We start from the raw sequence: 288358 nt of genomic DNA, 5'->3' as shown, positions 1-288358 counted from the left end.
TAGGAATACTAAGAGCAGCTGTCCATAAACTGTGTGTCAGTGAAGGATGTAGGATCAGGCTCAATGTGATTATGGAACAGCAGCAACATGGGTCAGAATTTATTATTAGACACCTAAAGAAAAGGAAGGAAAAAGAATTGGTTACAATTTATAATACAGAGGCTGAAATTACATTGTGGTATCACTGCCATTAGAGTGCAGGTCTGGGGTTTAATACCTGTAATAACACTAATTGAAATCAATGGGAGTTTTCCATTGACATGAATAGGAGTACAAGTAAGCCCACATGACTGAGAGAAACTATAGCATAAAGCCAGTGTAGATAATGCACCTGGATTGTAAAAAAAAAAATGTATTTAGTAATTCAGTCATGTCACTAACCTGCCATTAATATGAATTTGGGGCAATTAGTTACCAAAGGAGCATAACCACTGCAATTACACTGTAATTCCATGTAACTACCGTATAATTAGACACTGTATGATAGTGTAACCAAAATATGTGAGAATTATCCCTCCGCTACTTATTATAGTCAATGCACCTATTTTATTTGTATTCTTTTTCTAAAAGAAACTCCACACTAAAACTCCATCTAGAGCTCTTGGCATCTGCGACATGCATTTAAAAACACAAGCATAGCAAGTATAAAATATAAATAGCCAAAACAGCAGCATGTCTCCTACCACCTTAGCACACATCAACTAATTACCAGCCATGAGACCAACACAACTTAACCACCCTATCCCCCACCCCCAGACACACTCTTAATATGTGTTAACTGAAAATGATTATGAAAGCCAGGAGTTCTGACATCCTTAGGAACAAAAAGCCCCAATGTCTGCTGTCATCTACACTTTCAGCTGCAGCTTTATAGGAACATAGATGTGGCCATATTGAGACCCAGTCTACACCTAAAACTTAAGTTGACCTAGCTATGTCTCTTGGGATGCGGCAAATTCACACCCCTGAGAGATATAGTCAAGCCAACCTAAGTCCTACTGTAGACAGTGGTAGGTCAAAGGAAGAATTCTTCCCTTGACCTAGCTACCACCTCTTGAGGGGATGGATTAACTACAGTGAGGGGGAAAACCCTTCCCTCACTGTAGCCAGTATCTACACTACAGTCGCAGCACCGCAGGTGAGCTGCTGTGTTGCTTGTAGTGTAAACGTACTCTAAAATAGACAACTGCCCAGTCTGGTATCTTGCCTCTGACAGTGGCCTATACATCTTCCCTTAGAGGAAGCCAAACACCCTGTGACTGTATCTAGCCAATTTTGTAATGCTACTGCATGAAGAAACTTTCCTTGACATCTCTCTGCAAGAGATCAACTTGTATCCTGAAGTCTGATAGCCAATTTTCCTTGTGATACATTTTTCACCCAGCGTCTGAGCTTAGCGTAACTGCCCTGGTTACATTTACTATAGCTGCCTAGATCAGATTAGATCAGCATTTCTCAGTGTTTTTTCAGGCAGATGACCCCTTATTTGAAGTCAGAAATATTCACAACTCCCCCATTATGTGCACTATAAAAATAAGGATACAAAAAGATGTAGCAATGTTAACATTGATAGGCCTGTGTATGAGAGAGCGTGAGTGAGTGAGTGTGTGGAAAGGCTGAGAGAGAATACTTGATCTTGAAGGGTAAGAGTGTGTGACTAGTTGGGAAATGAGATTTTCTTTGCTTTGGACTGTAATAAAATTTTAACACCTTTGTGACCCCCCCTCCCCCCAGTTGTCACAAGCACCAGTTGAGAAACATTAGACTAGCTGATCATAATGGTCTCTTCTGGCCCTAAAATCTATTAATAATATACTTATTCATATTCCAGACCCCTTAGCTACAGCATTAAACTGTTTGCCTCAGTGATTTTCTATGGTAGTAAATTCCACGGACTGATTACAGAATACATCCAGAAGTATCTCTCATCAGCCTACACTGTGGTGTCTGATGTCTCTATATAGCTGCCGCCACCAACTCGAAGAAAACAGGATAACTTAACAACAATAACCCCGAAATATATTCAAATAGCTGTAAAGGATCATAAAGCGGTGTGCAGGTGCGTGCATGCGTTTTAAACTACCTTTTTGTCTGTTGAGTTGCTGAAAGCAGCTGGACCTTGAGTATCAATTATCTCAAAGACAGCGAATGCCACAGAAAAGGAGAAAGCTGAAATGGAAAGCGTCAGTTTCAACAGATAACACGCTTCAGAGGCTAAGGAATTAGTTTGAATGTATAACACAAAGATGGGCCTGAGTTACAAAGTTCTGGGATGTTTGAACATAGGGGTTTGGGTCAGACTCCTCCATGAGATAAAAATAGCTTAAAAAAATTAAAACATTTATAGTTTAAAAAATGGATTATTTTAAACTTTATTATGTAGTACTTTGGGACTGTCTAAAAGACAACTAACATTTTACTAATCATTTGAATATAAACTAAAAATTCTTCATAATCTAAGTGGAACAACATACTCCAGGAATTATGAGTATCTAATCTCTCTATATTTCCAGGCCTGTTGGGATCCATAGAGTAAGGACATGGGAGGACTTGTATATAAACATATTCCAATTCAAGGAATCATTACAGCTCTACTCAAAATGAAGCCCATTTCTTCCTCAGGGAAGATAAAACTTATGTCAACTATCTCAGTGCTTCAATGTTGTGAAAGCTGATGCAATATTACAGTGATCCAGTCTGTGGATGGGTACATTCTGAGGTGCAATGCCATCTAGTGAAACAATATGAAACTACAACTCAGCATACAAACCTACTGAAGTCTAGTCATGCCGCAGTGCAGAATATAGGCATATATATCAATCAACTTGGTTAATAACAGAAGTTAAGTAAAGTAATCTTGAGATTCAAGCCTTGCAGCACTGGTTTTGTGCACAGGTGACTTTTCAAGACACCGAAGGCCTTGAAATCATCTTATCCTCTTCAACGCATGGCAAGGGAACGCAACAACAATCAGGGTTTTCTCTTAAAACTTCTTGGTTATTGTATTTATGATTCAGATGATCACATAGATATACACTTGAGGCATGTAGAGTTACAGACAGTTGATTTGATTACTCAACTCTTTAAGCCCTTTCAAAATAGTTTGGAAAGTTAATCTCTAGGGTAGCATTTCCCTCACTTTTGCAAGCCAACTCCCTCTTTCAGGAAAATAACTGTTTGTTCTGCCCTCCACCTCAGAATGCTGCCATGTACTAGTAAAGACCAACCTATCTACATGTATTCATCTCCAGCTAGGCCTCTGTGCACCCTACACCTGGGGAAAAACTGGTGTAGCTCCTCATAATATGACCCTTCCTTTCCTGAGAGAGACAAGGTGAGCGAGGTAATATCTTTTAGTGGACCAACTTCTGTTGGTGGAAGGGACAGGCTTTCAAGCCTCACAGAGCTCTTCCTCAGGTTGCTTCCTTTGTTGGCTTACATGCTTTGACAAGCTCCACAAACGTTTACAATATTAACATTTAAAGTATCAGCACTGGTATCTGATTAAACTTAGATGAGTTAGCAGGCAGCATTGAAATGAATGGGGCAGGTCACATCTCAGAGTTATTGTTTCAGCCTCTCTGCAAATTCAGGCAGACATTACCACATCACTTACACGCAGGACATATTTTTCATGCTCTTTTTCACAACTAGAATAACTAGAGACTTACTTTTTAAAACAACTGAGAGCTGAGATTCTGGAGAACAGTTGAAAGCTCTGTCCCAACTCTCCCTCCCCCCCCCCCCCCCGCTAGTCTGCCATGCCCCTCCAGGAGGGTGCATCCCGCACTCTTGGGAAACAATGCTGTAAGGGCAGTAACCTTACTACATAAAATAGGTTATTTGGCTCCAGTCATATAGCAGGGGTAATATTTATTCCCTAAAATGAGTTTTGTGTGTGTGGAATACGGTGAAAAAGAGAGAACAATAACCAAGTTATGTGTCTGACTAGCCCCTGATTTTGTTAAATATAATTAGTTATTAAAGATCTGTTCTAATGTAAAGGAGAGGGAACAATGTCAGTTTTGATGTAATCTCTGTTAGCTTGCTCACATAAATCCTAAGGGCTTGAAAGAAGAAAGCTAATTGTTTACAGAAGAGTGTTATTGAAATAGCTGGCCAAGATCAAACAGCTGCCATCAAAGGCACACAACCCGCTTTCAACAGAGTGGGCTCTGTTTGACTCCTCACTATACTTGGCTAGTCCAGTAGCATCAGTTTCCAAAAATGCTTTCTTTCACCTCCAGCTTGCCAGGAAACTCCATCCCTTCCTCCCAGATGGGGCCTTACCCACAGTACTCCATGCAATTGTTATCTCCAGGGTGGATTACTGTGGGTATGTTTACACTGCAGCTGGAGGTGTGACTGTAGCACATGCAGCCATAACTGAGCTAGCTTTCATCTAGCTAGCTGTGAGTACAATAACAGTGAAGGGGTACGTACTCAGGTAGCTGTCCTATAATGAAGTCCGGGCTGCTACGGCTTCGCTGCTATTGGCACGCGTGCTAGCTAGAAAAAACTAAACTTGGGAATGTCTACACATGCTGCTGTCACATTGCCACGTTGACATACCTTGTAACTCATTGTATCGGAGCTGAGTGTGAAGATGATGCACGTTCTCCAACTGGTACAGAAAGCGACTGTCCAATTTCTCTATGGCTCAAGCTGCTGCAAGCACATCAAGCCCAGGCATAAATCCCTTCACTGCCTCTCAGTAAGTTTCCCATACCAGTTTAAGGCCTTGGTTCTAATCTCCAAAGCAATTAATACCTCAAGCCCCAGCTATATCGAAGACCAAATTTCCATCTATGAATCACCGTGTCATCAGCGCTCCTCTGGGACAATGCAGATCACAACACCCAGGACAAAGCATGTGAGAGTTGTGGACAAAGTATCTTCCATCAAGAGGATCTAGCTACGGAACAATCCTCCAGAGGAGAGCAGGCAAATGCAGCAGATGACCATCTTTAGGAAATGCTGCAAAACCTTCCTCTTTAAGACCAAAAGTGATGCTCACAATTCAAACACCCCTTTCATTCCCAAACTCTACCAATTCTCCCACCACCACCCCCAAAAAATCCCCAAACCTGTCCTAAGCAGAGTTCTGACCTTGAAAAGGAAGAAGTGCCTGAGACTCCATGAAGTCCACGAGAGACTTTGCAATTGCTATTGATTTTACATGGAAGGCATCAGATACTATGGTGATGGGTAGCAGAACAAAACCCAACAATAGATAGTAGTTATGATTAAAAAATAACTCTGGGTTAAGGGACAATCAACTTAAAAATCACACTTCTGTCCAAAAATATTTTACTAATATTGTTGCAAGTAACATCAAGAATGACTGGAATAATGAAAAAATGTAGATTCCTCCATTTTTTTCAGCTTGTGCATTCAGTAGCTCTTTGTGCCTAGTCAGTTTCACTCTCTCTCCTCTGTATACACTGTAAGGCCCTGATCCTGCAAATACTAGAGCACAAGAATAGATGTATACATATGAGTTGTCCCACGGAAGCCAAAATTATTGATGTGCAGCCTTGATTAGTCAGTTTGTCCTTTTGGCTATCTGGGGTTTTCACACAATAACAGGTGAGTGACAACCCGTGTTTAAAATAGGAAAATGAAATTATAAAACCACAAAACTGGCAGATGAAGCCAGGGACAGGAGCTACTAGACTTGAAGCAGAAATTAACTCAGGGAAGTTCTAGGGCCTGTGTTACACAAGAGGTCAGACCAGATAATCACAATAGTCTCGTCTGGCCTTGGAATCTATGAATGTCAGGCAGTTCTCACAGTGCAACTTGGCTAATTCATAAAGTGGACTCAACAGCTGACAAGAGCTTCAGTGTTCAGGGTCAAGATGTTGAGTATTTCTGTAATGTGTTCTCATCTGATTGCAATGTATTCTAATGCACAGACTAACTTCTGTTTGAAAGATGATTTGAGCCAGAGTCTAAGGCATGTTTCAGTAGCCCATTATGAAGTGATTTTAAACATCCCTTAGTTGTGATCCAGCTACACACTTATACAGTCAGATAATCTTTTTCAGGGCCTGGCTCTGGACCTGCAGGACAGGGTTTGCTCTCTTGCTCTCAACTAGTGATAAAGTAGATCCAAAAGGGAATGTGGGAGCTCACCAGCTCTGGTGATTGTGTGTCATCATAAGTGTTCATGTCCTGGGCTAGAGTGACGTGATGCATCATCTTGTGTGATTGTGATGGGAAAGGGCTCAGGGAAGAGGAAAGAGAGAAGAGATGGACTGTATCAGAAAGGAGTCCATGTGACCAAATGGCTCCATAAGCAGCTAAACAAACTTACTTCATCATGGGACATTAAAACATGCCTTAGATTGTGTGTGATCGGATGTACAAACCCCACACTGGGCACCAAGGGGTTAACAAATCACTTTGGGCCCAGCCAGCCCTGCCCTGCCACACCTGCAGCAAATGCTCCATGTGGCAGAGGAATTAAAAGAGAGGGAAACAGCTCATTTAGGGGCAGACCTGTGATACCTGCAGTGCAGAGCAAAGGGAAGGCCCAAATCTCTCAGATAACTGCCCCAAAGGGCCCTCCCTGAAGGAAGGGAGGACCCACCCCAGAAACAGAGAGGGAAGCATTCCCCTCTCCCCCACATATGGGTCCTGGAGTCGACATTGGTAATCCCTTTTTATTCTCTTGGAGTATGTCTTCACTACCTGCCGGATCAGCGGGTAGCAATCAATCTATCGGGGATCGATTTCTCGCGTCTCGTCTAGATGCGAGAAATCGATCCCCGAATGCGCTCCCCATCGACTCCGGAACTCCACCAGCGCGAGAGGTGGAAGCGGAGTCGATGGGGGAGCCGCGGCCATCGATCCCGCGCCGTGAGGACTGGAGGTAAGTCGATCTAAGATACGTCGACTTCAGCTACGCTATTCTCGTAGCTGAAGTTGCGTATCTTAGATCGATTTCCCCCCCCCCCCCCCAGTGTAGACCAGCCCTTGGTTTGAACTACCCCAGCAGGGGGAAGCCTTGGACTGAGCTAGCCTGGGTGGGTGGGAAGTGGCTCAGGGAGGGCAGCCTTAAGCAGCTTTGGTGCCAAATCACTAGTAGCCCCAAAATACCCTAGGTTGGAGTCTAGTGGAGTGGAAGGGCCTGGGCTCATCTACCAACAATCCCTCTGCTGGTCATGGGGCATAGCCCTAACCACTAGGCCACACTTCCCAACCAACCCTGAGTGAGGACTGTTACTCTGACTCAAATCATCTTTCAAACAGAAGTTAGTCTGTGCATTATAATACATTGCAATCAGATGAGAACACATTACAGAAATCATCAGCATCTTGACCCTGAACACTGAAGCTCTTGTCAGCTGTTGAGTCCACTCTATGAATTAGCCAAGTTGAACTGTGGGAACTGCCTGACATTCATAGATTCCAAGGCCAGAAGGGACTATTGTGATCATCTAGTCTGACCCCCTGTGTCCTAGAACTTCCCCAAAATAATTCCTGGAGCAGATCTTTTAGACAAACATCCAGTCTTGATTTTAAAATTGTTAGTGATGGTGAATCCACGGTGAATCTTGATAAAATGTTCCAATAGTTACTTTCACCATTAAAAATTTATACCTTATTTCCAGCCTGAATGTGTCTAGCTTCAACTTCCTGTCGTTGGATCATGTTATACCTTTCTCTGCTAGATTGAAGAGCCCACTATTAAATATTTGTTCCTTATGTAAATACAGTACTTATAGACTGTAATCAAGTCACCCCTTAACCTTCTCTTTAAGCTAAATTGATTGAGCTCCTTGAGTCTATCACTATAAGGAATGTTTTCTAATCCTTTAATCATTTTTCACTTTTCTGTAGATTCTGACACATTTTTCCTATAAAATGTAATATAAGAAAAGAGAAATAAATTTCATCTAAAGAGGATGAATTTCAAAATTTAGGACCTATTGTTGAAACACTTTTATGCATGTGCATAACTTTACTTACATGAGCAGTATCTACTCACATGAGTGAAACTATGCACATGCTAAGCGTCTGCACAATCAGCCCCCTAACCAGTCCGTTTAGGAGGTTCTGGGTGAAGTGGATTAAGTCCCTACAGTACTACTAACTGATCCTCGTAGACAGACAGCTGACTTCCAGATAGCTCCATGCTGGTGTACGTGTTCACCTAAGCAGGTTACGCATCCACAAGGATCTACCCACATGCAATGTGGGATCAGAGCCTCTAGATCTGAAACACCATGATAACCACAGATTCCAGGGTTTATTCAGCCTTTCATCCTTCTGAGACAGTGTGACACAGAGGCCCATTGGTGTTCATTGCTTTGTGTCAAAAACTCTTGTCCGGCCTGACACACTTACTACACCTAAGACACTGTGATCGTGATATATACCCAAAAGATGGGATGTAATATATCATTGAAAAACTAATAACTCATTGATCATTAATATTCTTGTGTGATGTATGTACAAGATGTGTACACAGAGTTATGGAGAGGTGCTAGAAATATGTTCTTAAAATGTATTTGGCAAGCAATGCATACGCCCAGTCTGCCTTAGACAACAGAACGTGTCTTTGCTTGACTGACCCGCCTGGTTGTCAGGCAGAGGCAATGCAGGTGCATATACATAAAAGGTAAACAAAGCCATGAACAAGGGGAGGAGGTAACAACTCAGCTATCACCAGTGGGGCAGGCACCAGTATGAAGTCTTCACCAGACTGCATGGTATCCCCTCCCAGAAGGAGAAAAGGAACTTTCTCAAATAATAGATTTCAATGGTTTACTGGACTAAAAGATGGGGAGTCTGAACCTCAAATGATAAGTAATTGAATCAACTGATTGTATACAATATTACTGTATTAGAAGAGTGTATCAGATGAGGTCTTTTATGAAAGCTGACACACTGGTGATTAATACCATTGTAACATTAATGTATTAACTCTATATGAGGATTTATGAATACTCACTGATATTATGCTTTAAAGTCTATGACCAAAGGAAAGGAGAAACATGTTTTCTCCCAGACAGGAGGGAAGGCAGCTATGTACCTGTCTCTAATGTAAAGTAGACATTATGGAATCAAAACATTGGAAGACCAATTTACATACAAATCAACAGGCAGATGGTGGGAAGCCCACAGGAAGGGAAGAACAGCATGATGACCCTGCTTCAAGAGGCAGGATGTCCATGAACACAGAGAGAGAGACGGGGAAACATTTGGCATCTTTCACACAGGAAGACAGGAAAACCAGCACATTGAATTTTTGTGGAAGGTCCTGACTGAGAGAAAATCAGCCATGACTAGAAAGAGGAGGGATTGGTCAGAAATCTACCTTGAATGAAGACTGTAGTTTGCTAAATCTCAGCCCCTTGAAAGCGTATTTTACTTTTTATTTGCTTGTAACCATTTGTGTCTTTAGGTGAGTTCAAGTACAAGGGATAATCTCCTTCTTTTTATTAATAAACTTGTTTTACTTTTAATCTAAACCAATCCAGTGCTGTGTTTGAATTGAAGTGATTGTTAACTCCAGTTACAGTAATAAGCTGTGCTTTTGTCTCTTTAAGGGAGCAACAAACCTTATTACTTCTGAGCATTCCAGGAGATGACTGGATGCTTCCAGGCAGATGGTTTTGGGGAAATTCAGGACTCGGGGGGGTGTTGGGCTCACCCTGAAGGTAGTAACCCAGGCTGGGGGAGACCAGGTGGAGCTGTTGTGATGTAGGCAGGCTGCTGGAGTCTGAAAGTGGAACAAGGGCTGCATGGCACACAGACACTCAAGGAACTGCATGCTTGTCTACTGGATGTTGGTGTCCAGGCTGTGAGCTCCAGCAGCAGGGCTGTCCCTAGCGGGGTGCAGGGCCCAGGGTGGAAGTGATGAATTCATCACTTCCAGGACTGACCCCTCACTTCCGGGACCGACCTTGCCAGGCCAATTGCACCAGCCCACGGGGCCCCCCCAAAGTGCAGGGCCCAGAGCAGTCGCCCCGATTCGCTGTACCCAAGTGACGGCTCTGCCCAGCAGCAAAGCATTTTAGGCACCCAGCGTTACAGGACTGGTGGTGACCCAACTCCTTACTGGTCTGAATTGAACCTCCAAATGTCACAGATACAGTGAATACCATGTATTTTACTCAGTGGCTCCTTCTGCTTGCCATAAAAAAATCATGTCCCCATCTGCTCTATGTGAACACTAATGAACTCACGGTGCTGCTTGTAAGGACTGGTCTACACTAGAAAAGTTATCCTGATGTATCAGTTAAGGGTGTGAATTTTTAACCAATATAATCATACCAGTATAAGCCCTAAGTGTACACAGTTATACTAGTATATTGCGTCTTGAACTGGCATAAACTATACTGCTATAAACACTGATGCCAGTATAACTGCATCCATACTAGGAAAGTTCTGCCATTTTAATCACATCAGGATTAGATCCCTACTACAGTCAAGGTCCCCAATCCTGCAAACATTTAAATGTGTATAATTGTGCCCATGTGAGTAATCCCATTGATTTCCATGGTACTGTTCATGTGAGTAAATTACCCATGTGCTTAACATTTAAGATTTGGGCATTGATTTGCCCCAGTTCCTTGGCAAAAATTTGGAACCTCTCTGAAAAGCTTTGCCAGCTGAGAACATGGCTTCTTTTAACAGAGTATTGGCCTGGTCTATCCTACAAAGTTTTGTGAGCATAGCTATATCCACCAGGAATGAGGAAAATGTCACACTCACTAGCTACCCCCAGTGAAGATGCAACTACGCCAGCAGAAGAGTATTCTGAGGGTTTAGCTAATGTAGCTATGCCCAGGGAAGAACTCCTTCTTCTGGCTTACGCTGGGTCTGCAATAGGTGGCTCTGCTGTACTGGCTAAAGCTCTGTAGTGTAGACATGGCCTTTCTTACAGTGTAAGGCTTTGATCCTGCAACTGCCTCCAGGTGGGTAGGTTTCATGTGCCCACACAAAGCCCATTGCAAATCAGTGGCACTCCAGATGACCGCAGCAGAGCGCAGCTGTAGGAGTAGGGTGGGCCGAATGGTTTTAGTCGACAAAGGAGGGCAAGTAGTTTGATTCTGTTATCTCTAGTTGGCCGGGGGTTATTTTCTGGTTTGGGGGAGGCTGCGGGGCTAGGGCTTTGTTTATATACACACTTAGGGGAGAGATTTCCAAAGGCACAAAGAGCAGTTGGGTGCCTCACTGCCCTGGGTGACTCTCTCTCTCTCCCCAAACGCCCCCAGTAATGCCAGGGAAGGGGCCGCAGGGAAAGCCCCCCTCCCCCCGCCAGCTGCAAGGCAGGGCAGGCTGGAAAGGGGCCGGCTGGGCTGGGCTGGCTTGACACAGGAGGGCGGAGGCAGGTTTCCCCGGGGTAGCGGTGCAGAGGCTGGGCGAAGCAGAAGCAGCAGCCACCAGCCCAGCATGTCGTACTGCTGGGGAGCCGGCTCCTGCGGGCAGCTGGGGCTGGGCGAGGCGGCCGCCGGCGGGCCGGTGCGGTGCCGGCGGGGGCCAGAAGTCGGCGGGGGTTGGACGCTGCTGGAAGCGGCTTGCGGGGAGCGCCACACGCTCCTGCTGTGGCCGGACGGCACCGTCTGCTCCTGCGGGGCCAACGCCCGGGGGCAGCTGGGCAGGAAGCTCCGCCCGGGGCAGTGGGGCGGCTACACGCCGGGTAAGAGGCTGGGAACTGCCGGGCTCCAGGCGCTGGAGCTGCGGGGCCCTGCGCCACCGGGGGCGGGGAGGACGGGGCCAGGTGCACTGGGCGATGCGGGGGCTGGGGCAGGCTGGGTGCAGCGGGGGATCTGTGCTGTGCTTTGTCCTGACCCCGGGCGCTGGGGCCGGAGCTCTCCCGGCACTAGGGCAGGGCTGGGGGGTGAGGAGGGTTCCGCTGGGTGTGTGCAGCCGGCCGGGAAAGCCGCCCCGGGAAGGGTGGGGAGGGGAGCCGAGCCCACCCCGGTAAGTTTCTATTTCTCCCTCCTGCCGATCCAGCTGCAGGTTTCGGATTCCGCCTGCAGGTCGCTGCTACTTTCGGTTTCGGTTTCCTGGTGGGGGCCATCAGCTGCTGAGAGGCGAAACCTAGCCGCAGCTGCTGCTCTGCTTTCTGCCTGTGTGGGGCTGGCTGGCTCTACTCACCACCAGTAACTCAGAGGGACTAGGAGTACTTGTGGCATCTAACACGGCTGCTACTCTAAAACCTGTCAGAGAGACTAGGATCAGGGGCTAGCCGTGTTAGTCTGTATCCACAAAAACAACAAAGGCACCAAGTGGGGTTTTTTTTACCCAGGAAAGCTTATGCCCAAATCAATCTGTTAGTCTTTAAGGTGCCACCTTGTTGTTTTTCAGAGAGATTAGTGAGAGCAGGTAGAGAAGGTGACAGCCCTCTCTGCACCTGCAAATCAATATCAGTGCCAGGGTGGATTTGATTTAAATCAAATTGATTTAAATCACTAGTCAGGAAGACTCAAATTAATCATGGTTTTCTACATAAAAGTGCATTCTTGTTGGTTGTTATAACCAGGGCCGGCTCCAGGCACCAGCTGAGCAAGCAGGTGCTTGGGGCTGCCAAGGGGAAGGGGCGGCACGTCGGGCTCTTCGGCGGCAATTCGGCGGAGGGTCCCTGTCCCTATCGGAGGGAAGGACCTGCTGCCGAAGACGAAAGCTGCGCAGTGGAGCTGCTGCCGATCGCAGCTTTTTTTTTTTTTTTTTGCTGCTTGGGGCAGTGTCTACTCAGTGTCTACTCGGCGCTTCTTGGCTTGTCTCTTGTATTCATTAAATGGAGCATCTCTTGTCACTGTCCAACAATAGTCTGCAAGCATTGATGGGCTCCATTTGCCCTGATAGCGTTTCTCCATTGTTGCAATGTCCTGGTGAAATCGCTCGCCATGCTCGTTGCTCACTGCTCCGCAGTTCGGTGGAAAAAAATCTAGATGAGAGTGCAAAAAATGTATCTTTAGTGACATGTTGCAACCAAGGCTTTTGTATGCCTTGAGGAGGTTTTCCACCAACAACCTGTAGTTTTCTGCCTTGTTGTTTCCGAGAAAATTTATTGCCACTAACTGGAAGGCTTTCCATGCCGTCTTTTCCTTGCCACGCAGTGCATGGTCAAATGCATCATCTCGAAGAAGTTCAAGAATCTGAGGACCAACAAAGACACCTTCCTTTATAATAGCTTCACTTAACCTTGGAAATTTTCCACGGAGGTACTTGAAAGCTGCTTGTGTTTTGTCAATGGCCTTGACAAAAGTTCTTCATCAGACCCAGCTTGATGTGTAAGGGTGGTAACAAAAACTTCCTTGATTCAACAAGTGGTGGATGCTGAACACTTTTCCTCCCAGGCTCCAATGACTGTCTGAGTGGCCAATCTTTCTTGATGTAGTGGGAATCTCTTGCACGACTATCCCATTCGCAGAGAAAACAGCAGTACTTTGTGTATCCAGTCTGCAGACCAAGCAAGAGAGCAACAACCTTCAAATCTCCACAAAGCTGCCACTGATGTTGGTCATAGTTTATGCACCTCAAAAGTTGTTTCATGTTGTCATAGGTTTCCTTCATATGGACTGCATGACCAACTGGAATTGATGGCAAAACATTGCCATTATGCAGCAAAACAGCTTTAAGACTCGTCTTCGATGAATCAATGAACAGTCTCCACTCATCTGGATCGTGAACGATGGTGTGATGGCAGCCCTCAACATCAATGTTGTTGCAGGCTACAAGATCACCTTCCATGAAGAAGAATGGGACAAGATCCTTTTGACGGTCATGGAACATGGAAACCCTAACATCACCTGCCAGGAGATTCCACTGCTGTAGTCTGGAGCCCAACAGCTCTGCCTTACTCTTGGGTAGTTCCAAATCCCTGACAAGGTCATTCAGTTCACCTTGTGTTATGAGGTGTGGTTCAGAGGAGGAGGATGGGAGAAAATGTGGGTCCTGTGACATTGATGGTTCAGGACCAGAAGTTTCATCCTCTTCCTCTTCCTCGTCTGACTCAAGTGAGAATGATTCTGGTGCATCAGGAACCGGCAGCCCTTCTCCGTGGGGTACTGGGCGTATAGCTGATGGAATGTTTGGATAATGCACAGTCCACTTTTTCTTCTTTGACACACCTTTCCCAGCTGGAGGCACCATGCAGAAGTAACAATTGCTGGGATGATCTGTTGGCTCTCTCCAAATCATTGGCACTGCAAAAGGCATAGATTTCCTTTTCCTGTTCAACCACTGGCGAAGATTTGTTGCACAAGTGTTGCAGCATATGTGTGGGGCCCACCTCTTGTCCTGATCTCCAATTTTGCAGCCAAAATAAAGGTGATAGGCTTTCTTAACCATAGTGGTTATACTGCGCTTTTGTGATGCAAAAGTCACTTCACCACAAACATAGCAGAAGTTATCTGCACTGTTCACACAAGTACGAGGCATCTCTGCTCACTTTGGCTAAACAGAAATGTGTCCCTTTGCAAAATCAAACACTGACAAATAAGAGAGCACGACACTGTATGATTTCTAGAGCTGATATAGGGCAATTTGTTCAGCAGAGTGATGTAAGCTTCGTTATGATTGCATCATCCATGACTTCTAGGAATAACATGATGCAATTCATATCATGTATGACGCAATACCAGCTTCAGATTGCATCATTCATTGTTTTGCCTAAAAAGCAAGTACTGTCCAAACCCAGTCATAGATTTATTCATAGATCCAGTCAAAGATGTATTTTAGTCATTTCTGGTTTAAATTGAGATCCCTTCCCTTTATAACTCACTTATCCTCCGCCATTCCCAAGTCAAGGGTCGTATATACTGACCCAATAGCATATCTTGAAAACTAGAGCCAATCAACAATTTTAAGCATCATTTTCGTTCTCAGTGACCCAGAATTAGTAAAGTTTGACTACATTTATTTCAGAAGCATTTTGGCTGTAGAGCAGTGTTATGTATCTTAATTAAACCCATGTTTAGATAGGTTTTTTCACCAAAAAGCATTTTATCAAAAAAATCCAATTTAAATTTAAAAAATCTGATATTTTTGATTTTTTTTAAAAAATCATTGATTTTTATCCACCTTGATTGGTGCAAATCAATATCGGTACAAACAAGCCTTGGTCCTGCAGAGAGACTTATGTGTTTGTGTAACTTGTAGCCTGCGAATAATCCCGTTAAAATTACAGTGCCTACACGAGTCTTGGCACAGAATATTTTTTGTTGTTGTTCATGGTATTCTGGCTACGAGCATTTTTTTTATTTTAAATAAAGCAATGCCTAATTTGGTGTCCTGGTGTTGTCAGGTTGCATATCACGCAGACAAGATGAGTCACACTTTCTGCAAAGAGAGTGCTGTCACTACGCAAAGGTTATGTGGCTGGTGGTTTATTTGTCGCTTTCCTGTGGAGCATCAGAGATGGCCATGGTTGGAGATGTGATGCTGGGTGGGCCGGGGCACTGAACGTTCTCTCTCTTGGGTGCTTGCCTGGCTGGTTCTTGCTCAGGTGCTCGGTGATTCTAACTGATCACTGTATGTGGGGTTGGGAAGGAATTTCCCCCCGATCAGATTGGCGTTGGTGGGGGGCGCTTGCCTTTCTCTGCAGCATGGATAATCTCTGTGTCACTTGCCAGGATTATCTGGGTATATCTCACTTAATCATTTTCCTGCCATTACAGGCGCCTCAGGCATCGGTGCGGCTCAGTCCCTTCTGTTTTCCCTACGTGGCATAGAATAGCCTCGTCTGCTGTGGGCTGTCATACTTTGGTCTGATTTTGGTTGTTGGGTTTAGTGTGCAGGTGGTGGGGGTGGCCTGGTATCTACAGATGGTCAGGCTAGATGATTTAGTAGACCCTTCTGTCTTTAAATTCTGTGACTAGAAAAATAATTCAAATGGCAGGATTTCAAAATCATCCCTTATGGAAGAACATGAAGTTTAAAAAGATAAACCTTGCTCAGAGAAGGGTCCCCCCACCCCCACAATAAGGTAAAAAAAATTAACAGAGGGAAAGTGTTTAGTAAAATACAACACAAGCACTGAGACTTTGGGTATACAGCATAAAAAAAATAGAAGATGCTTCTCTCTAAAAACATTATTGATGTTAAGGAAGCAAAAATATGTCAAGAGTTATCAATATCTGAATCTTAAGCCATCCCCTGAGAAAATTCTTACGTGGCTGACGTAGCTAACATTTTGGCATCATAATCAAGAAAGACTGCAGGCAGTCTGTTTTGCATGGCTTATCTGCTGCTCTGCACACTTCTGCACAGCAGGGGTTATGTATTTAAACCGTTGGCTAGCTTTTTGTATAATTAGATTTTTAAAAATTGGTTGAATGTTATGTTGAATACACATGAATTGCTACATGAAATCCTCCCTTTTGAGTGCTGTTGCTTTGGTGTGGTTTCCAATTTGTTTTGGTACCAAGCTATTATCCTTTATTCGCAGGTTATCTACTTCATTCTAACTTAAAGGAGGGTGTGGAACATTCCACACTGAGACCTAATGGGCTGTTTATAAGCTTTTGAAATGTTTAAAATATTTATTACCAAACTTCAATTTGTGGAAAAAATCGGTTCAGATGTGGTGTCCAAATCCCTAAACTCAGTTTTGTGGACTACTGTATCTTGTAAATACAGTGAGTTATCACTTTCTTTGTCCAGATCTTCCTGTATATTCACTGTTTCCATTATGCCACGAGAAGTAGGTTATTAATAATATTCCAGAAGCAAAAACTTTTGTTGAAAAGAATTAAGGATGGTTGTGTTGGCATTCTCCCCCTCAACCTCACCCACGCCAATACAACTCCTGAAAAGCAAGAAAATACCAATTTATGGAACACCTTTTAACTGTACCCCAGTGACCATGCAGTGCATTTTCCCTGACTGACAGACTCAGCATCCTTCCAAGGAACTTCCTTTTGCTTCCAACAAGATAAGGAAATGTGCTTGTCACAGTCCACAGGTTCAGTACTCTGGAACTGCTCTGAATGAAATTCAGACAGGACCCTCTTGTAGTGTGACTACCCCTCAGAGCACACTCTCTTTACGGCAAGCCTCCTTGGCTGTTTCCCTGAGCTCCCCGCAATGAGTCCACCTGAACAGGACACCTGGGGAAGCCTTACATGCCCCCCACAAGGGCCATAAACCCTCAACTTTGCAGTCAGCAGTGACTGTCAGCCAGCCTTGTAAAACAGAAGGGTTTATTAGTTGTCTGGAACACAGCGGAGAACAGATCTTGTTAGCACAGAAAGTAGGAAGATTCAGCATGTCCGGGGGAGGTGGGGGAAATCCAGAGCCCTGGGCCCTCCTCCCCCCCCCAGTCCCAAACCAGGAGACTGACTAGCTTCCAGCAGCCCACCCTCACTCAACCCAGTTGCCCCTCCTCCGTCCTTTGTCTCTTTCTGGTCACCTGGCTTCACCTCCTTCGGCTGGCTCCTTGCAGAGGGGTCCCGGCCATCAGTTGCCAGGATACAGAGTGTCCGCCCATTGTCTGGGCCCAGGGAGCTAGACGGCAGTCACACCCGCCCTTTATGAGTCTGTAACGATCAGACACCCTTGTCCCACTACTTAGATCAGTGGTGGGCAAACTGCGGTCCCTCAGGGTAATCCGCTGACGGGCCGCCAGACAGTTTGTTTACGTTTGCACGGCCGCTCCCACTGGCCACAGTTCACCGTTCCTGACCAATGGGAGCTGCAGGAAGCGGCGCAGGATGTTCTGGCTGCCGCTTCCCGCAGCTCCCATTGGCCGGGAATGGCGAACCGTGGCCATTGGGAGCTGCAGGCAGACGTGCCTGCGGACAGTCAATGTAAACAAACTGTCTCGAGGCCCGCCAGTGGATTACCCTGACGGGCCGCAGGTTGCCCACCATTGTTCCAGTAGCGCCTGGTTACTAGTATTGTTTATGGCTGGAATCTGACCAATCAGGAAGCAATGTGTTTTGTCTCCTTTCCATCTGATTGCTTCCTTTTCTTTTTCTATTGAGTTCAGAAGTAAACATAGAGCTGTTCCCCTGTGAATCCACGCCTTTCCTCTCCCTGCTAGCCTCTTATACTTTCCTTACAATTTCTGTCTTCTTCCCTATTGCTGGGGCTGTGTTCCATTCCTCAGGAGTAGGAAAGTTGCTTTCTCAATTAACAGTTCTCTACCAGCCTCTCTCTTTCCTTTGCTTATTTCTCTTCTTGCTGCCTGGATCATCAAAGCCCTATCTAAAGCAGAATTGTATTCTGTTAACATTATTATAAATACATACCTTGAATCTAGATATTTCCAACCAGGTTATAACAGCTTTATAAAGGCAAGGCTAAATTTTAGGTTCAAAATCAGGACAGTGGAAGGATTGTCCCATTGCTGTAAGTATGGATAAAAATAGAATTTTACACAAAGACAATTACTTGGCTAAATTTCCCCCCCTCCTTTCTCTTTTTACTATTTTTGAAGCTATTCAAATGTTAGTGCTTTGTCCATCTCAGCCTACTTTCTGATTTTTCAGAAAGCATTGAAGTCATAATTCTGTACAAAAGAGATCATGGTCTGTTCTTATCAATAAAATTATTGCTACAAATTTGGTTTTATGACTTATTTCCAGCATCAAAGAAGAGAAAAAGTTCTCACAACCCATCTTTTCAAGTCAAAGTACAATAACATTGGTAATTAGCAAACCTAGAAAAGAGAAATGAAAAGCTGTGAAAGGTGAATTAAGATTTTAGGCTGATGTGTTTAAATGTTTCCTTAGTGCAGGGGTGGCCAACCTGTGGCTCCGGAGCCACATGCGGCTCTTCAGAAGTTAATATGCGCTCCTTGTATAGACACCGACTCCAGGGCTGGAGTTACAGGCACCAACTTTCCAATGTGCCGGGGATGCTCACTGCTCAATCCCTGGCTCTGCCACAGACCCTGCCCCCATTCCATCCCTTCCCTCCCCCTCCCCTGAGCCTGCTGTGCCCTCGCTCCTCCCTCCTCCCCCCTCCCCCCCAGAGCCTCCTGCAGGCCACGAAACAGCTGATCAGGAGGGAGGGGAGGTGCTGATCGGCGGGCCTGCTGGTGGGTGGCAGGCGCTGGGGGCGGGGAGCTGATGGGGGGGGTGTTGTCAGATGCTACAGGTGTGGTGCTCTGCCTTCTCCTATGTTGATATCACTCGGCTGCATGCGTGTGTTCCCTCTGTGTGCTGCCCCAGCTCTGTGCAGATAGCTGACACAGCAGACCCGAAGAGAACCCCCAATAACCACAGAGTCTAGTAAGATGCAAAGTCACGTCGACTAGGTTTATTGCGACCTTGGACACAATTGCAGTTCCCTGTAGGTTTCTTAGCCTAATTCAGGGCATACTACGAGAAAGTGCCTCTTGGCAATGGACCCAGCTCAGTCAGTGGCGGGACTTTCCACTGCCCCCTCAGCCGGACAAAGACACCACCCCAGGGATACATTCTTATACACAGGTACAAACAAACAAGTTACACATCACTCCTGACGTATTGAGGTGCAACCCCTCTATGTAGCAAGGTGCCGCCTCTCACCTTGTACAGATTGATTCGATCAAAACAACTCTATCCATCATTTTACCCTTTTGCCCTTGTCATTGGGATGGGTCGGCCTGTTCCATGTTATCTGTGGAATGTTCCAGTATAGTGTGTTTTGGTACCATGTTTATACTTTAACTTTGCTAGGTGAATATATATTTATGCAACATCAGCCCTTTTCCTGCCAGCTTCTGTGAACCGAGCCGGCCTCTGGCTCACAGCTTAACTTTGCTTTATGTTAGCAAAGTCTTGACCATTACTTTAGTTCAGGCCTTAGGCCTCATACCAGGCCTCTGATACCAAGATTTATATCTCAGGGCCTCCTCTTACTACAGGGGGCTGCTGATGTATTGCTGTGGCTCTTTGGCAATGTACATTGGTAAGTTCTGGCTCCTTCTCAGGCTCAGGTTGGCCACCCCTGCCTTAGTATAAAAGTTCTCTTATATTCTTCTGGTACTGCCATAATTTTTTCCCCTGAGGCACATTAGTGTTAAGTGTTAGAAAACTGAGACTGCCCTTGTTTTTCCTCTGTATTAACCAACACACTCATGGTCCTGTGTCAGCTCTGATCTTTCCAGTAGAGGAAGGAAACTCCATTTAGAGCCTATTTATGCTACTTCTTAATTAGTGGGAGGAATCATCAATGTGAATTTCTTCCCCCAGGAGCTGAGTGTTGCTATATGACTAATCCTTTGCTATTGGCAGGTATGGTTTGTGTATATCTTTTATTTCTGTAACCTCTAAATAACATTTTTTCCCCACCAAAAAGAACAAATTCAAGCTTTAGAAGCACAGATTATTGTCCATGTCAGCTGTGGAAAAGAACACTCGCTGGCTGTTTGCAACAGAGGAAAGGTCTTCTCCTGGGGAGCTGGGTCTGAAGGCCAGCTGGGCACTGGAGAATTTAAGGAACAAAGTTTAATCCCGAAGTAAGTAGCCATTTAAGCAGAATGTTTCAGACTGACAGCATGGTCCCCATTTGTGCACCTCATGAAACCACTACAAAATCTGGCCCAGTTTGACATGGGTCACTGGAACTGGAAGGTCTGAGAGATAAAAGTTGAGTTTTGGGGGAAGTTTGCAGGGCATTGAATCTCACATGTAGCTGTCTCAAAACAGGTGTAAGAGTATTAAGATGCTGTGCGTGGTTTCCCACTCTTGCATAGCAATGTTCTTTACTTACCCAAACACAGCATTTCATCCACAAGTTAACTTTGTCTCTGTATGATTTCTTTTATCATAAATGAGGGATTAGACAGTGGTTCAACATCACCTGGATTGTTTGCAGCTTGTTTAGAAGAGATTTTTCTGCTAACTATATTGGGGGTGATGTAGGCTTCAGCATGCATGGAGAGAAAACTGCTTGAGGATTTCAGATTCTTTTTTTCAAGTGCACTTACAGGGCTTATTTATAAATCTCAGTACATGTACTCATCTGTGAATATGGGGCTAAATTCAGCTCTGGCATAAGTGTTCCAGTGGAAGTCAGTGCCAGAGCAGGATTTGCCCCCTGCAATTTTTGGGCAGTGGTGCAGCCAGAAGTTAAAATAGAGGATACATGTATTTATTTCACATAATCCTGTTAGTTGTTCTTGTAAATGACATTTGTTTTGCATCCCCCACCGCGAATGTCCGATCAATGCAAGTTACGTTGCTTTGCCAAATATGCCTTTTTCTAACCATTTTGCACCTGACATGTTTGTGACATGACTACTGAATGGTATACAGAAATGTAAAGCACAAACAGTACGAACACAAACCCGTTATTTTTATAGCAAGTATATTTCTGTCTCTCTCTTTCCTGTATAAGGAGAATTGTCGTTTACCTCTCCTTCCCTTATCCCTCCTCCTCCTCCTCCTCCTCCTCCCTCAAAGTCAGATGCATCTAAGACCAGGTCAGCTACTTCAGCTCCCTTTAATCCTGACTAAAGTTTAGGCTGTACAAGAAGCATGGGAACAGGTCTCAACTCTCTTGCAGGGTGCACCGAAAATTCAGGATCAAGCTCTAGAGTCTAGAGCTTACAGTTTGTTGTTATTTAGAAGCCAGTGCACGTCATGTAACACAAAGCTATTTGGGGACCTTCACTGAGCTGCTGTAATGTTCAGAGTTAGATTTAGGCTTGGATTATGCCCCCTTTTGCCTCAGGTGGCAGAGAAGTCAGCCCGCCAGAACCTCCCCTTCACCAGCGTAGGTGGGTGGGGGGAGGGGGTAGCAGCCAAACAGAGAAGCTCCAAAAGTGGGTGGTGCTGACCAGGAAGGGAATGTGGCAATGATGTCTCAGGGATGATCCTATGGGGGCATGACCAATTTAAAGCTGCACTTCCCTAGGGGAATCCTTGTGGGGGGATGGTGCCTGCCCTTTCCCTGACCTTAATTCTTTCCTTCCCCTACTTTGCTTCCCAGCAGGAGATCACTAGACCTCTCCTCACCAGCAGGGATGCAAACAACTCCTCAGCACATCAAGTTCTAAAAAGCCAGTGAATGTTGTAAAATAGTCGCTAACATCTGTACACCACTGTAGAAGAATCATCCTGACCAGACCATGACTCTTTGGTCACGTGAGGAATGGTTTAGCTGGCATATGAAATTCCGAGGCCTTGCTGAACTCAGGAACAAAATGCTCCCATCCTGTATCAGATGAAACTCTAGCACTTCTTTGCCCATTTGTAACGTTGTTTTTCAGTCTTGTAAGACAACATTTTTAGTTAGTTAGTTATTCCCCACCCCACCCTCCCATGCATGCCCTTTCTATCTGCTTGTTGTGCATGGGGGTGGGAAAATTGTAAGCCGTTTATTAAAACTCACATTTGAAAATGATTGAGTGAAAAATATTGGGCCCATTCTTAACAGCACTCGACACACAGACTTAAATGGGAATTTAGCACATGGACTAGACCCAGTCTGTATGACTTTATGGCATATCAAACATGGCTTCTCAAGGAAGTCTGTAGAAGAGATAGGGTTTTTCAAAACGTTTGGAACAATCTAAAACTCCAGTCAACTTTGTTTTACATGCATAGGCAATACCAACAGAGTCTATTCAGAGAGCACTATTTAGAAAAGAAGCTTTTATAATTAAGAAATATAGCATGCTTTTTAGACCCTTAAAATTCAGACATAAGAATGGCCATAGTGGGTCAGATCAAAGGTCCATCTATCCCAGTATCCTATCTTCCAACAGTGGCCAATGCCACTGAGGGAATGAACAGAACAGGTAATCATCAAGTGGTCCATAATCCAATCCATAATGGATTTTCATTACCAAAAAATCTGACCTATAAACAATCTTCATGCTAAATTTCTAGTTTTTGTTCCAAACTGCTAAGACACCAAAGTTCTTTTTTTTTTTTTTTTTTTTTTTTTTTAAAAACCACCTTACAACATTTTCTCCATTATTAAAATTTATGTTTGCTTTCTGTTTCCCACCCTGCCTTTGTAGTAAAACAAACAACAGAACAATATTTGCCTGAGCTTTCTAAAGACGTTCATCATTAGGAACCAGACCCAGAAAGTTTCACTCTCTCCAGGTGAAAATTTGACAACGTTCTAGGCAAAAGTCCTTTTTAGCATGGACATGTTTGGGGAACCTTAACTTTAGCTGTAGCTATGCTCTCCAGCTATAATGTTTATTTATGGATATTTTTGCTGTCAAAAAAAGTTATATTGCAGTGGATGCGTAAGAATTTATTCTGAATAGTGTCAAAATACAGTGCACGTTCACCTCTGTGTGAATAATAGACAACTGAAGCACAGGACATATTAAGTCAGAGTCCAAATGACACATTTATGTGCATATATCCTAAGTAGTGGAGAAACAACCTATTGCAGAAAACTCTGACTGGCTAATGACCGGGCAAAGGTAAAACAGAGACTGTGCAGACTCAGTGTTATAAAATATATTATATTTTAATATTATATAATATTATAATATTAATATTTTAGGTATTACATCATCTGTTTTCTGAAACATAATTGAGTTTTTCATATGATCTAGAAACCAGGTTAACTTGGCTGTCCTGTTATCTACTACAGGAAAATAGATGGTCTCTCTGCTCTCAGAATAATACAAGTCACCTGTGGGCACTTTCACTCAGTTGCACTGGCACAAGGTAATACACGTTTCATTTTTAAATTATGTCCCAAGTGCAATGCAAGCAATTCTGTTCTTTGGTGCAGTTAATTTATATGCAAGTCAGATGTTAAGTTATCCATTACTCCTTTAACAGAAATTATTATTATTAATCATGCTTGTTAACGGTAGTGCTCATGGACCAACCTAGAATGGAGCCCCATTGTGTCAGATACGATGCAAACACAGAGTAGTATGCAGTCCTTGCCCTGAAGAGTTTACCGTCTAATAGACGAGACAGAGAAAAGGGAGGGCAAAGAGATGCAATATGCAAGCAGAGCAATCAGTGTGATGCGGGAAATGTCAATTTATCTTTTTCTGTTTTTCCTACAGCCCAAATAATGCCCAGTACCTCATTTCTGAAAAAGCCCGGTGGGGCCAAGTTACCCATTGGTTAGTTATGCTCACAAAGGAGCTGCTAGTAACGTTTTTTTGTCAAAGCGTTAGCTATTGTGTCAGGTGTTGTCTGTGATGGGAAGGCAACCCTTCTCAAAACTGCTATTTAGATAAGAAAATGTCAAAAATCTTCCCCACATTCTTTTTGGGAATTGTTCATTTGATAGGTAAGATCCATCTTCAATAATAAAGAGATGAACGTGTCCCTTCTTCCTTCTCCTAGTGAGGAACCACAATTCCTGCTATATGAATTCTTACATCTTACACGATGGTTGGATGGGCAGAGAAGAAGCTTCCTCTGTTGTTGCCTGTTCTGTACTTCTTCTATAATTATTTTTATAATTAATGGAGATATCCCATCTCCTAGAACTGGAAGGGACCTTGAAAGGTCATCGAGTCCAGCCCCCTGCCTTCACTAGCAGGACCAAGTACTGATTTTGCCCCAGATCCCCAAGTGGCCCCCTCAAGGATTGAACTCACAACCCTGGGTTTAGCAGGCCAATGCTCAAACCACTGAGCTATCCCTCCCCCCCAGCTAAATCTGCCCCCTTCTGTGGCTAACCAGAAGGCACTCGGTTCTAGGGCTGTCAATCTGGCACTTGTCATGAGCACTACATTAAATATATGCATTTGGCATAAGATGTCATGTTAAGAGGGTGGTATTTTATTTTGTTATACAGGTTCACTGACATTTTACTAGTAGAAGGGGACACTGAGAAAAGTATTTTCCATTCATTATTTTTTATTGTTAAATGAAAAACGTAACACAGTTTCTGTGAGCATACAGGACTACCTGACTCCTCAGTTTTGGATGGATTAGGAAACTACAGATTCTAATTTCAGTTTGTTACAAACACAAGCTGTGTAAAATTATTCTGTCAGCACAGTGTCACGCAGCTCCAGGTATTTGCCAAATCACAAGCATGAGGAATAATGGGTATGTGCCAAATTTAGTTGTCATGACGCCCCGCTGTCATTGGGGTAGTGTGTGGGTTAGTGAGCATAGAATTCACCCTTACGTGGCTTGACTGAGTGCTAAATCTGCCCTCCTCTGTGGCATCAAGTTCACATCAAGGGCATAATTTTTCACAGCTCTCAGTGAGCTAGTTAGTTAACATGTTGCTTGAAGGTGTGTCTTCTTTTACTTTGTTTGTCTCTTTCTTTTAAAAAAATAAATAAAGATGGCAGAGTCTTCTCATGGGGACAGAACACCCATGGCCAGCTGGGCCTGGGACAAGAAATCCCCTCCCAGCCTAGCCCACAGCATGTCACATCTCTCAGCGGGATCCCCGTGGCTCAGGTTGCTGCCGGCGGGGGACACACCTTTGCCCTGTCTCTCTCGGGAGTTGTGTATGGGTGGGGAAGGAACAACGCACGGCAGCTGGGATTAAACCACGCTAACACAAGAGGTAACTCTATCCTTTCATTTCTCAAGGAAACTCCATCTTAATTCCAGATTTCCTCTCGTTGTATAGACTCTCCTGAGATAATGGGATGGACTTAGACTGTTCGCTAGAATGAACCATGACTAGAACTAGATGAATATGAGGGGGAAAAGGATACGTAAATGTTTGAATGAATTTGCACCAACTGTGTTTGCCTTCTGTGCATGTTGTATCAAATGAGTTTATTGGCGGGAGAAATCACCAAAACAGCAAACTTTAAGCAATAAATTGCAGAATGTTTGCAGGAAACACATTTCGAATTCATATCCACACTGGAAACCTGATTGTAAGAGTTGTACCTACCCAAAGAGGGAGCAGAAACGTACTGTGACATTACCCAGGGTACAATCTGGACTGATGGACAGCTGTGTCCTCGCAATTCTCCAACCTGGGGTGCCTTTTACACTGCTTTGCCGTGAGAGCATCCACTCCTGGTCTGCTCACACACAGCCTCCAGCATGTAGGTTACTCCCAGTTATACCATATCAGTGCTATAGCCAGCCACTCATGAACTACTCTGCAGGGCAACACCAGCAAACTCCCAGTCCTGGACTTCCCTCCCCGAAATGTGCGTTTTGTACTGCCCAGCACCCTCCTGGACAATACAAATTCATATAAAGTCCGTTATTTCATTAATAGAATAACAGGGGTGGCCAAACTGTGGCTCGTGAGCCACATGCGACTCTTTTACCATTGAAGTGCAGCTCGCAAGCCCCCCAGACTCCCTCCCGTTCTCCACCTACCAGACCTGAGGTGGGGGGGAGAAGCTCAGGACCTCGCCTTGCAGTAGGGTGGTGGGGTAGGGGTTTCTGTCCAGCGGGGAGGGGGGTCTTGGGGCTTCAGCCCTGCGGGGCTTGGGGCTTCAGCAGGAATGGGGCTGAACCCTCAGCTCCCGGCAGGTGTGTCCTGGCTCTTGAACTTCTAAAGATTGTTATACGTGGCTCGGAGGGCCAGTAAGTTTGGCCACCCCTGGAATATGATATGCACAAATCCTGTTCTCCCAAATGAAGTTTCCCAAACACACTGGTTTAGATAAAACAACTTTATTAACTACAGAAAGACTTTAAGTGATTACAAGTAATAAGGCATAAAAATCAGAATTGGTTACAAAGAAATAAAAGGTAAAATGTAACTAATACTTAACAAGCTAAGTGAATTCAAAGCAAAGGTCTCTCTCACCAGAAGTTCCAACCATCTTACTGGCTGAATCCTTTAGTCAGGATCCCTCTCCAATGCTGCTTCCTTTGTTTTTCAAGCGTTGTTGATGCTGAGGGTAGAGAGAAAGGGAGAGGTGGTTTGGGGTGTCTGCTCTCTCCCTTCCAGCCATTTCTCTTGCACAAGAATCACCTCCAGCTGATGTTCAAGAAACAGAAAGTCTGTGTCAGGAACCTCAAACTGCTGCTTTGTCAAATTCTTTGCCCATACCCTCTCTCCTGCAGAAGAGTGGCCACTTAATCAGCTGAGGGTCCATTTGATCTTGTTGACACTTGGCTGAGCCCTTGGCTAGCCTTTTGTCTCTGGGGAACTGGTTTGTGACTGCCCCCCAGAACAGGTTGCAGCATGACTCAGTAATACCACACAGTGGAATCTTTACATACAGGGTTGCCACACACATTTTACCACAACAATAATGATCAGCAAATCCTGCGTTTTCAAATGATAGCTCCCAATGCATACTTAGTACAAGTTTTACCATAATCCTCTAAAAGGGGTGAACATAGGGGGACAGACTGTCACACATACCACCTAGCCCATCAAAACAGCTTGAATGTCTAACATTGAACTCTTTCAATGTCTCCTTACAAACAAGATACCATGTAAGAACTATTTACAGAAATTCAGTGAATCATGTGAACAGCAATTAAATTGGAGAAAATGATGTGTTTGGACAGGAAAAGATGAGATGATTGACTCTATTCAGCCAGCTCTAACCATAACATTTCCACAGCTTGTATAATGGGCCCACGGTTCAGGCAGCTGTGGAGACAGTAGCATCTTTAGAAACCAGAAAGAATGACCAATTCATTTGAAAGCTGATGGTATAAAAACCAGCAGAGTAATGTGATAGTATTATACTCATAAAATTCTGGCCAAGCTAACAATATGCAATTTCTGTCTGGATGGAAAGTTTGATGGTTCGCTATTTTCAGAGAATCTGTTAGGCCAGATTTAACCTGTATGGAATGTGAGGTTCGGGGGTGGTGGGTTGTTTTGTTTGGCAGTCTGGATGTTTAAGCCAGCATCTTCAAGCACCCTTTGGGTTTCTTGCTCAGCCTGTAAGATTTCCCACCAGGAACCAAATCTATAGTCTGTTTGCAGATTACAAATCCAAAACAAAGACAAAAACTACAGCCAGGTTGATGGCTTTCAAATGCAACTTCAGCATGGCCTAGAGCAAAAACTCTTCTGTTTCTACTTCTGCTCACCAGACAAAGCACTTACATTCCTTGCACTAGTTGATGCTATAGTAGGTGTGTATGTAAATACGAGGAGACTAAAGCACAGATGATCTCATTTTGCCCTTAAACTCCCCTTCCCTTTTAAATATTTTAAATAATCATGGTCAGATGATATGAAATCTCAGCGGGCGAGATGCTAAAAAGCAGGGTTAGGGTAACCCAACATCTGGTGGATGGTGCTCTGAAAGGAAAGAAGCCATTTCACATGCTATAGGAACCTGTGCTTCTCCAACAGAGCAAGTCTTCAAACCGTATGCGGTAGCTGCTCTGAAGACTATTGGCGTGGTCTATATCAGCTGTGGAGATGAGCACACTGCAGTGCTCACCCAGGTATGCTCCAAATCCTTCTGTGTGATGGACAGCCAGGCCATGACAGTCTACAGATAAGTGTGTGTGTGTGTGCGCGCACGCTTACTTGGTATGATGGCACAGCAAGGCTTAAGGGCCTTCGTTTGATTTTGGGGGACGGAGGGATTAGAAGACCCAGGCAGTGCTAATTTTGTGCAAAGACCTTAGGCCTCGTAACTTTCACTGAGGTCTCTGGGATGTTTATGTGCTCAAGGATGTCCCGGTTGGACAGTGCTGCAGTCTCTGGTATTGGAAACCCCTGTTGAGCATTTACATGAAACAGAACAAGGGCAGCTTAAGGTTATGAGACCCAGTCTTGCGCCCATTATATTCAATGGAAACTTTGCCATTGACCTCAGTGAGTATAGGATTGGGCCAAATCCTGCTCATCTTACTCAAACCTATGATGGGACTACTCAGATGAGGAAGACAGGAAGTAGGATATGGCCCAAAGTGCTGTATAACCATGAAAGTCTCCATTATCAATGGATAATTCAAGAAGCTTTGTTCCCAAAACAGAGCTTTTGGAAACACCCTACGTATAGCTACTGTTTATCCCAAAATTAACAACTATCCCAACAATTAACAATTATTAACGATTATTCCAATATGTACAAAAAGATGTAATGACAAATGTAAACAGGTTTTGTACTGTAGGAAAACGTTGGTATTTTGGAAATTTTACTTTAAATCTAAACAAAGGCTACTAATGACAATAGAAATTTAATATATTTTTTTCTAATACCAAAAGCTGTTTTCTGAAAAATTATCAAAAATAAATGGAAAGCACATGAAGTAAAAGCAACATCCCTGCACTACTTCTGACATAGAAATGTTCTCCAACCAACCAGTCCATATGTTCAGCAGGTTGCTTTTCCCTGGGGGGATGGGGAAGGGTGTGTGTGTGTGTGTGTGTGTGTGTGTGTGTGTGTGTGTGTGTGAGAGAGAGAGAGAGACCCCCATTACTTTGACTACTCCTTACAAGAGGGTTATGAATCTGCTATCTCTTCCATACTTAGCTCTGTACCTCAAGCTGCAGGTTCATGCTTTTAGTATGAGAAATCCCAGGTTCAGACCATGCTGGCGGCCCAAACTGGATTAGTTACATGCCCACCGTGAATATGATCCTTCATTGGTTTCACTTGTGTATGGCTAGATTGTATCATCTTCTCTCAACAGTCTTTAGGTTTTCTTCTTTTTTGTTGGAGGGGTTAAAATAAATTAGGAGGTGAAAGTCCCATAACCATGGCAAACTAAATTTGCTTTTGTTTCAACAGGATGGCAGTGTGTTCACATTTGGAGATGACAGTGCTGGACAGCTGGGACATCGCTCTTCAACCCAGATGCCTGGTCCTGAGAAGGTCGAATGGATAGACGGTCCAGTTTCCCATTTGGCATGTGGAAGGTGTATACTGTAGGTCATGTTTTTCATAATACAGTAGTCACATTTTGCAAGAGAAAACAAAATTGTTTTCTAAAGGAAGGTAGACAATTTTGGGTATTTTTTTTTTTAACCAGGTGTGTGCCTATTAAAAGCAAATAACTGCTTCAATATAAAGCTAAATTTGCACAGTTACAATCAAAGGGTCAATTAGTGAAGAAGTTACCCTCCAGTTCTGTGAGAACACAGATACATTAGGTGTTTGCAGCAGCCAGTAGAAACAGAGTTTTAGGGTGAAGTTCAGTGGTACGCTCTGACTGCTTTGCACTCATTCCTTCATTAACAGTAAGCAGCTGTAAACCCAGCTTTAATTGTCCTGTGAAACTGGATTTCGTGCTCCTTCGCATCAGTGGAGGGATGCAAAGCATTCAGAATATTCCAGTAAAGCTGGCTCTTAACGTATAATTATAATACAACTTGCATATGCAGATTAGACACTCCTGAGGTAGTTCTGCTGTCTGGATTTTTTTGTGGATGGTCTCTATATAGCAAATTCTAGAGGGTTCAGAGGTCTGTTGCATACTGTAATATGAAATAAAAATAAGGCAGTATAGTGTATGTATTGCTCTTCATTGATCTCAAATTGTTTGCAAATCAAGGGCCAAGCTGAAGTCAAATAAGGCAAATAGGCCTTGGTCACTAAGTAGTAGTATCCTCCTTTTCAGATAGGAACACTGAGTTACAGTGGGACTGTGACTTACCGAAGGTCACACAGACTGTAGTCAAGTATCAGAGGGGTAGCCGTGTTAGTCTGAATCTGTAAAAAGCAACAGAGGGTCCTGTGGCACCTTTAAGACTAACAGAAGTATTGCATCTGAAGAAGTGAGGTTCTTACCCACGAAAGCTTATGCTCCCAATACTTCTGTTAGTCTTAAAGGTGCCACAGGACCCTCTGTTGCTTTTTACAGACTGTAGTGGTGAAGAATAAAGCCCATCTTGTCTGATTCCCAGTCCTGTGCTCCAACCACTAGATATCCTAGTGAATTTGTACAGGTGCCTTTATAACCCTGGTTTATCATCAGCTGACTTATTGACTGGAAGGGAGAACAGAGAGTTTTCTGTGACAGATTTGTAACATGTTATCTCTTCTCTTTGGCAGCTATCACACCCTGGTCTACATGTCTACTTCTGGGCAGGTTATATCTTTTGGACGTGGTCCCCAAAGACACATTGAAAATGGAACAGCCAGTAACCGAGGGGAGCAGACACAGAACTTTGACATCAGCAGTCTGGTTTCAGCTAACGGTACTGATTATAAGTGGAAATATGTTTGTTTTTACACAATGTGTAATGAATCTGTGGAACTCATTGCCACAAGAGATAACTGAGGTCAAGACCTTTAGTTGGATTTAAAAAAGGATTTGACATTTACTTAAATAACAAGAACATCACTAGTAATATTAGATGGTATTAGAATATCTATATTTAGAAGGAATATAAAGCCCTCATGCTTCATGGCATAAATCTAACGCTAACGTGGGCTACAAAGAAACAGATGATGCCATCACAGGAATATAACTGTCATGTAATTATTTCCAAGCAACAGAGAATATACAATGAAAGTATACGGGGGAGTAAAATGTTGTTGTGCCTCTTGCCTGTATTTTTCTGTAACATCTCCCAGGGTCCAGTCCTGTAACCTGCTGAGCAGCTTCTGGGCATTTCCTAGCCCTCTCCATTCTCTTGACTTTAATGGGAGCTGCGGGCATTTAGCTACTTGCAGGTCTGGGGCCAGATCCAAAACCCCATTGAAGTCAATAGAAGGACTTGCACTGGCTTCAGTGGGCTTTGGATCAATGCCTAAGGCCCAAGAAGACAAAGTAGCAGCATAATTAGCAGCAGTAGAAATTGAGGATTTGGGGCTGAACTGATTCATGTTCTTGTAGATCTGTCGGGCGTCCAAGTGAAAATGATTTTTGCTGGAACGTATGTCAACTTCGTCAGTACTCTTCCGTCCCAGGTAGTGATATCCTGTCTTGTAGATTTCATTTAACTCATTTGTTTCAATGATAGTGGGCAGAATTGCAAGCAGTGTGTCACTAGCATGTTAGCAAATTTAAGCTCTATTCATTTTAAAGCGGATACACCTCTACCTCGATATAACGCTGTCCTCGGGAGCCGAAAAATCTTACCATGTTATAGGTGAAACCGCGTTATAGCGAACTTGCTTTGATCCGCTGGAGTGCACTGCACAGCCCCGCCCCCCCGGAGTGCTGCTTTACCGTGTTATATCCGAATTCGTGTTATATCGGGTCGCGTTATATCGGGGTAGAGGTGTATGTCATGTTTTTGAGAAAGGTTTGGAAGCAATAACAGCGGCAGCAGTTTTTGCCGGGAACCTGCAGTAGTTAGCAATACACAGAGGGGAAAACGGTAATTTCCAGTTTATATCTCAGCCAAATCTGAACAGATTTACATGGGGCCCACAAAAGATACCTCCCTGACCCTAAGTTCATTCCCTTGTGAAGTTTCAGTTTTGCTGGCTGTAAACTATGAAGGCATTAGAGGTCTTAATTAAGGTTCTTATTACTTTTTTATGAGAAGTATTATGCAACTTTCATATTTGCTCTTAGTAACTTTATTCTAAAATCAAATTTTATGGGCCAGATCCTCAGCTGCTGTCAGTGATCATCACTGCATTGATTTCAATGAAACTTCGTTGATTTGGCATGAGGATCTGACACAGTGTTTTAAGAAAGGAAAATCCATTCCTTAATTATACTCAAGTATATGAACCAATGTTGTTTTTAAAGGAAATATGTAACAAGTTTGTGTTGCAAGACTAAATCACCCAGTGTTAACCTAGCACACAGAGAACAGTAGAAAGAACAGTTACAGTGGTGGGTATAATTCTGACCATAATATCACAAGGAGGAAGTTGAGGTTGAAGAGCTGCAGTATGGGCTGATGATAATATTTGGTACTTATATTGAGCTTTACATCTTCAGCGTTCTGTAAAAACATTAATTAACCATAGCAATAGACTAGCGACGATTTATGGCTTTGAGCCCTTTGTGGAGAATAGTGGTTCTCCATGGATGCTCCATTAACCATAAGTCATCCACAAAGCCCTTCCTGGTAGTCTGCTGAATGAAATAGTTTGGAGCTAAGTGATGGTTGTTGGAGCAGGAGGACGTCCAGGTGAGACTGGAAGTTTTCATTTAGTAGTTTGAAGTTAGTTAGAACACAGCTCATGTATCTATATTGCCTGGTTCAGGCTAGGAGAGCCAGTTGAGCAGAGAAGATCCTCCAGTCATCAGCTCAAGGATTTCTCAAGCAGCTCACTTTAATCTCCAGAAAGTGTAATCCATAAATACAAAGCAAATCTGGAGACCCGCAGCGGTTGGTAGGAAACTATGTGGTCCCCTAACTCCTCTTCCCACCCCAAATTTAACAATTTTAATCTCCAAAACCTAGTTAGTGGCTCTCTTCCTGTATTGACCCTTCTTCCTCTCTAGAATTATGTCCAGATCATTCTAGGACTGGTTCATATGGAAGTCAATAGCAAAACTCTCATTGACTGCAATGGGAGCCTGGTTTTAGAATTGGTTGCTATCTCAAAGAACTGGTTGGCATAGAGAATCAATGCAGGAGCTTTCAGACTGTTACTACAACATACCTTAACCTGGGTCCTTTTTCATTTTACTAACTGTTGGATAGATGATAAGGGATACTGTGAAGAGGAAAATTGGTGACCTTCAGGAGCTAAAATTAAGTTGTGAGGGATCCTAGGTACAGTTTGGTCCCATCTCTAAGGGTTAGTAATGATGATCTCCTTCTTCTGCTTCAGAATCCAAGCCAAGAGAATTGCACGTTTATTGTTTGTCCTCCCACTATGTTACAAAATGTAAATAAAAATAAATTTTTCTTTTCCATTTGGGAAGAATCAGGTTTATCATGGTAGTACTCTCATCTTGTTTTGCCTTTTTACTTTATAGCCTTCCACATAAAATAAATCTACTTTAATGTCAGGAAGAGTAGTACAAGATTAGTGAACTGGTAGTTTCTCCACGTAGCCTGTTGCATTTACCTGCCTAATGCAAATGCAGGGTCTTCAGTTTTGAGCAAAAGTGGGAGCAGATTTGATCAATTGCTTTGTAAAAAGCTTATTTGCAGTGGGGGTTTATAATTTTATATACAACCGTATGCATTTACTAAACTTAATCTTTTATTGTTGTATCTTTGCTTTTTGGTTTTATTTAAGGATCTTGAGCATGCACGTGGGATCTCTCCCGCAGATACCCTGCAGAAGATTAGCAGGCTTGACAGGACATTGATAGATAAATGGATGGCAGTGACAGTTGGCACTGATGAATTCCAGGAGGCTAAAAGGTTGCTGTCTACCACTTTTCTACATTATGGGATATGAAGACTTGTCTTTAGACATCTTTATAGTCAATGTACTAAAAACTTATTCATAAACTTTAAACAAAAGTAGGGTCTGTTTTACTGCCTTTACTGAAACTACTAGGCCCATACCTAGCCTATAACGTGGCTGTCCTACAATTTAGCCAGCCTTGTATGAACACTCTTTGATGACAACCAACCCTGACCAAACACTGTTTCTGAACTCAATTCTTTAATTGTTTTTCATTGAATCATCAGAGACCTGTTTGCTGCTAAATGGGAATTGAAGCAGATCCTTAACTGACTGGAAAGACACCCTCTCATTTCATTTGGAGTCAGATTAGATTCTAAAGGCCTGATGCAAAACTGGTTGAAGTTAATGGAAAGACTGTCTTCACTGGGTTTTAGATCAGGCCCTGAGAGAGAATAAAAATCCTGCAGCAAACAGTATCTTCCTCTAAATGACATATCTTAAGAAAGCATCTTTTGGCAGTAGAAAATTCATCATGCAAACGTGCTCTCTTAATAGCTAAAATAACAGAGTAATTGCTTAAGATTCAGTCTTGTAAATGACTGCGCGCTAATACATTGACCTACTAGGTGGGATAATTGTTTAATGCCTACTTTCTTGTATTATTGTGCCTTTTTTAGGGAAATAGCCGTGATATTTTCTTCTCCTGCTTGTTTAAGTGCAAGTTTTTTAAAACCCAGGTAAGTGATACTTTCAATGCCATTCTTTGCAAAGTTTAAACAAGAAGCTAAAATTGTAAGTCAACTAAATTATGAAGACAAAAACCCTATCCCCATTTCCAGAAGATGTACCTGCTGGGTTTAGGGGTGGCAAGGGAGTTAAAGCAGAGCGGTGCCAGCCATTTTTAAGTTTGAATAACCGTCATGTTGCTAAAATAACAGGAGTACTTGTGGCACCTTAGAGACTAACAAATTTATTAGAGCATAAGCTTTCGTGGGCTACAACCCACTTCTTCGGATGCATATATAGGTGCCACAAGTACTCCTGTTATTTTTGCGGATACAGACTAACACGGCTGCTACTCTGAAACCCGTCATGTTGCTGCGGGACAAGAAGATTCCAGGTAGCAAAGGGGGATCATGTAGTTGTGATACACTCCGCTACTTCTTTAACAAAGGAACACCATTCAACACGCTGAATCCCCAGCACCCATGCTAGCATATGCTACACACTGCAGTATATGCACTAGGCAGCCAGAGACCCAACCGTACCGCTAGCCAGCAGACCACGCTTGTCGACTGGCCAGTCTACTGCTTGGCCTCCTCAGCATTCGCAAGTGCTCGCTAAGAATCCTGACCACCTCGTTTGCGAGTGCGCTTAGGGGTGTGTTGAAAAATGCTCCCTTTCCCCTCTTCCCGCTCCTCCACCTGGGCAGGGCAGATCTAGCCCATGGAATTTACCTGAGTTTCCTAAAGCTTTAATTTTAAAATACCCGAATAAGAATTGCAGAAACAAGCTGCCGGCTGAGCTAAGATGTGTTCTCGTACTCTTTCACTTCACATCGCAGTTCTACAGCTCTAAGGCTAACAACAATCCTTCGGGGCTTTTTACAGAGCTACAGCGATTCTAAGCTTGTTTATATTAAAAAAACAACCCACAGGTGTATGATATAGTTTTTGCTGATTTAGGGGACAGGGTTGGTATTGTGCTATTGAGCCTACAGAGTCACTGGTTCAAATCCAGCTCATTAAAATAGTGACTGACACTTGGGACCGTCTGAGGGCTGTTTGGTGGCAGTGTGACCTGAGCAGGTAGTCTTAGGTCATTTCCCAGACAGTGGACCCTTGTCCATGTCACAGTTGGAACTGGCCCTCTTTTTTTAACAGTCTCAGCAGAGACACCAAGGATTGAATGGGCACAAATACTCAGCTGTCCTCTTCCCCCTGACAGGTGATGCTTGGTTGAGGCATGCTGACTGGGCATTGTGGGAAAGCTTGCATTGCCACTCTGTCCTGTAGATTAGCAGAGAGAGTCAATTTCTAGGGCTGTCAGTTTGGCACATTGCACAGCACTAAATTCTGAAGAAGAACCTTTTAAAAATCAGTACTTGCTAAAGGGGAAAGAGCATTTTCCAGAAAAGATTTTAAAAAAACAACCACCCTAAAACCAAAATGTAACCATTGAGGTATATTGCAGCAGCCTCCTTTATTGTATAAAATGAGGTGTATATTTTTCCTAATCACTTTAGCTCTGCTTTGGAAGCAAATGGTGTTGGTGTTGATCTACAAAAGGCAAGGGATGTATTTGATGAGCTAACCAAAAAGGAGTGGATTGTTAACCAGGTAAAACATATTGCAAGTTTTTGTGCAAATTATACTCCGGGTATAACTTAATTTAACAGGGGGTCGGGGTGCACAGGCTCGGTATTCTGGAATTGCTCTGAATGAAGTAGAGACAGGACCCTCTTGTAGTGTGACACCCCGCATGGCGCACACTCATGAGGGCACAACTCCTTGGCTTCAGCATCTCCTGCGTCTGACCTTGGAGTGCTCAGCACCCATTTCATGCTGTGAGCTCCCTGCAGTGAATAGGGTACCTGGGAAAGCCTTCCACACACCCCCAGGGGCCGTGCACCTCCAACTTCGCAGTCAGCAATGACTCTCAGCCAGCGTCGTAAAACAGAAAGGTTTCTTAGTCATCTGGAACACAGCACAGAACAGATCTTCATAGCACAGAAAGTAGGAAGATTCAGCAAAGTCCATTTTGGGGAAACCTAGAGCCTGGGGCTCTCCCCACATGTCCCAAACCAGGAGACTGACTCGCTTCCCGCAGCCCACCCTCAGTCACGTCCAGTTGCCCCTCCTCCGTCTTTTGATCTGTTTCCAGGTCTTCTTGCAGAGGGTGGGGCCTGGCTATCAGTTGCCAGGACACAGAGTGTCTGTCCATTGTCTGGGCCCAGGGTGCTAGTCGGCAGTCACATCTGCCCTCTAGGGTCTCTGCACGATCACCCACCCTTGTCTCACCACCTAGATACTTGTGCAACATATAGGGGAAACTGAGGCACGCACAGTATTCCAACAAAACATTAAGTAAATTCCCACTTCATCACACAGGGAGCTACTGATTAATTTGTTAATTAATTAACTTGCAAGGGAATTTTTCTCTGTGTGTTGGGGAAGACATGAAGGGTCTGTAATGCTATCTGCCAGAGTTGCTCAGGACAAGCGTAGGATCCAAACTCCGCTCCCTGTGCAGTGATGCGTTGCACTTGGATATGCTAACACATGGACTCTCCTGATAGGCTGTTAATTTCCCTAAACCTCTCATCTCCCAAAGTCTTCACCTCCCAAGTATGAGGAATTGTTTTTAAACATAAAAAAGAGGTAGCTGGCAAGTATATGAGAGGATGGGGACAACTCTTTATTCCAGGACTAAATCTCCTCGCGTGTGGTATAATGTCAAAAGTATTTCTGTTTTTTAACACCAGGACTTTGCAATTGGGAGGTAGACAAGAAACAGAGCAGCAGCACAACTTCCAAATAATGTGGATAGTTTAGGGATTTGGGCCAGTAAGTGGCTCATCATCTCTGAATAGAAAGGTGCAAAATAGTACTTCGGAGTCAGTTTTAAGGCACAATTGACAGTATGTATACAACAGCTCTAACAAACAAACCTCTCTTCATCCCTTTTTACCCCAATTTTAACATAGATTATTTTTTATTTTAACTACATCTGAACTCTGACTGCATTGAATGTTTTAAACTCTACATACAAAACTCTTCTGCAAAGTTTCAAGTCCAGCATTATGCCAGGTAGAAAGTATTGGCCATATATTGCACTGCAAATCATTCTCTAAGTGCTTTCTCTCCTCCACCTTTATTTATTTTATTTTATTGCATACAGATAAATTACTATCTGTTGGCTGAACTGATTCCTGGTCTTCCACTGCGTTCTCCTCATCGTGAGGCTTTATCTATTTTCCTACTCCTGCCAGAATGCTCTGTGATATACAAAGAACAGAACTTGGAGCCTTTTGTTATGCAACTTGCGCAGGCCATTAATAGCATGAGTGACCGTTCCTCAAACATACTGGGTAAGGTTGTTTCGCTTTGAGCATGAGGAGAAGCCACTGCCTGAGATGGGAACTTCAGCACACATTTTAAAATGACTTAATTAGGACATGGTTAACATACTGGTGCAAACATACAAAGTGATAACTTTTGCCTCTTCACTTCACTACTTGTAGATAGTGGTGCTGTCCCAAAATCTTTATATGACGTGTGTGTGTGAGAGAGAGAGAGTTATTTTCTCACACAATTTTTATTAGTTAGATCCAAAGGTGCTAGACTGCATAGTCAATCAATGCACACCCTAAAAAGCAAGGAAATAATATATTCTGCACTCCATCTACACTCTACTCCTCATCTCCTCTTCTCAATTTCATGTGCATCTCTTCCACAACTCACAGAACATATATCTCCACCTTCATCCTAAACAACCAGTGGGCTCCCTTCTTGTTGTTGTTTGTACTACCAGGCCTAGAAATCCTAGACACACAAGCTCCTGGTCCATGGGGCACTGTACACACAGAACAAAAAGACAGTCACTACCCCAGAGAGCTTACAATCTAATTATAAGACCAGATAAATTAGGTGGACACAGACAGACTGGAGAGCATAGGAAACAATGAGATAGTATTGGTCAGCGTGATAGACAGTGGTCTCAGCACATCAGTAGCCCAGTTGTTGTCAGGGATTTATAGGCATCTTGGCAGTGGGGTTTTGAAGGAGGGTAATGAGGTAGCTGTGTGGATGTTTAAGGTAAGCACTCCCAAGCCTTCGGGGCAGCGTGGGAGAAACATGAAGGTGCTTGTTTGAAAGTTTAACAAGTGGACAGTGGAGGCTGGCATCATGGTCCATTTGGAGGCAGGACTTAACCTTTTGATACTGAATGAGAGGGTAGGGTAGGGATAGATTGTGAAGGGCCTTGAAATTAAGGACAAGTAACTTATGTTTGATACAATAGAGAAGAGGGAGCCAGTGGAGAGGGACTCAGAGAGGGGTGACAAGAGCCTTTGACGGACCAGGAAAATTACCCTTGAACTCTGACTGTTTATTGGCCTGGAGTGGTCATAAGTTCACATGATTAGGCTTGGTGTTGCTCTCATCTGCTGTAGTTTTGTATGTGTGTTTTATATAAGTGGGTGTAAATAGCTGAAGTATGGTGTCTGATTGCATTTAGTGGCTGCATTGTTTCCCTCCAAAACCATGTTGCATTAAAAAACACTTTGAATCATGTATCATTCATAAGAATGCAAGCTGAAAGGTGTGTTTGTGGAGGAAGGCTGGGACGTGTGTGTTTCTTTAGAGATTTTTGTTTCGTTGTTTTTTTGGCAGGGGAGTTTCATTTACATGAATATTTTCCCCTCATATTTCAGAAAAATGCTGGACGTCGTTGTCAGCATCCTTTTTGGACAATGTGGTGCAGATGTTTAAAAAGGTTGTAGTATCTCAGCTGCCATTTTACGCTTCTCCCCGTTCCCGGGACACCAAACCTCTCCTAGAAGTGCTTGAAAAGCTGTACAGGGTAAGCATGTCTAGTCTGAATAAATCCATAGAGAATCATCACTGGTTCTAAGCAAACATGTGCATCTTAACCCAAATTTTATTCCATTTCAAGGCAAACAGGAAGGCTAACTACACGCTACAGTTAAGCAATTTTTACATAGATGAAATCTCCGGAACATTTATTCCAACCGACGTAGCAAGGTGGCGCTCATGGCAAGCTACAACTGTAAGTATGACATTGTACTGTCTCCTGGTTATTCCAGAGTTTCTAAGGACAGTGGATGGTTAAAAGACAGCAGTTGCTCCTTCGTTTTTTATTGTTGTAACACCTAGTATCTCCAGCTGAGATGCGGGCCAGACTGTGCCAGGCTCTAAACAGCCGCTAAGCAAGAGACAGCATCTGCCCAGAAGAGCTCACAGTCTAAATAGAGAAACACACACAACCCTGGGAGGGGAAATAGAGGCACAGAGGGTTGAAGGAATAGAACCTTGGTTTCCTGACTCCCAGTCCAGTGTCAGAACCACTACCTCTGAAATTTCTAACCTTAATGTTAACTCCATATTGTAGCTGTGTTTTGATTTTTAAGTCTGGGTTTAGTTGCAGTACCTGGTTGGTGGGGGAAATGGGCCCCAGGACCTGCACGTGATGCACAGCAGCTAATCCAAAGGGGTAGAGGGACTGTTACAAGTCTCTCCTAGGCAAGAAGGGGAAGGAGACTGCAGTCTTGCAGTGCCACTTCTTTGTGTGTGGGGGCGGGGAAGAGAGGGAATCAATGAGTTAAGAGTGCGGAAACTGGGACTTACCTGTTTTATTTTTAAGTATTCAAAAGATATGTACCATTCTCATTGGTAGAATTCGTGTCATGAAGACGACGTTCCCGTCATATTCTGCCGTTTCCCTTTTATCTTTAACTTGGTTTCCAAGACTCAAGTGTTCCACTTTGATTCATTTTTCATGCAAGAGGTATGACCTGGTCTCTGTATACTCTGAGAAACAGTCTAGGTTGGTTTGTTTTTTGTGCGCCACAAAACTACAGTGGCATTTCAACCCCAGGAGCATGTGCTAAAGTGAAGGTCTTAGAATCTATTCACTTTTTTTCCCCCAAACTGAGGCTATGGCTAAACTACAGAGCTTACAGTGGTGCAGCTGTAGCACTGCTAGTGCAGAGTCTATGCTGACGAGAGGGAGCTCTCCCGTCGACTTAATGACTCCAGCCCCCGCGAGTGGCAGTAGCTGTCCAAGCGCTGTGCACACCAGCACTTAGGTCGATGTAACTTACGTCACTCATGGGGGTGGCATATTCACACCCCTGAGCGACATAACTTATACTGACTTAAGCTGTAGTGTAGCCATAGCCTAAGTAAAGTATTTTCATGACCCAGCAGGTGCTATCAGTGGCAATATAAAGTATTTTGCTGGAGATGTTTATATTTTGTTCTTGGGGAAAATGGCATTGGTTGTTCAAATAGTATACTAACGTGATCGACTCTGTAACATGACATGGGGCAGTGTGGTTTTAGATTCGGGGTGGGGGAGGAAAAGAACTTGTAGCGGAGCTTGGGAGCATTGTCTCCCAGGACAATTATTTGAAAATACACCTGCAGTTCAGTGGAATTTAGTCAATTATAAGGTGGGGGAGGGGATTTGTCCTAATTTCCCTGTGGTTTGGTGGCAGAATTTTAACAAAGGGCTTCTGGAGCCTCGGCCAGCACCTTGCTGCTTTTCCTATAGGAGAAGAGTAGTTCTCCCTACATGAGAATTATTTAGATCTTATTAAGTGTGCCACCCTGTGTCAGCTTTCCGAACCCTCAGCCTCCCCGGGGGGTCGGGGTCTGACCAGCCTCAGGACTCTGCCTGTGTGGATTGAATTACAGGATTTGGGGCCATTCTGATATAACAAAGAACGGAATTTGCAATTGAACATCAAAAGTTACTCCTTTGAACATCACTTAAGTCTTCTTTTACCAATGGGTGTTTTGGTTTGCCATAGAGAGACAAGGTGGGTGAGGTAATATCTTTTATTGGACCAACTTCTGCTGGGGAGAGAGAGATGCTTTCGAGCTTACACAGAGCTCTGGGGAAAGGTATGCAAAGTGTCACCGCTAAATACAAAGTTTTAGCATAAGCAGTTACCACATTTCAAGGGACCATACCAGGTGAAGTGTCCAGTTAACACCCTCCAGTCATGGGGGCCGTGAGTGGGGGGGCAGTTAGTGGGTTATAGATTGTTGCAATAAGCCATAAATCAAGTGGTTTGCCATAGTCATTTCTGTCATGTTTTCCTGGAAAATGACTCTTTTGATATGGAGTTCATTCACATTTTCATTTAACTCTCCTTGTAAAAGAAGTTCTAATTATGCTGTATGACGTGAATACCACTTACTTCTAACACAGTATGTTTCAAATGAAAGAAAATGGGTGTGCAGTGCAATAAATTAGTGGCTAGAGATGGGCAAATGTCACATAGAGGAGAAAATGTTTCACCCATTATCAATGCAGTATTTTTTTCAGGCAAGATGCTGGAAATATAGTTCTATATTCATTTTTTTTTAGGGTGCGAAGGTAGAAGCCCAATTGATACTGAAGCAGAATGAACTGCTGAGAAAGAGTGAGCTTCCTGAGTTGCCTGTTTTTCCTCTGCAAGTTAAACGCAGCAACCTGGTTGAAGATACTTTACGTAAACTAAGTCTGGTGGAGGACAGTGTCCTGAAAAAGCAGTTGTTGGTATGGTGCCCAGTCATGTTCTTCCTACTTAGCAATATGAGGGAGATTAGAGAGAAACTGTATAACTGGTTGGAATTAGGGCTGATTGAAAAATTTCCATTGCAACTGCCTCTCAATTACCTGAAATTATTTCTGAAAATGGCCTGCTTTCCACAGAAATGTCACGTTTTAGTTGGGGGGGGAAATGAAAACTTTTTGGGTGAAAACTCAAAAACATTTTAGTTTCAGTTTATGTTGAAAACTCAGAATTTTCCATGGAAGAAAAAACATTTTCTGATCAGCTCTAGGTAGCATGCACCTGAAGACAGGTGCTTAATTAGCCAATTAGCAAGGATCGGTTTCAACGCATTAGGCAGATTTATATACTTGGTTACCCTCAACGGCTTTGAAATTTTTAACCAGGGTTTTGAGATTTTAACCATATGATCCCCCCCATTAACAAAGATCAATTACTGCAAGGTTTGTGGTCTTACATCTGCACGATAGTGAACATTTACCCCTCTCTGTTAATACTTCCTGCCCTTGGATCAGTATGATACCACAGCATGTGGTTCTTCATTAGAATGCAGGCTGACTTAGTGTGGCTTGTCTATTGCTTTGTCATGGGACCTCAGAGGGCTGGCGAGTTCAAAAGCCAACTTCAGCTTATCTTGAGGGGGGGAAAAAGAGAGCAGTGTGTCTCTAAGCAGACATAACGTGTACTGTAGCAGTGTGTTGTGGACATCATTTTTCAGAAGGTAGAGAAGGGAAACGAGGTGAGTCAGAGTTCAAAAGAGAGGTGAGAATGGCAATTTGTAAGAGCAGGAATGATGAAGTCTTCCCAAATCATCCCTTTGCAGAGTTGTTCCTGCTCTGGTCTTGGAAAGGGCTGATTATTTCAAACCCTAAAGCTGTGCATACGCTGCACTTAGTAGTTTGACTCCGGCACTAAGGGATGAATGTGGTGTTGACTGCCCCATTTCTGGGGGAATAGTAGTCTGTATTGACTTTGGAACAACGGCTATGAAGAATACCCATATTTCTCTATGGTTCTCCAGGTGCAATTTGAAGGGGAGTTGAGGGGCCTGGATGCAGGCGGAGTGACGTTAGAATTCTTCCTGTACGTATTTGAAGAGATGGTGAATCCACAATATGGGATGTTCGTGTATTGTGACCCTGCGTCCCCAATGTGGTTTCCTACCAGCGTAAGTCAGAATCTGCTCAAGCCATTCAGGGTCAAGAGACAAAGGAAGTAATTTGCATTTTGACTCCAAGCTTCTTTACCTTCTGCACAGTAGTTGGCAGGGGAGGGTCTTGGAAGGCTGTGGCAATTTTCCAGAGGAGAGGGTCTGTACCACCTGGGTGTTTTATATTGCGGAATTGGAGAGGGTTCAGAGAATGATTGGGTGCATGGGAAAACTCGTATGCAGAGAGATTGCAAAGACTGGGACTTAGTTGACCGTAGAAAGGAGTTGAATAGGAAGGGACATGATTAAAGCATGTAAATCAATGAATGCTCTATACATGATAAATCGTGAGCTTTGTTGTCTTTGTCTCACAACACAAGAACAAGGGGACGTTCAACGAAACTGAAAAGTATTGAAGGAAATAATTTTCCATTCAGTGAGTAATTGGACTGTGGAGTTCTCTGTGGCCAAGAATTTAATGAGATTCAGAAAGGGACTGGACATTTATATGGATTACAAGTTTATCCAGAGTTATAATAATACAAATAATAGTTTTAAAGGGATACAAATATCATGCCTCATGTTTTACATCATTCTCTAGATATTAGGGATTAGGATGAGATCATTATGAGAGGCAGATTCTACCTCCTGTGGGGGTTCTTGCTGCTTCTGACTAGCGGGACTTCTGATCCAGGTCTGGCAATTCCTGTATTCCTACAAGAAATATTTTCTAAGAAATAAAGTTAGAGAACGTTAACCACTCAGATTATATTCTCTGTCTAACCTCAGTAATTAGCCAGACCACAGCAGTGTGTGGATTACTGTTCTCTGTACTGAAACTTACCATTAGTAAACAAATTGTAACTGATCATCAGAGTGCATCTCTGAGAGTTCAGGTGAGCTGCAGTCAGCTGGGGGACCAGTTCCATGGTTCTAGAATTCTGAATGACTGGTGTTCCCAGGCTAACTACAAGCATAGTCAAAAACAATTAAATTCCTACAATCAGTGGCAACTCTTCAAGTGGTCATATGCTGCTTTTGTACACTTTATACCGCAGTGGCCCAATTAATTCTGTGTCCTTACTCCTTTGTGAAATTTAGTTTTAGTGCTCAGCAAAATCTATTTTTGTCAGGGAGGGGGAAGAAAAAAGGTAAATTCCTTCACCCCAATTTCCAAATAAATGTGAACAAAAAAGGGAAAGACTTAATGCACCAAATAAAGTCTAAAAGAGGGCTTTTCAAGATAATTTTGCTCAGTAATTGCCTTTAGTTTGAACTCTGTGAAGTGATAGTGTGACACACACCATCTTGGCCGATGCACCGGGGATTAAAAGCATGAACTGCTACAGCTTGAGTTAAAGAGCCAAGGTGTACTCGGTGGGCCTGTAACGGACTCTTATCCTTTGCAGATGAGGCACAGAGTGAGACCTCTAACACGTTCCCCAGTGAGACACAAGAGGTCAATGAAATCCACTGATGGCAGATCTGTGGCTAATGCATGCCCCAAAGTTGCCAGATGCCCTCTCTTTCCCAGTAGCCTGATTCAGTCCTCCTTAAAGAGTCTCATTAACTTCAGAGGACCTTGGATTGGGCTTCAAAACAGGAGCAGACCTCTTATTCCAGGTGTCCCCGCTACTTAGGGCTCTGTCCTACTCCCATTTTTTTTCAATGGGAGTTTTGCCATTGACTTGAATGGAGCAGGGTTGGAGCCTTGGGGAGCACCAGAAGGTTCTGGTGGGGTTTCTTTAAACATAGTTTCAGCTCTTCTTAGATGACTGATAGGTTTTGTTGTTGCTGATTTTGCTTTTTCTTAATTACCATAACAAAAATGTTTTTAAAATGTGCAGTGGGAGTTAAATTTTGCATCGATTGACCTTGACATGATGCTCCTTTAACTAGTATAAAAAATTCTGTAATTAACGTTTTTAGGGCTCAAAAATGAACCAAAAGATTTACGTAAATTTTGTCTTTCCGATCTCGCCTTTCTGGCTTGTTTGTTTGTTTTTTGGTTCCATCATGACCTACTACTTACTTGGTTCTCCAGTTATAATATTTCAACACTTGGGTTTTTTTCAGCCTTCAGTAGAGAAGAAAAAGTATTTCCTCTTTGGGATCCTGTGTGGGCTCTCCCTGTTCAACAGGATCATTGCCTTCATCCCTTTCCCACTCGCTATTTTTAAGAAACTTCTGGATAAGAAGCCTTCACTCGAAGATTTGAAAGAGCTGAGTCCTGTGGTAGGGAAGTAAGTGATTTCAGCTATTGGTTCCAGCTGGATCTCTAAAGGAGTTTGTGCATGTACCCACATGTATATGAATGGGCTGGATAGTTTGTTGACATTCACTATATTGTCTGTAGAGTGGAGGAAGAATAGTCTTGTGGTTCAGACACTGACCTGGGACTTAAGGCAGGGTTCCGTTTCCAGCTCTCCCACTGATTTCCTGTGTGTGACTTTGGGCAAGTCACTTTAATTCTCTGTCTCAGTTTCATATCTGTAAAATGGGATTACCATTTTCCTACCAAGGGGTTGTGAGGATAAATTGGCTAATAGGTGTGAGGTATTCAGGTACTGAGGTAAAGTGGGGGCTATATAAGAACATAGATAGGTGGATGCATAAGAGTAGCAAATGTTCTATTATTTTTCTGTGCTTGAGTTCTGTGTCAGGGTCATGCAAGCTGCCTTTGTGAGGCTCGCGTTGGCAATAATTTGCCAGCAGCACTGTTGCTCTTAAAATAGACAGTATTGCAGTCTTGATCAAATTGAGTTTTATATGCAGTCTTGTAATCGCTTCTCTCTGGGCCCACGTTAAGAATGAGGGCTGCTATGACCCACTCTGTAGCATTCCACACTTCGGCCACCCTCGTACCAGGTTGTGTGTCTGGTTTTGCCTATTTTTGTAGTACCTTTCTGTTGGTTGTGATTTGATTTGGGGATTAAGGCCATGCATTATAACAGGAGGAGATGCATTGATGATTACATCTGGATCCATTTTTTTTTTTAGGGAATCAGTAGCACCTTGAGCCACACAAAGCCCTAACGGTGAAGATCTATCAGACAGCTGCACACCCCGCCCTATGTTACGTCTTATCTGCTGTCTGTCTGGAACAGAAGGAGAGAATGTAGCACAGGCAGCTGTGAAATACAACCTATTACATACATTGCGCTGTTGTGAGGATGTCAGCATAACTAAAAGAGCAAAGCCTGAATAGCTTGTGTTGTCATCAAAGCCTAGAGATTCAGTGTTAAGGGGGGGGGGGGGGGCAAATTACAGTTACTAGTAATTGCGCGGGACAATAAAAACATACATACAAGTGCCGCTTGCATACAAAGCAACTTATGCTTTATAACATAGAACTCATTTTGACTTCTAAGAAGTTGAAATACCATATGTTTTATGGGACAACCAGACTTGAGATACAGGTTTTTCCTGGACAGATACTGAGAAAACAAAAAATTCCGAGCTTGACCTGCAGGAGGGAAGGGAGACAGAGATTGATGAGAAGAACAGAACTCTGTGGCATACGGTAGCAAAGATGGGGGAAGTGGGTGTAGATTTTCTACTGGTTTTTGAGCCCAAAACTTCTCATGGTGGCCTTTGTCCCTGACACGTATCAGGTTCTTCTACCCATGAGTGCAGAATTTACAATTTTTTGTTGCTTGCGACTGGAAATATGTTTAACTATAGTATTTACTGCTACGGTTAGCATAATTTAATCTACAAACAATTTTTTAATTGTTGTATATTAAACATAATGGCTCATAGTTATTACAAATCAATAATAAATGGTTGAGATTTCACTACTCATGGTGCAGGGTAATTTATCATGTGATCTGTCATCTAACAATTTAGAAGTATATTTTTGTCTCTTTCCCCCCCCCCCCCTTTTAGGAGTTTGCAGGCAGTTCTAGATTATGAATATGATGATATTGAAGAGAATCTTCAGATACATTATTGTGTGAGTACCTCTGGAAGCCATTATGATACATGTCCACTTCATTTGCTATGCACTACAGTAGTTACAATTGCTTTCACTTTTGAAATGTTGTTCTTTGCTTCACACGGTGAATTGGGCACTCTTACACTGCTGATGTGGTATTTAGAAGCTTTTCATGTACTTACTTCAGTCGCTTATTCATTTCCCCCCCCCTACATGTTATCCAGTTTAGGAGACAACGACTGTTCCCTTTGGAAATTGAGAATAAGCCACTATGGGAATGCAAGTCTAGAGGGTCTTTTTATCAGCTCTTTGAGGCAGGGGCAATCTTTTTGTTCTGTTTGTACAGTACCTGGCACAATGGTGTCCTAGTTGGTGACTGGGGCTCCGACGTGCTACTGCAACACAAATTATTTTCCCAGCTTCCCAATCTTTGAAAATGAAAACCCCACTTTAAATAAGATACTTGTAGGAACTAACCGATTTTGTTTTAGTTATCATAGCCTCTTATTGGAGCGATGAGCCCTTTGGCTCTGAGGCTGGTCTCTTCCAATCACAGTGGGCCAGATCTTGACTTGTTGTAAGCAAATGCAATTCCATGGACTTCACTAGTGTTGAATTTAGCCCGTTCTATCCTGTCAATCAATGAGCAAAAGCTCCGCGTATGATAGGGGAGGCCTGGGCTTGAAGGGGAGATGGCAAAGGCAAAAAAGAGGACAGAAATCTTCATGTTTTCTTTAATGCCTAGAAACACACCCATCTGAAAATGACATATAAGAGTTCTACCTGTGCACATTACTGACACACCCATGTCTTTTAATAGTTACAGGAAGTCACTGAAATTGTGGTCACATTTGCACCAGGCACGCATTCTCTCTTGCCACTATAGTGCAGTTTTGAAGGTGATTGGATTAAAGGTTTCTGTAACACGCACAACACCAGTGGGAACTTTGCAGCCATATTGATTTCAAGTACCGTAGTAGGGAATTGTTTAATGGAGAGAAGGTTGCCTGGATTGTTGCCTCTTCTCACAAGAATGTTTTCATGGTTTCAGGTGTCGTGGGACAACAAGGAAGTAGACCTGATTCCAGATGGCAGTTCCATAGCTGTGAACAACAAAAACAAGTATCTTCATGCAGATTGGTTTATTTAATTCTAACTGGTGGGCCTTTTACAACCGGGCCTTTCACAACCAGGCCTCAGAGTCAGAGCAACTGTCCAGCTCTTTACAATAGTGTCCTTTTAAGTACTGCAGTTCTCAGTACCTCCATGCCAATGATAATGAGGCAAACCCTCCTAGCTGGGAGAGCAGGGATAAGGTGGAAGGTACAGGAAAAGATAAGCTTAACACTTACAAACACCCCTGTATAGAGACCTGAGCTAGCCTCTGTCCATCTCACCATCCTCTGCGTGGAAGGCTGGGAGTGATTACGTGTCTCCTTTGTTCAGTCCCAGACTCCTCTCCCTAGTGAGGTTATGTGAACCCCTGACTTGTCACCTGATGAGCTGATTTAAAACAACTCCTCCTTTGGCACGTGTCTGTGAGAGACGCACCAACATTTCCCCCAAATGCATGTGTGCAATTGCATGATACTGGGCCTCTCTCCCTAGAACCGGGCAGTCTAAAGGCACTTGTTGAGACTTTACCCACTTCAGGCTCCCGATGAGGACACAATCGTTTTTGCCATTTTGTTACAAACTCAGGGCCAGATCCTGTGAGTACTGAGTGTAGCTCTTACTGTCATGAGTAGTCACTGGGACTATCATGATTTCAGTTCGCAGTAGTAAGCAATAAATCCAGCAATAAATGTTTGGAGGGTCAGATTCTAAAGTACTTCCTACCCCTGGGACACGACACATAAGAACGGGCCATACTGGATCAGACCAAAGTTCCAGCTAATCCAGTATCCTGTCTTCTGACAGTGGCCAATGGCAGGTGCCCCAGAGAGAATGAACAGAACAGGTAATCAAGTGATCCATCCCCTGTCGCCCAGTCCCAGCATCTGGCAGTCAGAGGCTTAGGGATGCCTAGAGGCTGGGGTTTCATCCCTGATCATATTGGCTAATAGCCATGGAAGGACCTATCCTGCATGAACGTACCTAGTTCTTTTTAGAACCTCAGTAGAAACTTTTCTCTTATAACCATCTTTTGAAACTATTATCTGAGCCATTAAATGAATGTCTCCCTCTTCCTTAGCGTCAAAGGAATGTCAGTCAGTTTAATTCTAACAAGGAGAAAAATACTTTTTAAAAAAAATTACAGGAAAAAATGGTGTGTCAAACTGTATCTGAATAAAAGCTATTCTTATTACTATTGTATTGCTGTGAGGTGAGGAGCAAGGTGACCAGGCAAATATATTTACTGTCCTATGTGTATGAAGAGAAGAATATTGTGTGTGAGCTAACCAATGTCTCTCTTTGGTTCTGTGAAGGAAGGACTTTGTCAACAAGTATGTGGATTACGTCTTCAACAAATCTGTGGAGGTGGTTTATGAGGAGTTCAAGAGGGGATTTTATAAAGTCCTGGACAGAGAGATACTTAGATTCTTCCAGCCTCAAGAACTGATGGAGGTGGCAATTGGAAACGCTAATTATGACTGGAACAAATTTGAAAAGGTATGAGGGAACAGAGGAAAGAATCTTCTCCAATATCATTCTGATTTATCCACTGAGTTTCACTTCTTTAGAGTAAACATTTTTCCTTTGTTCCATTTTGAAGAATGCAGTCTACTGGGGAATGTACACTCCATCACACCCCACCATCAAAATGTTCTGGAAGGTTTTCCATGAGCTTACAGTGGCACAGAAGAAGGGCTTTCTCTGTGAGTATCATGTCCACCAACAGATTGGTTTATTTCTCTCAAAAATTCAACTAATGAAAAATCTTTCAAAATAGTGTAGTTACCATGAGCCACTCTTCCTTGAAGTAGAATTGACTCCTCTGGGGTTCTACAAAGTCTGTCCCGACATGTACAGTGCCCAAAGATTCTGTGCAGTAAAAATGACTTCTGAATGAAATACTCCCATTGACATCAGTGGTGCTAAACATGCACATAAAGGGCCTGATCCAAAGGCTGCTGAAGTCAATGAGACTATGCATATGTGCAATGTTTGCAGGATCAAGGCCTTAGACTGTAAGCATCTCAACTGCAGGGACTTTGTCTATCTGTTTGCCTTTAAAGCGCTATTCATGCCTATGGGGCTATATAAATAATTTGAATATCATTCTGAAACTGTACCATTCTGAAAAGCATTATTGGAGATAAGTTTATATGAAATGTGCTATGGTAAATATTCCTCAAATGCCCATCACTTTATAAAAGGTAACTTGAAATACATACTTCTAACTCTTCTTCCAGGTGAAATCTAATTCTGTTCTGCTCTGTAGTGTTTCTCACAGGAAGTGACCGGATCCCTGTAATGGGAATGGACTGTATAAAGATAAAGTTCAACCAACATATGACTATGTCTGAAGATCACATCCCTGAAGCACAGACCTGCTATCACATCCTGATCCTCCCACAGTATTCTACAATAGAAAAACTCAGAGAGAAACTTCTTCTAGCGATCGATAACAATCGGGGGTTTGGCAAAAATTGAGTCACAAATATGCACAACATGCATCAGAAACAGAAATGCTCCCTAGTCTCTTGATCCTGGATTCCTTCCTCCAAAATTCCCATTGGAATCAGGCCAGTAGTACAGTCTCTTCCCGATACAGGAGAAAAAGTTTGGAATAATTTAAACACCACTTACAAAAATGGGTTTGTTTGCTTTTGTGTTAAGTCTTCAGTGGCAGTTCCCAAACACCCTTGTTCAGGAGTGTCCGAATTATTTAGGGTCTCACTAACGTGAAGAAAAAGATTAAACCCAAATAATATCTATATAAGTGTAATGGTTTGACTAAGCCTCAGCAAAGCAGAAAAATGTAGAGCATAATCTAAAATAGGGTTTATAACAGAAACTGTGGCACACTCTAACACTAGTTCAAAACTGTAGTGCTATAGGATGAGAATTTAACTGCCATATATTGAAAGCTTCTGACCAACAAACTATATTAAATTACTGCTATATCACTTAAATCTCAAATTAAAAAAATACTCTAACCATTCAGTGTATACATTTTGTATTAGAAACTCCATAAAATATTGTCTTGAAGTATATGGGAAGAATAGAGAGTAGTTGTATATGTTACGATCAAATATTATTAACCCTGCATTGTATTCATAGAGTATCAGGGTTGGAAGTGACCTCAGGAGGTCATCTAGTCCAACCCCCTGCTCAAAGTATTAAAAGACAACTTCAAAGAAAAAGATAAAATATCAGTGTCCAAGGAATTATTTTCTTAGTTTTCAACCTAATACAAAATTATAGCCCGTCTACTGCACCCAGCAGATCAAACAGCGAGTTCCAGTTTATAACCTTAACGTTAGTTGTTTGTCAAATTTCACTAGCTTCATGATAACTCTACCAGTTCTTAAAGCCATTTTGACCTACTTTTTTTTGGTAGCATCTTGAGGTAAAATTCTCTGGCCTCATTTTGATGTTAGCAACTTGCAAACACTATTCAATATAATGTAGTAAGAGTGACATTGCATGTGAATAATTCTGACCTATTTGGTGGTTGGGTGAGCAGGGTGAAAAGAATGCTAATGAAGAAAATACATTTGATGGGATAAAATTCTGTAATATTTTTGCAATAATGGTGTTTCTACTGTATTTAGATAAAGACAATGTAAACATTTAGGTCCACATTATATCACTGATGTTTAAGTAGAACTCCCCATTGAAATCAATTAAATCTACTTAAAAAGCAATTGCATCACATGGCCTTTTTGTTCTGAGTATTTAGCAGCACAGAAGTCTGATTTCCTTGGTCTGACTGCTAGTTGCATGTAGTTTGCTAATGAAAGTCACATCAAATAAAATTGTAACCCACTTTTATTTCCTTCATTCTTCACATTGGCTTTATTAGTAAGGAAGTCAATCATCTGGTCCTGTAGGCATTTCTCTAGCGAAAAAAGGGATTGAATGACCTGCCTCTATTGTATGCATGATGGACATCTGAGGAAGGGACCTGGGGAAAATAAAGGGATTAGTAATGGAAAAGAATATAAAGGAGAGTAGAGGTAGTCACACTTCCTGCTTGGGCCCAGACTCAGCAAGATATTTAAGCACCTGCCTGGCTTTAATTACATGAGTTACTCCCATTTATTTCCGCTCACATAGTTGCTTAGAAATGATGCAGGAGACTTAGTAAAAAGTTTGCACTTTGACAAGATCTTGAACTTCTAGAAATAATTAACAAAGTCATATTGCGGAGGCACAAATGGCAGTTTTCTATGGTGTATAATTAAGTGAAATAGATACATTTTCACAGAAAAAGGCACATCACCACCTCTGCTACATCTGTTAACTGCTCCCTACCCTGAGGACCAAGGACTGTTTAAAAGAAAAAGCAGGAAAACTCAATATTCACATATTGTTCATTGACCTCATTCCTGCAAGTGGATGAACTGTTTTTGATCAAAGCAACAGAGGGTCCTGTGGCACCTTTAAGACTAACAGAAATATTGGGAGCATAAGCTTTCGTGGGTAAGAACCTCACTTCTTCAGCTTATGCTCCCAATACTTCTGTTAGTCTTAAAGGTGCCCCAGGACCCTCTGTTGCTTTTTACAGATTCAGACTAACACGGCTACCCCTCTGATACTTGTTTTTGAGCAGACTTTCCAAAAAAGTTCAACCTGAGACAGGCACAAAGCATGGAAAATTTCCACCCTAAAGGTTAAAGTTTATCTTCTGGAAACTGGGAGTTATAACATTATACTGTTAAGCAAACCTTAACTATAGGCATTACTACTGTGCTGCTTGTAATCTTAGAAGTTTAATAGTCAACACAACATTCTCTTTGTTTGCAGAAGGGTGGCATTTTCTGATGGGGGAGAGACAACTGTTAAAAATTGCTCTTCACTGGACTGAGGGTGAGAATGCACCCTTCATAAACTGCAACTCCAGGGCTGAGGGGTGGAGGTGGGGAGAAATGCAAATTCAGATGGGTGAGAGAAACCTCTGTGTTACATCTCTCTCTCTCTCTCTCTCTCTCTCTCACACACACACACAGACACACACACACACATATATATATATTCTCTGGCCTGGTCTGGTTTCTGACCAGTGTTACAGAAACAACTCAAAAACAGCATCCGTTTGTGTGTTCTGCTCTGGCCCAGGGGCTGTATTTTCTAAGTCAAGTCTCTGCCATCCTTCAGAAGTTGGCTCAGGGGCAGAGAACAGGTGTGTCAGTGAAGTAAGACTGGAAGTTTTCATCCATCAGAATGTTCATCTTGGGGGGGTTCACTTGACCTGTAGAGAAGATGGCTGCCTGATTCCAGGTCTCCTAAATCCCCACACACTAATCCTCGTCAATTAAGGGCTCCCAGGTATCTAGACAATAACTTTCTGTCCGAAATGTATTAACTAAACAAGGGGGACCCTTTTTGTTGTGATTTTATGGATCCTGCTGGGACAAATAGAAACACCACATGAGCCAAGCCTGAGTCTCCAAAGAAAGAAGGCAGAGGAAACGAAGCAGTCTCTCTCACACAACTCGGCAGCTCTGAGGGACTTTCGAACTACCATATTTGATCTTTTATCTCAAGATATACATGAGCTCTCTATAGATCCAGGAGAAGTGAAAGCTTGTTTCACCTATTTAGAAAATGAACTATGAAAAACTGCCATAGAACTGAAGGAAGTTAAAACAGAGAATGTTTCCTTAAGGCAAAGACTGACCAGTCTTGAGGAGAAACAAGAAGATCTTGAAAACCGATCATGCAGGAATAATTTGTGGTTACTGGGCATCTCTGGAGGGCTGGGAGGAAAAACATGATTAGCTTTCTCCAGAACACACTCTCTGAGGTAATGGGATTGGGTCCCATTTTGCCTCCCCTAGAGATTGGAAGTGCCCATCAAATGGTAGGGGCCAGAAGGAGAGAGAACAATAATAACTCCAGACCCATCGTCTTTAAATTGCTAAGAGTTAATGACAAAGTTAAGCTGATGTCTGCTGCTAGGCAAAAAGGATTTTTTTTATAAGGATTTTAAATTTTCTTTGTATCCAGACTTCTCTGCAAATTTAACCAAGAAGACAGCAGTATTTAATGGCATCAAATGCGCTCTCACGGGGTCAGATATTAAATACAGCCTCAAATAGACTGATATCTTCATAATGAAGATGACAGACTCTGTGAAATACTTCAATATCCCATTGGATTCTTGGCAAACACTACGGGACTCAAAACTAGATCTTGCTAACAGCATGATCTTGGCACATGTAGGTATTTTGGTAAATATAGGTATATTTCTGGCGGATTCTTAATTTGTATTGTGTATGGGGGAAGGGAGGATCGGTGCAGGCATACACTGCCTAGAATCTGGACATGCCCATATTGGAAATCTGGGATGTTACAGGGATGGAGGATTGTATGGGGTGTTGTGTTTTTGTTTTATGGAGAGGCACTTGGAGGCTGTCAGTCTATTGGGCATCAATCAGCAGCTGAACAATCACTGATTTTTCATGAGCTCTATTTAACGTTTTGTTCCTGGAATGCACAGTGGCTTAATGAACTCTCCAAGAGAAGCAAAACTTTGAGGCACTTAAAATCAAATGGATGTCTCATAATTTTCCTTCAGGAGACCCATTTAAGGAATGAAGATGCAGACAGAATTTAAAAACTGAGTGGGAAGATGAATATCACTCCTTTTTCAACTCCAGATGAAGGGAAGTAGTGATATTAATCCACAAGAACCTAATTTTCCAACGTATTCTGTCATGAGTGGCTCCAGAGGGCAGATACATCATAATTGAAGGCATTTTCAATGCTAATAGATTAATTTTGGGGAGTGTATGTAATTCTATTGGTGAGAATGCACCCTTGATCGCAGAAAAAACTGACATTATTTCCAACAGAACTGATGTCCCAGTGGTACCAGAAGGAGATTGGAATGGTGTCATGGATGATATTGTAGACAAATCTCCGTATTCTAAGCAAAAATCTCAGGCCTTTGCAAACTATCCATTATCCCTGCTGAAAGATAGTGGACTAATGGATGTTTGGAGACTGAAGCATCCTACAAAGGATACCTACACATTTCTCTAAGGTTCATACCTCCTATTCCAGATTAGATTTTTTTTATGATATCTAAGGTACTAGCTTGTAGAGGTGTAAATCAGTAATATTATCATCTCTGATCATGCTCCAATTTCTGTTCACATAGATATTGGTTATAGTGCTACAAGATCCTCAAGATGAAAGTTAAACACACATCTGCTTAGAGACCCTAAATTTCTTTAGATGATTGAAACCTCCATTACAAACTTGTTAAAAGAAAATACAAATACTGTCTCCTCTACAACAACTTTATGGGATGTACTGTAAAAGAAATATGGGAGGAGCTAAACATCTCCATTTCCTCTGACAGGTGGGATCATATCTGGCACAATATATGAGAGCATCCAGTTCTCTTTTTTTGCATTTCTTTCAGAACAAAATTTTAATTAGCTATTATTGGACTCTGGGGCAACTGCATAAAGCTGTACTCACCCTGCATAGTAACTGCTGGAGATGTGACAGCACCTGTGCAAACCTGTCTCATACATTCCTTGAATGTCAAAGTATATCCACATTTTGGAGGAAAGTGTGTGGTGCTCCATCTAAGGTGACTGGGGTAGGGGTTTACCCTACTTCAAGCCTCTGTGTTTGGGACATTCTAGAAAATCTACCTGTTCCCCTGATGGCAGGAAACAGGATTGCTGCAGGACTTTAGAGAGGCCAAAAGAGTCAGTTTACAAAAATGGAAATCTGGTATTCCCCCAACATTCTCTGATTGGCTGACAGCTAACCAACACGTCCTCTTGGAAAAACTGACAAGCTATGGAGACACACGAACCAGAGGCGTAGCGAGCGCCCTCCGTACCCTCCGACCGGAGGGGGCCCCGCAAGGAAGGGGGCCCCTAAAAGTGGCAAAATAAATACTGCATTCCAGTTCCTGCATTGTAAGGGGCCCCGCCCGGACTTATGTTCGGAGGGGGGGGCCCCGCAAGGAAGGGGGCCCCTAAAAGTGGCAAAATAAATACCGCATTCCAGTTTCTGCATTGTAAGGGGCCCCGCCCGGACATAGGTTCGGAGGGGGTCACGTTCTTTGTTGCTACGGCCCTGACACGAACCAACTATCAAGACACTTGGTCTTTCATGGGAGCGTTACAAACTGTTTCCAGGTAGATTGGGCTTCTGAAGCTTCTCCTTTTTGCGGCGGTGGGTAGGGTGGTTAGGGAATTATTTTTCTTATAACACTTAGGCCAGGAGTATTTATGAATATTTCATACTCTGCTATTGTTAAATCCATACTCCTGCTGTGTTTTCTTTGTCATTGTATTTGAATATGGCTGTATGGATCTGTTAAAACTTCTGAAAGATGGGGAAAAAAATAAGAATGTTCGACTTCTCATCCCTGCTCCAGGGGATGCTCTTGGTGAGTCATGAGAGAAATGCCCACAAATTGCACCAGACACATAGAAATGATGCTTTTCTTCTGGTTGCTTTTACTGAAAGGAAGGGGGAGCGATAAACCCTACCGATGTAATGTCCAGATTTACCACGGGGTGGTCCGAAAGGGCTGCATTTTCTGACACACTACAGGTCACTGAGTCGTTGCCATAATAGATTGGTTGTCTCTGCTGGAGATAATGAATTGTATCCGCTCAGTCACCCAGCTAAAGAAACTCTGGCTCAAGTTTTTATTGCACAACAATGGAAGTAGCTCTACGTTTTTCTCTTTTCATTGACTGATGCCTTTAAATCCATGCCCTTTGCTGCCTCTGTGTGTGACGTGCAGGTTTCACTTCCCCTCCTCCCCGCGCTAAGGAGAGGGCTGGGGAAAGCCGCATACTTTCGATTTCCTGCAAAGGACACACCTCCCGTCTCTCTCCCTTTTACAGACGGCGGAGGGGCGGAGCAGGTCGTGGAGATTTAAACCTGTAGCCTCTCCCCTTCTCTTCACCAACATTCACACTCACGGTGGCATCGGACAAGAGCTTCAGTCATACAAGGAACTTTTATGAGCTAAAAAAATTCCAAGGCTGCCTGGTTCTGTTTTTCTTTTGCAAATCTTCAAAGAGTAAAAACCCTTTTCTCTCTCCGATTACTGCCACAAGCAAAAGCTGAGAGACAGACGTACCCTTTCCAACGTGGGTCCCAGTGGACTTTGTGTTTATCAGCTGTTTTTGCTGTCTTGGAGCTGTTTCCACAATACAGTGTGTCGTGGCTGGCTTTCTCTGGAGTGCTGAATACAGCTGGAGAATAAGAGCATATCTAACAAAATGCCAAGGGACTGCCAGACAGGCAGGCAACAAACCAGCTGCCAAATGAGTTTATTGTCACCACCTCCTCAACCAGCGGGAGTAGCATCCTCACCGTTGCTGTTGTTCCCAAAACCAAACTGCCACCCCAACTTCTTCAAGAAGCACCCGCAAGAAATCTGCCAGATAAACTGCAAAGAAAGCTCCCTAGCTGTCGTGGAGAAAAACGGGAGCGTTCTCATTTTTGACAAAGAGGGGGAACACAGAAAACCCGGTGAGTATTTGTTTTTCAAACCCAAGGACCAGGTTCTGATCTGGTGTAAACTGACATAGCTCCAGAGATTTCATAGCTTCCCAGCAGCTTAGAATCTGGACCAATATATGAACATTTTCTTTTTTGTTGTCATGTGCCCAAATCTAACCCCTTTAGAGTTAAATGTGTGATAGAAATTGAAGGTGCCCCTGCTGTGATTCTGTAATACATTATTTTTTACAGTGCATTAATATGGTTATAGTCTTCCTCTTTAAATTAAACTTATCACAGGAGACCAAGGTAATTTAGGACTTAGGTTGCTTTTTCACAGGAAACTCCAAGTGGTTTGTGATTTGCCTTCTCTTGCTGTTCAGAAGTCCAATTCCCAGGTCCCTGCTGCCACTCTTAATTCTGTCTTATCTCTTCTCCCCTCACTAGAGCAGTTTCCTTTCTCTGTCATACCAAGTACCAGTTTCGGTTTCCATTCCAGAGGCTGAAACCTCAGGGTTACTCAGGGGCCCCTGTTACTCAGGGGCCTGTCAGGCTATCAGGCGATAATGGGTGAAGTGCAGGAGGTCACTTCTGCACTGCAGACGCCTCCTGATTGTTGGAGGAATAACCCTTTCTCCCAGGAAAATAGGAATTTTGTTGTTATTACAGATAGTTGACTCTCCTTGACTTCTCAGTGATCTGAGTGCCTTGGGCATGTAAATGTAAGTCCTGATCACTGGCTTCATGTTGATTTAGTTTAAGATAAATTTGAATGAGAGGATCATAACTTATGGAGCAGTAACGTCTACATGATAAGGCAAATGAAGGCACGGATTAGTAAAATGGTATCGAGATCTGATGCACACTTACAGGTATCTGAGATTCTGTTATATACTGTGAATGTTAAAGCTTCTGCGCTAAAGCCCAATTTTAGATAAAAACTATTGACTTTATTAGGGTCCCGGCATAATCATCTTCCCCTTTTCACCCTTTTGAGTGGGTTTCTTTGGAAGGAAACAAAGAAACAAACAAACACAGACTCCTGTGTGCAGGAGTCCAAGTCTAATAAGAATGAAGTTTAAGGGATTTAGTGGGGACACTCCTATTTTGGTAATGGAATAGAGTCTGTGAGAAGGGGACCTATAGGCTAGAGAAATCTAACTTAAAGGGACGGTGGCTAATTTTTGCCTCCCTTTTTGATACTATTGAAGAGGAGTTACAAAATCTAAGCTGACTAGAAATGCTTTGATGATTTCTTTTGTTGTTGCACTAATACAGGTTTCTATTTATGGATGTCACCATTTTCCTGCGGGACGGTGAACCCCAGCAGGCATGAGATCCAGACAGACAGCTGGGCTATATACAACAGTGAAACGGACTAGTTTGTTTTCCATTGTCTAGACTGAGGGATGTGCAATAAAGACAAACAGCCAGAAAAAACAGTGGCAAGCAAATTAGAGTGGTTTAAAACTCACCTTCATTTGTAATAATCTGCTGGGCTGACTTTCAGAAGAACTGAGCACTCGCAGCTCTTGCTGAAGGAGATTTGGGTGCTCAGCACCTCTGAAAATCAGGTCATAATTTATTATTAGCCATGCCACATTCCACTGCACTTGGGAGACTGGAAGCAAAGTGGTCCTGCCGTGGGTTCCATAAACCACAGAACTGAGCTCTGCAGTGTTTCTTTCTCTATGGGGTGTTGTGGGAAGGCTGGGGAAGTTGTGGAGGCATGGACGGTGGGTGTACAAACTGTACGGATGCACTAGACCACACCACCACATGGAGGGGGGAGGAGTAAGGTTCGACCATTACTGAAACCTATGGCCCACGCTACTACATCCAGGTCATCTGGGTGCTCTGCATGCCACCTAGGAGAGAATTGTGTGCCTGAGAGTGGCCACATACTGTACCAGTACATGCATATGTGCAAAGCTTTGTGCTGAGGAGCAGAAACTCATTCTGTGATCGTTAATATAGTGTGAAGTTGCTGGGTAGCTTTTAATATGTTCAGTGTCTCAAAATGATGGTGGGTTTCTGTCTTGATTTACTCTGCAGAATGCGTGAATTCAGGAAAGGACACGAGGGTGCATTCCTTGGACTGTGGAGCAGCTCATATGCTCATTCTCTCCTCGGATGGAAAGCTTTCTGAGCGCAGCATTTCAGCCCTAGCTAATAAGTCGGAGATGAGGTGGGAAATGTCTCAGTGGATGGTGATGATGGTTAGAGAGCGAGACCAGTACTTGGTGAATACCAAGTTCAGAGAGTGACCAAAAACGGGGGGAAGTTGGTCCAGAGCTGGGGGTCCAATAATGAACATAAGCAGAGAAAGATCTGGGCTGAAGCAGCCCAAAATAAGGGTAAGGGATTGAGAGGAGAGGGGACAGTTTAGCAGGAAATGTGGGGCCTGATGTAACTGACAGCCAGCTAGAGAGTGCAGGGAGAGATAAGAAGGATGGAATGGTCTTCAGAGGAGGATAGATGAGGGAGGTCCTGATATAATAACAGGGCAAGAGAAGGAACCCATCCATCACTGTTGCCCCAGCCACTGGGAAGGGAAGTAGGGAATGGTAGTACACCTCTACCCCGATATAATGCCACCCGATATAACACAAATTCGGATATAACGCGGTAAAGCAGTGCTCCGGGGGGGCTGGGCTGTGCGCTCCGGTGGATCAAAGCAAGTTCAATATAACGTGGTTTCACCTATAACACGGTAAGATTTTTTGGCTCCCGAGGACAGCGTTATATTGAGGTAGAGGTGTAGTAAGCCAATAGTGCACAGTGGCAGAGACTGAATTAGTAGGGTATTGTGGGGATATGTTTCCCCTTTGCCTAGGGAAGAAAGAGTTTGTTTTTCAACCAAAGAAAACATGGGTCTAAAATGTAAGTTAGGGGGTAGCTTTGTTTATACAGAAAGCATGGTAAATGCCCTGAAAGACCAACCACGCTGGAACGGGGCTTGAGCATCACTGGAAGGGATGCGCAACCCCAAGCTGATTCCTGTGATTACATTGAAGTGCATTGAGCATGTTTGAGGATAGCAGTACTTACAAGTAGCATATGAGTGCCTGCCTATTTCTCCTAAGGATGACAGAAAAGTGCATCCTACAGCAATGGACCGAGAGGTGCTCCTGTTATAAAGGAGGGGGATGGAGCAGAGTCAGGTTTGGAGCCTACTTTGTTTTTTTAACTCAGCAAGAAATAGACAATTGAGGATTGTTAATAGTACTAAATGGACTATCTGAGTACCAGATTCCCTAAGCATCAAGAAGAACCTTATTCCATGAGCCCCACTGGTCTCAATGGGACTACTTGTGGAGTAGAGGTACTGCTCAGTGTGGTGAGGGTGGGAGAACTGGACCCAAAGTGACCATGTAGCATCTGACTGAACTGTATTAATTGACTCATCCACTAACCTACGGGAAGCATATAAGTACACTGCCATCCACCTGTGTGATGTTGTATTCTGTAACCTTGCCCCAGTCAGAGTTTAAAAAATATGTAACTGTAAGGCCTGATCCTACTCTAGTTTACATTGGTCTAAATCAGGATCAGCTCAACTGAAGCCAATGGAACTACACCTGGGCAGAAGCAGGGTGAGTAAGGTTAGAATCAAGACTATACAACATTTAAGCATGCTGAAAGTGGTAGAACAGGATAAAAATAGATTCTCAGGCAGGCTCTTATTGGATTAAGATTAGAATCGTTTATGTTGGATTCACAGCACTTCATGTTTTTTTTTTTCCAGACTGCTGAAAGAATTAAGAGACAAATACATTGTCCAAATCGCATGTGGGGACCATCATTCCATGGCACTGTCTAAAGGTATTCTCCTTGCTTATATTTTCTCTAAAGTATTAAATTGGAGTATTGCAACCCTCTCCTCAAGAGCTAAAATTTTAAGCATCACAATTAGTTAATGTATTATTATGAAAGGGTAAATACTGGATAGGAAACTGTTTTCACAAGGGTCAGAGAGGAAGGGTGATCCAGTGGTTAGGGCAGTAGCCTGCAACTCAAGAGAACTAGGTTCAATTCCCTATTCTGCCAGAAACTTCCTATATAAACTTGAGCAAAACTCTGAGTCTCTCTCTGTGTCTCCGTTTCCCCATCTGTAACTTAGGAGCAATAGGACTGCCCTCCTCAAAGGAGTGTTGAGGATAAATACATTATACTGGGATGTGCTCTAATACTATGGTAATGGGGCCATGTAAATACCTAGGATAGATATAATTCTCACTGTATTTACATGAATTTGTTAATCTGTATATCTCAAATTGTGCTCTTCTCTGAATGTGCATGCTCATTTGGTTTTCTCCAAATGACAGAGTATGTTAATTTAACATTAGAGGAAAGAGAATGGGGCTATTGTCATACCCGCTTCCTATCAGATTTCTTCCTGTCACTTGTTCCTGAAAAAAAAAAAAAAAAAAAACTCCTACTCTGAGTCATAATTAATTCTTCATATTAAAATTGTGTGAATCATTTATTTATTTCTATAAATGTCAAAATTATTAATTAGGGTTTTTCACTTTTTAAAATATCGAAGGTATAGAAGTGCCACTTTTCCATTACAATTGTTTCAGAAGGCTACTCATTATGTCTTTGATGAGGCTATTCCAGAGCAGGGATTACAGGATTGGATCCTTAGTAGATCGCAGAGGGCAGCTACATCTAGTAGACTAAGCCTAGGGCTGGGAGTCAGGAGTTCCTTGGTTTATTCCTGACTCTGCCAGTGAGTCGCTGTGTGCCCTTGGACAAGTTACTTAACTTTACTCTCTCTCTTTCCACATATGTAAAATGGAGGTGATAAAGTGCTTTGAGGTCTATGGATGAAAGGTCTATGAATTGCGGATTGGCAGAGAGGGTTACGACCCATCACAACTTTAGGGCACACTCCTGATTTTCACAAGTCAGAACCAGGTCCAGCGAGTCCTGAATTGATTTAATGTCCCCATTGTGTCAACGCTGCATTTTTACAGCCTGACCCCTTATCCGCATGTGATGACATCATTTGATAATGTGATGATGTAACATAATCATGCACTGATAAAACATTATGGAGCAAAGGTAGAGAAGGCTGGTTTGGGACCACCTCCTCCAGCTGCTCCCAAGGCTAACCTCACTGTGGGCCCCTGAAAGCCAGTGCTGAGGCATCCGGGATCTCTGCCATTACTGAGTCTTAACTGGGGGTCTCGATTCACATATAAAGAAGTTTGGCTCAATCTTCGGGTCCCTGGTGTGGAAGTAAGAGGGCCCATTAGGTGGAAACCTGTATGTTTGAAACTGTGATGGGTTTTTTCTCTTTCTTGTGTTAAGGAGGTGAGCTTTTTACCTGGGGACAGAACTCACATGGTCAGCTTGGAGTGGGGAACCAGATTGCCTTTACCGACAAACCACAACTGGTGCGGGAGCTCAGAGGCATCCCGCTGGCTCAGATTGCTGCAGGAGGAACTCACAGCCTTGCCCTGTCGCTCTCAGGAGCCGTTTACTCATGGGGGAAGAATGATTTTGGACAGCTGGGACTTGGAGACACACAAAGTAAGGAAAGACACAGAGCAGCATGAAAAGTAAGGCGGGGAGGATATTTTCCTAACAGAGGAGTTTGACACAGACACAGAAACTATTAAGGATGCCAACCACCATCAGAGCAATGATGTCTGACAGTGTCTCTGGGAACAGCAAACGCAGATAAATTGGTGTTCCACTTGCTAGTTTGCCCTGATCTGCTACTGCCCATGGAAAAGCCAGCTGGAACAAGAGAGTTTGGTGTTTTACTTCCAGAGGACTAATCAATCATTTTACACTCCCACCCAGATAACATGGGCTCATAAAATGCTCAGGCCTACGAGTTCTCTCCCTGATCGCATTATGCTCTGCCAGTAGTTTGCAGCCTCCCTCCTTCAATTTTCTGTTTCATAAATTTTATAAATACAAGGTGAGAGAAAATTAGATGTCCAGATTTGGAAATGTTGGTGGATTTTTAAAGTTAGGGTCATAAAATCATATCTAAATATATATATATATATATGGCCTGATTTTCAGAGGTACTGAACACCCACAAAAGTCAATGGGAACTACAGGTGCTCGGCACCTTTGAAAATCAGGCTATTTATCTAGGTGCATAAATATGGATTTAAGAGCCTAATTTAAGGCCCTCAGGTTTGAATATTGGCCCAAGTTTTATTCTTAGTTCTAACTACATAAATATGTAAAACAACCAAATAAACAAACTTGCCAGGGTATTATGAAGCATTCTGCATTGTAACAGAACGTGAATAAACCTTGTAAGCAAGTTCTGTATACAGGGAAAAGGCTTTTTTTTTTAAGAAGTAATTCCAAGGATGGTTATAAGTATTTTTCTAGACCTTTATTTGCTTTAGATTTACCAATGTCGTCAATCTACATTGTTTTTCTTTTCAGACAAATATTACCCTTCATACATTAGAGCCCTAGAACATAAGAAGACTGTGTATATCTCGTGTGGTGGAGAGCACACTGCCGTTCTCTCACAGGTTTGGTTGAATTTGAATTCATTCACTTCACAGAGCACAAGGGAAGTTTAGCCCAACAGAGATGATACACTAACTAGTAGAGTGTTGATTCCCTGCAAGGGCAATATTTACATTTATGGGAATGTGAAGCTGGCCCCTGGCAGTTGCTAACTGAGTTTTATAGGACCATAGTCTACTTAAATTCCTGCAGAACATTAAATGAGGAGTTGTTCTCATTCAGCCATGGGTTATCAAAGAACCGAAGGGACATTCCAGTAGTGTCTGGCAGAAGCTGAAACTTTGAACCCAAGTACATGGGGACTGGATGTCTCAAGGCAATGTTAACAACACGCAGTTCAACTGTCAATGATGACCAAACATTATTACTTTTTGATGGTTTTTATAGTGTCCTCACTGACTGAGAACAACAACAACAACTTATTTACTAAGTTTACTCATACGAGTAAAGCCCTTAAGCAATAGGACAATTCTCAGGAGTAAAGTTACTCACATGTATAGGTAATGCAGGATCAGGCTTTATATTAGCATTATTCAATTTGTATTTGCATCACCCATTCCCTGATCTATGGTCTATAGCATGTTCTTACTTGTATGTAGTGTAGTTGTAGCCCAGGATATTAGAGAGGCAAGGTGGGTGAGGTAACATCTTCTGTTGGACCAACTTCTCAGAAGCTTATCTCTTTTGCCAGCAGAAATTGGTCCAACAGAAGCTATTGCCTCACCCACCTTGTCTCTCTAATGTCTTATATGGATAGTCAACAGGACTATCCATGTGAGTGAAGTTGTGTAAGCATTCGCAGGATCTGGTCCATAGTTGGCAATTACCATTTTTTAATAGTGTGTGCTATTTTGAGCTTACATGACCCTCATATGTCTGTTTGTTCCTCTCCAAGGATGGGCTGGTGTGTACCTTTGGAGCTGGAGATTATGGGCAACTTGGTCACAACTCCACCCAGAATGAACTGACACCTCGTATTGTGGCTGAGCTGTTTGGAGCAAGGGTGTCTCAGATAGCATGCGGAAGGTAGGAAATGGCAATGTCCTTGAAGCTTTATAATGACAAGGAGATAACTTTGCAGAGCTTTTGGGAAGCACTGGAGGATGTTAGGAAAAGAAATCTCTACGTCACTTTTTTCAGATCCCCTTATTTTAACGGCTCACAGCTGATAGACTATTGACCAGACACACGTTTTATTTATTAACTTTTCCACACATAGACCCTGCCCTGCATTGAGCTTCATGAGGACAAAGTCCCGCTCCAATGGCGTGAGCAGATTAAAAAATCGTACTGTACCCATAATCCCTGGCTGCTCTCACCAGGTGATGAAGAATACATACATGTGTCAAACAGAAAAAGACCATCAAATTAATTAACAGGGACGAAATCTACCAAAATTTCCAGTCAATCCCTGTACAACATGGGAAAATGGGTGTTACTGAGCAGTTACAATCTAACTGTGAATGATGGAAACTATGAAATTGTATTCAGTCATTAACAGCCTGATACAATGTCCACTGAAATCAACAGAAAATCTCCTGTTGACTCGAGCGGGCTGTGGATCAGACCTAAAACCACAGGAAATATGTATGCTTGTCAAATGGAAAAATATCAACGCAGAACACTTTACTGTTTGTAATTCTCACTGGTTCAAAATTAGAAAATAAAGAGCTATCTGGAAGCAGTGGAACCATGTTCATTTAACTAAAGATGCACAGATTGTTCTTTCAGTTCTGCATGCTTATTGTAAGCAGCGCCCTACAAATTTGACTGGAGGGCTTCTGTAGCATGGTTTTCAGTAACTTTAATGGGAAGCACCCCCATGTACTGCTCTGAAAATGTACCTGTCTGTATTATCCTAAGTAGCTCAATGGTGCTCTTACGTTGTCCATTTTCCTTCTCTGAACAGATGGCACACGCTCGTCTATGTCCCCTCCTTGGGAAAAGTCTATTCATTTGGTTGTGGAGCAGAAGGGCAGCTGGGCAATGGTGACACATCTAATCAGTTGATACCACTGCCTGTCGAATTACCTTCAAAGTGGGTGAATGGTGGAAAACTCAACCAGGGTAATTTGCACAGTACATCTTTATGAGCTGTACTTTATTTTAGGTCCAAAGTAGGGAGGAGTTTGTTTTTTTTAAATGAAAAACACATTTTGTTTAATGAGGGGAGTGACAAGAGCATGGGAGAGAGAGAGGGCTGGGAACAAGAAGATTTGTCCCTAAACATTGGACAGCCTGAAAGCAATTGAGATGATTAACCTTACAAACGCTTGAGAAGAACTAAGTAGATATTTGTGTGGGGAACCTCCTGCCAGGATAAAGTCACTATCTGCTATTTTCTCCTTCAAATTGGGCAAACTCATGAGAATCACACTCACTTTCAAAGGCAAAACTTGCCATCTTTCTCCCTAGCCTGAATAAATGAGTGGTTTCCCTGATGACTAATGTACTAGAGGACTCTGGGGGAAAACTTTCCGGCAGGGTTGCTTAGCCCGAAGCAACAGTTACCCTGGTATCTTCTTTACCTCTCAGCCTGACCTCTAAATAAGCTGTCACCGGCTAACTGTCCCCTCTAAGGGGAGATGGGGGCCAACTACACCTGTGCCACCATAATTAATTAGCTGCTTCCCACCCTGAGGGGGCAGGACTAAGGAGAGGTCAAGTGATAGATTAGTGAACACCTGGGCCTTTTGAAAGCGCTGTGTGAGATCAGTCTGAGTTGGAACCACAGGGAGTTGGCTCCTGAGGAAGGCCCTGAACTGAGGTTTGGAGGGAAATGGTACTCCAGGGGAGCAAGCTCTATCCCAGAGGCAGCTATATTCTCAAAAGTTAGCCCAGAAAGAGGCTGGGAACGGGGCCAGGAGGGCATTGCTGAAGGGAAGCCCTGAAGGGCAGAAGCCCTTTTGCTTGTTTGGGAGTTTTTAGTTTGGACTTTTGCTACCTTGGAACAAGTAACGTTTGTTTGTCACTTGGCCAGAAGGTTAAGCCACATCTCCATCACAGCCAGGTACCTGGAAAGCCAAGGAGAGAACCTTTGGGAAGGAACCTGAGGCAGGGAGTGCTGGCTACACCACAGCGAGCCAGCAGGGGGTGTTACTGAGCAGCCATGGCATAGATGTTAAGGGTCAACTGTGGATTCTGGTATCTCTGTACCTTTCTCCTCTTCAGGCAATGTACTGCAAGCTACTCTTACTGCTGTGCTGTTCAATCTATTTAGTTGTCTCAGTTGCCTCTTCTCTGATCCAATGCAATTGTAGAAAGAACATCATGCCTTAAAGGGTTGCTTAATAGCTACTTACATCATTGTACCTACTGCTGTTCAGCTAGATGTGCTGCACATTCTCATTCGCTGGATTTTTTTACAATTAAGTCATTTTAAATTACTTCACACCTTATTCTGAAACTCAGATTTAAACCTTTTCAATTAGTCTTGTCCATGAGGCATTGACTGAGTCTAGTAATGCTAGAGATGTGGAAACCAAGCTAGTGAAGAGCCATCGACTCCGGTCCCAAACTCCATTTTAATGAATAGGTCAGATGTCTTCTCAACAGCACACCCTGGCCATAACTAGGCAGTTCTTAAGAGGATTATAGCAATAGTTTTTCACTGTTGCCCTCTATGCTCCTAGGTTTGTAGCTGTTTGGGGCATCTGGGATATATCCAGATCTCTCTCATATATTGGGTAAACATGCAGTGATATTGAGGGCAGATCAAAATTAGCTTCTTATTCCTTTTTTATATTCCCTTATTAAAAAAAGTTACAGTTGGAAACCGTTATATCACACTTTTCTAACAACAAAGTACAAGTAATAAAGGAAAATAATGAGGAACACTAGCTAGATAGCACCACAAAAACTGTACAGTAAGCAACTAAGGAAACACACTCCCTCTTTATGGGCTTATTATAACCTTAAGGTGACTCAGGTTAACCTGCAGTGGCCAGCCTTTACCCTTCTCAGAAATGGGATTCCTCTGGGTTTTGTATTGAGGAGAATGTGACTTTCCTTGGGTCTCTTCAGGCTTGATAACCACTAGAATCCCACTCTTCTGTGGAAGGAGCTCTGCCTCTGTGTTGCAGATCTGGAACTAAGGCCTTCCATGAACTAGAGACAAACCCAGCTCCCCTGAGCTGGGGCTTCTCCACAGCTGGCTTCTTCCTGCCAACCAGAAGATGCAGGAACTTGCATGCTGCTTTTAGATTGGCCAGCCACCCTCTTCCAGTGTCCCCACGCTGCTTGCTGAGCCCATCAGAGATACATTTACTCTTTCACCACAATAAATAAATGTTATATAGAATCACTTCTGGGGCTGGGAGCTTTTGATTCGTTTTTAAGGTTTGTTTTTATAAGCCTTGTCCTTGCACTGAACTTTCTAAAGATAAGGGGTTGTTCTTTGGCTCATCCTTTTCTTCTTTATCCCTTCACAGGAAACAGTACCTCCGAAAAGGTGATTAAAATTATTGCGGGAGGAAACCAAAGCATTGTGCTTTGCTTGAAGAAGAAGGTATGCAAAGTATCTGATATGTTTTTAACTATGTAGTTCATGACCAAGGCTTCTGCTTTGCTGCTGTTGAGCCACATATGAATTTGGATTTGCCATCTAGACCCATAATAGGTTTTTCTTCCAAAATCACAGCACTCTCCCCACCTCCCTCCATCCCTTCACTGAGACCAAATTGTGTCAGAAAAGCAAATCTCTCTCTCTCTCTCTCTGTCTCTCTCTCTCATGACATCATTTCTGTATTTTATGCTTGTGGTATTGTCTACTGATTGAAAGCCCATTTGTTCACTCAGTTTGGTCAACAGAAGGCTCTGATCCTAGCTAACCAGAGTCTCATCTACTGGGCTTCTAACCTCATTAACATTCTTGCCCCTTTTATACAGAATCCATATGTTACTTTGAATGGAATTGCCATAGCGGAAGACAAGGAGGTGGATAAATGGATTTCTAATTCGGATCCTAAACAGTGGGAGAATATAAAGAAGTAAGTCAGATCCCCGGTGGGTTTTTCCATTAATACTGTAAATGCTAAACCTTCAAAACACTGTATTTTCTTGGTACAGTTCTTCCCTTTCAAAAAATCTTGTAAGGAGTGTAATTAAAAGGACTATGGCAGAGACTCAGAATTGGATATTTGCTTGTTTGCTGTTTTGAGACTCAGTCCAGCACGCTTTACTGCGTCTTTGCTCAGGCGAAACTCACATTAATGAAGTAAGGGCTCTAGTGTTTGGCCCTTGGTCACCATTTTCTTGCAAAAAGATGGAAGTGGACATTTCACAAGTACAGCAGTTGAGACACACTGGCCAGCTTTAGGAGTGTATCCTCCTCTTATAGCAAATATATACTTGCCACTAGTGTTACTGGGAGTTAAGAGCGCACATCCAGGGGGAGACTCAACCCCAAAAAGGGGTGGCCTTAAAACAAAAGAGCCTGATGCAAAGTCCATTGAGCAGCATGGCTGGAATTTTCAGAAGGACTCAGCATGCACAATTGGTGCCCAATTTTCAGAAGTGCTCAGCTCTTTTAGGCACAGAAACAAGTGGGCAGATTTTCATAATAACTTGGTACATTGGGATGCTGAACACTTCTGAAAATCTCGCCTTTTTGAGGTGCCTGAAAGGGAGCTGACTTTCTTTTGGGAAATCTGGCCCCAATTATGCATGCTGAGTACTTCAAAAACTGGCTCTTTTGAAAAATCTATCCCCACATGGCTAATTTGGATCTCAGTGATTTTCCAAGTATTTTTAATCTAAGGTAAGTGGTAAGGACAGTGGCATGTAGAACAGCTGGCATCTTTAAATCACAAACCAATTTGTACACATCTTTGCTGTTTGTTCAGACTGAATACCTGTTGCTGCTGTTTTTGTTGGAATGATTAATTCTGGGTTGTTTTTGTTGTTGTTTTAAATTAACAGGACTATTTGGCTGATGTTTTCATCTGAGGCTTGTGTCAATGGAAGTTTCTTGGACAAAAGGTAGAGTGCACTAATTTGAAAACAAAATAGTACATCAGCTGTGTATAAATTGGTCAGAAATTAGCTACATTACAATGAATGTAGAGATTGATAGGATTATCTGGATTTGTAAAATACAAGTCTATAGAATATTTTTCAAGGAAAGGCTAAAATTCTCCTCTGATCCACATAATAGATCTTGACCAAGATTTTAAAAAATGAGTGCCTAAAATTAAGCTTCTAAATTCACATTTAGGCACTTAAATAAGTGGCCTGATTTTCAAAGGTGCTGAGCAAACCCAGGTCCCATTGAGGTCAGTGGGAACTATGGGTGCTCAGCACTCTTGGAAAATCTAATCACTTTGTTGCCTGAATATGGACGTGGGGGCCAAGATTTAGGCATCCACGTTTGAAAAATTGTCTCGTCTCCAGAACTCTGCTCTCCTTGCATGCTTCCATCACCCACTAATGTAGAGAGAGCGGAGGATCTGAGCGGAGGTTTATCACATGGATATGAGAAAAGCACTTTACCCAAAATGAAGATCAGACAGGTTTGTCACATATTAACATTTACTGTTAATGAACTTACATTTATATAGCATCTTATACCCAGAAGGATTCCAAATCATTTCACAAATGTTACTTTACCCAGCACTGAAATGCAACCACTTCTAAGGTGGAATATGGCAAGCAGCTGATTAACAACACACAGCCACACTATGTGAGAGTTTAGAACAGGGAGTATGGAATATCATTCAACTGATGCTGCAGTGAGAATTTCTTGGTAGGCAGAATATAATTATACTAATTGGAATTAGGGTTTAGCATTTCTCAGGATGTACATTCCCTTCACACCCAGGGATTGTTAAAATGCTTCAAAGTTTAGCCAGTAATACACAGCAGAAGAGCAGATCTTTCACATCCCTGATTTTTCTTCCCTTCCAGTAGAGACAAACATTTCAGAACCTCCAAAGAAATCTCAGGCGTAGATATGTCAGCAGTGCTTCTTTTTTATGAGAAGATGAACAAGAAACCAAAAGTCTACCAGGAGGTAAGAAGTGGCATAGAAATGATACTTGTTACACTGATACCCAGTAGCTTTGGATCATCGCATTTTTTTTCTACAAAGGGATGCTGACAAAATGTAGTTCTGGGTTTTTCAAGTGCTTTATAGACCCTACCATAAACAGGAAAAAAACAAATCTACTACCTCTCAGAGCTGCTTCCAGTGGAGCAAAGAGAGTTTTGTTTGTGGTTATTTCTTTGTATTAAATTAGGAGTCGCCAAGATATTATGGCGATGAAGGCCATATAATGACTGAGGTTGACATAATGTTTTCATGGTGGTTTTGTTGTGTTTTTTTGTTTTAAGCTTGTTTTCCTAATTCAAACTCTCCCTGCTAGAGCAACAGAAACAGGGGGGAGGGATAGCTCAGTGGTTTGAGCATTGGCCTGCTAAACCCAGGGTTGTGAGTTCAATCCTTGAGGGGGCCACTTGGGGATCTGGGGCAAAATCAGTACTTGGTCCTGCTAGTGAAGGCAGGGGGCTGGACTCGATGACCTTTCAAGGTCCCTTCCAGTTCTAGGAGATGGGATATCTCCATTAATATATTTTATTTAACAGAAAGGGAAACTGACTAGAAGTGAAATTGATCAGTCTGCAAAATGGTGGTGCAGAAGGTGTGCATTGTGCTCGGCACTGTACAAACACAGAATGCGAGATGGTGCTTCTCTCAAAGAGCTTACTGTCTCTAAATTGGCAGGGATATGGACAAGGGTGGAAGAATTATTATTATCCTAATTTTAGAGATGGGGAATCTGAGGCACTGACAGATTAAGTGATTTGCCTAAAGTCACACAGGAAATCTGTGGCAGAGACATGAATTGAGCCCAGATCTCCTGAGTCCCAGTTCAGCGTATGAAAGAAGATGGGACGTGAAATTGGGAATTCTGAATTGCTCTTGCTGCTATAAGTAATAAATTATTATGGCAAAGCTCCGCTGCATTTTTTTATTTCTTTTGTCCCCTTGCTCCCTCTATCCCCCAGATGATCTCTGCAGTTGAGAAATTGCTGTCATCGCTGTCTTCCTCTCCCAGCTCACCTGAAGCTCTCAGGATCTACCTGATCATTCCTGTTCTTTCACGGGGACAGGATAACATGTCTTACTGTCTTCTTGATCGGCTAGCAGAAGCCATCCTGAGTCTCCAACAAAAAGACCTGAAAGTTCTTGGTAAGGCCTGATAGCAGTACAACTGGATCATCTGAGTTCTTCAGCACTTTCTGGGGCGGGACGGGGAAATACTCCCATTGACTTCAGTTGGGCCAGGATTTCACCCCAGATATTTTCTACAATGGAAAAGGGTTTTGACAAGCTGCTTATGTAGAAATACATGCAAAGGGATAACTTGTCTGGAGCAGTCTACAGATAAAAGCATTATGTGAATTTGAGATTTACTAGTTTAGTTTAAAACCAAGTGCTTTATTCAGTTCATTTGAAAACAAAACGAACTGCTGTTTGTCCAAAGGACAGATCTTACTAAGGACTATTTGTATGTTGTCTAAGGTAGAGATGTCAACAGTTGTTTTCTTTACAGAATCCCTGTGGTCAAATCTAGAAATATCCTTTTTCAAGGACCTAGTGAGCATGTATCAAAGGGTTTCCAGAATCAATCTATCTCTTTTCATCATGCAAGTCAGAAACTCTGAAAAAGTTACCTGTGAACCACACTTGAATAGGACTCTGAAAATGCTGCAGATTCTTTACCAGGTAGAAAAGCATTTGGCTCTGGTGGATTAGAAAATACACATACGATTCAAATATTTTTTCATGTATTTATTTCTTGAATTTATGAATGCATGGCTTTCATACCTAGGGTGACCAGATAGCAAGTGTGCAAAATCAGGACAGGGAGTGGGGGGGTAATAGGCACTTATATAAGACAAAGCCCTGAATATCGGGACTGTCCCTATAAAATTGGGACATCTGGTCACCCTATTCATACCTGAGGTACAATTGCTGATTACAGAGCAGTATACACTTTGCCCCATCCATGCTAAGAGACTGGAACTGTAATGTTGATTTGCCCCATTACCAGGCCCCATTGGTCCACTACACAAGAATAACCTGCATAGGGGTCTGCAATCAGTGAGTCTGAACTCTATTTCCCTCTTATTCTTCCATTAGGGGACTGCCCCATGTCTTGTGGGCCCCACCCCAGGGGCAGGTTGAAATGTGAGTGTGATGTTTGCTGGTTACACTCTAATGCTGCAGAAGTTTTTTCACACTGATGAGCTGCTCTGAGGTCATAATAACTTGAATCCTCTGGAGAGCTAGGGGTTCTCTCCCCTTTTATTACTGTCCTGGATGTGCAGCATCACAGATTCCACCCCCTCTTCCTGTTTCATTCACCACTTCATCCACCACTTTCTTAACTCTCTCTCTCAACGGGCCCGTGCACCAGTTCTGGACACATGACTTTCTGAGCACTCCCACTGGATTTGCCCCACCGTTGGCATAGGATTTGGGGGCAGATGGGAAGTTGAAGGGAACTCGGGTAAACTTACACACTGAATCTTGGGCCTTAAATCATGGGGACCCTAAGCTAATACCTTTGCTGGAAGCCCTGGGTTTGTTTGAATTAGCACTGCTTGATTTTTATTTACTGACCTGACTAGAATCTGTTTTTCTTCTGATTCCTCCCCCGTCTCTCCATATTTGCCACTTCTAAGTAAAAGGCTTTTCTTTGTCCCTCTCATCCCCATTCGGTGGAATTTTCTCCCTTGGGAAATCTACACTGCAAGTTCATTATGTCATTCTAAGATATGGCATAATACAAAGGGCCTGATTCTCATTTACACGAAGGCCCCTTCTCTTAGTAAAGAAGGGCCTTAAGTGAGTATAAATGCAATATGTGCTCACTGTCAGAGCTGTGCAAAGGAGCTTTGGGGTAAAAGAAAATCAGGCCCATGGCATTCTCAATTAATGCACAGAGCAGACTACGATTCTTAGCTGTAGGGTTTTATAGTTATTGTATTGTTTTTGCACTTCTGCCCTTGTACGCTGCTTTGTGTACAAAAGTGCTATGGTACATTTGCAATATAGTTCTGTTTTATAGATTAAGTGTGCCTAGCTCATAGGATCTGCTGGCCGTTTCCTTTTAACACTGTACGTATCGATGCAGGTGAATTCCAGTGCTGGTTTCAAAATACAAGAAAACAACTTCTATGTACCTGAAGTGAAAATGATTTGGGGACAGAATTGGTATTTGAATGAAGGAACAGTAAGTATAACATCTTTCCAAAACTGCAGTATATTTTCTTGTTGTTATTTAGGAAGTTAGAGATATTGGGGCCAAATTCTTGGGTCCAGCCCTTCTATCTCCAGTACAGCTTAGAAAGCTTTACATCCTCTCCGGTCCTGTGGCTACTGGGCATTAAGCTGACCCCGATACACCATTCAGAACAGCAAGGCTCTTCTAAGTTGTGCCAGCTGCCCATGACTTCCAAGGTTGTTTTGGCAGTCAGAGATCGACTGGACACAGTCACGCCCCAGCGACACCTCCTTTTCCATGGCCACACACCCCCTTCACTGGGGGCTTGGAAGCAGAGTTAGCAAAGGAGGAAACATTGGTGCTACATGATCTGGAGATTCCCCCATGCCTGACGTAGCCAATCCATTGGCCAGTCGCTGCAAAGGGAGCCAGGATCTGGCCCATTATATTTCCTCTTATTTTTGTGTTTATCCATTCAGAATTAATGGACTCTTATACAGTCCTTTGAAACTTTTCACCAGGAAGCCAACAGAACATTTTAATTTCCTTTGAGTCATGGAAAGGAGCTAAGACCCGCTCTACAAACTAATTTGCACCGGTTTAACCAAAGGCATTGTTTCTGATTCTTGTAGTTAAACTGGTGCAAAGCCCATTTTTGAATGATATTAAAATTGACATAAGCCATTTTAAAACTGATTCAAGAGTGTCCACACAGGGCTTTGCACTGCTTTAATTTAAATGAGTCTTATATAGGAATATGCAGAAATTGCATCTGGGAGAATGGGGTATGACTTCAGGTCTCATGCTGATCAGATGTGTATTCATTATTTCTAACTAGCAGCTATAATTCTGCACACAGTGCTAAGTGTTTGTTACATGAGGCTGTTTTATAGATTTTCACCTTTTCTTAGCTATAGATTTAATCAGGTCTTGTCTTCCTTAGGGAATATGCCCTGATTCCATATATCAGTGACTAGCCACTGATACAGCTGCATCAGGGCAGCCCCTAGCATAGAGAGTGGGTTATACGCCATGATTTGCACTATGCAAGGGGAAGGTGCACCCGTGCAGATCACAGCTGCTTGTGGCTGTCAATACTAGGGGTTTGCACTAGTTCAACTACATCCATGGTTTGGCACTGATGGCTGAAATCCTCAGCATAGACCAGGCCTAAACTTCATCCTTGCGGTCTCGCCTATCTTTATCTAATAGCGGACTTTGGTTTTGAATCTCATTTGTTCTTAGTTTGCAGAGTTTGATGTCTGTTTGTTGTGTGCTTAGGCAGAGAAGGAAAAAAAAAAAAAAAAACGAGTCCTGCCGGCTGAGCAAAAAAAAACCCCAGTGCTGCCGGCGGATATCGGGACAGACACCGAAATATTGGGACGTCTGGGCACCCTATGTGTGCTTGCTGCTTGACTGAAGTATGCAGTGTGGTTTGTTGGGGGGCGGTGTGCTGAGCCTAGTGGCCTGCTAGGCAAAGCTGAGAGCATCTTAAGGAGGCTTTGATCCCTAAGTCCTTTAGGATCCGTTAACTGTTAACTAGGGGGCAGGGCTACTCGCCCTCTCAGTTTAACATTCTCTCAGTTTAGGCCAACAAACACTCCCCCACCCAAAAAAGCTGCAGGAATATAAAAGAATGCAGGCAGAAGTCCAGCAGTAGAGTGGGGTCTATCCAGTTTATTGCATTGAATGTATGATTACCTGTCTGTGGGCAGGTGGCATATGTGTCTATTCGGTGCAAGGAGCTCATGGTCCTCACAGACCGAGTATGGGCTCTGGAGACCAGAGTGGCTGAACTGGAGGAGCTAAGTGAGACAGAAAGGGACATAGACGAGACTTTCCAGGACAGCGTAGAATAGTGCCCCCCTTCGCCCCCGCCCCAGTCTGAAAGCCTCTGTGCTGTTGAGGAGGATGAAAGTCTTGGGGAAGGAGAACATCAAACTGGAGCAGAGGGAAATGATTCCATAGTTGGGAACCTCCTTCCAGATGATGTCACGGTATCCTCTTGCACTGAGGATACCTCTCTGGGGGAAGAAATCTCAGTTATTAGGAAGAGATGGCTAATAGTGATGGGAGATTCGATCATTAGAAATATAGATAGCTGGGTTTGTGATGACCGGGAAAACTTTGTGGTACATATAGGTACCAATGACGTAGGGAAGGATAGGAGAGAGATCCTGGATGCCAAATGTAGGCTGTTAGGTAAGAGATTGAAGTCCAGGACCTCCATGGTAGCATTCTCTGAAATGCTTCCAGTTCCACGCGCAGGGCCAGCTAGTCAGGGAGAGCTGCAGGGTGAGACAATGGTGTAGGGAGGAAGTTTTAGGTTTATTAGGAACTGGGGAACCTTTTGGGAAAGGAGGAACCTATACAGGAAGGATGGGCTCTTCCTAAATCACAACGGAACCAGATTGCTGGCATGTAAAATTGAGAAGATTGTGGAGGGCTGGGGGGAAGCCGACAGGTATAGAGGACTGATACATCCCATAGAGGAGACTCTATTAACAGGGATTCTCTATATTCTAGTAAAGATGAGAGGATAGAAGTTGATAGAGTACAGGTAGAAACTGAAGAGAAACAGTCAAATGAAAAAGTGTCCCATTCAATTACATCACATGAAGGCAGACAACTAAAAGTGACAAATTTTATAAATACTGTATACAAATGCTAGAAGTCTAAATACTAAGGTGGGTGAATTGAGTGCCTGGTATTAAATGAGGATATTGATAAATGAGGATTAAATGAGGATTTTGATGCATCAGAGAAACTTGGTGGAACGATGATAATCAATGGGATATGGTAATACCAGGGTACAAAATATGTAGAAATGACAAGAGTAGATCATGTTGATGGGGAAGTAGCACTCGATGTGAAATAAAGCATGGAGTCAAATATAGTGTAAAAAAAAAAAAAAATTAAATGAATCAAACTGGATCATAGAATCTCTATGGATAGAAATTCCAAGCTTGAATAACAAGAGTATAGCAGTAGGAATATACTACCAACTACCTGACCAGGATGGTGATCATGAAATGCTCTAGGAGAATAGAGAGGCTATAAAAGTAGAAAACTCAATAATATTGGGGGATTTCAGCTATCCCCATATTGACTGGGTACATGTCACCTTGGGATGGGATATTGAGATAAAATTTCTAGACACCATTAATGACTGCTTCTTGGAGCAGCTTCTCCTGGACCCCACAAGAGGAGAGGCAGTTCTGGATTTAGTCCTAAGTGGAGCACAGGATCTGGTCCAAGAGGTGAATATAGCTGAACCGCTTGGTAATAGTGACCATAAAGTAATTAAATTTAACATCCTTGCAGGAGGGAAAATACCAAAGAAGCCCAGCACAGTAGCATTTAACTTCAGAAAGGGGAACTACACAAAAATGAGGAAGCTAGTTAAAGAAAAATTAAAAGGTACAGTCACAATAGTGAAATGCCTTCAAGCTCCATGGAAACTTTTAAAAAACACCATAATAGAGGCTCAAATTAAATGTATACCCCAAATTAAAAAACAAAGTAAGAGGACCAAAAAAGTACCACCATGGCTAAACAACTTAGTAAAAGAAGCAATTAGAGACAAAAAAGTGTCCTTTAAAAATTGGAAGTCAAATCCCACTGAGGAAACTAGAAAGGAGCATAAACTCTGGCAAATAAAGTGTAAAAATAGAATTAGACAGACCAATAAAGAATTTAAAGAACAACTACCCAAAGACTCAAGAACTAACAGCAAATTGTTTTTTGAGTACATCAGAAACAGCTGCCAAACAATCAGTGGGGCCACTGGACAATGGACGTGCTAAAAGAGCACTAAAGGAAGACAAGACCATTGCGGAGAAACCAAATGAATTCTTTGCACCCGTCTTCACTGCGAAGGATGTGAGGAAGGAAGATTCCCACACCTGAGCCATGCTTTTTAGGTGACAAATCTGAGGAACTGTCCCAGATTGAGGTGTCAATAGAGGAGGTTTTGGAACAATAAATAAATTAAACAGTAATAAGTCACCAGACCAGATGGTGTTCACCCAAGAGTTCTGAAGAAACTCAAATATGAAATTGCAGAACTATTAAGTGTGGTGTAACCTACCACTTAAATCAGCTTTTGTACCAGATGACTGGTGGATAGCTAATGTGACACCAATTTTTTTAAAAGGTTCTGGAGGCGATCTTGGTGCATTCAGGCCAGTACGCCTAACTTCAGTGCCAGGCAAATTGGTTGAAACTATAGTAAAGAACAGAATTATCAGACACATAAATGTTGGGGGAAGAGTCAACATAGCATTTGTAACGGAAAATCATGCCTCACTAATCTATTAGAATTCTTTTAGGGGGTCAACAAGCATGTGGACAAGGGTGATCCAGTAGACATAATGTATGCGGAAAGCTTTCAGAAAGCCTTTGACAAGGTACCCAGTAAAGGCTCTTAAACAAAGTAAGCAATTATGGGATAAGAGGGAAGGTCCTCTCATGGATCAGTAGCTGGTTAAAAAATAGGAAATAAAGGGTAGGAATAAATGGTCAGTTTTTGGAATGGAGAAAGGTAAATAGTGATGTGCCCCAGGGATGTGCACTGGGACCAGTGCTGTTTAACTTATTCATAAATGATCCGGACAAAGAGGTAAACAATGAGGTGGCAAAATTTGCAGATGATACAAAATTACTCAAGGTAGTTAAGTCCAAAGCTGACTGTGAAGAGTTCCAAAGGGATCTCACAAAACTGAGTGACTGGGCAACCAAATGGGAGATGAAATTCAGTGTTGATAAATGCAAAGTAATGGACATTGGAAAACATAATCCCAACTATACATACAAAATTATGGGGTCTAAATTAGCTGTTACCACTCAAGAAAGAGATCTTGGAGTCAAAGTAGATGGTTCTCTGAAAACATCTGCTCAGTGTGTAGCTGCAGTCAAAAAAGCTAACAATGTTGGGAACCATTAGGAAAGGGATAGGTGATAAGACAGAAAATATCATATTGCCACTATATGAATCCATGGTACGCCTGCACCTTGAATACTGTGTGCAGTTCTGGTCACCCCATTTCAAAAAAGATATCGGAGATGGTACAGAGAAGGGCAACAGAAATGATTAGGAGGATGGAACAGCTTTCATATGAGGAGAGATTAAAAAGACTGGGACTTTTCAGCTTGGAGAACAGACGACAAAGGGGGGATATAATAGAGGTCTATAAAATCAAGACTGGTGTGGATAAGTGAATAAGGAAGTATTATTTACCCCTCCACATAACACAACAAATCAGTGGTCACCCAATTAATAGGCAGCAGGTTTAAAAAAAAAACAAAAGGAAGGACTACTTCACACAACGCACAGTCAGCCTGTGGAACTCGTTGCCAGAGGATGTTGTGAAGGCCAAAACTATAACAGGGTTCAAAAAAGCATTAGACTGTGTCTATACTGCCACTTTCAGCGCTAAAATTTTAGTCGGTCGGGGGTGTGAAAAAACACCCCCCTGAGCGACAAAAGTTTTAGCACTGAAAAGTGCCAGTATGGACAGCACTTTATCCCAGCGATAAAGCTACCACCGCTCATTCGGGGTGGATACACTGCCCAGGTCACAGCGCTGCCCCGGCCACGCTGTAATGGGAGCAGTGTAGACATACCTTAAGATAAGTTCATGGACAGTAGAGCCATCAGTGGCTATTAGCCAAGATGGTCAGGGATGCAACCTTATGCTCTGGGTGTCATAAGCCTCTAACTGCCAGAAGCTGGGAATGGACAACGGGCGATGGATCGCTTCATAATTGTCCTGTTTTGTTCATTCCCTCTGAAGCACCTGGCATTGGCCACTGTCGGAAGACAGGATACTGGGGTAGATGGACCTTTGATCTGATCCTGTATGGCTGTTCTTATGTTTTTAGCAATGAACAAAAACTATCTTGTCTTATCCAGCAATGAGTCATAGAAGTCAAAATGCCCTATCATTTAAATACTGGTGAAAACCAGACTTGCTGATATCTAAAGTAAGGGGAGAAAGAGGAGAGGGACACTAGAATATTTGCCTCCTCTCCTTGAACTCCAAATATATTCTAAATAATGTATTTTAGTTATTGCCTAATATTGTTCATCATGTGGACAATGCACTTTATTGTAGTTTTTCTCCTTAAATAAAATCCAGTGGTTACACTTTCTAATCCAGTGACTAATCACATTGCAGTGATGCTTTTAGCCGTCTCTCTCCTTTTAGCCGTTCAGTCATATAGTTCAACTTCTGGTTCTATGAAGTAGTCATTACAAAAACAGCAGTGTGATTACACTGCAACTGCAGTTAAATTACAAACACTGTATTATGAAGCATAATGAAATTAACAAGGTAAGAGAAGGGAGCAGGGGAGGGAAGAGTAGAAATAATACCAAAGTAAACACTAAATAACTCACCAGCTGAGGTTTCTCCCTATTCAGTATAGAACCAGTTTTTCTTTTTGATGTGGCATCTTGAATTAGGCTATTTTGTATAATAATATCTATTTTTGAATATTTTCTAAAAGATACCAATAATAATGAATCATTTTGCTAAATTTGTGCAATGATTACTCATTGGTCCAGATGTTCACGTTACTGGTACGTAACTCATTCTTTTGTAGAGTGCTTTGCAGTATCTGAAGTATGAAAGGTGCTATTAAAACTCCTATTCTCTTTTTTTAGACTTTCGAGCAGTGGAACAAAAACCTGATTTCAAAGCATTTGGAAACAGTAAGCTATATTTCATATCCAATTAGAAACTGGCCTTTGGACATTAGCATTAAAATTTACTTCTTGTTGTCTCCATGAACTTTACAGGAATACTCAGTCATCCAAAAAATCCCAGACAGTTAGTAGAGATGGTTCTGAGTGAAAATTAGTCATAAGAAACAGAGGGGTGCAAAATGTTTGGTTGGAACACAGAACCCACCAGAATTCAAGCTGGGTTTGGATTTTAGTCTTTTCACTAAACGTTTGCCTAAGTCTCTAAAGGTTTATCTGGCCTGAGCCCCACACCTCCTGCCCTACACACACCCTTTCCTGACCTCAGTTTTCTTTGAGATGGGTTTGGGGTCTGACTCCCCCCAGCATCTCTATAGTGTACAGTTTCAGGGATTGACAGGGAAGAATTACTGTCCTTTTCAATTCCTACAAGAGGAGGCGCTGGTTTGAAAATAGTCCATCCTTTAGGGCAGGGGTCGGCAACGTTCGGCACGCGGCTCGCCAGGGTAAGCACCCTGGCGGGCCGGGCCAGTTTTATTTACCTGCTGACGCGGCAGGTTCGGCCTATCGCGGCCCCCACTGGCCGCGGTTCGCCGTCCCGGGCCAATGGGGGCGGCGAGAAGCGGCACGGGCGAGCGATGTGCTGGCCGTGGCTTCTCGCCGCCCCCATTGGCCCGGGACGGCGAACCGCGGCCAGTGGGGGCCGCGATCGGCCAAACCTGCTGCGTCAGCAGGTAAATAAAACTGGCCCGGCCCGCCAGGGTGCTTACCCTGGCGAGCCGCGTGCCGAACGTTGCCGACCCCTGGGCTAGGGCATCAGGAGAAGGGAAATATTGGGTGTTCTTCTTGCACCAGCTTTTACAAATAAAACTTAATTGTAAACCTCTGTTTAAAACAAAAAAAGGTGTAAAATGGGTTCATGTGGTGAGTATTCAACACTCACTTAATATTTCCGGTTTTTATATCTGTGTTACAGCAGTTTAATAAGAGCTCATCCACAGTGGTAGAAAAACATTGTGATGTTCTGCAGAGTATAATAGTTCATTAGAAATATATACAAGTACTACATTTTTCTTTCTAGACCTTCCTAGTGTAAATTTATACGCTGTTATCTTTCTTGCTCTGCAGCTGGGGCGATATAACCAACAGAGGGATGTGATTTTTTCATCCGTGCATTCTCTTGGACAGTTACCTTTTCTAGCTCCTAAAGCCCCGATCTTCTAAATTGTTGCAACAGGGCTGAGCCTTGTTGACTTCAAGGGGTTTCCATGATGATAAAAGAGTTGGCCCACACGCAGCAAATGACAGAAGCAGGCTCAACCTGTCCAAAATAGTTTTGGAAGTACACCAGATTGAAACCTCCTGCAGTAACTTACCAAATAAATATCTGAGTAGGCATAGTTGCTATAGTGAGTGGCACAGTTCTCAAACCATTCAGAAGTCTCCATACCAGCAGCATTTCTCGCACATTTGCTGCAAACTTATTCATAAAATGGTCCAGTCTCAAAGACTGGGGTGTTATTTTCAGATTTTGCAATTTAGGTGAAATCCACAAATATCTGTCAACCCTTGTTGTGTTTATAACCTACACCCACTGTCCCCTTTCGTTGGTTAATATATTGCTTCGGAATGTTCATCATTATGCCTTTAATGATAGTTAGCATTGAAATTTAAGAGTAGTGACAAACAGAATTGGTGGGAGCTGAAAACCTCTGCAAAAATTCAATAGATTTTGAAGAAAATATGCTGAATCTGTATAAGCTATCTGGGAATTTCTACTGCCATGCTCATTGCTGTAATGATAATGCCTAGGGCCAAATTTCAAAAGCAGCTTTCAGAAGTGTACCGAGTTTGCAAGTGAAAACCATGCATTTGTGCATACAAAATGCGCAGGCCTGATTCTGATTTCAATGGGACTACTTCTGTAATGGGGTATGGTGCATTGTGAACAAGGGTGCAGAATATCAGGCTTTAGAGCTGAGGTACTCACAGTAGGGAACAGAACCTGTAAGTGGCTATTTTAACAGACAAATGGGGGATTTCACTTTTGGACGTTCCTTTTAAAAATACAGCCTTATGTACATAACATGACAGAGGAACAACTGACAATCCAGCTTGTCTTTATCGCAGTGATATTTTAAATACATTTTCCTCATTGAAAATTAAACTTTCTTGTCATTTCAGAGGGCTTTGTTGAAACTGACTGCATACCCTTGCATCTTTGACATGCAAGATAAGATTGTGGTTTATGAAATTGACCGCCAAATTCTGTTCGGGATATATAACGTAAGTATTGCCAAAGTCAATGAGGTTTTTTTAATAATTTAAAAACCAAAAGAATGTAAAGCTTGTAACACATTGTCTATTTTGTTTTGTAGACAAACTCTTTCCTGGTGCCACGAGGCCCGTGGTGTTTAGAGGTCAGAAGAGCACATCTTGTGGATGACGTGTGGCAGAATTTAAGGAGTGCAGCACCTAAAACATTTGAGAAATTCTTGAAAGTAAGAAATCAAGCTTGATTATTTTGTTAGCTCTGAGTATATTGCTCTAGAGTACTTTGCCTTTAATATAGCTAATAACCAACAAAGAGATCTTTCCAGCATTCAGCAGGCATTTTAAAATCCAGTTAAAAATGAAGGAGGAAAAGTATCATGGAAATTACTTAAAAGCAAGTTCCATGTGGGCTAGAATTAACTTCTCGTTCTTGGCATACCTGGCAATTAAGCTTTGTTTGATTAAAGCAAGTGGCTGATACAAATACCCAGTGAATGGGTGAGAACCAAGTCTTAGGACTTATCTACACAGTGGGGTAATGCACGCTACGGGGGTGGAGTATTTTATAAAGCACAGGAATTTCTACTGCCATGCTCATTGCTGTAATGATAATGCCTAGGGCCAAATTGTTGTGTTGTGTTGTGTATTAATTGGTCTGGGTACACCCTGGTGGTGCACTTCAACATAGTTATGTTTGAAACTCCAGTGTTAAAGTGCACTACAAGAGAACCGTTAGTGCGCAAAAGCAGGGTCTACAGGGACCAATTAACACTCAACACATTTGTGCGCTTTAGAAAGCACAGCCACGTATAATGCATTACCCCACCATGGAGACAGCCCTTAGCCAACCAGTGCCAGTCATCTTAACTTAAACAGGAGCTCCCAACTGGACAGAGAGAGACAGCTCTGATGTTGAGACAGAGAATGGTGGTAGCAAAAGTGACTCCTTTGCATGAGCTAGACCATACATGTACAAATTGTCCTTATGTATACCATTGCCACCTTGATGTAAAATGCAAGAGGGTAAGGATGAAGGAGCAGAAAACTCTCCCTACGTAACTTTTTAGCTTAGGTTGGAAATATGCTTCCATTTACAGCTCAGTAACAAATATCTATCTCCATGTTAAAATTGAAGAGTAACATCTGTGTCTTGGATACCTATCTGGGTAGTGAGATTTATATACGTTCCTGCAAAGTGCATCTCTGAGCCTGTGATTCTGGCTGGTCACATATATGGAGACTCAGAGCCATCCCTTGGGTAGGTGAATCGGAGCGACCGCTGGGCTCCCTGCAGGAGGCAGCAGGGAGGTGAGGCGAATGGGGAGGTGAGCGACAGCCGGGCAGGGGTGAGGAGCCCCCCTACCATAACCTCCCTCACCCCAGCACTTCCTGCCCACGGGCGGGCCCCGCTCCCTCTCAGCACCTACCATGGATTAGATGTTTCGCGGCGTCAGGAGGTGCTGGGGGGGAGGGGAGGGGGCAGAACTGGGTGAGGAAGAGTTGGGGCAGGGCGGGAAGAGGCAGGGCAGAAGGGGCAGGGGTGGAGCCTTGGGGGCAGGGGCCTGGGCAGAGCCCCCCCTGGCAGATTGGAAACTCAGCGCCTATGTCCCAGGCTCCGCAGCCCCCTAGGGACAGCCCTATGGGGACTAGTTAACATTGGTTAGGTCTTCTAATGGGGTGGAGGGAAGCTATTCCTTGCATTGGGATGGACTCTGTGATCTGTGGGTCTTGTCTATAACTAACTACTATGACCCTAAGTAAGATGGAGTCACTTGTACAAGTTGACAGAACAAATACAGCAATAAATCAAAGAATACAAGTCTACCAGATTCATTCTTTGCTACTTCCCTGCCCCTCAAGTCTAACTCTGGGAAACAAGAGCTGGCCCCCTTTGGATATAGCACATGATGACAGCAAGCCATGACACTGCCCAACACTATGAGGTAAAGAGGAAGAGAGGAATCAGGTAGCATATTTATCCCATTTTCACAGAGTCTGTATTTAATTGGATGGTAGTTTACATACATGAATTTATATATAAACAAACCAAACTACAGGTAAAGATTCTTAAAGATTTAGTTACTGAGAAATCAGAAGAGAGTAATAAGATGCTCTAGGGAAAAGCAACTAGTTATAATCTGGGAGGGCAGACAGTATTTTTGATGTGTTGCTTAACGAAGCAAAGCTGTAAGCAGGGCATTCGATGCTGTAAGGCGTGGAATAAACGGCAGAGTGAATCTGCGTGTTCACACTGCTGCGGTAGATGCAGGGTGGGAACTGCTGGCAGGGAAGAAGGACCACCACCACCACCACCAAAAGAAAAAAAAATTGGGTAACGAGTTGTTGCATTTGCTGTCTCTCGTGGTGTGGATATGATAACCAGAGCACTCCAGTCCGTAGTGCTGATATGAGTTTGGAACATGGAAGCCTATATGACTCTATGATCCAGTAGTGAGAGCTGTGCAGATCCTGATCCTGGGCCCATGCAGAGCTCCATTAAAGTCCACTACCCAGATTTCCTGCAAGGTCAGGACCTTATTCACTCATCCATCTAATTGTTTTTGCATGATAGTTTGTGCCAGACCAACAGAAATGGAAACTGAAGCCTTCTTTGTAACTACATGATGGTACAGCAGAGGCAGCAGCTATACAGTCATCTCCCATGCTGTGCCGCTGGGGCAACTCATCCATGGTGTGCGGGAGACCATCTCTAATAGGGACAGCAGCAGTTAGTCTCTGTGGCCAAGTCAGTTCTTGGCCCCTAGTGCTGGTCATGGAGATGACTTGTGTTGTACAGACATCAGTTTGCCTGGCCACCACTTTCACATACAGCAGACTACCCAACAGTCATAAGGAGGTGACCTAGCAGTGAAAGAGCACTCCACTGGGTAGTGCTAATATGAGTTTGGAAAATAGAAACCTATATGACCCTATCATCCTGTAGTGAGATCTAACAACAAACAATGGATATTTTAATAGGCCAGATTCTGAGCCCTGCTCTGCTCCCTTTGTACTGCATTTCCCCAGACAGCATAGATCTGGCAAGGGGCTGGGGAGAGGGTATGGTTGCTGCATGCCACACTGCTATCCCCAGCTGGTAGGGACCTTTGCCAGTTGGCACAGGTTCCAGGAGCCCCCAGGCTACTATCCAGGTGTGCCAGCTTTGCTATCCTGGCAATCATCATAATGCCTATTTCAGCAATGACAAATGCCGTCTTCATTCCCCCTATAATTTAATTAGAGACATTACTTTTCACTTCCCCATCTAAAATTAGACCTACAGCTTTACAGGTGCATAAATGGATGCCCCCTCCAATGTGGCTGCATTTCAGTAGTGTCCAAAGAGCTCCTAATATAGAGTCTGCAAAGCACATGTGGATACAAGTTTGATGTACACCTCTATCTCGATATAACGCTGTCCTTGGGAGCCAAAAAAAAATCTTACCGTGTTATAGGTGAAACCGTGTTATATCGAACTTGCTTTGATCCATCGGAGTGCGCAGCCCCGCCCCCCCCGGAGCACTGCTTTACCGCGTTATATCCGAATTCGTGTTATAGCGGGTCACGTTATATCGGGGTAGAGGTGTATTATACTCTATTTCCATAGCCCAGTAAGACAAATGCATTCCACTGCAGCCATCAGTTCAAACCAGCAAGGCAACTACCGCATGACAGTGCTGCTTATTGAAAGAGGCATAGTGAAACTCACCCTAACCTATTTAAAATAATTCATCTCAATCAGTGCACAACATTTATTCTTAGCAAAGAGACACAACACCTTTGACAGGCTAGTAGCATAGCCTTACAACACACCCATTGGTTTTGATGGGACACACTAACATGGAGGAGGAACAAGAGAAAATGTTATTTAATTATCTCTCTTAGCACTAATGAGGCCATTGTGCATCAAGGCTTGTGCAGAACGTTACATTTTCAGGTGTCATTGGGAGATTAATAAAGACCACCACTAATGCTAGGAGACCATTGCAACTGCACAGAATATAATATTAGGGTGTGGGTAAGCCACAAGGTTGGCCAGTCTACTTTTGTGCTTTTGCCTTATTAGTTGTGTCTAAAAAGTTTAATACCCATCCAGGTCCAAAGATGAAAGAACACATAAACTGGTATGGTAATGGGAAGAAGCAGACTATAGAAACACAAGCTGGTTGTGCTGGTGCAGCCCTCTGGGAACTTTTCATCCACACTGGCTGAATAAAACAGACCCGCTAAGGACAACAGTGGAACAAGTACAGTTAGCGTAGGCAGTGACAGGAACATTTTTCTTCCCCAGTTACTGTAGGCGTAGGTTAGTCTTCAGGTTTTGTTTTTAATGATAACAGCTATCTAGGTTTGCTTTGGTTCTTCATCCTGGGCCTTTCTGTCAATCATCCTTGCGGCCTGAGGGATCATATTAGGAATGCCATCAATGATTGGATATGCGATGCCCAGCTCTTTGTTAATTAGTTCATTGGTGGATGCTTCATACCTGATAAAAAAATTTAAAGAATTGAACAGTAGATAAAAAACAAAACAAAAACCCAGGTCTTTGTAAGATTTTGGGTTGGGTTGTTTTTTTTTGGAGGGGGGTGAAAGACAACTGAAATCTCAACAGAAGGATGTAGCTGGAAACTATGGAACTAGTAGAATTATCATAACAGAAAGTAACCAGGACACATTCTCAAAGCAGGAAGTTATGCCTTCAAATAAAGATACTATTTAGAATGGAGGCAGGGTGTGACTCTTCATTACAAAATTTAGAACATTTAAATTATGAAAATGAAAATTCTCCTTAAGTGCTTGGGCACCCTACAGCAGTGCAGCTGGGAACTAAGATTTTGTGTAGAAAATGCCATTCAACTCAGCTGTACTTCACAATGATGTCCTCAAGGCTATTCATGGGGTACTTTATGATTGTGTTTGTGTCTGCAAAGGAGAAGGTGTAAATATAAATTATTATGGCAAACTGTAGCTTCCACAGAGCACATGTGCTTGTCATGAACCCTACAGGTTACATTCAGTTCCTGCCTTTTGCTGTATTTCAATTAATTCTAGTAGATATAAATACATGCCCATGGAGGGAAATAGGTAAAAATGGAGGGAGAGTGTGAATGGGTGTGATGCGCACACACACCCCTTCCATTGTAACTCGCTTCCCTCCCCCGTGCAGATATACAGTTCAGTTAATGAATAGCTGCAGAAAATTGGAAGTGAGTGACCTGCCCAGATTTACTCATCGGATGGTGTAGGCTCTCATTAACTTTAGGGCTGATTTAAAAACCAGCTCCTTTTGTGATTAAAGGCTATTGCTGTGTTTTTCAACAGGGCAGTGAAATTTCACTCGTGCTTTGAAATCAGCCTCAGACAAAATTGTCACTGTTGGTTAAAATCTTCTCTCTAAAGAAGGGGGGGGAAGGGGGGGGAGATTAGCTGGACATTGGAAGTTCAGAGGGCGGTGGGTTTGTGGGAAAGGGGAGGAGAGACTATTCCCTACAGGCAGGAATTACTGGGCAAGGTTCCCTGGCTTGCATCATGCAGCAGGTCAGACTAGATGATCACAAGGGTCCCCTAAGCTCTCTGAGTGCGAGAGAAGGGGAAGGAGGCTGGCCTCACCTCAGTGGTTTCTTGGATAGCGGGCAGACCAGGAACTCGAGCAGAGCCGGGTCCCACGCCTTGGGCTGCTCCTGGCCCTCCTGCCCGTCCGAGGAGTGTCTCGGGGCTGCACCCGGGAAGGGTCTGTTAGCAGCAGCTGCAGCGCCTGCTCCCACAGGCTGGGGCTGCCTGAACAGCAGTACTGAGGCGAGGGTCCTGCTCACATACCGTCCTCGCATGGTCCTGCTCAGCCACTGCCGGGCCTGCTGCTGCTGTGTGCTGTGTGCTGACTCACAGGGCCAGCCTCCTCCTCCTCTTCCTCCTCTCTGCAACTAGTTCCTTCCTGTGCTGGCTCCAGAGAGTCCCTCTGCAGCCTGGCTGCTTGCTCTTTAGTTCCTAGTAATCAGCCAATGCTACATTGCTCTCAGCCATTCCCCACTCTCCATTGCTTTTCTTGAACTGTGTTAGTCATAGCAACTGCTCTTTCCTTGATAGCAACTCATCTTTCCTTTCAGCCCGTGCTGGATGTATTCAGTTATCACTTTCACTTGGCTCACCACACTATCAGCTAATTAAGCTATTTCTCCTATGGCTCAAGAAACTGGTTTCTATTTTCTAAATACTTGGAGACTCTCAGATACTATGGTGGAGGTACCATAATAGATTAATGGCTCAACAGATGTAGTATTTTAATCTCGTTCTAAAACAACAAGGAGTATAAATCTGTTAGTTTTTAAAGTGCCACCGGACTCCTCATTGTTTTTGTGGATACAGACTAAGAGGGCTACCCCCTGATACTTAATCTCATTCTAAGCATTTCCCTTGGCAGTTCAACCAGGTCTACAAGCTGAGGCTACAGCTATTTGTGCACCTATAGGAAAAGTTACACTCCCCGAGAGTTGACAAATTGTACTCGTGTGGAGGGGTTAGGGATACTCCCTTGTTGGGAGTTAATTTTTAGTCCATTTTTATTTTTAAGCTCACTGTGATGAGGAAAGAATTTGTTGAGTTGATTTCAGTGGGACTGGAATTTCTTTTGAAATCTCACTTGTTCAACATATTCCAGCTTGACTGTTCTAAACCTTTGTTTTCAGAGATTTATAACTTGCTCAGGAAAAAATGGTTCCAGTGGGAAACTGGAAAAAGAGAATCTAGGGCATTTTAAACTCAATTAAAAAATGAAAGTAAAACAAACAAAAATACGAAATACTTAGTGCCTAATGTCATAAAAATAATAAGACAAAAAATATTACATTTTGGCAAGTGAGCTTCCCCATAGCCCGTATTTTGACCTGAATACCTGCTGACATACAGAAAAAATCTAAACTCCCCAAACTGTGTCAGCAAATGCCCCAGACAGTGCAGCACTTGCTTTGATGTTTGATGTCACAGAGCTGCCCTGCCAGAAGAGGGCACTCTACAAAATATTTCAGTAATAGTATAAAAGGTAACTGAAGCACATGGAAGCCACATGTGCTTTCAAATGTGGACACGGCCACTGGATTTTGTAAATGCTATTTACTGCTGCTATGATACAACAGGGATGGAGCAGCAAAACACAACTGGGAGGTGAAGTGGAGGAGCAAAGAGGGGAAGGGAATGCATGGGAGAGATTGGAGGAGTAGAGAAGTATATTGGAGAAGTAGAAAAATGCATTGGGGAATAGAATGAAAGAACACTTCAAAGAAAGCACACCACAAGAGAAGATGAGAGAGAGAGACTGTATCAGGCATGAGAGAGCACGGAATAATGGGAGTGGGAGACTGAATTTATTACAGATGTTCATGGGGACATTTCCTTGGATTCTTTTACACTTTAAAAGTTGGGGCCTATGTGACTGCTATACATGCTATAATTTTTTTCATAAGAATGTCTAACGCTCATTTTAAATTAACAAAGTATTACATTTATTTACAAAACAGTCAGGCTTAGCTGTTCAGGCAACTCCTAGCTGGGTAATTATTTCTATCCAGGGGTTCTGAGATTATCAGAAACCATGACCCAAAAGATCATGTGATTTATTATTGTCGCTAAAATGGCAAGAAAGAATTACAGTTTTATACAGCAATCCACATTTGGGGAGTATAAAGTTTTCTGAGAACCGATATACAAATGATGCAGAACAGTAAATACACATAATTTTATTTTAATGGCATTGTGTGTGCATGTGTGTGTTATATATAACAAATATCAGGGTTTTTTAATGCAGATATAGCTAATATTTAATTAATGGAATTAAAATTAGGTAGTACCAACTGATTTCCACTAGATGGTGCTATGCTGTTTATAAAATAAGGTTTAAGCTCAAGCTTCTATGCTTTCCAATGTTATAAAACTACCAGTAGTGTTTTCTGTAAGTGAATGTATTGTTCTTGAAAGGGGCAAATTTGCACTGTGGCTTTATGCACAGTGCCTGCTGTGTGAATAAGCAGGAGACAACTCTTTCCAAAGCTAAGTGAGTGTTGAACACTACCAAGTCAGAATGATAGCCTTTTCCACCCACTTGGCCCTGATGTAAATAACTGCACAGGTTGCAGACCAACAGTGATATAGATCCTACAGGTGAAATCCTGTCCCCATTGAAGTCAATGGGAGTGTTGTCACTAATTTTTCTGGGGTCAGGATTTTACCCCTCATGCATACTAACATTCAGATGTGTCTTATCGTCATTAAAGTGGGTGTCAAGAGCTGTCTGTCTGGCATCTTTCAACAGCACTAAAAGCAAATATTGATGAAGCAAAGTAACCTGTGAAAACTGGGCAGGGGAAGAATTAGAGCCTTGGATTTAAGGATAAGGATCTAATTTGTCAGATTATGGTACCAGTACTGCCAACTTCAAGCATTCAAAAAAATCATGAGTCAGGCCCCCAAAATTATTGTGAGTCTCACAATAAATTTATGACAGTTGACAACACTGTGGTATCACTTATACCTTTTCCTTCTTCTATCTCCATCTCCTGTCCATTATAACAGATGATCATTCCAGGGTAAACACACTGAGCGTTTCATGCTGAACAGCCACTGCAGTTATGGGTATTCAATTTGTAATTGCCACTTCTGCAAACGAGGGCCCCAATCCTGCAATTTCATATGCATTGACAGTCCCTTGCACCTGCATCCAGCTCACTGCAGATTTCAGGGCCCAAGTAACTGCCTAGTGCTGGAAGGAGTTGTGCAAATGATCATTTCAGTATGGACACAAGAGCAGTGATTTTGTTGGGGTCTTTTGGGGCTATTCAGGTGCAGTTCATTGGAGAACAAGGTATTGATGATGGAGGGTTGTCCCAGGAGTTCTTCACTATCATTACAAGGGAACTGTGTTGTCCAGAAGCACAGATATTCAGACGTTTTGAGGACTCCACGCTGATTTGGTTCCCCTCCCAGGTGAGTTATTAAGATGATACTATTTTTTAACCTCACTTAAAAAAAAAAAAGTCTCTTAGCTGGTATTTCCCCATATGACTGTCACCCCACCCCCTTCATGTTTTAATGAACTGGCTCACGCTTTGGGTCATGTCTTCTGTGAGAAACAGACTTAGAAATGCTGCAGGTCTCCCTGTGGGCAGTGCTTGGGTTCCACTGAGCAAGCTCAGCCTCCATTAGGGGAAATCCTGGAGTCCCACCAACAACCAGATTCTCAGTTAAAGGAGTTTCCAGTTCATATTTTGGGCCTCAGAAATGCTTGCTCCTTTAAATAACAGGCATAGGGTTCTGTATGTATGCAGTTACTTCTTTATTTACGCTTAGGGCATGTTCTCTGCAACCAGGAGGTGTGATTGTAGGACATGTAGACAAACATGAGCTACTTTTGAAGCTAGCGCAAGTAATAATCACAGTGAAGCGACAGTGGCACGGACTAGCCCTGTCTGCCCAGGACCCTGGGCATACACTTGAGTGAGTGTCATCTGTGCTGCTGCAGCTTCACTGCGATTGATACTCAAGCTAGCTTTGGTCTAGCGAGATCAATGTTAGCTCAGGTGTATGTACATTTGCTGCAATCACACCTCCCAACTGCAGGTTAGACATAGCTATAAGAGAGTGTAAGTGACTCGCCCAGGAACTCAGCAGCAGAATGATGAATACAATTCACGGATCCAGATGCCCAGTCCCCTGCCTCTAGCCTCTAGACACACTCCCTCCCCACTATAATAAAAAGCCAGTAATAAGGGTTTTGTTTTGTTTTTTAAACACACCAACTAGGTACCAGGAAGCGAAGACACCTTTTCCCTGATTGGCACTCTGTTTGGAATGGCACTGTATAACATGAAGATCGCTCCCTTTCATTTCCCTCTAGCTCTGTACAAAAAGTTGCTGGATATTCCACCCACTCTAGAAGACTTAAAAGAGCTGTCTCCTACAGAAGGGAGGTATGATAAAACAATTTCCCAAGCTTTGTGCCATGAAATAAAAGTTGGGGGGGAGGGGGAGAAGTTTCCTACTTTGTGGTGTGCATAGAAACCACTAAAAACAAAGCTAAATGCAGTTATTCAAGTACATGCCTTCGATGAACCTATAATACCATACTGTTTTTGATATGATAATTCTAGGACATGGACATGCTCCAGAGATGAGACACTCAGGGTACGTCTGCCCTGCAAGTGGATTGCTCCCTCTGTCGACAGATCATGTCCACATTGGGGACACCATCATTGACAGGGTGAGCAATGCACCGTGGGTATGTATCCACAGTGCAGTGTTGTGGGAAGGACGAGCTGATCGCTGGGCATCTTGGGATTCTCTCCGGGTTCTCCCACAGCCCCTCAGCTGCCGAGAGCAGCATCATGAGCAGCTCTGTGAGCTCTCCATGCTGAGGAATGGCAAAGCAGCCCAGCAGTCTGTCCCTCTCCCCCTGCAGTAGCAGTCTGCCTGCCGCTGTGTTCGTAGTGCGGTGCAGGGCAGAACAGGAGCATTCCAATGATTTGCTCTTTGTTTGTTCCCCAAACGGAGCAGCACACAGATACTTCCCGAAGCTTTGAAAGGGGAGGGGCGCATGCCTGCAGGGCAGCAGAGATCAAAACACTGAGCAGAGCAATCAGGGCAGGCATTGTGGGATACTGGCAGAAGCCAGTTCTGTTGACGAAACAAGCGGCAGTGTCTACACTGGCTCTTTGTCGACAATAAAGGGAGGGGAAAAGACAAAAGTCTATCGTAGGGGTGGAAGCTTTTTGTCGCCAAAGTTTTTTGCGACAAAAGTCCCATTGTAGTGTGTAGACTCTTGCTGTTTTGTTGCCAAAAGGCAGTTTTTGGCGACAAAACTTGCCAGTGTAGACAAGCCCTAAGAATGTTGTTGCCTATAATTTAGACCTGACTGAAACAAAGATGCATCTCCTTTAATAGTCCCCTGATTGGTGGGTTATAAATTTCTGTTGTGATTCCATTTTAACCAACTTAAATGTTTAGTATAACAGAAGTATTTCTCTATGCTGTGATCATGTCAAATCTGAGAAACTCAGCTTTGGTTGCGTTAGGTTTTGAATAAGAGATTTCAGCTATGTACAGCAGGAAATGGTGGTGGTGATTCATTAGATAGCGTTCTTCCCCTCGATTCAATTTTGAACCGATGCCCTATCATCATAGATGGGGATACTGTGGTGCTCTTTCTGGCTGAGAAGCAAGAGACCGGGATCACAAAGATTGCATGGCAATTTATTTTGTTTGTTTTTTAATAGCATGTCTATTAACTCCAGTGTCTTGGACAAGTTCCAACTCGGTTACTTGCATTCTGCCTACCCAACCTCCTCCCCCTGCTGTTTCACTTCTTATTTCACTGACTTGCACAGCACTTATCACCATGGCAACTAGGTGCTTCACACAAAAATTAAAAAAAACAAGCAAAGCATGAATTACATCAGTGAACCAAATTACTAAAAAAATCTTCACTTCCTGTCTTAAATTGCTGTGTGGTGCTGCTCTGCACTACAAAATAGCTCTTCTCTACCATCCCCCTGGTCCATGATGGAATTCTCTTTACTCAGTAAACATAGCAGCCTCAGGCCTTGATTCTGCACCCACTTACACATGTGAATAACCGTCAGTGGGACTATTCACGTGTGTAAGGTTATTCGCATATGTAACTGTAGGATGGGGGTCCAAGGCCCCAGCCCTACAATGACCTGGGTGCAAGCTGACCCATACATCTGCATGGAATTCCTTTAAAGTCGGGGGAAGGGGGGGGTGGGCTCTGTTCAGGCCACATGAAGCTCATTGCTGGATCAGGCCTGAAGTTTATAGACCAGTTGTAGACCAATTTGTGGGTCATTCGGAATGAACGGTGCTAGATAAGGTGTAAGACATAAAATATGTGTATATGTACGGAATTAGAAAATATTTTGCTAACTTGCACTAACAAAATTATTTAGAGTCTATTTCCATATTGCTTCTTGTCTGACAGGAATCTTCAAGAAATCCTGGATGAAGACTATGATGACATCCTTGAGAACATGATGATAGATTTCACAGTAAGCCATTATCATCCTACTTACGGGGCCCAGCTCTGCAAACACTTATACACAGAGTAACTTGATTCATGAGTGGTCCCATTGAAATCAACACAACTGATCATATAAGTCAAGTCCTCACCTTCATAAGTGTTTGCAGTATCAGGCTCTGTGTAAAGAATAAGAATGGTATGTGTAAGCCAGCGTTCAGTTTTTTACTTTGCCTTTGACTGTTGTAGATAATGAAGGAACAAGGAGGATCTATAGTTTCCATTGAACTTAAAGAAAATGGTGCAGACATTCCAATCACAAAGCATAACAGGTAGTTCTCTCTCTCTCTCTCTCTCTCTCTCTCTCTCTCTCTCATACACACACACTTTTCTTTAAGCATCTCGTGTTTTAGTTTCTGTCTTGGAAGAGGTATAGATTTATATATATATTGGTTTTAAACTGTAAGATTTTTCTCATGAGCGAAGTGTTTGTTACATAGGACAGAAAGATAGTTGGAAGTAAAAGTCCATTAACCTTACAGTGTATCAGGGATAACCTCAACACAGGGGTAACTGGGAGATGATAGTCTTTGGTCTGTGTTATGCAGAAGATCAGAAATGGTCCCGACTGGGCTTAAAATCTCTGAATCTGAAAGCCCTATTTAAGCCCTATATATAATATTTAAAATGGGTAGGTGGTAGAGAACTACCATTCCAGTGAATTATTCCTATCACAAATAAAAAGAAGACTCAAACTGAGTTAAACCTGTGTAAATCCAGAATAATTCTGTTGACTTCAGTGGGAGTTGCTCTGGATTTGTACCACTGTAAAACAGCAGAATATGGACCAGGGATCTGTGTTCATAAATGTGCATACAGCACAAAATAAAGAATACCTACCATGTCTTACTCTGGGGCCCTTGGCTACTATTATAATATAAATAATTAATAAGAATGACCTTAAAATGTATAAAAACAGCACAGAAAATGCATTCATGGGGGTGACTGAATTGACAGTCATTTGTAGTGGCCATTCCTGTTTGTTTATGTACACAAGTAATCTTACTGAACTCAGTGGGATGGCTACACGTGTGCACAAAGTGTCTTGCATGTGTTGGATTAAGGCCACATTCAGGAATGAACTATTGCAGGTTTCCCCTTTAAAGTTGCCTCTGACTCTGTTTCACTAAAAGCAAGAAATCAGTAGCATTCGGTTGATTATTTTTGCAGGAAAGAATACGTCAATGCATACGTGAATTATGTGTTCAATGAATCGGTAAAGAAGCCATTTGAAGATTTCAGGAATGGGTTTTTAAGAGGCTGTCCAGCTAAGAAGTGGAAGCTCTTCCTTCCTATCGAGTTCCTGACTGTTTTCCGTGGACATACAAAATATGACTGGAAGCTGCTGGAAGAAGTAATGCAGTCCAGCAGAGCATGCGCCTGCTTTACTTGCTGAATATAGGTTCCCTGTCTTTGTTCTTTTGTTGAGTACAAACCTCATGAATGAGAGAATAGATGGTTCAGGGGCCTGGTAAGAGATGAGGGGCTTTTCGCTTAGGTTCACACCAGTGCCCCAATGTATTGTTCCTAGTGGCTACTAGTCATTTTGGGGCTAAACAGGTTGATGATATTCCTTTAAATTCTTTTGAGTTGTGCTATTGTCTCATTTTTAGTGCTCGGTAGCCAAAGAAACATGATCTGGAGGTCCATGCTGCAGCGTACAGCACCAAGCATGCTTTGGGCACTCAAAGTAAGACAGTAGAAGAGTGGTGCCTCTACTGACTATGCGTATGTAGAGCATCTAGCGCAGTGGGGCCCCAGTCATGGCAGGGGTCTCTAGGCATTACTGTCATACAAATACTAATAACAATTTTCAGAGCTGCGCCCCTTACACTCTTGTTGGAAATTTGCCCCATATGAAAGAGGCCCCTTCGGTTTTCCTGGTACCACTTCTTAGGATTTTTTTTTAAGAGAAGAATTAGAGATGGGCCTAAAGTAATACCTCATATCTGACCTGAGTCCTTCCCTCCCACCACCTTCAAGCTGCGAAGTGGGCATGTTAGAAATCCATACCCAGATCTGGATCTGAAATGTACTACACTCCCCTCTCTATAGCTGGTTGAGGCAGACCCTCGATTAGAATGCCCTGAACTTGTGTGTTAGTGCAGGGGTGTTAAAAATCTGAATTTGGCAGCTAGGGCCTGTATGTGGGTGGGTGGAAGTGCTGTGTAAAGAGATGCCCCAAAATGGAATCCATCCTAGCAAATAAGTCCATCATGGCAATATTAAAATGTAAGACAAACATTTGGTACAGTTTTTTCCATTCTATCTTAAAATAAGTATTTAAATAGCTGGGATTACAGGGATCTAATCTTGGAGTAGCCTTGTGTCCCCAGAATAAAGGATTAGAGCCTTTTATCTTTCTTATGAGCCAGAGTCTGAGTCATTCAGGACCAAGTGTTCCCTCAGTTCTACCAGTGTAAGTAAGCCCAATCGCCTAAATTCATCTAGTTCTCTGTTGCCCTGCACCTTATGTAGTCATTTATACCCATGCTAAGTAGGTGTAAACACTTTCATTGTGATTTGGTGGCACTTTGCCTGGCACCCCATGTAGTACAACCTGGGGGCAATCAGGAACTAGACCCACTGGAGTTACTCTAGATTTACAGCTGAGCAACCGAGATCAGAATCTCACTCAGACACAAGTCAATGGAAGGTTGCCTGAGTAAAGAAGAGTAGAAATTAAGTAAGAACTTCAGGTTTTGTCATACATTCCTTAAAAACCAAACAAGCAGATTCCACCTATAGGAAACTAGAAGGCTCTAATATAGCAACAGGACTATTTTACATATTTGGTAAGTAAATGTATTGCTTTAGATAAATAAAGAGCTATCAAAGAACAACCACACAGCAGGGCACTGATTATCTAACATTCTTGGAATGTATTAGGTAACTTTTTATTACAGAAGGTGGAGAAAATGACTAGGGGAGAGACTGTTTTAGATTTGAGCCTGGCAAACAGGGAGGAACTGGTTGAAAATTTAAAGGTGGAAGGCAGCTTGGGTGAAAGTGATCATGAAAGGATAGAGTTCATAATTCTAAGTAGTGGTGGGAGGGAAACAGCAGAATATTAGACAGTGGACTTCAAGAAGGCAGACGTTAGCAAACTCAGAGAATTGGTAGATAAGATCCCATGTCCTCACACAGCCCCGAGCTACCCCCTCCCTGCACCCTGTGCTACCCCCTGCCCACACATAGGCCCTAGCTACTCCCTCCCTGCACTCTGAGCTATTTTCAAACTTTTTGACCTGAGCCCCCCACTTTTGAGTTATAATTTTTGGTTGCACCACCCCCACACACAGAACCCAGACAGGCAGGTGGCACTGCTGAGGTGAGTCAGGGGGTAGAGGTGGCGCTCCCTCCCTGGACCCCACCATGCAGAGCTGTCTCAACCCCTACTGGCCCCCGCCCACCCAAAATAGAAGTCAAACTACACCTATGCCTGAGCCCCACAGCCCAGAGCCCCAAGTCCTCCCCTCCCCCCCGGCCCTGGAGTTTTTGTAGCATGTTGTGGGGGCATAGAGAGAACACTTATAAAGTTTGTGCATGATGCCAACCAGGGAGGAGTTGCAAGCACTTTGGAAGACAGGATTAGAATGCAACATGATCTTTTGGAGAAATGGTTTGAAATAAATGAAACTCAATGAGTCAACAGTGTACCACTGTTGCAAAAAAGTGATAATCATTCTGGGATGTATTAGTAGGAGCGTTGTAAGCACGCCATGAGAAGTAGTTCTTCCACCCTACTCAGCACTGAGAAGACCTCAATTGGAGTACTTTGTCCAGTTCTGGGCAGTGGGCACCACACTTCAGGAAAGATGTGGACAAATTGGAGAAAGTCCAGAGGAGAGCAACAAAATGACCTCTGAGGAAAGACTGAAAAAATTGGGTTTGTTTAGTCTGGAGATGAGAAGACTGATGGGGGACATAAGTCTTCAAGTATGTAAAAGGTTGTTACAAAGAGGAGGGTAATAAATTGTTTTTCTTAACCATCGAGGACAGGACAAGAAGTAATGGGCTTAAACTGCAGCAGGGGAAAATTAAGTTAGACATTAGGAAAAACTTCCTATCAGGATAGTTAAGCACTGTAACAAATTACCTAGGCAGGTTGTATAATGTCCATTATTGAAGGATTTTAACAACAGGTTAGACAAATAGCTGTCAGGGATGTTCTAGATAATACTTAGCAAGGTGTCTTCCAGTCTTACATTTGTAGATTAACTGGGCAGGTCTATTTTTATTCTCTTTAACAGAATACAAAGTACGAAGATTATGAAAAGTCTGATCAAACCATCAAGAATTTTTGGGCTGTGTTTCATGAACTCCCAGAAGAAAAGAAGAAGAATTTTCTTGGTAATAAAACAGGCACTTTAAATAATGCACTAAATATTATTCCACCTAAGGCTAATAGGTGGAGGTGATGGGTCATGAATCAGCATGCAGCTGAGGCAGGAGGTATTTGATTAGCTTCACAGCCATTACCTCATGAGAGTATTTGAATGAGTATAAATGGAAGAATATCTACTTAATTCTTCATCAGTGTAACCCCATTGACTTCAATAGGATATAAATGAAAGAATGTGACACTGGATACTAGTAGAATAATGAGCTACAGCCACAGCAAAAAATCAGGTGGTTCTGCTGGAAATATTTTAGAAAGTATGTGTTAGTGGTTAGAGCAGACGACTAGGTGTCAAGACTTCTGCCTTTTCCCCCCAGCTCCCTCTTTGATTGGATTGGCTGATTTCATAGTAGAGCTGGGCTGCAGATTTCTGTTAAAATATTTTTTCCCAACAGAAAATGCCATTTCTACAGGCAAAACTGTAAATTTTGCTGACACTCTCTGATTTTCCAGGAAAATCTAAACAAAATGTTTTGGGTCAGGTAGACCCCAATTGAACATTTTGATGTTTTTAAATGAATCAAAAGGTTTAGTTTCAGGTCAGTTCAGCATTAATCTCTGCTCACCTGAGCAGCCCTAGAGCATTATGGAATATGTCGTTCAGTTGCCCCATGCCCCCATTTTCTTTTTTGGGCAAGTGCTCCCTGGCTGGACTCCCATGATGCACCATCATGGTTCAACCAGCGGGGAGACTGTGATGCATCATGGGAGATGCAGTCCAGCCAGGGAGCCCGGTCCATAGAGGAGAATGGGGGCATTATGCACTAGCACTACAACTCCCATGAGGCGCTGTGACAGCTCGGGAAGGCCCCAAATTAATGTTGAACCAAGTCAAAATGGAACCTTTTAATTTGGTTCACCAAACCAAAATGAAATGTTTCAAATTTGAGAGTGCTGAAACATTGAATTTTGATTGAAAATGTTGAACAAAATGTGTAGACATTTCCTAATTGAAATGTTTATGAACTTTCCAGTCCATGAAAAAAATTGAAATTTGGACTTTTTTCCCCCTGATTTGGGATGACAACAAATGTCAAAATATCAGAAATTCCACACAGGACAGAAATTCTGCTAGATTTACTATTTCTCTCTCCAAGGTATTTGAAGACACCTATCACCATAGTACCTTAGTGCAGGATAACCATAGATAGCAATTCCCGTGTGTCTTTTTGTATTTAATTTTATAAACTTTGAGGTGAAATTGTGGCACAGCTCAGAAGGAGGGGGCATAAAAGAGATGGCTTGGTCGGGGCCTAAGAGGAGTCCTTAATTATGGGAATGGTCCTTACTGACACAAGTAGGCCCTGCTTTATCCAGAATGTTGCTGGATCAGGTTCGTAGTTTTTAAGCACAGAAAGCCTAGCCTAGCCTTTCTAACTTAAAAAATCTTTTTGATTAAAAAAGAAAAGAAGGGATCATGCTCATTATAAGTTGGCAAGTAAAAGGATTCAAAATACGCAAGTACACTAAGTGTAAAACAAAAACCACAAAACAAATAGCTTATACAATTACTTGTATATTTACTTTGTGATTCTCTGCCCCCTTCCACTCCCCAATAATATTATCTTTGTGTGTTTTCTGTCTGTATCTTGTTGACTTTTTTTCCCTCCCCTCAGCTTTTCTGACAGGAACGGATCGAATCCCTGCCGAAGGGATGAGACATTTTCAATTCACTATTGCAGACTTTCAAAAAGAAAACCCAGACCTTTTCCATCCTATTGCCAATACCTGCTATCACATCTTGGTGCTCCCGAGATACAGCAATGAAGAGATCCTTCGGGAAAAGTTCCTGAATGCCTTAGAGTTTTATGAAAAATTTAGCCTATCATAAATTGTGGCCAAGAGCAATTTAAAAAACATTTTTCATGTCTTACTTGCAATAGTCTTCTATTGTTAGCTCTTGTGGGAGGAGAAGCCACCAAATCCTGTCTTTTATTTGTACTGCACCTTAAAAACATTCAGATTCATTCATCCATTGGGATTGCACTTTAACAAAGGAGGTGATTCTCAGGCCTGCAGTCAAAGTACCTAACATTGTAGAACAGGTTTGTAAAAAGACACTGAACTAACTAACCAAATGCAACATTGACTAAACAAAAATGTATTATTGTTATTGGTTAAATGACTTTTTCCCTGCATAATCTCTTACAATGGATATAAAGTGTGTGTGTGTGTCTGTGTCTGTGTGTGTGTGTGTGTGTGTGATTGATTTTGTGATATGACAGGTGTATATATACTACATAGGAATTTCAAAGGTACCTAATGGATTTAAATGCCCAATTCTCTTAGAATTTCATTTGGATTTGGGTGAATGAGTCTCTTAGGTTCCACTGCAAATCCCAGCCTTAATATGTATCTAAAGAAAACGTTGTAATTAATTATATAATGGTATATATAATAGGTTGACAATGTATATAATAGGTACTTTTAACTTGAGGGCTACCTAATGAACTGCTGTGTTAGGCAAAATCACCCTCCCGGTTTTAACTCTCATGCTTCCTACATTCCCAGCATTTAAAAGAATCTTGCTGTTTCACAGATGTTTCTGGCTGGGGTTTTCAAAGGAGCATAAGGGAGCTAGACACCCAACTCCCAATTAATTCTAATGGGAGATGGGCAACTGACTCCTGTGGCCACTTGGAAAGTCTCCAGTATACCGAGCGGTCTCCACATTCAGCAAACAAGAGGTTAATTGGATGCTGAGAGGAGGGGTTGGTAAAGACAGTGATGACTCTGTCACTCTACAGTGCTCTTATTTGACATGGGCCTGATTACTCGGCAAAATAAGTCACTATCTTTGCCAGTTGCAGAAGCCTGAATTGTGTTCACATGGTGACCTCAAGAAGCAGAGATTCTCCATACTTTGTATCTTTATAGAACCAACACACTGTCAATGCATTCTTAATACACCTCTACCCCGATACAACACGACCCGATATAACACGAATTTGGATATAACGCGGTAAAGCAGTGCTCTGGGGCGGCGGGGCTGCGCACCCCGGCGGATCAAAGCAAGTTCGATATAACGCGGTTTCACCTATAACGCGGTAAGATTTTTTGGCTCCCGAGGACGGCGTTATATCGAGGTAGAGGTGTAGTAGTCATGCCAAGGGGAAAGGAGGATGAAATTTTCACTGATCAGAAATATTAGTGATGAGTTCTCTAGCCTTACCCACTACCTAAGGGGGCCTGAACCTGCAAATTCGTACTTGACTGAGCAGTCCATACTCTCACAAGCACTGCCTTTGACTCCCCCAAGTAAGAGTTTTCAGGATCAGGACCTAACATGGAAAATATTTTATATTCTGTCAGTCATTTCCAGGCTTCGCTAAAAGCTGTATTTTTAAAGCATTAATGCAAGGGCCTTGCATTCCCAACAAGCTGTAAACTTATTATTTTAATGTAAGTAGTTTTTTAAAGAAGGTGTGTGATGTCCTAAGCAAATAGATTTCATTTTCAAAAGCATGCTTTTTTTTAAATAAATGTCACTGCTACCATAAGTTAAACTCTTAGGGTGTTTTACTGACCCTTTTGCCAAATGTTGTGTTGAAATAAATGATGATAGGCTTTCATATTTACAGCTGACTGTTTTTCTTTGTTGTACAACTGCCGGTGTACTGTTGTGTTTCCTTGTTTTTCTCTCTTCGTAAAGTGCATTTTGAGCAGCGGTCACAATAGGAAGTGAAGGCTGAGCTAAGAGTGTTTAAGTCCATTATGTGCAGCATAATTATGTTTCTGATCCAATTTCCTATTACGTTAGTAAGCCAGGTCAAGTCCGTTGCTGTGTGGTGAGATATTTGCTTTATACTGATATGTAAATCTAGGACAAACATTAGATACAGTATTCTTCACTTCCTGTCCTAAACTGTTCTGTGTTGCTGCTGTGTGCTGCACAAACCCAATGTTTTGCTCCAGAGGCAGCTGCATTTCAGTGATAAGTCAGGTGATTCCTGTATAGGTCTGGCCCCACACTCCCTTTGCTTCTGTCAATGCAGAGTAAACTAAACTCTTGGATCTGAGTAGGGTCACAGGGGGGAGCACCAGCTCTATACATGCCTCCAGATTCCCACAGAAACTTCTCTGTGGGACAGGCAGGCCTGGCTATTCTCTTTGGCATCCTGCTCCTTCCTCCTAAAACTGTAGGCCAAAGCCAAGCAAGTGCTATATGTTGTGATGCCTCCTCCCACACATACCCCCTATAGGAGTTTCAGAGAGGAGCAGCAGCTGAAGTCCCTGGCTCTGTCACTCCTAGAGGAGATAGGTTGCCATGGTGTTGTAGGAGGCGAAGTGGAAGTGTGTGATGAAACTGGCAGGACCCTGTGCCACTTTTATACGCTGCACTTTCTTTCATCGTCGTGAGGAGATTTAATTGGGATGAACATCCTGCACTATAGTATTCCCAAATCCTAACCAAGCTGGGACTCCCACTCAGCTCCCACTCAAAGCACCACCCCAGGCCAGCCTGCCGCTGATCTGCTTGTTTCTTTCCTTTTATATTTTCTGATTCTACACTAGGGCTTGGAAATTCTGAGTGATTGTAAGTACTGTGCAACTATACGAAAAAGGTTTTCTGTTTGGATTTCACAGTAACCCGTTGCAGATTAAATGATTATAGGTTTATTTGCAGCGTGCAGGAATTTCCTCCATCTCGTATGATGCAACCGGGCATGAGAGATAAAGCCTGGAGTAACTTGCAAGGTTATTTTTAATTCATCCTCAAATAGCCCTAATCTTATAAAAATAGACTCCCTTACAAACAGTACTTTGGGCATCAAGTTGTGTCTACATTACCAAAAAAAATCCAGAGAAGCTGAACCTATTGTAAGACATTAATTCAAAAGAGTCTGTGTAGGCCAGAGAAAGTGTATGAAACCCACATTAGAAAGTGTTTTCTGAGACTCTTCTTCCTGTCTGAATGTCTGATTATCACATTTAAAGAAGCCCTAATGCCGTTTGCAGAGAATAGCTGGTTTTGTCAGGCATCCTTTTAGAACAAAATCTCCTTGGAGTTTCTAGGTCAAGATAAGCCAAAGGGTGTGAGAGGTGCTCTGTGAAGAGGTTTAGCCAGGGGTGGGGAATGGATGTTCTGGAGGAAAGGCTGTGAACGGCTGGCAGAGAGCCACTGGACCACTTGCACACACAACTACAGCTGCAGCAGTGGTTAGCATAACCTTGGCCTTGCTGTGGAGATCTTGTATGGGATACAGGCATGACAGCCCGTCACTCTTGGTAAATCTCCCCCAAAAAGGAGGTAGCTATACCATGGAAGGAATACAGAAAAAAAACGTAACTGGGTTCATTCCCTCCAGTGACAAAGAGACTTATGGTCAGCTCGGGGTTATTACTCCCACACAAGATAGCTCTCATGCATGTTTATGGATGATGGGTGAATAATGTCCGGTTTATGTCAGACGGCATCTTCTCCCATTAGATTAAGAGTTCTGCCTTCAGTCTATTCCCCCCCCCCCAACTCTGGGTCATTCTTACTTTGAGACACTTGCTGGCTGACAGACAGATTCCTCCAGGGACTAGAGACAACAGCGCATGTCTGCCAAGGACCATCTACCAGAACTATAATAGAAGTTTTTAAATCTGCCTTCATTCCAGGTCTAAAACCTTTCTGTTCCAACATTATTATAAGGCTTGTTTTATTTCTTCTGAGACAGTGCAGGGACAATATGGATGAGAAAAGGCCTGTGCACTTATGTGCTAAGACACTGTAAGGGGAAATAATTCCCAGGATTAGAGGCTAAATAAAGAAATACAATTAAAAAAAACAGACAATAAGCCACCAGACACAAGAAATAATATTAATTTTAACAAGAGAGGACAGAGAGTGTTGGAAACGTAGGGGCCCAAATTCTCTGCTGCACAGAGTTTCTGTGTGGCACAGCAGAGGGGGCCGCTCCTTGAATCTCAGGGTAGATCTGAACCCATGGTTGGTTAGAGCAGCAACTAGGCTGCGCTAACTTATGCCAGCTGACTGCAGCAGCTGGAGCTCAATGCACTCTTGTACATCCGTGCCCCCTCACAAATCTTTCTCCCCCATTCCGCAGGAATTCTCAGCTAGCCAGATCTGGCTGCTTCCTGGCCTTTTGTGTACCACCAGAGAAAAAGCAAAGGGGCCAGAATGCACAAGAGAATCTGCCCTCTAACATATACCAGTTAATGAATGTTGGTGCTCTGATGTTTCTGTAAAAAGCTAGTAGAAGATGGGATGAAAATTACAAGCAAGGAGGAAAGCAGGCAAGAAATCTGTGAACTGACTAATCTGAGACAAACCAATAAAATGTAAAAATACGTGACACATACGCTGCGTCAGTATGGATGACCTAGCTGTCAATCTATCAAGCATCCAATCACACTGCCTAAGCACTGGTACAAAATAAAGGATCAAATTGATTTAACTACAGAAGACTGCTGTTGTGCTGAACTACTCTTACCTAGTTGGATGGATTTTTTTTATTTGTCTGAAGTTTTCCTTTTCTGCCTGTGAATGGCTCATACGTTCTTCAGTCCTCCATTGTGGCAAAGCTCATGCAAAGAGATGGGAATTATGTGGTGATCAGAACATACACAGTATTTCTAACCCCAAATATTCAAGGAGAATGAGTCAGTCTGCACCCAACAAAATAATAACTGCCTTATAAATTAGGAGATTTTAAAGTAAAATCATACAATTTGGATAATTTTTCTTTATCTTCAGGTTTTCAGTCTTTAGGGTGCACTCAGGTCACATTCTCAAGCTTTTCTCAGAAAGCCCCAGTGCTAGAGAAACCTGCTCTTTAGAAAAGGAAGCTGGGAGTCTCATGTCTTCAGTAGCTCGGGCTTTAGTTAGCTTGGGATTGTTCTGATCTCTTCTGGGAGTCAGTTCCCTAATGCAGAGTCCTCTGTTGAAAGGCTCTGCCGCTGCAAGCTACACTGTGGGCCTCAACAGTTTCACCAGCCCTGATGATTACAGCGGTGTCGATGGTTCCTGGCAAGAAGGTTTCAGAATGCCCAGCCCAGGCTCCTTTTGGATCAGTTTGCTGCTTGTTTTTGGGGAGTACAAACATACATTGTTTTTGGAATGATTTTAATATTACTTTCAAGTGATACTACACGAACGCTGGCATCTTTTCTCTTACTGCTGCATACTGAGAAAGCTGATCATCTGGCTAACCAGCACCTTTGTACAATTGGCACTAAAAACTGGATTTAAAACAGGGCTGTTCCTCTTCCCTTCCCTCCCTTTTTTTGGTCACTTGGCTTCTCAGATTGTAAATTCATCAAGGCAGGGATTATGTTTTCATATTGAATGGACAGTAGCTAGCACTAGCAAGTAATAGCAATGAGAATCAGGATAATTGTTTGGCTACTAATAACATGCTTAACTTTGCATGCTAGGATTCAGGCCAGATCCTCAGCTGGTATAAATCAACAATCAGTTAATAGTGCTACACTGATTTACACCAGCTGAGGATCTGCTAATCAAATGTCATTCTTCTGGGTGCAAGCTGATCATCACAGTAGTCAGGAAGGAACTTACCCCAGATACAGCATTGAATGATTACCCAGATAGCTATCAAGCTACCAGGAAGAGCATGTTGGTTAGGTTTGTGTGTATTTTTACTTTGCTTTGGCCTGCCTCTGAAGAATTAGGCATTAGCTACTGCTGAAGGAGAGCCAGAAGATTTAATGACTTGATGAGGTATGACATCTCCTATGTTACTAAGTAATAATGACCAATCACAGACCAATGCTATATCTGCATGAAAATACAGCCTGCAACTATGAATTCCTGGGTCAAGAGATATGATACTCTACATCACCATGGAGACAACATGAGCCGAAAGGTAAAAAATAGAAAACTGTAACATTCCACAAACCATGGAAGGTCAGATTCTTAACTGGGCCAAATAAACCATAGGAGCAGAGGGAAGAGCACAAAAGATGTTTGTGGCTCCCTGATGCTGGGGCAGGATCTGCCCTGGCCAAGTCCCTAATGTGGTTTAGAGCAGCCCCAGACAATTATTTCCCACCAGTTCCTTTTAAAAACATAATTCCCTCAAAATATGAACAGTACCTGCTTGCCTCCCTAAATCAGAAGTCTCCAACAGCTCTCCCGTAACAGTCCTTAATGGATAGAAATCACATCTGATTGTCCACTTGTGCTGACAACTGTGGTTGTTTGCACCACAGTGAGGTCAGCCCTGGATCAGCTATTACTCAAGCTGGTATTCTGCATGGTAGGAGAAAGATGGTCTGGCCAAAAGTACCCAGGCTCTGGAGTATCTGTAATCATACTCTCACATACAATCTGTCTCTTTTCCCCTCCAGGCTGGAAAATAGGTGTCCAGACTTTAATTGACTCACATGGATAAGAACAAAGAGAACTGAAATGGTATTTAAAGAGAACTGTAGTCTAGGGCTTGGAGCTTAGGAATGGAAGCTAAAAACAGCAGCATTCTAAACCTGCAGCTGCCACAGGCTCACCATATGCCTCCCAGAGTCAGTTGGCATCTTGAGAAACTGGTAGCCAGTTGAAATGAAGCCTCTTAGAGATCTCCCTATCATTAATGGTTGTCCCACTGCTGAAGGAGCATATTTCCTCTATAATAACTCCTATTTCATAGGGGGATTTAGAGAGTTATTTTAGTACCTATTTGTGAAGTGTTTTGAAGAAGAGTAGTGCTATTCAGATGCATAAGTAGTAGTATGATCACCAGATAAGTCACAGTTACAAATTCATACCATGCACAAAGATGGAAGAAGTGCAATCAACATTGGACTCTGAAACACACACTGAAGATAGGTATCTATCGGAAAGAGCTTTACAGAATAGATGAATGCTGCTTCCTCATCACCTTTCTTGAGCCTAAATTGCATTTGGAACAGCCACCCCACCTTGGGATGTGTTAGACAATATCAATTTCCCCCTCTTCAGTTGTGAATTCAACTCCAGACCTCTTAAAAACAGGCCCAGGTAACTAGCTTCTCTGGGCCAGCATTCCATCTGCAGAGCTCGTTGGCTGCAGTGAGGAATGCATTGTCTTAAGCTGATGGCTGTGTCAAGTATCCCTCCCCTCAGCTTAGGGTGACCAGACAGCAAGTGCGAAAAATCGGGGCGGGGGGGGGGGGGGAATAGGTGCCTATATAAGACAAAGCCCCAAATATTGGGACTGCCCCTATAAAATTGGGCCATCTGGTCACCTTACCTCAGCTTGTATGAAAACCAGGCTGTCTAAAAAGCAATTCACACTTGCATTTAAAAGCATCACTGTACTGTTTTAATTGTTCATGTTCATAATAGCTGCATGATCTCTTCAGAAGTGAGATAGTCAGAGACCTCTGCTAATTATATTTCAGAGGTAGGGAAACATCCACAGCTTGCTGAAGACAATAATCCCTGAGTCAAGGTCTGGTTCCTCTGTAATGACCAGCACTGCTGGAATCTAATATATGTAGATTGATTTTTCAGAATTACACGTGGAAATATAAAAAAGAGTCAAACATTTCCCAGCATGTACTGCTCTTCACTCAAGTGAGGCTATAATAAACTATTAAGGACCATATTATTAATGGTATTTAGGCACCTAATATACAGATAGGTGCCTAGTGGGATTTTAAAAATGCCTAGGTCCCTAATGCCTATTGATTTTTGCATCTTTAGGTGCCTAAATACCTTTGAAAATAACTAAAGCACTACAAAATTGAGTGTAGACCAGGTCTGGATTTTTTGTTGTAGAAAATGTATACACATGCCATGATATCTCATTGTCGAGTAATTGCATCGGAATGCCAAAGAGAAGGTGAGTGGGTGTCAACACTCACCAGCCTGTCATATGCAGACTGAAAAACCAGATGAAGAAAGTCTGCAGCACATGGAAACCTGAGCTCAGGATGCAAGAAATATATGAACATAACAGTAAAAAGAAGAGCAGTGGGAAGAGAGATTATTTTATTTATTATTTTAGTTATTGGTACTGCAGTAGCTTTGAAGGATCTCCGTCAACTTGAAACCTAGCCAATTAAAAACATACTTTAAAAATAGTTTCAGGTGTTACATTTGCCTTGAGTTCCTCTCACAAATGTTTTGGTTTTATAATCACATTTTCCTATACTTCTGATGGTTTCCTTCTCCTCTTATAGCTCCATCAAAGACCCATGCAAACAACGGAAATTAACAGTATATGGGAGAAAAACACAGAAATTGACTAAACACAAAGTGCTTCCAAATCACAAAGTCAACAAAGCAATAAATAAATAAAATAAAAAGAGAAATATATTTTCCCTCTAATCCCTTATTTATAGTAATCTAGAGGCAACTTGTAATAACAGTACATGAAACATTTTCAGTCAGAAGTGTAATTTTTAAGTTGATGGTATTCTTTTAAGCAAAATAAGTGTGCTAAATGCAATATATAACGATAGAACCAATCAATGTAGAACCCTGGAAACTGCAAGGGAATGAAAGACTGTAGATATTGGGCCTTATTTCCAAAAGGGGCCTCCTTTTGTGCCCATGCAAACATGTGTCACTGTTCAAACACTAACATTTATTATGACACCTTAAGTGGCACATAAGCGGTGTCGGTCCTCTGCACAGGGGTGATTTTAATATTGAGAGCCAGACTTGAAAAAAGACTATGGAACCTGGCCTATAAAGTATAGACCCCTTCACCTCCCACTGAAATGCAATTACTCTTTGGGAGGAATGCAGCAGCTTTTAGACAGCCCAAAGCAATATTGCACAACAATTTAAAATCAGAAAATGAATAATCAGTAGTTATAGCTGTGTTCTCACTTGAAACCCGCCCCCCCCCCCCCCCCCCCGAATTTACAATTTGGCTGAAACTCGGTAAAAAAAAATCTGAGCCTCAGGGCAAATATATACCAAATGTCTCCAAAGACTCCAAAAATTAAAAGATAAAAAAGGGGAATAATCACTTTGACATGATGTTGTTACAAAAGAAGTGATGTTTCATGCTCATACAACTAAAAATAATATTTGGACAGAAACAGAGAAAAGGTGAACCTCACTTGAATAAAATATTTTTATTTATAGATAAAGGCTCCAATTCTGCAAAAATGTATGTACATGCTTAACTTTGCACATCTCGGTAATCTCACTGCTTTAACTACAATTACTGATGTGCTTAAAGTTAAACATTAGCTGTATGCAGGATTGGGTGTGATTGCTAACAGGGTGACATTTTCAAACATACTCAGCTTTGAAGTCAATGGGAGTTTTACTACTGATTATCCCCAGAGGGCACAAAAGACAGGGAGTGCTGCTTAGAACATAAGAACGGCCATATTGGGTCAGACCAAAGGTCCATCTAGCCCAGTATCCTGTCTTCCGACAGTGGTCAATACCAGGTGCCCCAGAGGGAACAAACAGAACAGGCAATCATCAAGTGATCCATTCCCTGTCGCTCGTTCCCAGCTTCTGGCAAACAGAGGTTAGGGACACCATCCCTGCCCATCCTGGCTAATAGCCATTGATGGACCTATCCTCCATGAATGTATCTAGTTCTTTTTGAACCCTGTTATAGTCTTGGCCTTCACAACATCCTCTGGCAATGAGTTCCACAGGTTAACTGTGTGTTGTGTGAAGAAATATTGTCTTTTGTTTGTTTTAAACCTGCTGCCTATTAATTTCATTTGGTGACCCTAGTTCTTGTGTTATGAGAAGGAGTCAATAAATAACAAATAACACTTCCTTATTTACTTTCTCCACACCAGTCATGATTTTATAGACTTCTATCATATCCCCCCTTAGTCGTCTCTTTTCCAAGCTGAAAAGTCCCAGCCATTTCATACGTCTAATAATTTTTGCTGCCCTTTTCTGAACCTTTTCCAATTCTATCATATCATCCCCCTTCTTGAGATCCTGCACAAAATCCCACCATCTGAGTTCCATGGGGATCTGCCAGGTTTATGGGGGAAGGAAGGGTGGAGTCAGTCTCTTTCACCCCTTTCTCAGCAGAGGAGACGTAAGCAGCAGAGCTCCGTGCCAGAATTATTGCTGCTTCAAGCAAATGCCCAGGGTTGAGTGGCCTCTACATCCTCACTCACTGCCCTTCTGTCCAGGGGGCAATCTGCAGTAAACTCCTTGAGATGAAACAGGTGGAAATTTCTTGTCCCTCCGGTTTCTCTCGGGGTGCACACCAGGACAATTTTGCCCTGGCAGCAGCAGGTACATTTAAAGACAGAGATCTTCGAGAGCTCATGAAAACTTGCCTGTCACAATCAGAAATTTTACTTTCAAGAAATTAAAAGCTGTATGCAGTGTGTTGTGCAAGGCATTGCCTACCTGTGCCATATCCTCAGCACTTGCGCAAGGGGGTGGACAGTCCCCATGTTAGCCAATCTGTATGAAACCAGTGCAATCTCTGGTTAAAACAAGCAACCTTTTGTGATTATTATGCAAATAATGAGGCTGCCAAGTCTGATTCACCCCCTGTGAGCCTTACACATGATCCTTTGCAAAAATACCAAACTGACTGGTGCCGTGGGGCATCCTAATTCAGCGAACTCAGTTTTTATCAGATATACGTGTAGTTATCCAGCCCTCTTTCTTGAATAGGGGCTCGTTCAGTGAGCACTCTGAGGCAGGGGTCTTGTGGAAAAAAACAGTACACCTCTACCCCGATATAACGCGACCCAATATAACACGAATTTGGATATAACGCGGTAAAGCAGTGCTCAGGGGGGCGGGGCTGTGCACTCCGGTGGATCAAAGCAAGTTCGATATAACGCGGTTTCACCTATAACGCAATAAGATTTTTTGGCTCCCGAGGACAGCGTTATATTGAGGTAGAGATGTACATGATCATAGAGAGATAAGGCGGGTGAGGTAATATCTTTTATTGGACCAAGAACAGCTTTGGGTGTCTCGAAAGTTTGTCTCTCTCACCAGCAGTAGTTGGTCCAATAAAATATATTACCTCACCATGTCTCTCTAATGTGGCTGTGTTGGTCCCAGGATATTAGAGAGACATGGTGAGGTAATATATTTTATTGGACCAACTACTGCTGGTGAGAGAGACAAACTTTCGAGACACCCAAAGCTGTTCTTGGTCCAATAAAAGATATTACCTCACCATGTCTCTCTAATATCCTGGGACCAACACAGCCACAACTACACTGCGTAGTGCATGATTGTTTAATTACTGATTGTATCATAATGCATGTGCAGAAAGAGGGTGAATTTAGGTTGCACAGGCAACTTTAATGCTGGCCTTTCCTAACTGTAGAGTGCTTGACTTTGTGTCTTTTCACATATTTAATGGAAAAGATATATTATAATATTTATCACATGATTTCTCACTTTACACCTGCGATATCAGCTCTATGCATGCAGTCTCGGTCTCCTGAGTGAACCCCAAACACTCTCATTTTGAAACCATAATGCTGGCTTTCCTCCTAGCATTTTATTTCACCCATTTAAAAGCCTAGGAGGAGATGCTGGAGCTCAGACCGTTTTCTATGTAGCTCCTCCCCACGTGCATGTGGAGCAGCCGCCCTATGCACATCGTCCCGCAGCCAATGATACTGATGTCACTACGTGCCCCCTGCACACTCCAGTTCTGCCAGGCTGAACAAATCGCTGTGTACCCTCGTCCTCCTCCCTCTCCTACCAAAGCAGGCCTTAGCCCCACCCTTCCAGATCCCTTCTAGGACATGGCGATTGGTGCAGGCAGGAGAGTTTCTGGGGCCCCCATTGGACGTCTGGCCGTGCCACTCACCGATGTCGGCCTGGCTGCTTCCTTGCTAGGGCTAGGGGAAAACTTCCTTATTATTGTTATTGTGGGTGACTCGCAGGGTAAGCCCGGCCCGAGCCAGAGGTGCAGCGCAGCTGGACGGAACGCGGGGAGCAGCTGCAGCCGCCGCAGGAGGTGAGTAGCGCTCGCTCGCAGCCAATCCAGCCGGGCAGCTCTCCATGGCTGTGACCCCAGCTTGCTGCGGATTGCAGCTCCCCCTGGCAGGCATCTTTGTCATGGGCTGGGGGGAAGGCAGAGCCGCCGCGCTCAGCTTTCCGAGGGGGTGGGCAGTGTTGGGAAGCTGTAACCAAGTCAGCCCCTCTAAGCCCTTTCCCCCAAGCTAGCTCTCCTCCCCGGGGATTTCCTGTGTCGCCAGTGGATGTGGCTGCTGGGAGGGAGATAGGGAGATTATTGCTGGCTTTTATTAGCCAGAGATACAAGCAGGTTTGCCTGACTTTCCCCCTCCCCCTTGCACGTTTCTGTGCTTAAAGTGAAAAGGGCCAGGAAAAAGACCTCACCCAGTTCGGTATAGGCTGGGCTGTGCAAGGGACTAAACCAGCTCACTTTTCAGTGAGCCAACAGGGATTTGTGAGCTATGTACTCAGCTGCCGAGGAGAGCGAGCAAAGATCCTAACGCATGTAATCCATGGTAGGCGGCTTCTTGCAAGCGGCGCCTTCTCTTCTCTGTAGCCTACCAGGGTTAGCAGCATTAGCATCCAGGCTTTTCCTGGGAGATAGGGGGTGTGCATTCAAAGGACTTGTCTGGGTGGTGTGGGGTTTTCACGGCTCTCCCGGAATTGTGGTTTTTCTCACAACTCAGCTGATACACACAGCAAAGTGGGTAAGCAAGATTGACCATTTTTATTAGGGAGGCAGCTGCAGAATTTGTCAAGATCCAAATGATCCACCCTGGATTTTATTTAGGGTAGATCTTACCTATCTGCCTTGTGTCTGATACCTCCAGGAATGTATGTAGAGGGATGTTGCTTAGTTAGGTCTTTATCCTTTTACCCGTTTCAGCATTTTATTCTCTCCCTGTCTGGCTCTCTGTAGGGGGCAGAGACCAATTCTTAGTTTCATTTTGGTCTGATATTTTCAGAGATGCTAAGCAACCCGACTCCCTCAGCCCCAGGAGCTGAGCGGCAGCATCTTTGAAAAGCAGACCACGTGTTCCAGCCAGAGCATGAGGCTAATATACCTTTGTGTGTGTGTGAGTGTGTGCACGGCTCATCCAGGAACTCCCCCTGGGCTCTAGTATGAGGTCAAAGATAAACTGGCTTATGCTAATAGTGAGTGGGTCTGGGTGGTGATTTAGATATTTGGGTCTCCTATAGGAATTACAGTATAGTAGAGGAACAACAAGGAGTCTGGTGGCACCTTAAAGACTAACAGATTTATTTGGGCATAAGCTTTCGTGAGTAAAAACCTCACTTCTTCAGATGCATAGAGTGAAAGTTACAGATGCAGGCATTATCTACTGACACATGGAGAGCAGGGAGTTACTTCGCAAGTGGAGAACCAGTGTTGACAGGGCCAATTCAATAAGGGTGGATGTAGTCCACTCCCAATAATAGATGAGGAGGTGTCAATTCCAGGAGAGGAAAAGCTGCTTCTGTAATGAGCCAGCCACTCCCAGTATCTATTCAAGCCCAGATTAATGGTGTTGAATTTGCAAATGAATTTTAGTTCTGCTGTTTCTCTTTGAAGTCTGTTTCTGAAGTTTTTTTGTTCAATGATAGTGACTTTTAAATCTGTAATAGAATGACCAGGGAGATTGAAGTGAACACTTCAAAGCATATGTCTAAGGCATACCAATGTCAGTGAGTCAGTATGAAGTGTTCACTTCAATCTCCCTGGTCATTCTATTACAGATTTCACTCTATGCATCCGAAGAAGTGAGGTTTTTACTCACGAAAGCTTATGCCCAAATAAATCTGTTAGTCTTTAAGGTGCCACCAGACTCCTTGTTGTTTTTGTAGATGCAGACTAACACGGCTACCCCCTGATTCTTGACAGTATAGTAGAGGAAAGTTAATACACTAGCCTACCTGTACATTGATAGAGAAGTGGCTTTTAATAAGAGGGTTTTTACATGCGGTTGCAAAAGTCTCAGGAACTATAAACGGATGTCCTGGGGTGTAGCTCTACAAAGGAGTATATTGTACTTCTGCGCACCTCAGTGGCATGTGTCTGCATATATGCAAAGAGTTTAAATGGTAATAGATGAAAAATTCATGCATCTAGAAAATCTTAAATCACTATTAGCAGTTTAATGGCCTGTACAGTACCATTAAAGATACTCTAGAAAATTGCTCAGGCAAGGATCCTGCAAGTGATTTTCATGCCTGTATAACTTTAGTCATGTGAGTAGTACCACTGACTTCAATGGGACTACTCTCCTGAGTAATGCTATGTGTTTGGCAAGATTGGGTCCTAATTCGATGTCCATTTGCATATGATTTATTTTTAAGAACAAAAATTGGCTTCCATCCAGCATATAAGGCATGGCAGATGTCCCAGAAAAATGGATTCTCAGAGTCTTTTAAATGCATTGTAGGCAATTTATTTGTGGCTGTGTTCCCCAAACAAAGAAGCACGTTCATTGACCCTCTAAAAGTCTAAAGCATATTGTGACGGGTTGGATCACAGAAACCCCCTTGGGAGCTGCCACCTAATGTGCAAAGACTACCCCTGCTTCTGTTTTTCCTGCCAGCTCAGGACTCCAGCACCCTGTCTTGCTGAGCCAGACACTCCAGTCTGGCTCCAGACACAGACCCAGGGTCTGAATCACTTGTCCCAAAACTGCAAGTTTACCTGAAAACAGCTCACAGAAGTGTGCTTGTCTTTAGCACTCAGATGCCCAATTCCCAATGGGGTCTAAACCTAGATAAATCTGTTTTACCCTGCATAAAGCTTATGCAGGGCAAACTCATAAATTGTTCGCCCTCTATAACACTGATAGAGAGATATGCACAGTTGTTTGCTCCCCCAGGTATTAATACATACTCTGAGTAAATTACTAAATAAAAAGTGATTTTATTAAATACAGACAGTAGGATTTAAGTGGTTCCAAGTAGTAACAGACAGAACAAAGTAAGTCACCAAGTAAAATAAAATAAAATGCGCAAATCTATGTCTAATCAAACTAAATACAGATAATCTCACCCTCAGAGATGCTTCAGTAAGTTTTTCTCAGACTGGACACCTTCCAGGCCTGGGCACAATTCTTTCCCCTGGTACAGCTCTTGTTGCAGCTCAGGTGATAGCTAGGGGATTCTTCATGATGGCTCCTCTCTCCCCTTTGTTCTGTTCCACCCCTTTATATATCTTTTGCATAAGGCGGGAACCCTTTGTCCCTCTGGGTTTCCACCCCCCCTCACTGGAAAAGCACCAGGTTAAAGATGGATTCCAGTTCAGGTGACATGATCACATGTCACTGCAAGACTTCATTGCCCACTTGCCAGTACACACATATACAGGAAGACTAACAGGTAAACACAACCATCTGCAGACAATGGTCCTGGTTAATGGGAGTCATCAAGATTCCAAACCATCATTAATGGCCCACACTTTACATAATTACAATAGGCCCTCAGAGTTACATTTTATATTTCTAGTTTTAGATACAAGAGTGGTACATTTATACAAATCAGATGATCACACTCAGTAGATTATAAGCTTTGTAATGATACCTTACAAGAGACCTTTTGCATGAAGCATATCCCAGTTATGTTATATTCACTTATTACCATATTTTTCTAAAACTATCCCAGTTACATTATATTTACTTATTATCATGTTTTTATAAAACCATATAGACTGCACAACGTCACACATATAGCTAGTGAATTCTCTCTGGGGTTCTAAATGACTAAAATAATCAGCTGAACTAGCATTTTGCTCTCTAAAGCATTTTCCCCGTCCTAGTGATCATGATACTTAGGGTTTGTGTACACTACAAAATTAGGTCAAGGAATGGTAGGTTGTCCTACAGCCACCGCAGTAATTATATTGGCTGTTGGTGTCCACACTGCCTTCCTGCCAGTGGTGCATGTCCTCACCAGGAGCATTTGCACTGACTGAAGTGGGGCATTGACAGCCAGAGTGTGGGGCACTGACAGCTGCATGGGGCTCACAGCTGGAGTCCCCCCACCCCGGGGCTGACAGCCAGAGCCAGAGAGGAAATGTGAAATAATAGCAGCAGTGAAACTGACAAGAATGTCAATTTCACTGCTGGTAGGCTCCCTGCTGTGAAATTGAGCCCCCTGTGGGGCTCATAGCTCTCCACTGTGTGTGTGTGTGTGTGGGGGGGGGGGGGGAACGGCAAAGCTCCAGCTGTTAGCCAGGGGGCGGGCTCATAGCTTGGGTTATCAGCCCTGGGGGGCGGGGGAGAGGAGGGGGTCTGGCTGTGAACTCCACATGGAGCTGACAGCCTACAGGTGATGTAAGTAATGCAGTGTCTACACAGACACTGTGTCATCCTAACTGCATCGACCTAAGCACTACGCCTCTCGTGGAGGTGGAGTTATTAAGTCGATGTAGTGGGCGACTTACGTTGGCTGGAGCACCATTGTAGTGTAGCTGCCTTATGTCGACCTAAAACTGTAGTGTAGACCAGGCCTAAATCTTGCACCCAATCTCTTGAATGCTGGGTGTCTGAGTATGACTAGACAGTAAAACACCCCCAGGGAAACTGATTCCCTTTGGCAATCTCACACTAGTGGGAATAAGTGCTGTGGCCAGAATGCCTTGTGTTATTGTATGTTGATTCCCCCCCCCCTCCGCCCCAGTAATCCAGCCTTTACATGGTGTAAGAGTGGGGACTGTAGGCTCACTAGTGGAGACATGCTCTCAGACTAGTAGATAAGGGCATCATCCTGGAGGGTGCTAAGTGCTGTGGAGGAGTTCTGAGCATCCTCCGCTTTTATTAAAGAACAGGAATTGAGGGTGCTCAGTGTCCTTTAAGAAGCATTTGGTACATTGCAGGATCATGTCCAGGCATCATGTGCTGTATGCTGTCTCCAAGAAATGAGATGAGACATAAATCAATGATGCCGATATTTTCAAGATGTGCCCATGTAACTGAAATGATGCTGCTGTTGTCATCTTGACCCTCCCCTTGTGCCTGCTTATGATCCTCACTTGTGTTGAATTTAGATTGGGTGCTCCTTGGGGCCAAAGGCATATGTCTGCCTTTGAAAATGACAGAGCTAACTCAGAGAGACCTCCACTGGAACATTACTGCAGGTCTTAGGCCAAGAGCAACAAGTAAATGAGCCGTCCCCAGGTTGGTCTCCCAGGCAGACACCTCGGGGAGCCCCCTTAGCTATTCTGTTGATGCTGAGGCTTGTGATTATGTAGGTGTCAGAAGCTCTCTGAGGACTCAATGAGACTTCACTTAAAAGTGTGTCAGTGCTCCTACCTGATCAGCTGGCAGGGTTGTCAGTGGAAAAAATGTGAAGCAGTTCCTCCGTCTCACCTGGCCCATCCTCCAGAGACTGAGAACCCTCCTGGTGTGGAGAGCAAAAGAAATTGGAATTGGGTGTTGTACCTGGATCTCCTGCAGGCCAGGGCAAAGGTGGTCCCAAGGCGATCATCTGACCCATTCACTCACCCTCCACTTCTTCACATTGCCAAAGACTCACATCCCAGAATTTTAAGAAGTTGACTGGATTTTTATTTCCGTAGTCCAGTGATTTAAACTTTATTTTCAGTACCAGTTTCCCCTTTCAGCCCTGTTAGCCCCATAAATACGTGTCCGTGTAGTGGCACCATGCTTCTGGGATGTAGTCACATTCTTTTTTCCCCTTTATATACTAGATGTTAAAAAGGACACTGTCCTCATGAGGGCTACAAAATAGGGATTAGGAAGATTTTTGTTTGAATTGTCCCACGTGCTGAGGATACTTTGCTTGTACATCAGAAGTGAAGGTGCCGTGCATTCTGTCACACGTGGAACTGTTCTTGTAAGCCTTGCACTTTTTTGCTGCCTGTCCTGATTTAGCTCAAACGTCGAGTTGTAGCAAAATGAGGGTCTCTAGGACAAGAATTATTTCCGTTAGGAGAAAAAACATTGGACTAGGGGCTTAGTGAAGGGACCGTTTGGTAAATTCTGTAATTATTGGGGCAGTGTCAGTAGAAGAAGTACATTAGTTACCACTGCAGTCCCGTGAAGAACAATGAAGGAAAAGTTTATTTGTTCATGCTCCGCCAATTGGCAGACATCACTGTTTTGGGAGCGCTCAGCATTGAGCATTGTTTGTTGTGAGTACAGTACCGTGTTTACTTTAACTCACTTTCCCAGAGGTGGTGTGGTTATAGCAATAGCTTTTGCTTCTAGCTCTTGAGGTTGGTTGGAACAATAAGTTCCTATAATCACATGAGGAGGCTATTAGATGCCATGCTGGTAAAAAGAGCTACCTATGTTTGTTTAGTTAGATGCAGTGTTGTGTAGGACAAAAAGGTGTTAGTGTCCTATGACTACAGGGGTGGTAATGGGCCACTTCGTCTTAAGTGGTTCCTTAGAATATGTGTTAACTACTTGTGCTAAACCAGGGGTGGGAAACTTTTTGGCCCGGAGGGCCACATCTGAGTGTGGAAATTGTATGGTGGGCCATGAATGCTCACGACATTGGGGGTTGGGGTGTAAGAGGGGGTGAGGGCTCCGGCTGGGGGTGCGGGCTCTGGGGTGGGGCCAGAAATGAGGAGTTCAGGGTGCGGGAAGGGGCTGTGGGCTGGGGTAGGGGGTTGGGGTGTGGGTGTGAGGTCTCCGGCTGGGGGTGCAGGCTCTGGGGTGCAGGAGGGTGGGACCAAGGGGTTCAGAGGGCGGGAAGAGATCAGGGCTGGGGCAGGGGGTTGGGGCGCTGGAGAGGGTCAGCTGTGCAGGCTCCGCTTACCTCAAGCAGCTCCCGGAAGCAGTGGCATGTCCCTCCTCCGGCTACCCCGTCTGCAGGTGCTGCCCCTGCAGCTCCCATTGGCTGTGGTTGCCGGCCAATGGGAGCTGCGGGGGCGGCGCTTGGAGCAGGGGCTGCGTGCGGAGCCCCTTGGTTGCCCCTACGTGTAGGAGCCAGAGGGGGGACATGCCACTGCTTCCGGGAGCTGTGTGGAGCCATGGCACACGCGGAGCAGGGCAAACCTCAGACCCCGCTCTCCGGCAGGAGCTCGAGGGACGGATTAAAATGTCTGAAGGGCCGAATGTGGCCCCAGGGCTGTAGTTTGCCCACCCATGTGCTAAACTGTTCAACCTTGTATTTAGGTGGACACACTGAGTACCTTTCCCAGACCTGCAGGAGAGCTCTGTAGCTCAAAAGCTCGTCTCTCTCACCAAAAGAAGTTGGTCCAATTAAAAGATATCACCTCACCCACCTTCTCTCTATTTAATTCAGTTATGTCTACACTGCACTTTGGTTGGTAAAACTTTTGTCTGTCATGGGTGTGAAAAAAACACCCTGCTGACCGACAAAAGTTTTACCCACGAAAAGCACCAGTGGGAGACACACTCCCACCGACAAAGCTACCGCCCCTCATTGGGGGTGGTTTTATTTTGCTAGCAGGAGAGCGGCTACACGGGAGACTTTACGGTGGCACTGCTGTGCTGTTCTAACGTATGTAGTATAGACATAGCCTTAGAATCAGTGTAACTTGTACTGGTAATCCTGTAAATCGATTCTTTCCTCACCTAAATCAAATGCAGCATGTCCTTCAGTTTTGGGCAGAGGATAGGTGGCAGCCTCCTGGCTCTCCCATCCAATAAGGCCCTCCTCAAAATATTCCGTGCAGCGAGGGATTTTCCTCTTTGTTATTGTGCTGCACACACCCCACTGAAGAATTACTTTTGGAAGGTTGGTATTTGCAGATGTCTCTTCCTGGCTTAGCATTGGAGGGTCTCTGCAAACAAACTGATCTGCTGCAATACAACCATTCTAATCTGTAGATGTTAATACAGAGCCCACATTGAGGTGGTTGTGTTCAGATTTATGTCAGGTTCCATTGAAAATCAGTGAGGAACACAGTGGGCGTGTGCTGTGGTTGGACTGGCCAAAGGTCTTTGATCTTGCAGATTCTGGCCTAATTTACAAAAGGGACTAGTGATTTTATTAATTAATGGAGTCGCCAATGGGATGCTGTTGTGGGAAAAGCAAATGTCATTCTGGGGTGTATTGCATAAAATGGCCATACTGGGTCAGACCAATGGTCCATCTAGCCCAGTATTCTGTCTTCCCACAGTGGCCAATGCCAGGTGCCCCAGAGGGAATGAACAGAACAGGGGATGGATCACTCAATAATTTCCCTATTGTCCATCCCAGCATGTGGCAGTCAGAGGCTTATTACCAGGCATGTTGTATGTAAGACATGGGTGGCAATTGTTAAGCTCTACTCGGCACTGGTGAGGCCTCAGTTGGAGTATTGTACGGGTCCCTCCTCCCTTAATGTGCTTGGCCCCTCTCCCCGGCAGCTGAGCCCGGGCCTGGAGTGAGCCACCGCTGCCTCCCAGCCAAGCTCTCTCAGACAGGAGCAGCTCTGTCTCACTCCCCACCTGGCTGACAGGGAGAGCGGCCAAACGTGCCAGGGGGAGGCGCAGGGAGAGAAGGACAGAGCCCCTCTCCCTCCCCACCAGGCCAATCTGGGGGGGCACTTGACCCCACATGCCCCCCCTACATGTTGCCTCTGCCACCTTAGACAATGTTGGGGGCTTTCACTTTCACAGGATGGCACCTCTGGAAAAATCAGATTCCATTTCCCAGGGGTGTCTCAAGTTGGGCACCCATAATGACTAGTCACTTTTGAAAACTTAGGCATATATATATATTTTCCCTTTACCTATTGCCTGTCCTTTAAGATTTCCACATGGTGGCCATCAGGATAAAGGCTTGTCTACACTACAGAATTAAGTCGACTTAAGTTACGTTGACGATCATAAGCCGCTTTAATTACATCGGTTGTGCACGTCCACACAACACTCCTTGTATCAGCAAAGCGTGTCCCAGTCGTTGCTCTTGCATCGACAGAGAGAGAGTTGCATTGTGGGTAGCTATCCCACTGTACAACTCGCCACCCTCTGTCACCCTCTGCCTCTGGGAGCTCTGGGAATGGATTGTGATGCATCATGGGGGGGCATGTTCGCCATCCCATGATGCATTTATTTCCATCCCATCATTCCATGGGCTTCCAAATTCGTTTAGTGCCGTTTTTCAACAGCCCTTGTAAACTGTGCACCCGCCATCTCTGTCTAACAGCATGGATCCTGAGTTGCTGACCATTGTGGTGATGAACGTTATGAACACAACACGGCTGGTCCTGCATTATTTCATGAGCTGCGAAACAGAGAATGACTCGGTGGTGCCTGCCCTGCTGGCTGCCATGGAAACAAATAATTCAAGATTGCTGCTGGCATTCACGGAACAGCTGCACGCGGTGGACCGTCGGTACTGGGCTCGGGAAACAAGCACTGAGTGGTGGGATCGCATCGTGATGCATGTCTGGGATGATGAGCAGTGGCTGCAGAACTTTCGGATGCGCAAATCCACCTTCCTGGAACTGTGTGCGGAGCTCGCCCCAGCACTGCGGCGCAAGGATACCAGAATGAGAGCTGCCCTCACTGTTGAAAAGCGAGTGGCGATTGCTGTGTGGAAGCTGGCAACTCCAGACTGCTACCGGTCAGTCGCAAAGCAGTTTGGAGTTGGAAAGTCCACTGTGGGGGCTGTGGTAATGCAAGTGTGTAGGGCCATTAATCGCCTCCTGCTACGAAGGACTGTGACTCTTGGTAATGTGCAGGAAATAATTGATGGCTTTGAGGCAATGGGATTTCCTAACTGTGGAGGGGCAATAGATGGAACTCATATCCCAATTTTGGCCCCAGACCATCTTGCGAGGGAGTATATCAACCGAAAGGGCTACTTTTCTATGGTCTTGCAGGCGCTGGTGGATCACCGGGGCCGTTTCACTGACATCAACGCAGGGCGGTCAGGGAAGGTGCATGATGCACACATTTTTCAGAACACTGGACTGTATAGAAAGCTGCATTCTGGAACGTTCTTTCCAGACCAGAAGATTCCAATGGGGGATGTTGAAATGCCCATAGTGATCCTGGGAGACCCCGCCTATCCCTTGCTGCCATGGCTCATGAAGCCTTACACTGGGAAACTAGACAGCAGCAAGGAGCGCTTCAACAACAGACTCAGCAGGTGCCGAATGACCGTTGAACGTGCCTTTGGCCGATTAAAAGGTCGTTGGCGCTGCCTTTTTGGCCGGTTAGACCTCGATGAGGAAAATATTCCCATGGTCATTGCGGCATGCTGTATTCTGCATAATATTTGTGAAGTGAAGGGGGAAAAGTTTCCCCAGGAGTGGAGCGCTGAAGTTGAACGGCTGGCTGCTGATTTTGAGCAGCCAGATACCAGGGCAATTAGAGGGGCACAGTGTGTGGCTATTCGAATCAGGGAGGCCTTGAAAGAGCATTTTGACCATGATTCCCAGTAATGTGTCTAAGCATTTGGCCAGGCATTGTTTACTTGCTGCCTTGAATGGTCCCTGTAGTGCTTGCTTCCTGAGCTTTAATTGTAGTGAGCAAATGTTCCTGCCTTTAGCCACTGTGTTTAAATGTTAGCACCGACTAACGTGTATATGACACAAATAAAAAGTCAGTTTGTATCAAAGAAGAAAGTTTAATAACAGGACAAAACACATTTTTTTTTGTCAAACCAGGGACATGGAAATGAGGAACAGTCTCGGTTACGTCTCTCACAGCTGAGTGTAACTCCAACTTTCACTGTGAAACCAGTTCCTAGGGGTGGAGTGCAAGGCGTACTGCGAGGGACCGGGAACATGCGTAGAATGTGGTGGGGAGTTTGGGGAGGAATGGAGTTCTGTATTAGCTGCAGGGGGACTTGTGCATGGATGTGCTCTGACTGCAGTGTGATGAGGGACTTGAGCATCTCTGTCTGGTCCTCCAATAGCTTCATCATCTGCCCCTGCCCATCTCTCCTTTCCAGGGTATCCATCCTGAGTTTTTCATTAATTGTCTCCCTCCACACTCTTGTTTCATTATGTGCTGCATCTGTTGATTGCAGCACTTCACAAAACATATCCTCCTTACTCCTCTTAGTTCGCCGCCTTATCTTAAGGTGGCGCTTCACCGGTGTGGAGGAGTGGGTCCTCAAGGGCACATCTGCAGAAGCCAAAGAAATAATGAACAGCGACAGTACGACAGTATTGTGAGTGTGCTCACAGCTGTGAATTATAACATTTACACACACCTCTTTCTCACTGTCCCTTGGGGAGCACACGGGTCAGCGCAAGTCCCAAATACGGTGAGTTCGGCAGGAGACACAGGGGAGAATTGGGAAGAATGGACTAAGGGTCTGGGTGGTTTCCGAAGGGAGTAACTAGAAGCCCCAAGGAAGACTTTTCTGAATATTGGTACCGTTTTCCACAGGCTAGGTTAATCGAACCCGATATCTCACTCCTAAGGGTAACCTAGGATGCAAGGGTACATCTCCTGCTTGCGTGTGGCTTCAGACCAGCTTTGTATGCTGCTCGCCTGAGTGCCGCTCTGGTCCCTGCAGAAATTATTGTCATGTGGGGCGGCAAAGTTTCGTACAGCAAGGGGGAGAAACAAGGCAGCTCTGCCAAGGAATTTTTGGGAGAGGATTGCAGAATACCTTCATGAAAGTTTCCTGGACATCTCTATGGAGGATTCCTGGGACATCTCTGTGTATGTTAACAAACTTTTCTGCCGAGCCCCCACTGCGTAGATGCACAGGCTCTGCTGCATGTCCCTTTCATGCCCCTTCTTCTGCATGCCACTAGCAATCCGCCCGTAGGTATCAAAGTTCCTACAGCTGGAGCGAAGCTACGACCTCATAGACCAGGGCAAACTATGACCCGCGGGCCGGATCCAGCCCGCGGGATTGCCACCCCCATGGTGCCATGGGCCCCGCGCCGCTCCTGGAAGCGGCCGGCACCACGTCCCTGCGACCCCTGGGGGAGGGGGAGCAGAGGGCTCCACATGTTGCCCTCGCCTGCAGGCACCGCCCCCCGCAGCTCCCATTGGCCGAGAACGGGGAACTGCGGCCAATGGGAGCTTGGGGGGAAGTATCCACAGGCAAGAGCAGCGCGCGGAGCCCTCTGCGCCCCCTCTACCAGGGGCCGCAGGGACGTGGTGTCGGCCACTTCCAGGAGCGGCGCAGGGCCAGGGCAGGCATGCAGGGAGCCTGCCCTGGCCCTGGTGTGCGTCGCTGCCACCCCGGAGCTGCCCCAGGTAAGCGGCGCTGGGCCGGAGCCCCACCCCAACTCCCTACCCTGAGCTCCCTGCTGCACCCCGCACCTCACCTGCACCCCAACCCCCTGCCCTGAGCCCCCTCCCTCACCTCCCTGCACCCCTGCCCTGAGCCCCCTCCTGCACTTTGCACCTCCTCCTGCACCCCAACCTGCTTCCCTGAGCCCCCTTGTACACCCCGCACCCCTCCTCTGCCCCAACCCCTTGCCCTGAGCCCCTTCGTGTACACCGCACCCCCTCCCACACCCCACACTTCCTCCCGCACCCCAGCCCCCTACCCCAGTCCTACATTCATGGCCTTGCATGGAATTTCCCCACCCACCCTCGGGCCAAAAAGTTTGTTCACCCCTGCCATAGACCCAGCAGATCCAACAGCTCCGGTGTTCTCCATGCGGGAGTGCATTTATTGTGGAAAGCTGGCATGGTCTGCTGGGAAGGTTGCTGTGTGCAGGGTCCATGCAGAGAAAACAGGAAGAGGAATTTCAAAAATTCCCAGGCTTCAAAAGGGGGAGGGGCGCATACCAACGTACTTTCAGGGCATGGAGTTCAAACTGCTGACCAGAGCAGTCAGGATGGGCATTGTGGGACACAGGGCCATTCTTAGGCATACGCAGAATACGGGGCTGCCCAGGGCACCTGAAAATTTGGGGCAGTACTGGTTCTTAGTGTCCACCTTCCCAGCTCTTCCTATCCCTGTTCTGACCCTTCCTGCAGACTCCCACAGCTAGCTGCTGCGGCCTGATGACACTTACTCTGGAGGGGATCTAGTAACTTAAAAGTGAAAAAGCCTCCAGCCTGCCAGACCTATTAGCACAACATTGAAACTGTTAAAGAGCCTTTCAAGTGGTAATGAAGCCATTTAACACGCATTTGCCAACCCCCAGGTATATACTGTCAGTTTCTGAATTTACTGAGCAAAACAGTTGTGCATGACTGTAATATTCTGTGAGCTGAGGGGTGAAAACATTATTTACTCAGAACATGTTAGTCTACAGGACCTTAGTTTAAAATTTGCTTTAAAATATTTCATTAGTGAGTTGGTGAAGATTATAAAATCACATCTCTAAAAAATCCTTGCATAGATTTTTAGATGCACAATCATCTTTAGCCTTAAATGCTTGGATCTTCAGACATGTAGTTTTTAAAATAAATCCTTCAAAAGATCACCCTTATCTAAAATACACATTTTAATTTTAATTACTATAGTAAAAAAAACTTGCTTCCAAAGTCTTCCTGTCCTTTCTGTCCATCCCTTTCTCCCTTTACACCCCCCCCCCCACCCCTGTTGAAGAGAGCCCTTAAAGGGACAACACCCCTTTCTTCCAGGTAGCTGGACAGTTTCCCTTTCTTTACTTCTGACTATCTGATGAACTAGTTTTAAGAGAACCCTCCAGCAAAATCAGTACCTAGTAAGATATAAAATCCTTTGTTATACCTAAAATCTTTGGAAACATATTTTTTAAAGTTGGTGAAATTTCATAAACATGTCTGTTGTTATGGAGATCACACAAAGTAAATTAGTGTTCCCTTTTTCTAAAAGCAATGAACATTGTTATGAACACACTAAACCTCTGTGACTGATTAATTTAAAACAATGTCTTTGTTTCAGTGAGTTAAATATGTAATAATCTGGAATGATTATTTTATGAAGGCTTAAGAGTACATTTAAAATATAAAATCAGCTTAGAAATACTGATTAAGAAAATGTAAAACAGAGAAGAGCTGCATCATGTATTCCATAATATGTAATGTTGTAATCAGCAAGACAGCTGACTCACCCTTACTACAAAGTTTTTGCAAATAAATCTCTGACAAACTTCTGGGCATATCAAAAAACCTGTGACCGACATTTTTTATTCCCAAGTTTAGTGCTTTTAATTAGGTACCTTCTACATGTCCGGTCTTCACCATTTGGCATGCAGTGGAAAACAGTCTCCATTTTCTTTAGAAAGAAATTGCAGAAGAGTGGTTTTTTCAAATGTCATTTGCTTCATTTGGGTTCAGGGATTTGGGTGGAAGGGGTTGAGCAGGGTGGGGGAGGGAAGAGAGGAGGGAGACAGTGGGAAGAGGGTGGGTCCAGGGCAGAGTGGGGCGGGGTCTGGGGTAGAGCAGGGGTGGAGTATGGGCGGGGCCACAGGCAGAAGAGGTGGGCTGGGGAGCTAACCTCCCCAAGTGGTAGCTTCACTGACCGCCCATCAGGGTGGCTTTGATATAAATCAAATTGATTTAAATCACTAGTCAGGAAGACTCAATTTAATCATGGATTTCTATATAAAAGTGCATTTCTTGTTGCTTGTTATAACCTTAATACATATTCTTCACAACTCAGAGGTAGATGTAGGTTTCATTTCTAGAAGGTACTCATTATACATTTTTAAAGTGATTTATTTTGAAAACCTTTCAGATTAGTTTTACAGCTATATCAGAAAATGAATGATTGATTGGTTATTTCATTTACCAAAGGTAATTGAAGCAGATATTTATGAAGTTGTTGGGGGGTGAACTATCTCCAATTCAACAGGTTAATCATTAATATTTGGAGGATTTTCTTGCCATGTTGTATTAGGAGGAGAACATCACGAGACAGACATTTAAATTGTTTTATTTAACTAAAACAACAATGTTATGTATTCTGGATTTTTTTTCTTCAACAGCAAACATATAATATTTTAACAAAACAAGCATATGAATTTTTTAATTTAGTTAAACATTCAAGTTTTTTAAAATCAGGTTTGTTTTTGTTAAAATTGTTTTTAACTAAAATAGTTAAATGAAATATTTAAAAAACAAAACAAAAATTAAATCGATTCTGTCAGTCAGGTCAACATGAGAAACTTAAACTATTGGCTTCTGCAGCTAACTCAGTCCTCTTCACCTTCATTTTCCTGTTTGTTCATAACCTGGAAAAGAAAAACAAGCTATCCTGCTTTTCAGGTCCCAAACGATTTCTCAATTTGGAATGAATTAGTCCAAAGGAAGAAAATATTCTTTCTACACTGGCAGAAGAAGCTACTGCTGTTAAAAGTGAGATTATCACTTCAACAGTCTCTGAATCCGAGTGCTTAAGTGGCTTCCACCAGTTCATTGGTGTGACTTTCTTTAAAACGTCATCAGCAAACATATTTCTTGAATGATTCGCCCTTAGCGCTGAAGTTTATTATAGTTGGCATTATGGAGGGATGATTGCTGGATGTCCATGTCATAGCCAACTCCTCTTCTTCAGCAGTTAAGGTACCGAGGTATTGAGAGTACCTGGTACTGAGTATTGAGAATAGTTGCAAGAAAATGAGCTGGAGATAGTGCTTGTCCCATTTGTTTTTTTTAATGCTTGTAATTTAACTCTGTCATTGCATGTTTCTCTTTTTAAGATCTCACTCAGTTCCTTCCAAATTTCAGCAGTGTCAGCAATAAAACAGCTATTTCCCTGCATTTTGTTCAAGGCTACAGAAATAGGCTTCAGAGTACTCAGCATGTGTTCAACATTTCTCTGAAGCCCAATGTTCAGAACTTTGGCTGTGACAGTGCCATCTATTTTTTCACGATTTTGTTCACAAACTGTCATCAGATTAGGCCAGTTCTTGAGATAGTGCTCAAAACAGTTCACTACTGCAGTGGTTCTCAAACTAGGGCCGCCGCTTGTTCAGGGAAAGCCCCTGGCGGGCCGGGCCGGTTTGTTTACCTGCCGCGTCTGCAAGTTCGGCAGATCGCAGCTCCCAGTGGCTGCGGTTCGCCGCTCCAGGCCAATGGGAGCTGCAGGAAGCGGTGCGGGCCGAGGGATGTGTGTCCAATTAGGGTGACATAACCAACCGCAGGTCTATGCTGGTGCTGCGTCACTCTAACTGCGTCGCAAAAAGCTCTGAGCCGCTCGTCGAGGCGGTTTTATTATGTCAGCTTAGCAGGGGAGGAGCATTTCGGTGTGGTCACCTCCATTGTTTTGTCGACACAAGCTGACTTTTGTCGACAAAACTGTGTTGTGTAGACAAGGCCAAAGTTTTTTAATAGAGCTTTCAGACTCAAACTCCCAAGATAACATGAAGTGTCCACTCACTACATTAATAGCAAGGAAGAGTAAAAACCTTAAATAGACTCATAGACTCATAGACTCATAGACTTTAAGGTCAGAAGGGACCAATATGGTCATCTAGTCTGACCTCCCGCATGATGCAGGCCACAAAAGCTGACCCACCCACAACAGAATCTTCCAGCCTGCGACCCCTGCCCTATGCTGCGGAGGAAGGCGAAAAACCTCCAGGGCCTCTGCCAATCTACCCTGGAGGAAAATTCCTTCCCGACCCCAAATATGGCGATCAGCAGTACCCCGAGCATACAGGCAAGATTCTACAGCCGGACCCTCATTTTACCCGCGATTGCACGTTAATGCCTAATTGACTGTAATCACGTTATCCCTTCAAACCATTCCCTCCATAAACTTATCAAGCCTAATCTTGAAGCCAGAAAGGTCTTTCGCCCCCACCGTTTCCCTTGGAAGGCTGTTCCAAAATTTCACCCCTCTGACGGTTAGAAACCTTCTTCTAATTTCAAGCCTAAACTTCCCCACGGCCAGTTTATATCCATTCGTTCTCGTGTCCACATTACTACTGAGCTGAAATAATTCCTCTCCCTCCTTGGTATTAATCCCTTTGATATATTTAAAGATAGCAATCATATCCCCCCTCAGCCTTCTTTTGGTTAGGCTAAACAAACCGAGCTCCTCGAGTCTCCTTTCATAGGAAAGGTTTTCCATTCCTCGGATCATCCTAGTGGCCCTTCTCTGTACCCGTTCCAGTTTGAGTTCATCCTTTTTAAACATAGGAGACCAGAACTGCACACAGTATTCCAAATGAGGTCTCACCAGCGCCTTGTATTAATAGAATTGACAGTGGAGCAGGAAGCTTCCATTTTGAGTCTTGTGGATAAGTATACAGGAAACACTGCACCCATTTGAACATATGACACACAAAACTTGCAGCATTCTTGCATAATGCATTTATAAAAAACAAAGAATTTTAACTTAAACTTTAAAATGCACAATGTCTTAGAAATAAAGCAGTAACAGACCGGGACTCACAGGACCTTTGGAAAATCTTCTGATTTGTCATTCTTTCAAATAGATGCTGCATTTGTGTCTTGTTCTGCTTCCTGCAAATATAGCACTTCCTGGGAAGTGTCAGTAAAAAAGCCTGAGAGACACAAAGGTGCCCTTTGCAGTTATGGAGATGATGAAACAGATCTTCCTAAAAACTGTTTAGAAAACTCATGTTTGTGGTCAGTTATACCACCATGCTTTCAAAAGAGCTCAGCACACAGCATCTCCCATTGTTTTCAGTAGGAGCTGCTGGTTCTTCTGCACTTGAAAATCTGGCCACTTAATTTATGGGGCTAAATGGGGGCTGAGGCCCTTTGAAAAGCTGGATCCTAGTTTGTATTTATATTACAAGAGTTCCAAAACTTTTTCATTGCATGGATCCTGTTTTAAGAGATGGTGTTGGGGGCCACATTCCTTCCAATTGTCAATCACTTACCATCCCTGTGGCAACTACTGCAATTGCTTACATGGGAAATAATTGTTCAATCTATTTTTAACTTTAGCAGCTGGAAACAAGATAGCCAGCTCTCCCCAAACCATAACCCTGCAACTCTTGGGGAGGGGTGTGTGCAGGGCCGGTGCTACCATTTAGGCAAACTAGGCGGTTGCCTAGGGTGCCAAGATTTGGGGGCGCCAAAAAGCGGTGCCCCCAATTTTTTTTACAGCGTTCCTACGCCCCCTCCCCGAGCGCGCGGTCGCCGCTCCACTTCTCCCGCCTCCCAGGCTTGCAGCGCCAATCAGCTGTTTGGCGCCACAAGCCTGGTAGGGGAAGAGAATTAGAGCGGGGGCGGCGTGCTCGGGGAAGAGGCAGAGCAGAGGTGAGCTGGGGTGGGGAGCTGCTGCACAGCTCCCCAGGGGGGGAGCTGCCGCGGGGGGGGGGGGGCACCTCAGGGCAGGGGGGGGAGCTGCCACGGGGGGGGGGGCGCCTCAGGGCGGGGGGCGGCGGGGAGCTGCCGCAGGGCTTGGGGGGGTGGGGGCGCGCAAGGTGGAAGTTTCGCGCCCTAGGCAAAACTTCCTTGCACCGGCCCTGGGTGTGTGTGTGTGTGTGTGTGTGTATCCATCCAGGGGAGTGGGGTGTGTGTGTGTGTGTGTGTATCCATTTCCTATATACACACCCAGAAGATTAATATATTGCTAATATATTGTAAGAAATCAATGTAGCTTACCTGTATAAACAAATGCTGGAGACCAAATTTAATGTTGGTGCAACTCTTACAGTCAGTGGAGCAGCATCTATTTTCACTATCACAGATTTTGGACTTGGACATGTAGGGCTGCTGCTTTGTGGATAGCTGTCGAGCAGGTTGCATGCTGGGAAGAGAGTCATGTCCCAGAGCGAATGTTGAAGCTGCAGCCTCACTCTGGATCGCGCTGGCTGTGTTGCTACCCAGAGGTTGGATGATGGGCTTCTTGGAGAGGGAATGTGAGTTTAATACAAGTAGATATCATTTGAAAAACAAACCATCAAAAATCCGTGCACACCACTTTTACTGCGCTGCAGTATTGCCTGTTCTTAGGGAAATACTGTGGTACACTTAGTTATCACTGCCTGGTGAGTATCAGCTGGGACTGGGATCTATTTTAGTGTCAGCTACTGTGCAAGTTGTCTTTCACCGGGCAGCTATGTCCAGTATAATTAAAAACCAAAATACATGCAAGAACCAGTTTGCACAGGTGGACAGAGCCCTGTCAGCTGGCACCGGAGGAATCCTAACAGGCGACTTTCACCATTCAAAAGGAGCAGTTCCCCACTGGTGCAGAGGATTTAGTTTATACCAGGGGTAGGCAACCTATGGCACCTGTGCCGAAGGCAGCACGCGAGGTGATTTTCAGTGGCACTCACACTGCCCAGATCCTGGCCACCGGTCCGGGGGGGCTCTGCATTTTAATTTAATTTTAAATGAAGCTTCTTAAACATTTTAAAAACCTTATTTACTTTACATACAACAATAGTTTAGTTAAATATTATAGACTTATAGAAAGAGACCTTCTAAAAACGTTAAAATGTATTACTGGCACGCGAAACCTTAAATTAGAGTGAATAAATGAAGACTCGGCACACCACTTCTGAAAGGTTGCCGAGCCCTGGTCCATACCATGGGGGGGGGGGGGGGAAAGGAGGGGATGGTTGGGAGGGAACAGCCCTGAAAGTTTAAATAAAAAGGCCAACAAAGACAAATGGGATTTGCAGCATGTTCTAAAGCAACCCAGGAAGGGACTCCCCCATACCCATTCCAGGAGAAAACTCCACCCTTCTCAGTCCTGCCTTAGTGGAATTGAGAGCAGGTCCACCTCAGCTGACATCAACCAAGATAGGGTGAGAGATGATCACTCAAATGTTTAGGGCCTAGATCCCCAGGCTATTTCCTTCTCTTCCCCCCTCACCTTCCTCCCCCAAAATAGTAACCTTGAATCAGTCCTGTTGTATTCCTAGAGCAGACAAAGGAGTTCTCTGAGGCTTCAGGGGTGGAGTTTTATTGCTAGTGCAACATGTTTTAACAAATGACCCAAATACTTTGAGATTAGGCCTGATGGGAGAATTTACAAAAAATCTCACAGTCGCTTCTTCTGGAATGAGAGATTGTTTCTCTTGCTGCTGCCAGGTATAAACCAGGAGTGAGCTTGGCTTATGGCAGGGGTGGCCAACCTGAGCCTGAGAAGGAGCCAGAATTTACCAGTGTACATTGCCAAAGAGCCACAGTAATACGTCCCCCACTCCCCCCGCTCCCAGCGCCTCCCACCCACCGGCAGCCCCGCTGATCAGCGCCCCCCCTCCTCCCTCCCCACACCTCCCGATCACCTCCGGTGCAGGAGGTTCTGGGGGGGAGGAGTGAGGAGACGGCATGCTCGGGGAGGGGGCGGGAAGGGGTGGAGTGGGGGCAGGGCCTGTGGCAGAGCCAGCAGTTGAGCCATGAACACCCCCTGGCACATTGGAAATTTGGCGCCTGAAGCTCCAGCACTGGAGTCGGTGCCTGTACAAGGAGCCGCATATTAACTTCTGAAGAGCCGCATGTGGCTCCGGAGCCACAGGTTGGCCACCCCTGGCTTATGGCATTGTCAAGTACTGGCTGGCTGCATGTTTTCTTCTTTCCTTCCTCTTTTGTCTATCTTTGTTTCTTTGTCCCATGTTACTGTTCCCTCTGAAGGTGCTGGCTGTTAGATGGTTTAGTGGATGGGGAGCCAGGTGTTCTAGTATGCGGGTTTGGGCAAGTCACTTTCACATCAGTATCTTGTTGTGTAAACGCTAAACTGTTGTTGTGATGCTCCATGGGAATTGTATGTGGTGCACCCTTTCTCCTGGATACTTCATGGCCTTGGGGTGGGTGGGAGGACATGTGTGCACACACGAACGTGTTTTGGTTATGCTCAGTAGTGCAAATTCCTTCTCTGCCTGGATTTCTCAGCTAGTAGTGTACTATGGTATTGCACGTGGCCAGTACCCTGTAAATAATTGAGATCAGTCTAATCAGGACCTGTTTAAATAACTTCTTTGCAGATATCATCCTTTGAAAAGGTGGTCTATTGTAATTGCCCAAAACATTGCACTAATGCAGTTATAAACTGCTGTGTTTTGAGCCATTAGTTTAGAACATTGTAGTGGTTTTTAAGGGTCAGAGGAAGAATAGTTTTGTCTAAATAACAATACTTAGCACTCTTGTATAGTGCTTTTCCCTGCTAGATCTCAAAACACTTTAAAAAGTAAGCACCATATCCTCGTCTTATACATTGCCAGGGCAGCTAAATAAGGCACAATAGCTGTGACACACCAAGTCTATAGCAGAGCAGGGAGTGGAGCCCATGAGTCCTCATTCTACTGTCTAATGCCCTATTTACTGGTAAGGATTAAAGGTGAATCCATGTAGCAAATACACAGACATGACGGGATTAGACAGGAAATTTTTGTGTTGGCTCCGCTTCCTTCTGAGAACAGGACGTGGTTGCATCACTTGTTCATCACTTTTCATTTCTCTTCTTCCCCAGGAAGGAAAAAAGCTACATGACTTGCTGAAGAGAGAAAAAATGTTATGTTGGGGATGTTGGTCTTTTGGCCAGCCTGGGATAGGTAGCAATCTCCAAGCAATCATCCCTGAGCCACAGGTGTATGGATTCATTCACGACCGAAACATCAAGGAGGTGGCTTGTGGAGGAAACCATTCTGTTTTCTTACTGGAGAATGGAGAAGTTTACACCTGTGGCTTGAACACCAAAGGACAGCTAGGCCATCAGAGAGAGGGAAGCAAGCCAGGTACATGGATGTTTTTTGCATACTTCAAACACCAGCTGCAGTGGTGGGGCATGTGTTTGTTTGATTCGTCATGTGAAAACTCTTGTATGAATTCTTTGTGACTCAACAATGAATGGAGCTGACAAGCATGCTTAGTTGTACAGAATTCGGGTGCTGAATAAGGTGGGTTTGGTTATTGGAATCTATAGCTATAGAACGGTGGGGTGGGGAGAGAAATAACCATGACGTATCGAAGCATTGCACAATGGTAGAGGCGTCAATATGGGCATAGATGATCTGGTGCAGAAGTTTCCTACTTTGTGTAAATGTGACTTGCTTTCTCTTAGCGTTATAGCAAGGGAGGGCTGTTAGTTATAGTGCTCTCCCCTGCCTCTCAGACTTTACTGTGTTCACCAGAATCAACGGTCTCATTAGTGTAGGTTGACCCGGGCTGTCCCAGGGACCGTGTAACTAGCAGTCTCCTGCCGCTCTTCTGTGCCCTCCGTCAATGCTGCTCTATTTCCCTGGGCCACTTCCCCATGGCCCCAGCACCTTCTTCACCCTCACCTCAGGGCACTCAGCTGCTCAGTCCCAGCAGCCAGCCAGGAGCTCCCTCTTGCTTCCCTGGTTCCTGCCAGCAGCTGCTCTGTCCAAGGTGCTTAGTTCTCTCAGCCCTTCAGTGACACGGTCCTTATTCCCTGGGCTCCACGAGAGAAACTGATCTTACTCTGCCTTGCAGCTCCCTTTTATCTGAGCCTGCTGGGCCCGGATTGGTTGCTCCCTACAGCTCTTCCCTGATTGGCTGTGCTTCACACAAGGACTCACCTCCATTGCTCCTTCTGGGGCAGGGCATGATTAACCCCTTTTATGCCTGTGTGGGGTAGGCACCCCATCTCACAGGATTCTCAGAAGAATCTGTGCCACAGTCTGTCCCTGTCCCTCCACCTCTGGAACAAGGTATTCCCCCCCACACTTGCCTCCCCATTCTGTGTTAGCCGGCAGAGCCTGTGTGTACAAACTGTGGGTTCTCAACCCCTCCCCTCCCATGTGCCCACAAGGGTGAGTCGATCCCCTGACCTTTATTTTTTTGGAAGGAGTGACAGACCTTCGTAAAACTGATCTCTCTAACAGTAACATCCCAGTTTGCTTGGAGCTGCTTTATATCTTTCTGACTCCAGTGTGTTCCAAAGAGCTGGATTTCTTGGCTGTGATTTTTACTGAAAACGGAATATTAAACGGTAAAAAAAAAACCCAAACCAACACTTCCCACCCAGGCATCCCCAATCCATGTCAAGGCTATTTCTCCCCGGCGAGGTAGAGGTGTGATTCCCCTGCTCACGTGTTCATACTCGCTAGCTCTGATTGAGGTAGTGTGAGGATAAATAGCACCCTATCTGCAGTAGCTCAGGTAGCAGCCACGGCGGCATTTGAAGCTGTTAGCAGATAACGGTTTAAAGCTTTGACACACTCAAATGGGAAGACAACAAACATCTGTATCACAATACGTTTCAGAACACAAGGAGGTATTCAAAAGTTTAAAAAAACAAAAACAGGAGAAAAGGATGAAGTTGAGTGTGTGCACTGCAAATGGTGTGGCCCAATTATCCAGTGTAAATATTTATGGGCTAATAGTTCTAAGTCTGCAACAGTAAACTGTTTATTGAAATGAAAAGTTTTATTTGGGGATTAGAGGTAGATTGTTTTCTTAAACTCAGAGATGGGGTTGTGTTTTGAGTTCGTTTTTAGTTCTACAGCAAACCACATTGAATTCCATTCATCAAAGCATTCATCTACTGAATACTTTTCCCCCTAGTCTTTCCGGCCACCAAAATAAACCCCCATAGTTACCCAGAAAAATTATTAATTGCTTTTTCCACTGGTTTTTGACCTGTTTTTGTTGTCGTAGTAATAAACACTGATACGTTCCCGAAAACAAATTAAATAAAAGAAAAACAGAAAACAAAGGGCCCCACTCATTTTGTAAAGGGGGGAGTGGCCCAAATAAAATAAAAAAGTTGGCGGGTGACTTGGAAATGGTTGAGTTCCCTTGTCCTATTGCAAAACTCATTTTTCAATTTGTTATTTATGGAGGATGGGGTTTTCAGAAGTGCCTAACTCGCTTAGGAGCACAAATCCCATTGACTTTCAGTGGGACTTGTGCTTCTCCGTGACTGCAGCATTTTTGAAAATCCCACCCAGAATCAGAGACTAAAATTTAAAAATCACACACTTGTGTGACTTAGTACCCACTTGGGTCATTTTTATTCAGCTGGATACAACTATTTCTTCCCACAGATCTTATTGATTAGTTGTGTTGCTGTTGCACATAATGGCACCCTGATCTTGCTTGGGCCTTCTGTGCAAAGGTACTATATGGAGACATAATAAGAGACAGACTGTACAGAAGAGTTTTCAGTCTAAAGTCACAAAATAGACAAAGGTGGGAGGGAAAACGGAGACACAAAGAGGTCAAGTGATTTGCCCTGGGTCATACTAGTGTCTGCATTCGGAATAGAATCCAGCTGTCCTGACTCCAAGTATGGTGCCCTGTCCACTAGATCATGCGGCTTCCCATAAAGATTTTGCCAAGGCTGCAGCATGGGATTGGGAGGATGGGATAGGAAGGCCTTGGATTGATCCCAAGTTCACCTCTCCAGCGTAACCAGAGCCATTGCCCCTACTGCTGATTATCTCAAATATTTAATTGCTTTTGAAAATGTAACCCAAACCACATGCTCTCAGAGAGCATTTCAGTGTCGTTTGTAAGGCATTGTGTCGCTCATGCTATCGTTCAAAGCAGTGCTTTGGGTCGCACCTCTCCAGGGTTTAGTGCTAACTACGTGAAAGGTAGCTGGGGATGCTCAGGAGCGCAGTCCTCGAAAAGAAAGGAAAGCATCTTCCCATCTCAGATTCCTAGTTTCTTTATACACATACAAGAATCTGAATGGTGAGAGTGGTTTTAAAGCTCCTGAAGGCTCCCAGCCTGCTGCTCCATTGGCTGCAGGAGGCCTGCCTGCAAGGTCAGGGCCTAAGTTACTAAGCTTAACTTGTGAGTAGGGGCGATAGGAACTGGGTATTCTGGCTGCCCTCTTCCCCCCTCTCCCCCCCCATCTGGATTTTTATGGCTAGACATTGAAATGACCTGGCTTATTGTCCTGCTCTCTGTGAATTCATAAATAAGGCTTCGCTTTCATAGAATCATAGAATCTCAGGGTTGGAAGGGACCTCAGGAGGTCATCTAGTCCAACCCCCTGCTCAAAGTGAGGGGAGCTACGGAGTGGGTCTACTCGCTGGCGTCCCAAACTGCTGGCGGGGGAGGGACTGGGTAAGAAGTTTGCGTCCCCTTCCGATCTTAGCACCTGCATGTGTGTGGTCGGGGGGCAGGATGGAAAGCAGCGGGGGAAGTCTGGTGGCCAGTTGTTGAGCGTTGCTGGAAAGGGCTGCATAGGGAGAGGACCTCACAGCCTAGCTCTTTGCTTTGCTTAAGCTTAAAGCCAGTGCTGTTACTTTACTGCACTCTCCTTTGGTCTAGGCTTTGGGGCCTGATACGTACCCAAACTCCTGCCGGCTTATTGGCACAACCCTGGCTATGGCTGCAGCAGTGCAAATAGTCTGTGATCCCAGCTGTGCCAGTGGGTTTGTGGCTGGCTGGGGTAGCCCCAGAAGTGGGCAGGGTCCCCTAGGAGGGCGTTGAACCCAAGTTGGCCAGAGGATAGACACAGATTCGTTGTGTCTCCCAGGCAGCCTCTGCTGGAAGGGCAACTGCCGAGCCCCACCTGGAATGTGGAAAGGTTTACGTTGCCCTACATTGATATCTCAGAGAACAGGGAAAATGTTTGGTGGTCCTTAGCCTTCTGAAGTCAGTGAGGAAAAACTCGGTGACTTCAGTGGGGTAGGATCAGGCCCCCAACAGTTTGCATCTCTAAGGGGAGATTCCCATCCCCCCTCCTTATCGCCCTGTGGGAGCTTTTTGCGGTTGCTGCATCAAAAGCTTCCAGTAGTGTTTTGGGATCGTGCCATCCTGTCGTCACGTCCAAGATGGTTCCTTCCCTTGGTGACGTCTGCTCTTTAGCAAAATTCTGGGTGGGACTTTCAACAGCGCTGCACGTCAGCCTAACTCTGCTCCCATTAAATCAATGGGAGTTTCACCAGCAACTTCAGTGCGAGCAGAGTTAGACCAGCGCTGAGCACTTCTGAATGTCCCACTTTCTGTCCCTTTCCTAATTCCAGCTGACTAGTGCATTCTCCTGCCCCACATCTGTGCATCGATCAATTAGATGGTCACTTTATAACGCCTCCTTCTGTCAATGTCCTTAAACATCAAACAGTAGGATGTCTGTGTGCTCAGGTAGCTCCTCCTGGATGAGTGTCCCACACTCTGGAGATGTGGAGATGCAATAGGTCTCAGAAAGTGGTTAGTTAAGAGGCTGGGTGTATTTTCACCTCAGGTAGGCACGTGACTGTAATACAAAAATCATACAGGAACAGCAGGTAAAATCCCAGTCTGACAGGCTGGACTCTGGTCCTCCCTCCAGTCTGTGGTATCAGACCCACTGGGAATAGGCTGTCAGAGTAGAACTTGTAGAGATTTCTCCTTTTCTGCAAACTCCCTTCTCCCTAATTCGACCACTTGTGCAGAATAGGCAGATCAGGGCAGTTAGAAGTGGAAGAGCCCCATTGAAAGGACCCTCTGCAAAGACAGGCTATATTTCCTCCCCTTTGTGCTCTTCTCTTCTGTCCCCTCCCCTCCCCCCTGAGAGTTACCAGTTTAATGTCTGACACATCTCCAGCTTCACATGATTACTTTTTATTGGAGTAGATGTAAATGTGCTCCCCAAGACTTAATTTGTAAATTTCGACTGAGTCACATGGGTGTAGAAGCTCTTTCTCCTTTGGCATGGGTTCCTTAGAGTCCAATCTCACCTTGGCTGCCCAGCATGATCCACAGCTTGTGCGGCTGCCGAAAGGGGCATGTCACTTCAACAGCAGTTGCTTTTGCATGGAAGTGTCAGAACAGGTTGAGGGGCACTAGGCAAGGGTCCTTGCTGGGTGTATGGTGTTGGCAGCAGGGGGCTACGACCCCGAATGGATCTTCAATGGCTCCCAGTGGAGCAGATTACTGAAAGGTCCACAGTAATTAACTTGCATACACTCAGGGCCGGCTCCAGGCACCAGCTTAACAAGCAGGTGCTTGGGGCGGCCAAGGGAGAGGGGCGGCACCTGCGGCAATTCGGGGGCGGCAGGTCCCTCACTCCCTCTAGGAGCGAAGGACCTGCCGCTCAACTGCTGCCGCTGATCGCGGCTTTTTCCCCCCCCCCCCCCAATTGCCGCCGCCGATCGCGATCGCAGCTTATTTATTTATTTATTTATTTGCTTGGGGCGGCAGAAATGCTGGAGCCGGCCCTGCATACACTGCAGTTTATTCGCAAAGGAATTACACAAGCGGTAAAGGTTACATTAGGCACATAACTCCTATGTTAGACATTAAAGAACTATACAGTAAGAGCTATACATTCCTCTTAGCGAGCCTCTTTCACAAACATACACAAACAGGCCCTGTGCTAGCCTCACACAGTTCCTGCTTGGCAAACAGAGAAAGTGGTTACCAAATTCTATAGACGACTTCTTCTCTCCGGGTCCGGTCTCCTCAGCCCTCTGGTCTGTCTCGAGGCCAGGCCCTGGCTGCCTGGAGACCCCTCTGGCTCAGTCCTACTCGAGCGCACCGAGCAGAGTTTTGGCTACTCTGTCTAGCAGTGTTGCTTCTTTAAGCGTCAATTAAGAAATTCCCCAAGCGTAATTTAATTTGCTTGATTTTTATACTCTTTTTCTTCAAAGGAGTCACATGTCTGGGTGTGTGGCTACTAATTTTTACCTAATTAATACTTCAGGAGGAGACTGCAGAGTGGTGCCAACTGAACATTAACCCACATTCACTCCCTTATCAATCATTCACTTCAGCCCCCTGCATGATGTCCTTCAACAGGGTCGAGATGCCCCGGTCAGCCCATGCTCTGCTCAGGATGTTCTGCACGTGTTGTTTGCTTTCAAGTGGACATATTTGCTGACCCAAAGATCAGTACTGATCATACCCGCAGCATGGAGCCAGTCAGTTTCACCTCTGCCATCTGCCTGATGCTAAGAGAGAGATTTTGCTCCCCAAATCCTCTTTTGCAGTTCAGTCATGTCAAGCCATGTTCTCACCATTCATTAGGGCCACACCAATTGGGCACCATCCCAACATACGGTATGCTGTGTAACAGCGTGAAGTGGCTCACCGTGCTAATTATTCGTGCCGCACCAGAAGTGTGCTAAGTCATTTAAAAGACACAGGCTCTGTTTATTCAGGTTTTTTCCCTCGTACCTGGAGGTATAGTACCAGCAGCTCCATTTGGCGTTGTGGGTCCTTGGTCCTCACGTCCTACAAGGGCCCACTTTTTCAAATGGGCTGTGTCCCAAGGAGCCTGTAATGTTAGGGTGGGGTAGGGTGGGGAAGGAAGCTTGAACCTTTCCGCTAGCAACAGGAAGCAAAGAAAACCGTGTTTCCCTTACCACCATTGCCTGTAGAGCTGCAGATCGACAAGGCATCAGTGCATCAGTTTGAATTGTGTAGGCTATCGGCACAGCCCGGGGGCTTGACGTGTAATTAAGCTTTACTTTAAAAAAAAAAAGATTCTGGAGAGTTGTAGAAATATCCACAGAATGATCCGTATCCCCTGGATTTCTCTGTCCCTGACGGCCTGTACTCTGCAAATTGAACTGCACTTATTCTAAACTCCAGGACAGAGTTAGCTGTGCCCAGAAATCTCGGTGCTTGCTCAGTGCTTGCCTGCTAACAGATGTGTATCTTGAATGGAAAGGCTGTGCGGATGCTTGGTCCCCACTTAACCTCTTGCAGCTGGATGAGGAGTTAGCTGTGCCAGGGCTGTGGGAGGAGCGTGAACGGGAGTCCTTGCATTCACTGGAAGCAGCCCCGGAAGATGGAAAGCGGTGCCTGGGGGCAAGGCGGGGTTGGTGACGGTACGGACTGGGTGAGCAGTGGGGTAAGGTGGAAAGCCGCTTGGCAGGATGGCAGCAGTGGCACAATTGAGAGCGTCATTGGTTTGCAGCTGTGCTCCCCTCTCCCCCCCTCGGTTTCCTTTCTTGTTTGCAGAAAAACAAACTGAAACAGGAAAGAGAGGAAATAAAGGCAGTTTAAGCACCAGTGACCCGCTGGGCTTGGTGCTCCTGCCCATGCAGCCTGAGTGAAGAGGCTTTTCATGAGGGAGCTAAAGGGAATGTGGAAGATTCTTCCCCCAGCCTACACAGGAAATGTCAGCACAGCTCAGAGCTGCAGGAGTGCACTTCCTTAGGCCTGTGGCAGATCTGCTCTCCTGGTTTGTATCTGCCCCACCTCCAAGCCCTCTGGCATCTCCTCTGCACTGCTGAATAGAACTCCACAGTGCACCGGGAATAACGCACGGTCCCCCTGTAGACTCGCCATTCTGCACTCTCTGCAGCAGAAACACAGCGGTTCTGCTTTTAGGAGTCAGTTGTAAAATCAGCTGTAAAATCAGAGGATGCTCCTACTTTATGGTCTTGTCCTGCATGACCTTTCTGGGCGAGGGAAACCCGAGCAGAGCAGTACAAACCATTTTGGGACCACTAAACTTGTTAAGAATCAGAGATTGCAGATGGAAAAATATCTTAAGTGGTCAGAAATATCTCTTCTGCTACCATAGAAAACGTTAACCTCCCTTCAGAAAACAGTCCAACCCCTTTACCCCTGTAAGGACAGCTGCAGGTCATCATTCACAAACACAACATACTTTTACTTGAGCAACCTTCGTGTAAAACGTGCCCCTCCTATAACAATTTATGGGATACATAAAGATGAAAGTAAACATTCCCATTATTGATTGTTTAACTTTGGCATCATTTGTCCCCTTTACCCTAGTTTCCCCCCCCCCCTCAAAGTGTATAAACTCCGATTAATGTTCATTTTGTTTTTCCAGTGAGACAATAAAGAAAATAGTGCTGCGAGTTTTAACTCTTAGCTAAGGGAGCAATAGGGGATTCTAGCAAGTTAGGGGAAAATTGTAATCCACCTGAAACTTGCTTGTTGCTGTTTCTTTTCTGGCAAGACATGAAATGTCCCAGAGGCCTGGTAATTACTCCAACAACTGTAACCTCGGATGTAAACCTGCATTCTACAGCTCCTCAGTTCCACTCAAACCACGAAGAAAGCACTTTTTCTCGTCAAGATAATCAGTTGGCTTACTCCAGCCGCTCCCTTCTAAATAAGGTCTCTTTTTGGAAACCAAAAAAAGCTCAGACCAATTCAAGGTTCCCAGCAGCATCTGAGACCATCTGGCATTCCCTCCTTTTTGGTAACGCGCAGTGCAGCTGTGAAAGGCTGCTCTGTCTTATCTCTTGGCTTACCCTTTAAACCACCTGTCCAAGGGAGGGAAGCTTACAAATACTCATCTCTACTCTTCTTAGAATGCCCTTTGAATGTTGTGCAAACAAAGAAAACTAAATTATTCTTTTTGTTTCTTTAGTGTAATATCATTACCGCTTCCTGGCCTTACTCCTGCACTGATGCTGGGGAGCATATTTCTTTATGCTTTGCCACTGCTTTTCTACTGAACAACCACTGTTAAATTACTGAATTGCTTAGCCTTGAACTTCACAATGTTTTTACTATGTTTATAAGAGAAGACTGGAGTTTTCCTGAACTCCGCATTAATGCCTATGTTCTAGCTGGGATATTTTTATGACTCATTTGTACTTTAGCCCCATGGCAATGAGAATGTCCAGCATTTTTATGTTTTCTCCAAACAGCCTGAATATATTCACAAGAACTACAGCAAGAATCCCCTCCCCCCCCCCTTTTTTTTTTAACTAGATGGTTCCAGAGACAGAAAGCTGCTTTCATACTGTATCTGTCTGGGAGCTGTGAAATCACTGCCTCATTGCACATCCTACACTTCCTCAGACGACCACTTCCTTCTCTTACGTATCATTGCTAAAGCAACAATTTGGTTGGAGTGCTCTTTCTCGTGAAATTATCTCCCTAAAGCTAACCAAGCGATTCATGAACCAGGGTCAGAGTAAATGCCACTCCATGCCAGGGAACTGTCTCATATTACTCGGAGTGTCTGTAAATGACATCAGTCTATCTCAGGGTTGAGGGTTACTTAAGTCATTTTAAAACATCAGTAACTGTCTGAAATGCGGCTTTAAATCCCCCTGCCCTCTTAGGAGTAGGATATTCTTGAGCAGTATTTGTGAAAGTGATCTGGATTGCACTGGGGGGAGGGAACCAGCTTTAAGAGAAATGATCATAGAAATGCAGGGCTGGAGGGGACCTCGAGAAGTCAAGTAGAGCCCCCTATGCTGAGGCAGAACCAAGGAAACCTAGACCATCCTTGACGGTTTGTCTAACCTGTGCCGGAGCTAAGACCCACTCCCCTGCCATGGAACATTGTTCTCTTTGTTGTCATACTACAGCAGACTAATGGTCCTTCAGCTTGGGTACCTAGGCGCCCACAATGATAAATACCAAATACTGTGGGGAAGGTGTTCAATAATCACCATAGTACACCCTCCTGGGCAATGACTGAAGTACATGGACAGAGGCTCTTGTGATTTTTTTTTTAAGCTGTAGATGATGTTAGTGTTAATGTCTGATCCCTTTAATCTACATGTCCATCCAGCCCTCAAGGCAGGTAAACCCTAGCATCTGTGCTAAGGCAGCTGATCACTGAGCTTGCCTGTTCAGGGGAAAACTAGTGGGCAAGCAAGGCAGGTGATCTGATTTTCCCATCATGGAGTGGTGGATGGTGGAGATGCTTTCTGCCTCCTGAGTAGTGCTGCTTGCTTCATATTGGTTCCTTTCTCTTTTGCCCTCCCCAGCTGGCATCAGAAGTCACTACAATTTATAGGGGCTGTCTTAACCCCGTGTGCAACTGCTGTGGGAGGGAGAGAGAGGAACCTGTCCTCGCTCCCCCGTTCCTGGCCACCTCTTAGTTATTTAGTTATAACTAAAAAATAAAACATTTGCTGGGGGCTGGGCTCTTCTTCTCTGACCCTGGAAGAGAGCTGGGGATTTCTGCTCCCATCACTGGTGGTGAGCTGCCACTGATGCCACAGGGCCCATGTGTAAGGCTACAATTTTGTCATGGAGGTTATGGAAGTCATGGAATCTGTGATTTCCAGAGACCTCCATGACTTCAGCTCACGGTGCCTGGGTGCTGCAGGGTCCCCCCACCGCCTGTGGCGGCTGAGAACTGCGGTGTACTCCTGCCGCTAGATATGGTGGGGGCCCCCTGAGCTCCGAGCCGTGGCAGAAGGCCCCCTGCAGCTCCCCATTTTGTCATGAATCGTTTTAGTAAAAGTCACCAATAGGTCACGGGCTTCTGTGAATTTTTTTTTATTGCCCGTGACCTGTCCATGACTTTTACTAAAAATATGCATAACAAAATCTTAGCCTTACCCACGTGGGAAGGGAGAGTGTTTATCCCAACAGGCCTTTCTTCTGCCAACCGATGGCCTGTCCTCAGGAGCCTTGTATGTGCATGTGGCCATTTTAAGAACATCTCTGGCTGGTTGTCAGCTGCGAGAGAACCAACCTGTCTCTGCGCTGTCAATGAGGCATTGAGAATGCTCATAACATTCCCAAGGGCCGGGCATATCTGAAGACCAGGCAGCCATGTGTGGCCACGAGGAAACTTCACCTTCATGACAGTCAGCTGCATCTATAGCTGCTGACTTGGCCATGTTCAGTGTGAAGTGGGACACATGACATATAGGCAGATAAGCATCATTAGAATGCCTTGGATGAAAGAAGACAGCAGAAGTTGAGGCCCCATTGCCTGGCAGTCGCCAGCCTTGATTTGCTGGAGTCTGTAGCTCCTATGGTGATCACAACATGCCCCAGGACAGTTGCCGCTGCCTTACCTTTTTTTTTTTTTAATTTCCATTTCTCTCTCTTCTCCCCATGTCAAAAATTGTTACTTCATGATGCAACATTTTATTTGTATCTGTTTCCCTTTCCCTTCGATTGCAGTTCAGATGACACTAGTAAAAATACCAAAGCCCTTGCTGCACTGCACCTTACACTGTTGATGCAGCTAACTGAGCCGTACTAGTGGTGAATTAGGCTTCTGCCATGAATGTACCTGCCTCCTAAAAGACCAAATCTGGCTGCCGGAAGAGTTTGTTGCATGAAGTGTCCGTTCCAATGAAACTTCCTGTTCTCTTTCTCTGTCACCTTTCCTCTCCAGAAGCATTAAAAGGTGGGCCTCGAATTTGGGAATTGTAAAGCGTGGCCATTGGATGGATATAGGGAAGAGGAAGCCTCGCAAGTTCCAGGGGATTATACTCTGGTGTAAAGTTTGAGCTCACTTGGTGTTTGAGGCGGCTGAGAATACAGAGAGTTTTCTTCTTCTCAGATGCAGACATCCGAGCTCAACGACCAGAGGATAGTCTCTGTATCAAGGGAGGGTAGGTGTTGTAAACTGCCCTCCAAATGCCAAGTTGGGCACTCGTCTATCAGATGAGTTATTGTCTGTGATGCTGCCCCACAATCACAATGTGGAGAGGAAGAAAGGCCAATCTGGTATATAATTGCAGCAACTCTGGTTGAGCTAGAGAGTAGTTTGTTAATCTGTGATCAAGTGGAGAAGGAGGTTGGTGCAGAGATGGACTCCTGAATTTACTTAGTGTGTTACTCTCTTTTTCCCACTGATGCTGCTACTCAATAAGAGCGTAGCTTTCAGCTCCCTGGCCAGTGCTGATCATCCATGCACGGGAAAGGGCCAGTAACCCTGTTGTCCAAGAGTGTGTGAGCTGCCATAGGAAAGGATGTTGAGAGATCAGCCATAGCGTCACACCCCGGTCTGCAGGGATGGGATTCCTCCTTTGAATATGAGTGGACTTTTGAGTTGATGCTATGTGTCGTTTACTGTCTGAAAAATGGGCTGTCGGTCATCCGGAGCTGTAAAAGGTCGGTTTCAGCTGTCGCAGTTCTCCAGGCAGACTTAACAGGAATGGCATCTTTGTTGAAGGTCTGGCGGAGCTACGTGTGCTAGCACATACAGGCTGGAGGTTGGTGAATAATTCAAGCATCCATTAATAATACTAGTGGCTGACTTCAACTCTGTGTTGATTAAGCAGTGTGCGGTGACTCTTTACCCCCAAACCGCAGAGCAGTATTCATTTGGAGCAAACAGCAGGGCCAAAGCAGAGGTACGAAGGCCCAAAGGGTCTGCTTTGCAGGAAATTCCTGACAGTTTTCATATCAAGGCAGTATGAGAAGAGACCTTCATTTTCAGGTGTTCCAGGTGGGGCTGGTATGTCAGGCTACAGTTAGTTTTACTCCCAAGTATGTGACAACTGGTTGGAATGGCAATAACCATCCTTGTACACCAATATAGATGGGTTGATTGGCAAGACGATTGTTTAGATGGAAAGCAGTTGGTACCGCCTTGTTTTCACAAAGGATTAGTCTTCATTGTTGGAAATAAGTGGTCAAAATACCATGTTTTGGCTGAGATTCCCTTCAGTGCTATGGAAATCATTTCCAGTGTCAGCAATACAAATGTCATCAGCACACGCATACTTCCGGGCCTGCATTTCAGGAAGGTTGCATGAGTATATATTGAACAAAAAGGGAGCCAAAACTGGCCTTTGTGGAAGGCCATTACAGAGACTTTTTAAGGTGACTGATTTTTTTCCCAACTTGCAGAATGAATCTTCAGTTACTAGTAATTTCTCAAATGAGCCGCACCATCGGCCAAGAAAGAATAACTTACAGGAGCTTGGCAGTCAGCCCAATGTGCCACACAGTTTCATGGGCTACCATCAGGTAAAGACTACACCACCTTTCTTTCCTGACTCAAACGCATTTTCTGTGTCTTGAGTCAGACAACGTACCTGATCTTGCATGCGTTGTCCCCGCTGAATCCAGCCTGAATGCAAGGCAGCTGAGGGCTTGTCTACACGACCGTGCGGGGTCGATCTAAGATACGCAACTTCAGCTATGTGAATAGCGTAGCTGAAGTCGACGTACTTAGATCTATTTACTGCGGTGTCTTCACTGTGGTAAGTCGACAGCTGATGCTCTCCTGTCGACTCCGCTTGCGCTTCTCATTCTGGTGGAGTACTGGAGTCGACAGGAGAGCACTATAAATCGACCCTGCTGGATCGATCGCTGCCCGCCGATCCGGCGGGTAGTGTAGACAAGCCTTGAGATCGACTACCGTATTATTCCACATCAGGATTAGTGTATCTATCAGTTAATAGGTAACACACAGCAGAGAAATTTGTCAGTAGCTCTTCGGGTTTATCCAAGATTTCCCTGGCTTGGGAACAGCTATGACCTTTGCTCTGCACCAGACTTTTGGGATCCTGAGTACAACAATTCAGAAATCGAAGCAGCCTGCTTTTGATGATTGGATAAACTTGTGGATGTCACCAGGAGCCTTGGTAGTCTGCAGTTGATGTGTGATCTTGATCTTGACCAGTGAAAGGAGTCATCAGGTTTGTATTCACACGTAGAGCTGCTACCTCTCCGCAACCATCATTTGAACTGCATGGCTGAAAACTTTTGTCTTGATAAGGAGCTCTTCCATTGGCCACCAGCTGAGCTGCAGCGGAGTTTGCTATGACTGGGTGTCCCTTCTTGCCCAGACTGGAATATCCACTCAGTCTCTGACTAGTTTGCCAGGTTTTGTGATCGCAATGTGTGAAGACAGTTTTTTTCCGTTGCTCTTGTCTCTACTTTTGTTGAAAACCTCTTCTTCATTCTTGGCAGATTTAAATTCCTGATATAGTCTGGTTGCATCAGATGACCGACCAGGAAGGAATTGTTGATGAAATCCCAAGCTTTGTCTTTCTTTGTAGCGGCTAGAACTTTATCGCCGAAAGCTTGGTAGTCAGCACTGATACTGTTCTCAATAGCCGATTCCGAGTCTTTGCCCACAAGAGACTCCAGTTCAGATTGGAACAGACCCTACCTTGCCTTCTAGAAATTCCATCGAGGCTTCCGGAATTTGTATGCCTGTTTCGATCAGGCATGGCCAATGCTGGGATCAGCAATGTCAGTCTCCTCATCAGGTCCAAATGATGTTATTGAATGGCAGGCTAATGACTGATATTGGGGATTGTTGTGGGAGGGGAGATGAAATGGTCTGTTCAACTACCAGTCTTTTAGCTATTTGGGCAGAAACAGAAGGTTAGTATAACACGCAGTGTGCTCCCGAAATGAGTTGATTGTGTTATGGTAGTGTCCAGTGACCCCACTGGACCCCATTCAAGATAGGTGGCCCTGTTGTTCCAAGCACTGTACAATCGTATTGGGAGATCCGTTCCAAAGAGCATGCAATCTAAAGGCCTTCACTCGTAGTGCTGTTCAGAAGAACAAATGCCATGTTTCAGTTATTTGGGGGGATAACAAGAGCCTTGTTGTCTTCTAGGATGGGGTTGGGAGAGAAGATAAAGGAATGGGGAAAGTGAAGAAAAACTGATTAGGATGGACTAAAACATGCTTGCAATAAAATTAAACTTAACCTCCTCTCCCCTTTTTAGGCTAATAAGTCCATTGGCATTTAATCAGCCAAGGAAATCGTTATTAGTTTGTAAACGCAGGGAGTGTCCTAAAGTTGTGTTGGTATTTACAGCACTGTTAGCGAGAATGTTGATTTACGGATGTTAGAAATAACAAACTGAGCAGCTACCAATTATACTTGTAGATAACACAATGGTAGAGACCGCAACTGATCAGATGATGTGGGTGATGCTGACAAACCACGGAGAGGTGATCAGAGTGTGATGAGGAGAGAGAGTTCTTGGTAGAATTTTCCCTTTGAGCCCTTTCGATTACAATCAATTGAACTGTTGTGTTACCTGCTCCAGTCTTACAGGCGCCAATTCAGCAGGGTGTCTAAGCATATTTTAAACTCAGTTGACTTCAATGAGGCTTAAAGCACAGGCTTCTGTGTACTGCAGAAATGGGGCCATTATGAGAAGGTGCAGAAGCATCTGTCGGAAGCCCCTGATGAGAAGGTTGGTGGTGGGATGCCAGCTGAAAGTTCATATTTAATACACCAAGCCCTCATTCTCTGGACATTTGTGATCTGCTGTTGACACTTGTCCACCTTTTGTAAAGTGCTGTGATGAAATGCCGGTGAATGATTGGTCCAGGCCACATAGCTCTTTTCATCCAACACCTGTGGAAAGAACCCATTGACTTCAGTGGTCATTGGATCAGACCTTATAAGAACTAAGTGGTGTTACTAAATCATCTTGCAACACAATACCATATTATTATAACTCATTGTGCAATAGAATAGGGAATTGCTACGTTTCTTTCATGTGATCTTTCTTTCTTTGATCTCCCTTAAGCAGAGAACAGAGAGAGCTAAAGGGCAAAGTTAAGGTTGCTGTTAGTACCTTCACTGAGTAAACACTGAGCTGCCTGGTGCTTTGAACTACAACGTGCCTTATTTTGAAAACATTTAGTTTTAAATTTAATTCTGAATTGCCTGACTCACCAGTGTTGTTTTTAGTAACTACCCCATTTGAGTTTTGGCTTTATTAACAAACAAAACAACAATCAGGGAACATAAATAAATAGGCTCAAACTTCCCCAGACTTGGCTGCTCCCAGGATTCCTCTCTCAAGCTGCTCAGCCCATATCCTAAATGACCCTCGCTTCCCCCCCAGAGCCAGTCCCCATCTCCCTTGCATCCACAGGTAACACTGGTCTACAATTTTTGAGAAGTCGTCTGCTTCAGAGATAAAATGTGCTATTTATTATGTATTTTGATGTGCTGAATTCAAATATGACAATTAAAACAACTGATTGGCTACTGTTTCTAAGATATTTAAGTTTTTACATTTTATGTCTATGTATATTGTGTAGATAGTAGAGTTTTAATCATAAATTGTAAACCTAGGTCTTTTCATGTGTTTATGGTTGCTTTACATGATAATATTTCACCTGTCCTGTTTATGTAACACTTTAAAAATCAGCAAAAGGGTTATATAAATAAAATTTATTATGAAACAAAAGGCAAAAAACTATTCTGTATGTAAGCGGGGGAATGGTCCCGCTATTGTGGGGAACTTTCCTGGCTTCTGCACTACCCCGGTGAAGTGGGCTAGCGAAAGGATCTGAGTCCTCGCTCCCACTTCCTTTACCCAGAGGCCTCCCTGCCCTTGAGGACTCCCCTTCCACTCTCCTGTCTGGCAGAGTCCTCGTAAACCCCGACAAGGCTGGGCCCAGGATTCCTGGGGGGCTTGACCCCCAACCCTGCTGTGGTCACTTAGGACAGGGGCTAGGGTGTTCCCACTCCGGGGTACTCTCTCTGCACTGGGCACCTCCCTGACCCACTGATCATTTCATACAATTTAAAGCAAATACAAGTTGTTTAATTAACAATTACTTTTTAAAAAAGAATAAGGAAAAATGGGAAAGGTTAAAGGAAAACCCATCACCCTGCTCTGTGGCAGGGATCATCACAAGCAGTGTCTCTGGAACGTCAGGGCAGTTCACAGTCTGTTCCTTGTAGGTCCCAGGCCTCCTTCTCAGGCCCTGGCTGTGCTGCAGAGACGCTGCGGGTTGGACACTTGCTCTGGCGGTGGCCACACGCTCTCAGGCTCTAGGTGGCAGGACCCTTCTTCCCAGCGTCGCCCCTGTCCGGTCGGGGTTATGATCCCCCTCCAAGTCTGGCCTGCAAGGCCTCTTGGCTGAGGCGTCTCCCTGTGCTGGGCCCACTGCCCAGGGTCCCCTCACTCTCCCCAGCTGCTCACCGCACCCGGCTCTGGACTGCTCCAGCCCCTGCTCCAGCCCCAGCTCCACTCTGCCTCAGCACGGCTGCTGCTGCTGCTCTGCCTTCAGCCCCCTGGGCTGCTTCTCTGGCCTCTCTGGCTCTGGTTGCTACAGCTCTGCCCCCAGGGCAGGTCTGCTCTGCAGGCTGCTTCTGTGACTCTGCTCCCAGCTCTGACCTGCTTCCTGGCTGCTTGTCTGGCCCCTCTGGCTCTGGTTGCTGCAGCTCTCCTCCCAGGGCAGGTCTGCTCTCTCTGGGCTGTGCTCTGGCTTTTGGGGCTGCAGCTCTGCTCCCAGCAACTTAGCTCGGGCCCCTGCTCTCTCCTTAGCTCGACCCCACTCTGTCTGACTCAAGCCATTCCAGTTCACACAGAGGACGGGACCCCCCTCGCCTCCTGATTCTCCGATTAGCCTGCCCGCCCTGTCAATCAGGCTGATCTGGAGCATTGGCCTCTCCCCATTGTTCCTGGGGACTGTCAGTCTCAGGCTCCTGATTTGCCATCGACCCTTCCCCTTTTAGTGCTGGGAGCTAGCCAACCAAAACACCCCCACTGAATGTTAGTAAGGGGGCAACAGTCCCCTTACATGTACATAGTTTAGTCCTATTCAGTGTCTACTCGGCGCTTCTTGGCTTGTCTCTTGTATTCATTAAATGGAGCATCTCTTGTCACTGTCCAGCAATAGTCTGCAAGCATTGATGGGCTCCATTTGCCCTGATAGCGTTTCTCCATTGTTGCAATGTCCTGGTGAAATCGCTCGCCGTGCTCGTCGCTCACTGCTCCGCAGTTCGGTGGAAAAAAATCTAGAGGAGAGTGCAAAAAATGTATCTTTAGTGACATGTTGCAACCAAGGCTTTTGTATGCCTTGAGGAGGTTTTCCACCAACAACCTGTAGTTGTCTGCCTTGTTGTTTCCGAGAAAATTTATTGCCACTAACTGGAAGGCTTTCCATGCCGTCTTTTCCTTGCCACGCAGTGCATGGTCAAATGCATCATCTCGAAGAAGTTCAAGAATCTGAGGACCAACAAAGACACCTTCCTTTATAATAGCTTCACTTAACCTTGGAAATTTTCCACGGAGGTACTTGAAAGCTGCTTGTGTTTTGTCAATGGCCTTGACAAAGTTCTTCATCAGACCCAGCTTGATGTGTAAGGGTGGTAACAAAATCTTCCTTGATTCAACAAGTGGTGGATGCTGAACACTTTTCCTCCCAGGCTCCAATGACTGTCGGAGTGGCCAATCTTTCTTGATGTAGTGGGAATCTCTTGCACGACTATCCCTTTCGCAGAGAAAACAGCAGTACTTTGTGTATCCAGTCTGCAGACCAAGCAAGAGAGCAACAACCTTCAAATCGCCACAAAGCTGCCACTGATGTTGGTCCTAGTTTATGCACCTCAAAAGTGGTTTCATGTTGTCATAGGTTTCCTTCATATGGACTGCATGACCAACTGGAATTGATGGCAAAACATTGCCATTATGCAGTAAAACAGCTTTAAGACTCGTCTTCGATGAATCAATGAACAGTCTCCACTCATCTGGATCGTGAACGATGTTGAGGGCTGCCATCACACCATCGATGTTGTTGCAGGCTACAAGATCACCTTCCATGAAGAAGAATGGGACAAGATCCTTTTGATGGTCACGAAACATGGAAACCCTAACATCACCTGCCAGGAGATTCCACTGCTGTAGTCTGGAGCCCAACAGCTCTGCCTTACTCTTGGGTAGTTCCAAATCCCTGACAAGGTCATTCAGTTCACCTTGTGTTATGAGGTGTGGTTCAGAGGAGGAGGATGGGAGAAAATGTGGGTTCTGTGACACTGATGGTTCAGAACCAGAAGTTTCATCCTCTTCCTCTTCCTCGTCTGACTCAAGTGAGAATGATTCTGGTGCATCAGGAACCGGCAGTCCTTCTCCGTGGGGTACTGGGTGTATAGCTGATGGAATGTTTGGATAATGCACAGTCCACTTTTTCTTCTTTGACACACCTTTTCCAACTGGAGGCACCATGCAGAAGTAACAATTGCTGGGATGATCTGTTGGCTCTCTCCAAATCATTGGCACTGCAAAAGGCATAGATTTCCTTTTCCTGTTCAACCACTGGCGAAGATTTGTTGCACAAGTGTTGCAGCATCTGTGTGGGGCCCACCTCTTGTCCTGATCTCCAATTTTGCAGCCAAAATAAAGGTGATAGGCTTTCTTAACCATAGTGGTTATACTGCGCTTTTGTGATGCAAAAGTCACTTCACCACAAACATAGCAGAAGTTATCTGCACTGTTCACACAAGTACGAGGCATCTCTGCTCACTTTGGCTAAACAGAAATGTGTCCCTTTGCAAAATCAAACACTGACAAATAAGAGAGCACGACACTGTATGATTTCTAGAGCTGATATAGGGCAATTTGTTCAGCAGAGTGATGTAAGCTTCGTTATGATTGCATCATCCAGGACTTCTAGGAATAACATGATGCAATTCATATCATGTATGACGCAATACCAGCTTCAGATTGCATCATTCATTGTTTAGCCTAAAAAGCAAGTACTGTCCAAACCCAGTCATAGATTTATTCATCGATCCAGTCAAAGATGTATTTTAGTCATTTCTGGTTTAAATTGAGATCCCTTCCCTTTATAACTCACTTATCCTCCGCCATTCCCAAGTCAAGGGTCGTATATACTGACCCAATCGCATATCTTGAAAACTAGAGCCAATCAACAATTTTAAGCATCATTTTCGTTCTCAGTGACCCAGAATTAGTAAAGTTTGACTACATTTATTTCAGAAGCATTTTGGCTGTAGAGCAGTGTAATGAGCCACCTGCCTCAGTGAGTCAACCAAACCTTTCCCAGAAGCAACCAGAGTAGAGTGTTTCAGGCAAAGCCTGTTACGCTCCTTCATGACCCTAATCACTTATAGGGTTGCCAACTTCCTAATCGCACAAAACCAAACATTCTTGCTCCACACCCTGTCCCGCCCTTCCCTGAGGCCATGCCCCTTCTCAGAGGCCCAACCCCCACTCTCTCCTCGTTCACTCTCTCCATCGGTCACTCTCCCCCACCCTTACTCACTTTCACCAGGCTGGGTCAGGGGGTTGAAGGGTGGGAGGGTAGGAGGGCTCTGGCTGGGGGTGCGGGCTCTGGGGTGGGGGCAGGGATGAGGGGTTTGGGGTGGAGGAGGGGGCTCAGGGCTGGGACAGGGGCTTGGGGTGCAGGCGCCGGGAGGGATTTGGGTGCAGGAGGGGACTCTGGGCTGAGGCAGAGGCTTGTGGTGTGGGAGGAGGTGAGGGGTGTGGGCTCTGGGAGGGAGTTTGGGTGCTGGAGGGGGCTCAGGGCTGGGGCAGGGAGTTAGGGTGTAGGAGGGGTTCAGGGTGCGGGCTCCAGCTGGGCAGCGCTTACCTCAGGCGGCTCCCAGAAGTGGCCAGCATGTCCAGCTCCTAGGTGGAGGGGCCAGGGGGATCTGCAGTTCCTGGTCAATGGGAGCTGCGGAGCCGCCGCTCAGGGCGGGGGCAGCGCGGAGCCGCCCTGACTGCCCCTGCACCTAAGAACCAGACATCCCGGCTGCTTCAGGAGCCATGAGGAGGCAGGGCAGGCAGGGAGCCTCTCTTCCTTAGCCCCGCTGCGCCGCCAACCGGACTTTTAGTCAAAAACTGGACACCTGGCAACCCTAGTCGCTTAACCTTAAGGGGGATCCGGTGGACATAGTGTACTTAGATTTCCAGAAAGCCTTTGACAAGGTCCCTCACCAAAGGCTCTTACGTAAATTAAGCTGTCATGGGATAAAAGGGAAGGTCCTTTCATGGATTGAGAACTGGTTAAAGGACAGGGAACAAAGGGTAGGAATTAATGGTAAATTCTCAGAATGGAGAGGGGTAACTAGTGGTGTTCCCCAAGGGTCAGTCCTAGGACCTATCCTATTCAATTTATTCATAAATGATCTGGAGAAAGGGGTAAACAGTGAGGTGGCAAAGTTTGCAGATGATACTAAACTACTCAAGATAGTTAAGACCAAAGCAGATTGTAAGAACTTCAAAAAGATCTCACAAAACTAAGTGATTGGGCAACAAAATGGCAAATGAAATTTAATGTGGATAAATGTAAAGTAATGCACATTGGAAAAAATAACCCCAACTATACATACAACATGATGGGGGCTAATTTAGCTACAACGAGTCAGGAAAAAGATCTTGGCGTCATCGTGGATAGTTCTCTAAAGATGTCCACGCAGTGTGCAGAGGCGGTCAAAAAAGCAAACAGGATGTTAGGAATCATTAAAAAGGGGATAGAGAATAAGACTGAGAACATATTATTGCCCTTATATAAATCCATGGTTCGCCCACATCTCGAATACTGTGTACAGATGTGGTCTCCTCACCTCAAAAAAGATATTCTAGCACTAGAAAAGGTTCAGAAAAGAGCAACTAAAATGATTAAGGGTTTAGAGAGGGTCCCATATGAGGAAAGATTAAAGAGGCTAGGACTCTTCAGTTTGGAAAAGAGAAGACTAAGGGGGGACATGATAGAGGTATATAAAATCATGAGTGATGTTGAGAAAGTGGATAAGGAAAAGTTATTTACTTATTCCCATAATACAAGAACTAGGGGTCACCAAAAGAAATTAATAGGCAGCAGGTTTAAAACAAATAAAAGGAAGTTCTTCTTCACGCAGCGCACAGTCAACTTGTGGAACTCCTTACCTGAGGAGGTTGTGAAGGCTAGGACTATAACAATGTTTAAAAGGGGACTGGATAAATTCATGGTGGCTAAGTCCATAAATGGCTATTAGCCAGGATAGGTAAGAATGGTGTCCCTAGCCTCTGTTCGTCAGAGGATGGAGATGGATGGCAGGAGAGAGATCACTTGATCATTGCCTGTTAGGTTCACTCCCTCTAGGGCACCTGGCATTGGCCACTGTCGGTAGACAGATACTGGGCTAGATGGACCTTTGGTCTGACCCAGTACGGCCTTTCTTATGTTCTTATGTTCTAACCGAGCAGTGTTTTTTCTGTTGTCAGCTAGGGATTCTGCTGCTTACTGCCTTGATGACCGGGGAGATGGGAACTAGGTTTTCTTCTTGGCTATAAAAAAATCTTTATGTTTGAATTATCCAGTTCTTTCTGGAACAAAATCCACAGATCCTGAATCACTGTGGTTGACTTCATCCACGCTGCTGTGACTCAGACCAGCACAGCCACTTCCGTGTTCTGCACTGCAAAGGTTACTTTTCTAATTGGCTGAGTCAATGTGTGTGGTTGCTGTCAGCCTTAAAATAGAGTGAGTTCATATGTGCATGGGTGCGGGGAGGTGGCATTCTCCAAAGACGTGCTGGGGGGAGGGTGACATGTATGGGGACTCGTCCCACCAGGTACTTTGAAAATGGGATTTGATTTAAAAGTTAGTGTGTGTTATGGAGACAGCATAACCCTCTGCTTCCCAACCTTGTTTTCTTGGAGTCCCTGACCCCCACACACAACTTTTTTTTTATTGTGTATTTTTTATTGTGTCTATGTTGCTGTGCAGTCATGTGCTGTTATTTCTGCAGGACCCTTGGGGAGTGAGTGGCATCTGATCGTGTAATTAAACATGGTCATAATGCTTATGCGCAAGGAGGCAAAATGAGTTGCACTGGCCAACTTTGGCATTTCCTGCCTTTTGAGCGCTTCGAGTTGCAACCTTAATACTCTCTTGGTGTGGCGTGTGGGCGTTGTATGGGACCATACACGCCCTGTATAACACTGGCTGTCAGATATACCATGAGCAGTACTCATCGCCCTCAGGCAGTAAGCTGGTCGTTTCCCCTAATATACAGTGTAAAGCTGCTACTGTCAAGCCTTGGAGGAGGTGTGATGTCTCAGCGGGGAGGTCACACCACTGTGGTGGAAAAGCCTGCACCTTGTCTATACTGCAGCTTCCACCAGTTGTCACCATCAGTGGAGCATTCTGGATCCGAATTTTGCCAGTGCAGCCTCAGTACATAATATTTGTTACATTTAGATGGCATGATCTTGGGGTAACTTGTGCAGTACTAGGCTTGCTTATGGTGCTATATGTACTATATGTATAATAAATCATCTGGTGAAAACCTGTCTTGCAAATGTCAAAGGGTGCCTCTTGTGTCTGGAAAGGGAACACCACCTGACTAGGAAATGTGTTGGAAAAAGGAGGCCTGATTAATGGTGCAGTAGTTTTATCTTGCATGCAGACAATCAGGGTGGATTTGATTTAAATCAAATTGATTTTAAATCATGATTTAAATCACTAGTCGGGAAGACTCGATTTAATCATGGATTTCTACATCAAAGTGCATTCTTGATGGTTGTTATAACCTAGTACATATTCTTCACAACTCAGAGATAGATGTAGGTTTCATTTTTAGAAGGTACACACTATACATTTTTTAAGTGATTTATTTTGAAAACTTTTCAGATTAGTTTTACAGCTATATCAGAAAATGAATGATTGATTGGTTATTTTATTTACCAAAGGTAATTGAAGCAGATATTTATGAAGTTGTTGGGGGGGTGAACTATCTCCAATTCAACAGGTTAATCATTAATATTTGGAGGATTTTCTTGCCATGCTGTATTAGGAGAACATCACCAGACAGACATTTAAATTGTTTTATTTAACTAAAACAACAGCGTTATGTATTCTGGATTTTTTTCTTCAACAGCAAACATATAATATTTTAACAAAACAAGCATGTGAATTTTTGAATTTAGTTAAACATTCAAGTGTTTTTAAATCAGGTTTGTTTTTTGTTAAAATTGTTTTTAACTAAAATAGTTAAATGAAATATAAAAAAAAAATTAAATCGACTATGTCAGCCAGGTCAACATGAGAAACTTAAAATTTTGTACTTCTAATAAGCCCTTGCTTCCGAGTATCTTGCAGTGTGTTACAAATAAGCTTCACATGACCTTGGGGAGTAGATGTTATCCCTGTTTAATAGATGGGGCGGGTGGGGAAGGAACCACAGCTCAGAGATTGAAGATGGTATTTTCATTCCCATTCAGCATGGGCCTATCTCTGCTCCCATTGAAGCCGATGAGAAGGCCCCCTTTGTCCAACGCTGCAGAGTCAAGAATAGAATGCAGGGGTCCCAATGACCAGAACTGGGTACTACTACTAGACTACTGTGAAGTCAAACTGTCTTGAAGACAGTGGGCCTCTTCACCATTATACTAGGGTTACCATATTTTAATAAAACAAAAAGATGACACTCCACTGGGCCCCAGCCCCGCCCCAACTCCGCCCCTTCCCTGCCCCCAGTCCCGCCCCAACTCTGCCCCTTCCCCAAAGTCTCCGCCCCCTTCCCTGAACGCTCTGCCCCCTGCTCCTCCCCCTCCCCTGCTTCCCGCGAATCAAATGTTTGCGGGAAGCCTGAAACAGGCAGGCAGCAGGTAAGCTGGGGCAGTGGCGGGGGGGGGGGGGGGCGTGAGGAGGCGCGGCCCAGTCCGGCCCCCCCAGTCGAGCGGCTTCCTCCGGTGGCCGGCCCCGGCCAAGAGGCTCTGGCCCCGGCGTCTCCGGCCCGGCTCGGGCCCTGGGGCGCCGGCCCCGGTTCCGGCCGAGCGCGCTGGCCCCGGCCGAGTGGCTCTGGCCCGCCCCAGCCCCAGCCCTAGCGACTCCAGCTCGGGTCGGGCCCCGGGGCACCGGCCCCGGCTGAGCAGTGCCGGCTGGCGGCCGAGCACCCCGAGCCCCGGTCCCAACGGCTCCGGCCCAGCTCATATCAGGCCCTGGTTCCGGCCAAGCGGCTCCAGCCGGCCCTGGCCCCGGCCCCGGCCCTGGCCAAGCAGCGCTGGCCAGCGGCCAAACACCGCCGGCCCCAGCAGCTCCGGCTCCGGCCCCAGCGGCTCCAGCCCGGATCCAAGCCCCACAACTCCTCCTTATTTTTCCGGACATGTCCGGCTTTTTGGAATTTCCTCCCGGACGGGGATTTGAGGACCAAAAAGCCGGACATGTCCGGGAAAAGCCGGACTATGGTAACCCTAATTATACTAACCCATCTGTGTTGTTCCACTGATGCAAAGGAACTGTAAAGCTGGGGGATGTTATCAGCTGGGAATTCCACCTGCGCAGAGAGCATGGCTGCAGCATCTGTTCATTCCAGTTGCTGCCACTGCCAGGAATAAATCAGAGCAGACTTGGGGCTGCTCTAAATGTACACTGGAAGCCAAGCCACCTTTACCCCTAGCTCTCTTGGGACAGACCTTGCACCAAGTCCAATTTGTATTCAAAAAAATCTGAGGACGACCCTAAAATAAATCAAACTTTGTTACCTTCTCCTAGGAAAAGGTGGGTGAGCGGGAGCTAGTGATTCAAGTGGCCCTGTGGACCGAAGAGCTACATTTCAAAACTCCCTCAGGGATTGCCAGCTGGCTCCGAACATAGATGCTGCAGTGGGGCGTGGCTCTTCTCTGAAATGAAGGGTTGTGACTGGGTGTGTTTTCTATAAACACTTCCAGTTTGGAGTTACAGAGCTGCCAGATGAGGTTGACTCTTTAACGTAATTGGTTTGATATTTAAACTAGGGTTACCATCCGTCCGGATTTCCCCGGACATGTCCGGCTTTTTCAGCTTTAAATGGTGTCCGGGGGGGATTTCTAATCAAGTAGAAATGTCCGGGATTTCCCCCTTCCCCTCCTGCAGAGTGCGGCGCGGCTGATTGGACGGCTGTGCCTGATTGAAAGCCGCTCGCAGCCACTGGGGCCTCTAGCAGCCAGAGTCCCTCCCCCGCAGAGCAGCGCGGCAGTGTTTGAGTCCACGTGGAGCCCACAGCTCTCCCTCTGCTGGGTGAGCGGGGGAGGGGGGAGCAGGGCAGGCGGGGGCGTGTAGAGGCTGCAGGGCGAGGAGGAGCAGGGCAGGCAGGGGCATAGAGGCTGCAGGGGCAGGGCAGGCGGGGGGTGCAGAGGCTGCAGGGGCAGGGGCTGCAGGGCGAGTGGGGAGCAGGGGGCACAGAGGCTTCAGGGGCGGGGGGCTGCAGGGCGCAGAGGCTGCAGGGCGAGGAGGAGCAGGGGCATAGAGGCTGCAGGGGCGGGGGGTGCAGGGTCTGCAGGGCGAGTGGGGAGCAGGGGGCACAGAGGCTGCAGGGGCGGGGGGCTGCAGGGGCGGAGGGGCGCAGAGGCTGCAGGGCGAGGAGGAGCAGGGCAGGCAGGGGCATAGAGGCTGCAGGGGCAGGGCAGGCGGGGGGTGCAGAGGCTGCAGGGGTGGGGGGCTGCAGGGCGCAGAGGCTGCAGGGTGAGGAGGAGCAGGGGCATAGAGGCTGCAGGGGCAGGGGGTGCAGGGGCTGCAGGGCGAGTGGGGAGCAGGGGGCACAGAGGCTGCAGGGGCGGGGGGCTGCAGGGGCAGGGGGGGCAGGGTGAGTGGGGAGCAGGGGGCACAGAGGCTGCAGGGGCAGGGGGCAGGGCAGGCGGGGGTGTGCAGAGGCTGCAGGGCAAGGAGGAGCAGGGCAGGCAGGGGCATAGAGGCTGCAGGGGCAGGGGGGCACAGGGGCTGCAGGGCGAGTGGGGAGCAGGGAAGCACTTAGCAACCCCCAACTAAGATCAGAGCGGGAGGGAGGAGGGGGAATGCGGGGTGCTCAGAGGAGGGGGCAGAGTTGGGGCAGGGACTTTGGGGAAGGGGTTGGAATGGGGGTGGGGAAGGGGTAGGGCCAGGGGTGGGGAAGGGGCGGAGTTGGGGCAGGGCTGGGGGCGGGACCGGGGCCCCGTAGAGTGTCCTCTTTTTTAAATGTTTGAATATGGTAACTCTATTTAAACACTTTCCCATTCTCTAAGGATTCACACCATTTTACTTTGTGAATTCCCGTGTGCATTAAACTGTCTCAGCTTGGCCTCTGATTCTCCAGCAAATATGGTAAAAACAAGGTAGTGGGAATAAAAAGCACTAGCCACACCCTTCTCCTCTGCATATTTTCAGTCCAGTAATGCCTGTTACTGACATCCAAGTATCGAATGCCATTGCCTATGGGAACCTGTAAACATGCATCAGACATTTAAACTGTCTGTCCTCTACACTCTGTGAGGGGGTGATGGAGGATGGGTTAGGGAAGTATTTGCCGTTGCCTGTAACACATTGTACTGTTTAACAGGGAAGCAGTAGATTCTTTAGCATGGTGCATTGCACGAAGTAGCTCTGTGTGTGTGGCTTAAACTTCTGTTCCAATCAGAAGAGGATGTAGCTAATACAGAGCATATGGGCTGTGCCTTTGGCACTCTTGGCTATGAGCAGAGCATTATGTGCAGAGAACAGACTTGGGAAAGGCTGAGACTGAGGGTTTGTGATGAATATATTGAATAGACCTTGCACAGCCTGTAATAGCAGATGGGTAAGTGCATCATAGCAAGCCCAATTAAGGTAACATGAGAGGTGGGCTGCAGTTTATAGTTAAGAAGGTAACAAAGCGAGTTACTCATGAATGGAAGGAATGTTTTTATTGGACCTTTCTTCACTCTGTTTTCTTGTGAAGATTCCTTTCCAGCTGGGGATTTTAATTGGGGACTTTCAGATCCTAAAGCAGTAATGCTACCTGTTGAGCTTAAAGATGCTCTAACATCCTCTTTTAATTGTCTGGCCACTGCTAGGAAGTGGACTGCTAGAAGAGACTGCTAGAACTAGAACCAAAATCAGTCTTTCAGTGTGTTACTGCTGTGCTCATGAATGACCTATTTTTACCATCCATAGTACCCCCAGGCAGCAGCTGGTTGCTTGGAGCCTGCCTATAAAAACAGGCCACCTAAATCACATACACAAATAGCACAAAACAGGCCACAGAGTGCTGCAGTTGGGCAAACCTTGGACTTGTGTGTGTAACTTACATGGCTGCTCTTGACAACTGGGTCCTGAGCTAGGTGTGTCCACCTTTACTGTTATGTGAGACGGTGAAAATCTTAAATTAGGTAGAAAAAGTTACCATTACAGAAACTAAGTTACTTAGCACCGATCACTATTTTCATAGAATTTAATCTCACCTCCCTTCCCTCTCCTGCTGTAGGCAACCTGGTTTTCTTATGAAAATGAATCCTTTGCCTGCATGTGACAGAGCAAAGCTTTTTTGGTCCAGTCTGAAACCTCCATCTGTATTTAATTTTTGTCTAATTAAAAATAATTTTGATTTGGTGGGAAAGTTTTGCTACCAAATGTGTGCCAGCTTATTGCAAGACAGGAATTTTCATTTAATTAAGTAAGCACTTAAAAAAAACACCCTTGTAATGAAAGTGCCGTGATCGCTGATGCTACAATAACATGAAAGCTATTTCAGATACATAGAGTGACTTAGTAGTGAAAATTAATTGCAGACAATATTCTTATGGCAGGGTGACTGACTTTTACTCCTCTGTAAAATCTCTTGATGTACTCACTGTTTAATGCAGACATGAGAGAGTGTTATCATTTGTAGTAATTTAATTGGGTTGATTGATTTATGCCTGGTTCAGTCTTGGTACTATGTGATATTCTAGCAGCTCAGCTTTGGTAAGCTGGGTACTGTCCCAAGAGATGAGTAGGGAAGAGAGGTGAGCAGTGGAGCTTGCATTAGGAAGATGGGTGAAGTAGGGAAGGAAGGAGTGAGAAGTTTTGGAAGGGCCTGCTAGGTCACTCACTGATTCCTCACAAGAGAGCTGAGTGAGACAGTCTCAGACAGGGACAGTCCAGTTCATGACTAACTCGCTTTATTAGCTCCCTAAATACTTAGCTGCAACATGCCCTGCACCTGTACCTTAATAACACTTGCTTTGATGCACATTACTCGCACACTACATCAGGCTAGACTTTCAAAAATCTCAGCAGCCACAATCCCGGCCAGACTTTCAAGAGAGCCCAGCACGTTGAGTACTGAGCTCCCCTGAAAATTGGGTGATACGTGCCACAGTAGAAGCTGCTAGTTACGAGCTCTTCGGAAACTCTGTGTCCCTCTGCTGCAGTGTGGGTGTTGGTCACAAATGCAGCATGCCTGTGAAACAGTGCAGAAGAAATACATTAAAGGTTGTGAGGTGATCCGATACCATGGGTGATGGGGGGCAGGTAAGCACCATAAACAGAGGGGTAATTCAGTTTTTGTGTCATCGTTTGTATTCTAGTTGTGCATAGTGGACTTCCCAACCAAGCCCGGGATTCCATTGTGCGAGGTCCTGTATAAACACATGTCTTCTTTATACCCAAGTATATGTAGTGTATGTACAGGGCTGTAATGTCCATGCATACATATGAGAGATGCCCTATTGCTTAGGGGGTTTCCTGTCTTCCTCAGAGCAAATTGGAGCATTGGCAGATCAGCACATAGTCCATGTTGCCTGCGGAGAGTCTCACAGTGTGGCACTCAGTGACCAGGGCCAGCTCTTTGCCTGGGGCGCAGGTAGTGATGGACAGCTGGGAGTCACTACTACAGAAGATTCTGTGGCAGTACCAAGGTAACGTTTACAGGAACCAAATGCTAAAGTTTTCGCATGCAATGTATAAAGTTAGATCTTCTAGTTCATAGACTCATAGACTCATAGACTTTAAGGTCAGAAGGGACCATTGTGGTCATCTAGTCTGACCTCCCGCATGATGCAGGCCACAAAAGCTGACCCACCCACTTTCCCTTAACTCAGCTGTTGAAGTCTCCAGATCGTGATTTAAAGACTTCAAGTCGCAGAGAATCCTCCAGCTTGCGACCCCTGCCCTATGCTGCGGAGGAAGGTGAAAAACCTCCAGGGCCTCTGCCAATCTACCCTGGAGGAAAATTCCTTCCCGACCCCAAATATGGCGATCAGTAGAACCCCGAGCATACAGGCAAGAATCTCCAGCCGGACCCTCATTTTACCAGCGATGGGACGTTATTGCCTAATTGACTAAAATCACGTTATCCCATCAAACCATTCCCTCCATGAACTTATCTAGCCGAATCTTGAAGCCAGGGAGGTCTTTCGCCCCCACCGTTTCCCTCGGAAGGCTGTTCCAAAATTTCACCCCTCTGACGGTTAGAAACCTTCGTCTAATTTCAAGCCTAAACTTCCCCACGGCCAGTTTATATCCATTCGTTCTCGTGTCCACATTAGTACTGAGCTGAAATAATTCCTCTCCCTTCCCGGGTATTTATCCCTCTGATATATTTAAAGAGAGCAATCATATCCCCCCTCAGCCTCCTTTTGGTTAGGCTAAACAAACCGAGCTCCTCGAGTCTCCTTTCATAGGAAAGGTTTTCCATTCCTCGGATCATCCTAGTGGCCCTTCTCTGTACCCGTTCCAGTTTGAGTTCGTCCTTTTTAAACATAGGAGACCAGAACTGCACACAGTACTCCAAATGAGGTCTCACCAGCGCCTTGTATAACGGAAGCAGCACCTCCTTGTCCCTACTAGAAATACCTCGCCTAACGCATCCCAAGATCGCATTAGCTTTTTTCACAGCCACGTCACATTGCCGACTCATAGTCATCCTGCGATCAACCAGGACTCCGAGGTCCTTCTCCTCCTCCGTCACTTCCAACCTATGCGTCCCCAGCTTATAACTAAAATTCTTGTTAGTCATCCCTAAATGCATCACCTTACACTTCTCACTATTAAATCTCATCCTATTACTATTACTCCAATTTACAAGGTCATCCAAGTCTCCCTGCAGAATATCCCGATCCTTCTCCGTATTGGCAATACCTCCCAACTTTGTGTCATCCGCAAACTTTATCAGCCCACTCCTACATTCGGTTCCGAGGTCAGTAATAAATAGATTAAATAAAATCGGACCCAAAACCGAACCTTGAGGAACCCCACTGGTGACCTCCCTCCAACCTGACAGTTCACCTTTCAGTACTACCCGCTGCAGTCTCCCCTTTAACCAGTTCTTTATCCACCTCTGGATTTTCATATCGATCCCCATTTTTTCCAATTTAACCAATAATTCCTCATGCGGCACAGTATCAAACGCTTTACTAAAATCGAGGTATATTAGATCCACCGCATTTCCTTTATCTAGAAGGTCTGTTACTTTCTCAAAGAAGGAGATCAGGTTGGTTTGGCACGATCTGCCTTTCGTAAATCCATGTTGTAATTTGTCCCAATTGCCATTCGCCTCAAGGTCCTTAACTACTTTCTCCTTCAACATTTTTTCCAAGACTTTGCATACTACAGATGTTAAACTAACAAGCCTGTAGTTACCCGGGTCACTTTTTTCCCCCTTCTTGAAAATAGGAACCACATTAGCTATTTTCCAGTCCAACGGTACCACCCCCGAGTTTACAGATTCATTAAAAATTATCGTTAAGGGGCTTGCAATTTCTCGTGCCAGTTCCTTCAATATTCTAGGATGAAGATCATCTGGTCCGCCCGATTTAGTCCCGTTTAGCTGGTCAAGTTTGGTTAGTTCTTCTTCCTGGGTCTGTGTGAGTCTTTTCATTAACTTCAGTGGGCTCTCCTTGTTTTAAGAGTAATAAAGGCAGGACTTTTCTCCCCATCCATATTCTGCTTATCAGGTCATCAAGGCCCTTTGGTTTTGGTTTTTACTGGAAAAAATCTCAGGTTTTACAAAAGCTATTTGGTTTTCACTGATTTCTTCCCTTCTCCCCTCCCCCCCAATGTATTTTGAACCACTCAAGTACATGAAAATATGGATTAAGTTAAGAAAATCCAATCCATTACATTATTTATGTTAATTATGGTTTAGTCTAAGTGTAAATGCAAGACTGTCAAAGTGAGGCAATGTAGTGGAAGATACGCATGCACATGTGTGCTCAAGTACTCATAAAAGAAGGGCCGGAACTCCCTGGACCCAGTTGCTTTCTCCAGTAGGAGTAGGGTTACCATACGTCCGGTTTTTCCCGGACATGTCCGGCTTTTCGGCAATCAAACCCCCGTCCGGGGGGAATTGCCAAAAAGCCGAACATGTCCGGGAAAAATACCGGCCGGGCACTTCCTCTCCCGCGGCTGCTCTGCTCCTCCCCTGACTCAGACTTCGGCTCTGTTTAAGAGCCAAGCTGCCCAAGCCAGCGCTACCGGCTTCGGGCAGCCCCCTTGCCTCCGGACCCCAGCCACCGGCCGGGCACTTCTCCTCCCCGGCTCCAGCTGCTCTGCTCCTCCCCGGACTCAGACTTCAGCTCTGTTTAAGAGCCAAGCTGCCCAAGCCAGCGCTACCGGCTTCGGGCAGCCCCCTTGCCTCCGGACCCCAGCCGCCGGCCGGGCACTTCTCCTCCCCGGCTCCAGCTGCTGTGCTCCTCCCTGGACTCAGACTTCAGCTCTGTTTAAGAGCCAAGCTGCCCGAGCCAGCGCTACCGGCTTCGGGCAGCCCCCTTGCCTCCGGACCCTGCGCTGCCGGAGCAGAGCAGCTGGAGCCGGGGAGGAGAAGTGCCCGGCCGGCGGCTGGGGTCCGGAGGCAAGGGGGCTGCCCGAAGCCGGTAGCGCTGGCTCGGGCAGCTTGGCTCTTAAACAGAGCCGAAGTCTGAGTCCGGGGAGGAGCAGAGCAGCTGGAGCCGGGGAGGAGAAGTGCCCGGCCGGGGGCGCAGGGTCCGGAGGCATAGGGGCTGCCCGAAGCCTGAGCGCTACCGGCTTCACGATTTGCCGGGCAGCCTCCAGACCCTGCGCCCCCGGCTGGGCGCTTCCCCTCCCGGGCTCCGCTGCGCTGGGGAAGCGCCGGCCGGGGGCGCAGGGTCTGGAGGCTGCCCGGCAAACCGTAAAGCCGGTAGCGCTCGGGCAGCCCTTTTCGCGTGGCTGGGAGGGAGGAGGGGGAGTTAGGGCGGGGACTTTGGGGAAGGGGCGGGGAAAGGGCGGAGTTGGGGCGGGGCCGGTGGTGGGAAAGGGGCGGGGCCAGGGCCCGTGGAGTGTCCTCTTTTTTATTTTTTAAATATGGTAACCCTAAGTAGGAGAGAGGGCGACTCAGTAACATGGGCCGCCCAGGTTACCGAGCCACCATCTCGCCTTCTGGGTGAGAAATATTCCTACTTTCTCTATTGCCTTTTTTTCTGTCCTCTCATCCTTCCCTAGTAACCCCGATTTTGACCCTGAAAACAGAAGTTAATTTTTTGCACTGATTTTTCACGTTTTGTGTGTGTGTGTGTGTGTGTGTGTGTGTGGTAATATACACCAATCAATTCCTGGGAAATTTTAAACAAAATAAAAACTAAAAGCGAAGGAGCCTTGCAAGTCATTCGTCCCTTTTGGTCCAGAGATGAGCTTTTGTTAAGTTCTGCTGCACAATCCGATGCATTATACTACGCTATCACAGACGAAATGGACCTTGCACTCTGGTTTCTCAGGAGGAAAAATGGGGCGTAAATTAGCAGATACTTTTTTTTCTGATGCTATATTTTAGAACTTTGTATGAGAAGTGGGGGGGAGTTGGGATGCAATGAAAATGCTGATTGGCACCCAACCACCCTCTTACTCCCTAAAAATTCTTGTGCTATGGGATCTGTCTTTCAAGATTAGAGAAGTAAACTTGGATGTATGAATGAGCACTGTGATTTTGAAAACCTCATGCAGCGTTGTCTATTCACTCATTTTACTTAGTTGAGTTTTTGGCAAATCACAGTTCAATAAGGAACTATGAAACTGCCCATATCAGCACTGTAGTTAATATTACTCAGAAATCTTTAGATAGTGCTGACGTTTTTGACATTTGTTTAATCTGATTTGTTCCTATCATTTCAAAGTGCTGAAAGTCTTAAAAAGCATAATAAGCTTTGGTATCATCTGAAAAATGATGAAAAACATCACCTTAATCCAGCTACCTAGTCCCTGTACCTATTGAGTCAGAATGCCTTACTTTAGGGGCAGATATATGCTTTCTCTGTTACTTGTTCCTGGTAGCCTGGCAGAGCCAATACAGAGATGGAAGAGGAACCTTGAAAGCTCTTCTAGGTTGTGCATCATGAGCAAAACTGTTAACCAAGTTCCAGTTTCAGAATCTTGATGATGCATGATCTGAAGGAATCCAGCTTGGCTCACAGATGTCAGGTTGACTCTACAGTACTGGCTGCTAGGAAAACATCTCTTGTGAATTGAGCAGAGTTATACAAAAATCTTTGAAGCAAAAATGGAAACCCCCTCAGTGCCATTTTCTGAGTGTTTCAAAGAAATAACTGCACCTTATGAGCCTTATGCCATTCTCCATGCAAGACCTTAAGCTAGTAAACAGAAAGAAACTGCACATCCCACCCATTGACACTAGCAAACACCAGTTGCTTGACAGAGGCTAGCACTATAGACACTGCGAACCAGCTGTTCTAAGTAATTTACAAATGATAGAGCTCAGCTGTACTGAAAAAGTTTGCTTGGCTCTATTAAAGCTAGTTGAAGTCTACTGTCCAGGGGTGTTTTTAGCTGCTCCACTGCTTTGTAACCCGAATGGGTGTAACTGTAATCTCCTCAAAAACAACAAGGAGTCTTGTGGCACCTTAAAGACTAACAGATTTATTTGGGCATAAGCTTTCATGGGTAAAAACCTCACTTCTTCAGATGCATAGAGTGAAAGTTACAGATGCAGGCATTATATACTGACACATGGAGAGCAGGGAGTTACTTCGCAACTGGAGAACCAGTGTTGACAGGGCCAATTCAAATCTCCTCAAAATTAGAACTATATATCGCTTTAGGGGAAACACATGTTGCAGGTAAAATATTGGTTTTGGGTTAGAATGAGCACGTGTGATGGCAAGATGTGATGGACTCTAATAATAGAATCATAGAATATCAGAGTTGGAAGGGACCTCAGGAGGTCATCTAGTCCAACCCCCTGCTCAAAGCAGGACCAATCCCCAACTAAATCATCCCAGCCAGGGCTTTGTCAAGCCTGACCTTAAAAACCTCCAAGGAAGGAGATTCCACGACCTCCCTAGGTAACGCATTCCAGTGCTTCACCACCCTTCTAGTGAAAAAGTTTTTCCTAATATCCAACCTAAACCTCCCCCACTGCAACTTGAGACCATTACTCCTTGTTCTGTCTAATAGCATTGTGTGTGTGGTTACTTTTTAAAATAACCTTTCCTCTTTAGGTTAATAAAGAAATTGAACCAACAGACGATACTGCAGGTTTCCTGTGGCAATTGGCATTGCCTAGCTCTCGCGGCAGGTACTGTCACGTTCAATCTATGTTGTTAATGATAATATTATTTGTGTTGTGGTCGTGCTTAGAGGTCAGGGCCCCATGGTGCTACCCTCTGCATGCGCACATAACACAGAGACAGCGCTGCCCAAGGAGCTTGCAATCAAAGTAGAAGACTATAGAAAACGGCTGGAGACCACAAGCGGGTGGAGGGAGCCCAAGGAAATGAGGAGAGAATTCTGGTCAGAAAGAAAAGTGATGGTCTCAGCAAACCAGCTGTCTAACTGTTGTAGGGCAGCTGACATTTTTTTTTAAGTCTTTCAGTCTCTGTGTAAAAAAAAAAAAAAAGTGCATGATTAGTCGTTGTGACAGTGGGAAAAGCATTCCTGGGTGCTTCTCTTCAGCATGCAGAACACGTGCCTTTTTCTATTTGGCGGTGTGTAAGCCATAGTAGTTTTCCGCTCTGTCAATCCGCTGTCTGTTTTACCATAATATCTGCTGAATCTCCTAATTCAATCACACACTTTATTTATTATTTTACCTGGTAGCTCCATAGTGCACATTTTTGTAGCCAGTAGCGTCTTCGTCACCACTCCTGCCTTCAGTAGCACTGAAGCCCAAAGCATTGTTTCTTATTCAAGCTTATCAGATTTGTTTTGATGTTGGGCAGATTTTACTTACTAACTTCAGTTGTCCATCTTCATTCCAGACGGCCAGTTCTTCACATGGGGACAGAACAACTATGGCCAGCTGGGCCTGGGTAAAGAATGCCCCTCTCAAACCAGCCCGCAGCGCGTCACATCTCTCGATGGGATCCCCTTGGCTCAGGTTGCTGCTGGCGGAGCTCACAGCTTTGCCCTGTCTCTCTCCGGAGCTGTGTTTGGCTGGGGGAGGAACAACTCAGGACAGCTGGGCTTAAGTGACGAGCAAGGTATTGGAACACTTAACAACAAAGGATGAGCTGATTGCTGAGCATGGCTTTGCTTTTTGTAATAATCCATCATTCTACCAAGTGGCCTATAGGAGAGAGCACGGAAACGTGATTCCTCCCATAGGGTCCACGAGCCTTTTATACCATCAGTGGAAAGAAACACTCTGCAGGTGTAAATGGCAATTTGCGAGGTCAAAAAGAGAATGGCCAAACATTTCTGGGTGCCTATATTTTGGCACCTAAATCAGCGGTCTGAGCATATGTAACTCCTGTGGAAGTCGGTGGGCTCCATGGAGGAGCCGAGACATTAGACATGATCACAATATTGCAAAACTGTTTATTGGTAGCATGTGGCCAATAACTCTTTTTTTTCCCCCTGACAGCCATGCTTGTTGTAGCCTAGTCTCCAAACAGTCTGCAGCATGGATTTAGAATAAGTTTCAGAAAAGCAAATGTCATGTCCATCCTGGCCTCGAACACCTTGGTATTGTTGTTAACACATTTTCAATATGGTGTATATATCAGAGGGGTTTTTCTGCGGGTGCAGATGAGCCTGTCAGCATTCTTTAAATGTTTCCTGAGTGGCTTTAAATACATGTTTTAACTACTAGGTAGGCTATTGATTGTGCAATGCAGGTAAGTTAATGATGATTCTGTTTGCCGTGTATATAAGTGTGTTTATATACAGTACATACAGCCTTTTGTAATATGCTGCATTTTCATAATGTAGATTGCAAAATATTATCTATGCGTAATACTTATATATGTTGCAAAATAAAGCCATGAAGTTGCTCCACATTTCACATACATGTAAGTGGAAGTTGCAGCTTTTAGCAGCTCACCTAACTAATACAGACATGTATTTTGAAATTACACAGAAAATGTGCAAAGAATGTTGAAGGTATGACTTGAACCTGCAAAATGCCATATGTGCGCGGTCTCATCAGTGCTGGGGAATTCCTGCAGTGTCTAGGCAGGTCAATCCTCCATTCCATATTATTATTTATTAGCATTGTGGTAGCTCCTAGGAACCCCAGGGAGCAGGTTCCTAGAGCATTCCATTGTGCTAAGCGCTATACAGACCCAGAACAAAAAGACAGTCCCTGTCTCAGAGCTTGCCTTCTGTAGCTATTAAGTTTCTCTCTTTCTCTCTCAACAGTAGTGGTATGTGATTAATGCTTTATGGTATCTCCTTTCTTTTTGTTCTTTTGAGGAATGGCAGAACATATTTTTAAAAGGTGTGGGGGGAGGCGTTTCATGTGTGCTTTTTATAAGGGCTAAAACTTTTCTCTCATGTAAGTGACTCGTCTAAGATTTAGCCGTTGTGAATTATTCTTAATGAACATTAACAGCATGATCTATAGGCATTTGCGAGTGTTTCACAGCACTAGGGTATTTAACTGATTTTAATGTTCCGTCTCTCTGTAACAATCCATAGAAGTTTCGTGCCAGGCAACGTGCCTTAAGCCTTGCATCAGAATGGTGGCCATAGGGTGAACAGACAAAGCATTATGGTTCTGTTATAATTCAAATAGAAAAAAAATCTGTCGAATGACACAGGTCTCCCCTCTCCACCTGTTGGATACATGGGCTAAATAGGTGCCTGTAGTTAAGCTATAAATAGGTGGCCTGATTTTCAAGAGTGCAGGGTATGAAGCTGCTCCCATTGAAGGCAAACAGCTACTGGACATTTATCTTTCCTTAAAATGCTTGGCCATGGCCAATAGTAGCACGTGTAACATTGTTTTGTGTGTTTGTTACGGAGAAGACAGACTTCTACATATTGTCTGCAAAAAATGTGGAGAGAGACGTATCCCATAATCTTCTGCAGAGATTAGTCTCTGCAACTAAAGCAATGACTCTTTTCTAAAAGGTGCTAACGCGGGAAAGACCATGCATTTACATACCGTGTCTCCTGAAATACTGGACACTTTCTTTGTGTTCTGCTTGAGATGCCCTGGGCACGTGGTGTCATGGATGTCTCCCAAGTGTCCAAATCCTTCCATCACAAGGTGACTCTTACCAGGGTTTTGGTAATAAGTGACAGTCTAGTGTTTTGGAAGGCAGCATGAGTGTGAGGGTGGACCTAATTAGGATACCTAATCCTCTCAGTCATGCAAATCAATCCACAGGTACAAGGTGAAAAAAGGGGAGTTATTAGCAATTATTTATAATTATGGTTACTAAGACATAAGAACAGCCATAATGGGTCAGACCTATGGTCCATCTACGCAAGTATCCTGTCTTCTGAAAGTGGCCAATGCCAGATTGAACGGAACAGGGCAATTTTGAGTGATTCATCCCCTGTTGTCCAGTCTCAGCTTCTGACAGTCAAAGGGATACTTGGAGTATGGGGTTGCCTCTTTGACCATCTTGGCTAATAGCCACTGATGTACCTATCCTCCATGAACTTACCTAATTATTTTTTGAACCCAGTTACACTTTTGGCCTTCACAACATCCCCTGGCAATGCATTCCACAGGTTAACTGTGCGTTGTGTGAAGTACTTCTTCCTTTTCTTTGTTTTAAACCTGCTGCCTGTTAATTTCATCAGGCAACCCCTAGTTCTTGTGTGGTGTAAAGGGGTAACTATCACTTACTTTCTTCATACCATTTATGGTTTTATAGACCTCTATCATATACCACCTTAATCATCTCTTTTCTAAGCTGAACAATCCAAGGCTTTTTCATCTCTCTTCATATGGAAGCTGTTCCATACCCTTATTCATTGTTGTTGCCCTTCTCTAGACCCTTTCCAATTCTAAAATACCTGTTTTGAGATGAGGTGACCAGAACTGCATGCAGTATTCAAGGTGTGGGCGTCACATAGATTCATATAGTGGCATTATAATATTTTGTATTTTATTATGTATATCTTTTCTAATGGTTCCTAAGCTTCTGTTAGCTTTTTTGACTGCTGCTGCATATTGAGCAGATGATTTCAGAGAGCTATCCACAATGACTCCAAGATATCTTTCTTGTGTGGTAACAGCTAATTTAGACCCCATCATTTTGTATGTGTAGTTGGGATTATTTTTTCCAATGTGCATTACTGTGCACTTATCAATTTTGAATTTCATTTGCCATTTTGTCATGCAGTTTAGTGAGGTCACTTTGTAACTCTTTTCAGTGTGCTTTGTATTTAACTACATTGAGTAATTTTATATTATCTGCACATTGCTCCTTGGGGGGACTCTACTATTTACCTCTCTCAATTGGGAAAACTGACCATTTATTCCTACGCTTTGTTTGTTATCTTTTAACCAGTTACTTGATCCATGAGAGGACCTTCCCTCTTATCCCATGACTGCTTACTTTGCTTAAGAGCCTTTTGTGAGGGCCCTTGTCAAGGCTTTCTGAAAGTCCAAATATATTATATGCACTGGATCACCCTTGTCCACGTGCTTGTTGGCAGTCTCAAAGAATTCTAATAGATTGGTGAGGCATGATTTCCCTTTACAAAAGCTGTGTTGACTCTTCTCCAACATACTGTGTTTATCTATGTGTCTGATAATTCTGTTCTTTACTATAGTTTCAACCAATTTCCCTGGTACTGAAATTAGGTTTACCTGCCTGTATTTGCCAGGCTTGCCTCTAGACCTTTTTTTAAAATTAAGCATTATAATAGCTACCTGCAGTCACCTGGTACAGAGGCTGATTTAAGCTATAGGTTACATACCACAATTAGGAGTTCTGCAATTTCATATCTGAGTTCCTTTAGAACTCTTGGGTGAATACCATCTGGTCTTGGTGACTTATTACTGTTTAATGTATCAATTTGTTCTAAAACCTCTTGTACTGACACCTCAATCTGTGATAGTTCCTCAGATTTGTCACTTAAAAGGAATGGCTCAGATGTGGGGTTCTCTCACATATCTTCAGCAGTGAAGACTGATACAAAGAAATCGTTGAACTTGTCTGCAACAGCCATGTCTTCCTTGAGTGCTCCTTTAACACCTTGATTGTCCTGTGACCCTACTGACTGGTGGACTCCCTTCTTCTGATGTACATGAATTTTTTTTTTTTTGCTGTTACCTTTTGTATTCTTAGCTCAGCAAATTCTTTCTTGGCCTGCCTTGACTTGCCAGAGTTTGTGCTCCTTTCTATTTTCCTCACTAAGATTTGACTTCCAATTTTTAAAGAATGCCTTTTTACCTCTAACCTCCTCTTTTCTCGACAGTTTAACCATGGTGGCATTTTTTTGGTTGTCGTACTGTTTTTATTTATTTGGGGTATACATTTAATTTGTACCTCATGATGTTTTTAAATAGTGTCCGTACAGTTTTCAGGTATTTCATCCTTTTGACCGACTGTTCCTTTTCATTTCCGTTTAAGTAGCTTCTTCATTTTTGTGTTCTTTCCCTTTTTGAAGCTAAAAGCTACTGTGGTATGGGTTACTTCGGTATTTTTCTCCCTGCAAGGATGTTAAAATTATTATATTATGGTTGCTATTACCAAGCGGTTCAGCTATATTAACCTCTTGAGCCAGCTCTTGTGCTCCACTAAATCAAGACTAAATCAAGAATTGCCTCTCCCTTTATGGGTTCCGGGAGAAGCCGCTCCAAGAAGCAGTCATTTGTGGTGTCTACAAATTCTATCTCTGCATCTCTTCCTGAGGTGACATGTTCCCAGTTAATATGGGGAGATTGAAATCCCCCATTTTATTACATTTTCTGCCTTTGCAGCCTCTCTAATCAACCTCAGCATTTCGCAGTCACTGTCACCATCCTGGTCAGGTGGTCGGTAGTATATTCCTACTGCTATGCTCTTATTGTTCAAGCATGGAATTTCTATCCATAGAAATTCTGTGGTACAGTTTGATTCATTTAAGATTTTTACTTTATTTGACTCTGTGCTTTCTTTCACATATAGTTCCACTCCCCCATCAGTGCTACCTACTCTGTCATTCCTATATATTTTGTACCCTGGTATTACCGTGTCCTATTGATAGGGCTCCGTGTTTGTCACAGAGGTCGCGGAAGTCACGGATACCCTGACTTTCCGCATCCTCCGTGACTTCAGCGGGGGTCAGTGTGTCTGACCCCAAGGCCACCCAAGCAGCTGGCCTCAGGGACAACCACACCGGCAGTTGCTGGAGTGGCCCGGGGCCAGCCGCACCGGCCGCTGCTCAGGTGGCCCTGGGCAGCTAGCCAGCCCCAGGGACTGCACGAGCAGCAGCCGGTGCGGCTGACCCCAGGGACCACCTGAGCAGCGGTCTCTGGGTGACTTGTGAAGCCACTGCTAGCGGTGGTCCCCAAGCAGCCGGAGTAGCCGCTTCCCCGGGTGGCCCCCAGCAGAGGTGCCCAGATGGCCGGTGCAGCCGCTGTCGGCAGCCCCCAGCAACGGGTGCCGCAGCTGGCCGCAGCCTCCCAGGGTGACCCCCCTCCCAGCAGAGGCCCCCCCCCAGCTTCCTCCCCAGCAGCAGCCCCTCCAGATGCCCGCTCCCCAGCAGTGACCCCCTTAAGATTTAGTCAGGGGTATTTTTAGTAAAAGTCATGGACAGGTCACGGGCTATGAATTTTCGTGTATTGCCCGTGACCTGTTCATGACTTTTACTAAAAATACCCGTGACTAAATCTTAGCCTTACCTATTGATTATCCTCATTCCACCAAATTTCCGGGATGCCAATCGTGTCAATATCCTCATTTAAAGCCAGGCACTCTAGTTTACCCTCTTAGTATTTAGACTTCTGGTAACCATCTTGAATGAACAAAGATTAAAACCAGGGCCACTATCGAATAAAACAAGCAACAATGTATTGGTAGATGGGAAATTGTTACACATGAAAATGCAGTCCTAAAAAAATTCCATTGATCACATTTGAACTGGTTTCAGGTATTCTGGTCATCCCAGTAGATACCTTTCGTTTTATCCTTTCACCCTTGTAGGATATTCTCTCCACGTGAGTCATTTCTTTGTGGCTCCCCAGGGGTCATCTTTGTCCATCATGTTTTCAGATGACAGATCTCAAAGGAACCTCTTCTTCTCCAGCTAGAGTTGGGCTGAAATACTCTCTATCTAACTCCCTAACTCTCTACCTCTGCCAGTTTGAACACAAAAGTATCCTTGAGTGTGACTTTGCAAGTTTCTCTTGTGTCCCCTGCAGTGTTATCCTTGAGAATGTCCCAGGTCTGCAGAACTTAACTCTGTCGCACATGGTCTTCTGGCAATACATTACCTAGCTGCTCACCTGCTTACTATGGCTGGATCCCCCTGTGGCCCCAGTTAGGGCTCTTAAACTTTGGAGATGGAAAATGCTATTTAAACACTTAAGAGTCTGATTTTTTTCAGAGTTGCTAAGCACCTGCAGCTCCTGCTGATGTCAGAGTTGTGGGTGCTCATCGCCTCTGAAAATCAGGCTGCTAGAATTTTTCAAGTACTTCAGCACCTTATCGATGAATTGCCTCTTTTGCTCCCATTGTCTCTAATGCAGACCGAGAGTCCCCTTGCCATGTGAAGCTCTTACGGACTCAGAAGGTCGTCTACATCAGCTGTGGAGAAGAACATACAGCAGTTCTGACAAAGGTAAAGGCACAATCAATCCAGGAATTCCTTACTAGCTTCTTACTTACTGGGTTTGCTTCGTTTAGCTTTCTGGGTGATATCAGGAAAGAACCATGTGGCTTTTAGCATGTCTCTTCTCTCTCCTGGCCCCAGCATGATTGTCTTTAAGTACAAAATCTTGTTTTACTTTACTCTAAGATTAATCACCAAACCACCCTCCCTCTACTCTTCTGTAGTGGAGACATTAACATTTGTTGGTTTGGATTTGGATTGAATTATTTGTTATATTCACACCCACCCACTGTACCTTGGCAAGACATCAAAAACACAGTGCATAACAATAAAATCCAAACCTTAGCAAAACAGTGGCAGAGCCCACAAAAAAACAGCAGCTCATCAGCAAATAGCACAGCCTTCCGCCTCCGGTCTCCTCAAAGGTCCACCCAAACAGGTGGACTTTGCCTCCTGCCCTGAAAGTTAAAGTGGAGCTACTGTCCACCAGCCAGGACAGGGAGTGGACTCCAAAGTTATGGGGCACCAAAGATGCTGATCCAGGAGTGGGGGAAGCTGTCTTAGTCATTTGTGCTATTTGACCATCTGAAAGCAGCTGGGATTGTTAACAGATGGTGAAGGACCAGCGTGTGTGACATAGCAGTACCTAGAGAGAGTTCCAGCAGTTGAGTTGACCATTTTAGTTTTTATAAATGCTTCCCTGGACATTGCACTGTCAGGCATTGTGAAAGTTGCCTTTTCATATACCTCCATACGTAGCACAGTCTCTCTTTAAGCTGGGAAATGGTTGTGAAACAAGACAGAGAGATCTGCTACCGGGAAATGGCTCACTAAATGGTGCATGGGCTGTCTGATTTGCCAACAGAGTGGAGGCGTGTTCACGTTTGGTGCTGGTTCCTGTGGGCAGCTTGGCCACGATTCCATGAATGATGAGGTTAACCCCCGGAGGGTTCTGGAGCTAATGGGCAGCGAAGTGTCCCAGATCGCTTGTGGCAGGTGAGTGACTGTGTGGAATGGACGACTCCCATCTTGTGGAGGATAGCCCAGATGACTACCCTTGTATTTTTTCAGGTGCACATGGAAGGGTTAGATACCTCTCTGCCTTGTAGATCACACTTACAGGTCACTAGGTTATAGCCTCTTGTATGTCTGAATTTTAATGTTCTCTGTAAATGGGATTGGTTCTGATTTGGGCTATTAATAATGCTATGGCCTGGTGCTGTGTAAGATCCCCTTATACAAAAACAGCCCAACTGGATCCTAAAGTGTTATTACCATTATATGAGGCACTAGTGAGACCTCATCTGGAATACTGTGTGGAACTCTGGTCTTCCATGTTTAAGAAAGAGGAATTCAAACTGGAACAGGTGCAGAGAAGGGCTACTAGGCTGATCAGAAGAACAGAGAACCTGTCTTATAAGAGGAGATGTAAGGAGGTTGGCTTGTTTAGCCTAAAAAACTGAGGCTGAGGGGAGGTATGATTGCAGTCTATAAAAACAACAGGGGGGTAAACACCAGGAAGATAGAGGAGTTATTTAAGGGCCAATATTGGCAAAAGAACAAATGGATGTAAACTGGCCATTAATATGTTTAGGCTTGACTTTAGATGAAGGTTTCTAGTCATCAGAAGAGTGAAGGTCTGGAACAGCCTTCCAAGGGGAGCAGTGGAGGCAAAAAACCTAACTGGCTTTAAGACTGAGCTTGATGAGTTTATGGAAGGGATGGTGACATGAGATCGCCTACAATGGCATATGACCCATCCGCCAACAGCCAGAGATGGGACACTAAAAGGGGAGTGCTCTGAGTTACTACAGAGAATTCTTTCCCAGGTGTCTGGCTGGTGGGTCTTGCCCACATGCTTAGGATCTAACTGATCGCCATATTTGGGGTCAGGAAGGAATTTTTGGCAGGTCAGATTGGCAAAGACCTTGTGGTTTTTCACCTTCCGCTGCAGGGGGGACGACACAGGTCACTTGCTGGTTTGAACCAGAGTACATGGTGGATTCTCTGTAACTTGAAGTCTTTAAATCAAGATTGGAGGACTTCAGTAACTCAGCCAGAAGTTACGGCCCTATTGAGGAGTGGGTTGGTGAAGTTGGTTGGCCTGCAATGTGCAGGTCAGACTAGACGATCACGATGGTCCCATCTGAGTCTTAAAGTCTGAGACTATAGCTGCAGTTTCCTCACCCTAATTATTTCCAGCCTCGCTCACAGCAAGAGAGTAAGTTAGTAATGCTGCATTCTGTAGTAGCCTTGTGATGTGGACAGACCTTTGCAAATGACGAGGCCAATACTAGCAAACTCATTACATTTGAGGGATGAACCCAGGTGTGTTTAGGAGAAAGGTTGAGTGTGTTTTCACACTGTGCTGTGCATAGGGCTCCAGTTGTGTCCCACCTGTCTTAGGTATCCACATTTCTCACATTAGCATAGGGAATTCTGTCGCACTTTACCATGGCTGAATGCTCCTGTTTTGGTGCAAATCAGCAATCTGCTATTGATGTAAATGGAGCTGTGCTGATTTACTCCAGCTGAGGTGCTGGCCCATAGTTTTCATGGCTAGTTTTTAGTCTGCTTTTGAAAAAAATATTATTTAAACTTGGCACAAACATTGTAACTGTCTTCATTGCAGACAGCACACTCTAGCCCTTGTGGCTTCTTCAGGATTGATCTATGCATTCGGCTGCGGCACAAAAGGCCAGCTGGGAACTGGACACATATGCAACGTTAAATGCCCATCTCCAGTGAAAGGTCACTGGGTGGCTCACAATGGGCAGCTCTCAGGTAGAGCTGGTAAGTGTTCTGTTTGTGTGTGTGATACGGAGTAGCATAGCAAAGAGACAAGCACAGGGTAAAATGAGCTAAAGACATTTTGCATTTGACTAAGGGTATGTTTACACTTGCAGAGTTTTCGCGCTGTAAGTTTCACCAGTGATAGGGATTCAGTGAAAGTAAAGCGCTGGTTTGTGTACTCACTTAATTCCTCAGGCATCAGAGAGTGTTTACACTAGCAGCACTTCCATCGCAGATGAGAGCTGCGCTGTAGGGCAGCTATCCCACAGTGCAGCTCTCTCGATAGGTCTTGTGGGGGGGTGAGCGGAAGGCATTCTGGGTCCCTGCTCAGTGTCCTGTGCTGCGCTGCTTCATAGGGTGACCAGACAGCAAGTATGAAAAATCGAGACAGGGGGTGGAGGGTAATAGGCACCTATATAACACTAAGCCCCAAATATCGGGACTGTCCCTATAATATCAGGACATCTGGTCACCCTACTGCTTCATGTCCCAGCAGCCCCATTACTTCCCTGTTTCTTTCGTGGCATTCCCCCTTCCCCTCCACCCCCCCCCCCCCCCCCCGCTGTCCGGCTGCTTTCCCTGCCACATCTACAAGCAAAGGGAAAGGGAGTTTCAAACTTCCCGGGGCTTACGGGGGAGGGGCAGAGTCCGTTTACCTGGCGTCAGAGCAGCGGAGATGCTGGCCAGAATGGTCACTTTTGGACCTGTGGGATATCTCCCGGAGGCCAAAAGGTGTTTACACTGGTAGAACGTGTCTTCACTTTCACAACAGCGCAAAAAGAACAGCGGTAAGAGCTGTATGCCTCTCGTGAAGGTGTTTTCACACCATGCTGTGCATAGGGCTCCAGCTGTGTACCAGCTGTCTTCGGTATCCACATTCCTCACATTAACATAGGGAATTCTGTCGCACTTTAGCATGGCTGAATGCTCCTGTTTTGGTGCAAAAAGTCATTAACTGCTCCCACAGTTTTAGTGCAAAAAAGGTACATTTTGCACTTTAAATAGACATAGCCTTAGAGTGAAACTGCAAACAACAAAAGCACATAACTGGGAGGACCCTGGGAATTAATTTGTGCCTTTCTCATCTTCTGCATGGCAGTGCTGAGCCTTCGACTGGGCCACTCTGCGCCACTGGTCCAGTCTGAAGCATTGATGAGTTGTTCAGTGGCTGACTGCTGGGAAACCATTCCATCGTAATTAGGGAATGGGGACTTTTCTCTCTATAGACGTCATATTGGCTTTCTCTATAACAATATTACAAAGTAATTGACAGCTTTTATTTTAAAATTCAAAAGTAGGTGTAATTTTAGTTGGTAAAAGATGGGGTGGGGATTGATCTTTATCATTGTAAAGCCTGATCCAAAGCTCACCGAAGTCAGTGATTTCAATGGCCTTTGAGTCAGGCCCTGAGTTCATAAATTTGGCCAAGCGTGATCCTCTGTTGGAACTAATCTCCTGTTCATCTGAAAGGGGTGATGACATCCAAGTGGTCACAAATGAACTTTGAAGTCAGCTCATAACATTTGAATCTAAGTATGAGAGCAGCTGGATGTAATTTCAGATTTGATTTCTAAAAGTCAAGGTATAAAAACTTTTCCTAACTAAAATGGACCCTGCCCTGTGCCATCTCAGAATACTTACAATGAGAGTTTATATTCCCCTCATTGGTAGCATTAAAGTAATACCAGATTTTCTTTATCCCAATTAATATTTTTGGTTTTCAGCTATTTGTATCAGGATTTTATTTAAACAGAGGCCATCAACTTGAAAATCACATTTCTTTCTGAAAACCACCCACTAAAGCTGCAAGTAACATGTAGGATTACAAAAACTAAAAAAAGAAGTTAACACAATTATATTTTTTCCTGTGTTTTAAAGCTTAATTACTCTGTCCACTAAACAGCACTTTGTGTATAGTCAGTTTTAACTGGTTTGCCTTGTATAGTCAGTTTTTGTAAATATTAACAAGGGAGCAAGAAAAAAATATTAAACATTTTTAAGGTCTTTAAAAAATGAACCAAACCCTACATTTCAGGTCTCACTGTTTAAAGAGTGCTCTTCACTTGATAAATAGGAAATTCTCATAAATGTGAAAATCAACATGACAGTAGGAATATTCACAGCTATAACAAGATTTGAGATAGTAGTCACAACTTTGGCCAAGACAACTAGTTTTAAATACCAATATCATTCTTGTCAGAATTAGTTAGACAGTTCTAGCGAACAGGGCCAAACACTTTGGAATGCATACGTTGTGTCACTTACCTGCTGATCCTGCACCATTCAAATCGGAGAATTTTAACCATTGCTTTCAGTGGCAAAAGATACAAAAATATAGGCCCTGATCCTGCAGTAGGCTCCGTGCAGGTGCTAGGGGCCACCTGTCTGACTCAAGTTGTAGGATCTGGGCCTAAGTTCCTATATAACCCTCCCTTCCTTCGCCCCCCCCCCCCCCATTGTTGGGATGATCAATTGCATTTAATTGTGACTAATTGCAAATAGGTGAGGTTTGTAAAGAGTCTCTCTTGCACGTCATGGTGTTTCTTTTGTGATACGAAAATGGAGTCTTTATGCCCCCTTCTATTTTAAAGGGCCAAGCCCTGGGCATCTGCTGACAAGGTGATGAATGCTTTCGCTCCCATTGACCTCAGTCGGAGTTGAGGGTGCGGAGGGCCTTAGGCAATATAGGTCCATAGTTGAAAGAAGTAGGAAACTTGTGTTGATCGATCTGTAGCACGATTGTATCTCTTTCTTCAATAGATGCCTTTAAATATCACATTGTTAAACACATCTTCTGTGGAGGAGACCGGACTTTTGTACTTTGCTCCAAATCTGAGGTAAGCAAAGAATGCTTTTTCTCTTCTCTACAAGAGGGTGTCTGTGTGTGTGTGTGAGAGGGGGATGTGTCTCGTCTTAGCATCAGTTCTGAAAGGAAGCAGGATTAGCCTGTCTGATTAGCAGCAGTGCAAACTCTAAAAGAGGGATATTTGTCAGTTGTAGAACAGGGGTCCCTGCTTTGTAGTTTGTGAGCATAGGGCCACACAGTGAGCATGCTGATGGTCTGCCAACATAAGCTCATCATGGAGTTTTGTGACCACTGAATTTAGAGCTCTACAGTGGTGATAGGCAGGGGATGGGGAGGCTTTAGGTGACTTTTTCCCCCCTCATTTCCTCAGAGATGGGTGCCTTAAAAGTGTCAAGCATTCTTTTCCTAGAATATCAGGGTTGGAAAGGACCACAGGAGGTCATCTAGTCCAACCCCCTGCTCAAAGCAGGACTAATCCCTAGTCCACCCAATCTATACTTGTCAGTAATGACTTTGAAATGGGCTTTGGCACTGTGTAAGAAATCAAATTCTCAATTTTTTTCTTTTACCTCTTTCCCTTTTTAGTTTTGTTTGGGAGTATCTTCTCCTTTGGAGGTGGTTGAGAGATGCCTTTGGGATGGTAAATTGTGTGGCAGCCCTATTATCAATCCACCCCCAAGAAATGTGTTACGTGTCTTCTCCTTAAATACTGAGATCTGTATCTTCTCACAGAATTCTTTGCCTGCTGATGATTTCCGGACCATAAATCAATTACGTTACACTTGTTTAATAAATGATGAAACTATAGACGTTTGGAAACAAAAGCTATTAGAACGGAACAACTCTAATTCGGTCAAGTAGGTGTTATTGTTCAAGCCACTTTTGTTTTACAAGCTTTTCTTTAATTGTTTTGTTGGCATCTGTGCTTTAGAACTTAGCAGCATTTTCTAGCTTGGGTCTCGCTTATATCAAAGGGAAAGGCCAGTAGGTGAGAATTCAGCTTTTAGGAAACTTTGTTCATACACAACCCTTAAAAAAAAAAAAAACCTATTTAGGTACATTTCACTACTCATGGTCCACTCCGATTATTGCACAAAGTTTGCTTCGAAAGTGGTACAGAAATCTAAGGGCTGAACTCAAATGATGCATCACCCAAGTCTCAGCAGAATTTCTATGCATCACACACACACTATGTTTGAACTTCAGTTACTGTTTATTCTGAAACCCGGGATGTTCTCTTTTTGTCTAAACCAGCACCAATTCATAATTTATATCAGGAATCCCAGGTCAGATCTTCCTAGCAAAACCAGGAAGATGTGTCAGAGCTTTCTCAGACCCAACTGAAGGGATGGGGGCATTGGAGTCTAAAGAAAGAATCTTTTAACACAAGAGTGGAGTTCACAAAAAGAAGCAAGGAATTTTGAACAGTCTGATTTAAAAATCCCTTCCCTCTCCAATGTGGGTGCCCTAGGGAAAGCATTGTAAGTGACGGGAGGTAGTGCCAGCCCATCTCTGCCAAAAACTTGTCATGTGACCTTGAGGAAGTCACTAAACCTCTGTGCCCTGCAGTCTCCCCACTTATAATACAGGGGTGGTTATGATAATACTTTTGCATACAAGGAATAGAAGGGAAACAACTAGACTTGTTGGTAAAAGAGCAAATGAGATATGCAGACGTGTAGCATTACATCTGTTCATACTAGCACCGCTGTTTCCTTTTGTCTTCCCCCTCCAAGCAGTGAAGTTGTGCAGATATTGTCATCGGCTGCCTGTTGGAATGGAAGCTTCCTGGAGAAGAAGTAAGTAGCCACATGGGGTCAAGAATCATGGCTTTCTTGTGCTTGCTATCCTGTAGAGATAAAGTAGGAGTCACCGACTTTATTCACTGCTGCAGTGGGCCGTGAGACAAAAGAACTTGTGATCAGACACAAAAGTGGGACAGAGAGGGATGACTGGATAGATGTAGACAAGAGGTTTAGGGGCAGATTCGTGACTTGCTTGTAAAGGAAGACAAATTGCTTAAGAAAAAGACTTGTGAGTGTGTTATTAGTCAGTGTGTCTGTTTCTGTTGAGGGATCAAAGTGAAACTCACTAGACTTGAATTGCTTTATTAAACATTGCTTAAATGACTTAAACACATTGGGGGTGGGGGACCCTATGGGTAGTTATGATTATTTTTTATCTGAGGAAATAGGCATCAAAACAATATACTGTAAAGGAGAGAGTTGGCGTATTGGGGTAAAGTGAAGTGAGAATGACAGTGGGTATATGGGCTGGGTGAGACTGCCACTTTCAGTGCAATAACACAGAGAAGTTTGGAGCTGATAGCAGACTAGGCCCAAGCTCACAGCATGTCGCTATTGGGAAATATGTGCTTTTGTGGTGGAATGGCATGCGGCCCTGTAAGAACGAGGACGTAATTCCAATTTGGTGATGTCATCCTTGGAAAGTTTTGAGCTTCTCGTTTTTACCAAAGCGACCTAGAGAAAGTGAGATAATTCAAGGGAAGGTGACAAAGATGGGTAAAGGATTAGAGAGTCTGACTGATGGGAGGAGGCTAAAGGAAGTGAACACGCACAGCTCAGTGGAAAGACCAGGGTGGGTTGGGAAGGGTGTGGGTTGTGACTACTGTGGCTATAAATTGTGGGGAGGTAATAGAATAAGATGAGGTTGAGGACTTTTTTTATGGGAACATGATGAGTCATGGCCTGCAATTACGTGAAGGAAGACTTGTTATACTGGGCAAGAGCAGCTCAGACAGGAAAGAAAAACACCATTTGTTCTTCCCATCTTCCAGTGGTGTGAAGCCTTCAGCTCAGGCTCTCTGAGAAGGCAACAGTCATTTTGGGGGTCTTTGGGTGTATATTCATTTTTTATTTAAAATATTCTATTTTTTAAACTTTAAATGCTTCTATTTACTAACCCTAGAACCTCATTTGAATGGGGAAGATAAGCTGGGTGCAGGTGATAGCTGTGGTTGGTGTACCCTGACATGATACCCCTCCAAAAGTGGAAAACAATTAATGGTATCATACACTGAACAGTAACTAACGCTGATGGAAACGGCTGTGATCTGTGACCAAGTGGCACATCGATCCTGGAGTGTGATTGCTTATAGCCTTCATAATGTGAGGCGTGACTGTATTTTAAATGTGTAATTTTATATGAAGAATATAAAAATCTTCATATGCTTGATAAATAGGCCCTACTGCATCACTTCTGATGCGCTGTCCACCTTGGAACTTAGTCATGTTAAAGCGCCATTGGGCGTGGACAAAGGGGAGAGAGCCTACTTGCCTACTATGCCTGCTTGACTTGCACACTATTATCATGTGTGCTGCTTCCACACATTGCAGTGAGAGCCTCCCTGCACCATAGGACTCAGGGGAGTTCTTTCCAGCCCCGTCATCTGCATTGTTATGGTAATAATAGCCATGCCATCACAGGCTGCAGCAGTAAACTGACAAATTCAGTATATATTTATTTAATAGGTGTCTTTCCTTCCTGAGAGCGTCTAGCGTTGTTCAGGCTTAAGGCTGGCTAGTTCCCACAGTGCTCTGGGGAAATACTTGGTGCTGATGCTTGGGATCTGTGGAGTTGTGGAAATTGCCTTTTTACTGCCATCTGCAAGTTGTACAGGCTTTTTTACCTGCATAGAGTTGTGCTGTAGGCATCTGATACAAACCATTAAACCTGTTCCAGATGCAGGGTCAGATCACTCACTAGGTGCATTGCATGAAGCTCCAGGGCCTAGTCAAACCTTTAGCCTGCTTGTCCTCTGCAAGCTTGACGTCTATCTCTTCAACTTGGGCAATTCCCAGTGAGATGCAGCCTTTTGCATTCAAAGAGGTCTGTCAGGCCGAAAAAGAAAAGGATTTGTGGCTTGATCCAACACCAGCTGAAGGCAATGGAAAGACTCCTCTTAACTGTATTGGGGGTTAGATTGGGTCCTTGATTAGTTGGAGGGCTAGAAGATTTTAGAGTGAAGTTGTCAGAGGAGCCAAAGGGAGTTAGCCCATAGGAATTGGGGGTTTAGCTCGCCTAGGCTACTTTGAAAAACCCAGCCTCATTTCCTTTGAAAACCAATCCAAATTCTACTGTGTGGCCCTAACTACAGTCAACATCTTTGTCCGCCCTCTCCTGAAAAAAACAAAACAAAAAAACCTTGAGTTCCCAGGGGAACATCATAGGGACTCTTGCCACATCTAGCAGGACTGCCGTTTTTCAAGCTCAGGTCCCAATCCCACAACTGGATCTCTGTGGGCAGACCCTTTGGCCTGTGTGCACTCCCACGGACATCAGTGGACTTGGTGCAGGGCTCTGGTTCCCAGATTGGGACCCACAGGGAGTACAATAAAAGGAATAGTTTATCTTGCACTATTGTATTTAGCCAAAGATTCCAGGTTTTCTTGTTATCTCTCTGTCTATAGACCCGTTCCCCATTGGTGCACTTTGCCTGTGTATCTTATACCTTTCCTACACTCACGTCTGTCTGGGGATTGTTTTTTGTTCTAGAATCGATGAACATTTTAAAACCAGCCCCAAAATCCCAGGAATTGACCTGAATTCCACCAGAGTGTTGTTTGAGAAGCTAATGAACTCGCAGCATTCCATCCTGCTAGACCAGGTATAAAGGTGTTGTATAAGTATTTTTAAAATAACTGTTTCATAGTGTTGTCAGAGGGTTTTTTTCCGTGTGTGTGTGTGTGAATTTTTAAAATGTGAGGCAGTTTTTATTGAAAGCTACAGGCTAGATCCTAAACTAGTGTAAATCAGCATAGCTTTAGTAATCTCAATGGAGCTACACTGATTTTCGCCAGGTGACAATCTGGCCCTGTAATTGTTTTTAAAAAGTGTTTGCAATTAAGTGTGTGTGTGATATGCAGAGTAGATGCTTGCTAATCCCCTCCACCGGTAAATTCAGATCTCTGTGAATGTCTTAGGAAAGATTGACTAATAGAGTGCTGTAACTAGGACTTTATTACTTCACAAAACTTTTACTAGGAAGCTATGAAATGTCACATAGAAATTAAACTGCACAAGTACATCTTGTGATGCAGAATTTTAGTTTTGCATGCGTCTGTATTTGGCTACTCATTGCTTTACAAAATTCAGTCTATCACATTGGGTCTCTGCCATTAATGCAAAGTAGGATCTTCAGCTGGTGTGGCGACTTCAGTGGACCTAAACTGATTTACTGAGGATTTGGCCCATAGTCTTCTTTTCAATAACTATTGAAGATGCTCTGGTGAGAAATATTAACGTTTTGCTATAACTTTGTCAGACTTTCAGGAGTTGTAGAGTAACTGCACTTCTTAGAGGTCTGTTCTCCCACTGATGTTAATGGGAGATGGAGTTGTATGTGCTTGTGGAGGAAATGAGACCCCTTTAGATACAGGTATATGGCTACATATAGTGGGCCTAATTTTTCTCTTGTTTACACCAGTGACTCCATTGACTTCAGCGCAGCTATTCCTGATTCACACTGGTGTAAGCAAGAGGCAATATAAGCCAGAACATTTTACTTTTATTTCTAAAAAGTAGTGGCAATTATACTCTCTAGTGCAGCATTAGTTAATGATGGATGGATTTGTTCACTAAGACTTGTAGGATATGGTCCTTTTCGGAGCTTCCCGGAATACATTTGTGTCACTTATGGACACAGACGTTTACTACTCTTCTAGCTATTATAGTGATGATAGAGTGAAAGCACTGCTGGAATTTTCATTATTACCTATTTTCTGGGCTTTATAAATGGCCTGTTTAAAGAGAGATTTTTTTCTCTGAGCTAAATTTAATAGCGATGCATGTTAATTAAAAATTGAAAAATTGCTTTTAGAATTAAAGGAATAATAGATCTTAATATGCCTGAAGTATTTAAAGCAGTCTTAAGTTAGCTAATTGCCTTGTCTGTTAGATTTTTGTCATCTTGCACCTCAGTATTAACCTGCTTTTTTAGTCCTCAGTTTCCCCAGAGCAGAGACCACTTAAGTGTGTTGAATTGTATAGTAATGTTGTGGGTAACATGACTCATAGTATCCTTGTTGCACGCAGAGTGGATCCCATTTACAATGGATTCCGTATAATGAAACTCCATTTGTTATAGGCAGCACAGGTACCGGCACCTGTAGTTAAGGCTGCCCAACACTTCCAGTTATAAGACCTTGTTTTCAGCTGCTTGTAACATTGCTAAATTTAAACCTCAAGCTGAAATTTTCCAGGCTGGCTGTCCACTTCAGGCTGACTTTTCTGAGAAAGTTTCGGCTAGAATTGCTCATCCGTTTCTCAGAATGAGTTTAGGGAAAAAGACATTGTTTTGGCCATGTTAAAAAAAATATTCTTGCAACTGTTCCATTGAGAAGCTTTAGTGGCTCAGTGCTTTGAAGCAAGGACTTGATATTTGGCAAGGGGGTTGATCGGGTGTCAGAGATGAGTCATCTGCCCTCCCTGTGAAAATCTACCCAAATTATAAGCCCCTGAAAAAAAAATCTCAGTTTGCATATGCTCAATAGAGACTTGTTAGAATTGGGCAGCTAAATTCTCTGAAGAGATGTTCTCACAGCTCCTACGTGCCAGCCAGACTGCACATGCACCATCCCCAAGGAGTGACTGATCATGCTGCAAACCGACTCAAAATGCAGAGGGTTGAGGTACGGGGAAAGGAGATGCCGGGCAGAGGGAGAAGAGCAGAAGGCTGGGGAGGGGGTAGAGAAGAGGCAATAGCAACGAGGGGGGGAAGAGGGGCATTTCCTAACTAGAGTGCTTGATTCTGCAACCTTAATGGTCTTTTAATGTGTTTTTGGATGCAGTAGGTGAAATGGAACGACAGTTCTCCATTGTTGCATTACACTGCGGCCTCTAGGTTTTTGTACAGTGATCCTGTAGTCTTTGTGTGGGTTAAAAATGAATGCACTTTAAGAGGATATTGCTGTACACCCCTGTCTACTCGCCATCTAGCAAATACTGTATTTCAACAGAGCCAAATGTAGGAGGGTTTTTTGAAGAGGGGAGTGTGACATTGCTCACTTAAACCCCCAAAACTATAATAATAAAGTGTAACAAAAATGAATAGAAAGAATAGGAACTCAGGTCTGCAATAAGGATTTTTAGTATCAGTGTCAGATTTAAGAGCACAGCTTAAACAATGGATTAAATTACCATCACTTTACCTTTTTCCTCCTGCTGCCTTTCACTCCCAGAGTCCACCCTGCAGGCTGAGAGAACAGATGGGAATGCCAGCCTGGATTTTCAGCCTTCACAAAGTACTTCTTTGCTTTAGTGGGTTATTTGTAGACCCTTAACTGTACTGACACTTATGTAGCAGAGTACAAAAGAGCTGGTCATGAGACAAATGTGCCAGATGTGCACATGTGACGCGCACAGCGTGGTCTTAGGTGAGCCACTGAGCCAGCTTTTTATTGTTCTTCAGGGATGTATGCTGAGTTAACTTCTCTTGTCCTTTTTTTCCCTCCAGGTCTTAAAGAGCTTTGAAAGCTTTCTGATTCCCCAGCTGTCCAGCTCCCCACCAGACGTTGAGGCAATGAGAATCTACCTGATTCTCCCTGAATTCCCCCTGTTTCAAGACTCGAAGCATTACATAACATTAACGCTTCCTCTAGCGATGGCCATTCTGCGACTGGATACCAACCCCAGCAAAGTATTAGGTAAGGGGTGAGCTTCATAGGGTGCATCTTGTTCTGTGTCATGCCTTTAGCACCAGTCTGGGGCACTAGGGAGAGATCATTCACAAAACATAGACTTGGGACTTTCAAAAGCACTCCGTGTTGGCTAAACTCTTCTCCTGTTGAGCTACTGCTGGCTTCAGTGATAGCAGAGTTAGGCGGGCACTGAGTGTCACTCACAGTGCTCTGTTGATGGCTGGTTTGAGATTCAAATACTTGACCCTTCCTCTCTTTGTTCATAGAGACGTTAGCACCAGCTGTGCCTCATCCATGAATCAATCTCTATAGAAATCCTAGTTTATTGTGTTTGTGACTGTCTAGAACTGTACAGGGTGCTTATACTCCTCCCTGCCAGCCTCTATTTTTTTAAATACTAAAATCTCCAGGGGGTAAATCCCCAGATAGTGGCTTGTTCCCAATGTTTGAAATTAGTGGTTGAATTCTAAATGCTATTTTGTTTTTCACAACATTTAAAGGCAGACTGGTTCTAGGGGTCGTGGTCCAGTGTTGCTAGCAGAACAGTGCTAGAAGCTGACAGGCAGTGTCCCAGCAGAGGCTGGGCTGGGGGTATTGCCTTTGGCTAGAGAAGATCTGCCCCGCTAAAGAGGTGGTGTGGGCCGACCTTAAACACTGATGGGATTTTCATTGGGTGTGGGGAGAGGGAGGGAAAAACCCGCAGGCAGATGGAGTGACAGGGGCTAGGCAGGGGAATGGAACGATGCAGAGGGGCGAGCGTTTCTCCTTCATTTAAGAAGGCATGATGGTGTTCTCAGCAAGGTAACGGAATCCTGCAAAAAATGAATGTGGGCTCAACCACTGCGGGGAACAGGGGGACTACTGACGAGCTAATTGGTCGTGGCTAAGAAGGGAAAGAGGGTGGAGGGAAGGGATCCCCTGAGCTGTCCTGGGTTCAAACACTGCCTAGGGCTGACTCCTGCCTTCTCCCTGTAAGCCTCTTGGGAGGGAACTGGAATCTAGATCACTGTGCGTAATTGCGTGGGGGTAGGAGTGTATTGTTTAAAGATGGAAATGGCACATGGGAGTTATTGTGGTTCCTAAATACTGCCATCGGCGTCTCCCAGTACCCAATGATTCACTCATGGGTGTGACACTTATGCTGTCTCGTAGGAGAAGAGGGTTTGGACAGGTCATGGAACAGCCACTCTGTGGTCTAGTACAGCCTCTGGAAGGGGGTTAGCTTATTGGCAGTCACTGGGTGTGTCTTGGCAGGCACTCACTGCCGCGGCGCCTCCTGCTGGTTGGGGGGAACCCCCAATCCCCCTAAGCCCTCCTTGCCTCAGTAACCCACTGCCAGTCTTCATCTAGCCCCTTTGCTCAGGAGCAAACTGCAGTCTGAAATGGCCGTTCATCATTGGCAAGGGGGTTTGTACCTGCTGCCTTTTCCTGGCCTGGCTGCACCACTGCAGCCTCAGTACCCCCACAGGCCCTTTTAGCCTGGCCTTAGCCTGGGGACTCGCCTGGCCAGAGCTCCCCAGCTCTGCCTGTCCTTCCCCAGCACTGCTCTGCCTAGGATACCCTCCTCTAGCCAGCAGCCAGGTCCTTCCCACTCCACCTCTGGAGTGAGACTCCCCCTGCCTAGCTCCCAGCCCTTTTATCAGGGCCAGCTGGACTCTAATTGGGTGTGGCCACATCTGCAGCTGCCTACCCAATCAGCCTCCCTCGGCTGCTTTCAGCCCCAGCCCTCTCCAAGGGCTGGCTTTTAACCCTTTCCGAGCCGGAGCGGGGTGACTGCCCCATTACGCTGGGCTATTGGGCCATGGTTGTCACTTGCTCTTCAGAATACAGGACATGTGACTAACAAATAGGAATACAAATTATGGCCAAGGTGGAGTGCGGAAACTTCCCCCAGCTCCGCTGCTTAAAGGAGTCCTTGCTTACAACCTTCACTTCACAAATACATTTATATGGTATCGTTCGTGTCAGTGCTTGCATTTTTCAGAGCTTCTTTTAATGAAACTGTGGAGCCCATCTTTAACACAGAGAGAGGAGATACAATATATTGTATAGTGTTACAATACTTTTTTCTCAGATTCCATCACTATAATGCCTGCTACCACCAAGTGCTCTAACAACAATATTGACATATATATATATAAAAATATTTTTTCCCCCTGTAGATAACTGGTGGTCTCAAGTATGCCCAAGGTATTTCCTGAGGTTAGTGAACCTCTATAAAGGCGCAGTAGTTTATCTCCTGAATGGAAGAAAAACATTACTGATCCCTGTCCTGTTCAGTAGTTACATTACAGCTGCCCTCAGACTGCTAGAGAAACTTCACAAGGTAAGAGGCAAGCACGTGTGTTTTGGAACAGTGCAGTGTCATAATCCGGGGCTCTCTGACCTTTTCCCTGAGCAATGTGGGAAGGGCAGGGCGGTCGCAACTCGTGATGCCAATTCACAAGCCCCAGGTTGAGGAGCCCCATCATTATCTACCACAGACATTTATAATGGCAGCCAAGGAAAGAGAATGTTGGCACTGCCCCTGAACTTGAGGCTACATTGTTTAACTTTATAGGGCTTTGTTTGAAACAATTTAATAAATAGCTGAACTTCAGTAGAACACCCCACCAGCAAAGCACATGGGACGCTGCACAATGTTAACACTAACACACACAGACACACACACTCTCTCTCTCTCTCATTCTCTTGGTATCTATGCTCTTTTCTAAAAATACCAGTAGCACAAAGCAACAGGAAAGATTAAATCTTTTTGTACATAAGTGGAGGAGTTATTTCTTGATTGTATTTTAGCATCTTTCCATGTGCATCGTAACTAATGACACAAGTTTATTGGATGCAAACTAAAATCTGAGGCACCTCAGTTGTTTGCAAATGCTCTTTTTGGACTGTTGCCCGATCTTTAGATTATATATTAATTAGATTGATTATGTAAGAATCCCCAGTGATCACTTTGAGGGTTAACAGGTTCTTGCCCCAAGTATTATTTAAACTATTATATAGTTGGGAACCCTGATGTGCACAGTTGCAACACTCACACTATAGGAACTTTTTTATATTTACAAATAGAGTGTATTAATACATTTAGCACACTCAGTAAGGTAGATAGAGATACTACAGAATGTACATCTGCACATCCATACACTCACAGCATCCCTTGCAGAGCAACCTGAAATGTTAGCCATCATCTTCCTCATCACCATCACCTTCCTCATCATTACCAATGGCCATTATTCTGGCATCTCCCAAGGACTACATCTCCTTCTCCTACTGCCCCTAGGCTGGGATGCCACTTTTATAATATATTACGCTGATGCCGCTAAGTTTGATGCATATTCAGTAGGGGATTTTCCCCTTTTCCTTATTTGTATTTACTCACCTTAGTAATGTTGGAGTGTCTTTTCCCTAAAGGCTAGCATATCAATTATTTTAACTTCTTATTATACACGTCAGTTCGTTACCATGGCCCTTTTGTGATTAGGTGTCCCATTTGTTATTTCTCTCCTAACCAGTTATTTTGGTTCTTTCCAAGTTGTGGTGTACCTGTTAAGTTTAGAAGGGTATGAACTTAGGAAAGCCCCTATGCCAGCCTACTTCAATGCATCCTTTATGTTAAAGGTCACAGCCATATATGGACCTTATGCTTTAGCTCATCACCATCTATCTAGGTGAAAGGTCCCAAACGTATATATGCTAACTTTGACTTAGCTCAACATACAGGATGTGGCCTGTAGGTCCCTTGTGTTACATCCAAAATATACTCTAATAGAAATCTATACACCTGTTATAATAAAACAGTCAAACCCATAAGAAAATAAGAAACTTATAAGAAAAGATATATAGGCAAGCAAGCAGGCTAGCCTTAGATGTATCTCATGTACCTGTTACGTACGTCAGTTCGTTGCCAGGACACTTTTGTGGTTGAATCGTGTACCTGTGGTCAGAACTTCCCCTTAAACTCTATTTTCAGCTCCCCAAATACTTTATCTGTGCAAAGTGTATAGGCCTCAAGCCTTATGCTAACTTGCTGACGCTAATGTTTTACAGGATACAGGCTGGTAGGTTTTTTGCATTACTGCTGAATATAATGCAAAGCAGTGAATATTAATAAAGGGAAGCTAGCCCAATCCTGCAAGCTGCTTTATGCAGGCAGATCTGAGCATGTGTGGAGCCCCCAGTAAAGAAAAAGAGCCTGTGTGTTTCTAAAGGTGGGAAAAGTGCATATACCCTGAAATTTTAAGCCTTTTGTTTTCTTAATCAGGTGAATCTGAAAGTTAAACATGTGGAATATGACACGTTTTATATCCCAGAGATTTCCAACTTGGTGGACATTCAAGAAGACTATCTTATGTGGTTCTTGCATCAAGCAGGAATGGTAAGAGGTTTTAATGAGTTACGAAATTGCTGTCCATCTTCGCCTCTTCAGTGCTATTTATAAATTTCAGTATCCCTACTAATAATGATTGTTTGTTGGTGTAATACATTGAATACAGGAGCATATGTGGGTAAGCTGTCTTTGATTTGGGTACTTACTAGCTCGATGAAGATAACTTAAAACAATGCCATCAGAAGAATAAAGCTACCAAATATATATTTAATGTCTCCTAAATGATCTCTAAAATTCACTAACGTGGTGTTATGCCTTCAGCTTAATTCAATCACTGTTTAACTTGATCCTCTTAATTGAATCAGAAGCTCAGGAACCAACTCATATATAATAAAAATATAACTTCTACCCTTAACTTCCAGGCAGTGTTGTAGCCATGTCGGTCCCAGGATATTAGAGAGACAGGTGGATGAGGTGATATCTTTTATTGGACCAACTTCTGGTGTTGAGAGAGACAAGCTTTTGAGCCACACAAAGCTCTTCTTCTGGTCTGGGAGAAGAGCTTTGTGTGGCTCAAAAAATTGTTTCTGTCACCAACAGAAGTTGACCCAATAAAAGATATCACCTCACCCACCTCTTCACCCTTTACTTCTATCATTTAGGAAGGTATTATAGAATAAGGTGATCATTGGCTATATAATGCGGCTCCTTAAAAGGAAACATTGTCGTGCCAATGAGCAGGGCACTGAACTGGGGCTCAGGAGATCAGGTTCTATTCCAGGCTCTTCTAGTAACCTGGTGGGTGATCTTGGGAAAGTTCCTTCATCATTTTGTGCCTCAGTTTCCCCATCTCCAAAAATTGAGGTAATGATACTTACCTCCTTTGTAAAGCGCTTTGAAAACTGTGAATGGAGAATGTGATATAGAAGCTAAGGATTGTTAGTCTTAATAATGACTATGACCAAAATTTTAAATGAGAGAGAACAAAAATGTCAAGGGAGGCCACAATAATAAAAGATGGTTGTGACTAAAAGTTGTTTATCTACTTTTATGGACAATAAAGACTACACTCTACCGGGTAAGCTGTGACACCCCCTTTCAGTTGTATGGTAATACTGTAATAGCCTATGCTTGTTTTAGCCAAAGTGATGAGATGCGATCAGAGCAATAAGGCAGCTCTGTAATAGTAAAACGTAATCAATTGATTGAAAAGCTGGTTAAAGGGATAATGTGTTAAATGAAAATTGTAGCATTTGGTAATTGACTGAACTTAATGTTGTCACAGTTGTGGGCTTAAAACAGTACCTATTTGTTTGAGATAGTCCCACTAGCAAAGCTAGAGATGAAGTAATAAGAAGTTAATGAGTTGATTTTTGGGGGGTGAAATTCACCCCTGTGCATAGGGTTAGCTCAAGGCTTATGGACCACTTGGGATTTAAGTGGGGCCTAGCTGGCATATAAGCCTTGACGTGGCCCTCTGCTCCGAAGTGAAACTCACCATGTCTCTCTTCCTCCAAGAGGAAGTTTTCATCCCAGAAGATACGAGGTTCAGAGGAGTTGGATCTCCTCTGAACTAGTCCAGCCGCAAAAGCAAGACATGGAATATCAAACCAAAAGAATTAACTTTTTTTCCCCTTCTCTCTTGCCACAGAAAGTAAGACCATCTATCATGCAGGTAAAAAAAAAATTGATGACTCTTCTCTTTACAAGTGCTTGTCCAAGTCGCAAACAGCAACTGAAATTTTCCTTTCTTCCTTCTAGGATGCTGTGACACTCTGTTCTTATCCTTTCATCTTCGATGCTCAAGCCAAGACCAAAATGTTACAGACGGATGCTGAACTACAGATGCAGGTAGCCAGCTGTCCTCTCTTTCACTTTGCCTATCCCTAGTCTTCTCTCCTGCCTTCCCCCATGTACTTAGGTGAAGTTTGCTAATCATTTATACATGGGCAGGATTTCATTGTTAATGTAGTTATGTGCCATCTCGCAACGATTAACTATCTGAAGGGCCTCTTGCTACTGGATTCCACTGAGGCACTGCTGAAGTCCTTATTGTGCAATAATCCTTTATGTAAATAGATCTATTTCACTACGAGAGGTTCACTGTGATCAGAATTGTGATTTGCACCTTGCAATACATTGAACAATGTGAGATTTTCATTCTGTTCCACTAAGTGGGTGGCATCAAATACGGCTTCCGCTTGGAATTCCTGATGTTGAGTGAGTGATTCTCAAAAACTTAGTGCTGGGTTCTATCATAGTATAAGTGATCAAGCACCAATTTGCATTGAATTTGTGGCCACAAGTCAACATCATGGTCCTCAACTAAACCACACTTGTGCGCTCTAGGGAATGGAATCCAGAGCTCTACTGGAGGACAGTGGTTTGTGGTTGGTCAGGTCTGATACATCCCTTCCAGTAGATGGCAGTGATGCCACGTACTAGTTAGCTTTCCTCGGTTATCTTTGTGAATGTAAAAATGCTGTATGTGAACAATGGGATCATTTCCATCGACATTCATTGAGGGCCAGGGTGGGTGGAGAGGGTCATTAATAATGAGTCACTGGTTAAAATATAGCACAGCTTGCTAGTGTCCAAAAGTTGTTACCATCTGATGCCTGTTATGTGGACTGTGTGAAAAGAGAATCTAGTTCCTAGCTGACGGGTTCCCACACAATGAAAAACGGTCACCACAGTTGTCACTAGAAATGAAAAAAATAAATAAATTGGCACCCCCAAGGCAAGTCTGTTGCAACCTCAACCCCCAACCACAAGGCAACTCCGCAACCCACCCACCCTTCTACAGCCACTTACAGCGACTCAAACCGTCTCTCAGACACACACACGGTGCTTTTGGGTGTTAGTGGGCAGACAGCTGCTGTATTTTCAACAGTTTTGGTCTGTTATTGCTTAAACTGCGGGAGTGAGAACATTGCTTCGTCTTTAGCTGGACACAGAAACTTTTAACATTAGATATCCCAGTGTATTTTGGTGATGATGCAAATCTTTAGACCCACATAAAAAACCCCCAGCAGATTAAATTATTTTTCTGTTAACTGGCAAATCCATTAAAAAAAAAAAATGAACAGGCCAGTCAAATACCGGCCAGGTGATAACCCTACTCGGTGGAGAGGCTAAAAGCTGAATGATCCACAGAAACTAAACTACCACCTCGCTCCTTGAGAAAGTCCTTCCAAGTCATGACCAAGACATGTTGTTTGGGTAGCGTGGGACCAGCTTGAACTGCTGATTCCTATGTTACATCTGTTCTGTATATTGAGGACTTCAGCCTCCTGGGAGGCAATTTATTTATGAGCACTGTGCTGCTGTGAAGAGAGTATTTGTAGTGAATCCCCTGGGTCTCACCCTCAACAGTAATCAGATGGCTGTTGCTGGTGTAACAAGAGGCAGAAGGAAGGAATACCAAGGATTGGTCACAAACTAGGTGGTGGTGGTGGTACGACTGTCTCCACTCAAGAAATAAATAGTGCCAGGGTACCCTGCTTTTTTCAATCTCTCTCTTTTTTGTGCTGTTTTATAGGTGGCGATCAATGGAGCGAATTTGCAAAATGTTTTCATGCTTCTCACTCTGGAGCCTCTGCTGGCCAGAAGCCCTTTCCTAGTTCTTCACGTCCGCAGGAGCAACTTAGTTGGCGATGCTTTGAGGGAGCTGAGCATTCATTCAGATATTGATTTGAAAAAGCCTCTGAAAGTAAGATCCTTTGGGAGTTTTTTCCCTGATCTGCCTTATTTCCCTTGTTTCCTTCTCAATTCTCTTGGAAAACTGTTCCCCCCCCATCCCTGCCATCCACACAGTGGGCTCATAACCATATAAGGTATATGGACTCCACCATGGCTATAACTAGTAGCAGGGCTTCATCTAACCAATGAGGGGATGCGTCTGCCTCCTTCCTGATCAGCAGGCTTTGTTGGGACTGGTTGGCTCAATACCTATGGGCTTCTCCCTCATTGTAAAAGGACCAGATAAAGGAAGCCATAGGGAGAGGTTTGGCATCCGCTGTGGAGGACTCCCTTGACGTGTATGTGTGTGGATGGGTGGGTGGGGAGGGGGATGTGAGACCAAAGCGAAAACAAACCCCAGAACAAGTATCTTGTTTTTATACAGTGTTAAGCGGTGTCTTTTTGCCATTTTGCAGGAAGAACTAGACTGGGTCACCTAATAATGAATGTGTTTTATGTCTGAGAAGATGCCTCAGAGATCAACAGCTGCTGGTTTCAGTCCCCCTAACACTTGTGACCAGGAGAACTGACCTCCTACTTGTGGGGAGGGGCTGGGCTGTTACCTGAAGAGCAGCTTATTATTTGACTTTTCCTCCACCTTTCCCGCACAAAATGTTGAATCATCCATTAAAAAAAAAAAGTCGTCTTAGTACTTCGCTTCCCCTCTTTCCCCCAGCGCTGAAACAGTCCCATTGTTGATGTCGGCTTTGTATGCTACAGTTATTAATTTGCATGACCTGTGATTAAATCTGATGCCTCTAATCTACAGTCACATTCGGTATCCTGATCAGTTACCTGTTTTCACGGCAGGTGATCTTTGATGGCGAGGAGGCTGTTGATGCTGGAGGGGTCACAAAGGAATTCTTTCTCTTGTTGCTAAAAGAACTCCTGAATCCCATCTATGGAATGTTCACCTACTATCCAGAATCGAACCTGCTGTGGTTTTCAGATACGGTGAGCCACTGACCTGATTGCATTGTTTGCACACACGTGCTACATTGAAGTTAGTGACAAAAGCTATGTGAGAAAAAGTCAGCTTCCTCTTGTTTTTTTCCCGTGATGCTAATTGATAAGTGTGGAGCAATTGAATGGTGTGTATTCATTGCTTGATTCGATAGTTTGGTGTCTCAGCCATAAACTGGGGATGTACAAAATCAGACTTCCAATCATAAGGACTTTAAATTTCTGTGCATCCCCTGCTCTTCATATGATCGTAATCAATACACTACAATATCTCATTTATGCATTGAGCTTTTTAATGTACAATGTCAGGGAGCCAGAATCTAACCATTAAAATAGCACAGTTACTCTGACTTGCCTACCTCTGCAAACAGTGTTTTGAGTGGTGTGGAATGAATGTCAGGTATTATACAAGAGACGGTTCACTCTCTCTTCTTGGCTGTAAAAGTGAAAATTGCATTGTTGGGTAGTTGTTGTAGTATGTGTGGTGCTTTTTTTAAATAATCTGATTATTTTTAAACATGAAATTTTACAAGCGAGAAAACAGCACATTACATTTTGTAACCCACAAATAACATTACACTGCAATTGTTAGCATTAACGTTGTGAAAATAGCAAATCAGACGGTGCTAAGGATAATTGTAGTATACACGTGAAAATATCTCAGATGGTTGCAAAGTTTAAAAAATATGTGCAACACTGTTGTCACTGACGCACAAATCTCAAACCAAACAGCAATAAAGATGGACACGAAATACAGCAATAGCTACTTGTGTGCTCCTGGATAACAATGCTGTTATGCAGGACTTTTAAATGAAAATAGGCTTTTTTGTTTGGATTGAAACATTGTCCTGCAGTATTTGGAATGGAAACATTGTGGCCTTGGGGATCTGGCTCTTCTTTTGTTAGGATCCAACTTGAGGGATGTGTAAAAGGCATAATAGATTAAAAGTAATTTGGCTGTAACAATCTAAGGTGGTGATTCGGCTGAGGCGCCAATCTTGCCATGAGCGCTGTGTGGACTGGGTGCTCATGGCAGGATTGGAGCCAACAAGTGATATTTTTACATCTGTCCCTCTTGAATATCTGGGGCCAGTTCACTAACAATAACATTATTAATAATGATTTACGGTACCATTTACTGGGTGGGAGGTGCTGTCCAAACAGTCTAGGAGCACAGGCTTGGCTCTGGGACGCTCACAGTCGAAGGCCAGATTTTCAAAAGAACTCCGCTTCCGTTGAGGCACCCAACTGAAGTGGCTGCGTTTTCAGACAGGCTCCACATCTATATGGGAGCTGCTGGGGGCTGAAAATCTGAGCCCAAATCGAGATGCTGCAATATGTGTATATCTGCGGGGGGAATATACATTGGTGTTCCATTAAGCTGCACAATGAATTTTGGTCTAACTGTGACTTCCCTATGTGTTTGAAGTGTTTTGTAGAGCACAACTGGTTTCACTTGATTGGCATAGTATGTGGACTTGCGATATACAACTTCACTGTGGTAGACCTCCATTTCCCGCTGGCGCTGTACAAAAAGTTATTGAATGTGACGCCCTGCTTAGAAGACTTAAAGGAGCTGTCCCCTACGGAAGGAAGGTATAAGGCTGAAGGACTATCTAGGCTGCCGCTCTGACTTCTTCCCCTCCCAGTCCCCACAAGGTGTTCATCTGAGAACAACGTAGGTTAAACTGGTTAATGTTAGTTAAATAAATGACCTGCTGACTTGATCAAGTAGTGAATTCTATGGGCCCTGATCCACCAAAGTGCTTAAGTACATGCTTTATTCTAAGCACCCAAGGAGTCCCATTGAAATCAGTGTTCCCCCTCACATGCATAAGTGGCTGACTGAATCTGGACCAGAATGGAGTAGAGTCATGGGGGGAGGCTGCTTGTCTTTTTGAGCTTTCAGCGGCAATGTGGGCATGTAGTGGGCTATAGGTGGGGGTTCGAGAGATCTGGGTTCTAGTCCCCGCTCAGCTGCTCACCTGCTTGGTGACCTTGGACAAGTGACATCGCCTCTCTCTGCCTCTGTTTCCCCATTCCAACCTTGGTCTGACTCATCAGTTAAGACTGTAAATTCTCCACCGTACCAGCTCTGTCATCTGTTCATTGCTTGGCCTGATGGGGCTCTGATCTCTGTCGGAGCCACTGTGAGCGACCGTGACGATAACCAGCTAGAAAGGCAATCAAATGTTAAGGAGGAATGGCTTCTCCTGGGCACAAGCAAACTGAAGAGTTACTCCCCGAGCATTGTTTTTTCCTAGCTCTGACAGGTCGCAAGGTTCAGGTCACATGAGATTCTTGGTCTGATTATCATCTGACATTGATTGCTATGTAATTTTCTTTAGCTCAGAGTTGAACAATGTTTAAAAAAAGAATTGATGGGGTAAAGAGAGGGGCCAGGAATATACCAGAGTCCTGCAGCCACATTTTGGGAGACATCAATGGGACTCTAAAAAAGGGAGCTATGGACGTTCCCCCCATCCCCCCTTCTGCAGCCCTCATGCCTATCTTGTGATCCTTCAGAGCTAGAAATCGAATGCTTTTTCCAAGCACTGGGCCACTAAACAGGATCCTTGTTCTTGTCAGACACAGACTAGACTGAGCATTTGTAGTGCGGCATTTATTCTATGTAGAACAAAGCACATGTGTATATGGGAATGCATGTCGTTGTGCTCCTTTACGCAACCCAGAATTTCTCTCTATCTTGTCCTGTTACTCTGACTTACATTATTTACTTTCACTGCTGGGTTTTTTCCCCTTAAACATAAAGCACAGACAGTATTGCCTCCTGGATGTCTGATTTGTCTCCTTCTCCTCCCTCCCCCGCCTGTCTCGTAGGAGTCTTCAGCAGCTTTTAGATTATCCTGGGGATGATGTAGAAGAAACGTTCTGCCTGAACTTTACAGTAAGGCAAATTACTACCATTTGTCAATTATGTGATTTGTTGTGTGGGTGCCTGCAGAAGCCATAGACGTGTGGGTGCTGTGGGTTAGACCCAAACATGGCCATAAAATCCATGCTGTATATTGCAGAAATGTTAAACTTCTTTGCGGGTATTCTACTGTCCTTGTGTATATGGTCAAGAAGACTGCACTGCTAAGTGGATTAAGGGGCTGCAGTTTTCAAAAGTGCCCAACTCCCATTTTCAGAAATGACGTAGGCACTTAGGAGCCTGTGTCTCAGTGACTTTCAGTGAGCTGTAGGCTCCAAAGTCCCTTTTGAAAATGGGACTTTGACTCCAAAGTCACTTGGTTGCTTTTGAAAATGTTACTCTGTACCCATCTTTTTTTTTTCTTTCCCTTCTCATAGACGTTAAGGTCAGAAGGGACCATAATGATCATCTAGTCTGATCTCCTGCACACTTCTACCATTCTGTTATTGGTAAACAGTGCAGACTCCTTTTGTGACTTCAAACATTTACAGTGAACAATATTTTACTATTGTGTCAGACCTTCTTTGAGACCAAATGCTGCACTCTATCACTAGGACACTGGCTTTGGCAGACTGAAATAGTGAGGCTCCAGAAGATTTTCTCCCAGCCAGTAAATGCAATCGATAGCCTCTGCAGTGGGGTGGAAATCCACGAGAATCTCTCTGGTTTCTCTGCCTGGGTCGCTCAGTCTGAAGACATGCGCCCAGAGGCACCTTGCTTACTTCAAAGTTACGATATGCTGGCAGGCCCCAAGCTGAAATGGTCTCGTCTGGAACAGGATGTTCTGGGTAGGCCCTAACTTTACAAGTAGGTGCTTATCACCTTCCTGTTTTATACAGAGGAGTGTCTGGAGTGGAGATGGTTGCATTAGTCCAACATCTGAGCACACCTGTTACTAGCGAGAAGACACGAAAGCTCCTTTCCCAAGGGGCTCTGATATGAGCTGATATGGCCAGGTATTGGGTTGAGTATTGTGAAGAAATCCTTCCCACCTCGGTGTGCTCTGAGAAGGCTACACTTCGTCTTGTTTGATAAGGGAGGGCTTTTAAAATAAAACTGTCTTATCAATCTTGGCTCTAGAGCGAACCAATTCTGGGTCTAACACAGTCACACACAGGTCTGTGCTACCATTCAGGGTGAGGTCAGGAGGCTATAGCACTGATCGCATCCGCCTATAAAATGAACAGTTAAAATAATCTTGTATAACTTCCCCCAAGCTCTTTTGTGCCTGGTTTCAGGCAAAAGGACATCTTTACTGCTGTGCTGATGCCTTGAAATGGATTCATAATTTTCCCCAAATGGTCTGAAGGAGATCTGTTTTGTGCTGGCTGGCTAAAAATCTGGCCCATAATATTTTATCCATGAGACACTTTAAAATAATATAATTATGTATGGAGTGCCAATGTACCGCTGGCATTCTAGCTCTGTTATGAACACAGACAAAAGTAGCACATCTGACTTATCAAGTAGTCTGGTAATCTATTGTGAGAGTAGATTAATGGAGCATCCTGCATTGCCATTATTCAAAGGGGACTTTGTTGGTGCCAATACACATGGCATTGGTTAAATGTAATTTTTAGCGGTTATCAATCTCTTGTTTTTCAATATGCAGCTGACTTAGCAGGGTGGCTTGGTTCTCTTCCAGGTTTGCATTTGGCCTTGATTGCAAATCAGGATCTAAGAGCAAATGTTGAGTATGAAAAATGATGCAAGCATAGAAGGGTGTCTGTGTATTTTTTGTTTCTCTCTAACTCATCGTATCTGTTTTTCCAGCCTCCTTCCCTCACTCTTTGTGTGTCAGTAGTTACGCAGTTTACCTGGAGCGAGTAAAAGAACCCTGCACCCATTCTGCAAGCTTGTATGGTGACACACAGAATGGGAAAACAACCTATTTTTTTTTTAACATAGATATGCAGAGAAAGCTACGGCGTGACAGAGCAGAAGAAGCTAATACCAGAAGGAGACAAAATTACTGTGCAGAAGGACAATAGGTGAGTTACTATAATTGAGTAGTCATGGCAACTGAAATGCTTTTTTGGTGATGCCTACGTCAGTGGGCACATGGGTGATAACGAACTGACAGGGGATAGATATGTTAACACAGGGGAAATGTCGGACCAGACTTTGAAAAGATGTCAGGACCCAGTGGGTCCCATTTCAGCACTTAAATAAGTGACCAGATTTTTAAAAGAGCTTAACTTCCTACCCCCCATTGTTAAGGCCTGGTGCACGCCCCTCACCCCCCTCACCTGCACTCTCCCTATAAGGCCCTGTCTATCACTTAAGCCCTTAATGCAGCTGCTAATCTCCCTTTGCAACTGATTATGGGGGAGACCAAATCCGAAAACATGCATCAAGACTGGAACAGAAGACATAGACATCCATATAAACGGCCCTTCCTAGGGCCTGAGCCAAAGATGATACTCGAAATCATCCGTTCCAGGGTGGAGGGATTCTCTGCAGAGAAGGCTGCCATTCTGTCTGGTACAGAAGCAGACATCGTATGCCTGCGAGAGAGAGAGAGAATAGCACCAAACATCCCTGGCATGCATATAGGTATGAATGCTGAATGCAACGTTTATGGCAGCACAATACTTGCATGTGATAAAAGGCTGATGAAAAACACTGTTGTGAAAGACCATGGTATCATGGCTGAACTTGACCAAAAAGCAGTAGTTTCTGTTACATGTGAACAGTTTGCATGGCCAACTGACTTCCACTTGACAGAAAAAACATGCCTTTTCATAGGTGACTTCAACAGTCACCAGACCATCTGGGGACACCGCAGCAATGACAACCATGGGGAAGAAGTTTGGAAGTTGGCAGCAACAAACAACCTGACTCTGCGGTATGACCTCCCAGGACTAATGCTCCTTCCAAAGTGCGTGATGGAACAAGGGGATATTTCTAGCTCTTGCCACTTCTGAAAATGCAGGTAACTTCAGAAGGGAGGTCATGGGAGCAATCCCAAGATCGTGGCATAGGCCAGTGCAAGTCACAATAGAGGCTGCAGTACAACCCAGGAAAACAAAGTACCTGCTGAGATTCAACCTCACAAAGGCTGACTGGGAAGACTTTACCTCTGAATTGGATGAATCCATCTGTATTAGTACTCTGACACACGAGAACTCTGGAGAATTTGTCTTGCTGGTGTGGAAGATTGCCCAAAGAACATCCCGAGGGGATGTTGGACATTATATGTATGGTCTTTCAGAACAAACCCACCAACCATATAAAAGATATTCAGAATTGACGACTCGATGAAGAAACCATTGGGCTTGGGGAAATGCTTGTGAGAGAGATGAGAAAGGACTGGTGCGACTGCTGGAGGTCGATGGTTGAAACAACAAACCTGTGGCACAATAGCAAAAAAGCCTGAGCCACCTTTGCAAGCGGAACCCGGATGGACAATGACCAAAGTGCACTGCCACAGTCTGTCCCAACCAAGTTACACACCAACTCATCCTAAATGGGAACCCAGCCCACAAAACACAGCATGAAACAAAACAAATCAAGTGGGAGCCTCACTCACTCCTCACAGAAAGAAAGTCGACAGTGAGCAGCTCAATACTGAGGAGCTCACGATAGCTATGAAAACTCTGAAATGTGTAAAGGCAGCTGGATGTGATGGTGTATCTAATGAACTATTACTACACCTAGGACACAAGAGCACAGAAGTATCTACCTGATTTCTTTAACTCTCTTGTAGGGAGACAGTGCAGATACCCAGGCTGTGGAGACAGATCAAAGTGGTTGCACTACTCAAACCACATAAAGACCTTAACTATGCAAAGATTACTGTATCCTTACTGTATTACGCTGTGGCCAAGTTGTAAACCTAACTTAATAAATGGAAGATGGCTTTGAAGCCTGCAAAATTACAGGGGTAGTGTTTTATAGGTCTGTCAGCTGCTTATGACACTGTGAACCATTGTTCACTTCTTCTGAAATTGGCAAGAATTTAGAGCAATAATAAGATGGTCCAGATCATCTCCTCTCTGCTCGAGAATCGATGTTTCTCTATTGAGATGGATGGCTAGAAAAGTAAATGGCGAACTCAGCAGAATGTGTTGCCCCAAAGTTCAGTTCTAGCACCCTTGCTGTTTAATGTCTACGCAAGTTACCAACCAGAATTCTCCAGTGTGTGAAGATTTATTTATGCAGATGATCTTTGCATCATCACCCAATCGGAAAGATTTGAGGACATCAAGCACATTTTAACTGACTCCCTGTGCTTATGTCAAGAATACTATTGCATGAGATCCCTGAAAGTTAGTTTCAGCAAGATACAAGTGTGTGCCTTCTATCTGAAACACCATCAGACCAAGAGAAAAATCCAGATATCGAGGGATGGTACAATCTTTGAGCATTATAAATATCCATTGAACCTTGGGGGTCACATTAGACTGAATGTTGCCGTACAAAGAAGTTGAAAAAGGAAAGTGAACTCCAGGAACTGTGTACTTCAAAAAAATTGCGAATACAAAATAGGGAACTAGTCCCAAAACACTCTGAGCAACCAGTGTTGCCTTGTGTTACTCATTTGAGCAGTTCTGTACACCGTTATGGTCACACTTGAGCCATGCACACAAAATTAATACTGATCTCAGTCAATCCTGTGGGATCATCACAGGGACTTTGAAACTGACTTCTACACTGCCTTGCGGTTATTGCACCACCATCAGTGAGCTCAATGCTTTCAGTAGGAAGGCAAGAGAGACAAAAACAGATGCATGATCCAAGACACTCATTGTATGGACACATTCCACCCCCCAAGAGGCTGACGCCCAGAAAGAGCTTTGCCTCTGAAAATTCCTCACCACAAAATACCACAGTGGAAGGCTACAGAATAACAAAATGGTGAGAGAGGCTAATGATCCTGGAGAACCTGGCTCCTTCAGAACAACTGCCCTCACGCCCTGACCTAGAAGGAGAACGCTGGTATGCTCTAAACTGAGTAAGAGCTTGAGTGGCAAAGACTGGTGACAGTATGACCAAGTGGAAACTGAGGAAGGACCCCAAATGTGAATGCGGAGAGCAAACACGCAGAGCCTAAGGCAGTGCCCTCTGTCAACATCTTGCACCCCTGAGGTACTGCTTGAGATAAGCAATAACATCAGGTCTTGGTTGTGGTTTTGGAGCTAGATGATGATGATGAGCTGCTTATGTAGTGTATAGGGCACTGAGTAGTCACTCTACAAATGGTGATTTTTACCCTTGAAGACTAATTTGAGATTTTGCAGGACAGATACTGTACATGACAGTAAATTTACTGAATGAGGTTAAGACCAGCAGACTTACTGTTAACTCTTTGAAGCAGAAGCCATCTATTTTTATGCATATCTGATACAGTGGGGCCGTGATCAGGGGCCGTAGGTGCTACATAACACAAATAGTAATTAAGTCCTTTCAACTTGAACCAGCTCCTTGGGTTGGAACCAACACACCTACCTTTTTTCTTTTTTTCAGCTATTAAACTGTTTTCTCTTAATCCTGTAATCGGATTTGTACAAAGACCGTTTTTACTGGAAACGGCACATAATTCTTTTTGTGATAGTGAAACAGTGTGATTCAGTGACTTCTTGGGATTGGCATTGGAAATCTTCAAGAAGTTGGCAAACTTGATGAAGTCCTTTTCTTCTAATCTGATTATGTAAAGAAGAGTTCTGATTGTTTCTCAAAGAGTTGGGAAGCAGAATCTGTAGCCCCAAGACTGGTGTAATGAAAGAGTTGTCTGTAGGCTGACTTTTAGTAACCACTATAACAAACATCTTAGGGTATGTCATCACTAGAGCAAAAGTGTGTTTTTTATCTCAAGATGACTTTGCCGCTGTAAAATCCTAATGTAGACCAGGCGCAGTAGTGTTTATCTCCAAGTAGCTAACTGAGGTCAACCCTGGGTGGGGGTGCTGTAGGGTTGACCTGGGTCCACTACACTGAAGTAAAAAAAAAAAAAAAATCCATGCCTTGTCTCCACTGGGATGTAAATAACACACCTTTCTGCAGTGAAGACAAAACCTTAGGACACGTCTACCCTGGGGAAAGAAGTGTATATGTTAGCTTGGCCTAGGGTAAAGCACAAATGGTTGTAGCTTGAAACAAACATTTGGGGAGTGTCCAATTTAGTCTTTGTAAATGTGTTAATGAACTGGAGGTTGAAAAACTCTAGAGAAGGAGGAGCCTAGACTAGACTTTAGCTCAATCAGTTTAGCAAATGATGAAGTAGAACTGTTTTCTCTTGACTAGAATTCTGAAGGTATAGATTGTGCTAGAAAACCTGAGCTAGCATCTAAATTCTAGTCTAGACAAAGCCTAGCTGGCCACCCATAGTCACCTATCATCACTACTGGTTAGTTTGCCCCTTGGACTGCCCCTCATTGTTGAAAATTCATTTAGATCCACTTGTTTCCACCTTCCCAGGGTAAATAACGCTTCTTGCCCATTATTGTTCCAAATGCCACACCAACATGCCCCTCGGAGTGCAGATGAAACGGGATTTGGTTAACCAGTGACTCTTCAGGGTTTCATTGCTTGATGATTTTCCCCTCCATTCCTCTGTGCTCTGGAGGCAGTGAGACAGATCTGCTGCACTTCCCTATCCCAATAACCTGCTGAATGTACAACTTTAGGTATTTCATACTTCAGTACTGCTTACTTTGATATTGGTATACTGGATAGGTGTATAATTTTAAGGAAAAGTAAACTGTGAAGTGTCTGCAGCGTTCCCTTCTCAGAGTTGCCACGTAGGATTTTACATCAAAATGACAATGTTCCAGATAATGTTCATATAAACAACTTCTGTTGAAGCCACAAGGGCAGAAAAGAGATGTTGGGCAACAGATCAGTGTTTAGTGTCTTGACATTATCAGTGGGAATTTCCCCCAGGGCACAGTCAACTGTCAAGAAAACAACAATAAAAGACATACACTGGATAACAAAATTTCCCTCCCCCTGCCTCCTTATTTCAGGTTTTCATGTCTCTCTCTGTTGTTTCCTTTCTTAATTTCTCACATTTCCCTTGCGCATGGTACCCAAGAGCATATATAAGAATTTCTTTCTCCCACTCTTTGGGAGGTCACTGTTTTGTTTTTTGATTGTGTCCTGCTTTCTGTCTATTGGACTCTGCTCCGTTTCCTGACTCGCTTAGCAAGCGAACAATAGTGTGAACTGTTACCAAATGTCACGCAGAAACAACTGCTGGAAGAATTCGGGGAAGTCACGTCCACCCACATCCCAAAGAGCAGCCCACAGACAAACTTTAGGAGGTCTCTGAGTTTGCCATATTACTGTAGGGCTAATACACGGCAATGTACTGAAAACAGCTTTAAAGGGAAATATTGCTGGGACTTTGCATGAATAATATTCGTGTGAAATTAGGCATTTGTGTAGTATTCTGGTCAAAGTGTAGTGCGGAGAGGGAGGAGGGTGGAGAATAAACGTGCCCTTAGCAAGAGGTGGAGGAGTCATAATGATGCCTGGCGCAAGATTCTGGCTTTTGGTGCCAAAGGCTACAGGACATTGTGTTTTATTCCAGTATTGTTCTTGACCACCCCCAAAGCAAAACAGTGTAGTTCTTGTAGTCCGGGAGAAGTCTGCTACTTCTTGCCAAGCTCTCTCAGGGCTGGTTTTCATAGTTTTTTGCACCAATTGAATGCTAAGAAAACTATTTCCCTCAAATTGGTATAACTCCTTTGTTGTGTGGACCCAGTTATACCCTATCAAAGTGCTTATAACACGCTATACCCTTATACGCACATTTACACCAGTATAACTGCATCCACAGTAGGGCTGTACCACTTTAACTCCATCGGCAGTGGACTGCACTCAGCCACGTTCGGACAACGCACGGAAGGTGTGGCTATCTCCTCCACAAATGGACAATCAAAGAATCAACAAATTGTGACTCACCATGGACAACTATCCCATTCACATGTACAGTGAGGGACCCACCCAGCTATCCGTGAAAGCATTAGATGGGCTTTTGAATCTCAAGATTCAACTATAATCCCAGCCAATTGCTTTTCAAATGCCATATGAAAGAAGAGGATGACTCCATTGGGTTGTTTACCAATTTAGTAAGCTGGAGCAAAAACTGTATGTAGAAATACCATAATATTTTATTCTAATCCAGGGATCGGCAAGCTTCGGCACGCGGCCCATCAGGGAAATCTGCTGGCGGGCCGCAAGACATTTTGTTTACATTGACCGTGTGCAGGCACGTCCCCACACAGCTCCCAGTGGCCGCGGTTCGCCGTTCCTGGCCAATGGGAGCTGCAGGAAGTGGCGCTGGCCGCAGAGACGTTCTGGCCACTGCTTCCCACAGCTCCCATTGGCTGGGAGTGGTGAACTGCAGCCGCTGGAAGCTCTGGGGGTCCGTGCCTGCGGACGGTCAACATAAACAAAATGTCTTGTGGCCCGGCCCGCCTGACGGCCATATGCTGAAGATTGCCAACCCCAGTTCTAATCTTTTCTAGATTAGCCTTCTCTTAATTTAATCCTTATGTAGAAACCATGGCACCCTCTACTGGCAGTCTCCAATATTGCATGAGTTCACTTAACCATACAGTATTAGCATATTTTAAATGAAGAAAGTCTCACATGTATTTGTAGGAATAAACACTTCAACTGAGTCACTTCTTTCACCCGGCCTGTCCCTCTGTGTAAATTAGAGGAACGTCAGGGCTGCTTTTAACTTCAACCCTGCTTCCCAGGGTCCCCTATGAGTTCTTAAAAAGCCAGAAATAGCTGTAGCACAGGGCACTTGATCCACAACATCCTCCTGCCCTCGGCCCTCCTACTTCTTCCTCCAGTCCACCCTCGGCATACCCCATACGTTAGGGGTGGAAGCAGGGCTGGCACACAGCTCTGACACCAGTTCTGCATTGACCATGGAGGCCCTTGTGCCAAGGATATTCTCAGGGAGCAATTTCTAGCTCTTTCAGAGCTCCTTTACACTGCCAGAGTGGATCTTAGTGTAACTAAGAATCAGGTCCTTTGCCTTTCGCTGTTTTCTGTCTGTTACTCAGGTTAGCTGTTACTGGGAGGTATCTGACTCTAGAATTTCCTTGTATCTTTTTCCTTCACAGCCCTCAGCACACACAGCACCTGTGTTAATGGGAAAGAGAGGGAAGTTATTGTAGGTTTAGACCAAGGCTTTCTAAAACAGGCCCTCCTCTGAAGGCCAGTGAGCTCTGTCCAACAGGTGCCTAAATATAGACTTCTTAGGCTCTTCTTTTTGAAAATCTTGGCCAGGGTCTCTGTCCCTTTGGTTTGACTCCCAGTCCTGAGGAGAGCATCAACTCAGGGCATCAGGAAGCAGCAGGTCAGTGTAGAGAAAGCAGGAAATGCTGTGCTGAGTGATTTCCCCTCTCCCGCCCCTGTTCCTTAGTCACTTTACTGGATGGCTGAAAGGAGCAGTAAGTTATTTCATGCATGTCTTAAACATAGGGCTGGGAGAGCTGTGCTGAGGGGCTGGTGTGTCCTCTGGAGACCTAATGCTGACTTCCGCTTTCGTGGAACATCAGCTGTAATGTGCACAGCCAAGGAAAGGACTCCACACCTCAGCAGCTCCCAAAGGCTCAGCTGACTCCTAGCCCTCGATGCTCTGCCCTGGAGTGGGTTTGTATTCATAAGGCACAGCATGTGCTATCTGAGGAGCTCTCCACTGCCATTGGGTCAAACAGGCCCTCGATGCCACTTGCTCTTTTGACTCTTTACGCTCGTGTGTACCCTTACCAGAGAGGCCTTCAGACATGGGGCGGACTGGAAGCATTTCACTCCAGCCTGCTGAACAGCATGTCCATTTTATTCATAATACACAGGAGTCCCCTTTTTAAACCTGACTGAGCATGTGTCCCCCTATAGCTTCCAGCCCACCGCGTGAACGGTCACTTCCTGACAGTTTTAATAAACCCCAGCAATGTGAATAACAATATTTTCTCTCTCTCTCCTATGCTTCTCTCAATACACCAGGCAGGAATTTGTTGAGGCTTACTTGAATTACATCTTCAGTCTCTCAGTCCATGAGTGGTATATCGCTTTCTCCACCGGCTTCCTGAAGGTGTGTGGTGGGAAGGTCCTGGAACTCTTCCAGCCCTCAGAGCTGAGGGCCATGATAGTAGGGAACAGCAACTACAACTGGGAGGAACTGGAAGAGGTAAGCTGCCATGGGGCATCTTTTCTATTTGTCTTCATGGGCACAGAAACCAATAAGAATGGTCCAGTGGTTGGGGCGCTAGTCTGGGACTCAGGAGACTGGTTCCTCAATCTGACACAGACTTTGTGTGTGACCTTGGGCTTGTCATATTGCTGTCTTAATTCCACATCTGTAAAATGAGGGTAATAGCACTCCCCTGCCTCACAATCGGTGTTGGGAGGAGAAACCCACTGAAGATTGTGAGGTGCTCAGATATGATGGTAATAGGGGCCACATTAGTACCTAGAAGATAGCTTATCATGTGGGTAGTATTAAGTATGTCCATGATCTGGACACTGGGTGCCCACTGCTAAGGATTGGGATGGGATAGAGCCCTCAACCTCTTATGGGAACTTCCTCTTGTCTCCTCACTAGAGCACCGTCTCCTGAGTCCCTTGAAAATCATATCGCCAGTAAGCTTTCCTGCCACTAACAAAGGAAGGCAGGAAGAGAAGGATTTGCACTATCTTTGTTTAGAGTGAAGTCTGGATTCAGTTGAGGATATGAACACAGCGTAGCTGGTCCCTCTCTCGGGGAAATTCACCCTGGGGCAGAGAGGGCAGCAGAAGGCCAACAGCTGGAGTGGAACTCACGTAGTACTCAGGGCTTGTGCTGCCCCTCTGCATGAGGGTGAATTGTACCCTCTAAATACAAGCATGTAATCTAGTTTCTTTCCCCATTCCACACCTTATAAGTAGTGCTGGGCTTGTACTGTAGAACAGTGGTTTTCAAACTGTGGGTCATGACCCAGTACTGGGTCGCGGAATGTAAGACACTGGGTCGCGACGGATCTGGTCAGCACCGCCGACCAGGCCGATAAAAGTCCCGTTGGCGGTGCTGCCTGGCTAAGGCAGGCTAGTCCCTATCTGTTCTGACACGACGCTGTGCCTCAGAAGCGGTCAGCAGCAGCTCCGGCTTCTAGGCGGGGGTGCCACTGGGCTCCGCGCACTGCCCCAAGACTGATCACTGGCTCCGCACCGGGAACCGGCCAATGGGAGCGGGGGGTGTGGGGGCGGTCCCCATGGGCGAGAGCCACGCGTTGGCGCTTGTGCACCTCCGCCTAGGAGCTGGACATGCTGCTGCCCGCTTCCGGGGTACAGCATGGTCCACAGTGCCAGAACAGGCAGGAAGCCTGCCTTAGCACCCCCGCTGTACCACTGACTGGGAGCCGCCAGAGGTAAGCCCATGCCCCAATCCCACGCCCCAATCCCCTGCCCTGAGCCCCCCCCAACCCGGAGCCCCTTCCTGCACCCCAAATCCCTCATCCCTGGTCCCACCCCAGAGTCTGCACCCCCAGCCCAAAGCCCTGACCCTCTCCCGCACCCCAATCCCCTGCCCCAGCCCTGAGCCCCCCCCCAAACCCGGAGCCCCCTCCTGCACTCCAAACCCCTCATTCCCAGCCCCATCCCAGAGCCTGCACCCCCAACCTAGAGCCCTGATCCCAACTCCCTGCCCCAGCCCAGAGCCCCCTCCCACACCCTGAACCCCTCATTCCTGGCCCCACCCTGCAGCCCTCACCCCTGCACCCCAACCCTCTGCCCCAGCCCTGAGTCCCTCCCACACCCCAAACCCCTCATCCCCAGCTCCGTTGAGTCATGGGCATCAACAATTTTCTTCAACTGGGTCGCCAGAAAAAAAGTTTGAAAACCACTGCTGTAGACAATAAATTATCACGCATGGTATTGTTAGTATATCAGCAGGTATTCTTGGATTTCTAAACTGTGCTTTTTAATAATTAAATACCTCCTGCTTAGGATTCTAAGGAAGCGGAGGTTAGTTGTGGGCCATCACTTTCTCTCACAAGAAAAAAGTTTGTGCCTCTTTTAACAGTGTGCCATCTACAAGGGGGACTACTCCGCTACACACCCAACAGTGAGAATGTTCTGGGAAACCTTTCATGAATTTCCCTTGGAAAAGAAGAAGAAATTTCTTTGTAAGTATCTTGCAGTGGTATTAGCCACGTCTTGAAACTGTAGAGCCAGATTCGAACCTCAGCTATATTGGTGAAATCTCGAGTAGCTGCACTGACTCTTGCTGCACAATCAAAGCGGAAAGGTTGGTGTCTAAATAAGAACTACTAGCCAGAATAGCTTTTGCCTTTCTCCTCCTGTTCCTTTTCTCTCCCATGTTAAGTTTTGCACTAAAGATCCCTGTAGTCCAGTGGTTCTCAAACTTATTTGGCTATGCCCCCACTTCCTTGTGTCTTAAGTCGCTTATGCTCCCGCCCTCCCCCTCCCCCGTACATGTGTCGCCACCCAGCTCTGAAGGCAGCACCGTGCCAGCAGCAGCACAGAAGTAAGGGTGGCAATTTGAAAAGTGGTATTTGTCAAAATCACTTTTCACAGCCAATTTTGCATGCCATTGCCACCCTTACTTCTGTGCTGCTGCCACCCCGGAGCTGCCCGCTGGAGCCATGCCGCCGCCTCCTGGTGAGGGATTGGGCAGGGGAGGGGAAAGGAGAGCCCGAGCCCAGGCAGTGGGGCTCTGACTGTGCTGTCCCCTTTATCCCATCCCCCCCACCTCCCAGGTGTGCATGGCCCTTCTACACAAGTCCCAGCCATCCAGGGCTGACAGCTGGAGCTCTTAAAAAGAAAAGAAAAAAGGCACACAGCTCACACCTCCCTTGACACATTCCCAAGGAAGGCATGGAAAATACAAAAAGTAGTAATTTCTCTCTAGTGGGAAGTATAATGCCGCTATGTTCCCGTTGTATACTGCGTAAGTACCCTGCTTTGGCAGGGGAAGCCAAAGCTGCAAATAGCTTTCCAAAGCTTTCAGTCCTGGTCAGCATGGACTTTCAAGTGAACTCAGTGACCTTAACCATGATCAAGGAACTTTGGATGTTGGCCCATCCCTGAAAATCCTTCTGCTAAATGTTCCATTCTCTAGTCCCTAACGTTGAAACGTAACACAGTTGTAATCTGCCTCCAGGAGACACGTCATCTCTCTTTCTGCCAGCTGCCTTAACATCAAAGGTTATGACCTTTAGAGTGACTTTCAGCATAGTAAATATGCTGTGCTGCCTATGTTAGAGCCAATCTTGCTGGCACGGAGCCACTCCCATCTAATTCAGACCTCTGTGATACTGTGAGCGTTGGTCATTTCAGAGTGGCAAATGTGTACAAGTCACCCAGCCTACTCCAGGCTCTTAGGGTCCCACACCCTACCGTCTATGGTGGAGACTTTACTAGCCACTGGGATACAGATAGTCTGATCAAAATGGAGTTGACTTTTTTGACTGAGTCTCATTCCATGACCTTCACCTCATCCATGATCCAGAACAACAGGGTACTTTTCATTCTGCCAGATGGAAACAAGACTACTTCCCTGGCCTCACCTGGACCATCAGTACAGGCAGTCATTCATTTCAAGCTGTAAGCAGTGTATTGAAAAACTTTCCACACCTGATAAATGTTACAAATGCGGATAAGGACAAAATGTTTGACGGAGAGGTGAAGAAGAAATAGTGACAATACAAACAGTGCATACCAAAAAACAAAGAAGACCTCCAGCCTTTCACCACAGATTAAATTGAAAACAGGTAACGTCTGTGGGCTTGGTAACCTCTCCCACAAATTCCTGAAGAACCTGGTAAAAACTAGCAGAAAATGGCTAGCCATCTTTCTGTCTAGAGCCATCCAGGAGAATAAAATACCTAAGATTTGGGGCAGAGCAAAAGTAATAGCCCTGTCAAAACCTGACTACCGACTGCAATATGTTACCAGTCCATCTCTTTGCTAAGCTGTGTGTACAAATTACTTGAAAGGCTTATCCTTCAAAGAATTGCCTCCACCACTGACGGTATCCAAAGTGTAGATTTAAGCAGGTTTCAGATCAAACTGCATAATTGTCATCAAATACTGGCACAATTTGGCATCCAGGTCCTACCAAAGTGGGTTGTCACAGCTGTGGCTCTGTTGCAGAGAGGCTACCTGTTCCAAGGTCTACTTGAACAAAAGACCAGCTCCTGGAGGTCCCAAAATAATGGTCTACCTCAGGATTCAGTTCTAGCAGTAACACTTTTCAACCTTTTCCCAACTGACCTTCCCAATCAGGGCCGGCTCCAGGCACCAGCGCAGCAAGCAGGTGCTTGGGGCGGCCAATGAAGAGGGGCGGCACATCCGGCTCTTCGGCGGCGGGTCCCTCAGTCCCTCTCGGAGGGAATTGCCGTCGAACAATGAAGCGGCGCATTGGAGCTGCCGCCGAAGTGCCGCTGATCGTGATCACGGCTTTTTTTTTTCCCCGCTGTTCGGGGCAGCAAAAACCCTGGAGTCGTCCCTGTTCCCAATGCCGCTGCCAGGCATTTTATCGATGCAGATGATAGCTGTTTGGCACTACAGGACCGGGATTTCAGTCACCTAGGAGAAGTTCTGAATGCTGACATGAAAGAGATGGCCTGTTGTTGTAAAAGATGAAGACTTAAAGCTCGTACCAAAAACACAAGTTTCCAGCTGCTTCCACATAGGCCACACCAAAGCCAATAAATTGTTCAGTATCTTCCTGAATGGACATAGGCTGGACCAGGACCCAAAGTCTGTGTATCTGTATCACACCTTGACTCTCAGGGGACACCTTCTCAAGACCTCGCTGAAACTAAAAACCTGGGGAGCCAGGGCACAGACTCTAAGACACTCTGGACTCACCTTGTGCTATTCTAGGGCAGAGTATTGTTCCTGGTGTGGCTCATTTCTGTTCACACAGAACTAGCAGACACTCCGCTGAATGAAACCATGCATATAACAATAGGTACCATGAGACCGACCAGCCTGGCTCGGCTGCCGGGTCCTGTCCACCGTCACTCCTCTTGACATTGTCGCCTTCCAGAATCTGCTCCTTAAGGTGCAAGACTCACCACAACTATCTCTTTAAGGAGTCATTGAAAACTACATTCCATAGCAGTGTAATCCCTGCTTAGACAGCACAACTCTGTCTCCCTCTAGTGTCTGGGCCACAGAGAGATTTGATTCTGCAGCAGTCTGAACTAACAGCCCTGGGTCTTTTTTAGCCCAGGTAGTAGAGGCTCTTGGTTTTAGATCCAGAAGTCCCGGCTTTGGTCCCTGCTGCTGCTGACCCCTCAGGGGCAATGGAGAGCACAGAAAAGAGACAAACTTTAGTTTCCTTCAAGTATAATAATAATAATAGTTGGTACCATTCTAATCAGCGGAGGGTGAAATTCTCAAAGGCACCTTTAGGGATTAGCTGCCATTTTCACTCAAGTATCAGAGGGGTAGCCGTGTTAGTCTGGATCTGTAAAAAGCAACAGAGAGTCCTGTGGCACCTTTAAGACTAACACATGCGTCTGACAAAGTGGGTATTCACCCATGAAAGCTTATGCTCCAATACATCTGTTAGTCTTAAAGGTGCCACAGGACTCTCTGCTGATTTTCACTCAAGGTCACCAAAACTTCACCTCCCTGCTCCTTTCTTCTCGTCACACATTCTTCTTTCCAAACTTTTCCTTGGTCCCTCCGCCAGCACCCAGATGGTCCTCTGTCCCACAGAAACCTGGTGAGGTTAACAGTCCTGCTTTCCAGTGGCATTAATTACTCCAGAGCCCTGGGCTGAGATGCTAGAAAAACTGGGCGATAGAAACGAATCCTGTAGAACATGGAGCTTTCCCCAGCACCTCCCATGTTTTTGGTTTCTAAGCTGTTGGTGGTATGGCAAGGAGAAGGATATTTTTGGTTTTTATACAAGTGTCATCTTTTAAGGGGCAACATTGCGGCATGTCTCCCTTGGTGGATCAATGTGTAGATGATTTTGTAAATCAGCATGGCAGAGCGATTGGTGAATATTTCATAAGATGTAGCTGTGGAAGCTTCCCCTTTTCTGTGGCTATAAATGGCCCTGATTTTCTCATGTGGAGGCTGCCTGTTGTTTCTTTCACCATCTTCTCCCCCCCCCCCCCCCCGCCTTTGCATGGATTCTTCTGGCCGAACAACCTGCCTTCCCAGCATGCAGCCCCTCCACATGTGCCACAGCTCTTCTTCTACCCATTGCACCACTGGTGTACATTAGTAAGCCTCTCCCTCTGGCCTGACCTCGTCTCCTGGCTACCATCCTAGCCAAACCTCTCCCGCTGGGTGCTAGTAGGGGCTGTTCTCCTCACACTTCTTGTTCTGTATCTATATCAGGTGCAAAGCCCAGTGTGGAAGCAATTGTACTCATGTAAGCCCTTTCATACCAGTACAACTAGGTCCGTGCCAGGGGGGTTGCACTGATTTAACGCTTCTAAACCAGTATAGTTAAACTGGTAATAAAAGAATGTGTAGCCAAGCTCCTCTGAGTTTCCAAGCCAGATGCTTGGATCAGTGGCCACCCCTCCTTTTAACTAAACATCCAGGACTTGCTGGTGAACTCCCTTCCCGAGTCACCTACCCTTGCTGTTCTTAGCCAGCATCCAAATCAGCAGCCCTGTTCTCCTGCTCCCTTCCTGCAAGCTGTGAGTGCCCTGGGCTGTGTATAGAAGAGAGATGTTCCCTCCCTGAAGCTGGAGCAAAGGCCTTGTTGCAGGCAGGGGGGAGCTTTGGAATGTTGTGTGCTGAGTCGCTGGCTCCGTGGCCAGATGACGGGAAAGAAAATGAAACACCAGGATTGTGAGCTGTGAAAAGGCTCTCTCTTCCCTCAAAGCACTGTGAAAACCCTTTCCCCTGGGAAATCAGGGAGGGTTTTAGATTGCAAGTTGCTTGGGGCTCCTGTGTGTCAGTGCAGCACTCCAGGTGCTGCTGTAATAGGAGAATCATGGTTTGTGTTGGATTTACCACGTGAAACCTGCTCAGCCACTTTTCTTTCTCTTACGGTGGTGAAAAATGGAGTTTGCTTGTAGCAAAGGGCTTTGCAGGTGCAATGGGAGGGCCAGAAGGGAGCTGAAATAGAAACAAGCAGTGAATATACAGCATCCCCTCTCTCCCTTTGACTTCTTTGCAGGGACCTCTCTGGTGGTCTCAGCTTTCCTTTCTTGTTGATCCTTGGCTTCCTGGGTAGGCCTCTTGTAGTGCCTGTGCAAATGTGGTAGTAGAGTGGGATTTTCCAAACACTCAACGTTGGCCAAACTTTGCTTCTATTGAAGTCTATGGTAAAGCTCCCGCTGACTTCAATGTGGCCAGATTTGACCCACTCCTGCATGCTTGTGAAAAGTCCACCCCATAGTGCATGGCAGCCCATGTCCCACCAGCTGCTGCTGGACTCCTAACTAATCCTTTAACTAGTTGTTGGAACTCCGCAAGGTGTGGCTCTCAGACGATTTGGTTTGTCCATAGGCAGAGGGGTTTGTTACGGGGGGGAAGCTCTTCCTCTCCCCTTTTTTGGTCTTGTGTTCTGTTGTAGAAGCGAAGATGCAGAAGTCTGCAAAGTAAAACTGCTGAATTCAGCAGAGCTTGGGCCCTTGTCCCCATAGAACACTGTCAGCTCATGCTTTACATGCCACGTGGGCACCACCCCAGGGTCTGCATTCTTGCCAGTGCTTGCTGCCTCCTTTGCCAGCACACTTCCTTCCTCCTCCCTCCCTTGCCCTCTTATTCTCCGCAAAGCTGTACCGCCCCCTTCAGTGTGAGTTCATGCCAGCGAGAGATCCAGAAGGAACCAGCGCTCTGCTCTGCCCTGAAGGCTGCACATATCTGTGTCTAGAGCTGTGCTGAGGTTCACACTGGGGGGGGCAGTCCAGCTGCCAGCATTTTTGCAAGGCTAACATTCAAATGAGCGAGTGTTTCTTTGCCTGCGATGGTAGCTTGCTTAGTGGATGATCAGGGGGTGCTGCATGTGAAAGACCTGGGTTTGAGCTAGAGTCTGGGAGTCTGTTGTTTAAGGTCAGTACAACAGCTATTTATAACTGCCCTTGATTATTTTCACATGGCGGAGGCCAGGTTGCATATTTGTGGCATTTTTTCCATGTTCCAGTCCAGTCTCTTTGTGGTAGTTCTGCTTAGCAGGCAGCCACCAGCCCACTGCTCAGCCGGCCCGGGGCACGGGGAGGGGACAAGCCTGGAAATATTTGCTGTCAATTGATTTTAGCTGATTCCTTTTAACAAATCCAACATCACAGGGCCCGATTCCCTGCTGACGTCACACCATTGACTGCAGGGCCAGCTGGGCAGGAGGCTGGGGACGGGGCCCGTAGGATAAGACTATCTCCCTGTATTTGAACAGGTTTCAGGGTAATCCTCCTGCTCTTGCAATAACTAAAAGGCAGGTGGCAGAGAGCAAGTTTCAAATGATCAAACCCTTGTGAGGTGTCATTGTTTCAGCTTGGAAGAGGGGACAGCTTCACCGGGGAGCCAGATGGAAGTGGGCGAGTGACACGTATGCACAGTCCCTGTGGGGTTCTTGCTGGTTGCAGAGGGCATTTCCCTCCCTGTGTTCTGTTCCTCTCTCATTTTTGTTGCCAAAGGGCAGGGGCAATGTTTGCCTTGGTTACAATAATAACTGCAGCCCCCTGGCGCTTCCCCCCCTAGGTCTGAAAGGGTGTGGGTAAGTCTCTGTGTAACAAGGGGCTGGCAGTGGGGGCAGAAAGGGAAAGGCCAACAGTTACAAACCTGGGTGCCTAAAGTTAGGCACCTACACTCATATGTAGTGTTACGAACTTCCCTTCCTCCCCCGAGCAATTGAGTCATGTTTGAGAGAGACCAGCTGGTTTTAACAAGTTATTGAAAACTACAACAGGATCTAAATATATGGTACTAGGTACAACTACAGCAGGTAAGTAAAATCTCACTCCCTGCTCGGTGGTCCAGCAAGGCGTGCCAGCTGCAGTCAGATGAATCTGTTTCTCGGGCTAGAGTCTGTCACTACTGCACCACACACCACCCAGAGACGCTCTTAACACACCCATGTATACTCTAGGCCAGTGGTTCTCAACCAGGGGTACACAGAGGTCTTCCAGGGTGTACATCAACTCATCTAGATATTTGCCAAGTTTTACAACAGGCTACAGAAAAAGCACTAGCGAAGTCAGTACCAACTAAAATTTCATACAATGACTTGTTTATACTGCTCTATATACTATACACTGAAATATTAGTACAATATTGAGATACAAAATTGATTTATTGTATAATTATAAGGTAAAAATGAGAAAGTACGCAATTTTTCAGTAATAGTGTGGCTGTGACACCTTTGTATTTTTATGTCTGATTTTGTAAGCAAGTAGTTTTTAAGTGAGGTGAAATTTGGGGGTACGCAAGACAAATCAGGCTCCTGAAAGGGGTACTATAGTCTGGAAAGGTTGAGAGCCATTGCTCTAAGCTACACTTGCACCCTGTGACAGCACATACACAGCATCTCCAGACCTGCCTCAACCATGGCTCCCTCAACTGCTAGACAACGTAGAATACTTACTAAAAAGATAAACGTTAAAAAGAAGAAAGGGTGAAGGTGCCTCACCCTGGGGACTCAAGAGCGTCTCAGGGTGCAGCCTGTATGGGGCTCTCCAGTACCATAACAATCCATCTCTCTTGGCTCACTGTCGGATTTTAACAAGCTAGTGTCAGGCCATACCCACATTTTAGTGAGTATCCTCATACTGCTTTTTCCTTTACCGTCTGGTTAATGCCATTTCCATATTGATTTGTAATGCCAAAGTAAATAACACAGTCCCAGCATCAAGGTTGCGGTTATGCTTTGAATTACAACTGTTAGAGCAACTGGGTGCATCAGCATCACTACCTTAACTTGAGCATTTTGAAGCATTCTGGTGAGTTGGTCAACCTTCATTTGGATAGGTCCTGCAGATTCAACAGGCAACTGTTGTTTTAATGATTTAGGAGTTGGCAAAGGAGTAATTTTAGGAGCAAAAGTAGTATTAACTTCGTGATTGCTAATGGACAAGCCCTTAAAATAAGTGATTCAACACATTTCTATGGACTTACATTTAACTTAGGATAATAACTACCATTTATATCTTTAACAAATGTAAAATTAAACCAGCATTCCCCTTAGTATATGCCTCCATAAGTACTCCAACCTCCATCATACCAGGTTTCAGTTGTTATGGTAGATTCAACTGAATTGGCAGAAAAGGTTTGCCATGCACAAAAAGACCATCTATTACTATCTGACTGGGGTGATCAATTATTTTTTGTCAAGGTAAGTCGTGGGAGTGTATGTATTAGCAGGAGTGTTGTAAGCAAGACACAAGAAGTAATTCTTCCGCTCTACTCCGAGCTGATACAGCCTCAACTGGAGTATTGTGTCCAGTTCTGGGCGCCACATTTCAGAAAAGATGTGGACAAATTGGAGGAAGTCCAGAGGAGAGCAACAAAAATGATTAAAGGTCTAGAAAACATGACCTATGAGGGAAGATTGAAATAATTGGGTTGTTTAATCTGGGGAAGGAGAAGACTGAAAGGGGACATGATAACAGTTTTCAGATACATAAAAGGTTGTTACAAGGAGGAGGGAGAAGAATTGTTCTTGCTAACCTTTGAGGATAGGATAAAAAGCAATGGGCTTAAATTGCAGCAAGGGAAGTTTAGGTTGGATATTAAGAAAAACTTCCTAACTGTCAGGGTGGTTAAGCACTGGAATAAATTGCCTAGGGAGGTTGTGGAATCTCCATGATTGGAGATTTTTAAGAGCAGGTTAGACAAACACCTGTCAGAAATGGTCTAGATAATATTTAGTCCTGCCATGAGTGCAGAGGACTGGACTAGAAGACCTCTCAAGGTCCCTTCCAGTCCTACATTTGTATAAGAGTTTTTATAAATTCCAAATTTCTTGGTCAAGGTCCAGACTCCAGAGAACATAACAAGGATAATAAAGATAATGATAATAAGTAAGTAAAAAGATTTTGTGGTCCATTCAAAAGCCTCTAGCAGTCCAGATTTGGCCTGCGGTCCTCCTGTTTACTACCCCTGCTATATAGGGTAGCAATTCTACATCCTAAATCAACCTTAGAATCCATTTTTCCAATAAAAACAACAAGGAGTCCAGTAGCACCTTAAAGACTAACAGATTTATTTGGGCATAAGCTTTCATGGGTAAAAAACCTCACTTCTTCAGAACAGTTGCATCTGAAGAAGTGAGGTTTTTTACCCACAAAAGCTTATGCCCAAATAAATCTGTTAGTCTTTAAGGTGCCACCGGACTCCTTGTTGTTTTTGTGGATACAGACTAATACCCCCTGATACTTGACATTTTCCCAATAGTATCCACTATTGTAAGCTATTTTATAAAATGAATTATTTTCTCCTAATATGATTTTGAAAGATAAAGTCCTCAGACCATGGTCCCTCTACCGCTGAGGGAGCTCGATAACTCAGAACAGGTCTCCCCACGTGAGTTCAACGCTGCTGGATCCCAGTAACTTCGGCAGTTTCAAATAGATCTTGTTGCCACTCCTTCATAATCCCACACAATAGACTCGAGGATTCTCATAAAATACCAGGTGGTAACAATGTTCCCTGCACATGTTTCTGAAAAAGAACAAACAAAAACAGAGGACCTCTCGCCCTGCTTAAATCAATGACAGAGTCTCTAACTCAGCGGGTCTCCAACTTTTTTACTGGTGACCTCTTTCACACTGCAAGCCTATGAGTGCAACCACCCCTAATAAATTAAACATACTTTTAAATGTATTTAACACCATTATAAATGCTGGAGGCAAAGTGGGATTTGGGGTGGAGGTTGACAGCTCACGACCCCCCATGTAATAACCTCACGACCCCCTGAGGGATCCCGACCCCCAGTTTGAGAACCCCTGCTCTAACTTTTAGGATTTACCAAAGGGTTTTAATTATCCCCTGTGGTACCACTTTGTCTTCCTTTATTGCGGTAAACATATTTGATAGAGGAACTCCGCTTACTAGTAATAACTAGGGCTGTCAATTAATCTCAATTAACTCATGCGATTAACTAAAAAAAATTAATCACGATTAAAAAAATTAATCTCGATTAATGGCACTGTTAAACAATAGAATACCCATTGCAGTTTATTAAATATTTTGGATGTTTTTCTACATTTTCAAATATATTGGTTTCTGTTACAACACAGAATACAAAGTGTACTGTGCTCACTTTATATTATTTTTTATTACAAATATTTTCACTATAAAAATGATAAACAAAATAAATAGTATTTTTCAGTTCACTTCATGCAAGTACTGTAGTGCAATCTCTTTGTCGTGAAAGTGCAATTTACAAATGTAGATTTTTTGTTGTTGTTACATAACTGCGCTCAGAAACAAAACAATGTAAAACTTTAGAGCCCATAAATCCACTCAGTCCTACTTCTTGTTCAGCCAATTGCTGAGACAAACAAGTTTGTTTACACTGATGGGAGATACTGCTGCCTGCTTCTTATTTACAGTGTCACCAGAAAGTGAGAAGAGGTGCTCTCATGGCACTTTTGTAGCCGGCGTTGCAAGGTATTTACGTGCCAGATATACTAAACATTCGTATGTCCCTTCATGCTTTGGCCGCCATTCCAGAGGACATGCTTCAATGCTGATAATGCTCATTAAAAAAATAATGCATTAATTAAATTTGTAACTGAACTCCTTGGGGGGAGAATTGTATGTCTCCTGTTCTGTTTTATCTGCATTCTGCCATATATTTCATGTTATAGCCGTCTCGGATGATGACCCAGCACATGCTCGTTTTAAGAACACTTTCACAGCAGATTTGACAAAACACAAAGAAGGTACCAATGTGAGTTTTCTAAAAGTAGCTACAGCACTTGACCCAAGGCTTAAGAATCTGACGTGCCTTCCAAAATCTGAGAGGGATGAGGTGTGGAGCATGCTTTCAGAAGTCTTAAAAGAGCAACATTCAGATGCGGAAACTACCAAACACGAACTGCCAAAAAAGATGCTGGTGGCATCTGACTGAGATGATGAAAATGAACATGCGTCGGCCTGCTCTGCTTTGGATCGTTATCAGGCAGAACCCGTCATCAGCATGGAAGTATGTCCTCTGGAATGATGGTTGAAGTATGAAGGGACATATGAATCTTTAGCGCATCTGGCATATAAATATCTTGCGACACCGGCTACAACAGTGCCATGCAAACGCCTGTTCTCACTTTCAGGTGACATTGGAAACAAGAAGCGGGCAGCAGCATCTCCTGCAAATTGTAACCAAACTTGTTTGTCTGAGTGATTGGCTGAAGTAGGACTGAGTGGATTTGTAGGCTCTAAAGTTTTACATTGTTTTATTTTTGAATGCAGTTATTTTTTGTACATAGTTCTACATTTGTAAGTTCAACTTTCATGATAAAGCGATTGCACTACTGTTTTTTACAGTGCAAATATTTGTAATAAAAAAATATAAAGTGAGCACTGTACACTTTGTATTCTGTGTTGTAATTGAAATCAATATATTTGAAAATGTAGAAAACATCCAAAAATATTTTTAAATGGTATTCTATTATTGTTAACGGCACGATTAATCATGCTATTAATCGTGATTAATTTTTTTAAATTGCACGATTAACCACAATTATTTTTTTTAATTGTCTGACAACCCTAGTAATAATATAGGGTCCCTCCCAATAGGAAGAGAAGGCATATCCCTTTTCCCTAGACATTTTACCATTACTTGACTCCCTACTTAAAGCTCTAGTCCTTTGTTATGGAGAAATCCTCTTTGCAGTTTCCATCTGCTTTCTCCTAGCAGCTGAGCTGCTCTTTTGCTCACTCCAGCAAGTCTAGTTTTCAGTTGCTCTAGAAATCTATCAGCAGACACTACTGCTTGCCACTCTGTTGAAACAGGAGCGTACCAGATCACTGGTAACGTCCATCGGTCTACCTGTCATTAATTCAAATGGGCTATATCCGGTCAGGGCCAGCTCCAGGCACCAGCGAAGGAAGCAGGTGCCTGGGGTGGCCAATAGAAAGGGGCGGCACCCCGTCCGTTATTGGGGCAGCACGTCCGGGTCTCCGGCCGCAATTCAGCGGCGGGTCCTTCAGTCCCTCTCTTCCTCTTCGGCGGCACTTCAGCGGCAGCTCAATCAGGTTTTTTTCTTCTTCTTCTTCTTCTTCGCCGCTTGGGGCAGCAAAAAAGCTGGAGCCGGCCCTGTATCCGGTAGAGGCACTAGTAGCTGCTCCAAGAGCCATCAGAATTTGTGGCAATTTAATGTCCCAAATTCCTTTCCACTTTCAGTCACAATCTTTCTAAATGCCTCTTTAACTGTGCGGTTTGACTGCGCCACGTTCCCACTAGCCTGATGACGGTAAGGGAAATGGAATCTCGGCTTGATTCCATAGAGCTTGCATAGTAAATGGGATCCCTGGTCAAATTCAAGAATAATAGGAATGCCCCACCTAGGCACCACAGGTTCAGTCAGAAACCTAGCAGCATTGAAAGCAGTGTTAGTTTTTACAGGGAAAGCAGCTATAATCCATTTTGTGAACGTAGCCACTATTACCAAGAGGTATTTATTTCCTCTACGTGTGGTATAATCGACTTGAACCATGGACCATATATCCTTTGGGATTTTTAAGGGAGTCTTGCTTCTCTCCTGATCTGCATTAACAGCAACACACTATAAGCAATTTCTGACATTGGTCAATATCAGATTTTACAGAGGGCCACCAAGCAGTTTGCAACAGACTTTCAGTTGAACAAGCAATGCCCTGATGACTCCCTGGATCATGTGCAAGATAAATGATCTCACTTCTTAAATGTTTAGGCACTACCCACACCCTTTGGCCTTGGGCTGTGCAATGAGTAGCCCCCGCCCCTTTCAGGTAATATTCTAAGAGAAACTCCTCCCTCACTAGCCTTTTTAAAGAGACATTTCAGAGTTAGATCTTTGTTCTGCATTGCAACGGGACTATCTGTATTTTCTGGCTCTTTTGTTTGAATCCTTGCAACAACATTTTGTTTTGGAGGTTGCCAGCAGGGTCCATTTAATGCTCCCTGTTTAGCTTCAAAGTCAGCCCAATTATTCCATTCTACCATGGGTCCTTTCTTTCGATGAGCTTTAACTTTGCCAATTAACGTTTTACCTATTCTCCTTTTCAAAAGGGTAATTATATACAGGTATAATTCAGCATGTACTACAGGTTACCATCTGAACAACACACAGCATTTTCTTCCCATTCTGGAAGCCAGTCAACTAGAGCCATACAGACCCATTGAGAAACAGAATACAAGGATAGATCTTTTTCTAAAGAAACATTTTCCAAGACACAGCAACTGCAGCCAATTCAGCCTACTGAGCCGAATGTATATTACATTTTCTTGCAATCAGTGTCTGATTGACAGGATCTACAAGTGCAAAACCAATGTAGGCTTTTCCAGCTACGTGGTACAACCAAACCCGAATAGATTTTTGTTCAGAAAAGGTTTCTCATCCCATTTTGGAGCCTCAGAAAGGTACCTCTTTCGAGTGGTCAGCTGAGGAAGTGGGCACTCATGGGGATTCCCACCTATCAATAATAATAAAGCAGTTTTAGATGGTCCAGTTAGAGCCTCTACCTGCAAATCTCGATCCATTAAAGCAAAAGTCCAGCAAGCCAGCCGAGAATTTGATACCTGCCTACCTTAAATTTTCCCAGAGAAAAGATATTTTATAAGGGTGTGAGGAGTCCTAAGGACTACAGTGTTTAATCCTGTAAGACTCAAAATGCTGAATGGCCCAACACGCTGCTAGAACTTGTTTTACGCATACAAAAAAAATGTTCTCCATTCGGCTAAAAAGCCGAGAAGCATAAGCAATAGGTTTATCCTTGCCCAACTGATGTTGCATTAACACCGCAGAAAGAGTAGTAGATGAAGCTCCTACTTCTAAAATAAAAGGTGTTTGTGGGTTAGGATGTGCCAGTGCAGTTATCTGGACAAGTTTTTATTTTAAGACCCGTACTGCTTGACCATGTTCAGACTTCCATTCCCAAATTTCTCCCTTCTTGAGAATTTTATACAGGGGTTTAACAATTTCAGCAAATCCTAGAATACATTCCCTATTGAATCCTGCTAATCCCAGGAAGGTTCTCAATTCATGTTCAGATATTGGTATAGGGAGGTCTGAGATCGTTCGGACTCACTTCTGAAGGGGCTGTCTGCGATCATGGCCAATTTCAATTCCCAGGAAGGATACTTTATTCCTGGCTATCTGGGCCTTTTTCCCATTTAATTTTAATCTTGCCTCACTCAGTAATTTAAACAACCAAGTTAGTACTTCTTTATGTACTTCTTCAGTGTCTGTGGCAACTAATATGTCATCAACATACAACAATACTTGATTAGTTTCCAAAAGAGGAGCCAGAACTTTGGTTATGGCTGCAGGAAATAATGTGGGAGAGTTATTAAACTCCTGAGGCAGTCAGGTCCATGTAAATTGTTGACCTTTATTTGTGAAGGCAAATTTGTATTGGGTTTGTTTGTTTGTTTGTTTGTTTCTGTGGCCACAAGGACAGACCAGAAGCCGTTAGTTCCATCAAAAACAGAAAACCACTTCTTTCCATCAGTTACTTGTTCTAATAGGTCCTGATAGGATGCCACCAGTGGGAAAACTGCAGGAGTATGTTAATTGAGTGCTTGATAGTCAGTAGTCTCCAGGAACCATCCAGTTTACACACCAGCCAAACAGGAGAATTGCTTTTGCTACTTGTGACAACTAGTATCCCCTGGTCCACTAAGGACTTAATAATTTGAGTAACTGCCTCTTTTGCTTCCTGAGGGTATTTATACTGCTTTTTTAACGGAGAACCACTTCCCACAATTATTACTTCTCCACTGAGCTTTCCATAGTCTTGTTTATGGGTAGCCCGCAATTTAGGAAATTGGTTTATTAATTGGTCCTATGGGGGTTCTGCTTGAAGCATTGGGATGGATTCAGTGATAGCTCTCACATAATAAGTGCCTTCCATTCCTTTCCTTGAATCAGGATTGGTCTCTAGACTCTTTATAATCCATAAAATTTGTTTCCCATAATCAGTGACAGCAGAGGTTTCCTCAAGAACATCACTCCCAAGAATCCCTACATCATCTTCCAAATTTTGTTTCCCAAATTTTGCTTCGGTCTGCACCCCGGATATTATTATTAGAATTTCACCTGTAAAAGGTACTGAATGGGGTTGACTCGTGTATCCAGCCAATTCATGTCTCTCCTGGGTTTTAGGGACCCCACCTGCATTTGGTTCTACAGGTAGGATATTGTTGGATGTCCCGGTATCTACTAATACTTTATATTGCCTATCCACTAGCATGATTTTAACACTGAGGCACCCCCAGGGATCCCCGGATAAGGGAACCTCTCTGGGTTGCTGGGGCAGGCTGTCCTATTGTAGAAAGGGAGCAGTAGGCTCCAGTCTTGGGTCACCAGCCAAGGCTCTAACTGTGTTTACAGGCACAGATTTAACAAAAGGCTTTCCAGATGTTATGTGGTCTTGTTTAGAAAATCTCAGTATTAGCTTCCAGTATGGAATTCCTTCCTTGACCTCTCCATATTTTTTTTAACGGTCCCTTAACTCAGAATAAGAAGGTCCCTTTTGATCGCTTCCTTTAACCCCTTTTATGTCTCTACTGTGACCTCTTTCCTCTCCTTCCTTTTTTCCTTGAATGGTCGCAGCAGATCCTGTTTTTCCTTCTATTTGTAAGTCCTGCCTAGTGGAGCTATCCTGCCATGATCCATATGCATGCTTGGCGGCATTCAGGATTTCACCATGAGTATTATTTGAATTGACCACTAAGGCAATCCTGTTCGTAAACCAGGATGGACCCCTGCTATTAACATTTGTTTGTTGACCAAATTATCATGATTGGCACCCAGAAAGATTAAATCATGGACTTCCCAAAAGCCAGAGGGGTCTCATTTTATATTCATGGCACTAGGGTACAAACTATTTTCCCCTAGGAGTGTGGCAGCTAGTTTTTTTTGAGCTTCTCTTAGTTGCGGTTCTACATGCTTTTCTAGAATCTCGGGGGGAATAGCTGATTTGAGATTAGGTGGCAGTGAAGCTGCCACCACTAAACAAAAATCTTGATTTGTCCATCCATTTACTTTAGTTTCCCTTTCCCAATTTGGAAGTCAGCTCCAGATGGTTTCTGCTGTTCAAGGTCCCATGGACTGAGCAACGGCTTGAATTTGTTTGGGAGAAAGTGAAGTGGTTGTGGTCTCATTTACCACTTCTTTGCAGCTGCCATTTTGATCACCCCCTTCATTTGGTCTCCGTCTGTCACAATGGCTTCTAGTGACTGGGCCATAGGATTAGGGTGACAGTCTCCCTGATCTGGATCATCATGCCATAAATCACACTCATAATGATATTATGGGGTGTATAAATCACCCTCATCATCATCCTCTGAGGAGGAGATTGAGAACTCGGTTGCACGGGAATCTGTAATGGTGGCCATCTTACCCCGCCTCACTTGCAACTGGGCTTGTAATTTAGCAATGATTTGATTGCAGTGACCATGGGAGGTTGCTCTTTTCCATCCCTGATTCTCCTGCATTACCGCTCAAAGGGCAGATTGAGCATCTTCCAATTCTTTCTATAATTCCCCTGCTTTTTGCCCAAGTTATTGGCATTTTTCGGACAATGCCTCCTTTTCATTAGTGACCATTCCCAGTGTCACGAAAGAGCTCAAGATTGAGGTTTGAGCAGCCTGCAGCTTGCTCTCAAGGAGCTGACGAGCATGCAGTTCTCCCACCAATTACACTTGTAAGTCCTTCAAGGCTGCATGGACCTGACTCAGGGCTAGTCTACACTGGGAGTGCTACATCGGTGCAGCTGCACTGATGCCGTCTAGCAAAGGTGCTCAGTGCCGACAGGAAAGAGCTTTTCTGTCAGCATAATAACTCCACCTCTGCGAGAGGCGATAGCTATGTCGGCGAGAGAAGTTCTCCTGCCGACATAGCGCTGTCCACACCGTCACTTAGGTTGGTGTAACTTACGTCGCTCCAGGGGGTGGATTATTCACACCCCTGAGCGATGTAAGTTGTACCAAAGTAAGCGGTAGTGTAGACAAGGTCTCAGCCTTTCAGAGCCAGCCTTCCAGCATCCTTGAATTAGGGCCTTTTTCCTGATAACCCCCTTAGGCTTAGTATTCATCAACTTTCCCCATTGCTCTTGGAGCGAAGCCCAAGGGGCTTGTTGAGAGTCTACCATGAAGGCATCTCCGGACCACTAAGGTCCCGGTGGGAGGAGATGTAACTGCATACCTCTTCCTCCACCACCCTCTTTTTGTAGAGGCTTTAGCCCACCACTATCTGTCCTCAAGAGACTAACATAGCATTCCCCACCTGTAGTGCACGGGTGCAATCCCTGACCCCAAGTGTTGTAGTTTTACAGAACAGGTAAAATCCTCACAGAGGGCACGGAAGTGTTACGAACTGCCCCCCCCCCCCCCCAGCAATCTAGTCACGTTTGAGAGAGACCAGTTGGTTTTAACAAGTTATTGAAAACTACAACGGGATCTAAATATATGGTCCTAGGTACAGCTACAGCAAGTAAGTAAAATCTCACTCCCTGCTGGGTGGTCCGGCAAGGTGTGCCAGCTGCAGTCAGATGAATCTGTTTCTTGGGCTAGAGTCTGTCCCTACTGCCCCACATGCCACTCAGAGATGCTCTTAACACACCCATATAGACTCCTGATCCAAAAAGGGTTGAGAACCACTGCTCTAGGCTATGCATGCGCCCTGTGAGAGCACATACGCAGCATGTCCAGACATGCCCCAACCGTGGCTCTTTCTACTGCTGGAAAATGAGAAATATCTACTGAAAAGATAAATGTTAAAAACAGGACAGGGTAGTGGTGCCTTAGCCCTGGGGGACACAGGGGCCTCTCAGGATGCGGCCTGCATGGGAGCTCTCCAATCCCTTAACAGTAGGCAGTTAGGGCATCAGCTTGGTTTCTGTAGTGTCTCACTGAGGCACGTGACTAGAATTCAAGAAGCGTGGCCTAAACAGCCTGTCCAGTATCACCCAGAGTCAGTAGCTCTCTGAAGCTGGGGGTGGGGGGTCATAGAGAGTAAAGCTGTAGGTGGCAGAGGTCATGCAGGGGTCAATAAGGAAATAGTTGGAGGCAGCTGGGCTCATGGAGGGGTCACCGAGGGTGAGTCTGGAGACCGTGGGGTCAGAGTGAGGAAGGCTGGAGGTAGATGGGGGTCACGGAGAGGAAGCTCGGAGTTACTGGGGTCATACCAGGGTCAAATAGGAAAAATGTGGAAGTGATGGGTCATGGAGGGCAAATTTACCAGTAGTTGTGGTAACGAAGGGGTCAATGAGGGTGGGTATGAAAGCAGTAAGGTCACACGGCGTCAAGGAGAGAAAGACTAGAGGTAGTGGAGTTTATGCAGGGGTCATTGACCCCCTCATGACCCAAACTAACTGTAAATTTATCCTTTATGACCATCTGACCCCGACTCCAGATTTTTCCTCCTTGACACCAGCATGACCCCCTGTACTGTCTGCCTTACGCTCTGACCCCACAGCCTCCAGACTCACCCTCAGTGGCCCCCTCCATAATCCCAGCTGCCTCCAAAATTTTGGAGTCATAGAATATCAGGGTTGGAAGGGACCTCAGGAGGTCATCTAGTCCAACCCCCTGCACAAGGCAGGACCAATCCCTAACTGAATCCCCAAATGGCCCCCTCAAGGATTGAACTCATAACCCTGGATTGAGCAGACCAATGCTCAAACCACTGAGCTATCCCTCCCCCCCTTTTTCCTTATTGACGCCTGCATGACCCCCCCGCCCCCCACTACCTAGAGCTTTTCTCTCTGTGACACTCCTGCTTCAAGAGCAGCCTGGTTTAGGTCACAGCGTAGAATGCCAAATTCAGGACAGATTAGGAAACAGATCTCACCCCCACCCACCCCACACACTGGTGGTTTATTCTGTCGTTAGAGGTCATCAAGCCAGTAACAAAAGTGAGCTCCTGTATCACTTATACTAGTTAAAAAGGAGCCAAAACAGTCCTCTAGAGGCAATCCAGCCCCTATCACCACCCAGACAACTGGATTTTTGTGATGTAGGGTTATTAAAACCAAAAACAACACATGTTCATTTTTTCCAGTTCCAAAGAACCAGCCACACACCCCAGGTCAATATATAGCTCATGTCTTACCCAAAGACCACACTTGTAGCCAATCCTCTGGTAATGAAAAACTAAAGGTTAATTAAAAAAAATAAGGAAGAGTTATTAAGAAGTTAAAATCAATCATATACATTACAGTTGATTTCCGAGTTTGTAAATTAGGATAATAGCAGTGCTGTTAAACGTGCTAGTTTGCAGTAAGTCTCTCTGGCTCACCCAAAAAGATTTGGGGTCATCAGTCCTTTATTCAAAGCTTCCCTTTGTTAGAAATTGTAGCCCAGAGATGTGGAGCAGGAATGAAGACAAAGAATGATGTCGCAGTCTGCAATGTATACCTCTTAGGCCAGGTGCATGGAAAGTTATGGACACAAACATGGAGGCCTGGGTCACATGTCCTTAATGAATCATGAGGCATTCGTTGGCTGCATGCTCCTGAAGAGGCCTCAGAAGGGGTCCCTGGAAGAGCTGATTTGTCTGTAATAGGCCATCAAGCAGGCTGGCTAGCCTAGGTCTAAATCTGTCTTACCCAGAAACAACAGGTTTGAGATACAAGCACATAGCAAAATTTCATAACTTCATATACAATGATGATACGTCCAGCTACACAGGATAATCATACTTAGTAGATTATAACTTTCCCAATGATACTGAACACAACATACTTTGTACAAGATTTATCACAATTGAGCATCAGTGATGATATATTACTGTAAACATGATCTCCTTTCTTTCATACAGCGTCATACAGTGCATGACCCAGAATGCCTTCACATGTTTCCCCATTGACCCACCATGACCCCCATTCCCTCCACCCTCTCTCGGTTCCTCTGTGTGACTCCATTATTGCTCGGCTCACCCTGAGTGACCCCTGTTACCTACAAGTTATTCTTCATTGATGACTATGTAACCCCCACTTTCTCTAGCATTACTCTCCTTGCACCATGTGACCTCACTGCCTTAAGACGTACAATCATTCACACCTTCATGATCCCAACTACATATCAGTTCATCCACAATTGGGGTCATGCAGAATTCCATCAGGGTAAGGAAAGACCCAGGGAGGTCATCCGAGAACACAGACCTTAGGGCTCAATATAGTTGGGGGTCACGTAGAGATCAATGTATAAAAATATCAAGGCAGTTGGGGTCACTGAGGATGAATTTACAGGCTACTGGGGTTATCCAGAATTCAATCAGGCTAAGGATCAAACCAAGCAGGTCATCCAAGGACACAGACCCTAGGGCTCAATGTAGTTAGGGCCACAGAGAGGTCAATGTGTAAAAATGTCAAGGCAGCTGGGGTCACCTAGGGTCACTGAGGATGAGTTTACAAGCAAGTGGGGTCATAAAGAGTTCAATTAGGGTGAGGATGAACCCAATGAGGTCATCCGAGGACACAGACCCCGGGGCTCATTCTATTGGGGGTTACAGAGAGGTCAATGTGTAAAAATATCAGGGCAATTGGGGTCAGCTGGGGTCACTGATGATCAATTTACAGGCTACTGGGGTCATGCAGAGTTCACTGAAGGTGACGATCAGACCATGCAGGTCATCTGAGGACACGGACCGTCAGGGTGAATGTAGTGGGAGTCACAGAGAGGTCAATGTGGAAAAATTTGAAGGCATTTGGGGTCACCTGGGGTCACTGAGGATGAATTTACAACCATATGGGGTCATGCAGAGTTCAATCAGGGTAAGGATTGTGCCAAGGAGGTCATCCGAGGACACAGACCCTAGGGCTGAATGTGGTGGGGGTCGCAGAGAGGTCAATATGGAGAAACTTCAAGGCAATTGGGGTCACCTGGGGTCACTCATGATCAATTTACAGTCTACTGGGGGTCATTCAGAGTTCACTGAAGGTGAGGCTCAGACCATGCAGGTCATCTGAGGACACACACCCTCAGGTTCAATGTAGTGGGGGTAACAGAGAACTCAATAAGGAAAGATTTCAAGGCAGTTGGGGTCTCCTATAATGAATTTAGAAGCAATTGGGGGTCATGCAAAGTTCAGTCAGGGTGAGAAGCACACTACGCAGGTCATCTGAGGACACAGAACCTCAGGCTGAATGTAGTTGGGGACACAGAGAGGTCAATGTGGAAAACTTTCAAGGCAGTTGGAGTTACTGAAGATGAACTTACAGGCATATGGGGTAATGCAGAGTTCAATCAGGGTAAGGATTGAGCCACGGAGGTCAGCTGAGGACACAGACCCTAGGGCTGAATGTGGTGGGGGTCGCAGAGACGTCAATATAGAGAAACTTCAAGGCAATTGGGGTCACTTGGGGTCACTGAGGATGAATTTACAAGCAATAGGAGTCATGCAGAGTTCAATCAGGGTAAGGATTTAGCCAGGGAGGTCAGCCGAGGACACAGACCCTCAGGCTGAATGTAGTGGGGGGTCACAGAGAGGTCAATGTGGAGAAACTTCAAGGCAATTGGGGTCACCTGGGGTCACCGATGATCACTTTACAGTCTACTGGGGTCATGCAGAGTTCACTGAAGGTGAGGCTCAGACCATGCAGGTCATCTGAGGACACAGACCCTCAGGCTGAATGTAGTAGGGGTCACAGAGAGGTCAATGTGGAAAACTTTCAAGGCAGTTGGGGTCACCTAGGGCCACCGAGGATGAATTTACAGGTGTATGGGGTCATGCAGAGTTCAATCAGGGTAAGGATTGAGCCATGGAGGTCAGCTGAGGACACAGACCCTAGGGCTGAATGTGGTGGGGGTCGCAGAGAGGTCAATATAGAGAAACTTCAAGGCAATTGGGGTCACCTGGGGTCACTGAGGATGAATTTACAAGCAATTGGGGTCATGCAAAGTTCAAACAGGGTGAGTAGCACACTATCCAGGTCATCCAAGGAAACAGACCCTCAGGATGCATGCAGTGGGGGTCACAGAGAGGTCAACGTGAAAAAAATGTCAAGGCAGTTCGGTTCACCTAGGGTCACTGAGGATGAATTTAGAAGCAATTGGGGTCATGCAGAGTTCAATCAGGGTAAGGATTGAGCCAGGGAGGTCAGCCAAGGACACAGACCCTCAGACTGAATGTAGTAGGGGTCACAGAGAGGTCAATGTGGAAAACTTTCAAGGCAGTTGGGGTCACCTAGGGCCACCGAGGATGAATTTACAGGTGTATGGGGTCATGCAGAGTTCAATCAGGGTAAGGATTGAGCCATGGAGGTCAGCTGAGGACACAGACCCTAGGGCTGAATGTAGTAGGGGTCACAGAGAGGTCAATGTGGAAAACTTTCAAGGCAGTTGGGGTCACCTAGGGTCACTGAGGATGAATTTACAAGCAATTGGGGTCATGCAAAGTTCAAACAGGGTGAGTAGCACACTATCCAGGTCATCCAAGGACACAGTCCCTCAGGCTGAATGTAGTGGGGGTCACAGAGAGGTCAATGTGGAAAAATTCAAGGCAGTAGGGGTCACCTGGGGTCACTGAGGATGAATTGACAAGCATACGGGGTCATGCAGAGTTCAATCAGGGTAAGGATTGAGCCAGGGAGGTCAGCCGAGAACACAGACCCTCAGGCTGAATGTAGTGGGGGTCGCAGAGAGGTCAATGTGGAAAACTTTCAAGGCAGTTGGGGTCACCTAGGGCCACCGAGGATGAATTTACAGGTGTATGGGGTCATGCAGAGTTCAATCAGGGTAAGGATTGAGCCATGGAGGTCAGCTGAGGACACAGACCCTAGGGCTGAATGTAGTAGGGGTCACAGAGAGGTCAATGTGGAAAACTTTCAAGGCAGTTGGGGTCACCTAGGGTCACTGAGGATGAATTTACAAGCAATTGGGGTCATGCAAAGTTCACTCTGGGTGAGGAGCAGACCATACAGGTCATCTAAGGACACAGTCCCTCAGGCTGAATGTAGTGGGGGTCACAGAGAGGTCAATGTGGAAAAATTCAAGGCAGTAGGGGTCACCTGGGGTCACTGAGGATGAATTGACAAGCATACGGGGTCATGCAGAGTTCAATCAGGGTAAGGATTGAGCCAGGGAGGTCAGCCGAGAACACAGACCCTCAGGCTGAATGTAGTGGGGGTCACAGAGAGGTCAATGTGGAGAAACTTCATGGCAATTGGGGTCACCTAGGGTCACTGATGATGAATTTACAGTCTACTGGGGTCATGCATAGTTCACTGAAGGTGAGGCTCAGGCCATGCAGGTCATCTGAGGACACGGAACCTCTTGCGCAATGTAATGGGGGTCACAGAGAGGTCAATGTGAAATTTTTTTAAGGCAGTTGGGGTCACCTGGGGTCACTGAGGATGAATTTACAAGCAATTGGGGTCATGCAGAGTTCAATCAGGGTAAGGATTGAGCCAAGGAGGTCATCCAAGGACACAGACCCTAGGGCTGAATGTGGTGGTGGTGGCAGAGAGGTAAATATGGAGAAACTTCAAGGCAATTGGGGTCACCTAGGGTCACTGATGATCAATTTACAGTCTACTGGGGTCATGCAGAGTTCACTGAAGGTGAGGATCAGACCATGCAGGTCATCTGAGGACACGGACCCTCACGCTGAATGTAGTAGGGGTCACAGAGAGGTCAATGTGGAAAACTTTCAAGGCAGTTGGGGTCACCTAGGGTCACTGAAGATGAATTTACAAGCAATAGGGGTCATGCAGAGTTCAAACAGGGTGAGTAGCACACTATGCAGGTCATCTGAGGACACAGACCCTCAGGATGAATGTAGTGGGGGTCACACAGAGGTCAATGTGGAAAAATTCAAGGCAGTAGGGGTCACCTGGGGTCACTGAGGATGAATTGACAAGCATATGGGGTCATGCAGAGTTCAATCAGGGTAAGGATTGAGCCAGGGAGGTCAGCCGAGGACACAGTCCCTCAGGCTGAATGTAGTGGGGGTCGCAGAGAGGTCAATGTGGAGAAACTTGAAGGCAATTGGGGTCACCTGGGGTCACTGAAGATGAATTTACAAGCAATAGGGGTCATGCAGAGTTCAAACAGGGTGAGTAGCACACTATGCAGGTCATCTGAGGACACAGACCCTCAGGATGAATGTAGTGGGGGTCGCAGAGAGGTCAATGTGGAGAAACTTCAAGGCAATTGGGGTCACCTAGGGTCACGGATGATCAATTTACAGTCTACTGGGGTCATGCAGAGTTCACTGAAGGTGAGGATCAGACCATGCAGGTCATCTGAGGACACGGACCCTCAGGCTGAATGTAGTAGGGGTCACAGAGAGGTCAATGTGGAAAACTTTCAAGGCAGTTGGGGTCACCTAGGGTCACTGAAGATGAATTTACAAGCAATAGGGGTCATGCAGAGTTCAAACAGGGTGAGTAGCACACTATGCAGGTCATCTGAGGACAGAGACCCTCAGGATGAATGTAGTGGGGGTCACAGAGAGGTCAATGTGGAAAAATTCAAGGCAGTAGGGGTCACCTGGGGTCACTGAGGATGAATTTACAAGCAGTTGGGGTCATGCAAAGTTCACTCTGGGTAAGGATTGAGCCAGGGAGGTCAGCCGAGGACACAGACCCTCAGGCTGAATGTAGTGGGGGTTGCAGAGAGGTCAATGTGGAGAAACTTCAAGGCAATTGGGGTCACCTAGGGTCACTGATGATCAATTTACAGTCTACTGGGGTCATGCAGAGTTCACTGAAGGTGAGGATCAGACCATGCAGGTCATCTGAGGACACGGACCCTCAGGCTGAATGTAGTTGGGGGTCACAGAGAGGTCAATGTGGAGAAACTTGAAGGCAATTGGGGTCACCTGGGGTCACTGAAGATGAATTTACAAGCAATAGGGGTCATGCAGAGTTCAAACAGGGTGAGTAGCACACTATGCAGGTTATCTGAGAGGTCATGCAGAGTTCACTGAAGGTGAGGATCAGACCATGCAGGTCATCTGAGGACACGGACCCTCAGGCTGAATGTAGTAGGGGTCACAGAGAGGTCAATGTGGAAAACTTTCAAGGCAGTTGGGGTCACCTAGGGTCACTGAGGATGAATTGACAAGCGTATGGGGTCATGCAGAGTTCAATCAGGGTAAGGATTGAGCCAGGGAGGTCAGCCGAGGACACAGACCCTCATGCTGAATGTAGTGGGGGTCGCAGAGAGGTCAATGTGGAGAAACTTCAAGGTAATTGGGGTCACCTAGGGTCACTGATGATCAATTTACAGTCTACTGGGGTCATGCAGAGTTTACTGAAGGTGAGGCTGAGGTAATGCAGGTCATCTGAGGACACGGACCCTCTTGCGCAATGTAATGGGGGTCACAGAGAGGTCAATGTGAAATTTTTTTAGGGCAGTTGGGGTCACCTAGGGTCACTGAAGATGAATTTACAAGCAATAGGGGTCATGCAGAGTTCAAACAGGGTGAGTAGCACACTATGCAGGTCATCTGAGGACACAGACCCTCAGGATGAATGTAGTAGGGGTCACAGAGAGGTCAATGTGGAAAACTTTCAAGGCAGTTGGGGTCACCTGGGGTCACTGAGGATGAATTTACAAGCAGTTGGGGTCATGCAAAGTTCACTCTGGGTAAGGATTGAGCCAGGGAGGTCAGCCTAGGGTCACAGTCCCTCAGGCTGAATGTAGTGGGGGTCACAGAAAGGTCAATGTGGAAAAATTCAAGGCAGTTGGGATCACCTGGGGTCACTGAGGATGAATTTACAAGCGTATGGGGTCATGCAGAGTTCAATCAGGGTAAGGATTGAGCCAGGGAGGTCAGCCGAGGACACAGACCCTCAGGCTGAATGTAGTGGGGGTCGCAGAGAGGTCAATGTGGAGAATCTTCAAGGCAATTGGGGTCACCTAGGGTCACTGATGATCAATTTACAGTCTACTGGGGTCATGCAGAGTTCACTGAAGGTGAGGATCTGACCATGCAGGTCATCTGAGGACACGGACCCTCAGGCTGAATGTAGTGGGGGTCGCAGAGAGGTCAATGTGGAGAAACTTGAAGGCAATTGGGGTCACCTGGGGTCACTGAAGATGAATTTACAAGCAATAGGGGTCATGCAGAGTTCAAACAGGGTGAGTAGCACACTATGCAGGTCATCTGAGGACACAGACCCTCAGGATGAATGTAGTGGGGGTCGCAGAGAGGTCAATGTGGAGAAACTTCAAGGCAATTGGGGTCACCTAGGGTCACGGATGATCAATTTACAGTCTACTGGGGTCATGCAGAGTTCACTGAAGGTGAGGATCAGACCATGCAGGTCATCTGAGGACACGGACCCTCAGGCTGAATGTAGTAGGGGTCACAGAGAGGTCAATGTGGAAAACTTTCAAGGCAGTTGGGGTCACCTAGGGTCACTGAAGATGAATTTACAAGCAATAGGGGTCATGCAGAGTTCAAACAGGGTGAGTAGCACACTATGCAGGTCATCTGAGGACACAGACCCTCAGGATGAATGTAGTGGGGGTCACAGAGAGGTCAATGTGGAAAAATTCAAGGCAGTAGGGGTCACCTGGGGTCACTGAGGATGAATTTACAAGCAGTTGGGGTCATGCAAAGTTCACTCTGGGTAAGGATTGAGCCAGGGAGGTCAGCCGAGGACACAGACCCTCAGGCTGAATGTAGTGGGGGTTGCAGAGAGGTCAATGTGGAGAAACTTCAAGGCAATTGGGGTCACCTAGGGTCACTGATGATCAATTTACAGTCTACTGGGGTCATGCAGAGTTCACTGAAGGTGAGGATCAGACCATGCAGGTCATCTGAGGACACGGACCCTCAGGCTGAATGTAGTTGGGGGTCACAGAGAGGTCAATGTGGAGAAACTTGAAGGCAATTGGGGTCACCTGGGGTCACTGAAGATGAATTTACAAGCAATAGGGGTCATGCAGAGTTCAAACAGGGTGAGTAGCACACTATGCAGGTCATCTGAGGACACAGACCCTCAGGATGAATGTAGTGGGGGTCGCAGAGAGGTCAATGTGGAGAAACTTCAAGGCAATTGGGGTCACCTAGGGTCACGGATGATCAATTTACAGTCTACTGGGGTCATGCAGAGTTCACTGAAGGTGAGGATCAGACCATGCAGGTCATCTGAGGACACAGACCCTCAGGCTGAATGTAGTAGGGGTCACAGAGAGGTCAATGTGGAAAACTTTCAAGGCAGTTGGGGTCACCTAGGGTCACTGAGGATGAATTGACAAGCGTATGGGGTCATGCAGAGTTCAATCAGGGTAAGGATTGAGCCAGGGAGGTCAGCCGAGGACACAGACCCTCAGGCTGAATGTAGTGGGGGTCGCAGAGAGGTCAATGTGGAGAAACTTCAAGGCAATTGGGGTCACCTGGGGTCACCGATGATCACTTTACAGTCTACTGGGGTCATGCAGAGTTCACTGAAGGTGAGGCTCAGACCATGCAGGTCATCTGAGGACACAGACCCTCAGGCTGAATGTAGTAGGGGTCACAGAGAGGTCAATGTGGAAAACTTTCAAGGCAGTTGGGGTCACCTAGGGCCACCGAGGATGAATTTACAGGTGTATGGGGTCATGCAGAGTTCAATCAGGGTAAGGATTGAGCCATGGAGGTCAGCTGAGGACACAGACCCTAGGGCTGAATGTGGTGGGGGTCGCAGAGAGGTCAATATAGAGAAACTTCAAGGCAATTGGGGTCACCTGGGGTCACTGAGGATGAATTTACAAGCAATTGGGGTCATGCAAAGTTCAAACAGGGTGAGTAGCACACTATCCAGGTCATCCAAGGACACAGACCCTCAGGATGCATGCAGTGGGGGTCACAGAGAGGTCAACGTGAAAAAAATGTCAAGGCAGTTCGGTTCACCTAGGGTCACTGAGGATGAATTTAGAAGCAATTGGGGTCATGCAGAGTTCAATCAGGGTAAGGATTGAGCCAGGGAGGTCAGCCAAGGACACAGACCCTCAGACTGAATGTAGTAGGGGTCACAGAGAGGTCAATGTGGAAAACTTTCAAGGCAGTTGGGGTCACCTAGGGCCACCGAGGATGAATTTACAGGTGTATGGGGTCATGCAGAGTTCAATCAGGGTAAGGATTGAGCCATGGAGGTCAGCTGAGGACACAGACCCTAGGGCTGAATGTAGTAGGGGTCACAGAGAGGTCAATGTGGAAAACTTTCAAGGCAGTTGGGGTCACCTAGGGTCACTGAGGATGAATTTACAAGCAATTGGGGTCATGCAAAGTTCAAACAGGGTGAGTAGCACACTATCCAGGTCATCCAAGGACACAGTCCCTCAGGCTGAATGTAGTGGGGGTCACAGAGAGGTCAATGTGGAAAAATTCAAGGCAGTAGGGGTCACCTGGGGTCACTGAGGATGAATTGACAAGCATACGGGGTCATGCAGAGTTCAATCAGGGTAAGGATTGAGCCAGGGAGGTCAGCCGAGAACACAGACCCTCAGGCTGAATGTAGTGGGGGTCGCAGAGAGGTCAATGTGGAAAACTTTCAAGGCAGTTGGGGTCACCTAGGGCCACTGAGGATGAATTTACAGGTGTATGGGGTCATGCAGAGTTCAATCAGGGTAAGGATTGAGCCATGGAGGTCAGCTGAGGACACAGACCCTAGGGCTGAATGTAGTAGGGGTCACAGAGAGGTCAATGTGGAAAACTTTCAAGGCAGTTGGGGTCACCTAGGGTCACTGAGGATGAATTTACAAGCAATTGGGGTCATGCAAAGTTCACTCTGGGTGAGGAGCAGACCATACAGGTCATCTAAGGACACAGTCCCTCAGGCTGAATGTAGTGGGGGTCACAGAGAGGTCAATGTGGAAAAATTCAAGGCAGTAGGGGTCACCTGGGGTCACTGAGGATGAATTGACAAGCATACGGGGTCATGCAGAGTTCAATCAGGGTAAGGATTGAGCCAGGGAGGTTAGCCGAGAACACAGACCCTCAGGCTGAATGTAGTGGGGGTCACAGAGAGGTCAATGTGGAGAAACTTCATGGCAATTGGGGTCACCTAGGGTCACTGATGATGAATTTACAGTCTACTGGGGTCATGCATAGTTCACTGAAGGTGAGGCTCAGGCCATGCAGGTCATCTGAGGACACGGAGCCTCTTGCGCAATGTAATGGGGGTCACAGAGAGGTCAATGTGAAATTTTTTTAAGGCAGTTGGGGTCACCTGGGGTCACTGAGGATGAATTTACAAGCAATTGGGGTCATGCAGAGTTCAATCAGGGTAAGGATTGAGCCAAGGAGGTCATCCAAGGACACAGACCCTAGGGCTGAATGTGGTGGTGGTGGCAGAGAGGTAAATATGGAGAAACTTCAAGGCAATTGGGGTCACCTAGGGTCACTGATGATCAATTTACAGTCTACTGGGGTCATGCAGAGTTCACTGAAGGTGAGGATCAGACCATGCAGGTCATCTGAGGACACGGACCCTCACGCTGAATGTAGTAGGGGTCACAGAGAGGTCAATGTGGAAAACTTTCAAGGCAGTTGGGGTCACCTAGGGTCACTGAAGATGAATTTACAAGCAATAGGGGTCATGCAGAGTTCAAACAGGGTGAGTAGCACACTATGCAGGTCATCTGAGGACACAGACCCTAGGGCTGAATGTGGTGGGGGTCGCAGAGAGGTCAATATAGAGAAACTTCAAGGCAATTGGGGTCACCTGGGGTCACTGAGGATGAATTTACAAGCAATTGGGGTCATGCAAAGTTCAAACAGGGTGAGTAGCACACTATCCAGGTCATCCAAGGACACAGACCCTCAGGATGCATGCAGTGGGGGTCACAGAGAGGTCAACGTGAAAAAAATGTCAAGGCAGTTCGGTTCACCTAGGGTCACTGAGGATGAATTTAGAAGCAATTGGGGTCATGCAGAGTTCAATCAGGGTAAGGATTGAGCCAGGGAGGTCAGCCAAGGACACAGACCCTCAGACTGAATGTAGTAGGGGTCACAGAGAGGTCAATGTGGAAAACTTTCAAGGCAGTTGGGGTCACCTAGGGCCACCGAGGATGAATTTACAGGTGTATGGGGTCATGCAGAGTTCAATCAGGGTAAGGATTGAGCCATGGAGGTCAGCTGAGGACACAGACCCTAGGGCTGAATGTAGTAGGGGTCACAGAGAGGTCAATGTGGAAAACTTTCAAGGCAGTTGGGGTCACCTAGGGTCACTGAGGATGAATTTACAAGCAATTGGGGTCATGCAAAGTTCAAACAGGGTGAGTAGCACACTATCCAGGTCATCCAAGGACACAGTCCCTCAGGCTGAATGTAGTGGGGGTCACAGAGAGGTCAATGTGGAAAAATTCAAGGCAGTAGGGGTCACCTGGGGTCACTGAGGATGAATTGACAAGCATACGGGGTCATGCAGAGTTCAATCAGGGTAAGGATTGAGCCAGGGAGGTCAGCCGAGAACACAGACCCTCAGGCTGAATGTAGTGGGGGTCGCAGAGAGGTCAATGTGGAAAACTTTCAAGGCAGTTGGGGTCACCTAGGGCCACTGAGGATGAATTTACAGGTGTATGGGGTCATGCAGAGTTCAATCAGGGTAAGGATTGAGCCATGGAGGTCAGCTGAGGACACAGACCCTAGGGCTGAATGTAGTAGGGGTCACAGAGAGGTCAATGTGGAAAACTTTCAAGGCAGTTGGGGTCACCTAGGGTCACTGAGGATGAATTTACAAGCAATTGGGGTCATGCAAAGTTCACTCTGGGTGAGGAGCAGACCATACAGGTCATCTAAGGACACAGTCCCTCAGGCTGAATGTAGTGGGGGTCACAGAGAGGTCAATGTGGAAAAATTCAAGGCAGTAGGGGTCACCTGGGTCACTGAGGATGAATTGACAAGCATATGGGGTCATGCAGAGTTCAATCAGGGTAAGGATTGAGCCAAGGAGGTCATCCAAGGACACAGACCCTAGGGTGAATGTAGTGGGGGTTGCAGAGAGGTCAATGTGGAGAAACTTCAAGGCAATTGGGGTCACCTAGGGTCACTGATGATCAATTTACAGTCTACTGGGGTCATGCAGAGTTCACTGAAGGTGAGGCTCAGGCCATGCAGGTCATCTGAGGACACGGAGCCTCTTGCGCAATGTAATGGGGGTCACAGAGAGGTCAATGTGAAATTTTTTTAAGGCAGTTGGGGTCACCTGGGGTCACTGAGGATGAATTTACAAGCAATTGGGGTCATGCAGAGTTCAATCAGGGTAAGGATTGAGCCAAGGAGGTCATCCAAGGACACAGACCCTAGGGCTGAATGTGGTGGTGGTGGCAGAGAGGTAAATATGGAGAAACTTCAAGGCAATTGGGGTCACCTAGGGTCACTGATGATCAATTTACAGTCTACTGGGGTCATGCAGAGTTCACTGAAGGTGAGGATCAGACCATGCAGGTCATCTGAGGACACGGACCCTCAGGCTGAATGTAGTAGGGGTCACAGAGAGGTCAATGTGGAAAACTTTCAAGGCAGTTGGGGTCACCTAGGGTCACTGAAGATGAATTTACAAGCAATAGGGGTCATGCAGTATTCAAACAGGGTGAGTAGCACACTATGCAGGTCATCTGAGGACACAGACCCTCAGGATGAATGTAGTGGGGGTCACAGAGAGGTCAATGTGGAAAAATTCAAGGCAGTAGGGGTCACCTGGGTCACTGAGGATGAATTGACAAGCATATGGGGTCATGCAGAGTTCAATCAGGGTAAGGATTGAGCCAAGGAGGTCATCCAAGGACACAGACCCTAGGGTGAATGTGGTGGGGGTCGCAGAGAAGTCAATGTGGAGAAACTTCAAGGCAATTGGGGTCACCTAGGGTCACGGATGATCAATTTACAGTCTACTGGGGTCATGCAGAGTTCACTGAAGGTGAGGATCAGACCATGCAGATCATCTGAGGACACAGACCCTCAGGCTGAATGTAGTAGGGGTAACAGAGAGGTCAATGTGGAAAACTTTCAAGGCAGTTGGGGTCACCTAGGGTCACTGAGGATGAATTTACAAGCAATTGGGGTCATGCAAAGTTCACTCTGGGTGAGGAGCAGACCATACAGGTCATCTAAGGACACAGTCCCTCAGGCTGAATGTAGTGGGGGTCACAGAAAGGTCAATGTGGAAAAATTCAAGGCAGTTGGGATCACCTGGGGTCACTGAGGATGAATTTACAAGCGTATGGGGTCATGCAGAGTTCAATCAGGGTAAGGATTGAGCCAGGGAGGTCAGCCGAGGACACAGACCCTCAGGCTGAATGTAGTGGGGGTCGCAGAGAGGTCAATGTGGAGAATCTTCAAGGCAATTGGGGTCACCTAGGGTCACTGATGATCAATTTACAGTCTACTGGGGTCATGCAGAGTTCACTGAAGGTGAGGATCTGACCATGCAGGTCATCTGAGGACACGGACCCTCAGGCTGAATGTAGTGGGGGTCGCAGAGAGGTCAATGTGGAGAAACTTGAAGGCAATTGGGGTCACCTGGGGTCACTGAAGATGAATTTACAAGCAATAGGGGTCATGCAGAGTTCAAACAGGGTGAGTAGCACACTATGCAGGTCATCTGAGGACACAGACCCTCTGGATGAATGTAGTGGGGGTCGCAGAGAGGTCAATGTGGAGAAACTTCAAGGCAATTGGGGTCACCTAGGGTCACGGATGATCAATTTACAGTCTACTGGGGTCATGCAGAGTTCACTGAAGGTGAGGATCAGACCATGCAGGTCATCTGAGGACACGGACCCTCAGGCTGAATGTAGTAGGGGTCACAGAGAGGTCAATGTGGAAAACTTTCAAGGCAGTTGGGGTCACCTAGGGTCACTGAAGATGAATTTACAAGCAATAGGGGTCATGCAGAGTTCAAACAGGGTGAGTAGCACACTATGCAGGTCATCTGAGGACACAGACCCTCAGTATGAATGTAGTGGGGGTCACAGAGAGGTCAATGTGGAAAAATTCAAGGCAGTAGGGGTCACCTGGGGTCACTGAGGATGATTTTACAAGCAGTTGGGGTCATGCAAAGTTCACTCTGGGTAAGGATTGAGCCAGGGAGGTCAGCCGAGGACACAGACCCTCAGGCTGAATGTAGTGGGGGTTGCAGAGAGGTCAATGTGGAGAAACTTCAAGGCAATTGGGGTCACCTAGGGTCACTGATGATCAATTTACAGTCTACTGGGGTCATGCAGAGTTCACTGAAGGTGAGGATCAGACCATGCAGGTCATCTGAGGACACGGACCCTCAGGCTGAATGTAGTTGGGGGTCACAGAGAGGTCAATGTGGAGAAACTTGAAGGCAATTGGGGTCACCTGGGGTCACTGAAGATGAATTTACAAGCAATAGGGGTCATGCAGAGTTCAAACAGGGTGAGTAGCACACTATGCAGGTCATCTGAGGACACAGACCCTCAGGATGAATGTAGTGGGGGTCGCAGAGAGGTCAATGTGGAGAAACTTCAAGGCAATTGGGGTCACCTAGGGTCACGGATGATCAATTTACAGTCTACTGGGGTCATGCAGAGTTCACTGAAGGTGAGGATCAGACCATGCAGGTCATCTGAGGACACAGCCCCTCAGGCTGAATGTAGTAGGGGTCACAGAGAGGTCAATGTGGAAAACTTTCAAGGCAGTTGGGGTCACCTAGGGTCACTGAGGATGAATTGACAAGCGTATGGGGTCATGCAGAGTTCAATCAGGGTAAGGATTGAGCCAGGGAGGTCAGCCGAGGACACAGACCCTCAGGCTGAATGTAGTGGGGGTCGCAGAGAGGTCAATGTGGAGAAACTTCAAGGTAATTGGGGTCACCTAGGGTCACTGATGATCAATTTACAGTCTACTGGGGTCATGCAGAGTTTACTGAAGGTGAGGCTGAGGTAATGCAGGTCATCTGAGGACACGGACCCTCTTGCGCAATGTAATGGGGGTCACAGAGAGGTCAATGTGAAATTTTTTTAGGGCAGTTGGGGTCACCTGGGGTCACTGAGGGTGAATTTACAAGCAATTGGGGTCATGGAAAGTTCAATCAGGGTGAGGACCACACTATGCAGGTCATCTGAGGACACAGACCCTCAGGATGAATGTAGTGGGGGTCACAGAGAGGTCAATGTGGAAAAATTCAAGGCAGTAGGGGTCACCTGGGTCACTGAGGATGAATTGACAAGCACATGGGGTCATGCAGAGTTCAATCAGGGTAAGGATTGAGCCAAGGAGGTCATCCAAGGACACAGACCCTAGGGTGAATGTAGTGGGGGTTGCAGAGAGGTCAATGTGGAGAAACTTCAAGGCAATTGGGGTCACCTAGGGTCACTGATGATCAATTTACAGTCTACTGGGGTCATGCAGAGTTCACTGAAGGTGAGGATCAGACCATGCAGGTCATCTGAGGACACGGACCCTCAGGATGAATGTAGTAGGGGTCACAGAGAGGTCAATGTGGAAAACTTTCAAGGCAGTTGGGGTCACCTAGGGTCACTGAAGATGAATTTACAAGCAATAGGGGTCATGCAGAGTTCAAACAGGGTGAGTAGCACACTATGCAGGTCATCTGAGGACACAGACCCTCAGGATGAATGTAGTGGGGGTCACAGAGAGGTCAATGTGGAAAAATTCAAGGCAGTAGGGGTCACCTGGGTCACTGAGGATGAATTGACAAGCATATGGGGTCATGCAGAGTTCAATCAGGGTAAGGATTGAGCCAAGGAGGTCATCCAAGGACACAGACCCTAGGGTGAATGTGGTGGGGGTCGCAGAGACGTCAATGTGGAGAAACTTCAAGGCAATTGGGGTCACCTAGGGTCATGGATGATCAATTTACAGTCTACTGGGGTCATGCAGAGTTCACTGAAGGTGAGGATCAGACCACGCAGATCATCTTAGGACACAGACCCTCAGGCTGAATGTAGTAGGGGTCACAGAGAGGTCAATGTGGAAAACTTTCAAGGCAGTTGGGGTCACCTAGGGTCACTGAGGATGAATTTACAAGCAATTGGGGTCATGCAAAGTTCACTCTGGGTGAGGAGCAGACCATACAGGTCATCTAAGGACACAGTCCCTCAGGCTGAATGTAGTGGGGGTCACAGAAAGGTCAATGTGGAAAAATTGAAGGCAGTTGGGATCACCTGGGGTCACTGAGGATGAATTTACAAGCGTATGGGGTCATGCAGAGTTCAATCAGGGTAAGGATTGAGCCAGGGAGGTCAGCCGAGGACACAGACCCTCAGGCTGAATGTAGTGGGGGTCGCAGAGAGGTCAATGTGGAGAATCTTCAAGGCAATTGGGGTCACCTAGGGTCACTGATGATCAATTTACAGTCTACTGGGGTCATGCAGAGTTCACTGAAGGTGAGGATCAGACCATGCAGGTCATCTGAGGACACAGACCCTCAGGCTGAATGTAGTAGGGGTCACAGAGAGGTCAATGTGGAAAACTTTCAAGGCAGTTGGGGTCACCTAGGGTCACTGAGGATGAATTGACAAGCGTATGGGGTCATGCAGAGTTCAATCAGGGTAAGGATTGAGCCAGGGAGGTCAGCCGAGGACACAGACCCTCAGGCTGAATGTAGTGGGGGTCGCAGAGAGGTCAATGTGGAGAAACTTCAAGGTAATTGGGGTCACCTAGGGTCACTGATGATCAATTTACAGTCTACTGGGGTCATGCAGAGTTTACTGAAGGTGAGGCTGAGGTAATGCAGGTCATCTGAGGACACGGACCCTCTTGCGCAATGTAATGGGGGTCACAGAGAGGTCAATGTGAAATTTTTTTAGGGCAGTTGGGGTCACCTGGGGTCACTGAGGGTGAATTTACAAGCAATTGGGGTCATGGAAAGTTCAATCAGGGTGAGGACCACACTATGCAGGTCATCTGAGGACACAGACCCTCAGGATGAATGTAGTGGGGGTCACAGAGAGGTCAATGTGGAAAAATTCAAGGCAGTAGGGGTCACCTGGGTCACTGAGGATGAATTGACAAGCACATGGGGACATGCAGAGTTCAATCAGGGTAAGGATTGAGCCAAGGAGGTCATCCAAGGACACAGACCCTAGGGTGAATGTAGTGGGGGTTGCAGAGAGGTCAATGTGGAGAAACTTCAAGGTAATTGGGGTCACCTAGGGTCACTGATGATCAATTTACAGTCTACTGGGGTCATGCAGAGTTCACTGAAGGTGAGGATCAGACCATGCAGGTCATCTGAGGACACGGACCCTCAGGATGAATGTAGTAGGGGTCACAGAGAGGTCAATGTGGAAAACTTTCAAGGCAGTTGGGGTCACCTAGGGTCACTGAAGATGAATTTACAAGCAATAGGGGTCATGCAGAGTTCAAACAGGGTGAGTAGCACACTATGCAGGTCATCTGAGGACACAGACCCTAGGGTGAATGTAGTGGGGGTTGCAGAGAGGTCAATGTGGAGAAACTTCAAGGCAATTGGGGTCACCTAGGGTCACTGATGATCAATTTACAGTCTACTGGGGTCATGCAGAGTTCACTGAAGGTGAGGATCAGACCATGCAGGTCATCTGAGGACACGGACCCTCAGGATGAATGTAGTAGGGGTCACAGAGAGGTCAATGTGGAAAACTTTCAAGGCAGTTGGGGTCACCTAGGGTCACTGAAGATGAATTTACAAGCAATAGGGGTCATGCAGAGTTCAAACAGGGTGAGTAGCACACTATGCAGGTCATCTGAGGACACAGACCCTCAGGATGAATGTAGTGGGGGTCACAGAGAGGTCAATGTGGAAAAATTCAAGGCAGTAGGGGTCACCTGGGTCACTGAGGATGAATTGACAAGCATATGGGGTCATGCAGAGTTCAATCAGGGTAAGGATTGAGCCAAGGAGGTCATCCAAGGACACAGACCCTAGGGTGAATGTGGTGGGGGTCGCAGAGAAGTCAATGTGGAGAAACTTCAAGGCAATTGGGGTCACCTAGGGTCATGGATGATCAATTTACAGTCTACTGGGGTCATGCAGAGTTCACTGAAGGTGAGGATCAGACCACGCAGATCATCTTAGGACACAGACCCTCAGGCTGAATGTAGTAGGGGTCACAGAGAGGTCAATGTGGAAAACTTTCAAGGCAGTTGGGGTCACCTAGGGTCACTGAGGATGAATTTACAAGCAATTGGGGTCATGCAAAGTTCACTCTGGGTGAGGAGCAGACCATACAGGTCATCTAAGGACACAGTCCCTCAGGCTGAATGTAGTGGGGGGCACAGAAAGGTCAATGTGGAAAAATTCAAGGCAGTTGGGATCACCTGGGGTCACTGAGGATGAATTTACAAGCGTATGGGGTCATGCAGAGTTCAATCAGGGTAAGGATTGAGCCAGGGAGGTCAGCCGAGGACACAGACCCTCAGGCTGAATGTAGTGGGGGTCGCAGAGAGGTCAATGTGGAGAATCTTCAAGGCAATTGGGGTCACCTAGGGTCACTGATGATCAATTTACAGTCTACTGGGGTCATGCAGAGTTCACTGAAGGTGAGGATCTGACCATGCAGGTCATCTGAGGACACGGACCCTCAGGCTGAATGTAGTAGGGGTCACAGAGAGGTCAATGTGGAAAACTTTCAAGGCAGTTGGGGTCACCTAGGGTCACTGAAGATGAATTTACAAGCAATAGGGGGCATGCAGAGTTCAAACAGGGTGAGTAGCACACTATGCAGGTCATCTGAGGACAGAGACCCTCAGGATGAATGTAGTGGGGGTCACAGAGAGGTCAATGTGGAAAAATTCAAGGCAGTAGGGGTCACCTGGGCTCACCTCGGATGAATTTACAAGCAATTGGGGTCATGCAAAGTTCACTCTGGGTGAGGAGCAGACCATACAGGTCATCTAAGGACACAGTCCCTCAGGCTGAATGTAGTGGGGGTCACAGAGAGGTCAATGTGGAAATATTCAAGGCAGTTGGGGTCACCTGGGGTCACTGAGGATGAATTTACAAGCATATGGGGTCATGCAGAGTTCAATCAGGGTAAGGATTGAGCCAGGGAGGTCAGCCGAGGACACAGACCCTCAGGCTGAATGTAGTGGGGGTCACAGAGAGGTCAATGAGGAGAAACTTCAAGGCAGTTGGGGTCACCTGGGGTCACTGAGGATGAATTTACAAGCATATGGGGTCATGCAGAGTTCAATCAGGGTAAGGATTGAGCCAGGGAGGTCAGCCGAGGACACAGACCCTCAGGCTGAATGTAGTGGGGGTTGCAGAGAGGGCAATGTGGAGAAACTTCAAGGCAATTGGGGTCACCTAGGGTCACTGATGATCAATGTACAGTCTACTGGGGTCATGCAGAGTTCACCGAAGGTGAGGATCAGACCATGCAGGTCATCTGAGGACACAGACCCTCTTGCGCAATCTAATGGGGGTCACAGAGAGGTCAATGTGAAATTTTTTCAAGGCAGTAGGGGTCACCTGGGGTCACTGAGGATGAATTTACAAGCAATTGGGGTCATGCAAAGTTCACTCTGGGTGAGGAGCAGACCATACAGGTCATTTAAGGACACAGTCCCTTAGGATGAATGTAGTGCGGGTCACAGAGAGGTCAATGTGGAAAAATTCAAGGCAGTAGGGGTCACCTGGGGTCACTGAGGATGAATTTACAAGCAATTGGGGTCATGCAAAGTTCACTCTGGGTGAGGAGCAGACCATACAGGTCATCTAAGGACACAGTCCCTCAGGCTGAATGTAGTGGGGGGTCACAGAGAGGTCAATGTGGAAAAATTCAAGGCAGTTGGGATCACCTGGGGTCACTGAGGATGAATTTACAAGCGTATGGGGTCATGCAGAGTTCAATCAGGGTAAGGATTGAGCCAGGGAGGTCAGCCGAGGGCACAGACCCTCAGGCTGAATGTAGTGGGGGTCGCAGAGAGGTCAATGTGGAGAAACTTCAAGGCAATTGGGGTCACCTAGGGTCACTGATGATCCATTTACAGTCTACTGGGGTCATGCAGAGTTCACTGAAGGTGAGGATCAGACCATGCAGGTCATCTGAGGACACGGACCCTCAGGCTGAATGTAGTAGGGGTCACAGAGAGGTCAATGTGGAAAACTTTCAAGGCAGTTGGGGTCACCTAGGGTCACTGAAGATGAATTTACAAGCAATAGGGGTCATGCAGAGTTCAAACAGGGTGAGTAGCACACTATGCAGGTCATCTGAGGACATAGACCCTCAGGATGAATGTAGTGGGGGTCACAGAGAGGTCAATGTGGAAAAATTCAAGGCAGTAGGGGTCACCTGGGGTCACTGAGGATGAATTTACAAGCAATTGGGGTCATGCAAAGTTCACTCTGGGTGAGGAGCAGACCATACAGGTCATCTAAGGACACAGTCCCTCAGGCTGAATGTACTGGGGGTCACAGAGAGGTCAATGTGGAAAAATTCAAGGCAGTTGGGGTCACCTGGGGTCACTGAGGATGAATTTACAAGCATATGGGGTCATGCAGAGTTCAATCAGGGTAAGGATTGAGCCAGGGAGGTCAGCCGAGGACACAGACCCTCAGGCTGAATGTAGTGGGGGTTGCAGAGAGGACAATGTGGAAAACTTTCAAGGCAGTTGGGGTCACCTAGGGTCACTGAGGATGAATTTACAAGCAATTGGGGTCATGCAAAGTTCACTCTGGGTGAGGAGCAGACCATACAGGTCATCTAAGGACACAGTCCCTCCGGCTGAATGTAGTGGGGGTCACAGAGAGGTCAATGTGGAAAAAGTCAAGGCAGTTGGGGTCACCTGGGGTCACTGAGGATGAATTTACAAGCATATGGGGTCATGCAGAGTTCAATCAGGGTAAGGATTGAGCCAGGGAGGTCAGCCGAGGACACAGACCCTCAGGCTGAATGTAGTGGGGGTTGCAGAGAGGTCAATGTGGAAAACTTTCAAGGCAGTTGAGGTCACCTAGGGTCACTGAAGATGAATTTACAAGCAATACGGGTCATGCAGAGTTCAAACAGGGTGAGTAGCACACTATGCAGGTCATCTGAGGACACAGACCCTCAGGATGAATGTAGTGGGGGTCACAGAGAGGTCAATGTGGAAAAATTCAAGGCAGTAGGGGTCACCTGGGCTCACCTCGGATGAATTTACAAGCAATTGGGGTCATGCAAAGTTCACTCTGGGTGAGGAGCAGACCATACAGGTCATCTAAGGACACAGTCCCTCAGGCTGAATGTAGTGGGGGGTCACAGAGAGGTCAATGTGGAAAAATTCAAGGCAGTTGGGATCACCTGGGGTCACTGAGGATGAATTTACAAGCGTATGGGGTCATGCAGAGTTCAATCAGGGTAAGGATTGAGCCAGGGAGGTCAGCCGAGGACACAGACCCTCAGGCTGAATGTAGTGGGGGTCGCAGAGAGGTCAATGTGGAGAAACTTCAAGGCAATTGGGGTCACCTAGGGTCACTGATGATCAATTTACAGTCTACTGGGGTCATGCAGAGTTCACTGAAGGTGAGGATCTGACCATGCAGGTCATCTGAGGACACGGACCCTCAGGCTGAATGTAGTAGGGGTCACAGAGAGGTCAATGTGGAAAACTTTCAAGGCAGTTGGGGTCACCTAGGGTCACTGAAGATGAATTTACAAGCAATAGGGGTCATGCAGAGTTCAAACAGGGTGAGTAGCACACTATGCAGGTCATCTGAGGACACAGACCCTCAGGATGAATGTAGTGGGGGTCACACAGAGGTCAATGTGGAAAAATTCAAGGCAGTAGGGGTCACCTGGGGTCACTGAGGATGAATTTACAAGGAATTGGGGTCATGCAAAGTTCACTCTGGGTGAGGAGCAGACCATACAGGTCATCTAAGGACACAGTCCCTCAGGCTGAATGTAGTGGGGGTCACAGAGAGGTCAATGTGGAAATATTCAAGGCAGTTGGGGTCACCTGGGGTCACTGACGATGAATTTACAAGCATATGGGGTCATGCAGAGTTCAATCAGGGTAAGGATTGAGCCAGGGAGGTCAGCCAAGGACACAGACCCTCAGGCTGAATGTAGTGGGGGTTGCAGAGAGGTCAATGTGGAAAAACTCAAGGCAGTTGTGGTCACCTGGGTTCACTGAGGATGAATTTATAAGCAATTAGGGTCATGCAAAGTTCAATCTGGGAGAGGAGCAGACCATACAGTTCATCTAAGGACACAGTCCCTTAGGATGAATGTAGTTGGGGTCACAGAGAGGTCAATGTGAAAAAATTCAAGGCAGTTGGGGTCACCTGGGGTCACTGAGGATGAATTTACAAGCAATTGGGGTCATGCAAAGTTCAATCTGGGTGAGGAGCAGACCATACAGGTCATCTAAGGACACAGTCCCTTAGGATGAATGTAGTTGGGGTCACAGAGAGGTCAATGTGGAAAAATTCAAGGCAGTTGGGGTCAGCTGGGGTCACTGAGGATGAATTTATAAGCAATTGGGGTCATGGAAAGTTCACTCTGGGTGAGGAGCAGACCATACAGGTCATCTAAGGACACAGTCCCTCAGGCTGAATGTAGTGGGGGGTCACAGAGAGGTCAATGTGGAAAAATTCAAGGCAGTTGGGATCACCTGGGGTCACTGAGGATGAATTTACAAGCGTATGGGGTCATGCAGAGTTCAATCAGGGTAAGGATTGAGCCAGGGAGGTCAGCCGAGGACACAGACCCTCAGGCTGAATGTAGTGGGGGTCGCAGAGAGGTCAATGTGGAGAAACTTCAAGGCAATTGGGGTCACCTAGGGTCACGGATGATCAATTTACAGTCTACTGGGGTCATGCAGAGTTCACTGAAGGTGAGGATCAGACCATGCAGGTCATCTGAGGACACAGACCCTCAGGCTGAATGTAGTGGGGGTCACAGAGAGGTCAATGTGGAAAACGTTCAAGGCAGTTGGGGTCACCTAGGGCTAAATGTGGTGGGGGTCGCAGAGACGTCAATACAGAGAAACTTCAAGGCAATTGGGGTCACCTGGGGTCACTGAGGATGAATTTACAAGCAATAGGGGTCATGCAGAGTTCAAACAGGGTGAGTAGCACACTATGCAGGTCATCTGAGGACACAGACCCTCAGGCTGAATGTAGTGGGGGTCACAGAGAGGTCAATGTGAAAAAAATTTCAAGGCAGTTCGGGTCACCTAGGGTCACTGAGGATGAATTTACAAGCAATTGGGGGTCATGCAAAGTTGACTCTGGGTGAGGAGCAGACCATACAGGTCATCTAAGGACACAGTCCCTCAGGCTGAACGTAGTTGGGGTCACAGAGAGGTCAATGTGGAGAAACTTGAAGGCAATTGGGGTCACCTGGGGTCACTAAGGATAAATTTACAAGCAATAGGGGTCATGCAGAGTTCAATCAGGTTAAGGATTGAGCCAGGGAGGTCAGCCGAGGACACAGACCCTCAGGCTGAATGTAGTTGGGGCACAGAGAGGTCAATGTGGAAAACTTTCAATGCAGTTGGGGTCACCTAGGGTCACTGAGGATGAATTTAGAAGCAATTGGGGTTATGCAAAGTTCAATCAGGGTGAGGAGCAGACAATGCAGGTCATCTGAGGACACAGACCTTCAGGCTGAATGTGGTGGGGGTCGCAGAGAGGTCAATTTGGCGAAACTTCAAGGCAATTGGGGTCACCTGGGGTCACCGATGATCAATTTACAGGCTACTGGGGTCATGCAGAGTTCACTGAAGGTGAGGATCTGACCATGTAGGTCATCTGAGGACACGGACCCTCTTGCGCAATGTAGTGGGGGTCACAGAGAGGTCAATGTGAAATTTTTTTAAGGCAGTTGGGGTCACCTGGGGTCACCGAGGATGAATTTACAGGCATATGGGGTCATGCAGAGTTCAATCAGAGTAAGGATTGAGCCACGGAGGTCATCTGAGGACACAGACCCTAGGGCTGAATGTGGTGGGGGTCGCAGCGACGTCAATATAGAGAAACTTCAAGGCAATTGGGGTCACCTGGGGTCACTGAGGATGAATTTACAAGCACTTGGGGTCATGCAAAGTTCAATCAGGGTGAGGAGCACACTATGCAGGTCATCTGAGGACACAGACCCTCAGGCTGAATGTAGTTGGGGTCACAGAGAGGTCAATGTGGAGAAACTTGAAGGCAATTGGGGTCACCTGGGGTCACTGAGGATGAATTTACAAGCAATTGGGGTCATGCAAAGTTCAAGCAGGGTGAGTAGCACACTATGCAGGTCATCTGAGGACACAGACCCTCAGGATGAATGTAGTGGGGGTCACAGAGAGGTCAATGTGAAAAAAATTTCAAGGCAGTTTGGGTCACCTAGGGTCATTGAGGATGAATTTACAAGCAATTGGGGTCATGCAAAGTTCAATCTGGGTGAGGAGCAGACCATACAGGTCATCTAAGGACACAATCCCTCAGGATGAATGTAGTTGGGGTCACAGAGAGGTCAATGTGGAAAAATTCAAGGCAGTTGGGGTCACCTGGGGTCACTGAGGATGAATTTACAAGCATATGGGGTCATGCAGAGTTCAATCAGGGTAAGGATTGAGCCAGGGAGGTCAGCCGAGGACACAGACCCTCAGGCTGAATGTAGTGGGGGTTGCAGAGAGGTCAATGTGGAGAAACTTTAAGGCAATTGGGGTCACCTAGCGTCACTGATGATCAATTTACAGTCTACTGGGGTCATGCAGAGTTCACTGAAGGTGAGGCTCAGACCATGCAGGTCATCTGAGGACACGGACCCTCTTGCGCAATGTAATGGGGGTCACAGAGAGGTCAATGTGAAATTTTTTTAAGGCAGTTGGGGTCACCTGGGGTCACTGAGGATGAATTTACAAGCACTTGGGGTCATGCAAAGTTCAATCAGGGTGAGGAGCACACTATGCAGGTCATCTGAGGACACAGACCCTCAGGCTGAATGTAGTTGGGGTCACAGAGAGGTCAATGTGGAGAAACTTGAAGGCAATTGGGGTCACTTGGGGTCACTGAGGATGAATTTACAAGCAATTGGGGTCATGCAAAGTTCAATCCGGGTGAGGACCACACTATGCAGGTCATCTGAGGACACAGACCCTCAGGTTGAATGTAGTGGGGGTCACAGAGAGGTCAATGTGAAAAAAATTTCAAGGCAGTTCGGGTCACCTAGGGTCACTGAGGATGAATTTACAAGCACTTGGGGTCATGCAAAGTTCAATCAGGGTGAGGAGCACACTATGCATGTCATCTGAGGACACAGACCCTCAGGCTGAATGTAGTTGGGGTCACAGAGAGGTCAATGTGGAGAAACTTGAAGGCAATTGGGGTCACCTGGGGTCACTGAGGATGAATTTACAAGCAATAGGGGTCATGCAGAGTTCAATCAGGGTAAGGATTGAGCCAGGGAGGTCAGCCGAGGACACAGACCCTCAGGCTGAATGTAGTTGGGGCACAGAGAGGTCAATTTGGAGAAACTTCAAGGCAATTGGGGTCACCTGGGGTCACCGATGATCAATTTACAGGCTACTTGGGTCATGCAGAGTTCACTGAAGGTGAGGATCAGACCATGCAGGTCATCTGAGGACACGGATCCTCAGGCTGAATGTAGTGGGGGTCACAGAGAGGTCAATGTGAAAAAAATTTCAAGGCAGTTCGGGTCACCTAGGGTCATTGAGGATGAATTTACAAGCAATTGGGGTCATGCAAAGTTCACTCTGGGTGAGGAGCAGACCACACAGGTCATCTAAGGACACAGTCCCTCAGGCTGAATGTAGTGGGGGTCACAGAGAGGTCAATGAGGAAAAATTCAAGGCAGTTGGGGTCACCTGGGGTCACTGAGGATGAATTTACAAGCATATGGGGTCATGCAGAGTTCAAACAGGGTAAGGATTGAGCCAGGGAGGTCAGCCGAGGACACAGACCCTCAGGCTGAATGTAGTGGGGGTCACAGAGAGGTCAATGAGGAGAAACTTCAAGGCAGTTGGGGTCACCTGGGGTCACTGAGGATGAATTTACAAGCAATTGGGGTCATGCAAAGTTCACTCTGGGTGAGGAGCAGACCATACAGGTCATTTAAGGACACAGTCCCTTAGGATGAATGTAGTGCGGGTCACAGAGAGGTCAATGTGGAAAAATTCAAGGCAGTAGGGGTCACCTGGGGTCACTGAGGATGAATTTACAAGCAATTGGGGTCATGCAAAGTTCACTCTGGGTGAGGAGCAGACCATACAGGTCATCTAAGGACACAGTCCCTCAGGCTGAATGTAGTGGGGGGTCACAGAGAGGTCAATGTGGAAAAATTCAAGGCAGTTGGGATCACCTGGGGTCACTGAGGATGAATTTACAAGCGTATGGGGTCATGCAGAGTTCAATCAGGGTAAGGATTGAGCCAGGGAGGTCAGCCGAGGGCACAGACCCTCAGGCTGAATGTAGTGGGGGTCGCAGAGAGGTCAATGTGGAGAAACTTCAAGGCAATTGAGGTCACCTAGGGTCACTGATGATCCATTTACACTCTACTGGGGTCATGCAGAGTTCACTGAAGGTGAGGATCAGACCATGCAGGTCATCTGAGGACACGGACCCTCAGGCTGAATGTAGTAGGGGTCACAGAGAGGTCAATGTGGAAAACTTTCAAGGCAGTTGGGGTCACCTAGGGTCACTGAAGATGAATTTACAAGCAATAGGGGTCATGCAGAGTTCAAACAGGGTGAGTAGCACACTATGCAGGTCATCTGAGGACACAGACCCTCAGGATGAATGTAGTGGGGGTCACAGAGAGGTCAATGTGGAAAAATTCAAGGCAGTAGGGGTCACCTGGGGTCACTGAGGATGAATTTACAAGGAATTGGGGTCATGCAAAGTTCACTCTGGGTGAGGAGCAGACCATACAGGTCATCTAAGGACACAGTCCCTCAGGCTGAATGTAGTGGGGGTCACAGAGAGGTCAATGTGGAAAAATTCAAGGCAGTTGGGGTCACCTAGGGTCACTGATGATCCATTTAAACTCTACTGGGGTCATGCAGAGTTCACTGAAGGTGAGGATCAGACCATGCAGGTCATCTGAGGACACGGACCCTCAGGCTGAATGTAGTAGGGGTCACAGAGAGGTCAATGTGGAAAACTTTCAAGGCAGTTGGGGTCACCTAGGGTCACTGAGGATGAATTTACAAGCATATGAGGTCATGCAGAGTTCAATCAGGGTAAGGATTGAGCCAGGGAGGTCAGCCGAGGACACAGACCCTCAGGCTGAATGTAGTGGGGGTTGCAGAGAGGTCAATGTGGAGAAACTTCAAGGCAATTGGGGTCACCTAGGGTCACTGATGATCAATTTACAGTCTACTGGGGTCATGCAGAGTTCACTGAAGGTGAGGATCAGACCATGCAGGTCATCTGAGGACACGGACCCTCAGGATGAATGTAGTAGGGGTCACAGAGAGGTCAATGTGGAAAACTTTCAAGGCAGTTGGGGTCACCTAGGGTCACTGAAGATGAATTTACAAGCAATAGGGGTCATGCAGAGTTCAAACAGGGTGAGTAGCACACTATGCAGGTCATCTGAGGACACAGACCCTCAGGATGAATGTAGTGGGGGTCACAGAGAGGTCAATGTGGAAAAATTCAAGGCAGTAGGGGTCACCTGGGGTCACTGAGGATGAATTGACAAGCATATGGGGTCATGCAGAGTTCAATCAGGGTAAGGATTGAGCCAGGGAGGTCAGCCGAGGACACAGACCCTCAGGCTGAATGTAGTGGGGGTTGCAGAGAGGTCAATGTGGAAAACTTTCAAGGCAGTTGGGGTCACCTGGGGTCACTGAGGATGAATTTACAAGCAATTGGGGTCATGCAAAGTTCACTCTGGGTGAGGAGCAGACCATACAGGTCATCTAAGGACACAGTCCCTCAGGCTGAATGGAGTGGGGGTCACAGAGAGGTCAATGTGGAAAAATTCAAGGCAGTTGGGATCACCTGGGGTCACTGAGGATGAATGTAGAAGCATATGGGGTCATGCAGAGTTCAATCAGGGTAAGGATTGAGCCAGGGAGGTCAGCCGAGGACACAGACCCTCAGGCTGAATGTAGTGGGGGTTGCAGAGAGGTCAATGTGGAGAAACTTCAAGGCAATTGGGGTCACCTAGGGTCACTGATGATCAATTTACAGTCTACTGGGGTCATGCAGAGTTCACTGAAGGTGAAGATCAGACCATGCAGGTCATCTGAGGACACGGACCCTCAGGATGAATGTAGTAGGGGTCACAGAGAGGTCAATGTGGAAAACTTTCAAGGCAGTTGGGGTCACCTAGGGTCACTGAAGATGAATTTACAAGCAATAGGGGTCATGCAGAGTTCAAACAGGGTGAGTAGCACACTATGCAGGTCATCTGAGGACACAGACCCTCAGGATGAATGTAGTGGGGGTCACAGAGAGGTCAATGTGGAAAAATTCAAGACAGTAGGGGTCACCTGGGGTCACTGAGGATGAATTTACAAGGAATTGGGGTCATGCAAAGTTCACTCTGGGTGAGGAGCAGACCATACAGGTCATCTAAGGACACAGTCCCTCAGGCTGAATGTAGTGGGGGGTCACAGAGAGGTCAATGTGGAAAAATTCAAGGCAGTTGGGGTCACCTGGGGTCACTGAGGATGAATTTACAAGCGTATGAGGTCATGCAGAGTTCAATCAGGGTAAGGATTGAGCCAGGGAGGTCAGCCGAGGACACAGACCCTCAGGCTGAATGTAGTGGGGGTTGCAGAGAGGTCAATGTGGAGAAACTTCAAGGCAATTGGGGTCACCTAGGGTCACGGATGATCAATTTACAGTCTACTGGGGTCATGCAGAGTTCACTGAAGGTGAGGATCAGACCATGAAGGTCATCTGAGGACACGGACCCTCAGGATGAATGTAGTAGGGGTCACAGAGAGGTCAATGTGGAAAACTTTCAAGGCAGTTGGGGTCACCTAGGGTCACTGAAGATGAATTTACAAGCAATAGGGGTCATGCAGAGTTCAAACAGGGTGAGTAGCACACTATGCAGGTCATCTGAGGACACAGACCCTCAGGATGAATGTAGTGGGGGTCACAGAGAGGTCAATGTGGAAAAATTCAAGGCAGTAGGGGTCACCTGGGGTCACTGAGGATGAATTGACAAGCATATGGGGTCATGCAGAGTTCAATCAGGGTAAGGATTGAGCCAGGGAGGTCAGCCGAGGACACAGACCCTCAGGCTGAATGTAGTGGGGGTTGCAGAGAGGTCAATGTGGAAAACTTTCAAGGCAGTTGGGGTCACCTAGGGTCACTGAGGATGAATTTACAAGCAATTGGGGTCATGCAAAGTTCACTCTGGGTGAGGAGCAGACCATACAGGTCATCTAAGGACACAGTCCCTCAGGCTGAATGTAGTGGGGGTCACAGAGAGGTCAATGTGGACAAAGTCAAGGCAGTTGGGGTCACCTGGGGTCACTGAGGATGAATTTACAAGCATATGGGGTCATGCAGAGTTCAATCAGGGTAAGGATTGAGCCAGGGAGGTCAGCCGAGGACACAGACCCTCAGGCTGAATGTAGTGGGGGTCACAGAGAGGTCAATGTGGAAAAATTCAAGGCAGTAGGGGTCACCTGGGCTCACCTCGGATGAATTTACAAGCAATTGGGGTCATGCAAAGTTCACTCTGGGTGAGGAGCAGACCATACAGGTCATCTAAGGACACAGTCCCTCAGGCTGAATGTAGTGGGGGGTCACAGAGAGGTCAATGTGGAAAAATTCAAGGCAGTTGGGATCACCTGGGGTCACTGAGGATGAATTTACAAGCGTATGGGGTCATGCAGAGTTCAATCAGGGTAAGGATTGAGCCAGGGAGGTCAGCCGAGGACACAGACCCTCAGGCTGAATGTAGTGGGGGTCACAGAGCGGTCAATGTGGAAATATTCAAGGCAGTTGGGGTCACCTGGGGTCACTGAGGATGAATTTACAAGCATATGGGGTCATGCAGAGTTCAATCAGGGTAAGGATTGAGCCAGGGAGGTCAGCCGAGGACACAGACCCTCAGGCTGAATGTAATGGGGGTCACAGAGAGGTCAATGAGGAGAAACTTCAAGGCAGTTGGGGTCACCTGGGGTCACTGAGGATGAATTTACAAGCACATGGGGTCATGCAGAGTTCAATCAGGGTAAGGATTGAGCCAGGGAGGTCAGCCGAGGACACAGACCCTCAGGCTGAATGTAGTGGGGGTTGCAGAGAGGTCAATGTGGAGAAACTTCAAGGCAATTGGGGTCACCTAGGGTCACTGATGATCAATTTACAGTCTACTGGGGTCATGCAGAGTTCACTGAAGGTGAGGATCAGACCATGCAGGTCATCTGAGGACACGGACCCTCTTGCGCAATGTAATGGGGGTCACAGAGAGGTCAATGTGAAATTTTTTCAAGGCAGTAGGGGTCACCTGGGGTCACTGAGGATGAATTTACAAGCAATTGGGGTCATGCAAAGTTCACTCTGGGTGAGGAGCAGACCATACAGGTCATCTAAGGACACAGTCCCTCAGGCTGAATGGAGTGGGGGTCACAGAGAGGTCAATGTGGAAAAATTCAAGGCAGTTGGGGTCACCTGGGGTCACTGAGGATGAATTTAGAAGCATATGGGGTCATGCAGAGTTCAATCAGGGTAAGGATTGAGCCAGGGAGGTCAGCCGAGGACACAGACCCTCAGGCTGAATGTAGTGGGGGTTGCAGAGAGGTCAATGTGGAGAAACTTCAAGGCAATTGGGGTCACCTAGGGTCACTGATGATCAATTTACAGTCTACTGGGGTCATGCAGAGTTCACTGAAGGTGAAGATCAGACCATGCAGGTCATCTGAGGACACGGACCCTCAGGATGAATGTAGTAGGGGTCACAGAGAGGTCAATGTGGAAAACTTTCAAGGCAGTTGGGGTCACCTAGGGTCACTGAAGATGAATTTACAAGCAATAGGGGTCATGCAGAGTTCAAACAGGGTGAGTAGCACACTATGCAGGTCATCTGAGGACACAGACCCTCAGGATGAATGTAGTGGGGGTCACAGAGAGGTCAATGTGGAAAAATTCAAGGCAGTAGGGGTCACCTGGGGTCACTGAGGATGAATTGACAAGCATATGGGGTCATGCAGAGTTCAATCAGGGTAAGGATTGAGCCAGGGAGGTCAGCCGAGGACACAGACCCTCAGGCTGAATGTAGTGGGGGTTGCAGAGAGGTCAATGTGGAAAACTTTCAAGGCAGTTGGGGTCACCTAGGGTCACTGAGGATGAATTTACAAGCAATTGGGGTCATGCAAAGTTCACTCTGGGTGAGGAGCAGACCATACAGGTCATCTAAGGACACAGTCCCTCAGGCTGAATGTAGTGGGGGTCACAGAGAGGTCAATGTGGAAAAAGTCAAGGCAGTTGGGGTCACCTGGGGTCACTGAGGATGAATTTACAAGCATATGGGGTCATGCAGAGTTCAATCAGGGTAAGGATTGAGCCAGGGAGGTCAGCCGAGGACACAGACCCTCAGGCTGAATGTAGTGGGGGTTGCAGAGAGGTCAATGTGGAAAACTTTCAAGGCAGTTGAGGTCACCTAGGGTCACTGAAGATGAATTTACAAGCAATAGGGGTCATGCAGAGTTCAAACAGGGTGAGTAGCACACTATGCAGGTCATCTGAGGACACAGACCCTCAGGATGAATGTAGTGGGGGTCACAGAGAGGTCAATGTGGAAAAATTCAAGGCAGTAGGGGTCACCTGGGCTCACCTCGGATGAATTTACAAGCAATTGGGGTCATGCAAAGTTCACTCTGGGTGAGGAGCAGACCATACAGGTCATCTAAGGACACAGTCCCTCAGGCTGAATGTAGTGGGGGGTCACAGAGAGGTCAATGTGGAAAAATTCAAGGCAGTTGGGATCACCTGGGGTCACTGAGGATGAATTTACAAGCGTATGGGGTCATGCAGAGTTCAATCAGGGTAAGGATTGAGCCAGGGAGGTCAGCCGAGGACACAGACCCTCAGGCTGAATGTAGTGGGGTTCGCAGAGAGGTCAATGTGGAGAAACTTCAAGGCAATTGGGGTCACCTAGGGTCACTGATGATCAATTTACAGTCTACTGGGGTCATGCAGAGTTCACTGAAGGTGAGGATCTGACCATGCAGGTCATCTGAGGACACGGACCCTCAGGATGAATGTAGTAGGGGTCACAGAGAGGTCAATGTGGAAAACTTTCAAGGCAGTTGGGGTCACCTAGGGTCACTGAAGATGAATTTACAAGCAATAGGGGTCATGCAGAGTTCAAACAGGGTGAGTAGCACACTATGCAGGTCATCTGAGGACACAGACCCTCAGGATGAATGTAGTGGGGGTCACAGAGAGGTCAATGTGGAAAAATTCAAGGCAGTAGGGGTCACCTGGGGTCACTGAGGATGAATTTACAAGCAATTGGGGTCATGCAAAGTTCACTCTGGGTGAGGAGCAGACCATACAGGTCATCTAAGGACACAGTCCCTCAGGCTGAATGTAGTGGGGGTCACAGAGCGGTCAATGTGGAAATATTCAAGGCAGTTGGGGTCACCTGGGGTCACTGAGGATGAATTTACAAGCATATGGGGTCATGCAGAGTTCAATCAGGGTAAGGATTGAGCCAGGGAGGTCAGCCGAGGACACAGACCCTCAGGCTGAATGTAGTGGGGGTCACAGAGAGGTCAATGAGGAGAAACTTCAAGGCAGTTGGGGTCACCTGGGGTCACTGAGGATGAATTTACAAGCATATGGGGTCATGCAGAGTTCAATCAGGGTAAGGATTGAGCCAGGGAGGTCAGCCAAGGACACAGACCCTCAGGCTGAATGTAGTGGGGGTTGCAGAGAGGTCAATGTGGAAAAATTCAAGGCAGTTGTGGTCACCTGGGGTCACTGAGGATGAATTTACAAGCACTTGGGGTCATGCAAAGTTCAATCAGGGTGAGGAGCACACTATGCAGGTCATCTGAGGACACAGACCCTCAGGATGAATGTAGTGGGGGTCACAGAGAGGTCAATGTGAAAAAATTCAAGGCAGTTGGGGTCACCTGGGGTCACTGAGGATGAATTTACAAGCAATTGGGGTCATGCAAAGTTCAATCTGGGTGAGGAGCAGACCATACAGTTCATCTAAGGACACAGTCCCTTAGGATGAATGTAGTTGGGGTCACAGAGAGGTCAATGTGAAAAAATTCAAGGCAGTTGGGGTCAGCTGGGGTCACTGAGGATGAATTTATAAGCAATTGGGGTCATGGAAAGTTCACTCTGGGTGAGGAGCAGACCATACAGGTCATCTAAGGACACAGTCCCTCAGGCTGAATGTAGTGGGGGGTCACAGAGAGGTCAATGTGGAAAAATTCAAGGCAGTTGGGATCAGCTGGGGTCACTGAGGATGAATTTACAAGCGTATGGGGTCATGCAGAGTTCAATCAGGGTAAGGATTGAGCCAGGGAGGTCAGCCGAGGACACAGACCCTCAGGCTGAATGTAGTGGGGGTCGCAGAGAGGTCAATGTGGAGAAACTTCAAGGCAATTGGGGTCACCTAGGGTCACGGATGATCAATTTACAGTCTACTGGGGTCATGCAGAGTTCACTGAAGGTGAGGATCAGACCATGCAGGTCATCTGAGGACACAGACCCTCAGGCTGAATGTAGTGGGGGTTGCAGAGAGGTCAATGTGGAAAACTTTCAAGGCAGTTGGGGTCACCTAGGGCTGAATGTGGTGGGGGTCGCAGAGACGTCAATACAGAGAAACTTCAAGGCAATTGGGGTCACCTGGGGTCACTGAGGATGAATTTACAAGCAATAGGGGTTATGCAGAGTTCAAACAGGGTGAGTAGCACACTATGCAGGTCATCTGAGGACACAGACCCTCAGGCTGAATGTATTAGGGGTCACAGAGAGGTCAATGTGGAAAAATTCAAGGCAGTTGGGATCACCTGGGGTCACTGAGGATGAATTTACAAGCGTATGGGGTCATGCAGAGTTCAATCAGGGTAAGGATTGAGCCAGGGAGGTCAGCCGAGGACACAGACCCTCAGGCTGAATGTAGTGGGGTTCGCAGAGAGGTCAATGTGGAGAAACTTCAAGGCAATTGGGGTCACCTAGGGTCACTGATGATCAATTTACAGTCTACTGGGGTCATGCAGAGTTCACTGAAGGTGAGGATCTGACCATGCAGGTCATCTGAGGACACGGACCCTCAGGATGAATGTAGTAGGGGTCACAGAGAGGTCAATGTGGAAAACTTTCAAGGCAGTTGGGGTCACCTAGGGTCACTGAAGATGAATTTACAAGCAATAGGGGTCATGCAGAGTTCAAACAGGGTGAGTAGCACACTATGCAGGTCATCTGAGGACACAGACCCTCAGGATGAATGTAGTGGGGGTCACAGAGAGGTCAATGTGGAAAAATTCAAGGCAGTAGGGGTCACCTGGGGTCACTGAGGATGAATTTACAAGCAATTGGGGTCATGCAAAGTTCACTCTGGGTGAGGAGCAGACCATACAGGTCATCTAAGGACACAGTCCCTCAGGCTGAATGTAGTGGGGGTCACAGAGCGGTCAATGTGGAAATATTCAAGGCAGTTGGGGTCACCTGGGGTCACTGAGGATGAATTTACAAGCATATGGGGTCATGCAGAGTTCAATCAGGGTAAGGATTGAGCCAGGGAGGTCAGCCGAGGACACAGACCCTCAGGCTGAATGTAGTGGGGGTCACAGAGAGGTCAATGAGGAGAAACTTCAAGGCAGTTGGGGTCACCTGGGGTCACTGAGGATGAATTTACAAGCATATGGGGTCATGCAGAGTTCAATCAGGGTAAGGATTGAGCCAGGGAGGTCAGCCAAGGACACAGACCCTCAGGCTGAATGTAGTGGGGGTTGCAGAGAGGTCAATGTGGAAAAATTCAAGGCAGTTGTGGTCACCTGGGGTCACTGAGGATGAATTTACAAGCACTTGGGGTCATGCAAAGTTCAATCAGGGTGAGGAGCACACTATGCAGGTCATCTGAGGACACAGACCCTCAGGATGAATGTAGTGGGGGTCACAGAGAGGTCAATGTGAAAAAATTCAAGGCAGTTGGGGTCACCTGGGGTCACTGAGGATGAATTTACAAGCAATTGGGGTCATGCAAAGTTCAATCTGGGTGAGGAGCAGACCATACAGTTCATCTAAGGACACAGTCCCTTAGGATGAATGTAGTTGGGGTCACAGAGAGGTCAATGTGAAAAAATTCAAGGCAGTTGGGGTCAGCTGGGGTCACTGAGGATGAATTTATAAGCAATTGGGGTCATGGAAAGTTCACTCTGGGTGAGGAGCAGACCATACAGGTCATCTAAGGACACAGTCCCTCAGGCTGAATGTAGTGGGGGGTCACAGAGAGGTCAATGTGGAAAAATTCAAGGCAGTTGGGATCAGCTGGGGTCACTGAGGATGAATTTACAAGCGTATGGGGTCATGCAGAGTTCAATCAGGGTAAGGATTGAGCCAGGGAGGTCAGCCGAGGACACAGACCCTCAGGCTGAATGTAGTGGGGGTCGCAGAGAGGTCAATGTGGAGAAACTTCAAGGCAATTGGGGTCACCTAGGGTCACGGATGATCAATTTACAGTCTACTGGGGTCATGCAGAGTTCACTGAAGGTGAGGATCAGACCATGCAGGTCATCTGAGGACACAGACCCTCAGGCTGAATGTAGTGGGGGTTGCAGAGAGGTCAATGTGGAAAACTTTCAAGGCAGTTGGGGTCACCTAGGGCTGAATGTGGTGGGGGTCGCAGAGACGTCAATACAGAGAAACTTCAAGGCAATTGGGGTCACCTGGGGTCACTGAGGATGAATTTACAAGCAATAGGGGTTATGCAGAGTTCAAACAGGGTGAGTAGCACACTATGCAGGTCATCTGAGGACACAGACCCTCAGGCTGAATGTATTAGGGGTCACAGAGAGGTCAATGTGGAAAAATTCAAGGCAGTAGGGGTCACCTGGGGTCACTGAGGATGAATTTACAAGCAATTGGGGTCATGCAAAGTTCACTCTGGGTGAGGAGCAGACCATACAGGTCATCTAAGGACACAGTCCCTCAGGCTGAATGTAGTGGGGGTCACAGAGAGGTCAATGTGGAAAAATTCAAGGCAGTTGGGGTCACCTGGGGTCACTGAGGATGAATTTACAAGCATATGGGGTCATGCAGAGTTCAATCAGGGTAAGGATTGAGCCAGGGAGGTCAGCCGAGGACACAGACCCTCAGGCTGAATGTAGTGGGGGTTGCAGAGAGGTCAATGTGGAAAACTTTCAAGGCAGTTGGGGTCACCTAGGGTCACTGAGGATGAATTTACAAGCAATTGGGGTCATGCAAAGTTCACTCTGGGTGAGGAGCAGACCATACAGGTCATCTAAGGACACAGTCCCTCAGGCTGAATGTAGTGGGGGTCACAGAGAGGTCAATGTGGAAAAAGTCAAGGCAGTTGGGGTCACCTGGGGTCACTGAGGATGAATTTACAAGCATATGGGGTCATGCAGAGTTCAATCAGGGTAAGGATTGAGCCAGGGAGGTCAGCCGAGGACACAGACCCTCAGGCTGAATGTAGTGGGGGTTGCAGAGAGGTCAATGTGGAAAACTTTCAAGGCAGTTGGGGTCACCTAGGGTCACTGAAGATGAATTTACAAGCAATAGGGGTCATGCAGAGTTCAAACAGGGTGAGTAGCACACTATGCAGGTCATCTGAGGACACAGACCCTCAGGATGAATGTAGTGGGGGTCACAGAGAGGTCAATGTGGAAAAATTCAAGGCAGTAGGGGTCACCTGGGCTCACCTCGGATGAATTGACAAGCAATTGGGGTCATGCAAAGTTCACTCTGGGTGAGGAGCAGACCATACAGGTCATCTAAGGACACAGTCCCTCAGGCTGAATGTAGTGGGGGGTCACAGAGAGGTCAATGTGGAAAAATTCAAGGCAGTTGGGATCACCTGGGGTCACTGAGGATGAATTTACAAGCATATGGGGTCATGCAGAGTTCAATCAGGGTAAGGATTGAGCCAGGGAGGTCAGCCGAGGACACAGACCCTCAGGCTGAATGTAGTGGGGGTCACAGAGAGGTCAATGTGGAAATATTCAAGGCAGTTGGGGTCACCTGGGGTCACTGAGGATGAATTTACAAGCATATGGGGTCATGCAGAGTTCAATCAGGGTAAGGATTGAGCCAGGGAGGTCAGCCGAGGACACAGACCCTCAGGCTGAATGTAGTGGGGGTCACAGAGAGGTCAATGAGGAGAAACTTCAAGGCAGTTGGGGTCACCTGGGGTCACTGAGGATGAATTTACAAGCATATGGGGTCATGCAGAGTTCAATCAGGGTAAGGATTGAGCCAGGGAGGTCAGCCGAGGACACAGACCCTCAGGCTGAATGTAGTGGGGGTTGCAGAGAGGTCAATGTGGAGAAACTTCAATCAATTGGGGTCACCTAGGGTCACTGATGATCAATTTACAGTCTACTGGGGTCATGCAGAGTTCACTGAAGGTGAGGCTCAGACCATGCAGGTCATCTGAGGACACGGACCCTCTTGCGCAATGTAATGGGGGTCACAGAGAGGTCAATGTGAAATTTTTTCAAGGCAGTAGGGGTCACCTGGGGTCACTGAGGATGAATTTACAAGCAATTGGGGTCATGCAAAGTTCACTCTGGGTGAGGAGCAGACCATACAGGTCATTTAAGGACACAATCCCTTAGGATGAATGTAGTGCGGGTCACAGAGAGGTCAATGTGGAAAAATTCAAGGCAGTAGGGGTCACCTGGGGTCACTGAGGATGAATTTACAAGCAATTGGGGTCATGGAAAGTTCACTCTGGGTGAGGAGCAGACCATACAGGTCATCTAAGGACACAGTCCCTCAGGCTGAATGTAGTGGGGGTCACAGAGAGGTCAATGTGGAAAAATTCAAGGCAGTTGGGGTCACCTGGGGTCACTGAGGATGAATTTACAAGCATATGGGGTCATGCAGAGTTCAATCAGGGTAAGGATTGAGCCAGGGAGGTCAGCCGAGGACACAGACCCTCAGGCTGAATGTAGTGGGGGTTGCAGAGAGGTCAATGTGGAGAAACTTCAAGGCAATTGGGGTCACCTAGGGTCACTGATGATCAATTTACAGTCTACTGGGGTCATGCAGAGTTCACTGAAGGTGAGGATCAGACCATGCAGGTCATCTGAGGACACGGACCCTCAGGATGAATGTAGTAGGGGTCACAGAGAGGTCAATGTGGAAAACTTTCAAGGCAGTTGGGGTCACCTAGGGTCACTGAAGATGAATTTACAAGCAATAGGGGTCATGCAGAGTTCAAACAGGGTGAGTAGCACACTATGCAGGTCATCTGAGGACACAGACCCTCAGGATGAATGTAGTGGGGGTCACAGAGAGGTCAATGTGGAAAAATTCAAGGCAGTAGGGGTCACCTGGGGTCACTGAGGATGAATTGACAAGCATATGGGGTCATGCAGAGTTCAATCAGGGTAAGGATTGAGCCAGGGAGGTCAGCCGAGGACACAGTCCCTCAGGCTGAATGTAGTGGGGGTCACAGAGAGGTCAATGTGGAAAAAGTCAAGGCAGTTGGGGTCACTGAGGATGAATTGACAAGCATATGGGGTCATGCAGAGTTCAATCAGGGTAAGGATTGAGCCAGGGAGGTCAGCCGAGGACACAGACCCTCAGGCTGAATGTAGTGGGGGTTGCAGAGAGGTCAATGTGGAAAACTTTCAAGGCAGTTGGGGTCACCTAGGGTCACTGAAGATGAATTTACAAGCAATAGGGTCATGCAGAGTTCAAACAGGGTGAGTAGCACACTATGCAGGTCATCTGAGGACACAGACCTTCAGGATGAATGTAGTTGGGGTCACAGAGAGGTCAATGTGGAAAAATTCAAGGCAGTAGGGGTCACCTGGGCTCACCTCGGATGAATTTACAAGCAATTGGGGTCATGCAAAGTTCACTCTGGGTGAGGAGCAGACCATACAGGTCATCTAAGGACACAGTCCCTCAGGCTGAATGTAGTGGGGGGTCACAGAGAGGTCAATGTGGAAAAATTCAAGGCAGTTGGGATCACCTGGGGTCACTGAGGATGAATTTACAAGCGTATGGGGTCATGCAGAGTTCAATCAGGGTAAGGACTGAGCCAGGGAGGTCAGCCGAGGACACAGACCCTCAGGCTGAATGTAGTGGGGGTCACAGAGCGGTCAATGTGGAAATATTCAAGGCAGTTGGGGTCACCTGGGGTCACTGAGGATGAATTTACAAGCATATGGGGTCATGGAGAGTTCAATCAGGGTAAGGATTGAGCCAGGGAGGTCAGCCGAGGACACAGACCCTCAGGCTGAATGTAGTGGGGGTCACAGAGAGGTCAATGAGGAGAAACTTCAAGGCAGTTGGGGTCACCTGGGGTCACTGAGGATGAATTTACAGGCATATGGGGTCATGCAGAGTTCAATCAGGGTAAGGATTGAGCCAGGGAGGTCAGCCGAGGACACAGACCCTCAGGCTGAATGTAGTGGGGGTTGCAGAGAGGTCAATGTGGAGAAACTTCAAGGCAATTGGGGTCACCTAGGGTCACTGATGATCAATTTACAGTCTACTGGGGTCATGCAGAGTTCACTGAAGGTGAGGATCAGACCATGCAGGTCATCTGAGGACACGGACCCTCTTGCGCAATGTAATGGGGGTCACAGAGAGGTCAATGTGAAATTTTTTCAAGGCAGTAGGGGTCACCTGGGGTCACTGAGGATGAATTTACAAGCAATTGGGGTCATGCAAAGTTCACTCTGGGTGAGGAGCAGACCATACAGGTCATCTAAGGACACAGTCCCTCAGGCTGAATGGAGTGGGGGTCACAGAGAGGTCAATGTGGAAAAATTCAAGGCAGTTGGGATCACCTGGGGTCACTGAGGATGAATGTAGAAGCATATGGGGTCATGCAGAGTTCAATCAGGGTAAGGATTGAGCCAGGGAGGTCAGCCGAGGACACAGACCCTCAGGCTGAATGTAGTGGGGGTTGCAGAGAGGTCAATGTGGAGAAACTTCAAGGCAATTGGGGTCACCTAGGGTCACTGATGATCAATTTACAGTCTACTGGGGTCATGCAGAGTTCACTGAAGGTGAAGATCAGACCATGCAGGTCATCTGAGGACACGAACCCTCAGGATGAATGTAGTAGGGGTCACAGAGAGGTCAATGTGGAAAACTTTCAAGGCAGTTGGGGTCACCTAGGGTCACTGAAGATGAATTTACAAGCAATAGGGGTCATGCAGAGTTCAAACAGGGTGAGTAGCACACTATGCAGGTCATCTGAGGACACAGACCCTCAGGATGAATGTAGTGGGGGTCACAGAGAGGTCAATGTGGAAAAATTCAAGACAGTAGGGGTCACCTGGGGTCACTGAGGATGAATTTACAAGGAATTGGGGTCATGCAAAGTTCACTCTGGGTGAGGAGCAGACCATACAGGTCATCTAAGGACACAGTCCCTCAGGCTGAATGTAGTGGGGGGTCACAGAGAGGTCAATGTGGAAAAATTCAAGGCAGTTGGGGTCACCTGGGGTCACTGAGGATGAATTTACAAGCGTATGAGGTCATGCAGAGTTCAATCAGGGTAAGGATTGAGCCAGGGAGGTCAGCCGAGGACACAGACCCTCAGGCTGAATGTAGTGGGGGTTGCAGAGAGGTCAATGTGGAGAAACTTCAAGGCAATTGGGGTCACCTAGGGTCACAGATGATCAATTTACAGTCTACTGGGGTCATGCAGAGTTCACTGAAGGTGAGGATCAGACCATGCAGGTCATCTGAGGACACGGACCCTCAGGATGAATGTAGTAGGGGTCACAGAGAGGTCAATGTGGAAAACTTTCAGGGCAGTTGGGGTCACCTAGGGTCACTGAAGATGAATTTACAAGCAATAGGGGTCATGCAGAGTTCAAACAGGGTGAGTAGCACACTATGCAGGTCATCTGAGGACACAGACCCTCAGGATGAATGTAGTGGGGGTCACAGAGAGGTCAATGTGGAAAAATTCAAGGCAGTAGGGGTCACCTGGGGTCACTGAGGATGAATTGACAAGCATATGGGGTCATGCAGAGTTCAATCAGGGTAAGGATTGAGCCAGGGAGGTCAGCCGAGGACACAGACCCTCAGGCTGAATGTAGTGGGGGTTGCAGAGAGGTCAATGTGGAAAACTTTCAAGGCAGTTGGGGTCACCTAGGGTCACTGAGGATGAATTTACAAGCAATTGGGGTCATGCAAAGTTCACTCTGGGTGAGGAGCAGACCATACAGGTCATCTAAGGACACAGTCCCTCAGGCTGAATGTAGTGGGGGGTCACAGAGAGGTCAATGTGGAAAAATTCAAGGCAGTTGGGATCACCTGGGGTCACTGAGGATGAATTTACAAGCGTATGGGGTCATGCAGAGTTCAATCAGGGTAAGGATTGAGCCAGGGAGGTCAGCCGAGGGCACAGACCCTCAGGCTGAATGTAGTGGGGGTCGCAGAGAGGTCAATGTGGAGAAACTTCAAGGCAATTGAGGTCACCTAGGGTCACTGATGATCCATTTACACTCTACTGGGGTCATGCAGAGTTCACTGAAGGTGAGGATCAGACCATGCAGGTCATCTGAGGACACGGACCCTCAGGCTGAATGTAGTAGGGGTCACAGAGAGGTCAATGTGGAAAACTTTCAAGGCAGTTGGGGTCACCTAGGGTCACTGAAGATGAATTTACAAGCAATAGGGGTCATGCAGAGTTCAAACAGGGTGAGTAGCACACTATGCAGGTCATCTGAGGACACAGACCCTCAGGATGAATGTAGTGGGGGTCGCAGAGAGGTCAATGTGGAGAAACTTCAAGGCAATTGGGGTCACCTGGGGTCACTGAGGATGAATTTACAAGGAATTGGGGTCATGCAAAGTTCACTCTGGGTGAGGAGCAGACCATACAGGTCATCTAAGGACACAGTCCCTCAGGCTGAATGTAGTGGGGGTCACAGAGAGGTCAATGTGGAAAAATTCAAGGCAGTTGGGGTCACCTAGGGTCACTGATGATCCATTTACACTCTACTGGGGTCATGCAGAGTTCACTGAAGGTGAGGATCAGACCATGCAGGTCATCTGAGGACACGGACCCTCAGGCTGAATGTAGTAGGGGTCACAGAGAGGTCAATGTGGAAAACTTTCAAGGCAGTTGGGGTCACCTAGGGTCACTGAGGATGAATTTACAAGCATATGAGGTCATGCAGAGTTCAATCAGGGTAAGGATTGAGCCAGGGAGGTCAGCCGAGGACACAGACCCTCAGGCTGAATGTAGTGGGGGTTGCAGAGAGGTCAATGTGGAGAAACTTCAAGGCAATTGGGGTCACCTGGGGTCACTGAGGATGAATTTACAAGCAATTGGGGTCATGCAAAGTTCACTCTGGGTGAGGAGCAGACCATACAGGTCATTTAAGGACACAGTCCCTTAGGATGAATGTAGTGCGGGTTACAGAGAGGTCAATGTGGAAAAATTCAAGGCAGTAGGGGTCACCTGGGGTCACTGAGGATGAATTTACAAGCAATTGGGGTCATGCAAAGTTCACTCTGGGTGAGGAGCAGACCATACAGGTCATCTAAGGACACAGTCCCTCAGGCTGAATGTAGTGGGGGGTCACAGAGAGGTCAATGTGGAAAAATTCAAGGCAGTTGGGATCACCTGGGGTCACTGAGGATGAATTTACAAGCGTATGGGGTCATGCAGAGTTCTATCAGGGTAAGGATTGAGCCAGGGAGGTCAACCGAGGGCACAGACCCTCAGGCTGAATGTAGTGGGGGTCGCAGAGAGGTCAATGTGGAGAAACTTCAAGGCAATTGGGGTCACCTAGGGTCACTGATGATCCATTTACAGTCTACTGGGGTCATGCAGAGTTCACTGAAGGTGAGGATCAGACCATGCAGGTCATCTGAGGACACGGACCCTCAGGCTGAATGTAGTAGGGGTCACAGAGAGGTCAATGTGGAAAACTTTCAAGGCAGTTGGGGTCACCTAGGGTCACTGAAGATGAATTTACAAGCAATAGGGGTCATGCAGAGTTGAAACAGGGTGAGTAGCACACTATGCAGGTCATCTGAGGACACAGACCCTCAGGATGAATGTAGTGGGGGTCACAGAGAGGTCAATGTGGAAAAATTCAAGGCAGTAGGGGTCACCTGGGGTCACTGAGGATGAATTTACAAGCAATTGGGGTCATGCAAAGTTCACTCTGGGTGAGGAGCAGACCATACAGGTCATCTAAGGACACAGTCCCTCAGGCTGAATGTAGTGGGGGTCACAGAGAGGTCAATGTGGAAAAATTCAAGGCAGTTGGGGTCACCTGGGGTCACTGAGGATGAATTTACAAGCATATGGGGTCATGCAGAGTTCAATCAGGGTAAGGATTGAGCCAGGGAGGTCAGCCGAGGACACAGACCCTCAGGCTGAATGTAGTGGGGGTTGCAGAGAGGTCAATGTGGAGAAACTTCAAGGCAATTGGGGTCACCTAGGGTCACTGATGATCAATTTACAGTCTACTGGGGTCATGCAGAGTTCACTGAAGGTGAAGATCAGACCATTCAGGTCATCTGAGGACACGGACCCTCAGGATGAATGTAGTAGGGGTCACAGAGAGGTCAATGTGGAAAACTTTCAAGGCAGTTGGGGTCACCTAGGGTCACTGAAGATGAATTTACAAGCAATAGGGGTCATGCAGAGTTCAAACAGGGTGAGTAGCACACTATGCAGGTCATCTGAGGACACAGACCCTCAGGATGAATGTAGTGGGGGTCACAGAGAGGTCAATGTGGAAAAATTCAAGGCAGTAGGGGTCACCTGGGGTCACTGAGGATGAATTGACAAGCATATGGGGTCATGCAGAGTTCAATCAGGGTAAGGATTGAGCCAGGGAGGTCAGCCGAGGACACAGACCCTCAGGCTGAATGTAGTGGGGGTTGCAGAGAGGTCAATGTGGAAAACTTTCAAGGCAGTTGGGGTCACCTAGGGTCACTGAGGATGAATTTACAAGCAATTGGGGTCATGCAGAGTTCAATCAGGGTAAGGATTGAGCCAGGGAGGTCAGCCGAGGACACAGACCCTCAGGCTGAATGTAGTGGGGGTCGCAGAGAGGTCAATGTGGAGAAACTTCAAGGCAATTGGGGTCACCTAGGGTCACTGATGATCAATTTACAGTCTACTGGGGTCATGCAGAGTTCACTGAAGGTGAGGATCTGACCATGCAGGTCATCTGAGGACACGGACCCTCAGGCTGAATGTAGTAGGGGTCACAGAGAGGTCAATGTGGAAAACTTTCAAGGCAGTTGGGGTCACCTAGGGTCACTGAAGATGAATTTACAAGCAATAGGGGTCATGCAGAGTTCAAACAGGGTGAGTAGCACACTATGCAGGTCATCTGAGGACACAGACCCTCAGGATGAATGTAGTGAGGGTCACAGAGAGGTCAATGTGGAAAAATTCAAGGCAGTAGGGGTCACCTGGGGTCACTGAGGATGAATTTACAAGGAATTGGGGTCATGCAAAGTTCACTCTGGGTGAGGAGCAGACCATACAGGTCATCTAAGGACACAGTCCCTCAGGCTGAATGTAGTGGGGGTCACAGAGAGGTCAATGTGGAAATATTCAAGGCAGTTGGGGTCACCTGGGGTCACTGAGGATGAATTTACAAGCATATGGGGTCATGCAGAGTTCAATCAGGGTAAGGATTGAGCCAGGGAGGTCAGCCGAGGACACAGACCCTCAGGCTGAATGTAGTGGGGGTCACAGAGAGGTCAATGAGGAGAAACTTCAAGGCAGTTGGGGTCACCTGGGGTCACTGAGGATGAATTTACAAGCATATGGGGTCATGCAGAGTTCAATCAGGGTAAGGATTGAGCCAGGGAGGTCAGCCAAGGACCCAGACCCTCAGGCTGAATGTAGTGGGGGTTGCAGAGAGGTCAATGTGGAAAAATTCAAGGCAGTTGTAGTCACCTGGGGTCACTGAGGATGAATTTACAAGCACTTGGGGTCCTGCAAAGTTCAATCAGGGTGAGGAGCACACTATGCAGGTCATCTGAGGACACAGACCCTCAGGATGAATGTAGTGGGGGTCACAGAGAGGTCAATGTGAAAAAATTCAAGGCAGTTGGGGTCACCTGGGGTCACTGAGGATGAATTTACAGGCAATTGGGGTCATGCAAAGTTCAATCTGGGTGAGGAGCAGACCATACAGGTCATCTAAGGACACAGTCCATTAGGATGAATGTAGTGGGTGTCACAGAGAGGTCAATGTGGAAAAATTCAAGGCAGTTGGGGTCAGCTGGGGTCACTGAGGATGAATTTATAAGCAATTGGGGTCATGGAAAGTTCACTCTGGGTGAGGAGCAGACCATACAGGTCATCTAAGGACACAGTCCCTCAGGCTGAATGTAGTGGGGGGTCACAGAGAGGTCAATGTGGAAAAATTCAAGGCAGTTGGGATCACCTGGGGTCACTGAGGATGAATTTACAAGCGTATGGGGTCATGCAGACTTCAATCAGGGTAAGGATTGAGCCAGGGAGGTCAGCCGAGGACACAGACCCTCAGGCTGAATGTAGTGGGGGTCGCAGAGAGGTCAATGTGGAGAAACTTCAAGGCAATTGGGGTCACCTAGGGTCACGGATGATCAATTTACAGTCTACTGGGGTCATGCAGAGTTCACTGAAGGTGAGGATCAGACCATGCAGGTCATCTGAGGACACAGACCCTCAGGCTGAATGTAGTGGGGGTCACAGAGAGGTCAATGTGGAAAACTTTCAAGGCAGTTGGGGTCACCTAGGGCTGAATGTGGTGGGGGTCGCAGAGACGTCAATACAGAGAAACTTCAAGGCAATTGGGGTCACCTGGGGTCACTGAGGATGAATTTACACGCAATAGGGGTCATGCAGAGTTCAAACAGGGTGAGTAGCACACTATGCAGGTCATCTGAGGACACAGACCCTCAGGCTGAATGTAGTAGGGGTCACAGAGAGGTCAATGTGGAAAACTTTCAAGGCAGTTGGGGTCACCTAGGGCTGAATGTGGTGGGGGTCGCAGAGACGTCAATACAGAGAAACTTCAAGGCAATTGGGGTCACCTGGGGTCACTGAGGATGAATTTACAAGCAATAGGGGTCATGCAGAGTTCAAACAGGGTGAGTAGCACACTATGCAGGTCATCTGAGGACACAGACCCTCAGGCTGAATGTAGTGGGGGTCACAGAGAGGTCAATGTGAAAAAAATTTCAAGGCAGTTCGGGTCACCTAGGGTCACTGAGGATGAATTTACAAGCAATTGGGGGTCTTGCAAAGTTGACTCTGGGTGAGGAGCAGACCATACAGGTCATCTAAGGACACAGTCCCTCAGGCTGAACGTAGTTGGGGTCACAGAGAGGTCAATGTGGAGAAACTTGAAGGCAATTGGGGTCACCTGGGGTCACTAAGGATAAATTTACAAGCAATAGGGGTCATGCAGAGTTCAATCAGGTTAAGGATTGAGCCAGGGAGGTCAGCCGAGGACACAGACCCTCAGGCTGAATGTAGTTGGGGCACAGAGAGGTCAATGTGGAAAACTTTCAATGCAGTTGGGGTCACCTAGGGTCACTGAGGATGAATTTAGAAGCAATTGGGGTTATGCAAAGTTCAATTTGGTGAGGAGCAGACCATGCAGGTCATCTGAGGACACAGACCTTCAGGCTGAATGTGGTGGGGGTCGCAGAGAGGTCAATTTGGCGAAACTTCAAGGCAATTGGGGTCACCTGGGGTCACCGATGATCAATTTACAGGCTACTGGGGTCATGCAGAGTTCACTGAAGGTGAGGATCAGACCATGCAGGTCATCTGAGGACACGGACCCTCTTGCGCAATGTAATGGGGGTCACAGAGAGGTCTATGTGAAAATTTTTTAAGGCAGTTGGGGTCACCTGGGGTCACCGAGGATGAATTTACAGGCATATGGGGTCATGCAGAGTTCAATCAGAGTAAGGATTGAGCCACGGAGGTCATCTGAGGATACAGACCCTAGGGCTGAATGTGGTGGGGGTCGCAGCGACGTCAATATAGAGAAACTTCAAGGCAATTGGGGTCACCTGGGGTCACTGAGGATGAATTTACAAGCAATTGGCGTCATGCAAAGTTCAAACAGGGTGAGTAGCACACTATGCAGGTCATCTGAGGACACAGACCCTCAGGATGAATGTAGTGGGGGTCACAGAGAGGTCAATGTGAAAAAAATTTCAAGGCAGTTGGGGTCACCTGGGGTAACTGAGGATGAATTTACAAGCAATTGGGGTCATGCAAAGTTCAATCTGGGTGAGGAGCAGACCATACAGGTCATCTAAGGACACAATCCCTCAGGATGAATGTAATTGGGGTCACAGAGAGGTCAATGTGGAAAAATTCAAGGCAGTTGGGGTCAGCTGGGGTAACTGAGGATGAATTTACAAGCAATTGGGGTCATGCAAAGTTCACTCTGGGTGAGGAGCAGACCATACAGGTCATCTAAGGACACAGTCCCTCAGGCTGAATGTAGTGGGGGTCACAGAGAGGTCAATGTGGAATAATTGAAGGCAGTTGGGGTCACCTGGGGTCAGTGAGGATGAATTTACAAGCATATGGGGTCATGCAGAGTTCAATCAGGGTAAGGATTGAGCCAGGGAGGTCAGCCGAGGACACAGACCCTCAGGCTGAATGTAGTGGGGGTTGCAGAGAGGTCAATGTGGAGAAACTTTAAGGCAATTGGGGTCACCTAGCGTCACTGATGATCAATTTACAGTCTACTGGGGTCATGCAGAGTTCACTGAAGGTGAGGCTCAGACCATGCAGGTCATCTGAGGACACGGACCCTCTTGCGCAATGTAATGGGGGTCACAGAGAGGTCAATGTGAAATTTTTTTAAGGCAGTTGGGGTCACCTGGGGTCACTGAGGATGAATTTACAAGCACTTGGGGTCATGCAAAGTTCAATCAGGGTGAAGAGCACACTATGCAGGTCATCTGAGGACACAGACCCTCAGGATGAATGTAGTGGGGGTCACAGAGAGGTCAATGTGAAAAAAATTTCAAGGCAGTTCGGGTCACCTAGGGTCACTGAGGATGAATTTACAAGCAATTGGGGGTCATGCAAAGTTCACTCTGGGTGAGGAGCAGACCATACAGGTCATCTAAGGACACAGTCCCTCAGGCTGAACGTAGTTGGGGTCACAGAGAGGTCAATGTGGAGAAACTTGAAGGCAATTGGGGTCACTAAGGATAAATTTACAAGCAATAGGGGTCATGCAGAGTTCAATCAGGGTAAGGATTGAGCCAGGGAGGTCAGCCGAGGACACAGACCCTCAGGCTGAATGTAGTTGGGGCACAGAGAGGTCAATGTGGAAAACTTTCAATGCAGTTGGGGTCACCTAGGATCACTGAGGATGAATTTAGAAGCAATTGGGGTTATGCAAAGTTCAATCAGGGTGAGGAGCAGACCATGCAGGTCATCTGAGGACACAGACCCTCAGGCTGAATGTAGTGGGGGTTGCAGAGAGGTCAATGTGGAGAAACTTCAAGGCAATTGGGGTCACCTGGGGTCACTGATGATCAATTTACAGGCTACTGGGGTCATGCAGAGTTCACTGAAGGTGAGGCTCAGACCATGCAGGTCATCTGAGGACACGGACCCTCTTGCGCAATGTAATGGGGGTCACAGAGAGGTCAATGTGAAATTTTTTTAAGGCAGTTGGGGTCACGTGGGGTCACTGAGGATGAATTTACAAGCAATTGGGGTCATGCAGAGTTCAATCAGTGTGAGGATGAAGCCAGGGACGGCATCCAAGGACTCAGACCCTTGGGTGCAATCTATTGGTCGTCACAGAGAGGTGAATGTGGAAAACTGTCAAGGCAGTTGGGGTCACCTGAGGTCATTGAGGATGAATTTGTAGGCAGTTGGGGTAATGCAGAGTTCATAGAGGATAAGACTCAAGCCAGGGAGGTTATCTGAGGACACAGACCCTCCGGCTGAATGTAGTGGGTGTCACAGAGAGGTCAATGTGGTAAAATTTCAAGTGGGTTCCTAGTTGACGACAGTATTTGCCCTCTAGTGTTGGTGCCTTCATTAGTGTGCGGCTCCTTCTCAAAGTTATGTGTTTTGTTTCTGCTCTCTCAGTGTTCCTGACTGGCAGCGACCGCATCCCTATCTATGGCATGTCAAGTTTACGCATCATCATCCAGTCCACGTCGAGTGGGGATCAGTACCTGCCCGTAGCTCACACCTGCTACAACCTCCTCGACCTGCCCAAGTACACCAGCAAGGAGACCCTGAGCATGCGGCTTACACAAGCCATCGACCACTACGAGGGCTTTAGTTTGGCCTGATCGGCACGAGACAGAAACAGACACAACAAATGGAGCAGGTTTTATTTTTGTAAAGTAATGGATCAGAATGTTTTTAAAAAATATTAGAATCAAGGGACACAGAGGCCCAGCATGACACTGTCTACTCTTTCTGGGATTTTAGCAGGGAGAACGTGTGCACTGAAGTCTCGAACCCATCAAACAAAATCAGTTCAGCCTTGTTTTGGTTAGTTGTTTTTATCGCCAGCAGTTGCTTGCAATTTTCTTCCCCCATCCCCCATTTTTTCTTTCAATCATCTTAAATATTTTGATCTTTGTTGCTCCTTGCATTTCTGGCAGTGGGTGAAATGGTGATTTTTTTTTTAAACTGTCCACCCCTCCCTGCTTCACTCCTCCCCTCCCCTCCAAATGTAAGCTGGTTCTTGCTTGCATAGAATTGCTACATCTCATGCCCACTACCCTCCTCTCTGCAGGACAGTTGGGTACTGGGGTGGGGGCACTATTGTGATGCTTTTCTCCAACCCCCCTTTCTTATGGTACACACTCATTTTGTTTGCACAAGACTATGGAGTCTATGTTTTTTCTTTTGGTCTCAAATTTTGGTCATGTCTTTCTCTGCTTAGCCTTTTGAGAGGGGTCTCTTGGGGGCTAGGTCACTTCTTGTTAGTTCTGAGGAAGAACAAAATTTAGAAATTGGTTTCCCAAATTGAACCTCTACCAATATAGAAACGCAATATACAAGTCTACAGTAGGCTTAACCTAGTCCTAGTTTCCCTCCTCAAAGGCAAGAGATCCTGATCAAATGTGAGATGGCAGCTCCAAGAAATCAGAATCAAATCCACAGGACAGTGGCTCAAATCCAGAGGCTTGTATATGTTTGGAATCTGCGGGGTTAGTTTTTCAGTGCAACATTTCTACTTTCTACTTGACACTTTGTGTCACTATTAAGTGCTGGGACTTAAAGGCAATCTTTGTTATGACGCTTTTGTTGATCACATTTGAAATGTACATTAACACTTCTGGGTGGGTAAGAGGATTAATTAACCATCTATTTCCCAAAAGATTAGTAAGCCCTCTTTTTTCCCCTCCATGATCAGTTAAAATGGTGAACAATCTCTCACTTTCCAAGAATCGGTGTAAATCTAATTTTAAACCCTGTTGGAGAATGGACATATTTATAGAACATACAATATTTACATCCCATGTTTGATATGTAGTATTGAACTTTGCACCTCTCTAACAAAAGGTTGTAGGCATGGGGTTTTTTTTAAATGTGCTGATTACTACATTGGTAGCCTGTCAGCCTCTTTATAACACAGCATTAAAGACAAATATACAGCTATAGCAAATGTTTATTTTCTATGTGTGTGTGTACATAGTTCGATATGATGCAATAAATTCGATGTTTAATTCCCTGAGCATTAGCTCTCTTTGTCTGAAGGTGTGGAAGAGGGATGGGAATATTCTGTGTGGGCTTTCAGCTTGGAGAGACTGTGGTAGGAAAGTATGCCTTCCTCACTCCACTAGAATCTGCTCACTTCAGTGGAAGTGCTGATGGTGCTATAAGTTCTCTCTCCTCTGCCTTTTCCTCTACACCAAGTGACTTTATGGGTATATGCTATAACTAATGGCTTCCCTCCTGCATCAGAAAGATGTGTTTGTCAGCTTCTCTTCAGCTGCACCAGTAATATGGAGCAGACAACTCAATTATGTGGTGGGAGAACCTAAAGACCCCCCTCCCCCTTCAAATCAGGGCTTCCTTGAGCAAACAGTGTGAGAGTTCCTGCCCCCAAAGCACATATTGCCTAAATAGCCAAGACCGAGAGAGGTAGTATTATTCCCATTCTATAGATGGGAACTGAGGCAGAGAGAGAGACTTGTCCAACGTTGCACAGATAATTGGGGGTACAGCCAAGAACTGGGTCCAGCTCTTTTGAGTCCCAGCTAACCTCCATGCCATCTTTCTTCTCCTTGTACCCCACTTTGTAGAGTGCTTTGAGAGCTGCAGAAGGGTGGGGCTAAGTAAGTGCCTATTACTATCATCTTCTCTGGGTACTGTTCCCTCAGTCCACAAGTAATTCTGTAAAACGGTGTTTTGAGTATCAGGGCTCAGTCTCAATAGCAGTTCATTACGGTGCCAGGCTGTGGGCACATAAGAACTTCCCCAGGCCACAGGCCCTGCAGCAGAGGGGAAGACTGTTCTCTGCTGGCTCAATCTCCCGGAGGCTACTGAAGCCAATCCGGGAGATTTTAGGCTGCTAAAAGTCAGGTGGTGCAGCGGGGCTAAGGCAGGCTCCCTATCTGACCTGGCTCCGTGCCACTCCCAGAAGTGGCAACATGTCCAGCAGCAGCTCCTAGGAGGAGGCGCGGGCAGGGGGTCTCCATGCACTGCCCCCGCTCTGAGCGCTGACTCTGCAGCTCCCATTGGCTGGGAATGGGGAAGCTAATGGGAGCTGTGGGGGCAGTGCTTGCAGGCAGGGGCAGTGTGCAAAGCCGCCTGGCCGCCTGTGAGCCTAGGAGCCACTTCCAGACATGCTGCTGCTTCCAGGAACCACCCGAGGTAAGCACCGTCCAGCCAGAGCCTTCACTCCGAACCCCCTCCCACACCCCAACTCCCAGCCCCATCCTGCACCCAAACTCCCTCCCAGAGCCCACACCCCCTCCTGTACCCCAACCCCCTACCACAGCCCTGATCCCACTTCTGCACCCAAACTCCCTCCCAGAACCCGCATCCCATCCTGCACCCCAGCCCCTTGCCCCAGCCCGGTGAAAGTGAGTGAGGGTGGGGGAGAGCGAGTGACGGAGGGAGGGGGGCTGGAGTGAGCATGGGTAGGGCCTCAGAGAAGGTGTGGGGCCTCAGAGAAGGTGTGGGGCCTCAGGGAAGGGGCAGGGCAGGGCAAGGGCATTTGGGTTTGTGCGATTAGACAGTTGGCAACCCTATGCCCACCAAGATTTTTGTTGGTGCTATTACTGTCATTACAACCTGGAAAAGGCCAAGCGGCTCAAAGCGTTAATAAGGTGCACAGAGAAATCCTTTCATTGTGTCTCTTTTGATGCTGGAGCTTGGGATAACTATTTTCATTTGCTTTCATAGGCGGTTGCTCTGCAGGGGAGTGCAGGAGGGGACCAGCGCTTCCTCCGTTTTATTCTTTGAAGTGAATTCTTTGAAGATTTCTCTACAGTTGGATAGGTGTGGCTGGGGAGCTATTTTCAAAATGCCCAAATACCCAATTACTTGTTAAAGAATGAACCTCAGTTGCAGTGGGGCTAAAAGCCCCGAGCCGTCTTTGTGGATGTAGTGGCAGCTGAATGCAAGAGGGGTGTGTGATGCTGCGTGGAATATGGGTGACCATTTACAATACTGTTGATACCAATATTACAAAATATGCCATGTAAGGTCTCAGTGGAAAAGTTATGATTTGCCAAGTATGATAATCTTGTTTATATGTTTGTATCATCTTTGTGTGGAGCACTATAGATATCTGTATCTCAGACCTGTGCTGTGTATCTGGGTGACACCCCCAGACAGATTGGCATCAGCACTTTCTAGCCTGCGTGATGGCCTACCAAAGGCAATCAGCTGTACAATGAACAGGCAGGGATACACCTGAGTCAGCAGGACATGTAGGGACATGCCTGGGGACAGGGGACTCTGCTTTTCCAGGCCCATGTTCTGTAAGTTTGTGTTTGGGACAAAGGAAGTACAAACCACATGGCAGAGGATATAAAAAGGCAGCTGCTGCTTCTCCATTTTGTCTTCAATCCTGCTTCTTACCACTGGAGTAACTTCTCTGGAAGCTGAACAAAGGACTGAATGACTCATCCAAGCTTTGGATGTGTTTCAGAGGGACTCTCCAAGCCAGCAAACTCACCAGTACTGCTAAGAACCTGATATATGGACTCTGAAGTCTTACGTATCTGATTGCTTTACCATCTAACAACTCTCTTCTCATTCTTTTCTCATAAACCTTTAGTTTTAGATACTAAAGGATTGGCCGGCAGCATGGTATTTTGGGTAAGATCCAAATTAATATTGCCCTGGTAATGTGGCTGGCCCTTTGGGGTTCAGAAGAACATTTTGTATCGTGAACAGAGGTTTTAAATACCTCCTCACCTTACTGGACCTAGGTGCTGATTGGGAGCCAGAGAACTGCAACGCAATAAAGGGGGAGGTGTGATTCCTTGTTTCAGCTTCTTGATAAGTAGTGTGGGAGATCAGCAGGGCCGTCACTTCCATTTAGGCGACCTAGGCGGTTGCCTAGGGCAGCAGGATTTGGGGGGCGGCAATTCGGCAGCGGGGGGGGTCCTTCCGCGCTCCAGGTCTTCGGTGGCAATTCTGTGGCGGGTCCTTCACTCGCTCCGGGACCCGCTGCCGAAGTGCCCCGAAGACCGGGAGCGCGGAAGGACCCCCCCGCCGCAGAATTGCTGCCGAAGACCGGGAGTGCGGAAGGCTGTGGATATGAGGCAACAGTGTGGATATGAGTCAACAGTGTGCTCTTGTTGCCAAGAAGGCTAACGGCATTTTGGGCTGTATAAGTAGGGGCATTGCCAGCAGATCGAGGAACGTGATCGTTCCCCTTTATTTGACATTGGTGAGGCCTCATCTGGAGTACTGTGTCCAGTTTTGGGCCCCACACTACAAGAAGGATGTGGAAAAATTGGAAAGAGTCCAGCGGAGGGCAACAAAAATGATTAGGGGTCTGGAGCACATGACTTATGAGGAGAGGCTGAGGGAACTGGGATTGTTTAGTCTCCAGAAGAGAAGACTGAGGGGGGATTTGATAGCTGCTTTCAACTACCTGAGGGGGGGTTCCAAAGAGGATGGAGCTCGGTTGTTCTCAGTGGTGGCAGATGACAGAACAAGGACCAATGGTCTCAAGTTGCAGTGGGGGAGGTCTACGTTGGATATTAGGAAACACTATTTCACTAGGAGGGTGGTGAAGCACTGG

The 288358-nt window shown here is 45.5% G+C and overlaps 6 protein-coding genes across 6 annotated transcripts; 4 read left to right on the top strand and 2 right to left on the bottom strand.

Annotated features, from left to right (window-relative positions):
• Positions 1-11409: 11409 nt before the first annotated feature.
• On the top strand, positions 11410-52231 carry LOC135879024 (probable E3 ubiquitin-protein ligase HERC6). The gene is made up of 23 exons (XM_065404825.1): positions 11410-11656; positions 20251-20410; positions 23515-23591; positions 25189-25416; positions 28147-28241; positions 29537-29664; positions 30800-30945; positions 31587-31660; positions 33905-34032; positions 34699-34758; positions 36267-36360; positions 37922-38111; positions 39456-39604; positions 39698-39811; positions 40439-40549; positions 42140-42310; positions 43348-43494; positions 45553-45719; positions 47365-47431; positions 48465-48535; positions 49843-50026; positions 50130-50232; positions 50799-52231. Exons 1-23 carry the CDS (start codon positions 11410-11412, stop codon positions 51008-51010), a joined length of 3123 nt encoding a protein of 1040 aa, XP_065260897.1. The 3' UTR covers positions 51011-52231.
• Positions 52232-57438: 5207 nt separating this feature from the next.
• Positions 57439-103781, top strand: LOC135879025 (probable E3 ubiquitin-protein ligase HERC4). Its single transcript, XM_065404826.1, has 24 exons — positions 57439-58042; positions 60068-60200; positions 61761-61837; positions 63332-63553; positions 64436-64527; positions 65421-65551; positions 66435-66592; positions 68956-69032; positions 69413-69513; positions 70445-70504; positions 71429-71534; positions 72530-72713; positions 73078-73250; positions 74665-74763; positions 81422-81469; positions 83645-83746; positions 83839-83961; positions 92564-92707; positions 93524-93690; positions 95715-95781; positions 96000-96082; positions 96981-97164; positions 100064-100163; positions 101829-103781. Exons 1-24 carry the CDS (start codon positions 57790-57792, stop codon positions 102041-102043), a joined length of 3099 nt encoding a protein of 1032 aa, XP_065260898.1. The 5' UTR covers positions 57439-57789; the 3' UTR covers positions 102044-103781.
• On the bottom strand, positions 85709-88012 carry PIGY (phosphatidylinositol glycan anchor biosynthesis class Y). The gene has a single exon (XM_065404829.1). It carries the CDS (start codon positions 88010-88012, stop codon positions 87797-87799), a length of 216 nt encoding a protein of 71 aa, XP_065260901.1. The 3' UTR covers positions 85709-87796.
• PYURF (PIGY upstream open reading frame) lies at positions 88079-89645 on the bottom strand. The gene is made up of 2 exons (XM_065404828.1): positions 89345-89645; positions 88079-88220 (listed from the first exon to the last, which is right to left on the bottom strand). Exons 1-2 carry the CDS (start codon positions 89560-89562, stop codon positions 88079-88081), a joined length of 360 nt encoding a protein of 119 aa, XP_065260900.1. The 5' UTR covers positions 89563-89645.
• A 10158-nt stretch (positions 103782-113939) lies between the features above and the next one.
• On the top strand, positions 113940-283438 carry HERC3 (HECT and RLD domain containing E3 ubiquitin protein ligase 3). Its single transcript, XM_065404824.1, has 25 exons — positions 113940-114095; positions 135305-135569; positions 164600-164759; positions 170310-170386; positions 171069-171290; positions 177725-177816; positions 178673-178803; positions 180440-180600; positions 183361-183437; positions 184139-184263; positions 185143-185205; positions 187922-188033; positions 190881-191070; positions 193227-193390; positions 195329-195442; positions 197046-197069; positions 197156-197245; positions 198936-199106; positions 199946-200089; positions 201528-201694; positions 202940-203006; positions 204942-205024; positions 213006-213189; positions 215059-215161; positions 283222-283438. The coding sequence occupies exons 2-25, from the start codon at positions 135344-135346 to the stop codon at positions 283428-283430; spliced, it is 3156 nt and encodes a 1051-aa protein (XP_065260896.1). The 5' UTR covers positions 113940-114095; positions 135305-135343; the 3' UTR covers positions 283431-283438.
• Positions 121515-124622, top strand: LOC135879026 (uncharacterized). Its single transcript, XM_065404827.1, has 2 exons — positions 121515-121564; positions 123197-124622. The coding sequence occupies exon 2, from the start codon at positions 123198-123200 to the stop codon at positions 124437-124439; it is 1242 nt and encodes a 413-aa protein (XP_065260899.1). The 5' UTR covers positions 121515-121564; position 123197; the 3' UTR covers positions 124440-124622.
• Positions 283439-288358: the final 4920 nt, after the last annotated feature.

The sequence above is a fragment of the Emys orbicularis genome, chromosome 5 (genome assembly GCF_028017835.1).
Source record: "Emys orbicularis isolate rEmyOrb1 chromosome 5, rEmyOrb1.hap1, whole genome shotgun sequence".
Lineage (NCBI taxonomy): Eukaryota > Metazoa > Chordata > Testudines > Emydidae > Emys > Emys orbicularis.
This window is presented reverse-complemented; position numbering and strand designations above follow the sequence as displayed.

What these genes read in the sequence shown, in the direction of transcription:
- PIGY (XM_065404829.1), bottom strand. Translation starts at nt 88,012, where the DNA reads ATGTTCCTGTCACTGCCTACGCTAACTGTACTTGTTCCACTGTTGTCC.
- LOC135879025 (XM_065404826.1), top strand. Translation starts at nt 57,790, where the DNA reads ATGCCAAGGGACTGCCAGACAGGCAGGCAACAAACCAGCTGCCAAATG. An exon ending in ACACTGCCGTTCTCTCACAG is followed by an intron (nt 64,528 to 65,420) that starts GTTTGGTTGAAT and finishes TTCCTCTCCAAG; the next exon opens with GATGGGCTGGTGTGTACCTT. An exon ending in AACCAAAAGTCTACCAGGAG is followed by an intron (nt 71,535 to 72,529) that starts GTAAGAAGTGGC and finishes TCTATCCCCCAG; the next exon opens with ATGATCTCTGCAGTTGAGAA.
- HERC3 (XM_065404824.1), top strand. Translation starts at nt 135,344, where the DNA reads ATGTTATGTTGGGGATGTTGGTCTTTTGGCCAGCCTGGGATAGGTAGC. An exon ending in TCCCAGATCGCTTGTGGCAG is followed by an intron (nt 178,804 to 180,439) that starts GTGAGTGACTGT and finishes TCTTCATTGCAG; the next exon opens with ACAGCACACTCTAGCCCTTG. An exon ending in TCTTGCATCAAGCAGGAATG is followed by an intron (nt 195,443 to 197,045) that starts GTAAGAGGTTTT and finishes CTCTTGCCACAG; the next exon opens with AAAGTAAGACCATCTATCAT.
- LOC135879026 (XM_065404827.1), top strand. Translation starts at nt 123,198, where the DNA reads ATGGATCCTGAGTTGCTGACCATTGTGGTGATGAACGTTATGAACACA.
- PYURF (XM_065404828.1), bottom strand. Translation starts at nt 89,562, where the DNA reads ATGCGAGGACGGTATGTGAGCAGGACCCTCGCCTCAGTACTGCTGTTC. An exon ending in CTATCCAAGAAACCACTGAG is followed by an intron (nt 88,221 to 89,344) that starts GTGAGGCCAGCC and finishes TTTTTTTATCAG; the next exon opens with GTATGAAGCATCCACCAATG.
- LOC135879024 (XM_065404825.1), top strand. Translation starts at nt 11,410, where the DNA reads ATGTCGTACTGCTGGGGAGCCGGCTCCTGCGGGCAGCTGGGGCTGGGC. An exon ending in GCAAGTTTTTTAAAACCCAG is followed by an intron (nt 34,759 to 36,266) that starts GTAAGTGATACT and finishes TAATCACTTTAG; the next exon opens with CTCTGCTTTGGAAGCAAATG. An exon ending in CTGAGTCCTGTGGTAGGGAA is followed by an intron (nt 45,720 to 47,364) that starts GTAAGTGATTTC and finishes CCCCCCTTTTAG; the next exon opens with GAGTTTGCAGGCAGTTCTAG.